The 239,413-nt window shown below is 44.8% G+C and overlaps 2 protein-coding genes, 3 long non-coding RNA genes and 1 other non-coding gene across 17 annotated transcripts; 4 read left to right on the forward strand and 2 right to left on the reverse strand.

Annotated features, from left to right (window-relative positions):
• Nucleotides 1–1,159: 1,159 nt before the first annotated feature.
• CYRIB (CYFIP related Rac1 interactor B) lies at nucleotides 1,160–148,558 on the forward strand. 11 transcript variants are annotated; one of them, XM_027063907.2, is made up of 14 exons: nucleotides 1,167–1,220; nucleotides 44,084–44,136; nucleotides 95,426–95,464; nucleotides 95,673–95,691; nucleotides 117,451–117,533; nucleotides 124,216–124,337; nucleotides 129,003–129,108; nucleotides 134,763–134,899; nucleotides 136,180–136,257; nucleotides 138,366–138,482; nucleotides 139,583–139,662; nucleotides 140,977–141,103; nucleotides 142,529–142,599; nucleotides 147,815–148,558. In XM_027063907.2, exons 5-14 carry the CDS (start codon nucleotides 117,461–117,463, stop codon nucleotides 147,876–147,878), a joined length of 975 nt encoding a protein of 324 aa, XP_026919708.1. In that variant the 5' UTR covers nucleotides 1,167–1,220; nucleotides 44,084–44,136; nucleotides 95,426–95,464; nucleotides 95,673–95,691; nucleotides 117,451–117,460; the 3' UTR covers nucleotides 147,879–148,558. The 11 variants fall into 11 exon arrangements, with proteins under 11 accessions (XP_053064314.1, XP_053064319.1, XP_026919708.1 ...); XM_053208341.1 differs by lacking the exon at nucleotides 1,167–1,220 and adding an exon at nucleotides 1,255–1,475; XM_053208340.1 differs by lacking the exons at nucleotides 1,167–1,220; nucleotides 95,673–95,691 and adding exons at nucleotides 1,255–1,475; nucleotides 116,445–116,527.
• On the reverse strand, nucleotides 25,166–26,431 carry LOC113600566 (uncharacterized). The gene is made up of 2 exons (XR_003421568.2): nucleotides 26,060–26,431; nucleotides 25,166–25,684 (listed from the first exon to the last, which is right to left on the reverse strand). It is a non-coding gene; the product is annotated as an uncharacterized LOC113600566 (long non-coding RNA).
• LOC113600732 (small nucleolar RNA SNORA73 family) lies at nucleotides 75,885–76,089 on the forward strand. The gene has a single exon (XR_003421842.1). It is a non-coding gene; the product is annotated as a small nucleolar RNA SNORA73 family (small nucleolar RNA).
• A 9,003-nt stretch (nucleotides 148,559–157,561) lies between the features above and the next one.
• On the forward strand, nucleotides 157,562–187,967 carry LOC113600456 (uncharacterized). Its single transcript, XR_003421446.2, has 6 exons — nucleotides 157,562–157,905; nucleotides 160,222–160,318; nucleotides 164,192–164,275; nucleotides 184,692–184,795; nucleotides 187,053–187,157; nucleotides 187,369–187,967. It is a non-coding gene; the product is annotated as an uncharacterized LOC113600456 (long non-coding RNA).
• GSDMC (gasdermin C) lies at nucleotides 172,125–197,009 on the reverse strand. Its single transcript, XM_027063913.2, has 13 exons — nucleotides 196,750–197,009; nucleotides 187,445–187,665; nucleotides 185,925–186,108; nucleotides 183,384–183,552; nucleotides 178,305–178,416; nucleotides 177,026–177,070; nucleotides 176,606–176,635; nucleotides 176,266–176,346; nucleotides 176,008–176,034; nucleotides 175,016–175,155; nucleotides 174,555–174,684; nucleotides 174,003–174,076; nucleotides 172,125–173,323 (listed from the first exon to the last, which is right to left on the reverse strand). The coding sequence occupies exons 2-13, from the start codon at nucleotides 187,659–187,661 to the stop codon at nucleotides 172,997–172,999; spliced, it is 1,536 nt and encodes a 511-aa protein (XP_026919714.1). The 5' UTR covers nucleotides 187,662–187,665; nucleotides 196,750–197,009; the 3' UTR covers nucleotides 172,125–172,996.
• A 27,011-nt stretch (nucleotides 197,010–224,020) lies between these two features.
• Nucleotides 224,021–236,261, forward strand: LOC106976886 (uncharacterized). Of its 2 annotated transcripts, XR_008292516.1 has the most exons (4): nucleotides 224,021–231,076; nucleotides 231,638–231,999; nucleotides 233,929–233,979; nucleotides 234,745–236,261. It is a non-coding gene; the product is annotated as an uncharacterized LOC106976886 (long non-coding RNA). The 2 variants fall into 2 exon arrangements; XR_001430557.3 differs by having other exon boundaries at nucleotides 224,021–231,999.
• Nucleotides 236,262–239,413: the final 3,152 nt, after the last annotated feature.

Genomic DNA, 239,413 nt, shown 5'->3' on the forward strand with positions numbered 1-239,413 from the left:
ACCCCCAGCACTGGGCCTGGGTAAGGGAAAGGGTTCAGACCTCTTTGTAGAAGAAACCAACGGGTTATAATCAGGTAAGTCAACACCTGATATTATTTGGGCACATCCCAGCCCCCAACACATCCAGGATGGCTGGAGGTGAAGGGTGGAAAGACAGTGAAGGATTTTGATGTAACTCTTGATGCCCTGCTAGAGGTCAGTGCAAAGATACTTTAAAGAACACTGTCTATATTCCTGAGAAATGTGGCAGAATTTCAAGACAATGATGGGATGGGCTTGAGGGCGGGAGGAGCAAGGCAGAGGGAAGAAGACTATCCGTTCCCCATGCGTGTTGTGTTGTTACATGGAGAAAAATGCATTCACTGCCATTACAGAGGAGGGGAAAGATGGGGCCTCCGTAAGATCCGACGCTGGAATTACAGACAGGAGCTTTCTGGGAATTCCTATACTAAAAGTCCTTGGAGAGCCAGCTACTCGTGGTGGCACAGGCACCCCTGTCCCTCCCCTGATCCTGCTTTATTTTTCCTCATAGCACTTGGCACCTCCAGACACATCAGATACTTGCTTGTTGTCTGTCCCCTTGCCTCCCAGGCCGGAATTTTGTTCGGGTTCCCAGCTGTGTCCCCAGGGCCTAGAACAGTCCTGACACTTAGTAGGCCCTGGCACTTAGTGGGCCCTCAATAAGTATCTGTTGGAGGCCTAATGTCTTGAACGCACACGCTGTCACCGACCCCGCTGCGAGGTGGGCCTGGCGGGATTGGCATCATTCCCAAGCACGGGGCGGGGGGGGGGAGCGGACCCAGGAGGCAGGAACCCGGCTGGCCTCAAGGTCGGGAGGCTGGCGCTGGAGCCCGAACCCTGACCGATAGGCTGTGACCTTGGGCCAGCCCTGCGCCTCCGGGGGCTTGGGGTTTCCATGTCTGGGTCAGCGGGGCGTCGAGCCCCCCACCCCCACCCCCCGCCAGCGCGCCCCGCGCAGCGGCTCCCCCGCCCGCTGTGACTTGCCCAAGGTCACCCCGCCGCGGGCCACCCACCCCCACCCCGGTCCCCGCCCCCGCCCCCGCCGCGGGTTTTGGGGTGGGGGCCGGCGCGGGGCGGTCCCGGGGCGCCGCGCGCGCTGACGCCGGGCCCCGCGATGCGGCGGGGACGGGGCGCGGGGGGAGGCGGCGTCGGCGAGCGTCCTCCTTTTGTGCGAGCGCCGGCGGCTCGGCTTCTCGAAGGTAAACAGCGTTTCCTCTTCCTCCTCGAGGCGTCTCTTCCTTTTATAGTTATTTCTCGCCTGGCACTCGCCCGGGCCGCCGCCGCTGCTGCTGCTGCTGCTGCTGCCGCCGCGGCGGGGGCCGCTCGCGAACCTGTGGCGGTGACGTGAGACCGGCCAACCCGGAAACGGCGGCGGCGGCGGCACCCGAGGCTCCGAGGCTCCTGCGCTCCAGCGCCCGCGGCCGCGCTCCCCTCGCTGCTCGCCCGGCCGCCAGGTACGTGCCCGGGGCCCCGCCGCGCCGCCGCCCGGGCCGCCCGGCTCGCCCGCGCGCCCCCGGAGCCGCCTGCGCCCGGCGCGGGTGCGGGTGCGGGCGCGGGGCGCGCGCGGTGGGTGCGGGGACGGGGGTGCGGGCCGGGCGCCGCGGCGGCGGGAGGGGGGCACCGCAGGGGTGGGGGCGGCGCGGGGGGCCCAGAGGACGCGCCGGGGGCGGGAGGGCGAGGTGGGGGGGGGGTGGGGAGCGCACGCCGCGGGGCCGCCGCCCGGGTCCACCCAGCTGCGGGGAGCGCGCGGCGGAGCCCCGCGCGGGGAGGGAGGGGGCGCTCGGGGTAGCTGCCCCCCAAGACCCCTCCTGCGCGCCAGGTGAGGGCGCGGGGTCTGGCCCCGGCGCAGCGCAGCCCGCGCCAACTTGCTTGGGGGCTGGAAGGCCAGGCGCTTCGAAGAGAGGAACTGGAGGGGGGTGAGCAAAATCTCCATTGGCCTCAAGACTTCCTCCTGGGGTAACCACCCGCCTATGTTTAAAGAGCACTTCCTCTTTGCCCTTTATCTTTTGATCATCTTTTTTTTTTTTTTTTTTAAATGGAAGTTCAGTGTTACCGGGTGGGTGCCCTTGCAGCCTGCAGGGCTTTTCCTGGGTCTGTGTTCACACACAGTGGGTCTCGAACCGGTGCCTCCCGTGCTGAGGGTGGGAGGGAGAAGGAACCGGGGACTTCGACCCCCCCTTCCCCAGCTGGAACCCTGCGTGTGTGTGGGGGGGGGGGGGGTCGCATTTGATCCCCACCCAGCTGCAAGAAATGGAGCCGGTGGGGGGAGGGGGGGGCTCAGCGGGAAGGAGGCTCAGCTGGGGAGTGTCACGTGGACTTTGCACCTATGCTAAATTCCTGGCCCTGCAGCCTCGCTAGCTGTGTGACCTTGGGCAAATCGCTCACCCTCTCCGGTCTTAGATGTCTGTCTGTAAAATGGGTGCTTTGAGTAGGGCCTAGAGAAAGTGAGCGTGGACTTCCTGGCCTGGAGGGGGCGCAGTAATGGAAAGTCTCATTGTCAGTCATCTGGCCTCTAATTTCTGCATCCCCCTCCGCCTGGAAGGGGTCCCTGGGCACCTGGGACGCTCTGGGTAGATGTTTGTGAAAGGAAGAGCTGGCTCCGTGAATTTTGAGAAGTGAGTGGGTGTGGGTCTACGTTTTGGCTTCCTTGCCCTGTAACATCCATCCCACAATCCCCAGAGAGCCACGTTTTGCCACCTGGGATCTCAGTAATCCATCCCCTCCCCAGGAGGATTATCTTGTGAAAATATTGATTCCTTGTGAAAAGGAGCTCAAACTCTGACTTTGAGCCTCTCCTATTCTTGGAAGAGTGCATTCTGTGGAAATGAAAAGGAAGCATCTTTTTGATTGCCACCACCAGATGACTGTCCGACGAGGGGGTGGCCAGGGCTAACAGCTGGGCTGTTTTCCCAGGCTTGGGGGTTCCTGTAAACGTGGAGGAAGCTGGGGAGAGGTGGTTTTTCTCCCTTGGTGGGGCATGCAGGAGTGGTCAGCGGGCCTGAGTTTTCTTCCTGGGGAGGCACGTTGGAATGTGCATTTTCTGGATTTTGCCGAGACTTTTGGCATGGGGAGGGGCAGTGTGTGTGATGAAGGAGGCTAGGGTGAAGTTAATACGCAGGGGTACTTGGAGATGGCCATCAGATAAAGGACCACCATGGGTTTCTGCACTTTGGGAGGTTTTTAAAGTAATTTTGCTTTCGCTGTCCCTTCTCCTTTCTCAGCTCCCAAAGGCTTCTGAGCACCTCTCTTAGCATCCTGTGTGTGTGTGTTTTTGTTTTTCCCACATCTGGAGGGCAGGAGGTGAGCCTGAGTGCTACTATTGTGACAGGCAAGAGCAGGTGCCTTTATGCAGCAGCCAGCTGTGGTTTGAACACCTGCAGATTCATTTTTAAGTCGTGGAGTGGTTCACGGTTACCTGTGAAGCAGAGGTTTTATTCTTACTTTACAAGACCTGGAGAGAGTGCAGGACTTGGTCTCAGACCCTTAGTAAGTGGTGGATTCAGGATCCTCACCCGCCTTCCGTCTGGAACGCGCTCTCGCTCTTTCCTGTGGGCTCGGCTCCCTTCTGAATGGCCTTTGTGTTTCCCTTGGCACCTGGCAGGCTGTCTGGCATATGCTTGGATACACGGTACATGTTTTGTGACAGACGAACAAAAGAGAGATGGTTTCCCTTTGGCTCTTTATGGAGGTACATTCTGTCTCCACCTCAAGGTCAGTGTACTGGCCTGTAGGTGACCTTGAGATTGTTCTCTGGCAGTTCTTGAGTCCCCATTCTGGAATCCCAGCCTCTGACAGCTTACCTCAGGATCCAGAGACCATGACAGGAGGGACTCTTGAGGGACGCCAGGGCCAAGAGATTGTGGCCTCACGCTCAGCATTGCTGTCCCCTCCTTGTTTGAAGAGACCTCTGTCCTGTGGCTTCAGCAGGCTGGGACTTGGCCGTCTTCGGTGAAACCATCTTCCAGTGAGCACTGTGGAGGCAGTGTTGTGTCAGTGACACATCAGATTTTAGATGGGTCCACTTTCGCTACGCGCTGGCCGGGCAGCCTTCGGGAGGTCGCTGCACTCCTGGAACCATCTTTTCCGCATCTGTGACCAGGCAAAATCACCTCCGCTCTACCTGCTTCACCTCACAGGTGCCTGAGTAAGAGAGCAAGACCCAAATCCACACCTCCACTTTTGCCACTTACTGCCCATGGGCATGTCACCACGTTTCAGAGCCTCAGTGTTCTCATTTGTAAAATGGGACCATTTAGCGTGGGGTTGCTTTGCTCGTGCAGGAGTGGGGCACCCTTAGCTGAGACCCCTGATAAATGGCGGTCCTCATCAGCGGTGACATTCAGCCTTTCCTCAGTGCAGGATGAGCTTCTCAAAGGCCAGACCCACCTCTCTGTTTTAACCTGACTTGGAGCTTCTCCAGACAAGTAAATTGAGGCGGGGAGGGGAACCGGCTGATTTTATTCATTCTCTCCTTCCCTGTCTGGGACAGTTGATAAAAGCTCTATGAGAAATCATCATCAAGATCATGTTTTGGGGAGCCTGGGTGGCTCAGTCAGTTAAGCATCTGACTTCGGCTCAGGTCATGATCTCAAGGTTTGTGGGTTCGAGCCCCACGTCGGGCTCTGTGCTGACAGCTCGAAGCCTGGAGCCCTCTTCGGATTCTGTGTCTCCCTCTCTTTCTGCTCCTCCCCTGCTTCTGCTCGGTTTCTCTCTGTCTCTCAAAAATAAATAAGTGTAAAAAAAATAAAAAGATCATGTTTTTTGGGGGGCGCCTGGGCAGTTCAGTTGATTAAGCATCTGAGTCTTGATTTCAGCTCAGGTCATGATCTCACAGTTCGTGAATTTGAGCCCTGAGTCTGGCTGACAGTGCGGAGCCTGCTTGGGGTAGTCTCTCTCTCTTTCTCTTTCTCTCTCTCTCTCTCTCTCCCTCCCTCTCCCTCTCTCTCTCTCCCTCTCTCTCTCTCCCTCCCTCCCTCCCTCCCCCTCTCCCCCTCTCTCCCTGTCTCTCTTCATGCCCCTTTCCCACTCACACTCACTCTCTCTCAAAAATAAATAAATAAACTTAAAAATAAAAGATCATGTTTTTCATCCATTTCTGAGGGCAAAGGTCTTTTTCCCCTCTCATGAAGTTAACTCTTTACGTGCTCATGACATTCACTTCCTATCTCATAACCTTCCCATGAACTCCTTCCAGCTTTCCATCAACCCCGGAGTCCCCCAGATTCTCAGAAGGACAAAGCCCCTGTTGCTTAGGAGTTAAGTCTTTGATGGCCTGAAAAGGGGTGAGTGGCCTCACCAGGTTGAAAGAAAGGTAGGAACTTAGCCAAGGTTAAGGGCCATGGTATTTGTCCTGTTATGCTTTTCTACTTGTAGAGGCGGGTTGTGGGTGTGGCTTTAGGGCTCAGACTACCTGGGTTCGCATCCTGGTTCTGCTGCTTACCAGCTCTGTGACCTTGGGCAAGATTTATCCTCTCTCTCTGGGCCTTCTTCAACTTTCAAATGAGGAGTGGTACACCGCCTGGAAGGGTTGTTGTGGAGATCAAGGAGAACCTTCCAGCACATTGCCTGGCTCATAGGATGTGCTCTGCCAATGTCCCTTCCTTTCCCCCTACCCCGGTTCTTTCCATCCCTACCCCCGTCCCGTTGTCCTATCCCTCTCCTAACCAGGCTATGGTTCCCACTGGTAATTGAGCCTTTGGCTGGTGGCTTCTTCTTAGATTCCAGTTCAAGGCGCCATGCTTTCCCAAACCAGTCGTTTGACTGGCTTTCATACGGTGCTTCCGCTGAATGAAGAGATAATCATACCAGAGCTCGTCAAGAAGAGTAAACTGGGGAGTCGTTGAATTTACGTTCTGTCCCATTGATTTTTTTTTTTTTCCCTTTTCGAAGACTTACTTACTAGTTGCCATCTGCTCTGAGGGAAGGAGACATCATGTTCATAAATATATAAATAATCGAAGTCAACGAGGAGATTTGTTTAAAGAAGTGTGGCTGAGGGTGATTTTAATAAATATTTAAGATAATCTGAAACCATTAGAGGAATTGCAGGGTTTATGAAAAAACTGGAAATGTGTTTTGGAGAAGTTTCTTTTCTTCCCAAGTCAAGTAAGTGTCAAGAGTAGAAAATGAGGGCAGAGCATCTTCTGACCATGGACACAGCCGTGAGGGACGTGAAGGGCCGCCAGTCCGTTTGTCTCTACTGTGGGATGTTGGCAGTGGGGTTGTCACCCATTTATAGGGACTGATGGGTGGGGACGCTGAGGGTAGCCAAATCCACAGAACCAAGGGGAAGGGACCTCAACATTTTTGAGAGCTACTTGAGACTCGGGCGGCCAGTGGGTAACACATGTCAGGAATCACCCTGGGGCCTGCACATTTCAGATTCTGCCTGTGAGAGTCAGTGGCAAGCTTCTAGACACATCTTTTTTTGGTTAGCGATGGGCTGCGTTTTAGTGAGTCCTGCTAAGGCCTGTAAGTTGGAAGGCTTCTAGGTGGTCAATGCGAGGGATGTGGGAGTAGGGGCACGTGAGAGCCGAGGAGCATCTTGGAACAGGGCTTCCCAAACTGGAGTGTTCCCTCAAATCACTTGGAGGTTTCTCTGCAGATTCTGAGTCAGAGGCGGGGGTGGGCAAAAATTCTGGTCCGGGGACCGCACTTGGAGTAGGGAGAATGTGGAAGCCCCCACTCCCATCGTTCATTCAGGACCCGGAGCTCATAGATGTGAATCTGAACGTGACACTGAGTGTCGTGGGGCAGCTCGTCAGTGGAAGAGGCAGCCAGGCCCATGATACACACAATTAAAAAGACGGAGGCCTAGAACAGATGACAGTGACAACACAGAGGGCTGGGCAGGCCCAGGAGGCACCGAACAAGCCCCATGAGGCCTGGACCCTCTGAACAGTTGAGGTGGGGAGGGCAGCATTGTGAGCGCAACAGGCCTTCACACGTGGTTGTGGGCTGCAAGGATCGAGCAGGAAGTTCATGCTCAGAGGGTCAGGTTTTAGGCGTCCAGTAGTCTTAATTTAACACACGAGGGAACTGGAACCCAGAAGGGGAAGCATCTTGCCCAAGAGACCGAATCAGGCCTGGAACCCAGGTCTTAGCCAGGCCCCTTCACATGGCTGCATGGTACCTGGGGGCCGACCTCAGCGCAGGGCAGCCCCAGCCCAGGGGATGGTGCCGGCTGGACGTCCTGCCCCAGCTCAGCGGTACCGGTGCTGGTGACCTTTCTGCCACAGGGGACTAAGCCCAACGCAGGAAAAGCAACAAGGTTGAATTCAGGCTCCCTCAGAGGCTGATGGCCCACTTGCCCTTCCCCTGCCAGCACCCTCAGATTTGGGGAGTACAGTGGGGAGCATTCACACAGAGGAGTCAAGGACAGGAGGGCACTTGGGCAGCAAGCAACTTTGCTTGTCTGCTTCAGAGATCCTCCCGTGACCGGCTCTGTCTGGCCACTTGGAGCTCTTTGGGATATAAACCCAGTGCCTTCTCAGCAGACGCTGCCACACTGTGGAGCCGGAGGAGCCCCTGCCCAGTGGCCGCGTGACCTTGGGCCAGTCCCTCACCTTGCTGAGCCAGAACGGTCCTGGTCCCGGATGAGGCTGGGCTAGCAGCGCCCGGTGTCCCAGCATCCCGGGTGGCTTGGGGGACTAAACGATATCAGGTGCGTGAAAGTTGCTAGCCAGCCCCCCGCAGAAACACTCCCTGTAGGTCCACCTCCCGCAGGACATAGCCCCAGGTGAGTGAGCACTGATTTGTCCAGTGCAGGTTTCCGTTCAGGGCCATGCCCTTGGAGGAGATGGGGGGTATGAATTTGATGGGGGGGGGGGCAGGTGTTTCTTTAAGACACGCGCAGACTGCTGGGGTGGCTTCATGCAAAACCAGATGCCGTGGTTGGCCCCTCTGGGGGTCTTCTTTGGCAGGGGGCGCTGGCAGGGTGAAGGACTGTGCACTGGGGGCCAGGTACATCTCCGTTCACAGCCGGCTCCCTAGCTGTGGAGTCTTTCAGATCGCACAGCCTCGTCTGGCATCACAGTGCCTGTTTCACAGCTTGTTGTGGCTCTTACATCAGAAAATGTTTGAATGTGCCTGGCTCAGGGCCCGATGTCTGAGAGGTGCTCCATGATGCAAGTCCGCTGTCCACACAGCCTCTGGGGCTGGAACTCGGAGAGAGGAGCCTGCAGACTCAGGGAGGCCTTCCCTGCCAGTCTCTGCACCAGCCCCAGCTTTGCTCAAAACCAGAGTTGAAGTAAAATGCAGAAGACAATGTGGAAGTGAAACTCGGCCAATAACATCCTAAAATGTCTGCCCTGCTCCCCTGAACTCTAGTTTTGTGTACTGCCCTGAGTCCCCAAGGCATCAGAGGCTAGCCAGTGTGCACAAGATCACACGGGCTTGTGAATGAAAGCAGAGTGAGGTTTTCCAGTCCTTTCTGAGCACACCTTGGTTGCTGTCAAGTGTTCAGTGCATAATGGAGGAACCATGTCCATCCTGCCATTCAGGGACTATCATTAAGTGAACGCCTACTGTGTGCTAGGCCCTGTGATGGGTCCAGGTGGGGAATACACACTGTGTGTCCCCACTGCCACCCACTCAAGTCTCTAAGGGTCTGTGTGGCTTGAGAAGGAAGGCTTTGTTTCCTTGGGCTAACCCACGCCCAGCCCCGCCTGAGGCCCGTCCTTGTCACCCAGGAACTGGAGAAGCTCTCTGGCTAGATTTGGGGACAGGAGAGCAGGGGCAGTCACTTGACGCCAGAGAGGACAGAGCAGCGGGCTGATTGAGCAGGGCAGGAAAGGGGACTGAGGCAGCATTTCCAACCCTTTGTGCAGGCATTTATGGCCCAGGCAGAGGCCTCCCGAATCACACGGCTCCCATGAGCATGTTGTGGCTTTTGTGATTTTGTTTTGTTTTGTTTTGAAATAATAACCACTTTCCCTGTTGAGCGTGGACTATGTGTGTCTGCGTGTTTTATTTCTTTTCTTTTTTTTTTTTTTAACGTTTATTTATTTTTGAGACAGAGAGAGACAGAGCATGAATGGGGGAGGGTCAGAGAGAGAGGGAGACACAGAATCTGAAACAGGCTCCAGGCTCCGAGCTGTCAGCACAGAGCCCGATGCAGGGCTCGAACCCACAAACCATGAGATCATGACCTGAGCCGAAGTCGTTCGCTCAACCGACTGAGCCACCCAGGCACCCCTGCGTGTTTTATTTCTTATGTTTGTGGGAACTCCGGGAGGCAGGTCATGTTATCCCCATCTGACAGATGAGGAGACAGAAAACTCAGAGGCTGATGGAGAGCAGAGCTAGAATTAAAAGCTGCCTCACCAACTTCAGCTCCCACCTGCTGTTTTGACTGCCCCTTTCAGGTGAACCTTGAACATAACTCCCAAAATCTGTAAAGTGAGCGGTGTACCTGAGTAGTTTCTGCTGCTGCTCGATGCTGCTGGAAGGGGGTGGGTTTCTAAGGTCGGGGCGGGGGGGGGGGGGTGGTGTTCATGGTAGGCATCTTGGCCACCAGTGTCACCAGAACCACCTGCTGTGAACAGCCAGCCAAGGAAGGTCAGATTTATAAAGCACTCTTGCAAGGAGATGGAGGACTTGGGCTAATTTGAGTCTTGAGGCTTTTTGGTAAATTCAGTGTGAAACTGACTCACGCTATTAATACCCCTCTTGATGCATTTGGTGTTGGGATTTGCAGCGCATCGCATGGTCTGCAGGCACCCCCACAAGAGAAAGATTTGGGGGGGAGGAGTGTGGGTTCTGTGGGTTCGTGTGTCAGGGGGGTTGAATTTGAAAGGGAAATCTCAGTGTTTGGACAGCGGTCGTTGTAGCCTTGAGAAAGTGAGTGGACACAGTATTAATGCCTCTGCTTGTTCCTCCCATCCACTTTCAGTATGTGAACTTGCCAGAACATTCTACGCATGTGTTCCCTCTTCCCCAGTATTCTTCCATCTGACATAATCTGGTGTACTTAAGCTTCCAGGGTGGGAGGGCCAAGAATCTACATTCTGAACAAGCCCTCTCCGGTGATTCTGGTGCAGACCTAGTTTGAGAACCCCGAGGTCCTGTAATCTCCTACCCCTGTAATGATCTATTTCTAACTCCGGGGGTGCTGGGGGTGGGGTGGCTGGTGTTCAGATGGAAAGGACGTTGAAGATCACCTTAGTCCCATCCTTCCCAGACCTTTTCAGGCCATGGCTCACCTAGGAAACAGAATTTGTAAGGTGTGGGTCGGGTGGTGGGTAGGAAAAGGGGAAACATCTCACAGCTGGAGGTGACCGACCGCAGGACCCATCTGCCCAAAGTGCTGAGGAGGTCAACATCTCAACACGGGGCAGCTCTCTCTCGGGATCCTACTTGGGCAGCGCTGATTCTTCTCCAAGGTGGGAGCCTGTTCAGACAGCCAGAGGAGGCCCAGAGAGGTGAGGTGAGTTGCCCAGAGTCACACAGGAGTTTGGGAATCATCTAGGTCACTCTTAGAAAGAAGGAGGGAGCAGGCCAGGGAGGTGAAAGCTTGCTAAGGGCTGTACAGGCAGCTCAGGGCCCAACGCGAGGACAAGTTTTCATGTCCTGACAGCCCGTCCTTGGCAGGCTGGTTATAAAGTCAGGGGCCCTCCCCCCTCCCCCTCCCCCCTCCCCCCTCCCCTCTCCCCCCCAGGCGTTCTCCAGCCTGGGAGGCCTGGTTTCCTGTTGTGATCAGAGACTGATTTTCTGCTACTACCTAACAGCACATCCCTTGAGCACCCAAGGAGGGCAAACCTTAACACAGCAGAGTTGTCTTAATCGTGACTTTCGGAAGTCCTGATGAAAATGAGGCATGAAGCCTGGTAAAAACGATCTCAGACAGTCTCCTAAATTGGCCCTGAGGGATCGTTTGCATACGGTGCTTTTGTGTACGTGATGCTGTGCAGTAACATGTTGCAGGAAATGTTTCGCACGCACAGTGGTGTATGATGTACCATCAACTACAGTATCCAAAAATAAAACAAATACAAATTAAATACCACAGGCAAAATATGCTTTTATGTTATTTAAACTCTTTAAAATAAAAATAAAGCGTTTGGCCCTTTGAGTAGAGTTGAATACGGCTGAGCTAAATTAGTACGTGATATACGGTTCCATTTATGTTGTGCTAGATGGGGGACCTCCTCAGAATGTGCCGTTGTCCTGACCCAACTGTGGGCTATATATATTACATATATGTATGTGTGATTATTCTAGGGGTCTCTCGTGCTTGAGTGTAATTAACTTTGGAGAGAATTTTTTTGTGTGTCCAGCTGTCCTGTGTGTCGGACCCAATGGACAGGACGGAGGCCGTCTCTTTGGCCCTAGTGAGGCCTGACTCTTTTTTTTTTTTTTTTCTAAATAAAGGCAACATCCCTGGTCACAGCAGCCCCTAGATTTAGGACCTTTGACTGCCATTGATCCCACACATCTCCAGGATGTGGTTGGATGCCCCAATCTGGAGTTGATCTGAAAGGGCTCCTGCATCCATGAGGGACCCCAGCCTTGGGAGATGACCCCACTCCCTGAAGCCCTGCCTCCAAGTGGGACCTTCTCTTTCCCAAGCAGCGTTTCTCAAAGTTTCAGTGGTGAAATGCAGGGGAAGTGTAGAAAAACGACATTTGCATACTTGTGACTTTCCCCTAGACCTCTCGCTTGCAGAAGTAAATGAGGAATAAAGAAGGTATGACCTTTGGAGTGTCCCCACCCCCTCTTCTGCCAGCACCTCCCCTCATGACCAGGAATGTGGTTGGAAAATGCCTCTCTCAGGTAAATTGATCTTTGTTTCCAGACCTTGGACACTTAAAACCGAAAGAGAAGGAACCTGATCTTTCGTTCTCCATCATATTAAGTAGCTGTTGGGGCAGGAGGGAGAGGGTATTTGATTCCACTTTGGAGCTTGTTCTTGTATGTGTTACGCAGCTCCCATTCAACAAGGGGGAGTTGAAAAAGCCCCTGAGATTGCCTGTGCTGATGTGCATAGACTGGAATGTTCCATAAGAGCTCAAGGCAGAGAAAACCCAGCAGGTGCCCCTATCCGCACCCCATGATGCCTAGGAGAGGTGTCCTCAGCCCCAGGAAGGAACCTGTGTCTTTTTTCTCGTGGCCAACTGGGTCTTTGTAGGTCTCGTGGCCAACTGGGTCCTACAAAGACCCTACTGGGAAACTATGGAATTTATGTTAAGAGTCATGAAGATACTTGTAACCTTTGACCCGGTGAACCTACTTCTGACAAGATACCATAAAGGAACAGTTCCAAGTATGGACAGAATGTTGCACAAAGATGGTCAGCTTAGCGCCTTTGACAATAACAAATTGGAAGTAACCTAAGCATCTGAAATTGATCAAATATTTGAATCGGTCATGCTGTAGCCCCTCAAAAGAGGGCGCAGGAGGCTGGGAGGAAACTGAGAAAAGCAGTCATTTGTAGGAAAAAAGTTTGGAAGGAAATACACACCAAAACGGCATCCGAGGTTGTGGCAGGGGGCTATGAATGTGGATAAATTTCTTTTCCTTTCTCTTTTATGCATTTTCTGCAATGTGGTTATGAGATTACTTTTGCTGGAAGAAAACCTTCTCCTCTCCCTCTTCTCTGTTCCTCTCTGATCTCTTTTTTTTTCAAAGAAACCGAGAACTCTACTGTTTGTAGGAGAAGAAAGAAAACCAGTGTTTAGATCACTTTATAAATAGTGTACGGCAGAAGAGAGCAATGACTAAAACTTAGACCCAGGCGTCCCCGGGGTTAACATACTAACAGCCTTGCCAATAGGACTGGAACACAGCTGGAGAAAGACAGCTAGTGGTTCTTGAATAATAATAGCCACCCAGAGTGGACCCTCCTAGACCCATGGAGAAGGAGTCCCTGTTGCCTTTTGATAAGGGAGGTAACCTGAGGTCAGAGATCATGTGACTTTTGAAGACTCACCACCTGCCCTCTTGGTTAGCAGGTGATGGGGCGAAGGGCATCTGGGGACACCCCAAAGCCAGTGACTCTCCTCAAGTCATATGGAAGTTACTTTCAGGGAAGGGTAGGATGAATGACAGCTGCCCATTAAGAACAGCCCAGTGTTTTCTGCGTGGGCGACTCCGAGGCAAAAGTGAGCTTCCGGCTCAGGTGGAGGGAGCTGTGGTCTCCACGGGAGGTCAGCGAGCTTCTGTGCACCCGCACTTGAGTACCCCCCTCCTCCGCCTGTGCATCCAGAGAGGGGGGTGCCCTTGATCTCTTAGGAGAAGGACCACTCTTCAGAACCTGCTGCCTGCGCCCTGTGGCGGCTTCCAGCGGGCAGGGAAAGGATGCGTCAGCCCTTCTGAGAAACCCGTTAAAGGGCAGCCCAAGGCACCTCGGCGGGGGGCTGAGCGCAAACCGCTTAGGGGACTGCAGATTTCCAGACAGTCTCTGTGGTATTTAAGACACCGTTTTCTCTCAAGTTCTGTGTCTGCCATGCAGCCCACTTGTCATCCCTGCCTGGGATGGAGAGGTTTTTGGAGAGGTTCTGGTTAAACTCGTCAGCCACTTTTTTTAAGGAAGGCACAGAGCATCCAAAGGTGCCTGGTGCACAGGTGCCACGTGTATGCTTGATGGATCAAGGTATGAACTAATTTTCTGCCTCGGGCAGAAAATGGGAAGTGTTTTTAAGCATTCATTTAAAACCCCAGGATTCATAATCTTGATGTATGTGTGTACGTGTTTCTGTGTTTAGATACCAAGGGAGACATGGTTGAGGCTCTCACATTGACATTTATTGAGTGTCCAGAACATTCCTTGTTTTCTCCATTCCCTTTGCCCTCTGTCCTCCTGTCGGGCAAGTGAGCTGTGCTCCCCAGCCCCTTCCAGAAGAACGGGTATGTGGGGCAGGCAGGTGTGCTGCTTTGGGTGAGTGAAGGAAGAACAGAACGGAAGCTCCAGCTACTTGCTGGGCTGGGCCCCGGCTTCCCCAGCTGAGTCATGCCTGTTCCTCTCGCTGCAGTTTCAAGGGTCAGAGGAAAAAAGTGAAGGACCAGAGATCAGAGTGAAAAGCTGGCAAAGGCGCCTGTCACCCAACTAACCCCGTCAGCACCTGGTGGGGGAGACGGAGTTGAGCTCAGCAAATGGGAGCTGCCGGCCCTGGGGGTATGTTGAGCTGGTTTGGTGAAAGGTGGAGACCCAGAGAAAGGTTGAAGCCTATGGCAGCCCCAAGGGTGCACTTCCCTGGGGACATGGGTTTCCGGGGCTCCTGAGGGGGCTGCTGCTGGCCACACAGGCTGTGCCACTGCCACGAGCTGCCACTCGGCTTCTCCTAGCCTCCCACCCTTTGCCCGTGGAGCAGTAGAACACTCCTTACTCAAGAGTGAGTTGAGTATGATATGTCTGTCAAGAGTTGATATGTCTGTCACCTCCCCACGTCCCTGTCCTAATGACCATTTACCGTAGGAGCACGGTCACCTTGCACCCTTCCAGAGCACTGTGTCTGCTTTCTGGGGGCGGAGGGGGGTCATTTTCTAGGTCTGCCCTGCTCTCTCCTCTCCCCTCTTCCTTCCCTGTCCCCCTTCCCCATCCCCCCTCCGCCTTCCTGCACCCCTTTCTCAGAGCATGGGACAATTCCTCCGTTAGACTGAATAATTGAGAGCTAACTCTAGGAACAGACGTCTATGAATAGATGTGCTGGAAGAAAGCATTTTTGCCAAGTTTGAGCTGAGCTGAGTATTGTCAGCACTGAATTAAAGATGAGCTTCCTGGCTCTCTCTTCTACTTAGCATTGACCAAACACTATGTCTTGAATCTTAAGGAAAAAAAAAAAAAAGAAGGAAGAGAAAAAAGTCAGGGGCTTATATGACAGCAAGTAAAGTCTAATCACAACACTTCCCATACGTACGGAATTTTGTATATGCTGTGGCCTTGTTGCACTAAACATCGCTGAGCCCTAAGACTGGGCCTCTTTCTTTTTCTTTTTTAAAATTTTTTTTAATGTTTATTTATTTTTGACAAAGAGAGACAGAGCATGAGCAAGGGAGGAGCAGAGAGCGAGGGAGACACAGAATCCGAAGCAGGCTCCAGGCTCGCAGCTGTCAGCACAGAGCCCGACGCGGGGCTCAAACTCATGGACCGTGAGATCATGACCTGAGCCGAAGTCGGACGCTCAACTGTCTGAGCCACCCAGGTGCCCCGGGCCTCTTTCTGTTTTAGGTCCACAGGTCAGGCCCATAATGTCTGGCTCCAAGCGTGTCTGCAGAACGAGTGCATACTTTTTTCAGAAAATTGAAGCCCAGAGTGGTTGAGGGATCTGTCCAAGGCTGCACGGCTGGTCAGGACCAGAGTTGGAACTTAATTTCTCAGCCCTGGCTACTCTTAAACTCCACTTGGTGGTCTCCTCACACATGCTCTTCAGGACGACAGGGAATCCAGAAAGTCAGAGACACAGCTCAGCTAAAGGAAAGAGTTTTACTGAGGCCTCGGTGCTCCTTTAGTCCGATGGCTGGTATTCCTTCACCCTCAAAATTAGCCTGCTCTCATGGTGGCCACATACACTGCCCTCCCCTCTCCGTTCCCTGCCCCGCTTGTGTGTTTAAGCATCTTCTCATTTGTGTGACCCTCTCTGGGTTTCCTCTGAAGCTCCTGGAAGCTACTCGGGGCCGCGTTGTGGAGCGAGTGAGAAGTCAGAGGGCAGCCGTGGCTTCTGCTGTGGAGCTGAGCGAAGGAAGACGTTGGTCCTCCACGAGTGGGCACTGTCCTCTCTGTTAGATGGTCCCCACATTGGGTCTTCTCTGGACCAACCACTCTGTCTCGTTCCACGCTGTCCCTTTTCTCATCTGTGGAAATGGTGTTTCGTTCAGCAAACGCATCCAGAGCCCCTGTTGTGTGCTGGGTACAGTACTGTGGGCTCTGGTCCCTCATGCTAAGTGCTGCCCTGTCCCCTCAGCCAGCTCCGCGCCCTGTCTTACTTGGGTCCCTGTGCCGCCTTAGCCTATAACTTCAGGAGGTTTTCCAGAAGGCTGTGCTCCCGATAGACTCCATGGGGAAGCCCTCTGCCCCTCTCCCCATTCCATTTGTGGGTCCAGTGAGTGAAAACCCTGTCCTCACTGTTGTCTGTCTGTCTGTCTGTCTTTCTTTCTTTCTTTCTTTCTTTCTTTCTTTCTTTCTTTCTTTTCTTTTCTTTTCTTTTCTTTTCTTTTCTTTTTGTTCTCTTTCTTTTCTTTCTTTCTTTCTTTCTTTCTTTCTTTCTTTCTTTCTTTCTTTCTTTTCTTTCTTTCTTTCTCTCTCTCTCTTTCCTCCTTTCCTTTCCTTTCCTTCCTTTCCTCTTTCTTTTTTTTTAACTTTTTTTTTTTTAACGTTTATTTATTTTTGAGACAGAGAGAGACAGAGCACGGGCAGGGGAGGGGCAGAGAGAGAGGGAGACACAGAATCGGAAGCAGGCTCCAGGCTCCGAGCCATCAGCCCAGAGCCCGATGCGGGGCTCAAACTCACGTACCGCAAGATCGTGACCTGAGCCGAAGTCGGACACTTAACCTACTGAGCCACCCAGGCGCCCCTCTTTCTTTCTTTCTTTCTTTCTTTCTTTCTTTCTTTCTTTCTTTCTTTCTTTCTTTCTTTCTTTCTTTCTTTCTTCCTTCCTTCCTTCCTTCCTTCCTTCCTTCCTTCCTTCCTTCCTTCCTTCCTTTCTTCCTTTTTCTTTCCTTCCTTCTCTTTCTTTCCTTCCTTCCTTCCCTCTTCCTCTTCCCCATACTCCTCCTCCTCTTCCTCCTCCTGCCTCCTCCTCCTCTTCCTCCTCTTCCTCTTCCTCTTCCTCTTCCTCTTTCCCATCCACTTTCCCGTCTACTTTCAGCAAGCATTCATGAGACATGAACTGTGTGCCGGGGTTTGGGGCAGGTGCCCCAGGACAGAGATTAGCAGATTGTAGGCAGTGCGCACAGAGTCCTGGACTGTAGGAGGGGATGGACATAAAAACAAATCATTGCATTAATATGCAAAGTGTTAAAGTCCTCAACATTTTAAAACTCGGAAAATGACGATACACATTGTTTAGGGGGTATAAGCTTATGTGTTAACAGTAAAAAGAGGGGCATCTGGGTCACTCAGTCAGATAAGCGTCTAACTTTTGGTTTCGGCTCAGGTCATGACCTCATAGTTTCGTGGGTTCGAGCCCCGCATCGGGCTCTGTGCTGGCGGTGCAGAGCCTGCTTGGGATTCTCTGTCTGTCTGTCTGTCTGTCTCTGCCCCTCCCCTGCTCATGCTATCTCTGTCTCTCTCTCAAAATAAATATATAAACTTAAAAAAAAAAGTAAAAAGAAATGCATGGCAGTGATAAATGCTCAGTTCAGGAGAGTGCTTACCTCTGGGGAATTGGGGAGATAAATATGATTGGGGGAGTGTGGTGCTGGGGGACTTTGTATTCGTTATATTTTATTCCTCAGGCTGGATGATGGGTACAAGAGATGGTTTGATTATTCTTTATGTATTTTTTGTGTGTATCTTAAATATTGCACTGTGAAACTTTTTTAAAGTTTATGTATTTATTTTGAGAGAAAGCGTATGTGGGGAAGGGGCGGAGAGAGAGAGGGAGAGAATCTGAAGCAGGCTCTGCACTCTCAACAGTTTGAGCCTGACAGGGGGCTCGAACTCAAGAACCACGAGATCATGACCTGAGCTGACATCAAGAGTTCGGCCGCTTAACTGACTGAGCCACCCGGTGCCCCATACACAGTAAAACTTTTAAAATAGAATTGTAAGCAAGAGGTTATTTGGAGACGCTAGCCTACGAGGGATTCTAGCCAGATATAGAAGTTTCTCCTGTCTGTACATCTGGCCAAGCACAGGGCTTGGCCAAGCTTACACTCTCAGGATGTGTTGATGTGAACCCTGCCTGGAGGGGCTGGGAAAAGTTTTATAGAGAAGGTGACAGTTTGTACTGAGTTTCGAAGTTCCATACTAGGAATAGCATTTCAGACAAAGGGAACAGCATATGCAAAAGCAAGCAGGCCAGCATTCAAGGAACCGCAAGGTGTGTGTGGCTGCATCAGCTCAGCTTTGGGGCAGTCCTGCAGCGCGTTTTGCTTGTCATCGTTTCTACTTAGAATGGCCCAGAATCCAGGTTTGTTTGGAGTTGACTCAGGATAGATTCCCCTCTGGTATTAGAAGCAAGTCAATTTTCAGAGAGTGCTTCAGTGTTATCAGGGCCTCAGCTTTGTGAGAGCTGGTGTCAGTCCAAGGAGATTGGCTTCAGCTTCAAGCGCAGGAAGCCGCTGGTAAACTGAGACTCTGATAAAGGAGTTGGACCTGTAGAGCGTAAAAGCCGGTGACAAAGATCGTCTTGTACAGAAAAGAGCCAAGGCTGCCATTGTGTCACGTTAAAGACCCATCTGGGAAAACGCTCCAAAGAGCGGGGAGGGGCAGAAGGGCAGTCTTTCTGTTTAGTGGCTCTGGGAATAATGTATATTCAAGATGGTTTTCTTTGAAAACATTTGCAAAGCCAGCAGAGCCCTCGGGAGAGTCCGATTAAAGCGGTGATGGGGAATTTCACCCGTGCTTAATCAGAGACATCGACTCTTTTCTGGGCCTCACTCTTCCCCTCCCCACTGTTGTCTTTATTTGTGGAAACATGTTCATTGGGGGTTCGTTAAGGCTGGTCCTGGGCATCACCCCTCTTTGCCCACTTTGATCTCTGGGAAGTCATCTGCTTCCCGCGGGATCCTTGGGGCTCCCAGGCTCCTTTCCATCTTGGCCACTTGTGTTCAAATTCAGGCCAGACTCTCATCCATACTTGACAAGAGAGGTAATTCTCCACACCCCAGGTTCCTACCCGGACCGAGGAAGGACATGGTTTGAGGGCAGGTGTCACTTAGCCGCGGTCTGCTGCAGTGACCACGTGAGGAGCCAGACGCCTCGGGAGGTGAGATGACAGCGTACGTTCTGGAAGGGGGCGACCTCAACGCCTGACACTTTATTTGGAACACAGGTTCCTCCACCGAAGGTTGTCTTCAACTAACCTGCATGTCCACGGCTTTTTAAATGCCGTCTTGATGAGCTGCGTGACAGGAGTGGGGGACGGGGAGCCACCTTAGCTGCATGATCTACAAGGAACTTAGCGCACATCTCCCACCGGGGACCAATTAATTCTGCAGGAAGTTATGGTTTACATTTTCCCTGGGAACACAGGCACTGCGCACCATCCACGGCCCTTGGCCCTCCAAGATCTTCCCTGCAAGGTCTGCTTAATCACCATCCTCCTTGAAAACTCACAGCATTTCCCCCTGATTTTATTAGCTAGTCTTTACCCGCATTTCATCTGCTTTCTCTTAACCACTTTTTTTTTGGGGGGGGGGTGTGTTTATAGACCTAGAGTAAACATAAATCCTTGGTTTTAATTAGGAAGCCAGCGATGGCCAGAAGAAGAGTCTCCTTCTCTGCATTTCTCTTGCATTGTGGATGTGGACAGGAGAACAGATGGAGGCAGGGTACCCTGATGGCTGATAGAATGACCTGGGGTGAAGAATTGCATGGTCTCCCACCCCCTCAATAGACCATGTGCCCTGATTCAGCTCAAGTTACATCTTGACATTATCTGCAATGATCACTTGACATTACCCGTAATTCTTTCATTCATTCACTCATCGATTCACCAGAGGGACATCACTTTTTGTAACACCATTTCATTGTCAGACCCTAGTGATGTTGGCTTGTGTTCACTCTGCGTTTCTGCCCCTACAGTGGAGCATAGATAGCGTGGGTGCTCAGTAAATATTTGTTTAATGAATACACGAGTGCCTGACATTCCGTCATTAGCAATCCTTTTTTTTTTTTCTTTTAATCGCAGGCTCTGTCTCCTTGTATCTTAAAAAATGCCCAGAGGGAGGGTATGGAATCCCAACAATAAATTGATCACAGGAGGGCAGATGGAATTCTGTGGTTCTTGGAGAGAGGGAGAGCCAGAAGCTGGCCGGGGTGTCCAGTGTGTGGAGAGTGGGATTAGTGGCCCAGCATCCATGCTTTTGGAGACACACTGGTCTAGAAACCAAGTGTGTGTGTGTGTGTGTGTGTGGGGGGGGGTGATGCCAGATTCTTACCTTACATGCCTGCGCATTCATTCTGCCCCCATTGCATGCCATGGTGGAGTAGATCCTGTGGATACAGTGATGTGTGAGGTCTAAGAGTCCCTTTTTCCTCTAGGCCAGGGAGTTTCGATTGAAGGACAGTGATGATACAGGGAGCTGTGAGCTCATGATGGGGGAGGGGACATTGAACTCAGCCAGAGAGACCAAGGAGGGCTTCCTAGAGGAAGAGGCATCCAAAAGGGCAGGGGCTGTATTTTATTACTCTTCAGATTCCTAGCCCTAAGCAAAGTGCCTTGCACCTAACAGGTGTTCAGTGAATGATGAATGAATGAATGTATGAAAGGGTTTAGTAAACTGGAAAATGGGGTACAAATGGCAGGTGTTGGCATCCTGATTTGTGGAGGGTTGAGGAGGGGCACCTGAGATTAGCTTTATCTCCCATTTTCGGAGGACTGACTGTTGCCGAGAGCCGGGGTGTGCCCTGGGGCACCTAGGGTGTCTGCTTCTGCCTTTGTCACCCCCATTCAGGGAAGCAGACTGCCCAGGGCTTGAAATTTTTAACCAACTCAGTAGCCAGCACCCGTTCTGGTAGGATCCAGATTTGGGCACGCAGCCCTTGTCCTCTGGGTCGGTCCTAGGGCTGGCAGCTGACTAAGCAGGTAGCTATGCGTGTGTGTGTGTGTGTGTGTGTGTGTGTGTAGATGTGGAGTAATGCCCAGCGAATGCTTAAAAAGGTCTGCAGCATATATTCAGATCACCTCTAACCCTCCGTCCAGCTGCCGTCCCCAAAGTGAAAGTGACTTTTCCTCTAGTTGACTGGACTTCTGGAAGTCAGGGACGGCAGCGGATTTATCTTTGTAACCCAGACACCCAGCGTAGGACGTGATACATCTGGGTCTTGGGACAGTTTGCAGAATGCATGCATGCATGCACGCGTGAACACATGAATGAATGAACTTCAGGTAATGGCAATGGAGTTATCCAGAATGCATCTGCAGCCTAATGTCTTTATGGGGTAGAGGGAGAGGGATGTTTTTCTGGAAGTGACCTTTCGCTACTACTTTAGATGTTTTGCAATAGCAGATACTTGAAATTCTGCTTGACACTTGCTCTCTGTGGTGAGAGATGAAGAAACCCTTCCTTTGTTCACACTTGGCTCTGGTGCTGTGTAGACACAGGCAGGGGCCTGTCCCTCACATCTGCCACCCTGGGAGTTTCTGAGTCCACTCTGGGGGACCAGTAATAGAGAGAAAGGGCTCATGGACCTACAGTTAATTTCTACAGTCTTGGTGAATTGGTATGTCTCATGGACACTTTCTATATTTTGGGGTGCTCAGCATCCTGCCCACCTTCCTGTTTGGGGGAACATCCAGTATGTAGGTCTTGGAAGGGGATGGAGCTCTGGCTCTCAGTAGGGAGGTGGAGGCAGACCAGACATTCTTTCTTCCCGCCTCCACTCGGCCACTTGGCATTGGTTCTGGCTGAGTTCCGCAATGAAAGCGGGGGTAGTGAGCAGCTCTTCCGAACTGGAGTCCAGTTGAGAATGGCAGGTGTCCTAAGCAGATGTCCTGTGGTGTGGCCTGGCTCATATTTCCACTCTGCCCAGTCCCCTTTGGTCCTTAATCCCAGCCTGGTTCTCCAGCCTGCCTGTTGCTCCTGGGGCTTTCTGTTATGTTCTCATCAAATTCCTTTTCTCCATAAAATAGTCATAGCTGACTCCTGTTGTCTGTAATCAATAACCCGGACTGACCTGCATGGCTGAGGCCACAGTGAGGCACTCGTCGCTGATGGGCACCTTGGTAACCTGGTGAGAGAAGTGAGCTTGCTTTGGATGCTCCCCTGTCTCCTCCCTCCTCCCTTTTGTGATATAGACCCCACCGAGCTCATTCACATTTCTTTTTTTTTTTTTAACGTTTTATTTATTTTTGAGAGACAGAGTGTGAGCCGGGGAGGGGCAGAGAGAGAGGGAGACACAGAGTCGGAAGTAGGCTCCAGGCTCTGAGCTGTCAGCACAGAGCCCGACGTGGGGCTCCGACTGGTTTACTGCAAGATCGTGACCTGAGCTGAAGTCGGAAGCCCAACCGACTGAGCCACCCAGGTGCCCCTCATTCACATTTCTTGAAGACTCAGTCTCTTGCAGTTCAGGTCAGTGAACATCGGGGCACCTACTGTGTGTCATGTTGTGTTGTCCGAAAGCACAGGGATACAGAGATAGTCCGTAATCCTGGACAGTAAGGGGCTTACAGTCCAGAGGTGGGGAGATGGGTATATCGTTGGATAATTCCGCTCAGCAAGGTGGCAGAATAGAGCCATGCAACGGTGCTGCATTTGTGTAGGTGACTCCTCATCCCAATGAGGGACCCACAAGTAAGAGGTGGGGTGAGGAGGATGCAGGGAGTTAGCGAGACTGCCCAGATAGATAAGAGTTTTGCAAAAGGGCTCAGTGTAACCAAACCCAGGGAGGTGACCGGTATTACAGCGGGTGGGGAGGCAGAGGATGGTCGATGGTCAGTCTGGAAGGGAAGGCAAAAGTCTAAATATGGGTATGCCAGGGGCCAGCAGACATTTTCTGTAAAGAACCAGATGGTAGGGGAGGGTAGGTGATGGGCATTGAAGAGGGCATCTTTTGGGATGAGCACTGGGTGTTGTATGGAAACTAATTTGACAATAAATTTCATATAAAAAAAAAAAGAACCAGATGGTACATTTTTAGGCATTGTGGGCCATATGGTCACAAGCGATCTACTCTGCCATGGTAGCACCTGAGCAGCCATAGACAATCTATAAATGAGTGGGTATGGCTGTATTCCAATAAAACTTTATTGACAGAAACAGATGGTTGACCTCCTTTGGCCCATGAGCTGTAGTTTGCTGACCTCTGTTATACACCATACTAAGGAGTTTGTACTTTATGTTGAGTTTATGGAGAACAGATGTGCTTCTGGTTGCTGGTAACAAGAAACTCAACTCAAGGTGGCTCAGCGAGGAAAGGAAATTAATGAACACGTGTCACTGAAACATCCAAGTAGGTAAGCTTTAGGTGGCATTTGTTCTGGGCCCTGGCTCATTTCTCTGTTCTCTCAGCTCTGTCCTCCCCTATGAACTTCATCCTCAGGCTGCCTCCCTCCTGGTGGTAATGTAGGTTCAGCAGTTCCAGCCTTCACATCTACTTCTCTTCTCCAAATCTTACTGGACGACTTTAGGTCACGTGCACACCCTGGAGCCAATCCTGTGGCCAGGAGAATGCTGTGTGCTGATAGGCTAAGGGTCCAGACAAGGGCCGCCCCTAAGGGAGGCGTGGCCAGCCCTGCCCAAGCCACAGGGCTGCTGCCTAGTGGTGGACAAGGGTGGGTTGTGTCCACTCATGAGAGTATTGTAAGTAGACAAGTGATGTAGCCAGACACATGATTTCTAGAAAAATCTCTCTGGTGACATGGTGGGAAGGAGCCAGGCTAGAGGCAGGACACTGTTAGGAGGTTGTTTCTGAGCCTGGGAGCCAGAAGCAGGGCAGTGGTGCTGGACAGTGGAGGGAGAGAATGGGATTGTTAGAGCTTGTATCTAATTTAACATGCGATGGAGAGGGAGGGAGTGAGAAAGACAAAGTTACCAAGAAACATCGTCTCTAGCTTGGCGACTAGGAGAACTAGATGGGGAGCCTGGGTGTAAGGGAAGACGTGGCGTTCTGTGACGAACAAGGTGAACTAGCAGGTGGAACTTTTACCCCAGGTCACCCACCTGGCTTTACTTCCATGCCCACCCACCGTAGACCCCATCTTTGATTTTTAGAATTTAGGGACAGCCAGGAAAAGCTGTTTCCACAGAGGAAAGGTCGTTCTTCCCCCTTAACCTCTCTGCCTTTCTGCCCTGGTTGCCAGGGTGCTCAGAGCCAAATTTATGCTTGATCACCAGCAGCCGTAAAGGGCCCTTGGGTTCAGTCTGTTTGTTTGTCTCCGCTGTCATTTTCTTTGTCTGTTTATTATCTTCATCTATCCTTTTTTTGCTGCAGGTTATCCCCAATCTCTTTTGGAAGGAGGCAGGGTATATACAAATAAATGACAAAGAAAGGAGGAAATAAGGACACTGTGTTGATCCAGGGGCTGAATTTCTACCCCCTTTCTTAAATATTTGGTCTGAATTAAATTCTTCTCACCTGTGCCAGGCTGGCTGCTCTTGCACAGTAGAGATTTTCGGTTCCTGGAGGAAGGGGCCTGTGTCTCTTTCACTTCAGTGCCTCCAGTATTTATCACAGTGCCTGGTACATACTACGTGCTCCCTAACGGTCTGGAAAAATGAAGTGAATTGATGGCCAAGTCATGTGTTAGCTTCCTCAGTGCTGTTCGGGGGTGGCCGGGAGGATTGTTTCTCACTCTTTGACAAGTCGGCATGATGCTGGGGAGGATATTTTAACCTCTTCCAATTCATTTTTCATACTGCTCCAGATCTTTTGAAAAATGTATATCAGACCATGCCGTCCCTCTGCTAAAAACCCTCAGTGGCTTTCTGTTGTCATTTAAAAACTGAACAAAACCCAAGGTCCTGGGGATCCAGCCCCTGCCTCCTGAGTTCCCTGTTGCGTCTCTGCCTTTCCTTGCCTGTTGTCGCTGCCCCCCGCCCCACCCCCACCCCCACCCCCCAGCTTCTTTACGTTCCCTGGAGGACTGGGCTCTTCCTGCCCTTGGTGCATGCTGTTCCCTCTGCCTGATCACTGTGTCCCTGGGTCTCTGCAGATCGACTTCCCTACATAGATCTTCCCTTTCACCTCAGCACCCTGTTCCTTCCCGTCAAAGCTCTCCTCTCCATTTGGATGTGGTGTGTGTGGCTTGTGGGCCTGGGTGTTGGGTCTCCCCACCCCCAAAAGGTAGAGGCCCCGTTCTGTCTGTTTGTTTACCTTGGATCCCTAGAGTCTTGCCCCACAGCTGGCACTTGGTAAGTACTTGCTCAGTAAATGCTTGTCCAGTGAAAGTAGGCTGATCGTTCCTCCATTTACCCAGTATTTACTGAGCACATCCTGGGTGCCAGGCAGGCACTGTGCTACATTAGACTTGGGGATACAGTGGAGAACAAAAGAGACATAATGTCTGTCTTTCTAGATTTTTCATTTTGGCTCCCCAGCCTGCTGCCTTTAAACCACGTCTTGCTTTTTATCTAAATTCCTTCATTCATATATATGTACTTGTATGCACGTATGTACATACATAGATGTAAGTGTATTTATGAAACAATCGTTTACCGAACGCCTGTGTTCTCTATATAAAATGTGCTTTTAGGCATATAAACCTGTCTGCATATGTAAAATGTGCACATAAACGTTTGTATGTGTATATGAAAAAAGCCTTTTCCAAACACTGTATACCAGAAATAAAAACACGTTTATGTATACAAAGCACGCATATACAGTGTATACGTTTACGTGGTTCCCGGTGTTTACTGGGTACCCGTTCTGTGCCCACATCGTGCTGGGCACTAGGGGAGCACACTCCAGTAGAAGAGATGGGGAGGAAGGCACCATTTCCATCTGTCGGGAAGGCCCTAAAGCTGATGGGGACAAGGCAGAGAGGTGGCCCTGGGCAGGGTGACTATAAGACGGGAGTGGGGAGGAGCATCAGGCCTGCAGGTCCTGGGTTCTGGACGCCACCTGTAACCAGAGCAGAGTCGGGTCCTGCTTGTTCCTTCCCATTCCCTTGATGAGGACGGTCTGGCGTGGTGCCTGCTGAGGGAACCGTTCTGGTGGCTCCTTACATACTGACTTAAGTGCTTGCCAGAATCAGAGATCGTCTGAGGACTAACTTAATTTGGGTTTTTTTAAGATAATCAGTGAGGTGGAAATTTCATAACACCCAGAGGCTTAGATCTCATGCAGACATCTCTTTTTCCCTTAGTCTTGACTGTGGGGTCGGGGGGGGGGGGGGAGTCAGGTCAGGTGAAAATTAAAGGCATCGCCCCCCTCCCTCACATACCCTCTGTCATCTAGAACTTGACCATTTGTCCAAGTCTTCTTCTCAGGACTTACCATTCTCTTCCCCTCTTCCCTCCTAGGTTTTGAAGACAAAATGAGGGCCCTTTCAGTTCCTTTATGCCCCACGTGGTCCCCTAGGACAGGGCTCCCGAGGGCTTCTTTAGTGGTGGGGGTTCTAGATCGCCTGCATGAGCCCTACCTGCTGGCCACGTCCTGCACTGGCGATTATTGAGGCACATGGTAGACAGAATAATGGTCCCCCAGTGACACCCCATCCTAATCCCCAGAGCCTGTGAATACCATGCCTTCCATGGCAACAGGGACCTGCAGATGTGACTAAGTTCAAGTTCCTGAGATGGGAAAATCAGCCTGGGTTATCTGGTGGGCCTCATAAGAGGGAGGGTCAGAGTCGGGGAAGTAGGTGAATGAATGGCAGAAATGGGGTCAGAATCAGAGATACAAGGAAGCCACCCTACTTACTGGCTTTGAGGGTGGGGGAGGGGCACAGACCAGGGGACACAGCAGCCACCAGAAACCGGAGAACACATTCTCCCCCAGAGTCCCCGGAGGGAGGGTATTGATTTCATTCACCTTCATTCAAACCCAGTAAAACCCTGTCTGGGTTTCTGACCTCCAGAATTAAAAGATAATAAATTTGTGTTGTTTTAAGCTGCTACATTTGTGGTCATTGCAACAGCAGCAGTAGGAAACTAATACAAGGTGTATTTTATTTATTATAAAATCTACCCGTTACAGTTACAGTTCAGTGGTTTTTAGTCCCTTTACCCCTGGTGCAACCATGACCATAATGCAGTTCTAGGATATTTTCATCACCCCAATAAGATCTTTTATATGCATTTACAGTTACTCCCTGTCCCCAGCCCCAGGTAAACCACTAATCTGCTTTTGCCCCTCTAAATTTGTCTCTAAACTTTTCTCTCGGGCATTTCATGTAAGTGGAATCATATAGTATGTGGTTTCTGTGTCTTGCTTTTGTACTGATTCTAATGTTCTTAAGGTTCACGTGCAATGTCAAGTGCGTGAGTACTTTGCTCCTTTTTATTGTGGGATAATGATCCATTGTACAGACACACCGTGTCGTCTCTACTCCACGGTGGGTAGACATTTAGGTTGTTTTCGGTTTAGGACTCTGACAGATAACGCTGCTACAAACATTCCTGTGCGAGTCTCTGTGTAGGCATGGGTTTTAGTTTCTCCTGGGCAGATACATAGGAGTGAAATTTGCTGGGTTGTGTAGAGTTTTATGTTAACTTTTTGAGGACCTGCTGAACTATTTTCCGAAGTGGTTACACTAACGTTTTTAATGCCCACCAGCACTTTATGAGGGCTCCCTCTACCTGGCTTTTCATTCGCAAAGGCTGGTGGGTAGCAAAGGGGCTGAGCAGATGCATGCACGCACATGTGTGCTCGTGTGTATGCACCTACAGCACATTTTAAAGAGATTGTTTCCACTACCTGTAACTGGCTGTAGCAGGAGTTAAAGACAATAAAAAGTGTTCTCTTTTCTGGGCTTTGAAGAAAGAAGTTCCAGCAGCTTCCCTGCACCCCTTTTCTTCCTTGCCCCAGTATAAGCCTCCGTAAATAGTCTGTTGGGGTTCTCGATCTGTGATCTTTGATCCTTCTTACATTCTCTTATCATCAGATTTCTTTTGAGCCGTTGCCAGAATTTGCAGCTGGGGCATTGGGTGAGACCTGATTTTGGTACTTTTACTATAAGCAGAGAGACAGAAGTTCACGCCATGAGTGGAAGGCTTCGGTCCCCGTGCTTTTCTTCTTCACCCCAGCAGGTCTGCCACAGCATTAGAAGCCCCCTCCCGCCCCCCCAGGTCGAGCTTCTGCTTGTAAGTTCTGCTTTTCCCCCTCGTCTGAGCAAGTCTAGACTCCTCACTGGGTGCGGCTGGGGGCTGGGGAGCAGATGCAGAGGTTCAGCCTATAGATAGATAGACTGCTTAGAGGCGGTGTGGTGGAGAGGGCCCCTGGCCCTGCTGTGGGGTGCGTGATACAGAGCGAGATCCAGACATAAAGCGTGGTTAGGGAGACCCCTGTCTGTTCCTCACTGACAACAGTAAACAGAACACAAGCTTAATTTTGGACAGAGAACGTTAAAGGAATCCTGTAAGTGTTACATAGTCTATTTATTGCTGTGTGTGGAAAAGGACCATATAGATTTTGGTGACTGACGTTAACTTCCATTGGATCCCATGAGGAAAAAAGTAAGTAATTTTACAGTGATGTTAGAGGTTTTCAGTCTGAGGAGAAACCCTGCTATGGGCTTCTAAACCCATTCGTAGGTGACTGGGTTATTGTGCTGGACCCTGCTGGCCAAGGGGTGGTCGGCCCCCAGGCAGGTGATGCTGCACCCAAGGGGTGGGGTGTGGATGGGATGGTGTCAGCTGGCCTGAGCAGTTGAGGGGTTGATGGGTGGCAGGAGGGGAAAGATTCAGAGAATCTAGGGCGATGGCCTCGGTCAGCAGATTGGCCGAGGCCTAAAGCAGAGCTCAAGAGGGACTCAGCCCCTGTTCAGTGGAGGTATTACCGCCATTTTTGAAAAGGAAGAAACAGGCTCAGAGAGGCTAAGTATCTTATCCAAGGCCACACAGTGAGTGAAAGGAACAGCCAGAAATCCAACTTCCAGGCTGTTCCTGAAATCACCTTTACCTTGCAAGATGCTTTTTCTTTTTCTTTTTAATTCTTTTTCTTTTTCTTTTTTTTTTTTTTTTTTACATTTATTTATTTTTGATAGAGAGAGACAGAGCACAAGCAGGGGAGGGGCAGAGAGAGGAGACACAGAATCCGAAGCAGGCTCCAGACTCCCAGCTGTCAGCACAGAGCCTGATGCGGGGCTCGAACTCACAAACCGCGAGATTATGACCTGAGCTGAAGTCAGACGCTCAACCGACTGAGCCACCCAGGCACCCCAACAAGATGCTTTTTCTTCAGAGATTAACGAGATAGATGCAACACAACACTTTGCCGTGAACGAACGTCCTCATGACGACTTGCTGGGTCCAGGAGAGGGTAGACATTTTCACAAAGACATTTCACCACCTAGGTCTCCACATTAGGAAGTGGAGACTGCCTGTCATTGCACAACCAGCCCCTGTGACTGTCTGTGTCGCCACTGTTACGGGTGGTAGAGAGGGTGAGAAAGCCACACTAAGTCTAAGGCTGCCAGTAACCACAGGAGCCCCGTTTTTCAGATGAGATGTAGTGCAAAGAGCAGAAAATACATATAGAGTTTCCCTGTGGCTTACATAATTTTAAGTGAGGGTGTGTTAAGTAGCATTGTAATAAAGTAAAATGGAGGTGAAGTTATTTATAACTTTGTGGAGGGGGAAGCAGAGAACCCGGTGTTTGCCCTGGCTCCTCTGCCTCTCAGCGGGGTGACCCCAGGTGTCAGTTCACTTCTTGGAATTTCAGTTTCCACTTCTGTAAAATGGGAAGGTTGCCCCAGAAGATCTCTAAAACCCATTTTGGCATTAACTCTGCACACTGTGGCGATAAATACTGTCAGTTTACGTTTAGTCCAGAGAAGTTTTATGCGTGGATATTTTTCCCTATGGCCTTGGATGAAATTTACACAACTGGCCGGTTTCAGTGGGAAACAACCCCCTAATTTACATAACAAAGGCTTATGTATCCCAGAGCATCTTCGTCTTGGTGGGTGTTAGAGAGCTTTGGGGAGGGTTTTGATAACTTTTGAAGGGTAGAGGCTGTGTTTATGAGGTTCTATCAGCACTAACTCCCTCTGCATGAAAAGGGGGGCTTTGACCTCAGTGGAGGGGCTGCAGGTTACAGAACATGCGGGGAGCGCCTGGGTGGCTTTCCCCTGCTCGTATTCTCTTTCTCTCAAAATAAGTAAATAAGTTTAAATTTTTTTTTTTTAAAGTACATGAGGGGCATAAGCTCTTGTCCTCAAAGAGCTTTTGACATCGATTGGAATTGTAAAAACACCTACCTTGTGCAACATGACTTATGAAGCCGACTGTGCAGATGCCCGCGGAGGAACAGGGGAGCTGTCTTCAGGGCCCAGGGGCCTTGTAAGTGGTGTGAAAGGAATCTACATCACAATCCGTAGGCACTGCGAGGGGCCTGTGAAGGATTTGCAAATTAGAACAGGCAGTGTGGGAGGTGCGGACAAGAGCCTGGGGTCTGAGGTCCACAGTGAGAGAGGGATGCTCTGTGTGCCCCATGCAGAAGGCCGAGGGCCTGGAGCCAGCCTCCCTGGGGGCCCTCAACAAGCCACTGCGTCAGGCCTGAAAGGGCAGCCGGGGCAGGAAGCAGGGCCTGGCAGCGACTGACCAGCAGGTCTCGTAAACCCACCGAGGATGGTGTGCATCAGGTGCTTTAGGCTGCAAGTGACAGAAACCAAACTCAGGCCAGCTTAGGTTTAAAAAGGATAATTTCTTGTGTCAAGTAGCTAAACAGGCATGGCTGATCCAGGGGCCGGGTTTTGTCTGTCTCTTGGCCCTCCACCCTTTCTTACTTGTTTCTTAGGCAGACCCTCTTTCCCAGACAGCAAGAGCCAGCCGGCGGCAGTGTGGGCCCAGGCTTATGTCTTCTCATGTTGACCACCCCACGGGGGAAACCAGGCGTCCTTCTCGCGGCGTCTGCAGCCCGAGTGCTAGAGAAACCTCTTATTAGCCACTCAGGGTCACATGCCCATTCTTGAACCTCAGGAGGACTCCCATGGCTAGTTAGGGTCACCTGCCTGTTCTGGAGCCAGCCATGGGTTCTAGAAGATTCTGTGCTTTGACCACTCTCCCCTAGCTAACATACTGGCCACAGGAACATGTGGAGGGGAGGGCTGGGGATGCCCCATTGGAAAAGTGGGTGCTATTACCAGAAGGGGTGTGGAAGCTGGGCAGGCAACACGTCAGCTGTGCATTGCCCCGGGGGGGCTCAGCATCCACTGGTTAGGGAGGCTTCTGGTGAAGCGATGACCTGAACTTGGATGGAGTGAGTGGCCTAGAGGGACAGAGGTGCGGTGGTTCCGTGGCCTGTCCTCAGTGCCACTACCATTGCCACATGAACCAGTCTCCCCCTCCCTCCCTCTCTCTTCTTCCGGCAAACATTAAGGCCTTGTCCCTCCTCGAATCACCCCCAAATTTTGTGCGCATTCTTCATGCCCCTCACCTGTGCCCGGGGGTGATGGTCAGAATGTTTAACCCACCAGGGTAATTTCTGGAAGCCTGTTTTTAATCCTTTCCTTGCTGGATCCTGGGGGGAGGGGTGTCAGGGAGCGCTGGGGGGCATAGAGGCACTGAGGGTAGGGCTCTGGGCAGCAACCAGTCCCCACTCCGTTCCAGATATTTCTTATTTTATGGGCTGATACAGCCATGCTGGGGTGGAGCAGGGGCTCACTTCCTGCTTGTGTGACAGCTTCTGGGGAGGGGCTGGAGTAGTGTGGTCCTTGCTTCCATCCCCTCCCCCAACCCCTGCCAACGTTCATACCCTCAGATGATTTTCAGTGAGCTTTTCTCGGAGCAAATATGCCATTGATTCTTGTGGAGGTTGATTGAGAAAAGCAGGGGTGATTGCATTGGAGATGGCAGCTTTCCCCCACTCACCCCGGGCTCTTGGCTGGCTCTGTGCGGTTGCTCAAGATCGACTGCCCTTTCTCTGAGGTTCTCCCAGGCCACCTCTGCCCACACTACTCTCTTTGCATCTTTTTTTTTTTTCTTCCTGTAGACAGTTCAGGTTTATAGGCCTTGGAGAGTGCAAATATTTGATTTTAATTAAGGAAGTCTGGAATGAGGAATAGAAAAAAGCTACTTCTCACTTATTTCTGGGGGCTCTGGCAGGGCGGAGTGGGGATGAGTCTGGTGCCTTCAGACACCTCAACAGCCATCTGGTCCTCCAGGGGGGTCCAGGCACCCAAGAGGAGGGGTCAGGAGAGGAGCCGTGAGGTGGGCCAGCTGGCCCAGGGTGGCCCCAGGGGAAGAGATGGGGGTAAATAGGGCAGGAGGATGCACACTCTGGAAGCTCTTGTGGGCCAGAATCTGGAGCACGGAGCAGGTGATGAACAATGTTAGCGCTTCCTGCTGGCTGACCCAAGGTGCCCATCTGGTCTCTTTGATTGATCTCAGCTAATAATCTTCCCCACAATCTTGAGTGATAAAATTATCATTCCCATTTTATAGTTGAGGAACCTGAGCCCAGAGAGGTTAAGAAATCCATCTAAGATCACCCAGCTGCCAAGTGGCAACCCAGGTGAGTCAAGACTCCAAAGCTGTGCCCAAACTGTCCCTCCACCGTATAGTGCCCAAAGGGTGTTCTTAGAAGAGCCCCCAGACTGTTTTGAGGATAGGTGGGGTCCTAGAACTGAAAGCCCTAGAATACTGAGAATTTATCTGGACTGGCAGCCTGCATATTGACCAAGAAAGGGAGAAAAGAAAAAGGTGTATGTTTTGTGTGTGTGTGTGGAGTGAGGGTGGGGGAGGCAGTGGGGCAGCAGCCTGGGGTATCAGGAAGAGGAAGAACCCAGGAGCCCAGAGTTCCTGTCCCAGCCCTGCCCCCAGTGTCATGGGGCCTTGGGTGAGTCATACCATCTCTAGGAGCTGGTTTCCTTTTCAGTGAAATGAGGGTAAGAACCACAATAATAGCATTTATTGTGGGCTTCCTCAGTGCTAGGACCAGCCCTGAGACACAGGACCAGCGTGGACCTCAGCATTTGCCCTGGGGTGCTCAGAGGTTAGTGGGCAAGAAGGACACCCTCCACCCCACCAGTGCTGCACATGAGACATTAGACAGGTTCGTCCTTGGACCGGTGGGTCCTGGGGAGCCAGAAGGTGCTCTTCAAGTTGGGTTGTGAGGGAGGGGGGCAGCTTGAAGGGCCCTACAGCCTTCTCAGTGCTGCCCCTGCAGCAAGGGGAAGGAACCATTAAGAAAGGGACTTCTTGGAGCGCCTGGCTGGCTCAGTCGGAGAAGCTTGTAACTCTAGATCTTGGGGTCGTGAGTTTGAGCCCCACACTGGGTGTTAAAAAAGGTGGGGAGGACTTTTTCCTGCAGCCTTAGGTAGTATTTCTTTCTGTGGGTGATCCTTCTCATCTTGGCTGCATATAAGAATCCCCTTCTCAGGGGCACCTGGGTAACTCAGTTGGGCATCCGACTCTTGACTTCGGCCCAGGTCATGGAGATCTCGCGGTTCTCAACAGTGCAGAGCCTGCTTGGGATTCTCACTCTCCCTTCCTCTCTCTGTCCCACCTCCCTCAAAAAAAAAAAAAAAACTTTAGAAAAAGAATCCCCTTCCCAAGCATTCAGATGCAGAATACTGAGTCCCCAGCTGCGCAGCAATCACCTGAGAGCTTTTTGCAAACACCAGTTCCCAGTCCTGGGGAACACTTGGTTTTTGAACAGCTTTCAGGGTGATGCTGATTTGCAGCTTGCCCCTGGGGGGGTACATACCGCCCATTCCTGCCGCTTGGGGATGGATTCCTTAGGGCCTGGGGAGGTGGGCAGGCTCCAGAGAGCACCTGCTGCCCTGGGGTGGAGGTGGGGGGGTTCCTTGCTGGCAGCCTGCAGGAGGGAGCAGGTGCGTAGGGGGCTGTGCGCTGTGAAGGATGTGCTCCAGGGTGGTCCTCCCCCCCCCCCCCCCCCCCCCAGCACGCTCTGCTCCACCTGCCCCATGTCCCTGGTTCCTCTGCACTGCCTCCTCCCTTCTCTGTGACCAGCCTGGATCCCTGCTCCTGGCTCTGTGTAGGGCCACGCTCAGGTGAGCTGGCTCAGTGTCTCCTAGATACCCAGTGCCCGCTGCCCCAGGGTGCCTTCTGATGGGGCTCAGTGACAGCCCTCGACAGGCCTGGGACAGAAATCAAGTCCTGGCGAGCCCCGTGGGACAGCTGTGGCAGTTTAGAATCTGAATTTAAACCTGATGCATATTTTGAAGATCTGGTTGAAATGATTCCCATTCATTCGCTTTTGGGGTTCAGAGTCAAAATTTTTTTTTAAGCATTTTTACATAGATTTGGTTTACTTGCTTCTAAAGAAATCCTGTTTCTTGAAGTTCAGCGGGCCAGCCACTTCCTGAACATTGTCCCCTAGTAAATTTGGAAGGATTACAGATGAAGAAATGTGTTTCCCCAAGAAGGTGTGACACATTTGTAAATGAGGGAGTTGGTCCAGGATTTGGACCGAGGTCTGTCTGACTTCAAAGCTCATTCGTCTGCACAGCAGTGGACCCTGGTTCTGTGTATGTAACACTGGAGCTGAGCTGCCCAGTGCAGTAGCCACTAGCCACATGGGGTGATTTAAGTTTAAAGTAATTAAAATTAATTAAAATGTAAAAACTCAGCTTCTCAGTTCACCGAGCCAGAAGGCGGGTGCCAAGTAATGACGCGTGGCTGGTGCTGCCTTACTGGACGTCGCGGATGTTGCCGAAAGTTCTTTTGGACAGTGGTGGGCTACAGGGACCAGTTGGCACAGATAGGGCTCCAGGCCCAGCCTGGATGTCTGAGCACAGTTAGCGGAAGGAGCAGTGAGCAGGCTGTCTGACCTGACTGGTATCCCCTGCTAGAGTGACCAGCCATCCTGCTTTGCTTGAGGAACTGAGGGGTTTGCTTTGGAACTGAGGGGTTTCCTGGGACTTGGGACTTTCCTTGCTAGAGCTGGGAATTTCCCTGATAAACGGGGATGCATTGGTCACTCTCTTCACGACCCAGTTTCCATGTAAGTGTCACTGCTGTGCCCGGTCCAGGACATAAAGAATTTAACAAAGAGTCACTCAGAGCTCCGAAGTGAGCTAGCTGAATAAGCGATGGCATCATTCAGGTATAGTGAGAACAGTGCTCTGGGAAAGGGAGCATCGGGGTAAGGTGTGCCCAGCAGGGGCCCCTGTCTACACTGAAGGCTCTCTGAATGGGGACTGAGAGTGGACATCTGGGAAGCAGGTCACCAGGTGAAGGAGTCTGGAAATGGGAGGAAGCTAAGTGATCGTCTCTGGGTAGTGAGTAGTGGGAATACTTGGGAGCCAGTTGTGACTCTATAGAATCAGGGAGTTAGACCAGAAGTAATATTCTGCACCTCAGGGCTCCTGGGTGGCTCAGTCGGTTAAGCAAGCATCTGACTTCGGCTCAGGTCATGATTTCACGGTTCGTGTGTTCGAGCCCTGCATCAGGCTCTGTGCTGACAGAGCCTTCTCTCTCTAGGAGAGAAGGGAGGAAAGGAAGACGGTAATTAGGAGACACCGTTGCTGACTGTCCCAGGCCTGGAGCCGGGAGGAAGGTGTGCCCATGTGGCATCTCATAGTCTTCAAGAAGGAGAGTTACAACCTCCGTGAAGACAGTGTGCTTTATTCCTCCAAATGTTAGGATGGCAAAATATTTGAAGTTAAGCTTGGCTACTTTTGTTGGGGGGGGGAACCCCAAGCCAGAGAATTTTTTTAAACTTGGGGTGGACCCTAGAATCAGTTACGTTATCTCAAAAGAACCCCAAATATGCGTGGGATTCGTATCTCTGGGCACGCATTGGAAGTCAGGAGGATTTTGTATGTTCCCTGTGTTAGGACTGTAGAAAGTTGATATATATTTAACTATGCTTACGTGCATGTGGATGCATGCAGAACCTTCATGTATAATCCTTAATATTTGAAGCACATTCTTGGGGATTAGGCATATGTCTGGTTTTGCAAATAAAAGCAATGCTGAAGATCGTGGGTCCTGTTGTCAGGTAAGATTGCCATAGTTAGTTAGCGATAGTTGTGATTAGGAAATTAAAAACACCTGAGACTATGTTTCAAGGGACCTCTCTGCCCAGTATATTAGCTGCTTTTCTGGACTGTGTACTTGGCAAATTAATAATAATAATAATAATAATGATAATATGTAGTGACAGAGTCATGGAGAACCTGGTTAATAGAAAAGATTGTATCCTGAATAGATCCAGGAACACTTTAGAAACTCCAGCATAGGGGAGGGCTCTGGAACTGTCCTGGGGAGATGGCACCCGCCATAGCATGAGTCTGGGAGTGTGTCCTCTAGGGATCCTCTGTAGCTCCATTACAGTGGGGGTTCCAGACATGGCAGTTTTCCCAACAACAAAAATGAATCAGCCAGGACCAATTGGAATCCCTTGCGTGAGGCCTTCACAGGACCATCTCACACTAGTAACTCAGTGCTTGGCCAACCAGAGGGTTAAATGAAAACGTGAGTTACACCAGTTTTAATATTCAGGTACTATCCGTGTCTAGCTATCTAAAGTACTGTATACACTTGATCATACAGAAACTAAAATTAGTTCTTCTACTAGTGACACAAGGTGCCGACCATCAAGGTGCTTCTGATCTCATTGAAAGAGCCAAATGTTGGGAGCTAATGCAAATGGCGGAGAAGGCAATGTCAAGTTCAGGGAACGATGGACGTGAACTGCAGTTCTTCCCTTAACGTTGTTGTCCCCAACTATCACCTCCCCGTTTCTGCTTCTCGTTCAGGCTGGGTGTCTGGGGCTGCCTCTGTGACCCTGTCCTTTGTGTTTCTTCGTCACCCCATGGCTGCTCTGTCAGAGCCCTGGTGTTGCAGGAGCCAGTCTGCGTGCTCCCCTGAGCATGAGGTCTTTTGAGAGGGCCTCTCTGTCATCTTCTCCATCTCTCTTGCCCCTTTGACTCTTCCTGGCCAGTGACAGTCATCCTTACGTTCTTTTTTTGTTTTTTGTTTTTTTTTAAGTTTATTTATTTTGAGAGAGAGAGAGGGCTGAGGGAGCAGAGAGGGAGAGAGAGAGAGAGAGAGAGAGAGAGGGAGAGAGAATTACAAGTAGGCTCTGCACCATCAGCGTGGAGCCCGATGCGGGGCTTGAACTCCCGAACCGTGGGATCATGACCTGAGCCAAAGTCGGATGCTTAACCAACTGAGCCCCCCAGGCACCCCCAGTCAGCACTATATTCTTACTGAGCAACCAAGCTGTTACTAGCCAAAGGCCCTTGTGTGATCACATTTGACCTTGTCTTAGGGCTGCAGTAACAAAATACCACACACTGGGTGGCTTATAGACTACGGGTTTTTCTCATTGGCTGGAGGCTGGAAGCTGGTAATTAGGGCACCACCATGGTCAGCTGAGTGCCCTCTTCTGGGTCACAAGATTTCTCCCTGTGTCCTCATACGGTGGTAGTGGTGAAGGAGCTCGCAAGGTCCTCTTTTATAAGGCTACTAGCCCCATCCATGAGGGCTCCCTTCTCATGACCTGAGCACTTCCCAAAGGCGCCACCTCCTAATACTGCCACATTGGGTGTTGGGATTCCAGTGTGTGAATTTTAGGAGAACACAACCTTTTAGACCATAGCACTTGTTAGTGACATATAATATACACATAAAGAAGTGCACATCATGATTATTTTTGTACGTGGTTTTTTGTTAAATTTTTTTTTAATGTTTATTTGTTTTTGAGACAGAGAGAAACAAAGCATAAGCAGGTGAGGACAGAGAGAGAGAGGGAGACACAGAATCCGAAGCAGGCTCCAGGCTCAGAGCTGTCAGCACAGAGCCCAATGCGGGTCAGATCATGACTGAGCCACCCAGGCGTCCCTGTACGTGTTTTTTTTTTTTTTTTTTTTTTTTTTTTTTAATGTACGTGTCTTTATTATTTTTGTACATCATTATTTTTGAGTCCAGCTGATTTAAAACCTGACAGAGTAGATGTTTGGACACGGAAGGCATAGGGATGCAGGGTGTAGCTTGCTCAGGTACAAGCAACAGAAGGGTTATTCTGACCAGTGTGAATCCTGAACTGGGGACAGCAAATCCTCCAGCATAGCTGCTGGTCTCCTGTTGTGGCACAGCATGAGGAGAGGATGAGGACAGACCAGTTTCATCTGAGCAGGACAGAGCCAGAGGTTCGGACATTTTCATAGAGAAGAGCTCCTTGTTTGGGTTAAGAAATTACATTTTGTTTTTTAAAACAGATTTGTGGTTTCTCAGAACTGAGGGGTGATGTGAACACGTGGAACAGTCACCTTCCTGGGGCACCTGGGTGGCTCAGTCGGTGAAGCATCCGACTCTTGGTTTAAGCTCCTCCATTGATGCTCTCACGGTTCGGGAGGTTGAGCCCAACGTTGAGCTCTTCGCTGACGGTGCAGGGCCTGCTTGGGATTCTCTCTCTCTCCCTCTCCCTCAACCCCACTTGTGTGTTCTCTCTCTCTCTCTCGCTTTCTCAAGATAAATAAACTTAAAAAAAAATCACCTAGCTTAGTTCTACTTTTAATTTTTTGAGGAGCTTCCACAGTATTTTCCAGATGGGTGATGGGCATTAAGGAGGGCACTTGTCGGGATGAGCCCTGGGTGTTATATATATGTAAGTGATGAATCACTGGGTTCTACTCCTGAAACCAATCCTACATTGTATGTTAAGTAACTGGAGGAAAAAAAAAACCCACCAAGGGGCACCTGGGTGGCTCAGTTGGTGGTGAAGCTTCGGACTTGGGCTCAGGTCATGATCTTATGGTTTGTGAGTTTGAGCCCCGCATCGGGCTGTCTGCTGTCAGCACAGAGCTCGCTTCAGATCCTCTGTCTCCCTCTCTCTCTTCCCCCAGCTGTCATGCGTGCTTTCTCTCTCTCAAGAATAAATAAACATTAAAAAAAAAATCACCTTCCTAACTCAGGTTCAGGGAGGCAGTGGTAGGCAAGTTGGCTCAGAGACCATTTGTAACTAATTGCCATGTTAGCGTTTCCAAGTAACTATGGAAACTGCTAAGCATTAACAGGTAGCTTTTTCTGGGCCCCTTGAATAGGTAGATAAGCCAGCTACCTGAGCAATGATCATATTTAATTTTTTCCCCACAAAATTATAAAAAGAACTGGTTTGCTTAAAAGTCTGTTTTAATAAGTGTGTAAAATACTGCCCTAATTTTTTTTTTACGTTCTTGTTAAGCTCTCCAAATACTGTCAAATGGGTTTCAGCCTACTTGAGAAGAATTATCATGAATTCTGAATAATGATAATTATTATAAATAGCTCCTCTTCATTGAGTGTTTGGTATATATTAGCCACTGTTCTGGGGGGAAAGTTTTATTAAATAAGTGATTAAGGGTTGTTGGAAATATTACAGAGCTCTTGTAATTGAACAGGATTATGGGTATACGTCAACAATTTTATTACCAGAGATAGAATGAATCATGGCTAAGAAAAAAACAGCAAGTGATAAACAAGCCAATAAAATTACAAGATGAATTCACTGCGGAGAAAGAGTAATTATTTCAGTTATTTTTTTGTGCTTAATTAACATTTATTAAGTGTCCTCTGGGTCACAGGCACTGTTAGGTACTTTTACATCTGCTATTTTATTTAATTACGAGGAGTTCTTCACTTCCAGATAAGATTTCCCATGGGCTTCCTTTGACTAATGAGTTATTCTAAGCCGGTCCTGCTTGCACATTAAGTCACCTGGGGAGCCAGAAAACCACGGTGCTGGGGTTTCATCCTTAGAGAGTGTTTGATTGTACAGGGTTGGGACCCAGCAGCAGGGTTTAAAAAAAAACTTTCCTCCCTCTCCCATGAGCTCTGGTTACATCAGCCGGGGTGAGAACCACTGTATTACACTATTTGAGATGTTATTTCAACTGCAGAAAAATATTGACTTAAACTCTTGAGCAATGAGTTTGCTAGGCCAGGTGGAATAAGTAAACCACCTGTTTTCCTTTTTCTGTTTCCTATGAGCTGGGATGTGGGAAGTGTCAGAACAACTGCTGAATGAAGCAGGCTTCAAAGTGTTGCCCTAAATGTCTCCGACCCAGAATGTCCCAGTGCACTTAATGTTTCCCCGGGTTGTGCTCTGCGGCATTTATCACGCCAGTGACTTGCTTAAGGTTTGGGTTTTTTTGTTTTTTTTTTTTTAAGGAAAAAATAAAAGACTATTTAGGGAAATTCTACACTAGAGGTTAATTCCTTTTAATGAAATACATACATATATACAGAGAACAGATCTGTGAATAAAAAAAATTAAAGAGGACACGGAGAATTGTGAGGAATTCTTTTGTGGAGGGATTATAGGTTGAAATGGCGTCTTTCAAAATCGTCTTTGACGTCATAGTAAAATGGTTTAACATCAAAACATTAAAAAAAACCAACAACGAAGGTTGTTGGTTTAGGGAGCTCAACTTTTCTTTAAACATTGTTATAGCCTGAGATCACATAATGGAGAGTTATCCTAAAAAAATGATCCATAATCGAAAACATACCCAGTCCCTAAAATATCCATGGTCATCTTCACAAATAGATTTGCTTCAATGGGAAATTTTAGTCCTGCCTAGAAAAACCCAGGGATCTTATGGTGTAATTGGTGGAGGGGGAAAAAAAAAAAGCTTCCATTAGTTCTGTCAACGTTAAACATTTTCCCTGAAAATAAATTAACATTTCTGGTAGAGCCTTCCCCTTAAGAACGTTGTGGCCTTATGAGGCACCTGGGTGGTTCAGTCGGTTGAGCGTCAGACTTCAGCTCAGGTCATGATCTCACCACTCATGAGTTCGAGCCCTGCGTGAGCCTAGAACCTCCTTCAGATTCTGTGCCTCCCTCTCTCTCTGCCCCCTAACCCACCCACATTCTGTCTCTGTCTGTCTCAAAAATAAATAAACATCAAAAAAAATTTAAAAAATAATCTTGTGGCCTTTTAAAAATATTATGTTGCATTTGCTAAGACTTGGGCAAGTCAGTCACTCTTTTGGACCTGGGATTCTTCACTGGTATAACGAGGGGATCGTCAGTGTCCAGGTGGGGCTTCACTCAGCCCCCAGATTCGTCTGTAGAGCAGTGGGGGAATGTGTCGAGGTGGCCCCTTGAGGGGTCTGTAGGTCTTCCAGCCTGGCCTCAGAGCTGCTGGGGGAGAGGGGGCATCTTGATGTGTGTTCATTTGCAGAAAGAGAAAATCAGTTCAGTCCTGTATGCATTTTTGAGGACCTACTATGCATCAGGCAGAATCCCAGGTGCTGGGACTAACAGGGTGACCAAACTCAGTGTTAGCCCTCAGGTAGCTTAAAATGACCTGAAGGAGGCAGAGACACCGGTAATTCCAGCATTTCTTCAGCTAGCTCAGGGGCTGGGTGGGAAAAGGGGGTCGGTGGGAAGACAGACTGTATGTGTGAGCTCTGGATGGTTTTTTTTTTTTTTTTTTTTTTTTAGAAACAAATGACAAATAAAAGACAGTTTCCTCTTTGACTCACTCTGTCCAGCCACTCCTGAGGGGAAAAGAAAGAGGAAGGAGGAGGGCCCACGTTGGGTGGTTGGGACTTCCTCTGTGCCCTGGAGTGGACCCAGGGGCTCCTGCATGCTGATGAAAGGGCTCTCAGGGCAGGAGGACCTGAGGTCTCAGAAAACCACAGAACCAGCCCTTAGGGGACAGAGGGACCTCAGGAGGTTACCTAGTCCAGGGAAGTTACCTTGGCAAGCCCACCTGCCTGCATATCCAGGTCTGTATATCCTACATCTTCTCTTCCTGTCTCTTGTCCTTGACCACGTGAACCAGCAAGGAACCAGCAAGTTAGCCTGCGGGCCTTTGCATATGCTGTGATTCTTTTTTTTTTTTTTAATTCTTTTTTTTTTTTTTTTTTTTGACAGAGAGAGAGACACACACAGAGTGTGAACGGGGAAGGGGCAGAGAGAGGGAGAGACACAGAATCCGAAGCAGGCCCCAGGCTCTCAGCTGTCAGTACAGAGCCCGTCGCTGGGCTCAAACTCACAGACTGCGAGGTCATGACCTGAGTAGAAGTAGGGCGCTTAACCTACTGAGCCACCCAGGCACCTGCATGTGCGGTCCATTCTGCTTGGATCCCCTCCTATCTGGGCTGGGCAAAGTCTAACTTGTCTTTTTGTTTTCAGCTTAGATATCACCTCCTTGGGGAAGCCTTTCTTATACCCAACACTTCCCATCCCCTGCTGAGTTAAATACCCTTTTCTATGATTGCCCAACACTGTACCCACCACTGTTGTAACACTTTTTCATACTCCATTGTAATTGCTTGTCTGCCTGTAATTGCCCCACTAATCCATGAAAGCTCCTGGCTGGCTGGGAAGATTTAATTCCTGGAATTAACTCCTTGCCACATGGTCACATGCTTGGCTCATCATAGGTGCTCAGCAGCTAGTTCTTGAAAGAATGAGTATTCTCACTTTACAGCAGAGGCTACAGGAGGTCAGGGACGTTCATTGCCTTGCTGAAAGTCACACAGCTTTGAGAGACTGAGAAGGGACTGGAGCCTCATAGTGTGAGTCTAAAGAGGAGACAAGGCCAGATCTGGTTTCTAGAGCCATAGTCCAGGTTCTCTCTGCTCTGAATCATGGAAGTGAAAAAAAGTCACCCTTGTTTGGAGACAACCACTTTCCTTCTGGGGACCTTTATGCTGTCTCCTGGATTTTGTCTTTAGGTGATGTAATGGTCCACTTACTCTTTGTGTTCTTAAAAAAAAGGGTTTTGTGAGAGTGAGTTAGTGCCCCTTTTTTTCCGATTTCTGGGATTTTCCCAAGGCCCTAAAAATTTTCCCAAGTGAACAACTTATTTCCATTTTCTATTTTGTAAATCTGGTCAAAAAAACTTGAAAGAAAGAGAAAAAAGTCCTTTATGTAACTGGAAGACATAGCGAGAGGAGTCAGGAGAGCTATAGATGAGGGGTGTGAGTGTGTGTGTGCATGTGAGGCCTGAAGGGCATGGGTGTGTTGTACAAGGACAGAGCTTGTGAGTATGCTTATGTGGTTCTTAAATTAAATCTCCTCTTTCTTTGGCCACCAAGCAATTCTGTGATCATGATTTAAAAGGGGATTTTAGGGGCGCCTGGGTAGCTCAGTTGGTTGGGTGTCTGACTTTGGTTCAGGTCATGATCTCACAGTTCGTGGGTTCGAGCCCCGCGTCGGGCTCTGTGCTGACAGCTCAGAGCCTGGAGCCTGCTTCGGATTCTGTGTCTCCCTCTCTTTCTGCCCCTCCAATGTTTGTGCTCTGTCTCTCAAAAATAAATTTAAAACAAGGGGGATTTTAAGGGTACCTTGCTGGCTCAGTCAGTGGAGCAGGCTACTCTTGATCTCAGGGGTCATGAGTTTGAGCCCTGCGTTGGGTGTAGAGGTTACTTACAAAAATAAAATTAAAAAATAAAGAAATAAAAGGGATTTTAAACCATACTCATGCCACAGGGACAAGAAACCTGTGTGTGGGGGAGGGGGAAGTGGGGGGGACAAGAGGAGAGATGGCAGGAGAGCACAGGTGGCTGACATGACCAGCCGGTAGTGTTCTCCTACCATAATTGGGCTCAGCCTCCAGACCTTTTGTGAGTAAAGTGAGGCCAGTGGATCAGCTTCCTGTAATTCATCACCCGCCGAAAAGCAAAGAGAAAACACTAAGGCAGCTAAAGATTTAATCAAAATAAAGGCCAGAGAAAGGCAGTTTGTATCTCTTCCGTGCAATAATGAGAATGTCTAGACGCGGCAGACCGTGCTCTGACCCGCACGCTAAACGCTGGCGACTGTGTTCCATGGGATATTGTTTGACTTTGGTTTTATGAAAACTCCCTTTGATTCATAAGTTTTTGCTGCTGTAAGAGATGCTGAGGGTGATGGGGTTGGTGTTCTATATAAGTTTGTTTTCTTTCCTCAGCCGTGAAGAAACCTAAAACAGAAAGTGATTCAGGCATAGAATGATTCAGACCAGTTCAATCTCAAGTTGAGTTGAGCATTTTGCTGGGACCCAAATACTCCTGTTGTAACTCAGACTTCCAGCATCCTTTAACTTGGAATTCTGAATTTGAAAAGGACAGCCTGGCCCCACCCTCTGTCCCTAGAACCACACAGTCTAGCCAAACTATCCCTTGGTCATAGGATTTTGGTTTGGGTCTTTGCTCTTTGCTGTGTAACCGTCAGCAAGTGACTTAACTTCTCTGAACCTCCATTTCTTTATTTGTAATACATACCACTATTTTGAACATTAAATGAGAAAAATATTTGTGAGACATGCTCTGTAAACCCTGACGGTCTGAAGAAATGGAATTGAGAGGGGTTATTCTCTCACAGTGTCTGTAGTATGGGAAAGAATAATAGTGTCTAGGATTTACTGGGGGCTCACCTTGTGCTCAGGTCTCTTGTCACTCTGTTTTACAGGAGACGACACTGAGGCCTGGAATTTGAGCATCACGTTCAAGGTTACCAAGTTGGTAAGTAACAGCTGGATGTGACCGTGGCCATCTGCTTCCAAGCTTGTGCTCTTGACCACTTTGCTGTGAAGAAAAATTAAAGTGGATGGAAGTATTAGGCCAGGACATGGATTTCAGTTTAGTAGAAATAAGAACCTGCCGCTCTGTTGAAATTAGAATCCATGTGCTTTCTTTCGTTGACTCCACAAATATTTATTGAGACCCTACAAGGTTATCAGGTGAAATTATTAATTTATTTTTTTTTATTTATTTAAAATTTTAATTTAAATAAGAATTTTGGAGACGGGGGCGGGGGGGGGGGGCTGGTGGCTCAGTGGGTGAAGCGTCCTGCTCTTGGTTTCGGCTCAGGTCACGATCTCACGATTTGTGGGACCGAGCCCCGCGTCAGGTTCTGTGCTGATGGTGTAGAGCCTGCTTGGGATTCACTCTCTCTCTGCCCCTCCCTTGCTCTCTCTCTCAAAATAGATAAATAAAGCTTAAAAAAATAATTTAAAAAAGAACTTTGGAGGAAAGAAGATGCTCTCAGCCTCTTGTCGTCAGTAACAGGAGTAATAGTTGACAGTTATTGAATGCTGTTGAATGGCAGACGCTGTGCCAAAAGCTTTGAATTATCTTGTTTAAATTTCAAAAGAAACTTGAGGATCAAAGAAGAGAAGTAACTTGCTCAAGTTCACTCCAGTAGCAAGGGTCGTCTTAGTCCATTTGGGCTCCTGTAGCAGAATACCACAGACTGGGGGGCATTAAACAACAGAAATTTAATTCTCCCACTTCTGGAGGCTGACAAGTCCAAGATCAAGGTGCCGGCAGATTCGGTGTCTGGTGAAGGCCCACTTTCATTCACAGATGGCCATTCTTCTGCTGTAAACTCACATGGCAGAAATGGTGAGGGAGCTCCCTGGGGTCTCTTTTATCAGGGCACTGATCCCATTCATGAGGGCTCCCTCCGCAGGACCTAATCACTCCTGAAGGCCCTGCCCCCTAACACTGTCCTTTTGGAGGTTAGGTTTCGACACATACATTTGGTGGGGACACAGACAGCCCATGGCAGGGGTGGAGCCAGTATTCACATCCAAGTAGTCTGGCTGGAGAGCCAATGCACTTAACTGTTGGCAGGCCCCTCATGGAAAACCAGCTTGGGGCGCCTGGGTGGCTTAGTTGGTTAAATGTCCGGCTCTTGATTTCAGCTCAGGTCATAATCTCACGGTTTCATGAGTTCAAGCCCCTCGTGGGCTCTGAGCTGGTAGCGCAGAGCCTGCTTAAGATTCTCCCTCTTTCTCTGCCCCTACCCCGCTTGCACTCTCTCTGTCTCTCTCAAAATAAATAAAATAAACTTAAAAAAAAAAAAGAAAGGAAAGAAAGAAGAAAAGAAAGAAATGAGCCTGGGTACCCGCTATCCCCGCCAAGCATTCCCTTTTCTGCCTCTTCTGTCCCTTGTCTTCCTGGTGTCCTTACTACCCTGTGTTTGGCTGGCTGGCCCCTAGAGAGCTTTAGCTGTAGAATAGAGATCAGGTGGCAAGCTGTCGTGGAGTAGTCTCTCATGTACGCCTGTAACTTTTATTTTAATTGGGGTATAACTTACATACTGTAAAATGTACAAATCTATTTTGTTAAAGATTTTTAAAAAAATGTTTATTTGTTTTGAGGGAGACAGGGCACGTGTGCATGTGCCAGCAGGGGAGGGGCAGAGAGAGAGGGAGAGAGAGAATCCCAAGCAGGCTCCATGCTGTCAGCACAGAGCCTGATGTAGGGCTTGATTTCAGGAATTGTGAGATCATAACCTGAGCTGAAATCAAGAGTTGGACGCTTAACCGACTGAGCCACCCAGGCACTTTAAGATATTTAGGATTTTTAAAAAAGATTTTATCTTTAAGTAATCTCTATTTCCAACGTGGGGCTCAAATTCCCAACCCCAAGATCAAGAGTAGCATACTCAACTGACTGAGCCAGCCAAGTGCCCCAAGGTTTTATTTTATTTTTTTAAAGCTTATTTATTTTGTTTTTGAGAGAGAGAGAGAGAGTGAGTGAGCGAGTGGGTGAGGTACCGAGAGAGATGGGGAGAGAGCCCTGCAGAGCCTGACATGGGACTCGAACCCAGAAACTGTGAGATAATGACCTGAGCCAAAATCAAGGGTCAGAGGCTTAACCAACTGAGCTATCCAGGAGCCCCTTCCCCGGAGATTTTATTTTTAAATAATCTCTACACCCAGTGTGGGGCTCGAACTTAAAAACCCAAGATAAAGAGTCATATGCTCTACCCACTGAGCCAGCCAGATGCCCCTTTATGAATTCTTAATGTCACCCCATCTTGTCCCCACCTAGACAGGGCATTCAAGATTTTTATCTCTCCAGGACATTCTCTCATGCCCCTTCACAGTGAGTCCTGCCCCAGGGCTAACCACTGTTCTGACTTACAAAAGTCCTGGATACATCCTGTCATAGATTACTGCTTCACACTTATCCAGATCCAAATATACTTGCTCAACAAAAACAAAGTACAGATAAAAATAACACTTTAAATAGCGTGGGTGATCCTGTCATTCCACCCAACAGGCGTCTCTCTCTTGGAGTGAGTGTGAATGAGACACAGATCTGCTGTTCCTTCTGTCACTCTTTGTTCCTGTGGCTTTTTGGAGTATGAGCATCTATGCCATCAAGGGTGTGTCTTGTATTTATAGATTTTAATTATCCTACAACACAGCTCTGAAATCCAAGCTAGCTATTTCTTTCTGGTGCTCAACCCAAGACACCAAATCCAGTGCTGAAGGGACACAGCCTGTGTTGGACCTGTGTTGGGAGATGGTTTGTTAGTGTCCATTGTGAAGCCTTATTACAGGCTTTTCAAGGAGAATTTTGACTGCTTCCGGTTTTCATATCCGTGCTGACTTTGGAAGCTTACCCTTGAGTAAGCTGCCGCTGTAATGTGCACAGAACTCAAGCACGGGTAGGTGGTTATGTTACACTTGGAGACCTAGAACACTCTGCCAGCATGGGGGACTATGCTGATTTGTGTCTTTCGTGATATGAACACAGAGTGGACTAAAATGTAAGACTTGTACCTAGGGGAGCTCATCAGAAAGGGAAGTCCTTTAGTGTCAGAGATGAAGAGAGAAAATTAAGTCAATTGGATACGTGGGCTGAAGTCATGACAGCTTGTGGGGTTTTTGCCCAGGAGCAGGCCATGGAATCTGGGTGTTAAGGTTGAAATGTCACAGTAGGTCTAGAAATGAGACTTGGGTCCATTGTGAAACTGAGCACTTGAGAGCCTTTTTAAAAAGTATTAATTGATTAATTAATTTATGTGTGTAATTGTTACACTGTAGACTGTCCTCAAAAATAAGCACTAAACAATAATGAGATGTGAATACACAAGAATGGTAAGGAGGCATAGAAGAGGAACTAGGAGGATATTGCTTATGCCTAGACAGATGGGCTGGGGAAAGGCAGTATTCAAAGACATAATGACAAAAGAGACACGACTATTAGATATCCCTTCAGATCTTCTCCAGTCCTTAGGTCCCAAGAATTTGTGACCAAGTCTCAAGAATCTGTGGCCCTCTTGCTGGTGGCAATATTCAAAGAGAGATGGCTGAGGCTCGGTTTCCACTGTAGGTGTGCATTGATGTGTGATATGTGTGACCAAGGTCCCTCTGGGGGGGCGGGGTAAAAAAGAAGCCTTGCTTTGTAGCATTTGCTGATTTCTATGGTACAGATGCTGCCCATGTCCAGTTTCAAGCTACAAGCCTGATGTCCCTGAACCCAGAATCGGGAAGAAAGGTGTCCACTCAGCTCACCTGAGCTGGTGTGAGCTGGCTTCAGCACCCCAGTGGCTCTGATGTGCATTCTGTTTTTACACTGGGATTTCTGGGTTGTGCATCATGGGTGGGACTTACAGGAAGTAGTAATGTCATGTGTGATATCACAGGGGCAGGGAGAGCCAGGGGGACAAGACTAGAGCTCTGGTGCTCTTTCTTCCCTTGTATTTAAAAACACGAAACAACTTTTTGTGAGTATGGGTGGAGAAATGGGCATACTTACCACACAGTTGGGGACAGTGACAGTAAGGGCAATATGGCACTATCTGGGTTTTCTGAGTGCTTGGCCCTGCGATTTTACTTCCAAGATTTTATCCTATCTGTCGTATCTTTCCTATAGTCACCCATGGGGTATGTGAAGACATATGTAATGTACGTGCATTGCAGCGTTGTTTATAATAAAAGCAAGATCGAGGAAGCCGCTGAAATGTATGTTGGCAGGGGATTGATTCAATCAGTTACGGTATGTTCTTACAGTGGGATACTTGGCCACTGTTTAAAATAGAAGGTCATGTGTGCTAAGAAGCTGTGATCTCCAGGATACATTCTCTCTTTTTTTTTTAAAGTTTATTTACTTATTTTGAGAGAGAGAGAGAGAATACGAGTGGGAGGGGCAGAGAGAGGGAGAGAGAGAATACTAAGCAGGCAGTGCAGAGCCCAATGTGGGACTTGATCCCACAAACCGTGAGATCATAACGTGGGCTACAGTCAAGAGTCGGAGGCTTAACCGACTAAACCACCCAGGCGCCCCTCCAGGATACAATCTTAAGTTAAAAAAAGAAAAGACAAATGCAGAAAAGTGTATGTGGTATGTTCCCACCATGTGTGGGGGGGAAAAAGTAGGAGATACAAGTAAGTCCACACACCTCATGTGCCTGATTACGCATCGATTATTACTGGCAGATAACAAGAAGGAGGTGGTTGTGGGGAATACTGTTCACCTCTTGGGGGAAGAGGCTACCGGATTGTGCTCTAGGGCAGATGGAAGATGTCTTGTTGTGTATCTTTTCTATTTTCTGAATTCTTTTTTTTTTTAATTTTTAAAATGCTTTAAAAATTTTTTAGAGGGGGGGCAGAGAGAGAGAGAGAGAGAGAGAGAGAGAGAGAGAGAGAGAAGGAGAATCCTAATCCTAAACAGGCTCCACACTCAGGGTAGAGGCTGACTCAGGACTCGATCTCACAACTCTGAGATTATGACCTGAGCCAAAATCAAGAGTCAGACACTCAACCAGCAGAGCCACCCAGGTGCCTCTACTTTTTTTTTTTTTGAATGTTTAAGCATGAACATATATTATTTTTTGTGTTAAAAAACAAACTAGTTAACAAAAACTTCTCTTTGGGAGCTTTCAACATAAAAGCCCCTCTCATTTTTAGAAGAGATTAGCGGTCTTCTCGGGGTCGCTAATTCCCAGTGTTTACTGAGCATATGCCGAACGGCAGGTACTTCTGGTTTCAGGCTCAGTCCTCTCGAGCCGGTACGCCTGGGTCTCCCTGTGTGTAGGCTCTGCCTGGATCCTAGCAGTTGCCCAGTGAACTTGAACTTGTGATCATAGTCATAGTCGCATTTTCAGGAGAAGGGAAGTGAAGTCTTTGTGCAAAGTCAACAGCACTCTTTCAAGTGTTTTTAGAGCAGAGGTGACCCAGCTGCTTCCGAGAAATCCAGGCTACCTGGAAGGGTTCTCAAGCCTTTCGCCCTTCTGCCACTCGACCCTAGCACCTCTCTTGAGACCACACGGAAGTTTTTGTCAGTGTTAATTTTTCCATCTGTAGGACTCTTTGCCCTGGAAACTTGGAGCTGTATTTGTGGACCAAATGAATCGCTGATGTGTTTAGAAATAGCAAAGACCCAGGAGAATTTGTTTGCGGTATCCTTTTCTGATTCATTAAGTATCTTCCCAACTTGTGTTATGTACACATTGTCAGAGGTCTGAGGGACACTGGCTTTGCTCCTTTACGAAGACTGGCCTTCAAGGCCTTTCTTAGCAAAACAGATGTTCCCAGAGGTTCTTTTATTGTTGCCAGTGTTCCCTGCAGCCATATTTCTAACCCAACCCATCATGCAGTGTTTTAGGGAACCAGACACGTGCTCTCTTCCCTCTCCCTTATCATTTGGTAACAAATGTGGTAAACAGGTTATTCATCTCCAGAGGGCTGTTGTTACAATGTTGTGCGATTTGATCAACAGTAATCCAAACAGGCAAGAGGGCTGGAGTGAAAACTGAACGTTGTGTAGCATCCAAATCACAAAAACTGACCTGAGAGTTATTTAAGAGAGTGACATCGTCTGTAACATTCAGATGAAATTCTTGCCAGTGAGGGCTGTTGGACATTGGCACTTTGCCGTCTCTCGAGATGCTGTGTTGTGGGCTTGTTCAGAGAGTGCCCTTAAGTGCTTTAAGTATCACCGCCCCATGTGTCACGTGGGTTGTAGTGGGTTTCGTTTACTCGGAGCTGGATGTGTATCAGCCGTGTTCTCTTGACTCCCCAAATAGTAATTCTATCTCTGCTGCCTGAATGCAGATGCAGGGTACGTTTAAATGCTCTTTCTTGCCGGAGGCCTTTCCTGGCCCCCCCTTCCCCCCATGCTCCTCTTGTTCCATGTCGTACTTAATTAAAGCAATTATCTTACCGGCTTTAAATAATTGTAGCTGTTTGTAGCTGTCGCCACATCGCACTGAGTGCCAGGAAAGGTGGCATGGATCATCTCGCTTCCTCTGTGCATGGCCAGCGTGCAGCCTATGTCACAGCCCTTCGGATTTCATCAGTCAGGACTCTTTTGACCTCAAAGCAGGACCCTGACTTGAACCGGCTTCCCCAGAAAGGGGATTTATGTCCTTGAAAAGCCTAGGGATGGAAATTAACGCATGGAGGTTTCAACGGTGTTGCTAAGGCTTACACAGTTTTTCTGCAACCCTCAGCATCACCTACCGTTTCTTTCTGGATTGTGGTGGCAAGACGGCTCTCAGAAGTTCTGGCAGAAGGGAATAAAAAGGTCACGTTTTCAATGGTTAAAGAAAAGTCCCCGAATTGAGTCTCTGTTTCTGATTGGTCTTATCTGGGCAACATGCCCCTCGGGAACCAATCCCTGTGGCTTAAGAGAATGCGATGCTCTGATTGGCCATCCTGGATCGAGTGCCCGCCCCCTGAAGGAGCTGAGGTTAGGGTCTGCACCCCCCAGAGCACAGGGACTGAGGTGAGGGGAGGTGGGTGTTCCCCAGGAAAATCTGGGAACCGTGTGTGAATGGGGGCGGGGTGGGTAAGAGCAAGGATGTCCAATAGAGTAGGTTTTTAAGGGGTGTTTACTCAGTGAATGAATTAACAGATGAATGAGCAAACGGGAGCGTGCTGCTGATTCTGTGAGCTGGTTTATACAATACCCAGAGTGGGGTTTTAACAGATGGAGCCTTTGCAGAGAGGGAAGGATAAAAGAGAGCCTTGAAATCAAGTCCTGTAAGGGTGACAGTAAATTAGCTGAAATACTTAAGAAATAGGAGACATATGAGAGCTGTTTCCAGATGTGTGAAGGGCATTCCTAGAAATGGAACCTTTGCTGGGTCCTTGCTTTATGTCTAAGGCACTGGGGCTAGTTGCTTGGATCGGCGTCTCCCCTCTTTTATGTTCACTTTATTGTTACTGGACAGTCTATTTATATTCACTATAGAAAATCTGAAAATTTACACAAAAGCGAAAAATAAATGTCCTCCCATAATCTTATCATCAAAAGCTAATTGTTATTAATATCTTGCATATATTCTGTCAACCTTTTCTCCCTCTGTGTAGCTGCATTAAAAAAAATTGTGAGCCACTGGGTGGTTCCGTCGGTTAAGCGTCTGACTTCAGCTCAGGTCATGATCTCGTGGTTCTTGAGTTCGAGCCTCGCCTGGGGCTCTGTGCTGACAGCTCAGAGCCTGAAGCCTGCTTCCAATTCTGTGCCCACCCCCCTGACCCTCCCCTGCTCACGCTCTATCACTCTCTCAAAAATAATAAAGATTAAAAAAATTCTTATTTAATCTTGATAATGGTTACTTGTCAGAGAAGGGATCTGTGGCTCAGACCTAGGCACTGGAGTCCTAGGGCCAGAATTGAGTCCCCAGGTGCCAGCCTCTCATTTCTGGGCGTTGGGTTTGGTTTGCCAGCTTCATAATCAGCAGTCTGAGCACTAATAGGGCTTTACTACTGTTCTCTTCTGAGAATCCTGATTTCGTCACTTTGTGCATCCACTCACTCCTTCACCCATGTGCTCAGGTGATCTTTCACTGAGTGCTTTCTGGGTGCTGGGGCTGTACCGGTGAACGAGCCAAGGCCCCTACCCTCCTGCAGCTGACCGTGTAGCTGAGCTCCACCTCATCAGTGAATGGTTAGGTCAGCAGCAGCTAGGGATGTGCGGGGACTGCCGATTGCTCTGGTCCCAGTCCCCAGCTTCTGTCAGGAAGCTACCAGCAAAGCAAAGAGGAAGCATCGCAGCCGGAAGGCCTTGTTGATATATGCCCTCTGCCCAAGTTCCCTTTCCTGAAGGGAATGGCAGTATGTTGAGGGGTGGGAGGCTCGGGGTACACATTACCTGTCCTCGCCCTCCCAGACCTGGCTCTGCTGGGTGATCTGCGGTTTGGCCCACATTGTGTCCACGTGATGATCCTGTTTCCTGAACCTCAGACTAGAACTCACGATATGAAACAGTGTTAGCGAAAAGAAAGAGGCACATACATATTTCTGGAATGCAACCTTGGGTGTGTTTGCATGGCTCTCCTTGCCCAGGAAGGTAGGTATTAATATGCTCATTTGGCAGGGGAGGACGCTGACGTCCAGCTGGATCTGTGATTTGAGCTCAGGCCTTACTGATGGCTCTCAGCTCCCTCATCACGTTCCTCTGATCCAGATACATCTGGAGTGTAGGGTTTTAAAAGGTTCTGAAATTCCGGGTGATATTGTTAGTTTCATTCCATTCACCTATTTAAAAAAGTATTTATTGAGGGCCTGTGTCCAGAAACTCTCTTAAGCCTGGGATGCTGGCTGACCAAGACGAGTGAGGGCTCTGGCTCCCAGGAAACTTGAAATCTGAGTTAAATCTTCGGAAGAGTGATGATGTTTTTGCATAATCTCTTGCTCGGTGATTCATTCAGCCATGCATGAGGATGTGTCAGGGTGCTTTGAGTTGTAAGGGACAGAAAGCCTAGTTCAAACTGGATAATTGATGGGAGCAGTTGAGTGGTTCACATAACCAAAAGGTGAAGAAGTGGGATAGGTTTCGGGTACGCTTTGATCAGGGCTCTGGCTTCATTTCTTTGTGATCCTCTGGGCTCTGCCCTTATGTCTGTTGGCTTTGTTCTCAGGTTGACTCCCTTCATAGTAGTGAGAGGGTTGCCAGCAGGGCTTCTGTATTGTTCCAACGCCAGCAGACCTCAGGAAAAATAGGTGTGCTCCAGGAAGTGCAGAGCAGAGCTGTCTAACGTGGTGGTCTGGCTGCTGGTACTTCTCAGCCCACGTGTTTGTTTGATCACATCCACGGGAGGGAGAGCTGCCATCTCTCCCCCGGGCCATAGCACAAAATTTCTGAGCTCCCTTCTGGTTGGGTCATCATCTGAGGATGATCCATCTCAAACCATCATGGCGGCAGAGGAAATAGGATAACATTGATTGCCTTAGATCAGTCAGGCCCCATCCCTGGAACTGGAAATGAGGACCGAATGACTGAAGGATGCTGCTTGGTGGGAAGAAATGATGTTGAAGAGGCAACTACAGTCTCTTAAGGGGGGCAGTGTGTAGGATGTGGGCGCATAGGAGGAACAGCAAGGTCCCTTCTCTTAAAGAAAAAAAAGAAAAAGAACAGGCCTTTCTCTTAAGAAGCTCCGCATTGTAGTGAGCACTCTGAGACTTTGGCAGTGATCAGAGGAAAGGCATTTACTACATTTTTTGAACGCTAGGCACTTTATACGTTTTCCTCAGTTAGTTCTTATACTGTCCCTGTCGAGTAGGTATTTCCATTTCACAGATGAGCAAACAAGTTCAGAGAGGTTAAGTTGCTTGCCAACAGCCACACATCTAAGAGAGCGAGGTGTTTTGAGGCTGTGCATCCCACATTCCCTACTCCTCCTTCTTGTGACGGTTGCAGAGCAAATAGATCGTTAACAGGGACCCTACAAAGGTTTGTCTAATGACTCCTCTACAGTAAGCAGGGCCTTGGGAGTAGTTACCACTTTTCATTTCAGGCTTTTATTAGCGGAATTCTGCCCGCTTTTTTTTTTTCTGTTCCTTTTCCTTAACTAACTCTAGATGGGAGGAAAACTCTCCCAGGTCCAGATAAGCAACCTATAACTGAAAGAGCTTCTGAGAAGAGCAGAACCATTGTCAACTCCGATGCATCAGAAGAGACGGTTGCGTTCAGATAATTTTACAAAAATGATTTCTCTCTCCTTCTGACTTGGCTGCCTGAGGCTTCCACTTGGTTTTAAAGTAGTAGGGTAACTATTATGTAATCCTATACAATGCTTCTTTCCCCTGGGCTCAAGAGAACTCAGGTATTCAAAATACAGAATACATTTGTTTTGATGAAGAGTTTATGTAAAGCCAGTGTGATTCTTAAACGGTCCCCAAAACAAGGGCATATGAACTGGGTTTTTTGGTTTTCTCCAGACTCTGCAGAGACAGAACATCCAGCAGAGCAGGAGATGGTTTACCATAACTCGTGTGTGCTGCTGGCAAAATGTCTGTGTTCCTTTTTTTTTTTTTTTTTCCAATTTACTTTTGAGACAGAGAGAGAGCGCGCTCGCGAGCGAGTAGGGGAGGGGCAGAGAGAAAAAGGGGGACAGATAATCTGAGGCGGGCTCTGTGCTGACAGCAGGGAGCTCGATGTGGGGCTCGAATTCACGAACCGTGGGATCATGACCTGAGCCAAAGTCATCCGGCTGCTCAACTGACTGAGCCACCCAGGTGCCCCAAAATGACCTGTTCTTACTGCTCCCTGAACCTACCATGAGTGTTGTGCACTTTGTTGCCCACTGAAAGAACACTGGTCTGTTCACAGATCGCCTGACCTCACTTCCATCCCACTGGATATAGTTTCATCCTGAGGGAAATTAACAAAAATGGGGAAATCAAAATGGTGGTCAGTGCCAAGTTGACATATAAGACTTTCAGCTTAGCAGCTGTGCTTTTTAAGTTCTTGTGTCTGCTTTCCATTTTTTTTTTTTCAGGCTATTATGGATAATAATGGATTTATATTAGGTTGTCTACCATGTTTCAGGGCCTGGGGATAGATGAATGAAGCATAGTCTCCATTACATAGTCTTCAGTGGTCCTCCTCTGAACAGTCTGTCCATGCCAGTATATTTTTTTGCTTCTGATTTACGCTGGGCCTGGCAAACTTGTTAAACTGGACCTTAGAAAAAGTATGAAGTAAAAAGAGGAAACAGGAAAGATGTGAGGGTAGATGCATAGGCTTAGCTGTCAGGTGGGATTGCTGGGCTCACCTTGTTGACTGTAGAGGGCGACTACCGTGGTTGTCACTAGGACTGGTATTTAGGGGCTCTTTGTTACACAGCATAACCTAACTCATCCTGACTGATGTGACCACCACATAGGATTCGTGGAACCTGGCCAGCTTGTATATGCACCTGTGTGAATGCACGCACATGCAAATATATGTAAGAATAGATATGAACATGGGTGCCTGTAGGACAGTGGTTCTCAAACTTGTCTGTACATTAGAATCACTTGGAGATCTTTTAAAATTCCAAAGCCCAGGGGTGGCTGAGTGGCTCAGTCGGTTAAGTGTCCAACTTTGGCTCAGGTCATGATCTCATGGTTTGTGAGTTTGAGCCCCACAACAGGCTCTGTACTGACAGCCTGGAGTCTGCTTGGGATTCTGTCTGTCTCCCTCTCTCTCTGCCCCTCTCCCAGTTGCATGCTCTCTCTTTCTCTCAGTGACATGAGATGAGATGAGATGAGATGAGATGAGATGAGATAAGATAAGATTCCAAAGCCCTCAGGACATAGTCTAAATGAATTAATTTACCAACTCTGGGGGTGGGACACAGCATTAATAGATTTTAAACTCTCTGGGTGATTCCAGTGTGCAGACAGTTTCAAGAACCATATGAGAATTTTAATAATAACATCATGATTATTATTTGGAGAGGAATAGGGATAATGGCAATGATATTGATACTAGCTATCATTATCGTCAACTGACTGCTGCTTGTCTGCTGGGCAGTATCCTGGGTAAATAACAAACACTGTCACATCTAATCCACACTGCAGCCCTGCAAGACAGCTCTGTAGGTGGTTGGAGAAGGAAGAGAGGAGATCGTATCTGTTAAACTGATGTCAGCCACAGAGCTGCTCAATCCAGATTGTCAGGTATAGTCCAGAAAGATGGAATTGCTGGTCTCATCCTGTCGATCCCAGAATGACCACTGTGGTCATCATTGGGGCCGAGACCCCGGGGCTGTTTGTTACCACAGCGTAACCTGGCCCGTCCTGCTGGATGCAACCATGCTTTTAATAACCACAGTGGATTCAGGAGTCGATACGCGAGAGCACGTTTTGCAAAGTTATAAATTGAGAGTGAGTTTATTTTGGCTTGTGGCTTGGAAAGAGAAATGAGCATAGTAAACCAAGCTTTTAATCTTGGGTTGGTTGATTCATCCATCAAAATCACTCTCTGTGTTTCAAGGAAATCAGGTTAAGTAGATTAATAAAACATTACCTTGTGTGTTTGTAGTGCTTTCCTCAATGGGATACACGGTGCTCTACAAACCTCATACCATTTGCTAATCTTGACACTTCCTCGAAGGATTGTCAGGCATCAGTAGGGCCGTGTGTTACTGGAAGGTAATAACGGGAACTCAGTGATGGTGAGATGCTTATCCAGCATCCAGAGATGCCTGACTGCAGTCTTGGTGGGTAGATAGGAGTTTGTCCGGGAGGTATGGTAGTGTCTGGAATGGTGTTCATAGCACAGAGAACAGCACAGACAAAGGCACAACAGCAGGAAATAGTAACTATAGGAACTCTATAACTAGCTTACTATTACTACCAAGAAAGAAGCCATTCTCCACTCCTATGGGTGATTGAGAAGTCCCAGACAACCTGCATTTCCACTTGTTTCTTTATCATTTGGTACATGTCTATTAACTTTTCTTTTTGACTTTGGAAGAGATTTGTGTGTAATGAGGGGCCAAGAAAGCATAATGCTTTAATTGACCTCCTTTCCCCTGAAAGATCACACCAGACACCGCACCAAATATACACTGCTGATTAAGTAGAGATTTTTTTGCAGGGCTCTGTTGACGCCTCAGTGATCCAACCCTTGGACATGAACTCAGCAGTTCTCTGACTCTCCCTGAGTCCAGGCCTTGGGATTGTGTACCTGTGAGACGCCTCTGCGCCTCTCTTGGGCTGTTGGTTTTTCTTAAGTGTAAATGTTGGATTGAAGGTGAATTTCAAGGTTCCCTACATGTTTAAAATTAGGTGATTCATCAAGTACTCATTAATGCAAGTGGCCTATTAAATAAAAATGCTAAGTACATGCTGAAATGGATACGGCAGACATTTTCTCTGGGGCTGTGGGTTTAGATAACACCAGGGCCTGGACAAGAAAAACCATTCTCCTCTCTACCTTTGTGCATCAAAGCTGAAAGAGAGATGCTTTCTCATTAAACGTGTATTCTACAATGAAATCAGCACCAGGGTTTTATTTTTTTTATTTTGTAAATGTTTATTTTTTAGAGAGACAGACAGAGTGTGAGCAGGGGAGGGACAGAGAGAGGGGGAGACACAGAATCCAAAGCAGGCTGGCTCCAGACTCTGAGCTGTCTGCACAGAGCCTGATGCGGGGCTCGAACCCACGAACCGTGGGATCATGACCTGAGCTGAAGTTGGACACTTAACCACCCAGGTGCCCCAGCACCATGATTTTAGAGAAGAAGCTAGCCGAGCCAGTTAAGCTACTTCATAACTTGGACCATACTGGTTCTCTTTTGCAAAGGTGTTGTGTTTGTTTGTTTTTTTGAATCTTATGCAATGTCTTTTCTTCTGTAGCCTCAAAACTCAAAACTTTTTTCACACTGTTAGCTCGTGTTTGACATCCCCATTGTTCTTTCTAAAGGTCTATATTGCAACCGGTTGGTTCCACAGCTAGTGACCTAATCATTGTGGCTACGTTGGGGAGAGTTTACATCTCACCTCCTTGGGTTGCTTATCTGATTTACTGATTTTAGGGTTGTGTCCATGTTGGGATTTTGGAGTTGGGGTAAGGCCCTGGGACTAGGTTAACGCTGGACCAATGCCATCTCTGTGACCAGCTGCACCTGTTTGCACGAGCTCTGTGCTAGCACTGGGGTTACAGTGGTGACAACACAGTCTGGTCTCTGCCCTTGTGGGGCTCCCTGTGTTTAAGGAAGTACACAAATCACCATGCAATTGCAATTATGTATGTGCTATAAAGGAGAAGCACAGGGTCCTGATCATTCATAGTGGGGCATCTGACCCAGTTTGCTCAAAGTTCAAATGTATGGACATGATGAGGAGCTCAGGAAAGCAGTTGGGGAGGCTGGAGGCATTAAGAGTAATCTGTGATGGGGGCGCCTCGGTGGGTCAGTCAGTTAAACATCCGAGGTCAGCTCAGGTCATGATCTCATGGTTCATGAGTTTGAGCCCCATATCTGGCTCTTTGCTATACAGTGCAGAGCCTGCTTCAGATTCTCAGACTCCATCCCTCTTCCTCTGTAATGTGTGATCAAATGCAAGGGTGAAAGGTTCAAGATTGAGGCCACAAACAGCACTAAGGTCCCTGTGAGTTGGTACAATTCAGGACACCAGGCCTTCCGAGAACAACTTCTTGACTCTTCTCCTCTAACTCCCCAAAGCCAAAGGAAGTATTCTTTCCCTTAAATTCTCCAGGCCGTATGTCTATATCATTTCTTTGGCAGTTGTATGTTGCTTGCTCCCCTGATCATGCTCTGTTCTGTTTCTCAAAACAAACAAAACGTTAACACGTAACAGCCCCACGTGCACCTTTGTGCTCAAATTCACCAAAGCTTCCATCGATTGAGGGAATTGATGGGGAAATTCTATCAACTTGTGGAAAGTTTAAGAGATACTAGCTTGTAGGGGCACTTGGGTGGCTCCGTCGACAGGGCATCAGACTTCGGCTCAGGTCATGATCTCATGGTGGGTGCGTTCGAGCCCCATGTTGGGCTCTGTGCTGACAGCTCACAGCCTGGAGCCTGCTTCGGATTCCGTGACTCCCTCTCTCTCTGTCCCCCTGCTTGTATGCTCTCTCTCTCTCTCTCAAAAATAAATAAACATTAAAAAATTAAAAAAAAATAAAAATAAGAGATGCTAGCTTGTAATTAAAAGTCCAAGATAAATGGGCTTTTCTTTTCTGCATCTTCTTACCTACTTTTCTTTCTGCCCCTGTGATTCTGTTTCCATATTCCTGCCCTTCCTTACTGCTCTCTGTCAGAGGCACACCCCTTGGTCACTTCATCTATTTCTCTACATCTTTCTTCTGTCTGCATGCTTTGTTGAATGCTGTCTTTTAAAACAAAATTGTTCAAAACATTGAGGGAAACTTAAAAAAATTTCATCCCTACTCCCTCATCCTGTTTTAACCTCTCTGATCCTATCTGCCAGTTTCCCATGGGGGTGCGTATTGTATATGAATGGCATTCTGTTATATATACAGTTTTGTACTTTGCTCTTTTAGAATGTTCACAAATTTTCTTTATTTAAAAAAATTTTTTTAATGTTTATTCATGTTTGAGAGATAGAGAGAGAGAAAGAGAGAGAAAGAGAAAATGAGTGGGGGAGGAGCAAAGTGAGAGGGAGACACATAATCTGAAGCAGGCTCCAGGCTCTGAGCTGTCAGCACAGAGCCCAACGCGGGGCTCGAACCCACGGACCGTGAGAGCATGACCTGAGCCATAGTCGGACGCCCAACCGACTGAGCCACCCAGGTGCCCCAGAATGTTCACAAATTTTCAATCAGCAAATGTTAATTGAGCTTCTACTCTGTGCCAGGCATTGCTGTAATGGCTGGGGGTAGATACATCAGTGAACAAACCAGACATAATTCCCTGCTTTCCTGGAAGTTTCCACCTGTTTCGTGGAGAGAGACAATAAACATAGTACAAATTCTCTTAGGAGGTGACTGCTGTTACAGAAAAAAACAGGAGGGTTGAAGAAGGTTGGCAGTATTTATAAAATATTTTCTCATGTTGCTCCCATCTTTGTGTGTACTTGGGGGTTGTATATTATCCTTGATATTGATGGATTATATTTTATTTAGAGCCTTAGGACTGTACACTTTAAATCTGGAGAGAACTTAGGAATCATTGAGAGTAAACCATTCATTTTTGAGGGGAGGAAAACAGGTCCAGAGAAAAGAAAAGACTGGCTCAAAATTATACAGCCCCTGAGTGGCAAAGCAGGGGCTGTTAAATCTTAATTGGATTGATTTTCTTTAATTCTAAAGACAGTTCTTTCAGAACCCTGGTATGCTGTTTCCCTGTTGTGGGAAATTGAATTTGTTTCTGGTTTTTATTATAAATAATGCTACAATGGGCAGCTTTATACCAAAACCATCTGAATGAAAGCAAGTTAATAATAACAGCAATGATAATAGTAGAAAAGGCTAATATTTATCGAGCACCTAACATTTGTAAAGCACCGTGCTAAGTGCTTTACGTGAAATGACTTAATTCTGACAGTGAGTACCGTGACTTTCCTATTTTTTACAGATGACTAAATGAAGGGATTCAGACTCAGGTCTGTCCGTCTAGAGTCTGTGTTCTTAGTTACCATGATGTACTGCCTTATGGGTTTGAATACTAAAGCTGCAGATTTCAAAAAGCAAGATAATCAGCCATGCACTTTCATTTAAACACTTAAGAGTTGTCCAAGAACGTTGACATATTAGGTTTAACTGTATGTCATCAATGTTTTTAGGGTAAAAAGTGGTTGAATGTTAGCAATTTCATACATTCCATCTGTTGCTTTAGTTAATCCTCATCATAATGGTGAATTAGGGGCACCTGGCTGGCTCAGTCAGTGGAGCATGGGACTCTTGATCTCAGTGTCAGGAGTTCGAGCCCTGTGTTGGGTATAGAGATTACTTAAATTAAAAAATAAATTAATTAATTAAAAAAATCCCAATAGGGGCGCCTGGGTGGCGCAGTTGGTTAAGCAGTCGACTTCAGCCAGGTCACGAACTCGCGGTCCGTGAGTTCGAGCCCCGCATCAGGCTCTGGGCTGATGGCTCAGAGCCTGGAGCCTGTTTCCGATTCTGTGTCTCCCTCTCTCTCTGCCCCTCCCCCGTTCATGCTCTGTCTCTCTGTCCCCCAAAAAATAAATAAACGTTAAAAAAAAATTAAAAAATAATCCCAATAATGGTGAATTAGGTGGTATTGCAAATGAGTAGCCTAATATTTTAGATGGAGCTTGGACACTGAATGAGTTAGTTAATGTTTATAGAGAGAAAAACGAACGGGAGGCAAGAAAGGCAGTATGACTTGGGCCACGTAACCAGCTGCTCATACCTGCGTCAAATCCTGACACCCTGTCTTAGTAGCTTTGTGACCTCCAGTGAAATACATTCCTGGTGCCTAATTCTCTCAAGTGAAAACTGTCATTATAAAGATGGGTGGAAATCATTTTGTTCAAAACCGGCAGAAACTAAGCAGTCAAGCCAAGGTATCGAGTGGTGGTAGTTCCATCTTGCCATTAAATTTCAAGAAAAACCCGTCTCTTTTCTCCAACCATGGTGTTTCTGTAAAACACACAAAGAAGCTTCTTATTTATTATTATTATTATTATTTAAAGTTTATTCTCATTTATTTTGAAAGAGAGATAGAGAGCACACAGGGGAGGTGCAGAGAGAGGGAGAGAGAGAGAATCCCAAGCAGGCTCTGCACTGTCAGTGCATAGCCTGACATGGGGCTTGAACCCACAAACTGCAAGATCATGACCTGAGCCGAAACCAAGAGTTGGGTGCTTAACCGACTGAGCCACCCAGGCACCCCATGAAGAAGCTTTTTAAAATGGCATGGATTAACTTCATGACCCTTGACACAATTAGGGGACTCTGGTTCTTTACAGGGAAAGTTTTTCCTCTAACTCGGATGGAGAGCTGTATTAAGATGGGTGGGGCAGCAGAGATGCACCTCTTTTTGGGTTTCTGGGTCACAACGACTTGAGGTCCAGGAACAGACGCCCCCACCAGCCGTTTCTCTCCCTCCTGTCTTCCGGTGCCATTTCTGATTTGATGACATCTCGCCCCCTTGTTCAGGTGACCCCCTCCTGTGCCTGCACAGCTTGGTAAGGTGGCCCAGCCATGGTGGAGGTGGCAGGTGGGCAAGGCAGCCAGTGCCCTTGAGCACTGACCAGTCCTGCTGGAATGGGGTCTGTTGTGTCTGTGTGGCAAGGTCCTTCCTTCCAGAGGGCAGTGACCTGACCACCGTCAGAGCCAAAAATGCCAAGTGGCAGGGGGCCTGGGTGGCTCAGTTAAGCACCCAACTTTGGCTCAGGTCATGATCTCATGGTTGGTGAGCCGGAGCCCTGCATCGGCTTCTGTGCTGACAGCTCAGAGCCTGGAGCCTGCTTTGGATTCTGTGTCTCCCTCTCTCTCTGCCCCTCCCCCCACTCATGCTCTGTCTCTCTCTCTTTTTCTCTCAAAAATAAACAAACATTAACACTTTTTTTTTGGAAAATGCCGAGTGGCTTCTCAACCACGCCATGGGCTGGACTTGCTGCTTGTGGAAAAGGACAGTGCATCCCGAGCGTGCCCTCTTGGGTTTTTCTGCAGCCAGTTCTTTGTCTCTAAGTGGTGCAGTGGGCTTTGGGCCACAGACTGCTTAGGACCTCAGTAAACCCTGGGAACCAGCCCATCCCCTCCAGGGAAAAACTTTGCCCCTGGGCAGGGCTTGGGAGGGGGAAGTGAAGGCTTGCCGAAAGTCTCTTCCTCTTTTTACATTAAAATCTTGGCAAGAAAAGGCGCTCTTTCTTTCTGTCGCCTGTATCAGCAGCAGATTCCCAAACTGAACTCCGAGACATCGTCCTGGCTTCGTCACACGTCACCTTTGCCGGCTGCAAACAATCTTTCTTCTCCAGCTGATGGGGACTCTAATTAAACTCCAGGTGGTGAATGGGCGGTAGGGAGTGTGGTTCTGTACAAATACAAGCTCTAACTAAAGCAATACAAACACAGAGGAAAAAACGGGAAGCTTGTCAAGAGGGAAGTGCTGTATTAAAACATTTTACCTTTACTGACATTGAAGAAACCTCCCCTTTAGTTTAACACTGGGAGATGTGTTAAATACTCTGTGGTGTAGTGACATGGCTGGGTGTTCCAGAACCTTTAACAGCAAGGCAGCAGAAGTATCTTTATTAAGGAAAGGTGATTAAGATATACTGTGAAATGAAACACAGCAGATTACAGTTTAGGAGCCATTTCTATAAAAATATATGCATTATCTTTATATAGATACAGGAAAAAACATTTGGAAGGGGATCCACTTGGTGGGAGGTTGGATCATGAGTGTTTATATTTTCTTCCTTTTGCTCATCTTTGTTTTCAATTTTTTGTCTGCAGTCAGCATTGTTCTTCATAGAGTTTAGGGTGAAAGAAGGATGTCCGGGGCTGGGAACCGCCCTTTTTTACCCAATCATTCCACACATTTATTGAGGGTCTCCTAGGAGCTGGGTGGGCACAGTGATAGGTGTTGGAGCGGAATAGCTCCGACCTTTGCCTTCACCGAGCTGATGTTTTAGTGGGAGGCTTTTCTTTTTCTTTTTTTTTTTTTTGTTTGAACTTTATTTAGAGAGAGACAGAGAGCAAGTGGGGGAAGGGTAGAGAGAGGGTGAGATAGAATCCCAAGCAGGATCCATGCCATCAGCTCAGGGCCCGATGTGGGGCTCGAACCCATAAATCGTGAGATGGGTGATCTGAGCCGAGATCAAGAGTCGGATGCTTAACTGACTGAGCCACCCAGGCGCCCTATGGAAGGCTTTTTACAAACACTTTCAAGCTAAAAAAATAAAAATAATTACAGGTTATACAAATTACCGTGAAGGAAAAAAAAAATGCCGGTGGCATATAGGAATGACTGAAGGGAGGTGAGGGAGGTGTGACTGGGAGCACCCCTTTGAGGAGGTGACCCTTGAACCTGAAGGCCAAGAAACAGGCACTTGAGGAGGCTAGAAGGCACATCTGAGGCGCAGGGAAGGACCAGCGATGCAAGGCTGTGAGAGCCTACCGCCTTCCTGTAGGTCACCCCGTGGAACTGCCCACCTGTGAGAAATGTTACATTTGGGAATGTGATGGAGGTTCATAGAGCCTTGGAACTCTGAGGAAATACGGCCTTAAGGACAACTTTATGGCTCCTGAGAGATTGGCTAATGTTTTGCTAAACAACAGGAGTGTGTTAGGTTTGAGCTGTCGGCTTTGTACTTTGTTTCTTTTGAGTAGCAGCTCTGATGCTATCTTTCATGGCGGACAGGCTTCGCGTGCTGTCTGGGGATGCCCAGGCCTCATTCCTGTGTCCTCTTCTGCATTCAGGAAACTCGCCCACTGCATGCTCAGCCGTCAGGCCGGACACTGGAGTCCTAGTCCTTAGCCTTCGAACCTCTGGCCGTCCTGGAAATGTCTGGGAGGGTGCCTCTTTCCTCAAGGATTCAGTGTTCGTTGTTTCCACCAAGAGGAGGAGGGAAGCCGTTCATAGAAGTCCCTGAATGTTAGGTTGAGGACTAATATGTCATATTTGAATTAACTATGGTAGCACCATCAAGAGTCCTCTCTAAGGGCAATCCAAGCAACGCAAATCAAGAACCATAGCGATATTCAGATCCTTTAACCCAGAACTGCAGTCCAAGGAACTTAGGTGGAAGTCATTTTTTTTTAATGGGAAGAAACCAAGGATACAGCAATGTCTATAACAGCAGTAATAGGCATTAATGACATTGTGCTTTGGGGCTTTGAACATATATTCCTATACTGACAGTACTTATGAGAGCTTTGCAACATTCCCGTGATGGATGTTCTTATGCCCATTTCACAGATGGGAAATGAAAGGTTAGAGAGGTCATGTGAGTGGTCCTGGTTCACCCTGGCAGGTTCAGGCTCTGAACTCTAATACATGCATTGTTGCCTGGTGGGTTTGTTCAGAAACTCTGAAAATGATGGAAGTCAAGAAAGCATATGGAGGGAACCAAGACTGAAAATTATTATCGAACTTGATGTATGCTTAGTTGTGTCCCAAGCATTTTGTAAATTTTATCCAGGTTAATCTTCACCACAAACTTGAGGGGAGACTGAAGCTCTGAGAGGTTGGAGAATTTGTATAAGCTGTAGAACAGGATTCAGACCCTGGCTCGGCCAGGTGGCTTCAGTTCTGTTGTATTGTCCCTCTGCTTCACAAGAAAGCATTGTTGGGTGAGTGAATACATAGTAGGCTGATGCCACAGCTCTGCATCTTCTCCAATGCAATACATTCTCTCAGTACTCCCATGAGAGTTGCAGCTTGGCTGACTCTTGAGGGCACACTTTTCCGACACCCTTCACCTAAAGGCTCTCTTTCCTCACTCAACTCATCTCTTGCAAAATGCTCAGAACCGAATGAGTCCAGGGTAAACCAGGCATGCAGGGTGTGAACCTTTAGCAACCGAAGGAAATTGAGCTATTTCAACGTGATGCAATATTCTGCCGCCATTAAAATGATAAATGTGACTGTAGAAATATGAAATGGCATTGGGAAATAGTTGCACGTATCTGAAATAGTAATGGAAGCGGTGTGCATTGATGTGAATAAAGGTTGGGAGAGGACAGGAAGGAAAACTGTGTAAAGGTATTGGGATTGAATGGTGTCACCTTCTGATGGGTCTGCTAAGCTAGGAACCTCAGGGTCAGGTTCCACAGCTCCCACTGCTACTTTGCCCAGATTCAGCTAGTCACAAACTCCTGGAGATTCGACAGGAGTATCCTAATTCTGGTGCCCCTTCTCCCTCTCCAGTGCTAGCTTCCTAAACCAGGCACTAATTATCTGTCAGCTGGACTGTACAAAAGCTTCAGCGGTCTGTGGACCTCAATTCTCCTTCCCACCATAGTCCGCATTGGACACTGTCGTCAGAGTGACCTTGATATAAAACGCATCTGATCATGTGTCCCCTTGCTGAGAAGTTTCTGTTTACTTGTTATTGCCTTCAGGAGGCAAGTTCAAACTTCTTAGCATGGTGTTTGAGGAGGTCCTGCACAGTCACACTCGCCCAGCCTTACCTCCAGCATGTCATAAACTCCCCTTCCTCTCTGCCCATGTGCCTTTTCTTCTCGTCCCCTCCCCCAGTCTCTTCAAGACCAAGTGCATCCGGTCTGAAGCCTTCACAACTGTCCCAGGGATTGTTGGTTCTTCCACTCTCCTAGATGACAACGAATGATGCTGTGTTGTAATTCTGAGGTTACAGCTCTTTCTCTCATGAAATTGTGAGCCCTGCCAGGGCAGGTACCACACATCTGTTGACCTCCAATCTAGACCCTCAGCGTGGTGCCTAGGACGCAGTAGGGTGGCAAAATTGTGTATTGATGGAATGAATCAATGAGTGAGTGAAACAATTTGTTTATAGTGTTTAAAATTTTTTTTTAATGTTTATTTATTTATTTTTGAAAGAGACAGAGTGTGAGTGGGGGAGGCTCTGCTGCACAGAGCCTGATGCGGGGCTCGAACTCACAAACCGTGAGATCATGACCTGAGCTGAAGTCGGACGATTAACCGACTGAGCCACCCAGGTGCCCCTTAATGTTTTAAAGTTGATTTAGTAATAACGTTTTCAAAGGAAACAACATTTAAAGAAGAGATCAGGAACTTCTGAAATCTACAGAAGCAGAGTCAAGTTTATAGAAATGCAGAAACACACGGTGGAGTTGACAGGTTGGGTTTGAATCCTGGATCTCCTACTGAGTCTTGGTTTCCTCATTTATAAGGGGGATGTCATAATAGTACCATATAGGGTGGTTGTAAAAAGCAAAAGAGGAAAAGCAAGCAAAGTGCTTAGTACAGTGCCTGGCACATTGGAAGGACTAAAAAAAAAAAAAAATGCTAACAAGCCACAGTGATTAAATCATCGAGAGCCTGGGGTTCTTATGTAAACCTCTTTTTTTTTTTTTTTTTTTTGCATCCTTCTGCTTGTTTTTTTTCAACATAAAACTTTGAAAGCTTTGACCTCAGCTGAAATGGGATTACATTCACGCAGGGTGACAAAGAAAGGATTGAGGAAGGATAAGTTCAGCACTTCTTTGAAGGTCTTGTCTTCTGTTCCCTCTTTCAGGATATCCCACATGGGGTAGTATAGTGGTAGAGCTTACTTGTGAGTTCTGTCACAGGCCAGGGATCTAGGGCAGACAATGAGAAAGGTATCTCTGAAGGGGGTGCTCTACCCTCCTCACAGGATTCATCTTATTTTATGGTTATCATTCAACAACGGACGTTTCTTTGCTAGACTGTAAGCTCCCCCAGGCTGGTCTCATGTCTGTGTTGCTCTCCAGGGATAAAATTAGGACCAATGGATGAAAATTGTCGGGTATCACATTTCTGCTCAGTGTAAAAGGAGAGGTTCCTCAAGAACCTCTGACTGTTGCAATAAGGAGAAGAGGCTGACCGTTGCAATAAGGAGGTCCCCATAATGGGAGACATTTGAGCTAAACTGGATGGGGTTGATACTATGGAAGAGATTTCTGCTTTTGTTGGGATATTGAGGTAGAGATGTATGGTTACTCAGAGCTCATATTTAAGGGACTGGGCAGGTGTATGAACTTTCTTCCTCTGGCACAAATTGAGGACAGTGGATTTCTGTGGACCAGAATTGTTTAAGACTGTGTATCAGCGTGTAAGAAAAACGGACCAAAGTTCTTGGATTGTGAAGACTGTTCTGTCAGCATCAATGTTTGCAAAATATTGGCTCCCTTAGTTTAACTGAAATTGATAGAGATTATAATATAGTATAGAACTCCTAAATTTTCCTAAAGTATGAAAATTAGGGTAAAAGTCTGAGGCCTATGACCCTTGCCTTCAGTGTATGCCTTCAAAAAGCCATCTCTCGGGGTGCCTGGGTGGCTCAGTCGGTTAAGCGTCCAGTTTCGCTCAGGTCATGATCTTGCGGTTCATGAGTTTGAGCCCCACGACGGGCTCTGTGCTGACAGCTCAGAGCCTGTAACCTGCTTCAGATTCTGTGTCTCCCTCTCTCTCTGCCCCTCCCCTGCTCGTGCTCTTTCTCTGTCTCTGTCTCAAAAATAAACACTAAAAAAAAAAATTTTTTTTTAAAAGCCATCTAATCTCTCTCCATGACTCTTAACACATTTCTATATAGTATGGCTAACACCGTGGAGTCTCCAGGTAATTCAAGAGGAAGACAAAAGAGTAAATAAGGGAAGGGCTGCCCTTCTGTATTTGGGGCAAGGAGTGCTTTCTTGGCTACCACATCTGGTAAGGCCTGGATAGTTCCTGGGATTTTACCTATTTGACCAGAGTTCATAGTCAGGTTTTCATAGGTAGGCTTCCTGGGTCCATAAATCTCCTGAAATTGTACGCAAATTTGTGTGCATATGTGCATTTTTCTGGGGGAGAAAAGCCCCTACTTTTGTGGGATTTTCAGTAGGGGCCTTGACCCCAAAATATTTCGAACCATTTACTTCCATGGTAATTATCCGATCAAACTGAAAATATTCCAGGTAAAGGTAACATTGTAATCATTTACACTTTAGTGTTAATGAAAAAAATCTGTGTCATAGCAGGATTAGGATGAACTAGCTGGATGGACTGTTCTGTTTTTTTTTTTTAATTTTTTTTTCAACATTTATTTATTTTTGGGACAGAGAGAGACAGAGCATGAACGGGGGAGGGGCAGAGAAAGAGGGAGACACAGAATCGGAAACAGGCTCCAGGCTCTGAGCCATCAGCCCAGAGCCTGACGCGGGGCTGGAACTCACGGACCGCGAGATCGTGACCTGGCTGAAGTCGGACGCTCAACCGACTGCGCCACCCAGGGGCCCCTGGACTGTTCTGTTTTTATATGTAAAGAGGGAGCATTTATGTTCCAGGGTGAAGAGAGATTCTGGAAATAAGATGCTGTGCCCTGGGCCACATCCAAATTCTCTGCCCCCCGCCCTGGACATTTTTGCCCAGAGCGTAACTCTGTAACATTTCATTTATCTCTTAGAGCCATGCGTGGCAAGGTACAAGTCTCAAGTGGCGCCTGATTTCTGTCCTCAGACTGATCATTTAACATCTCCCCAGGGTGTCTCCACGATACCATCGTAGGCGATAACGGTGCACCTCTAGGCTCTGGGGAGTCGGCCCGCGCTTCTGCTTTGCCGGGGAGCGGGAGTGAGGTTCAGTACCTGGAGCGGGGGAAAGGCTTGCTCGCCAGCCCAGCCATTTGAGGCGTGGGGGGTGGTGGGATGTGGCAGCTTCGCTGAGTTCAGCACAAAGAGTCCTGATCGGCGAGTTCCGAGTTCCAGTTCCTGGTGTTTCCGAGTTAGCTGACCTGAAGCAGCTTACCCCCACCTCTGAACCTCAGTTTTCCCAGTGTAAGATGAGAAGATTGCAAGACTCTGACCCACCCAGATGCCATCTCGGCGCGACGATGCTGCTCCTTTAAGGAGGGCGGGGGGCGCGGAGGCGGTGGCCGCGCCCCCTTCCTCTCCTTCCTCCGGCGCAGGACCACCTGTCTCCGGCCTCGCCACGCCCCCTTCAGGAGGGGCGGGGGGAAGAGGGGCGGGGAAGGAAGGCCGAGGATTTACCTTGCGGGGCGGGCGCGCGACGCATGCGCACGGCCGGACAGGTCCGCGGCTCCCTCACTTCCTGGCATTCCCCCCTCCCCCTCCTCGCCGTTACCCTGTACATCCGGGTCACTTGCCCTCCCCGTTCGGAGCCGCCGCTGCTGCTGTTGCTGCTGCTGCCGCCGTCGCCTGGCTCGTCGCGGCTCCGCCACAGGGGCAGGTGCGGAGGGGCTCCCGGTCCGGCCGCCGCCGCTGCCCCGCTCCGGGCCCGGGGCTCCCTCTAGCGCCGCTGAGGGGCCGCCGCCGCGGCTCAAGGAGGGCGGAGGAGCGGGGCTGAGAGAGCCTGGAGGCTCGAGCGGAGAGTGAGTGATTTATTTTTACCGTTTTCCGTCTTCCCTCACGCCCCTCGCTTGCCTGCCCCTCGACCCCTTTTTGGCGGAGAGACGGGCGCGGTGGGGGCCGCGCCGGCGCGGGGCTTCCTCGGCCCCCGGCGCCGTGGGCCCGCCCCGGCGTCCACCCCCGGCGCTGCGGCTGCACCTCTGCGGGCGCCCCCCGCCCGCCGGCCCGCGGCGCCCCGGCCCCTTCCCCCGCGGCCCGGGCCCCGCCGGCGCTCATTCATTCGGACCTCCTTTCTTCCGCCCCTTCCTCCCACCCGCACCTCCAGGCGCGTGCTCGGCGCGCCCTCCCACCCCCCTGGAGCCGGCCGCCGTGCGTGATTCTCGGCTCCCTGGCTCTTCCCCTCCCGCGTCGGCGCTCGCCCCCCATCCCCGGCTCCCAGCTCCCTGTCGTCCTCGCGGCCACCTTACCTCCCTCCCTTTCTCCCCGGACTCGCCCACAGATCCACACCCCCTTTTCCCTCGGATTCCGCCACGCCTCGCCGCGACAGCCAGCGGTCCTGGTCACCCGCGTGGAAGTTGGTGTCTTTATTGCCCCTTTCCACCCTTCCACCTGTGCGGCCAGACCGTCCAACTTGTACACCGCGTTGACCTCTTAAATTCCCAGCATTTAAAGTCCAAATTCTCTGTCCTAGGGTGTGGTCTTAGTGTGTTTCCAAAACACACAATTTCTGCTATAATTACCCAAATCTGTGACTGTCAAACTGTAGTGGAAGTGGCAGTTGCTGTGTGTGTGTGTGTGTGTGTGTGTGTGTGTGTGTGTGTGTTTATAACTCCTGGCTATTCTTGGCCGTACCAAATATCTTTTTTTTTTTTTTCCCTTGGAGGGGTATCTATGATGCATTAATTTTCTCTGAATATAAAATTTGGCAGAAGATTGTTACTCTTTCTACACCTCCACGTTCCTCCTCGATCGGTTTCTTGCCTGATTTGCAGCCTTACCTGTTAATACCGTTTGTTGGTGAGACTTTTTCTCGTCTAATTTGTCAGCAGTAGTTATCGAGTGTCCCCTGGTGTGCGGAATACTGATGAAATGCCTGAATTCTTGCAGTACCACAAAGTGCTATTCTGGATAAGACAAAGATTTTTGGAATTTGTTTACACTTTTTAACCCCCTTCCTGCGAATTTATTGAGTTTGCCATCCCTTTCCAACTTAATCTTTATGTGGAAAATGTGTATCAGTCAATTTTGTGTTCTTACAGTCTTGCAATTTGGCTGACAGACATTCCAGAGGAGTGTTTTATATAGCTAAAGGAATTTCAATCACTTGGGTCTTTGGGGACTTCATGCAAATCACTTTAGACAAATGTACCTCAAGAAAAACACACTGATCCTTTTAATTCTTTAATTGTATTTAATAATAGAAACCGAAGTTTCCTGTCTAGAACATCTTGATAATTGGGGCTTATTTGATAGCCCCTTTGTGAAGTGTTGTAGTTGGGTAACACTGCTTGATCAGCATTCATAAAATGAAATGAGAGGCCCCCCCACCCCGCCCCCGGCCATTTTTTCTTGGGACCGTCATAGTCCATAATAATGAAGTCAAAGGAAGGTTTTTAGGTCTGAGGTATACCTGTCTGCATATCAGTATGATACAGTTGCTATCAGTGTTGACATCACCATTTTCTAACAGCCTTTCTGGGGAGCTAGGTATTAAAAAGGCACTTGGCTGTTTGTTCTCTTTTAGGTTTTGGATAACCACTCCAGCAGTAAGATTTCTTTTTTTTATGTTTATTCAGTTTTGATAGAGACACAGCATGAGTGGGGGAGGGGCAGAGAGCAAGTGAGACACAGAATCTGAAGCAGGCTCCAGGCTCCGAGCTGAGCTGTCAGCACAGAGCCCCGACACGGGGCTCGAACTCCAGGACTGCGAGATCATGACCTGACCTGAAGTTGGATGCCTAACCGACTGAGCCACCCAGGCTCCCCTAGCAGTAAGATTTCTTAACTCGTAGTTAGGATTGCATTTCTTTGGCAGAGCAATTTTGTTAGATAACGTTTTTTTTTTTTTTTTTTTTTTCAACTCCTTAAAACTTTTAACAGTTATGTAGCTGCTCCAGAGGAAACTCTTGCTTCATAAGATGTTGGCTTTATAGTATGAATTCTAGATCGTTTGATAATTGAGGAGAGGCTAGATTTTTCTCTCCTAAGAAACTGGTTCAGCCAAGGGAGACGTGATTAGTAAATTCATTCTAGTTGCCCTGGCAAAAATATAATTGCAGATTCTAAGATTAAGCAAATATAGTTTATATAGATTACAGGTGATATTTAACAAAATCAAACTTATGGTGTCCCATTTTTCTGAGCTTTCCCCAAATATGGGTTAAAAATATGTTATAGTGTCACTCTTGGGATTATTTAACTCATATTTGGAATGGTCATTTACCATAGTAAGTAATTGGGGAGTACAGAGGGATGCTTCTATCATCTTACTCCTGGTTTCCTTAGTGAAAATACTGACTGGACTGTCACTTGAATGAGGTTACTTAAATTATTAAGTATTGACGCACTCAACTTATAGAGCCTATAATTTGCTCTTTCACCATTTAAGGAAAACAAAATTATAATGTTTCGAAATATTTAATTATGTTGTTAGTGGCATTCCCACTATTTTTCATCTCTCCTTTTCTATTACTGTGTCAGAATTTAGACTGATGCTCAGTAGATATTCAGATGTTTTGAATAATTGAAAGAATGGCAAGGTCAAAGAGTTTTTGATTATAACATCATTTTGTAATTATGTGGCAAAAGGTTTGGGAAAAATGTTGATTGGTCTCAGCTGCAGTTTTCTCAAGTATTTCGAGGATTGCTATATTTGATTACTTAAACTGCTTTGGGATCTTTGGGGAAAAAAGTACAGTAGACATATATTTTGTGTTATGCTTTAGTCCATTGAGTGGATTGTTCATTTAGAATGGTTATTTGACTCGTGTCTTGTCAGTATTCATGAGCAATGAATTCGGATAACATTTTGTGCACTTAAAATCAGCATAAAAATTCTTGGGTGTGTAAGCTTATCCTATATTATGATCAGTTTCCTAAAATTAAGTTAATTTTTCAAGAGCTATTTTTTCAGGTGGCAGAAATGGAAGGTATCTTAAGTACTGTGACAGTGGTTATGTAATGTTTCAGTGATAGTGATAATGTTAGTAGTAACTAACACATAGCGTTTACTACTTGCCAGGTTGAGTTCTAAGACATTCAGTCTTTACAACAACCATGTTAGGGTTGTTCGTATTCCCATGTCACAGACTAGGAAGCTGAGGTTACACTAAAGTGACACAGCTACTTACGGATAGAACTTGGTGTTGGCTCTTTAATTATTATGCTGTAATAGTGAACACTTACTGTATGCCAAGTTTTTTATATAGATTAAGGTAGTTTTAGGACAACTGCATGGTATATGTTAATTCCTAGTTAATTCCTAATTAACACTAGGAATGTCAGGCTCAGAGAGCTTAGGTATCTTGTCCAAGTATGCTCCCAAGTAGGGTGAGGAAGGCTGGCATAAACCCAGGCCTCTATGATTTATAGTCTTTACTAAAATTTGGTTTCGAAGTACTAATTTGAGGTCCTGTATTTTATATTACATACTTAGAAGGCATACTTAAAACAGCCAATCTAAAGGCTTTTTCAGCTGACACACAGGATGGAAAATGTTCACTTCTCTGCTGTCTTGTGAGCATGGACAGGATTATGATTTCCTGTTAACTTGCTGTAGGTTCACTCGTTTCCCACTCATGTAAATATATTGGAATGCAAATGAGTGACATCTGTAAAACTTTTCAAACAAGGAAGTCATTCTTAGAACGTTGGTTCTTTAAATATACACATTTCTTGTGACACATCCCACGTCTTGATTGTGGTACCATGGGTGAGAATGGCTTTTTTCAAAGATGTTGGGTGATTTTGTTTAAGTGAAGACCTAATGCAAAGATACGTTTTTGTAGCTATTTATTTTGAAAAGATGCTGTTCAGTGTACTATTGTATGCAACACTGTGAAGTTTTTAATCCAGTGCAGTTATTTTCTGCCATGCAAGTAATCTCTACTTGATATATTCTAGTTGGTACATTTTGTCTGGTATTGTGTTAAGTTTAGACTGATAAAGATACTCTTCACCGTGCTCAGAATAATACTTCTTCCAATGAAAAATTGGCATGTTCTTAGATAATTCACTTTACATTGAATGCTTATTTAGGTCAATTTTAGGACACACTTGCTATGAAAAGAGTTATATATTCCTAGATATAATTATTTGGCAATTATTTATGTCATTTCTCTGTGTGTGAGAGGAATAGAGAATTTGAAGGCACTAATTTAGATGAAATCTGTGATTTAATAGGTCTTGAAGTGATTTTTTTTTTTTTTTTAAGAGAGAATGTGAGTGGGGAAGAGGAGGGGCAGGGGGAGAGAAAGTGAATCTTAAGCAGACTCCATTCTCAGCACAGAGCCCAACGTGGGACTGGATCCCTGAGATCATGATCTGATCCGACACCAAGAGTCAGACGCTCAACCAATAGAGCCACCCAGGCGCCCCTCATATGACATTCTTAATTTAATTTCAGTGCAATGTGATAGGGAGGGCAGAATATAATTTTATTAAAATAATGTATTTTTAAGCTGAATGGTCATTTAAAAACCTGTTTTTGATCATGTATTTTTTTTGACAGCTAGCACAGTACTTGGTATAGGATTGTTATTAATCACCCGAATACATTTTTAAAAATTTTTAATGTTTGTTTATTTTTGAGAGAGAGCATGCACATGCACTCACGTGCAAGCACGGGAGGGGTAGAGAGAGGGAGACACAGAATCTGAAGCAGTCTCCAGGCTCTGAGTTGTTAGCACAGAACCTGACACGGGGCTCGAACCCATGGACCATGAGATCATGACCTGAGCTGAAGTTGGACGCTTAAATGACTTGAGCCGCCCAGGTGTCCTTAATCACCTGAATACTTAATGAGCACCTAAGCAGGGTTATATTAACAGTGAATAAATATTGGTGGTCCCTCCTTACAGTAGAAGATAGAGAAAAATAGACAATGTGAATTCACTGCTATTTGTTCCATAGGTACCTCGTCTTATGAGTCTTAAAAGCCCATGTTGTAATGCTATCTGAATTAAAACCTGCAAAGTGGTCCATTAGTCAGTCAGGCTAAAGGAAGAATGCATGGGCATAAGATGAAGGAGAAGCAAAAGCTTGGAGATAAGAGAGGTCAGGTAGATTTTAGAAATGGATACTGGTTTTGTATGATGTAAAGGAGGGGTGGGTAAGAGGTACATAATAGGTAAACTGTAAGGCTGGCTGCGTGAGTCATGTTAACAAGTTTAGGTCAGTTTGGACTGAAGGCTATGGGGAAACCATTATAGGATTTTAAGCGGGAGAGAGTGAAATACTCAGCCTGTTCTGACAGCTTCTGGAGAATGGATTGAAGGTGAAGTAAGATTGAGTACAGGTAGGCAAGTTAAGGGGCTGTTGCCAAAGTCCAGGAAAGAATTGATAATGCTCAGTATTTGTTGACAGTGGAGCAGTGGTGTTAAATCCATAAGATTTGATGATTTACTGGATGTAGGCTCTGTAGAGGCTGTAACTTTGCTTCTGGTGGTAGAGTAGGTGATAAATTTTCCCCAGAGGTCTTGTTACTATTTCATGTAAAATTGAGATGCTCCTGGGGCTAAGACAAAGCCAGATGCCTTCTCAAAGACGCATTTTGAGTTGACTCTCTCCACATTGTTAGTCATGGAGTTGACCTGTCCCCAAGTAGGAATATAGGACCCACGTGGGTACTCCCAGGAGGTCACTCTCCCTGGGCTCTGTCCAGGTGGCATAGCCAAGCACAGGGCTTTGCCCCATGACATATAGTCCCTTTCTGCGATGCTGGTAATGAAGCCAGGCCTTGAGTCTGTGCCTGCATATTCCTGCAGCTTCTCAGAGTTCTGTGGACGATGACTGAGGAGACAAACCATACAGGAAACCGCTTTCAAAAGCACCCCCTGTCAGGCTCTAGGTTGATTGGAAGTAAAAGAAAAATCTGCTTTTATCAGCTGCTGTTGTACTGGATTAAACTCTTACCTATCTTGTTTTGCAGTGATTGCTCAGGATTCCAAATAATTTGATTTGGGGAGAGAAGAGGAGCCTCACCTAACATTGACAGTTGATACTTCATGCTTTTGGGTCCTTTATTTGGCAGGGAGAGTTGGTAAAGTGAATGATCAGTGCTGTTTTTGTAAGATAAGTCTGGAGGTTTGAAAGCTTGGGCACATGTGACCCATTTTTAAAACTACCATTTAGAGTAAATCAAGGGGGAGTAGTAGATTAGAAAACCAAAGCAAGAACATCAGGCTGGGGATCATGAGGTCTCCATGAATGACTCAGGCATTCAGTTTCCACAAGAGGCTAGTAGCATGCTAACAATTACCTTAGAGAAGGAGTATGCCAGAGAGTTGGGTCAGGGAGGCGAAGAGTTCAGAACCCACAGGGGGACTTCCAGGGGGAGACTGTCTGCCTCCCTTTGTCAGAGGGTCTAAGCAGTAAAATCATAAGTTACAGAGACTTGTAAATAGAAACGGCCATTAGGGTTGTAGGGTCCCAAAGGCACTAGCATTTTTCTACATGCGGCCCTTCCTGATTGGGAGAATCCCCTCTGGCACTTACAGGGTGGGCAAGTACAAGCATACAACACACCAATTCTTATTATATGTTGGATTGTAGAGGCAGCAACAATAGGACATTGAACTCGCCCAAAGAGCCCTACTCTTACATGATACTGATTTTTCTTCCCATCTGTATGTAAATCCTGCCCAAACCCTTTTAATTGAATCTGGATGTTCCCTCCTCTCATGGGACGAGGTAGGTTGGTGATGACATGGGTTCCTATATCTAAAAGAACCTTAAAACTTTGAGTCTGTCTCTGCAGTTCCTTATAGGGGTATAGGCAGCCCAATAGGGGTATTTATGGCCTTCAGTTCTTTTTGGGCGTCAGAGAGACCTCAACTCCATCTTTTATCATTTTTTTCTGTAAAGCAGAAGAGTTTGGGGGTGGAGGTAGAGTGGGATAGAGATGGGAGCATGGAGGGAGAGAGAAGCTGTCTGTACCACAAATCAAAGCTTTGTGTTCACTTTTGGTCATTCCCTTGTAGTTCAAAGGAACTTCTCATATTTTTGGTGCACCTAAAACTCCATATTGGCAGCAAGGCCATCGTTACTTACATCATCTATTTTAGTTTTGGGGATTCCTTGGCTCAGCAGTCATAGCCACATTGCCTTTCACCTGGAGACAGGGCTTGTTGCCGCATTGTCTTGCCACATCCTTTCCTCTGCCAGCCCGGAGGAGAATGAACAAACACCATTTGGGTGGGTGATTTCAGTTCCACTTCTCACTGCTCAGTTTCTAAACATTAGTCCAACTCCTATTCGTTAATCGGTAGAGTAGTAGGGATCTGTATTCTCACCTTCTCCCCATCTACCAGTAGGACCATGCTCAGATCCCAGGGTGTCTTCCCATTTCCTAGAACTCTGCCCTTGGTGGCCTTTATCCTCTCTCTCCTAGAAAGTCACGGATGGTTCTGTCAGCATCCCGTCCTTATTCCCAAAACTGTCCAGAACCATAATGGTCTGAAATCTTACCTTCTTGCAAGCTAGTAAGTTACCCTGCCACATTTTGATCGATGCTGGTATACCGAAAACAGACTCCTGTGGGAGAGATGAAGGGCAGTTTGTTACCCATGAATAGCAGGAGCGGTAGCCAGAGGCTCAACATTTGTGCTGGTTTCCTGATGCTCAGGTAATACTTGCACACGTAGTGGGTTACATAATCAGAGAGAAGCCCTGAGTTTAGGGAACCCAAGGGTATTGTAATGAGCAGCAGTCATGCCTGCCCTTTGTTCTAGAGGGATACATTATATTTATTATACTGGACAGTAAGCATGCCTGTCTTTTGCTCCAGAGGTTAACATTTATCTTTATCTTTCAAGGCTGTTTGAAAATATAGTCCAGAGCAAAGGGCAGTGGGTCAGTGTTGCTCTGCTTACAGAACATTAAAAAAATTGTCTGGAGAATTGTTTTTCAACATATGTAAATTATACGTCAATAAATCTGACTTAAGAAAGTACTGGCATGTGGTAAGAACACGGTACGTGTTGTTATTGGTATTCTTGATCTGCATTTTGAGGCAAACGTATGATGACCTTGGTGGAATTTTGAGATGCATGTTCTCCAAGGTAAGTTGATAACTAATAACATTTACTCAAAAAGGAATGACTAACCTGTCCAGACATCTTTTGATTTGAAAAAAATCAGATGTGTTTTTTTTTTTTTTTTAAGCATTTTATTTATTTATTTTGAGAGAGAGGGAACAAGAGCAAAACAGGGAGGGGCAGAGAGAGAGTGAGTTCCAAGCAGGCTCTGCACTGTCAGTGCAAAGCCTGATGCAGGGCTCTTGTCTCACGTGAGATGATGACCTGAGCCGTGATCAGGAGTTGGACGCTTAACCAACTGTGCCACCCAGGAGCCCCCATACGTGTTTTTTTCTTTAAGAATTTCAGGGACATTACATTAAAGTGAAATGTGAGAAAACCATCTTGTGTTGCAAGGCATGAGATTACTTTGCTTTTGTTTATATCATACTGCAGTTCTTGCCTTAAAATTCTGGAAAATTGTAACAGAAGTGTTAAGCACATTTTTAACAAGGCTTTTTTATTTTTATTATTATTTTTTTAATGTTTATTTCTGAGAGAGAAACAGAGAGACAGAGCACAAGTGAGGGAGGGGCAGAGAGAGACACACACAGAGTCCGAAGCAGGCTCCAGGCTCTGAGCTGTCAGCACAGAGCCCGACGCGGTACTTGAACTCATAAGCTGTACAATCGTGACCTGAGCCAAAGTTGGATGCTTAACCAGCTGAGCCACCGAGGCGCTCCATGATCTAAAGGCATCTTTTCCTTTAGATCTTGGGACAATATAGATTTAGGGAAGTTAAGAGAAGCTAGCATAGTTGGAGGGAAGTTTAAACTTTGAATTTGTCATTTTTTTAAACGGAGGTTGAGCTTCATTTTATCAATTGGCATTTTCTAACTCCTTTCCAGTTTATTTTCTATAAACAAACATTTAAACAGTATTCTTTTAAAAGCTAACATGTTGGGGGCGCCGGGGTGGCTCAGTCGGTTAAGCGTCGGACTTCAGCTCAGGTCGTGATCTCACAGTCCGTGAGTTCCAGCCCCGCGTCGGGCTCTGTGCTGACAGCTCTCTCTGCCCCACCTGCTCATGCTCTGTCTCTCTCTGTCTCAGAAATAAATAAAAACATTAAAAAAAATTTTTTTAAAAGCTAACATGTTGAACATTGTTACATTTATACTGGTTTTGACTTAAATATTTAATATGTTCTGATATTATGTAAATATTATTTACCAAGTTTTCTAAAATACAGAAAAGTCAGCTTCATTTATTCTATTCTTTCGGGTTAGAGTGTACTTGAATGTACAGAGCTGGACGTGTAAGGTAATTTTCTAGCTATAGTGGCACCACTTCTGAGTTACTAGTGAGTAAAAGGTTGATGTCTGGGAATCTAGGGCTGAAGCATTTTGGAAATACTCTTCAGTAAGTGGGACTTCCTCCATTACAATGTGAATGTAGTTAAACCCAAGCTTTTCCTTTTTATTTATAGAACAGCACGTTGAAGCAGTAGTCAAAATATGTAGCCTGGGGTTGGCAACCCTTTGAAATGGGTGTGCCAAAAGTTCCATCATAGTCTGTGCCATGGTGACAACTGGCCAGTGTTCTCTCTTTGGTATGTGTCACTGGCCCCTTCTTACTAGTCCATTAGCATATTAAAAGTTCATTTAAGAACTTTGTTTTAGCTGATCTTCGGTGTTCCCTATCGGCAACTTTTAAAAATTGTATATGTTTTATTAAAATCAAATTTATTTCTTTTAAACCATTCCGAGTTTGCCTGGTTTGGGTAGGTTGATAGCTTATGCTTTTAAATAATTCAAAACAGTATTTAAACACTTCAGAATTCTTCCTACTTGAGGTATACAAGCAGAACTTTTAGTGAAGTTCTTTCACTAGGATCTTGTTTGGGTCTCACAGGAAGAGATGAGTGAACATTTTTTTAGAAGCATAACTGCTTTACAGTGTTATAGGAAACCGTCTTCAAGTCGTAAAGTAGGGCTAAACAGGTGCTGGTAGACAGTTTATCCCAAGCAGTTACAAGTCACGTGATTTGCAAATATTTTTCTCCCAGTCTGTGCCTTGTCTTGTTATTTTCCTAACGGTATCTTTTGAGGTGCAAGGGTTTTGAACTTTCATGAGTCTGGTTTATCTTTTTCTTTCAAGGATCATGCTTTTGGTGCTCTCTCTGGGAATTCTTTGCCCAACCCAAGGACATGAGATTTACGCCTTTGTTTTCTTCTAAATGTTTTGTATTTTATAGTTTTAGCTCCTGTGTTTGGGTCTGTGATCCATTTTTAATTAACTTTTGTATGTAGTATGAGGTAAATTTCTTAAGTTCATCTTTTTGTGTATAGATACCCACTTGTCTCAACGCCATTTGTTGAAAAGACTATCCTTTCCTTCATTGAATTGCTTTGGTATCTTTGTTGATACTCATTTGACCCTAGATATATGGGTTTATTTCTGGACTCACTTTTGTGTTTTATTGGTCTACATGTCTGTCCTTGTGCCAGTACCACGTGTCTTGATTACTGTAGCTTTTCGTGCCGTGTTTTAATAACGCAAATAGCATTCTTTTCTTGTAAAAGTATATGTTCATTTATAAAAAAAAAAATGGAAACAAAACGGAAAAGTAAAAGAACAAAGCAAAAGTCACTAAGCAGTCACTGTTATGGTGAACATCTCTCCAGATACCTCGCACATGTATGCATGTTGTATGAGTGCATGCACATCCTCCACAATTATACATAAAGGAACATCAGTATTTGCCCACACTCATTGTTCTCGTGTACTTTTTGAGTGAATACATTTATTGTCAGCTTTAAGAGAGAACTGATTATTTTTCTTTCTTTTAGGCACTTCTGTAATTCTGTGAGTTTTTACTGACATACACTTCTGAGAAGAGCAAAGATTCTTTGGGCTAAGAACTATGAGTGCTTTTTTTTACTTGGTAGCATGTTAATTGGAATTTATTTCTCACTTCATCTGTTGAAAGATGACTTTAAAACAAGTTTTTTAATGTGTGCTCTGTGAATGGATGGCAGATTATGTGTGAAACATTAATAAAATTAATCCTCAAATCCGGTTTTAAACATTTAAAGTTTCCATAAATCTGCTCTTGAACATTAGATTAACTTTTTGGCAGTTGTGGTTATGAGTGTGGAGCCAGTAAATATTATATGTGTGGTGATACAGTTTTATTTGCAGTCATATGAGGACTGCTCCCTGCTGCAAGTTTGTTTTTACCACGTTAATAAAGGAAGAACATTCCTTGCTGTTTTGCACTTTGCGGATTCAGTCTGTAGTCCTTGAGATCTTGAGATCTTGAGATACTTTCAGTGGTCGTTGTGGAACTGTGGCCAAATCCTGAGACACTTTCCCATCTTGAGTGTATGTTGGATCCAATGGCCAGAAACTCACCTGGCATTCACATGTTTCTTGCGGTATGCTTTATATATTTAAAGTCACGTTTAGAGATGTAACGTGTATAGGAGAGTGTACAGATTATGTATAATAAAAAAATTTTTTTTAGCGTTTTATTTTATTTTTTGAGAGACAGAGCACGAGCAGGGGAGGGGCAGCGAGAGAGAGAGAGACACAGAATCCAAAGCAGGCTTCAGGCTCTGAGCTGTCAGCACAGAGCCCGACGCAGAGCTCGAACCCAGGAACGTGAGATCATTACCGTAGCTGAAGTCGGACACTCAACCTACTGAGCCACCCAGGTGCCCATACATAATTTTAAAAGATTGAAGTTTAATCTCTGGCAGTGGGGGGCCATTATAGCTTTTGAGTTTGGGGAGTGACAATGTGACAAGTTTCAGAAAGCTACCTTTACATTGGCTTAGTGGAAATTTGGTGTTTGAAAAGGGCACACCGAAATTGTGTGGGAAACTGGATTATTCGATGAAATTATACAAATGAGGGGTTTGGGGACAGGATTTTGAAAAGAAAACTTGAAATAAGAAATTTTCAATTGACAAATGGACTCTTTATAGAAAGGAAAGCAGCGCACTTGAGTGTTAACTGTGGCTAATAACTATGTGGTGGGATTATGGATTTTTCTTCCTCCTTTTTGTGGAAAATTTAGTAAAGTGCTAAATATGTCAGGTAATATGTTGAAATGGAGCTCTTTTTTTGTGAGTTTGGCCCTCGGTCAGTAGGTACACATTTTTAAAGAGAGTTATAAGGATACCATGCAGTCTTGCCAAATAAAGAGCAGGAAAATGGGTTTGGGACTTCTAGTACCTACCCCATCTGTTAGTGTAAAGATTCAAGAAGTTGGAAATTAGAATAGTTTTTGAACAAGGTTGTTGGAAATTGGAAAAGTGTTTGTAAACCAAATTGTTAGTGTGCTAGGATTTTTTTTAAAAATATTTTTTAAATGTTTATTTTGAGAGAGTGAGTGTGGGGGAGAGGGAGAGAGAGAATCTTACCCGAGCTGTCAGTGCAGTGCCTGACGTGGGGCTCCATCCCACAAACCGAGAGATTATGACCTGAGCTGAAACCAAGAGGCAGACGCTTAGCCAGCTGAGCCACCCAGCTGGCCCTGTGCTAGGAGTTTCTTCTAACTTCCCCCCTCCCTTCTTGGTGTGCTCCGCCTCAAGTACAGAAGCTTTCTGGTAACTATTTGGATGGCTTAATATGTAACTCTGCAGTTCAGGGGAGACAGCGGATATATGTTTGTCTCACTGTGCCCTAATGAAACATAAGCTATCGGTGCTGGTGGCACAGCAAAGCGAGGTTACTGTATGGGTGTTCGGCCCATCCTCCCAGAGTTCTTTGGGGGAAGGTGCGTATTTCCTACAGACCGGATGAGGGCTACTAGGGAGGGGAAGCTCATAGGATTGGGGCGGTGTGAGGCAGAGAGGGAGGAAGAAGTGGCTGGATTCCCGCAGGAGCCGCATTATCCCGCATCAGGGTATTACAGTGAGGGATTCCCAGTGCCGGAGTGGGTGAGAGCTTCCGTGGGACTCCTGAAAGCATTCTCTCAGTAGATCAGTTTTAAATACTTTTTGAGCTGAGTGTGCCCATGCCTCTAGTGACACTTAACTGCTACCCCAGGGTTAGGAGAGTGGAAGGGAGGGCCTGTAATGCCTGGGGGTAGCCAGCTGCAGGCCCAGCTGGGACGGGGCAGAAGCTGTAGCATTGGAAGAAAAATGTTGATAATTACACTAAACTGGGTCTATCAGTTTCTAAATTCTGACAGTTTTTATAACTCAAAAATGACCAGAGTCATAGGCTTGCCTAAATAAAAGCTCAGGGACATTGAACTGTGACCACAGAATAAAGGACAGAGGTAGATAAAAAGTTGCTTTATGGTTACATCCCGCAGGTTCTGCTTGTTCAGGGTGATGGCTACAGTTGTTTTTTGTAATAAAGAAAACTATCAATGAAAACAAATTTTTACAGGAAGAATGTTCCCATTGAGGCATTTTATTGTGGATAAAATGTCATTATCTTTGGGACCAGGCAGATCTGTGCTTGAGTCACGTCAGCCCTTATTAGCACTGACATGAGGTAAGTAAATCAGCTTTTGAGGTTCGTTTTCCTCCTTTCCTTTTTTTTTTTTTTTTTTTTTTTCAAGTTTATTTACTTTGAGTGGGGTAGAAGGAGAGAGCATCTCAAGCAGCCTCCTCTCATCAGCACGGAGCCTGGTGCGGGGCTCGATTCCACAACTCTGAGATCATGGACTGAGCCACCTAGGCCCACCCCTCATTTACTTTTTGTGGAAAGGGTAACATCATCTGTTTTTCATTGTTTTATGAAAAAATTATGGTCTCTAGCAAAATGCCTGGTACAGAGTAGGTTTCGCAAATATTTATAACCCCTTTCCTTCCTTATTATAGTGCTGCTTTCTGAAGTTCTAAATACATTCTTACTCTCCTTAATATCTGCTTTGCTTCTTCTAAATGTATTCCTTCAAAATATCAAATGGATTAAGGGATTTAGTATGACGACAGGCTACTATCCAGGATGTAAGAAATGTTGATTTTTAGTATAACTGAAAATTCCACTTTTGATTTGGAACATGAAATATTTTCATAAAGAATGAAAAGTAATTTTACTTGTTTTTCAGTAAGGAAAGCATATGAATTAGGGATCTAAAGAAAAGGTAGGCCCAGGTAGAGAATCTATGCAGTACTGTTCTTGGAGCACTTTAGAATGTATAACACGAAAAAAGGTGTTTTATTGCAGAAAGAACACTTTGTAAAAATCAGTTATCACTTTAGTGTTGTTTTTTTTTTTCCCTCAAAATGTGTTTCATTGTTCTTTTTCTGGGAAGTTTTTTTAACAGTTCTTTATTAGACTGATAACATTTTAAAGTGATCTTAGTATTTTGTCTTCTTTCTGAATGTTCTACCTTTTTAATGTTCAAATTTTATACTGTGAAACTTAAACTTTTAATAAATTTTAAGGTGCCTCATAAAAGTCTCAAAAATGATTTCTGTAATCTTTAATTTCAGAGTGTCTTTATTGTTTATATTCAGAGCCCCAAGTTACATTTGTAACATAGTTAAGTTTTGCTTATTTGTAGGAATGACTTTAAATTAGGAAAGAAATTATGGTTAGCTTTCTATAGGAGTCCAGAATATTCTTTAGAATTCATTCAAGAATCTTTGGTTAAAAGTTTGAGACACTTACAAGTTAATTTGGATGGAAGAGGAGTTTATTGCATGATGGCAGGTAGCTCACAGAATTGGTGGTGGTGGAGAGATTAGAAATTAGATTAGAGGTTCAGAAAGTGAGCAGTAACCACAGGAGGGCAAGCAGCAGGAACATAGAGCCCAGATTATGTTGCAGTCACAGTCTGGTTAGGACACTGTGGCCCTGGTCTCTTGTTGCCGTTCCTCTGAATGATTTCTCAAGTATCCCTGGTCTTTGGATTGCGCTCTCCAGATGGGAAGTGGTGGGGGTACAGGGAGGGGCAGTATTTGTGGGCTGACCTTCCCTGACCTCCACGCTTGTGCTCCATTGACCCTCTCATCATATTTTCATTTGGAGGCCCTTTGCTTGGCAAATTTAACATGGCCCAAACTGAATGCATAGTTTGGAGACATTTTAACTTGTTGATTTGCTTTCTCTTCTTGTGTTTGTAGTGTTTTGAGAGTAATACACTCAAATACACTGTTTTAAACATGTTAGCACCAAATAGTATGTGTGCATGTAAACAGTGATTTCAGGAAATGACAGTCCCTTCTTATTACATAGAAGACAACATGAGGCAATATACATACATACGTATGCCAAATTTTGGAAATACTGAATGCTTTCCACTTGATTATCTCTGCAAACCTCTAAAAGTTAGGAAAGCCAGTTCCATTAAAGGATTACCAGCTCTTTTGAGAGAAATAGATAAGGTTAACCTGTGTGATGTGATGCTTTTGTAGTTGTGTGTCTTGATGTTTTATCTGTTGAACCCATTAGATAACCTGTGGCCATTAGTGGCCATTTCATTCTTAGGAGGAAAGCCTGTAAGATATGGAAGGCTGTTTTCAAAAAGTGAAGAGGGATGCCTGGGTGGCTCATTTGGTTAAGCGTCCAGCTCTTGTTTTTGGCTCAGGTTATGATCTCACGGTTGGTGAGTTTGAGCCCTGTGTCAGGCTTTGTGCTGACAGTGCAGAGCCTGCTTGGGATGCTCTCTCTCCCTCTCTCTCTGCCCCTCCCCTGTTCTTACTCACTCCCTCTTAAAAATAAATAGATAAACATTTAAAAAAAGCGGAGATAACGCCCCCCACCATTTCATCCCAGGAAGTGTAGGGTGTAGCATGTTGGACTGTGTCTTTTTAAGATACGGCTTTAACACGTACATCTATAGTTTTCATTCAGTAAAGAGTACATGTTCTTTTTTGAAAATGTTTTCCTGTCATCTGGTTTGTAAATTTAGGCTCGAGTAGTGAAAATCTGGAATTACCTAAACTTCAATAAAGAAATAAAAGAAGAGCAAACAGGTCAAGGTTCAGACATGCACAGCATACGGAATGGTACTTGTTGAAAAAATTGCCGTGTGTGTGTTTAGTCAAACTGGAAGGTCTTACCCATTGTTCTGTAGAAGTCTTGACATTGCATCAGTCTTGGTTTAGCAAAGCCTCTTTCTTAAGGATTTTAGTGTTCATCTATTAGGAGCCCCTTGTTAACAATCAGGTAGATAGTGCTTAAAAGGTCTCTTTCAGGAGGAGAGAATATTCCCTTTTCCAGATTAGTGGATATGCTCATACTTAAAAATTTTTTTTTACTTAATTTAAAGCTTACTGAATTTAAGGAATGTCTTTGAAAGTTGTTAGCGGTGGTGTTTGTTGTTGTTGTTGTTTTATTTTGTTTTTAAACATACCAGGCCAACTCAAACATCATTGCTTTCTCTGAGACTGTGCCCTAGGGATAAGTCCATTACTCCATTTTCCCATTGCAGTTTATCCACAGAACTTCAGTTCTCTAGCATTTTACTTAGTTACACTGTATTGTAGTAAGTTTTTTGTATGTCTTCTCACAGACAATGAGCTTCTGGGGGGTAGGTTGTAGTTTATTTGGCATTTTATACTCTGCACTGCATACCGTAGCTGACCTTTTGGTGGTCTTCTACTAATCTTCATTGAATCGCCGTTAGGAAGCAATTCACATAAGATTGTGGCAAAGCATTTTTAATAGTCTTTTAAAAATCTATTATTTGATGGTTACCAAGACAGATAGCTGTGCAGTAATATCCCATATCAGATGCACAGTATCTCCCCCGGAGATACTAGATCTCCAGATACCAGTTATCTGTTTGCTGCAGTTACTTTGTCAGCTTGGAAAAACCATTATCTATAAAACCATGGTGGACACATTAGTCTATTTTATTTAAAGTCTCATTATTGCTTTAATTTTAATAGGACAAGTTGCACATTTTTCTAAATTTTTGTCAGTTGCATAGCACCTGTATATAAACCATTCTTTATCACTCACTTTCCCAAACAAATCCTTTTAGCAGGGTGGCCAATCTTGTGGGACTATAACTCTAAACTAGCCGTGTTTACACCAGGCTCCTTACATCTCTTATCATGTTGTTTGCTAAATCACTCATCCATTCATTCAGCATATACGCACAGGAGATTCCAGTGTTTCCAACATTGTGCTTAGTGCAGGGTATATGATAGCAACGAGTGGGCTGTGATAACTGCTTTCAGTCCTGGGAAAGAGCCATTTTGATGAATACAACGATGTGTTATGGGTCCCATTTGAACTTAACCCACACTTGGGATATACTCTTCTCTCAACTCACACTGTCCTCTTCTCTAAATTTCTATTATAATTGTAGACTATGTAATGATAATATAATGTGGACGGAACTAGTATGGTCTTGGTACTTTTTATACATGCAAGTATTGTTTCCATAGGAAGTCATTAACCTTTTTCAGGATAAAGATTGTCTTATTACTTTGTAGCATAAGCACTGCTGGAAATACAATAAAAATTTTAATAATGTGGGATTAACACAGGAACTCATACTCTGGTGTTCTTAAACTGGGCCCTTAGAACTACAAGGATGGTGGGGCGCCTGGATGGCTCAGTTGGTTAAGTGTCTGACTCTCAATTACAGCTCAGGTCTTTATCTCAGGGTCGTGAGGGAAAGCTCCACGCTGGGTGTGGAGCCTACTTTAAAAAAATTAAAAAATTAAAAAGAACTGCAAGGTTCGTAGTAACAGCACCTATGCAGAAGGAGTACGGTTGGCCTGATGTGACCAGGTAAGACCTGGCAAAAGAGGCAGACAGTGTTAAGAGGTGCCCCTCATTCTCTGTGTCTCTCAGTCTTAGGGGTAGGTTTGTTTGATTTTTTAAAAAGTTTTTTATTTAATCTCTACACCCAACATGGAGCTTAAGCTCACGACCCCGAGGTCAAGAGTTGTGTGCTCCAAGAGTTGTGTGAACCAGCCAGGCGCTCGTTTAGGGGTGGGTATTTGCTTCCTTTCTGCAGATGAAGAAATTCAAGCTTTGAGAGACTTAAGATTCTTGCTCCAAGTTTAAACACTTATGGACTCTTTCTGTCAAAGTACATTATATATGGATGCATATCTTTTTTTTTTAAATTTTTTTTTCAACGTTTATTTATTTTTGGGACAGAGAGAGACAGAGCATGAACGGGGGAGGGGCAGAGAGAGAGGGAGACACAGAATCGGAAACAGGCTCCAGGCTCTGAGCCATCAGCCCAGAGCCTGATGCGGGGCTCGAACTCACGGACCGCGAGATCGTGACCTGGCTGAAGTCGGACGCTTAACCGACTGCGCCACCCAGGCGCCCCTGGATGCATATTTTTACTTGGAAGATGCTTAAATATTTGTTTTGGTTATCCAACTCTCTGGAATTAGGAGAGCAGGGTCTGACAGCCAGGCACAGAGTTTTTCTCCCTGAGGCTTAGAGGCCAGATGTGGATCAGGTCTGTAATGCTGGCCTGCTTGATGTCATGCTGCAGTAGCCTGAACTACAAAGTGCCCTGGCTTATATTATTTGTGCACAACAAAAGTTGTCTTTAAACCAGCCAGATTTTGCAAATTACTTCTGTAATTTTTAATGACGTATTAATAATTAAGAAATTTTAAGAGTGGGATGGGAGTATTTGATTTTATTAGTGGTTTCTAGTTTTCTTGTGTATATATTGGTTGGAATAGGCTTTTTACAAGTATTACATAGGTGATTCAAAATACAACTACAGTATCTGTATTTTGAAACGTGTGGTATGCAGTTTAGATGCAGCATGAGGACATGTTGCGCTTACAACATGCTGCGAGAGCGTTATCTCTGTTTTGGCACTTTAAGTTATTGCCATTAAGCACTAGCTTATGTTATATATTTCCCCAGTAGAAAAAAATGGCAACTTAAGGTATGAACTTAGCTTTGGGACTTTGGATCTCCCAACTTTGAACTTGTCTGTGTTTCTGTTGCTATCAGGTTTGTAGTTCAGAGGTATTCTGCGAAGTGCCATGACTGTAGAAAAGCACGTGACTGGATGCACATTGTATTCTTTGCTCCCTGTGTGTGTGTGTGTGTGTGTGTGTGTGTGTGTGTGTATTTTGTGTTGCATGTAATTAAAAGGGAGCAATTGCCTACTTCTTTTTTGTTGTATAGCTGGATAATAGGAGTGAACATTCTTTTTATGTCTTGACCACATTGTCATACTTCTGAGTTTGGATTTGCTTCCAACGTTTATCCATTGTATTCTCCATGTCTTGAAATATATCCAAGAATTCCTGTTTTTTTGTTTTTTTTTTAAAGTAATCTCTATGCCCTACCTGGGGCTTGAAATCACAACCCCAAGATCAAGAGTTGCATGCTCTGCTGACTGAGCCAGACAGGTGCTCCCCCCCCCAAATTCCTTTAATATAATTTTCTTCTCTGATGTTACTTCTTCTGGGGCATCTGCTTCCTTTTCATCATAACCACTTTCTTCATTCATGTTAGTAAGTTCACCTTCACCGAGTTCCTCTTACTGGCATGTCTAGTTTCTCTGATGGCAGCACTGTCCGCTTTCTTGCAACCAGCTCGCTCTTTGGCAGCTTCATTTACGTTCCCTTAGAGTTGGACTTCAGTGTTACCACTTCTGTGTTTTTGCTGCCCTTTTATCTTTGTTGGCAAATTCCCTCATTTGATTATTCATTTTGTAAAATGCGACATGGATTTGTCAGCGGGAGACAAGGAGGCAACACCGCTACAAGTGTTGCAGTCTGTGCATGATCTGAGTAATAGATGTTCAGTGAACAGTCACTGTCATTTGTAAGAAATGATGTGGTTGGTCACTAATAATGATGTAAAAGATGGGAGAAAAGGATAAAACTATAAAGCATTCTATATTTATAGGATCTTCATTTTCCATTACATTTTAAAGAGAGTAGATATTTAAAAAAAAATTTTTTTAACGTTTATTTTTGAGACAGAGAGAGACAGAGCATGAACGGGGGAGGGTCAGAGAGAAGGGGAGACACAGAATCTGAAACAGGCTCCAGGCTCTCAGCTGTCAGCACAGAGCCAGATGCGGGGCTCGAACTCATGGACTGCGAGGCCATGACCTGAGCCAAAGTCTGATGCCCAACCGACTGAGCCACCCAGGCGCCCTTAGAGAGTAGATATTTTAAAAATAGCATATGGGTATGGTTTATATGATGATGATGATGATAATTACAACGGCATGTTTTAAGTGCTAAACATACAGTAGTAATCATGGCGTAAGAAGACATAGAAGCCTGAGATTTGTATCGGGTATTTGAGCTCTGGCGTGTCTCAGACAGGGATGCTCTCAAGTGTACTGCCCTTGAGATAGAACATCAAAATGGATGGCTGTATGTTCTTGTAATTTGATGTTGAATAAGAGAAGTAGTGACCATGTTCAGTAAAACTGGCATTTCTGTTAATCTTTGCACGGTCTTTGACATTACTTTTCCTTTTTGCAAATAAGGGAAACTGACGCTTAGATGACTTAATGGAAATAAATGGAAATCTGAATCTACAAATAACAAAACAGATGCTCAGAGAACCTATTAAGTGGAAACTCAACCCAGGTTTATCTTATTTTGGAACCAGTGCTCTAAACCATTTTGTTATATTTCCTTTTTATTATTGGGGAATATAAAGTTTTTTATACATGTGTTTACTGTTTTCTCGCTCTTATGAATTATCATGTTAATCATTTCCTTTCTTGATGTGATTTTTTAATACATTTATATGAACATTAAACATTAAAATATTTTGAATTTCCTTAATTTATAATTTTTATATGATTTGACTCTGTCTTTCCAAATTCTCATCCAAAGATAAGCAAGGCATTATTTTTGAGGATTTTTTTTTGAGATTTAGTTTTGAGAAATTAAACTCTAACCCATCTAGAATGAATAGACTTAGAAGGTTGTATCTCAGTGTTTCATGGGATTGTTTCAGTACCATTTATTGAATAAAGTTTTCTTCATTGCCCTATGATGGTTACTTTATACATTCCTCATATGGAATATTCTCTTTGAACCTTCTACCTTCTTTTCCTGCTTGTCCAAATCCTGTTCATTTTTTAAAATCTGTCTTAGCTACTAGGGCTTCATAAAACCTTTCCTAATACCTGATTGCCATGCTTTACCCTTAGCTGAAATATCTTCTTTTAGTTGCCACAGCTCTGTATGTAGATATTTTTCATGAAACCTCATTTTTACCTGGAAAGTTTTAATTGCTACAGTAAGAGTGGACAGACGCTTCTAGAGAGTGCAGTACATCTTTTTCATCATAGCATTTCCTTGGGTATTTATTTTGGGACTGTATACAAATAGATTTTCCAGTAAATACTTGGAGTGGTTTTTTACATTTATATACAATTGGACCATTGTGATTTCTCTGTTCTCTTCCTCTGACTATATATCTGTGTGAGTTCCACACAATTTTAATTATTAATGTGTAAGACTGGTTTTTTTCTTGTTTTTTTAAAAAAAAATTTATAAGCTTGCATGTTTCTTTTTTTCTTAAATGGATTTGGGATAACCTTTTCAGTTTCTTAAAACTTAGGTATTTGCCGGAATTCTCTACTAATGCATTTTCATAATATTGTCTGATCTGGAAATGTGGTCGATAGGCCCTTTAAATCAGTTTCTATTTTTTTTTTTTTTCTAAGATGGCTTTAAGATCGCTTTGCGTTATGTCAAGGGGAGCTTAAACAAATTAAATTGAATTCAATTTTATCATATACCCAAACGAAGGAGGAACAGTGCAGGTTGCATAACCAGTTAGACTTAGGTATCATCATTTGAAATACTGCAAAGCTGTATAAATGTGGTTGACAGAATGCTCTGAAGTCATAGCTTTTATGTTTTGCTGGAGGCAAAGGAATTTTAACACTTAGTTGAACGTCTAGGTTTGCGGATTTTAGATGCCTGGATTATCTCATTTACATAGCATCTAATATTCATTATTTATGAGGTGACATTTGATTTCTAAGGGTAAAAACAATTACAAGTGTTTTCTTATTTCTTGATTTATTAAGAGACAGGATGAATAGATTTTTTCCTAGTGGTTTTATGCAAGTGGCACTGGTTTTTCTGCTCTGGTTTATGAAATGGCCAGCCAAGCCACTTGTTTTGTTTATTTCTGGGTGGCTTCGGTCTGCCTTAGGGAAGTCAGTTTGTTTTTGGCAGAAAAAGCAAAAATGTGTTTATTCATTCCATTTGTAGTAACATTGATCCGAGAGGAGCTTTTGAGGAAAACCAGAATGGTTCGGCTTTGAACATAAATAGCTCCCATTCATCTCTTAACTGATAGGAAAAAATAAAAGATTAGGATTAATAATGTATAAATTACAGACAAGTCCTAGAGCACAAGTTGCAAACTGATGGTTCATCAACCAGATGGAGCCCTCAGACTGTTTTTCAGGCCTACTGATGATTTCTAAAGCTTAATTAGGTGATAACATCTAAGACTTGTTTTATGTGAATATCCAGCACCAGATCACCAGCATTTTTAGCATGGCATGTTAATAGCCATGGCACCCCTGAGATTAAGTATAGACATTTGTTTGCTTCTGATGTTCCTGTAGCCAACTCCAAACTCATTTAACTTTGCAGTCCTTGTTCTGGAGGCTCTTGGATTAAGAAGTAATAGCAGGTAGATTTAAGGCTGCTCATGCAGCAGAACCCTCAACTTTGAGTTAATAGGAGCTGGAATAGTAGGTGTGAAGATTTTAAGTAATGAGAGGGTTAGTGGAATGTGGGATGTGTGAGAGAAAGAAGTTGCAGAGGAAGCCAGGGTTTTTGCCTGAGCAACTGGAAGGATAGAGAAGCCATCAACTGAGTTGAGGGAGACAAAGTAGATGAGGTCTGGGGAGGGAAGCTGAGTAGTTTAGTGTTGATATGTTAAAGTTGGAGGTATCTGTTAAAACATCCTAGTGGAGATTTGAGTAGGCAGTCAGTGGCTATGAGAGTGTGGAGTTGGAGAGAAATGTCTATACTGGATAAGTAAATTTGATATATGTAGTTGATACATAAAGCCATGAAGGAATGAAATCACAAAGGGAGTGGAGGACCCAGAACTGAGTCCTGGGCATGTCAGCATTGGGGGGTTTGAGAGAAGTTCAGCAACAGAGATTAAGAAAGCATCCATTGGGGTAGAATGAAAAGGAAAGGAGTATGGTGTCCCAAAAGACAAGTGTCCTGGTTTCATCCTAAAAGCAGAACCTGAGACAGGGACTTTTTAAGCGGATAATCTATTTGGGGACCTGTTAACAGGAAACAAGTTGGAGAACGGGGGCAAGTGAAACAGAGGGGAAGGAAGGTCAGTGCAAGGGCACATTATTAACTGGTCACATCTGTGAGCCACTGGGACTTGAGCCTGAGGAAGTCCTTTGAGAAGACACGAAGAATATGCCTCTGCGTGCCAAGAAGGGGGGTGTTTACTACCAGATCCCATTCCCCAGTGGTCAGGGGTTGCCCATAGTGTGTTGGTGTTAACATCTTCACACTTCGTTTGCATGTCTCAGGATGGCTGAAAAGTTGCTGTAAGTCTCTCTTATAGCAGAGCCTGTGAGCAGAAAGTGAGCCCAGTGGTACAGTTAAGGGGAGGTGCCTCGGAGTGAATATGTGAGGTAGCGCACAAGAGGTGTCCCATACAGCCATATATCCTCCATTAAGCACTTGGCATTTAGTCCAGTCTCCTGCAGAGTTTTCAAGATGGTGGCTGGCCACAACTTCTACATTAGACTTACAACAGGAGGGTTAGTGAATAATGTTCATTTTTGCAGTTCTCTACCACTCAATCTAGATTTGCCTCCTCTTCAGCCAGTACTTCAACAGGTGGAAGCATTGTCCTGGTCCAGTGACTCAGACCTTCTTCTCCCAAGGGATCAATGCCTGTAGTTGCCTTAACCTTGTTGGGCTATAATTGCTGCAGCTGCTCATTTACAGTTATTACTGAGCACGGCAGCCCCAGTCGAGCCCCCTAGGTTCTGGATAGATTCCCTCCTGTCCCCATTGTGTGGCAGCAGCCATAAGTTCTCATGTTGTTAGGGTTACTTTACAGGACTTCCCAATATGGTAACTCTTTCCTTAGCATGCTGGTCCAGTAAGGAATCTAAGATAATCAGGTGATAGTTGCTTGAGAATTCTTCCTGTGTCTTCTGGCAGAAACTTCTTTTCAAGTCTCCTACTATCTGAATTTCTTAATCCAGTGGAGCTGAAGGTTGCCAATTGTACTTCTATCTGCTGGTTCCAGGACTTTTTTTTTTTTTTTAATCTGTCACAGATACAGTACCACATTTCAGCCTTTAGTAGACAGTGTGTCAGATCATTTACCATCTTGGAAGGCAGTGCCCCAACCCCTCTAAATTTTACTAGCCACATAGAAATTGTGTGTTTGTAAAGTCCAGAACTCTGGTCATAGAATAAACAATTGGGGAAATAAGTGTTTACATAAAGGTGAGTAGTTACCTTAGTCAAATGTGTCCCCCTACTCTGTGCGAACTAAGCTAGTTTGCTGTAGTGGTTATAGTTGCTCTCAGTTGTAAAGTTAGAATAAGATCATTCTGAAGATTTGATTTTACCGAAAAACGTTTTAGGAGTTGAAATCGTAAAGTCATTCCTACAGAGGACTTCATGGTTCACTTGAGTTTTGCCTGATGTGCTTCTGGCAAGTAATAGGTTATGGTCATGGAATTATAAGGATCTTAGTACCTTTGGTAAAACTAATTTTTTTAATACATTGAAAGGAAGTGAACTTAAATTATGATAATAGTGTAGAAGTAGATCTCTTTGATACTTTTAGGCCCCTGTTGTAAGAATAAAGACAAATTACTAATTTTCTTCCCTTGCTGTCTCCTGCTTCATAAGCTATGATGAGCACTGTGTACTTCTCTTGATACAGATTTTTAGTCCTTGAGTGTCTTGAGGGTGGCAGTTAGGGTGTCTCATCCAAACCTGTTGGTGTTTCCTAGGGCTTCACACAATGCCTCACTCTTAGTAGGTTCTCTGTAAACAGTTGTTGATTTAATTCAAGGAGATGCCTGTACATACATATACATACACACATATGTGTATAACATATTCATGTGATATGTGATGGCATTCATAAACCTTATTAAAGTTAGTTTTTTAAAATTAAACATGTTTTAAACTATAATAATGTTTTAGACTTTCTTTCTTTTTTCTTTCTTTAAACAGATAGAAGGACAAGACCAGAATCACCAGCACTGGCTGAAGGTAAATATGTCTTTGGGGGAAATGATAAATTCAGATACAAATGAAAGGTTATGATCTATATAGAAAATTCCTTTGGCTAAACATAATTTAAGGAAGATGTTCTATATAATATTGAACTGCTAAAAATATCTTTAGGAAATACCCTATATTGTTTAGTTTCTTGGAACAGGAAGTAGGGAAAAGTAATTAGAACTTTTTTTTTTTACAGCTTTCTTTCAGTAGAAGAGGTAGGTATGTGTTTTTCTTTGAATTCCCTTTTAAGCCATTTTAGCTATCACCAGTATTGTTAATCAGGAAAGGTCTAACACATAATTCTGGTGGTTTATGTATATGTTAGAAAGGAAGAAGAAGTTTTTACACACTTTCTTAAATAAGAATTCTCCCTATTATTGGTTTTGGTCCTTTTGAAAAAGTCTTTGAAGTAAAGAACACATCAACAACAACAAAAAGTTACTGATACAGGGTTCTGAGTACTTAAACATTTTTAATCCTGTAATTGTTTTAATTATTACAAGTTAATAGGTATTTGAAAATGTCATTTTCTGTAGACATACTTTGTGTTATCAAGTGAAAATGATCAGCTTAAAATCTCTGTGCTCTTCCTAGTCATAAACAGAGATATTTACATTTCAAAACTTGCCTGTCATTTTACTAGAACTGATAAGACAGTTATTGTGATGATCTTTTGGAATTGTAATTACCTCACCTACTCTGTATGTTACAGTGCAGGAGTTCTCAACCATTTTTTGTGCCATGGACCTCTGGTAATCTGGTGAAGCTTGTGAATCCCTTCCCAGAACAATGATTCTACAAATGATTCATGATTTTATGAAGCAAAATCTATATGATGAAAAAAGAAATTAGTTATATTGAAGTACAGCTAACACGTACTAAAAATGCAAATTTTTGATAGAGTAATATATATGCTTCTCACATTAGAGAGTGAGCTTTAGCAATAATTCTGTGAAATACTGTAGTTACAGTGATGAGTTTGCAATAATTATAGTATAATATGAAAGTACCTGTGATTTCTGTTGATGACAAGTTCATAGGTATTGCTAACACTACTACACTTTGTTGCCTATAATCTTGATTGAAGGACTTGCAGAACTTCATATAGAGGTTAGTGAAAAGGTTCCCATCCAAACTCACAGGTCACTGAATTCTTTCTCTGGATCCCAGATTAAGAGCTCTTGTTAACGAAAAGTCAGTTAGACCTTTCTTTGTCCTTCATATTTGAATACATGTAGTTTTTTATGTTTTATCTAAATAATCTTTTATTTATTTATTATTATTATTTTTTTACATTTATTTTTGAGAGACAGAGACAGAGCGTGAGCAGGGGAGGGGCAGAGAGAGAGGGAGACACAGAATCCGAAGCAGGCTCCAGGCTCTGAGCTGTCAGCACAGAGCCCAACGTGGGGCTCGAACCCACAAACTGTGAGATCGTGACCTGAGCCGAAGTTGGACTCTTAACTGACTGAGCCACCCAGGCGCCCCTCTAAATAATCTTTAAGAAGTAGAGTTACGCCGTCTTGCGAAATATCCTAATGGTGTAGCCTAGAAGTTCTTGAAATAGTTTTGAAGAAACTTCTGTTTGCTGGTAAATAATCACAGAAACAGCATGTTCTGTGGAAAAGATAGTTGAAGATAAGTGGTAAGCCTTGGAGAGTGCCCACCTTCAGAGAATGCACATTCTGATTCAAGGAACATGAAATTAACACGTAGAAAATAAAATAATCGAGTCTGAGATGCCGAAAGTTTAACGAGAGAAACGTCCATAATTAAATTCCACAGGAAGGATGCAAATAGTGAGGTCTGATGCGTGTGTTACGGAATCACAAAAAAAGGTCAAGACTTGTGAAAAGTCACCAAGTGTTTTACAGTTATCTCAGCAGTACGAACTGGACAGTGTTCAGGTGCCAGCGTAAGCTAGAAGAGCCCAGAATGGTGTCACTGAATTTGACAAATGGTTGTTCAGCACCTTGCAGCTGACTACAGATGAAGGGAATGGCAGATCTTTTGAAGCTTGGCTGAGAGCAGAAATGGCGCCATTACTTGTCTCGAAGGCGACATGTTGGGGCATCTGCCTGTGGGGTATTTTTTGGTAGATTTGTTCTGTCAGTGTGCTCTGCTGATGCCGTATTTTAAATACGTCCCTAAAGCCTGCACTGTCCAGGTCATTGGATTAAGCCCCACTTTTTAAAAACTGATTTGCCGCTTTTGCCAAGTCACCAAGTTTCTATAGTCCTCAGTTTCTTTCTATAAAAGTAGAGCACTGAGCTACATGATTTCAAGTCCTGTCACGAGCCCTATATTCAGGGCTGATTTTCTGCCTTTTCTCATACCTCTCACTTCCTTCCTCTTTTTCCCTTCCAGCAATGTTCGAAATATGGTAAAAATACTCAGAATTGTTAAGTGATTTGAGGTTTGATTTATATAAATATTGCCTTAGTAAAAACTGTGCGAAACCTTAAATCTGTCATTATTAGGTAACATAGTTCAAAAACATTTTTTTAAATTATGTTTAATGTTTTATTTATTTTTGAGACAGAGAGCGACAGAGCATGAGCAGGGGAGGGGCAGAGAGAGAGGGGGACACAGAATCCGAAGCAGGCTCCAGGCTCTGAGCTGTCAGCACAGAGCCCGAGTCGGGGCTCGAACTCACGGACCGTGAGATCATGACCTGAGCCGAAGTCGGATGTTTAACCGACTGAGCCACCCAAGTGCCCCTCAAAAACATTTTTATGATGTATACATTCTGCATTTTGGTCTGCTGGATTCTTTTTCGTATTATAGGAGATATGTATTGTAGGAGATATAAATGTAGAAAGATTATTCAAGTACATATCTTTAAAATGATATGATTACCAAAAAGAAAATTTGTATTTTGTTTTTGTATTCTGTTTGATTATGATGAGTCTGGAGGAGTTATATTTAAGCAAATCATTTTAATTGAAGTTCAGGAACAAGGGAAACATTTGTGCCCTCCTGTAATTTCACTGTACTAAATTCCTTTAGCATGCCAGGCTCAAACAGAAAGACCTGACAAATGGTAGGGAAATATGTAAGGACATTTCTTAGCATCTGTCATCTTTCTCTAGTCATCATAGTTTTTTCTCAAAATTTTTTTTCTGTGAGAATTTTATTCCTGACTTAGAAATGTTAGTACTAGTATTGAATTAATTTCCTTCTGGAACACTTAATATTTTCCTTCACTCTTTTTGGATGAGTTGTGTGTATTTTCATTTGTGACTAAGCAATATGACCAAATGGTTAAGAGAACTGCTAGAAGACAGATTTGCCTGTGTAAGAATTCCAGCTCCGTTGTTTACTGATTTGTTGACCTTGAGAAAGTTATTTAATCCTTTGACCTTCAGGTTGCTCAGAAGTAAAATGAGGATCGAAGTGCTGGACAACCTCAAAAGTGATTGAGGATTTTGTAAGATACTACTGTGTATGTATTACTTGGCATCGTGTGTGGCACACAGAAAGGCCCGTCACTGGTTTTTACTGTCATTTGGTCCTGATAGCAAGGTGTTGGGTGGGGCAAAATGGTTTTGTTGCCCTTTGTTCCTTCAGTCTGTAATGTTTAAGAAGGTCCTTTCTGATGAGTATTCCTAAATATCTCCATTTAAACTTTATTCTCTTTCGGAAGCTCAGTCCTTACAATCGCTAGACAGGAGAATACCTTGTTAGTAACTTTTTGCCTATGTGAGTGTATGTATATTGTCTAATGGGTAACTTCCTTTTGACCTCAGTTTAACGTGTTTCCAGATATTTCAGATAGTTACTGGGTTGTCACGTGGCACATGGACTGACTGTTTAGTTCTCAGAGGCCAGTGAGAACCGGGACTGATGAGAGATTAACAAATGGGCGAATATCAGCTTTAAGACAAGTTTTGTGTGATTCTTTGCAGGATTCATGTTGGATTAATTGTGTATTATTTAATCATCGGCTGAAGTTTCTAAAAAAGTTTCTAAAAATTGAAATCTAAAACTTGAGTCATTTGAAAATCGAATGAGTGACTCTGGGTGTGGTCATGTAGAGTGAAATATTGAAGCAGGGGCTGCTTGGCTGCTTGGCACAGATGTTGTAGAATACGTTCATACCAAGTGTCAGTGCTTGAGTTTGAGTTTCCATTTTAGCACCTGTTGTATTTAGTTTGGGCCGCTATAACAAAATACAGTAAACTAGATGGCTTACAAATAACAAATTTATTTCCCACAGTGCTGGAGGCTGGAAGTCCCAAGGTCACACTTCCAGCATAGTTGGGTCCTAGTGAGGCGTGCTTCCCGGTTCATACATAGCTGTCTTCTTCCTGTGTCCTCACATGGTAGAAAGAAAGCAAGGGAGCTTTGGGGGGTCTGTTTTATGAGGACATTAATTCCATTCATGAGGCTTTCACACTGATGACCTAATCACCTCTCAAAGGGTTTAATCACATTGGGTGTTAGGATTTCAACATACAAATTTTAAGGAGACACAAACATTTATGTTCTTTTATACTTTTCTGTAGAACAGAAAGAGCTGATGTATAAAATAGGCTCGATAGCAAAACCAGACAAGAAGAGAAAAAAATTATAGGTCAGTCTTATTTATGAAATAATCCAAAGTGAAATATTAAACCAAATCTAGAAATACATTTTTTTAATTAAAAAAACTTTATTTAATGTTTATTTTTGAGAGAGAGATTGCGAGAGAGAGAGAGAGAGAGAGAGAGAGAGACTGTGCGAGTGGGGGAGGGGCAGAGAGAGAGAGGGAGACACAGAATCCGAAGCAGGCTCCAGGCTCCGAGCCGTCAGCACAGAGCCCGACGTGGGGCTCAAACTCATGAACTGCGAGAACATGACCTGAGCTGAAGTCAGATGCTTAACCGACTGAGCCACCTAGGCACCCCAAAATACATTTATTTTTTAATGACTGTATAGATTTGGTCCCAGGAAAGCAAGGATGGTTTAGCATGGAAAAATGTATTCATTTGGGGGAACCTGGGTGGCTAAGTCGGTTGAGTGTGCAACTTTGGCTCAGGTAATGATTTCACGGTTCGTGAGTTGGAGCCCTGCATCGGACTCACAGCTATCAACGTGGAGCCCACTTTGGATCCTCTGTCCCCCTAGCTCTCTGCTCCTCCCTGCTCACGCACACTTACTTTCTCTCTCTCTCTCTCTCTCTCTCTCTGTCTGTCTCTCTCAAATAAATATTAAAAAAATGCATTCATGTAATCTTATGTTTTATAATCTCATATTCATAGATTAAATGAAAAAAATGGTTAGTATTTTATAAAGATGGAAGTTCTGCCTTGGAATGGTGTGTGTATTTGTGTGTGTGTATTTAATGCAAAATCAAGTCAAAATCCCATTAAGATTTTTGTAGAACTTGACAGTTACATGGGTGAATAAAAGGCCAAGAATAGCTAAGGCAGTTTTGCAGGAATCACTAAATGATCAACATAGACCTCAAGGAAAAGTGGATTACATGTGACAAAATGGTATCATAAACAAAGTTAAGACTGGGACACTGCGACATTGCAGACTAGAAGAAGATATTTGCGGTGTGTTTAGGCTTCAAAAGGTTAGTATCCAGAGTTCCTATCTAGAATTCCTTAAGCCCACCTGGAGGGGAAGGAAGGGTGGAGGTCAGAAAACATACCACTCTGGGAATTTCAAACAGGGAATGAATTAATTTTAAAGTTTATTTGTCTGTTTTGAGAGAGAGAGAGAACATACAGGTGGGAAAGGAGAGAAAGAATCCCAAGCAGGCTCTATGCTGAGTGGGGCTCCATCTCACAACTGTGAGATCATGACCTCAGCCAAAATCGAGAGTCTGTTGTTTAACTGACTGAGCCACCCAAGTGCCAGCCAGGCGCCCCTAAACAGGGAATTTAATACAGAGGATTGGTTACGAAGGTATTAGACTAGAGGAGCAGAGGGGAAGAGGAGACAGGGACAAAGAAAAGATGGGTGGTGGTACTGCCACCAGAGATTAGCCGCTACCACTGCTCGACTGGAACCCACAGACTGCACTTGCTTCTGCCTCTGATCGGGGCAGTGCATACTGGCCCCACCTCATCTGACTGTTCTTAGAGCAGCTGCTGGTCTGTCCCAGCCAGAGACAGGGAAGCTTCTTTCTCGGTCCTGCTTTCTCACCCTCTAGTGCCTCTTACTGACATAACCTCACAGCTGGCAAGGATGTTATTTACAGATGCTAAGCCCAGCAGTACAGAGTCCGGTGTATAGAAAGGTAGGTGTGGGAGAGATACTGGAAAAATAAATGCTACAAGTTGCAAAGAATGTGAATATACATTTTACAGATGGCCTGTAAACATAGAGATATAGGCACATTTTTACTGGTAATCAAGAAAATATAAATTAAAACATCAGTGAGATATTTCACAATTTAAAGTTTGAAGCTTGAGGTTTTGGAGGATGGGAGAGAAGAAAATCTTTACTAGTGGAACAGTGAATTGGTAGAAGTACTTTGGAGAGCAGTTTGGCACAATATAGTTAAGTTATGGTTGCGTTTTAATTTCCAGACTGCCGTCCAGTGGAAACTCTTGTACACGGGCCCAAGTATATACAAGTGTATGTAGCGTGTGAAAGGATATGTGTGTAAAGCATTCTTTGTTATTAGAGAAAAACTGAGAAGTCACTGTTCCTCAAAAAGGCTTCATTGACCTGTGGAATAGTGTATGTCAATAAGTGAACATGGATAACACCATTGAGTGTGAGAGGTGGATTTTAAAGGAATATGTACAATATAGCATTTACGAACATTGAAAAGCAGAACAGTGCTGTTTGTTTATGAATATGTACCTTCACAGTAAAAATTTTAAAATACGTTTGGAAAGGAAGCATACTTTTAAGATTACCTTTAGGAGATGGAGGAGAGGAAAGTTGGTTGGGGAAGGTTGGGAGGTTAAGTAGTGCCCAAAAATGTAGGGAGGTCTCTGAAGCAAATCTGGCAAAATGTCATTGCTTTAATCTGAGTGGTAGAGGGAGGTGGGTGGGGATGGGCTACATGGGTGATGGGCATTAAAGAAGGCACTTGTTGTGATGAGCATTGGGTGTTACCTGTATGTGATGGATCACTAAATTCCTCTGAAAACAATATTACACTGTATGTTAGCTAACTAGAATTTAAATAACAATTTGAAAAGAAAAAAAAAGCTGTTCAGTCATCAATGTAGCATACAGACAGACAGACACACACACACACAATCTGGGTGGTACAGTATGTGGATACATTTTTTTATGTTTAAATTATTTTCTAACTTAAAGAAATAGAAAACAAGAAGGACTTAAGAACCAGTCCTTCTGGGGAGTCTTTGGTTAGGTGTTCCTTTTTCTGTATGTTCATTGTGGTGTTTGCATGCTTCTGTATGAAAGTATGTCATACCATCTTGTCTGGTTTTGTACACTTGTCTGTGAGTTCCTCAGTGCCAAATCTTCAGTATCTGTCCCAGTAATTGGCAGACAGGAGCTAAGGAAAGGTTGTTTGGTTTAAAACAGCAGCAGCCACCAGCAGGCGCTGTAAACACTGACTACCTGTTGAAGTGTGCAAGGTGCTACGGTTTTTATTTAATGGCTCATCCAGGGGCCCCTGGGTGGCTCAGTCGGTTAAGCGTCCGACTTCAGCCCAGGTCGTGATCTCACGGTTCGTGAGTTTGAGCCCCGCGTCGGGCTCTGTGCTGACAGCTCAGAGTCTGGAGCCTGCTTGGGATTCTGTGTCTCCCTCTCTCTCTCTCTCTCTCTCTCTCTGCCCCTCCTCGACATGCGACCTGTCTCTCTTTGCCTCTCAAAAATATATAAAACATTAAAAAAAAATGGCTCATCATGCATCATTGCATGTGTATTGGAAAGATTTCAGGCACCTGAATTCCAATCCATTCGTCTTTTGGGAGCACCTTTGTTTTTTTTTGTTGTTGTTTTGTTTTTAATTTTTTTTTAATGTTTATTTATTTTTGAGAGAGACAGAGCTAGAATGCGAGTGGGTTAGGGGCAGAGAGAGAGAGGGAGACACAGAATCCAAAGCAGGCTCCAGGCTCTGAGCTGTCAGCACAGAGCCCGACGCGGAGCTCGAACTTACGAGCTGTGAGATCACGACCTGAGCCGAAGTCGGACGCTCAACTGACTGAGCCACCCAGGCGCCCCTGGGAGCACCTTTGAATGAGTCATATGTGTTCTTTGAGCATTAGTGACTTTACATTAAAACATTTTTAAAATTACTGATACATATAAAAGAATACCTTTATTTGTAAATGTGGAAGCCTAAGAGACTCCCCTGAATCCACCAGTAATTGAGGAACTGAAATGTTACCCACGCCTTTGAAGTTGCCTGGTCCTATGGGCTTGTTTCTCCCCAGAGATAACCAGTATTTAAAATTTCATGTTTATCATTCTCTCGAATTTTAAATATATATTTTACCTTACATGTGTATATAATTTTACGTGGATTTCAAAATAGTGGTACACTTTAAGAAAGTGAGTTGACAGTACTGTTTTTTTTTCTGAGGACCATATTTTTTCAAGAAAAACCTTCATAATAAATCCTTGTAGGTAATTTTGAGTTTCAGTGTTTTTGTTTTTTTTTTTTTCCGTATTCCCATCACCATTCTGTAAATTTCTTAAACTACTTGGAACTTTGTATCAGTCCTCTCATACCCTGTCTGTACCTGAGGCAAGACATTGTAGCAGGAAGCATTTCTTTTCAATCTACACCTCAGGTGGTAATTTGCATTGGTGGTTTAATTATTAATGGCTGGAAGCATGGAAGAGTACTATTACTAGTAATCTCTGAATCAAGCTCAAAGATGCCATGACAATCTGATGTAATATTAATTTATCATGGTTCACTTCCATTTAGGGAGCAGTGTTGGTCTCCTGATTTATTGTGTTTATTGCATATAGCCAGTCATACTAGTGAGTCTTTTATTTAAAATAGTGTAAATGAGAGTTTTCGTTTTAAAATAATACTAAATCTAAGTGTATCCACTAGATGTCAGCATTAGGAAAGATGCAGTGTAACATATGTAGAGTCCTAGCCAGAGCAATGGGAGAGATTCAGTCTAACAAGTACTGTGTGAAGTCATGTATTTTGTGAGAGAGTCAAGACTAGAAATCAATTGTCCCAATTTCAGTTCAGTTGTACATTTATGTTACGTTTCTTTAAGGCAAGTAACTTCTCTCCATGTAATTACTAGACTAATGTATTGCTCTTGACGTGTGCTAGGGATTTATGGTGAGATTTTAGTACTTCTCTGGTGGTATTATGGCTGGGCACCTAGTAATACCTGAATCCTGCTTCTCCTCCTTTACATTTTACAAAGGAAGGAGAGTCAAAGGATCACTTTATTAATAGCTACACACTAGTACCTGATGATGATAGATTAGATATTGTTGGTAAAGGTAAGGACTAAGCTACTCTCTACAACTTCCTCTGTACCAGTCAGATTTCAACCAGGATAGCAGAAACCGTGCTAGGTATTTTTAAAAGGGATTTAACGTAAGGATTTATTTACACAAATGTTGGAAGCCTGAGCAAAAAGAGGATGCCGAGGTGTGCGTGTTTTTACTCACAACACTGCTGACATTAATTCTGAACTGTTTTCCAAAACCACTTCTGATACCAAATGTGTGGGGCTTTTTCCCCCCATGCCAGCCAATTCTCCCAACTCCCCAGACACCAACTGGGTGTCCTGCAGTTCATTTTGATTCTGACTCGATGTAGAGTTGGTGTACAGACTTCTCAGGGTAAGGGCTTCATCCTACAAGACTCCGTTCCACTCCAGATGCCATTCACAAGTCTTCAGTCTCCTTTACTTCTGACCATCCAGCTGTAGAAGGTGGTAGGGGTTCCCATGACTCCTTCCTCAGTTTGATAATTTGCTATAATGGCTCACAGAACGCAGAAAAACACTTTGCTTATACTAGTACCAGTTTATTATAAAGGACTTTATAAAGGGTACAAATGAACAGCCAGGTGAAGAGGTACATAGGATGAGGTCTGGAAGTGCCCTGAACATAGGGGCTTCTGTCCCCATGCATTTGGAATATGTTTCCTTCCCATGTGGATGCGTTTACTAGCTTGGAATTGCCTCAGACTCCATGATTTAGGGGTTTTAATGGAGGTCCCATTATGTAGGCATGACTGATTATAAATCATTGGCCATTGGTGATCAATCCAATCTCCAGTCCCTCTCCCCTCACCAGAGGTCAGGAGATAAGGCTGAAACCTGAGTATACCTTGTCTTTCTGGCATCCAGCCCTAGTCTTAAAGCTGTCTGGGGGACTCATTAAAATAAGAGATGCTTCTGTCACTCCCGAAGTTCCAAGGAATTTAGGAGCTCTAGGTTAGGCATGGGGGAGGGAGCGGTAAAGACCAAATATGTATTAAGTTACATGAGGTAACTAAGATATTAATGGTAACCGCAGGAAGCAACTGTCAATTCTGGAGCTGGGGGAAAAGAAGGGATGAGGTAGGTTAGGCAGAATTTTGGAGCTTGAAGGAGGAACTCCATAAGGCTGGAAGCTCAGACCTCTTGGAGGGGGCCAGGCACTGTAAGGCATTCCCCAGGAAGCTAGAGCCTAGAGCCATATGGAGCTTTTGATGACAGGAAATGCTGACAGAACTTGAGAAACAAAAGAGAAACCTTCTTTTTTTAGTTTTATTTAAGTAATCTACCCAACATGGGGCTTGAACACAGGACCCTGAGATCGAGAGTCGCATGCTCTTCTGATTGAGCTAGCCAGGTGCCCCAAAAGAGGCACCTTCTTTCTTCCCACCTTCCAATTTCCTTATAGCTGATGGGGCCCAGTGAGAAGCCAGGTAACAAAGTAGTCTAAGAAATACAGTCTTCAGCTTCTTAGTCCTAACATTAAAAGCAGATTATAGAAGGATGGGCTTGGGGGTGAGAGTAAATTAACTGTCACAGTCAACCTTTTTGACTACACAGTATTCATATGTCTTTGCTGATTTAAGTACAGGGCCACTGTTTTCATGCTTTCACAATTTGAGTTCTTGGATTGCTCATGCTCAGATAGTCTTAGGAATACAAGTGATAGGGAAAAACCCTGTGAATACAGAGTCCCAGAGGGACTGCTCAGTCTACATATTTTATCAAGTGTGGTAGAACCAGGAGTGGGAGAGAGCTGAAGTCCTGGGAGCTTAGGTTCTGCTTAAACATGTTTACCACGTAAAGATCAGAACACAACAGGGACAAGAGAAAAAGGAAAGTCTTGGCTTTGCCATTTATCGAACAAATATTTGTTGCTCAGACATCATCATTGTGCTAAAACAATGAACGAACCTGTTTAGCAGCTTCTCTTGTTGGAGAGAAGGGGGGAAAGAAAGAAATCGGGAGACAAAGGTCCGAGACGGTTCCGGTGTGATGTGCATTTGTAGTGCAGTCGGTAGAGCAGATAATATAATGTCAGGATAATTATTATAGACGCTTTATCGTTAGGCTTGTTTGAGTTTTTTCTCTCCATTTTGATGGCACTCAGCTAACCATTGGTTTCCCACCAGTACAGTCAACCGCTGTGTTCCTAATGTGAGTTGCAGCCATGTTAGAAGCTAAGAAGGAATTGTGATTATCACTCTCCTTTAAATTATTGTGTACCTAACTCATCCTTCAAATAAAGAAATGCCACTGGATCTCACCTGTTTACAGTTCTTAAATTAATTCAGTAGGTGTTTATTGGATATTTATTCTGTGCTGTGTTGAAGATTTACTTTGTATGCTTTTATTGTAGATGCACCAAATACATGTTTGGCCAATAAGGTCAATATTCAGCGAAAGCCAAAGCCAAAAATCATCATAAAACACACATCTGGCATATATTAATAGAAAATTTATCAAAATGTTAATTATTACGATGTTAACTAATTTTAACAGAGTTTTAAAGTTTGACATACTGAAAATATTTTGTTCTTATACTGTTGTCAACTGCTAGATTACTCCTGGAGTCACTCTACTGTTCGTTTGCAATATTAAATCAACATTTGCTTTCAAATGGTGATGTCGTTTCATAGAAGGAGTTGTGCAAGCAAGACTTGGTGCAGTATTTGAAGGGGATGGTGCCTGCATATTTTTAGAAGCAGATGTGCAAAGTGAAATTGTTGATACCATTTGAAATTTTTTGAAGTCTGCTATTTTAGCTTGTACTTGCTGCTTTATGCAATCACTTGAGAAATGTTTGTCATTAAACCTTAGATCCAGAAATCTGGCATTGGAGTTTGGTAACTGACTTGCAGGATAGCAAAACTGTGAATTTCTACCTGCCTTTCAACTTTGCATTCACCTAATGGTAACGTTTTCTATGTAGTGGATTGATTAGAAGGATCATTCCAGCATATGTCCTATATTTTTGTAATTACTCTCTGTATTTTGTAATTACTCTGTAAGAGCCTGACAATTTAGTTATTGTTTAAACGGGTTCCAGCAGGTGAATTACTTTATCTGAAAGAACCATTGCTTATTAGTAATTTTGTTTCTGTTGGCAGTGTTATTCAGAGTGCAATATTAATTTTTTCTAATGTTAAAGTAGATTTTTTTTAACATAAACTTAGGTGCTTGATTGAGTGTATGACAAAACAACTCCCCAGTCTCCTGTATATCTGGTGGTTTGTTTTTGGAGAATTATGAAAGTGATTTACTATATTTTTGCTTATGCAAAATATATTTTGTTATATGGTGTTATAATTAGTTTCTGAACACACAGCTGAAGAGTGTGAACAAAGCTCAAGTTTGGGATTCCTTAGCTACTCTTGGCCTCCATTCATCATATGTGTGCCACTGTCAGTGAAAATTTGACCATATTTTTCATTACTGATTTTCCATTCTGTTAATATTTCTTTAAATTCGTGGTACATGTTTTATGAGAACCAGAAATTTCTTGGCAGACAAAGCCAAAGTGTGGCTGAATTCCACATTAACCCACTATCTTGTCAATTTTAAAGGCTTCCCGTTGTTTCTACAGATCTAAATGTCTTGATGATACAGAGAAATAGCATATGTAATATTAAATAATGTTTTAATGCACAACAGAATATAATTCAGCACCATTTTATAGTACTGTATTTTCTCGAAGACCGTTTTGCCTAGGATTCAGAGCTTGGGTAAATACAAGAAGTTCTTCGTCTTCAACACTAGAAGTGGTTGGCAGTTTATAGTTACTGTTTGATAAGTTTTTCCCCATTCACACACTTTTAGTCACTGTAAATTGGGAGATATGGAATTCTATTAAAGCATTCTTATAAAATCTGTTGTGAAGTTTTTTTTTTAGAGAGAACAAAGTATGTTTTTCAGTATCTCCTTTTTCTCTAACACTTTATCATATTTCTTTGTGTTCTTTGTTCACTTATCTGTGTTGACGATGAAAATGGATGTTGGGCTGATATTGGAGTTTGTCCTCCTTGTAAAATTTTGACGGAGCAGGATTGACACTCTTGTTTTTAATTCTTTCTCAGATTTGAAGAATTCCCAAATAGGACTTTTGGGGGAAGACTTAATGGTTTAAAAAGGAAACTAAATACTTAAACCCACATTTTCCAAGCTTTTTTTTTTTTTTCTTTTCCTTTAATGTTACGAATGCTCCTCAATTTTCCAAAGATGGGAACTATGATATAGGCTGGTCTCCATTTTTACTTTGGAGCCATATTTATGGTTCTGGAAGGATATTATGTTTTTGCTTTGTTATTTGGGCATACTGTAGACTTTCTGGATACTCATGTATACTCCTATCACTTTATTTCTCTGATATTTAACATTTCAAAAATTCTTATTAGTTGCACAGAAGCCTACTGGCTTTTACTGAGAGAGTGAGAGACAGACTTCATTGATCTGACTAGGAAAACATGTGCTCTTTCTAAATTCCCAGGCCTTTTCTTTCCTTGTCAGTTTTCAGTTGTATTTATTTTGCTTTTTCCTCTCCCCTTCTTGGAACACTTCTGAAACTTCACAGATTTTTAGTTTTCTGTGTTTTTGCAGTCATTCATTCATTCATCAGATGTCTATACTACCTACAACATCCCCGAGCATTGTTCCAGGTGCTGGGGGTAGAGTGGTGTTACAGCAGATCCCCTGCCTTCTTAAAAGTGCACCTTGCAGTGCAGGCAGCAAGTAGATAAAGGTAAAAATACGTGATAGACGTATGGTTGGTGATAAACACTGGTTTGGGAAGAGGAAGCCATACTACAGATGGGCTAGTCAAGGAAGGCCTCTCTGAGGTGGTCTAATTAAGCAGGGACCTCAGTGAAGTATGCTAGTTTGTCGCTTGAAGGTCCGTGGACAGAACGTTCCAGCTAGGGAAAAAGGTACAGAGCCTCCAAAGGAGAGAAATCTTGTTGCATTAGAGAAACGGCAACAGGCTGTTGTGAAGAACAATGGGAGGTGAGGCCAGAGGACGTCAGACAGATCATGTAGGGTTTTGTAGGGCCTCGTAAGAAGTTTGGATTTTATTCTGAGTGTGTCAGTAAGCCATTGCATGTTTTTGAGCAGAGAAGGTATGTGGTTGATTTATATTTTTAAGAGATTGCTTTGCCTCTTGTAGCAAAAACAGATTGTAATAGGACGCAAAAGTAGAAGCAGGCTTTTGAAGTAACCCTGACAAGAGGTGATGGTGGCAAGAAGAAGGCTAGAATAGCAGCGAACGAGGTAAGATGGGGTGTCTTTTAAACTGATGAGAAAAGTGTACTGAGGAGGAGGAGAGAGAGTCAGTTATGTCAGGCGGTGCTGACAGAGGAAGTAAGGTGAGGTCTTGAGAATTGACCATTGGGATTAGTAACATGCGGTTCATTTGATGACCTTGCCAGAACGATTTTGTTGGTGTATGGTTGGGCAGAAGCCAGGTTGGAGAGAGGGGGCTTAACAGAGATGGAGAGAGATACAAGATGATGAGTGCAAGCCACTCTCTTGAGGAATTTTGTTGCAAAAAGAAGCAAGGGGTAGGGTGGGAACTGGTGAGGGAAGCACAGTCAAGGTAAGTTTTTGTTTTGTTTAAGATAGAAGTAACTACCGATGCCAAAGGGAAAGGGATGGAAAAAGAAAAGCCATAAAGTACGAAAGAAACTCAGGAAAAATGGGTTGTTCTAAATGTTAGACGAAGAAAGTATTTCAGGAAGACGTGTGACAGACTGGGTCAGAGGCTATTAAGAGATCCAGTAAGTTGAAGTGTGAGAATTGCCCTTTGGATTTAGCCGGATGCAGGTTTCTGTGACCTTGACAGGGACCAGCTTCTTTGTATTGGTGGGAATAAAAGCCAGATTGGAATGAGCTGAAAGAGTGGGAGGTAAAAAGTAGAAGGCAATAACTATAGGTAGCTTACGTGGCAAGTTCTTGCTGTAACGCCAGGCAAGGGTGCGCCTGGGTGGCTCAGTCAGTAAAGCATCCAACTCTTGATTTCGGCTCAGGTCATGATCTCATACATAGTTCATGAGTTCAAGCCCCGTCGGGCTCTGCACTGACGGTGCGGAGCCTGTGTGGGAATGAATCTCTCTGTCCCTGTCTCCCAGCCCCTCCCCTGCTTGCTCTCACTCAAAAAATAAATAAGCAAACTTAAAAATAAATGAATAAAAAAAGGAGGACAGGCAAAATGATGTAGAGGAGACATGAAGCCTTGTAGAACCAGGTTGTGTCTCAGGAACAGGTGCGGAGGGTAGACTGGTTATTGATGAAGAAAGGGTGGTAGAAAGAACAGTAGAGGATTTTCTTTCTTTTTTCTGTAAACAGTGTAGTGAGGTCATGTCTTGCATGTGAGGACGGAGGATAGATTGTTAGAGGTTTGAGATGAAAAATAAAGCCTTGTGGAACGGTCACCTGGTCAAGTGGGAGAGTAGGTTGATTGGAGATGCATAGTAGGATTATGGGGCGGAACTGAGGCTGTGCTTCACGTTAGTGGCCATATGTTTAAAGTAGAGGTTCTTCACTGGGGCAGTTCTGCCCCCAAGAGGTATTTGGCAACATCTGGAGGTATTGTTGGTTATTACAACCGGGTGCTGGGGTGATACCAGTTATCTAGTGCGTAGAGGCCTTCAATGCTGCTACACATCCTACAGTGCCCAGGACAGCCCCACAGCGAAGAATTCTGTGGTTTAAATGTTAACAATGCCAAATTGAAGAAATCCTCATTTATAGGGATGCTAAGCAGTACATTTGTGAGCTTTTCTTTTTTCTCATCCCTCACCCAGGTATACGAAGTTTATAAAGTGGATGTGAAGGAGACTGACACTAAGTGAATAGAGTAATTCAGATTGTGTTCAGTATGCTGAAGGAAGAAGTTAGGTGATGTGATAGAAGGTAATGAGATGTAGTGGTAAACTTCTATGCAAAAAGATGGCAGACAAAAACTAGTCTGAAGAGGGGACATTTGAGGGGCCTGAAGAATGGGGGAAAAAAGAAAAGCCAGCCATGGGAAAATCTTTGCAACTAGCATTCTAGGCAGAAGAGAGCATTATAAAGCCCCCCTGAGCTCAAAAGAGTAAATGAAGCAACCGCATCTCTTAGGAATTTTGTAGAAAGGGAGGCGATAGTGTATTAACATACAGTTGTGTTTCTGTTGGCTTCTCTAATTAAAGAAGCTTCTTTTCAAATGTTTTACGGGAAAATGATCTAATGTATTTATTAAGTGCTTTTCATGAGCTCAAAAATACATTCCACAGACTTTAGGCCCAGAAGAGCAAGTTCCTTTCCAGATAATTCACGAACTTTGAAGCAGACCTGTAACATAAAGGCTCCTAGTCGCAGAATTTTACCAGAAATACTGTGAACACTTGAAGTAACCTGGATCTGGTGTCTGTGTTAAATTTCTTTTTAGCTTTTTAGTAAATGCTTATAATATTTAGTTTAATCCAGGGATTACGATACAAGTAATTTGAAAGAGAATCTTTAGATTTTTCCTTCTAAATTCAAATGTTGTAAGATTTACAGTTTATTATTTTAAATTATAATATTCATTATTTACTTTGAAATTGTGCTTCTGAAGTATATCAAATGTTTTGGCCCAAGTTTTATATAATCTGAAAAATCTTTTATATCTTTTAGTATCTCTTTGTCACATTCATTTGTTAATCTGAAACTTAGAAATGTTATTAGAACTTTTTTAGATGTAAATGATGGAAACCCACCTCAACTAAACAGGTAAAAAAGGAAATTGATTGAAAGAATTTAGGATATCTTAAAACCAGAGGAAAATCCAGCAGCTGAACTGAGGGAAATGGCAGCTAGAATTCAGGAACAAGTAGAGATAGAAATCAGTGACTTGAGGACCTTAGGACACTTTTCTCTAGTGCATGCTGGCTTTATCCTTTTGTGACAGACTGGCTTCCTGTATGGCAGGAAATAGGGCTGCCACACACATCCCATGGGTTCTGCAGCAGAGAGATTGCCAAGCATAGTCACTGAATGTTTTTGCTTCTGTTAACCCATTTAATGATTTTAGGAACCTTCTGCAGTGGATATTCATATTATGCACAGTTTACAGATGAGACACGGAGAAATTAGGAAACTTGACTACAGTTGCAAAGCTTGGAAGGAAATGGCAGAGCTGGAGTTTGGACCCACGCCATCTGGTGCCTACCAGAGCTGACAGGTTGACAGTTAGCTACTATCTCATATTTGCTGCAGTCAGAGGATGATGGGGACTTTTTGTTGTGTTTTTGCCTAAAGAGTTAAACTATGCCAGACAGGGATATGGTTTTAATTTGTTTATCATTATTAAGAAGATATGACAACTGATAGTGTTATGGTGAACTGTTTTCAGATCTTTGAAAAATTCTGTGAGTTTTAAAAGAAGTTATTTATTTTGGGATGTTTGGGTGGCTCAGCTGGTTGAGTGTCTGACTTCAGCTCAGGTCATGATCTCACAGTTCGTGAGTTTGAGCCCTGCATCAGGCTCTGTGCTGACAGCTCAGCAGAGCCTGGAGCCTGCTTCGGATTCTCTGTCTCCCTCTCCGCCCCTCATCTACGCATGCTCTGTCTCCCTCTGTCACAAAAATAAATAAACGTTAAAAAATTTTTCTTTTAAAAATTATTTAAGTACTCTGTACACCCAACACAGGGCTTGAACTTATCACCCCAAGATCAAGAGTCGCATGCTCCTCCAATTGAGCCAGGCTGGCTCCCCAAATTCCATGAGTTTTTGTTCAAAGAGACACATACAATGTGCTTTGGGTACTAGATCTGCCTTGACTGTTGTATGGTAAGGAGACTTTCTGCCTTGGACCACAGTTGTACTACATCAGTGGTTCTCAACCAGGGATGATTCTTCTTGGGGACATTTGGCAATCTCTTGGGTCATTTTTGGTTGTCACAACTAGTGTGTTGGGTTACTGGTGGCCTCTAGTACAAATAGGCCCAGGATGTTGCTAAACGTCCTGTAGTATGAGACAGACCCTTCTCCGTAAAAGAATTATTCATCCCCAGATGTTAATAGTGCTGGGGTTGAGAAACCTGTACCAGATACGCTGGGCCATTTTCAAACTAAGTGTCTGTGTTTGGGATGAAAAGGTAAGAAATTCTAGATTTTTGAGTACTTGTGGAGAATGAATAGGTCAGGACCAAGTACGATGCACTTTGAGCAGTTTAGGGTCACATTAGGCTAGGGTGCCTTGAAAGAAGGACCAAATAGTGGAAGAAGTTTACAGAGGGAGATGTGGGAAAACGGAGCAGACAAACTTGGCCAATTTTGATTATTTTCCTTGAGGATCGACTGTGCATACAAGTAAAAAGGTAAGGAAACCTAATCTCCCTTCCTCCCTGTACCTGATGATGATCTCATAGGATATTTCTTGGCAAAAGTGGACTAAACTTGGGCTTTGTTATTTACTCTGATTTATAACATTGAAATTCATTAATAACTTGACTCTGGTTTGTATTAAAGAAGTAGAGCTCTTATTTTTTGAGAGTTAGTTTGTGATTTTCAGGTGACAGTGACAACAACAGCCAACATTTATTGGGCATTTTGTGTGCCAGACACTGTGCTAACAAGTCAGTGCTTAATCTCATTGAGTTCTCATAACCCTTTAAAATAGTTACTCTGATTTGTATATTTTACTGTTGAAGAAAATGAGTCCCAGAAAGATTAATTAGCATCCTCAAGGTCAGGCAGCTTGTCAGCTGGAGTTGGAATTCTGGTTTCGTTCCATAGAGTACACTCTTAACCACCAGACGGTGTGATGCCTTTTTCCTCTTAGAGACATTACACTTCTTTCTTATGCTTATTTCCCATCTGTAGTTGAAGTTTTGATACCATTAGGTAATTCTTTGTATATCTGCTCTTAGTTCTTGGTAGGGAATTTATATATGTTTGGAAACAAATATTCCATAAATTAAAGCTGTGAGATATACTATTTCCAAATGGTTTCAAAGGAAAAAAGTAACTCTTGAGTAAATTTGGTAACCAGTGTGAGATCTTATTTAGATGTGATGATTTTGGAAAAATGCTTGTACTTTCCGTGTATAAAAGCTTAGAATTAAACTTTTTACAGTGTGTAAGGTACTTAAGATGAACTGTTTCCTCTTAGCTTTAACCTCAGTTTATCCATCTGTGTAAGACATTGTACAAAATCTTTCCAATGAAATTGTGTGTAATAAGGATTTTAATATCAAAAATAAGATAGATTCTGACCTCTCCCATTGGAGGAATATTGTTTTAAAAGAGAGAGGACTTTTCAGTATTTATCATATTTGTGAATAAATTTTAACATTTGTGAATTTAACACTTGTGAATAAATTTTAACATTTTCTAAGAAGTGTGTGTGTCCCTGTGCCACACTTTGACCTTTAAAGCAAGTAACTGTTATGCATATGCTGTTACTTCCTCTTTGGGAAGCTTAAAGTTAGGTACCCCTGCCATTGCCCAGGGAGTAGTAGGTGGAGGAAGAGGGGAATGGACCACACAGGTGGCTGAAAGTCCTAACTCTTTTCAGATTTTTTTATAATGGGGGTGAATAATAAGATGTCTTCTTTCATTGATTAAATGTTGATTAATTACAATCAATGTTGATTCATTGATTAATTGTTACTTTTATGTTTTCATTTCATTCATACTTGCCAACAGTTAATATTTGGAGAAAACATATTGAAACTTGGAGAGGGGAGGATGTGGGGTGCCTGTGATCTCATAGTCTGCCTTCCCTAGAGTTACTGCAACTTCAAGGTTTCAACTTGGTTTCCTGGATGTTCCTGACACCTCCTTCCACCTTCATCCTCCCTGAGTCATGGCAAATTTTGGTACAAGATTTATGCCAATGCCTTATTTTTGCTGTTCATCCTCTGCAAACTTACTAAGTTGTGATGATGTTTGCTGGCTCCCTTTTGCTTGTTTGCTGTGTTAACTTCCAAGTGACATACTTCACATGGTTGTATATAGTTGATACTGTTGAATTATCAGTCTGTGAGTGAAACAGTGAAAAGTCTGATTAACCTTAGGAGTATAGAAGATGTAAGAAATACTGGTTTATGTGTGGTAAAAATTTTTAAATGGGTCATCAATTGATAACTTCCTTTAGTCTTTAATGGTTAAATGTGGTTTGAATGCCATCTTCCTAGTATTCTCATTAGGGTTTAATTTTGCAAGAAGGAAACTATCCCTATTATTTAAAAATAATGGTCTCAGTCTTTACTTATTTGAGAGATCTATTTTTGATGTTAATTTAAATTGAGAATATATGCCTCAAACATTTTAAAGGAGTAACACTAGCATAGATATTAATCAAATGTAAATATTGCAAGTAATATGTAAAAAATCTAATCTTTTTTCCAATCTTGCTTTATGTAACTTTTTTGATATGTGGAAAAGAGGGACAAGAGTTATAAACTCAGAGCCAAATGTGCTTTTGTTGTTCCAAATTTTCAATGCCAGAAGTATATAAACCTGCACCTGTTGGTAATTATGAGCAAGCCAGCCTTTGCCGAATCCCAGGCCTCTGCTTAAAATTTTTTTTACTGGAACTAAATGATGTTGCCATTTTTATTTTTAGGTTTGCTGGCATGGGTAATCTCATTAAGGTGCTAACCAGGGACATAGACCACAATGCAGCACATTTTTTCTTGGACTTTGAAAGTAAGTCTCTTTAGCCCTTCACAGCTGGTGCATAATGGTAAAGGTGAAAGATGAACTATATTCACACCGCAGTGAAGGCTGGCCCGAATATTTGTTAATAAGATATGGGGATCAAACAAAGTTTGCATGATTTTTTTCTCAGTCGTAGGCAAACATCACCATCATATGTATAATTCTTTAGTTTTTCATTTGCTAAAATCATGTTGAGTCTGTAGCCAGTGCTGTCCTTTCATTAGTCCATGAAGCAAGCAGCCTTATGATGAACATTCTAATAGTATGCCTTGGTGACTACGCCCAGCAGTGTTTGCTCAGAATCCTCTGATAATTTTATAAAAAACCAGAATCGTGCTGCATATCCAGAATCAATACTTTAAACAACTTCCACAAATTTATAAGTAATCCAAATTTGGTTAGAAATATATGCATTATTTAATGGCATGTAGGAAGTAAGTTGAATATTCTGTGTTAAGATGAAATGCAAAGGTGAGCTGTGGCCAAAACTCTTAATATTTGGCTTTGAAATAAATTGTTGTTTCAGTGCAATATTAAACAAGATTATATGTGAATGATTCTTGATACGAAATTTCTTTTTCAGAATACTAGCACTATTGGAATACTTAAAGAATTTTTCATTATAAGGCCATTAATGAAACTTGTCTTGGGAGAATTTTGAGAAGAAGTAGAGCAACAGTTGTGCCATTGTGTGCAGGAAAACCACATTTCACCTCTAGGTCCTACATACCAACACCTTGAGAACCCGGTTTGCTGTTTGCCAGAGCACAGTCTGGGCAACCCTGAAGGACGAATTCATGGCCTAATGAACATTTTCCCTGTTACTTTTTTTTTTTTTTTTTTTTAAATAAATTTCAGATGTTCTTTTTTATAAAGGGATATTTTCTCTTTTCTCATTCTTGTCTTGACAGGTACCTTAACATGGGGAATCTTCTTAAAGTTTTGACATGCACAGACCTTGAGCAGGGGCCAAATTTTTTCCTTGATTTTGAAAGTGAGAAGATGATTTTCTATTTCTCTTTGCCTGCCGTAGACTGCGTCTGTCCTGCACTAAACGAATGTTTCCACTTTGCCATCTTTTTAACTGCTTTGCATGACTGAGCTATGAATTGTTTGAGTAAAATTTCTGGTGCCTTCTAGAACTGGCAATCATATTTTATAGATTGCATTGTAGTAAAATGTTTTCACTTGAAGTTTTGTGAGAGTCCTATCTCCTGGTTGGACATTATTTTATAATTGGAGATCTCTACTGAAAACATTTGAGATACTCCGATGAAAACATTTGTATGAAAAAATTGTGGTGGAAAGGACAAATGCTACTTTGAGATTTGTTAATAGAAGCCATATTTGGGGAAAAATTTGTTGCAGCTGAGAAAAATTGACTAGGTTTTAATCATTCTATGTATCTATTGAAGTATTTTAAATACAAATCTGTTCATGAAGGCCATTCAAAGCTCAGTAATTTGGGCATAATATTAAAAGGTAAGTGTGAACCTTAATTATTTAATCTTTACAGATAATTTGAAAAGTTAAACTCATTATATGTATTTATTTCAGGAATTCATTTTTGTTCTAACTCTAAATAAAAAGAAAAATAATGGGTTCACAGACCTTTAAGTAATTTGCCTTCTGTTTGTTTTATGTTGCATGACCTATTGTAATATGGTCTAAGAGTGGCAGGTAAGTGTCATTGACCCCTGTGCATGTTGGAAAGCTTTTGCTTTTTGGCTGTCTGTATCGCTTTAGCTTATCTGGTTGTCTGATTGAGAACAATGATATTAAATTGGTTGTTTCAGTGTGAATGTTGCTGTTTTAACTTACGTTATTAGAAAATTGTTAGGAAAGGGTGAAGAGATAGAAGGTTATAAGTCGTGTGATCCCGGGCATTTTCATCTGAAATTAAAACATTTGAACAGATTTTTAAATACTTAAAATTTAAGACCTTTTCTGGTTTTAAAAACAAATCCCTTAAAATCTATCCCCAGAGAGTCATTGCATTCTACATCAAGTTCACTTTAGTTTATGTGCTACTACACAGTTCATTCTACTTTGTGAATAATTTAAATATTTTTTCTGTGAACCAGGACAGTTGGTAGGAACACATCAGTTTGTAGCTTACTTCCATTTTATGGAATAATTTGTGGTCTCTGATAAGTTCTTTTACTTTTATTACATTCCTATAGATGTTTTGTTACAGTTTGGGTCCTGCGTACAGGCTAGCAAAGAATAATGTCAATATCAGGACCGTATTAAATTGTTGGCTTTTTAGGGGAAGATGTTATTAAATGAAGGTTAGTTTTCTTGACCCTTCTCAACAATTTAACAATGCCGATTCAAGTGCATGTTCAGCATGAATTTTAATCAGCTTGGGGATGTTAAGCAGATTGCTGACTTGAAGATTCTTCTTTCAGACGAGGCGACTTACATTAGAGCTGTATTTTAGTTTATCTGCATCTGTTTCAAACTGGTCTTGTGTATTTTTCTGCTATTCTGTCTCCTTTTTATTCTGTCTCGAATTCCTTACATTTGCAGAATCTTGGCTTTGATATGGTCAAGATCTTGTTCAAGACTTGGCACTTGATCTTTTTATAAACCTAGCATCATGTTTTGGTCAAGTGAGAAGCATGAATTTTAAATATTTTAAAGATGAGTAGTATTGTAAATATTATTTGGTCTTGGTTTTCTAGTCTTTGGGGGTTTGGACCATTATCCTTAAAATTTAATAGCTAATTTAGTAGCAGGAGAACGTTAAGATTGCTAACACCACCAGGGGGAAAATAAACAATAATGAAGAACTATAGGTAAAGTGTTAACTTGTTAAAGGCAGATGTAAAGTAAAAGGTGATATTTGTTGCCTTTGTCAGCCAGTGTAGAACTTTTCGTTTGACACTTACTGGTATTCTGTATATGAGGCCAGAGTTTGCCTGTTGTTACTTCTTATCTAGATTTTTAAATATGTTTTCTTTTGATTCCAACATTAGAGTTCTCTTAGTCAATTTTATCTTTCATCTATTTGCGTATTTTCTTCTTTTTGGAAATACGCATTTGTAAAAATTGATCTTATCATTAGACTATTTTAGGGACTTTTTAGCCCATCACATGGGTCCTCTCTTCAACGGTTGTAGGCCAGACTAAGAATTGTCAACACAACTGACTTGCCAGTTCGTGGTGATTACTGAGAATAAAGCCACATTCTTTTATTAAGTAGAATATTTGGTGTTACATTGTTCCAGGTTGAACGATAATGTTCAGGTTACGAGAGTAATTTGACTTTATTATTATACTGTTCCATCATTCCATCACTCAGAATGATGGAATAGTATAATAATAAATCTATTTACAGCGAGTAATAAATCTAGATTTACAGTGAGTAAATCTGGCTCACTGCATTTCTATGGTTGGGCAACTTATAGAAATAATTCCATATAGATAGATATACTGATATTTTGTATCAAATTGTGTACACATTAAGTATTCTTGTGCATATAAAACATCTGATGGAATCCTGTAGTTTACAAAATGAAGATGTCTGTAAGTCCTTACTCCTTTAATTTACATGCATGCAGGTACAGGTACGGGTTTCCACTTCAGTTCCACATTTAAGGCTTGCCCCCTGTGTGCCAGCCAGTAGATGTTGGGATGCAGAGATAACTAAGATATAACCCCTGCCTTTGGGGAGTTCTCAGTCTAGTAAGTTAGAAATGCAAACTGATAATTTCATTAACATAATTACATTCAAGTTGTAGATCACAAGGAATTAACCGTACCTAGCAACGAGTAGTTTGGACATCATGGCAGACTTCCTGATGGTGACCTTTGAGTTGGGTTGTGGGAGGGTGAGTTAGAATGTTTCAGGGCAAGGTAGTGGAAGGACACTGTAGTGAGAAGGAACAGCATCTACAGAGGTCTTAAGGCATGAGGTGACATTTCTGTGTTCAGTGAGACATTGTTATCTACCCTTGAGGTGTACTAGAAAAAGAGCTTTTTTCTGAAATTATACCTGTATGATTTTATTTTAAGAATAATGGTTCAATTAAGATACAAGCCCAGAACTGCCTCATGAATTTTGGCAGCAGTTATGCTAATGGCAGTTTATAAAAGAGCATTGAATTGGGGGCTGTGTAGCCTCTTCTGGTTTTTGGAATTGCTTATTTTATCATGACATTAAGAGCTGTTTCTAATGACCGATCTTTAGCCTGAATAACCACTGTATATATTAATTCATTAAATTGTGGTTCTCGGGAGAAGAGGGACTTTTATTTATTTTTATGTCCCTCTCCAACCTTCACATAATGCTTTATAAACGGTAGAAGTTTAGCATTTGTTAGTTAACTCGATTTACTTATCTCCAGGTAGACCAAAATGGAGTAAACAGAGGTGGTGGCTTATAAATGAGGAATAGAGTCTTACTTTCTCTGATTCTTTGTTAAAGTGCCTTTCCATTTAGTCATACATTTCCTCTAATTCTCGTGTCTTTTGTGTGACTTGTCCCCCGCAATCTTGTAAAACTACTGATATCCACTCTTGTAGTCTAACTTTATTTTCCCATTTTACCTCTTGCATATTTTCAGTTGCTTTTGCCCTGTATTTTGGGATATCTTTATTCTGGCATTTTTTTAGATTTATTTTTCTAAAATGATGTAGGATTATATTTGTACAGAGGTAAAAATGCATTATAGCTTCCTTTAACTTATGCTGGAGGTGTATTTATATCTCTGTACCTTCTCATTCTTTAGCCAAATACGTGTTACAGAAAATCTGCTGGGCACTGAGTTTACCTGCTGTATACAGTGTATGCACTGTGCACCGAGGTCCCTGCCTCGATGAGACTTCTGGAGACAGATCGGAAATATTACCGCATGATTGAGGGCAAGACCAAAGCAGAACGACTCCATATCACAGTTGCAATTTTTACGCGATTTGCTTTTTGTTATTTTTCTCCTATAGCTGCTCTTTGCCCCCTTTGTCCCAGAACAGATCGAGTTTCAGCAGTTATTTTCAGTGACTCCTTAATAGGAAAGTGGTACAAAATTGTTGCAATACTTCATTTTACCTGCAAACAATGAGAGCAACTAAAACATGCTTTCAATTCCCTTGAACAGCTTTTTAAAACTTAGCTTGGTGACTGATCACTACTCCTACTCCCAGTAGTTGATACTTTATTTTGTCCTTTTGTTAGCTGGTTAAGCGGTAGATTTTTCTCTAGGTAATACAGTGTTTCATTCTTTGCCGTGAAAAATCAAAGTGACAAGTCTTGGTTGCATTATATGATACCATTTTTTGAAAAAAAGCTTTATTTTTATAGTCTTTCTCCCACCTTTTTGCATGACTTGCTATCAGTACGTGGTGCTTATTACCTGTCTGCTATTTTGTTTGTCTTCATATCTACAGCAGTCTGCAGCAGCTTTCAAAATTATAAATGTGACTTTCCTGTGATAGTCTAAACAGTGTTTAATCAGTGTGGTGCTGGGTATTTTTCCACCCTTAGGGGGAACTGGAATCTTCTCCTTTATTTTTAAATTTCTTGGTACTTACTAAACTTTTAATAATTATTAACCACTTCCAAGGTCTACTTAAATCTACTTGATAATGTTTCTTTTGTATGTAAGTCTCAGTGTTACATTTTTCTGTTAACTTCTAGTCATCATACCAAAAATACAGTTCAGTATTTTCAAACTTGACAAATCTCTTTTGATATATATATAACAGTCAAAATATTGTCCTTTGTCATGAATTCCCATTTCATGAAGTAAAATGATGATCTGTGTCTACTATTGATGTTATGTCTGTGGTTTCACAATTCCATATGAAAAAGTATAACACTGCTGTTTTGCATGTAAGAAAAGTATTTTTCCCTATTGCATCTGGTGTAAGTATAAAAGTTGCGAGGTGTGCTTTTTTTTTTTTTTTTTTTTTTTTTTTAGTGTGTGTCTGTTACTTTGGAGATTATGGTCTGGCTAAATGTGAAAATTACTTCAGCTAAATGACAAACCCTGATTTTTAAAAAAACCATTTAGCTGCAATATCAGTATTTGCTCCTAGTAATCCCTCTATGACTTTGTACACAGAGTAGTTTTAATTTGGCTCCTCTTGTGTAACTATTTTGTCACAGTATTTTTATTAAAAAAGTAAATGATTTTTTAGAGGAGATTTGGAAAATAAGGCAAGATATGAGAACACAAATTCTTAAGTTAGCTTTGCACGTGAATGATACTCTATTATTGTTGCTGCTGTACTTTTTGAGTATGTTGAAGTTAAAATTTGATACTCTGATTTAAAAAAAAAACTGGTGTATTTTGACTAGTTGGCAGGTTTTAAGAGGTGGAATTGAATTCTGACTTGCCCATGTGCAAAATAAATATGTTACAGTTATTGGGCATGTGGACTCCCTAGTTTTAAGTGTGAACTAAGTTTCTTTAACTTTTCTAAGGAAAGAAAGAAAGACATTGTATATTTGTGGGGAGGTGAATTGGGTGCAGAGAAGTCTAAGTACTAGTTTCACAAGTGGTAGACAAAAGGGAGTTCTCAGAAATGCTCTCCATTCATACTATCAGTTTGGTCTGCCTCCCCTTTCCCCGGAAGAAAAATGTTTGTGTGGAGGAATTCAGCCAGCACAGTTCTTCTCTAAAACATTATGTTAATCACGGTGTTTATCATTTTCAGTGCTTCATGCCTTAACTGTAGCGTTGAACATGGTCTAATTGGAATGATTTATGAGAAACTCAGTTTCACAGATTGCCCATTTTTCTCCAAGCAAAAAAAAAAACAAAAAAAAAACCACCAAGTATTAAATAAAAAAGATTTATTCCTCCTTAGAGAAACAAATGACCAAGTTATTAAAAACAGGATTTCTGTTACCTCGAGTTTAGCAGAGAGAAATCCAGATTTAGTCATCTATTAGCATATGTTCTGTGGCTGACACCACAGGTGGTGGAAATGCCCATATGTTTGTGTTCCTGATTATGCTTTTTATGACTGTAATTCTCCCTTCATTTTTCTCTCACTCAGTCCCAAGAATGGGGGGAGTCAGCTTTTGATTTCGTATTTCAAAATTTCAATAACAGCTTTGCAGCTGAAAGTGTCTGGTTTTCAGCAGCCCACTCGTTCTGGAGCAATGTCATAAGTTGAACTCCTCTGCACAGGAGTCTTGACTTTGTGCTCATCAGCACAGAAGTTCGTTGGCACAGAATTTAAAGTGGTCCGTAGAAAAGGAGAGCATCTAACTACTGTTCTTTTAAAATAGTTTTTAATTTTTCATATCAAAACTTAGTCATTAAAATGAACTTTGTAGGAAAATAGTTGGGAGTCTTAAGCTGGAGATGAACAAGATATATTAGTAGACCTTGCATTTCTGTTGGATTAAAGTAAATCATTAGTCATGCATTCACAGTCATTGGTAATGATTATGATATATACCAAGCCATGATTTGTAACTTTAAATAATAATGTTTGATGTTTCCTTGCTCCTTTGTGATACTTACAAACTTGAGGCTAATTATTCAAATGTAGAAGTATGAAAAAATTACCAGTCTTTTCTAAGAAGTGTGAAGTTAACATTGAATAAAATGTTAGGCATCTTTAGAAATTGAGATTGTTCATTGTTTAGTTATACATGTACTAAAAAAAAAAAAAAAATCATGTGACTGTAAATTTTTTTGTGCTTTCCTGCTATTTAGATGCCCAGCCTACAGAGTCTGAGAAGGAAATTTATAACCAGGTGAATGTAGTATTAAAAGATGCAGAAGGTATCTTGGAAGATTTGCAGTCATATAGAGGAGCTGGCCATGAAATACGAGAGGTAAAGCACGTTTAAACATTTTCCAATAAACTAAAATTCACTACGTCCCTCTTCTTAATCTCTATTGTTTTGTATATGTTTTCAAATTCTCTATTGCATATTAAGTGTTATATTTAAAGGAAGATCACTTGCATTATTTCAAAAGTGGTTGTATTGATACAAGGGTAAAAAGGAAAACAATGTTGTCTAAATACGTAATTTCTGTATATTAAATTTTTGTTTATTTTTTGGTTGCTCTTCCACCTGAAATTTACAGTATCCAATGGGGACTATTTATACTTTTCTTTTTGAGAAGAGGAGAGAATGTAACTTTCTGTGGCCTTTTGTCCTGCCAGTCTGTTTTTTTCCTTCCTCCCATGCTTCTTAGGAGAAAGCTGCTATCATCCTTGTGGTCTGGACTCCCCCAGCTCTGTCTGATGACTTTACACCATGAAGCAAATATTTGGTGTGGTCTCATCTTGCTTCTCGTGAGCCTCTGAACTTATCTAGGTTTCTATCCATCTATCTCTTACTCCACTTCTTCTGTTTCTCTGAAGAAGCTGTGTCTCTACTTGTTACCAAGATTTATTTCTTTGCCTTTGTTCTGCATCCTCCTCTTGGAACTTTATTAATTATTCCTTCTCTTAAATAGATCTTTTGTGTTTCTGGTTTCTGCTTGACTTCTTCCCATCAGAGTATACACATAATCAGGTGCCCTGTACCACCCAAAGAAACTCCCTGGCCTCTGGGCCCTTATCTGTATTTCTTGAAGACATAGCTCTGTTTCTTCATTTTTTCCCACCCTTCTGCTTCTGTTATTCTTGGGTATAAACAACAGTGCACAGAGGTTGTCAAGGAGCAGTCTGACGCTGGGTTGACGGTCCACATCCAACTCCATTCGTCTGATGATACTTGGAGTATTAGTGAAGGCAGAATTAAATGCAGGCACCAGAAAACAATTCAAGAAATGTTTCGGGCTAAGGGGCCACAGGTTTTTGGCGTTTGGATGGTTAATATGAGGGAGAAAGGGGAGTTACAAATGATTCCAGGGTTTCTGGTTTAGATTAGCTGTTGGTAATATCATTAGCTGAGGGAAATTACAGATTAACGTGAACTCTGTTTTTTACCTCTCATGCACTGGACTGTTGTTGCCTGAATGTCTTGCACATGTACACTTTCCTTCCTTCACATCCCAGCAGTTACTTCCCCCTTACTCTGTTGCCCTAGTGCTGTGCACACGTTTCTTTCATGGTAATCATCTCTTTTTGAAAAGACCATTGAAACGTAAAGTTTATGACTCCACTACCACCTCCAGCTTGAGGAGGATAAACCTGGTTTCTTACTAATTTTTGTGTCATCAGCACCTAACACAGTGCTTAGTAAGCAGTTCGTAACTGTTGAAGAAAGAAATACAAGAGCTTAGACTAATCTCGCCAATATCATTAGCTTAAGTGAAACCTTAAGATTTCAATAAGTGAAGGCATGTAACCATTTCTGTGAAATTCAAGTTCTAAACATTTGAACATATTTTGAAAAATCAAACATTTATGAAATGTTTAAATGATTAAACACGATCTTAATTAACTAATGAGAAATTAATTTCTTCCCTATAGGTCACAACAGTTCACCAGTTGCTCTAAAAATGTTTCTCCTTGTTGATTATTAGTGCTCCAGATTATTTTTAATTGTTCAGTATTATATCATTAGATTTCTTAAAAGTTTGTTTTATGATTGAATTCTGATCAGCTGGTTACAGTTGTCACCTACGAACAATAAAGAAAAAACATCTCATTTGCTATAGAGATACAGACCATTACCTATTTAATATAGACCATTACCTGTTTTTAAGGTTAAAACCCTTAGGATTTTTTTTTTTTTTTTTAAACTTGCCAAGTGAAGGGTTACTCTGCTTCTGTGTGGAAAGGCTCACTACAATGAAAGTTTTTTTCCCCCCAGAGTCTTTATATTGACTTATTGTAATGTATATGTCAACTTAACTGAATGCAGTTGTAATTTTTTGGAAGAGGGTAAAATGATAGAAAAGCTTCTATATAAGCCATTTCAAAGAGAACTTGTGGGGATGTGAAACCAGGAGCCCTAAATGCTGTGACCAAAGGTTGGAGTTCTCCATAAGACATTATAGTCACTCAGTTCAGTGCTGAAGCCACATTCAGTGCACTTGTGGCATCCCATGATTGGTCAGGTGGGAAAGTAGGTAAATGTTGCAAAGTTAAAAAAAAAAAAAAAAAAAAAAAAAAAAGAAAAAAGTTTATATAGAAAAATAACACTTGAAGAATAGTAAAAGAAAAGGGGAGAATAACCAGTAATGGTAAGAAATTCACCTGACCAGGCCTTTAGACTTAGTACAAAGGTACCTTCATTTCATTCCTTGGTAAAGGAAGTAAGGACAGAGAAATAAGTAAATAAAATAGATATAAAATATGTAAGCTAGAAAACTCTTAAAAAAACAGCATTTAAATCTGTAGATTTAGGCTAAGTGTTTAACCATTCAGGCATTTGAAGAAATTTTCACTGAGGAATGCATATTGATGTTTGGGTTTAACTCTATAAGCAGAATGTATTTCTGAATAATAGAAAAACAGTTTAAGAAAGGAAGGTACAAATAAAAGCTGATTGTACCAATATACAAATATACAAAGAACAGATGTAACTAGGTACGTGTCAATATGAAGACTTAAATAAACAATATGAAGACTTAAATAAACAACCATTCTACCTATAAAAGAGCACAGTCTATAGAAAAATGTTCACATTTACTAATAATGCATACTGCTGTCAAGCAGTTTGATTGTATATGATGCTAAGTTGTTAAAAGCTCAATACTGGTTGGTTTATGAAGGAACAGGTAGTCTTAATGCAAGTGCTATTATAAAAATGCCTTTTTGGAGGTCAGTTTGGCAGTGTGTAAAAATAAGATCTATCAAAATTATTTGTACTCTTGCACCAGATAACTTAGTCTTTCAGATAATATTTTCTGCAATGTGAGTATCTGGTGCAGGAGCATTAAAGTGGAAGGTGAAATGTAAAAACCTATACTGAGGATGTGGAGTTAGAGATGTCTTTGCTTAAATAGTATTTTATTAAACATGACTGAAACAGAATAAAATTTGATTTAATGTAGACTCTGTTAAATACACAAAGCTCATTCTCTAGGGTAAACCACTATTAGAGAGGGAAATAAGAGCTCTCCACTAATGTTTTGATATATCTATACCAGTTTTAACAATTCTGAAAATGAGAGTTATAATATCTGCTACATGACAGTCTCACCATTGCCATTTACAAAGTGTCCTCTGTGTTGGGCCGTACTGGGTGCTGTACCAAAAATGTTGCGTAACAGCAGTGAAACCACGTGAAAGGAGAAGGAATCAGAATTACGAGAACCATAACATGTTGTCCTAAAAGAGCAGCCAGTGTCCACTTCTAAATCCAGGCAGGGCAGGCTCAGGGGAAGTCTTTAACTCCCTCAGTTGTGAAAGTGGGTGACGTTTGCCTGCGTGTTTTGATATTATGAGAATGAGTTTAATATTTTGAAAATAATTTTTAGATCCTTGCAAGAAAAGTTAGATAGGCTTCTCAACAGAAGAAAAACAACTTTTAATTTTTATCTGTTTGCTTATTTCTTGAACAATAAAGTTGTACCACTTGATACAAAACATTGCTAAGATGGGGCTCGAGGCTTATAGAACTTCCTCATATATGTGAGAGTAGTATCACAGTCCTTTTGGAATATTCCTATTAACGTGAAATCAGTATTGTTAACGTGTAATGTCAGATTTCCTTCAAATATTTCTAGGTAGTCACATAAATAGGATTCACTTCAGAATCCTGTCGTGTTTGAATATCATTTAAAAACATTTTGTATTTAAAAAATCAAGAGACGCCTGGGTCGCTTAGTCGGTTGAGCATCGACTTCGGCTCAGGTCATGGTCTTACTGTTTGTGGGTTCAAGCCCAGCATTGGGCTCTGTGCTGACAGCTTAGAGCCTGGAGTCGGCTTCGGATTCTGTGTCTCCTTCTCTCTCTGTCCCTCCCCTGCTCATGCTTTGTCTCTCAAAAATAAATGTTAAAAAAAAATTTTTTTTTAAATCAAGAAAATTTGAATATAGTGGCAAGCAGATAAAGTACACTGTGTAAATAATACATGGCTTGTTTGTTTAGTTTGTAGCTTATTCAGAACATTCCCTAAATCTCTCTGGTTTCCATTTTATTTTGCTTTCTTGTTTTTCAGTTTAGTGTGGATGGAGTCAGAGTACTCGTGCCTTGGGGAAATCTAAACATGTCAGTACCTCCTGATAGTGTTTATAAGAAGGGCCTCCCCGCCATACCCGCCATCTTGATTATGAGTTTCAACTTTCAGATAGTGTGTTTAGCTGGTTTGAAAGACGTTGGAGAGAGCAAGCCAGATTGTTGAAAAAAGCATTAAGTTCCATAGAGGATTAAGAAAAGCACCTGTAAGCAAAAGAAAGATGAAAGCAAGAAAATACATTTCTTTGGGAGTAACCCTCTGTATTCAAGAAAGATTGCCTAATGGTTTGAAAGACTGGTCCTGTTTTATCGCGCATACCAGGGCTTCCTCTGTTTCCTGAAACCTGTATTTTCATGTGAAAGTAAGATCGTTGTGATTTTTAAAGATCTAACTATTTTTATTCTTTGGATTTTGAAGGCGATCCAGCATCCAGCAGATGAGAAGTTGCAGGAGAAGGCTTGGGGCGCGGTTGTTCCACTAGTAGGCAAATTAAAGAAATTTTATGAATTTTCTCAGAGGTTAGGTAAGTTGAAAGTTTTGTAATTATGACTTCCCTAGTGAAAAAGACGTTTATTAATAAGGAATTATGTAGTATTATATGTTCACGTCACTGAATTTGTTTGCTACGTAGGTACAGCGGTCTTGTTAGACTGTAAGATTACAGCATGATCTCATCCCTGTCAACTCAGCTCTTTAATTTATGTAGGCCATTTCCCTCCACAAATTATAACTTCCACAAGGAAAATGTCTGAATTTTGTGTAGCCTAAAGCATCCTAGTATGAGAAACCGCTTGGTAGAATTTCTCCCTACAGCAAATCCTTTCCCATAAGTGGAAACTAATCCTCAGGCCCTTTGGGTTATTTAGGTTTTTGTGTTCTTAAAATCATTGCTGCTTATGATCAGTTCATGTTTCTAAAAGTTTACGACATAAGAAATAGGAAGCTGATGAGATGCCCAAAGTTACCTAGGGGAAAGCATCGGAAATCATTCGCTTTGTCCCTTGCTTGGGAAAAATTATTCAGAGGTCAGAATTGTGCCTTCCGTTCGGTAAGTAAGCAAAATCGGAGTCCCGGTTTCTTGGAGAAAGAGGAGGCAGAGCAGGGAAGATTCAGTTAGCTGCTGGAATGATTTGAAAGACATAAGTTGCCAGGAGCAAAAATGGTAATTATTTGGGTTCTGTGTTTTGTTGTTGTTGTTGTTTTTAAATCTCCAGTTGCCTCGGGAAAAACCAGTAGCTGAGGCAAGAATCGGTCAGGCTGCATCTCAGTCAGCTGGAGCGATCTCTGGGTTCGCTAGTTTAGGGCTGTGCTTTCCAGCTGGCAGTAGGTCCCTAGCACTTCCTGGTACTTTATATCTTGCTCTGTACCTTCGTATTAGCTGCTCGGCCACTGTGTCCGCCAACTGCTTGAAAGTTGAAGCTCAATTTTTTTAAAAATGGCTAAGTGTTTTAAAAAGTAAGAGAATTGCTGTTTTTCCTTAGATGAAGTACAGACTGTTTAATGTACACAGAAATAATAATTGAGATACAAGTGTTGGTATAAATTTTCTTTCTTATTGGAAAGAAGAATGTAACTTATTTTCTCAAGCGTGACCAGTAGGTCTTTCATACTGCCTGACCTTTTGTCCAAACACCAAATAGTCCGTAGTTTTGTAACCCCAGAGAACCTAAATCTTTTATTTATTTTTATTTTTTGAGAACTTGTCTTTTTAATCGGGATTATCTTGACTCCTTCATATTTAGAGTTTTTCTTGTGCTGCTAGTTCGTCCCTGCATTTGTAGTTTCACTGCTGTAGATGGTGCTCAGGCCTACTCAGGCTCATCTTGGTCTCTCAGCATTTGCCACTAAAAAAAGAATAATTGTAAAAGAGGCCAAACCAGTCAGGCTTACGTGTTCTCTTATGTTTTAACTGTTGGAATTAAATCAGGCTAGTAGTGTGTGTTCCATTTCAGTAGAGGGATGTTGTAACATACGTAGTAGTAAGAGGCTGTCATTTTTTGTACTGTCATGTGGGAGCCTGGAGCTTTTATTGCTCTAGCAGCTTCTGTGAAGTTATGAGCAAAGTACACATTTAATATGGGATGGTTTACTCCTCATCTCTTGGCCAGTAACCTGGTTAGTAATGTTTCCAGTTTCCTTGCTGACCGAAGCATATCCTTATTTACGTATGATAGGAACTCTGTGTTTGTTGAGTGAGTGAACGATTAATTAATGAATAGACACATCTGATATATCAAGTATGTGTTGAGTATTTAGGGGAAGCAATAATAATGGATTTGGGAGGCATAGCTTCCTGTTTGAAATCTGATGTTTGCCCCATATCAGTTCTGTGGTCTTGACCACATGACTTAAGTTCTCTGGGCTTCAGGATCCTGGCTGGACCTCGAGTCTGGTGAGCCCTCTGGTTTATATTCACTAAACCTTTTGTCTCTTCTCTTCCTACTTGAGCCACAGCTGAGGATAATGTTACAGGTAGCCCCCGAGGCAGCACATAACTGTCATGATACACATGATCCTTCAGAATCTTGCAGTTCCAAGGAGAAGGTTGCTTGGCCTGAGCACCACAGATACACTGTGGTGTGTACTCCAGAAGAGGGACCCTGATCCCTTGCCAGCTGGCTTGTTTGTAGGGAGACAGGGAAACGATCACTTGCCTGATTTGGAAGATAACTGAGTTTTGTTGACAAGGCTAACCTTCTGGCCTGGGAAATGCCTGGACTTGCTTGTTTCAGTCTTAAGGCCTTCCCAGTTGAGGCAGCCACCTCAGGGAAGGTTGTATGATGATCAGACAGTGAACAGACTGCTTTGTCTTTCTTCTGTCTTCCTCCTGTTCCAAGGGCTTGTTATGGGGACCATCTCCTGGGGTCATAATGAGTAGCTCTTTCCAATGTGTTGCTTGTTTTCACTGGGCTGGATTGCCCGCAGTGAGTTGGCTATGTTAAATCACCCACAGCCCACATCTTTGGTGTTCTCTTCTGAGAATTTTAAGTTCTCAGACAAATCTTTGTTAGAGGTGTGGATGGCAGCAGTGGGAATAAATGCTTGTTTCTAAAGGGGAACTTTCCACAGAGGCCTCCCGCGCCAAGGCATCCAGTTATTTCCCCTTACTGTTCTACCTTGTGGACTACTCTGTCTTTATCATTTCTCCCAGTTGATCTCTTGCTTGCAGCCTTCTTATATAGCTTGGACTTGTGCACTGATCTACCAGTTAATTTCTTCCAGAATTTAGGGCTTAGTAGTCTATTAACTTCGTCTTGTCACCTACCTTTTCTGAGGATCATAATCACGTGGTTTTGTTTTAGGAGCTCCACCGGGGAGACTGATCCCTACATCCTTTCTTCCTTGACCTCCCTTTCTTTACAACTCAGCCAGAAACCTGAACCACCTTTTGGGATCTTCTGTCTCTGATTCCTCTATTGACACACAGCAGTGTGGGCTAGCACGACTCTTTTGTGTCCACAGAGGCCCTCCAAGATGAGAGGCTGGTCTAGGTGCCTCAGTGGCAGATAAGCAGTGCCATCATCTTGAGATGACTTTTTATTTCATAGATTTGCCATTGAGGACTCCAGCCATTTAAGGACAGAAGTCCTCCGGCATGGTTCCTGGCCATCCCAACTCAGCCACGTGACTGGACTCCACTCCTTGGGGGAAAGGTCTGCCATCCCCCATAGTGTAGAGCACTTTGAATGCTAAATTAACCCTGAGACTTGATAAAATCTGGGAAATGCAGTTTTCTTTTTTTCTTTAACAGCCTGTAACAGTATTGGTGTTTGTGTGTGTTTTTTTTAAGTTTTTACTGTTCTCATATCTTTCAAACCTTGCTTTCCACTTCACTTACATTAATACTGACAGATGGAATGAATTCTGGGAGATGAGTAACCCATTTTTCAAAGTGGCTAAACTATGTTTTCCTTAATTGACCTTCACACGCACTCCTGCACTTCTGTAAGCCAGCCATACTCCTCCAGTTCAGTTCTGTACACAGCCCAGATGAAGTGGCGTTTTTATGAATGTCAATCTGATGATGTCACTACTCTGCTTAAATGAACCTCTCCAGGTTCATTAGGGTGACAAGACCAGAATGCTTGATCTGGCACACAAATTATATGCATCTTACTTTGGTCCGGGGTTACTCTCCTCCCGGTGCTCTTTTCTACCTGTACTGGTCCTCTTGTACTTCTTCTGCTATGTCTTGCTCTTCTCAGCCTAGCATCTGGCTCACTGCCCTATTAGCAAACTCTCATTCATCCTTGGTGCACACCTAAGTCTCAGCCCAAATGTCACTTACTCAGAGAGGTCTTTTCCTGAACCTCCAACTAGGTGAGGTCCCATTTCTATATTTTTCTTTTGTATCATGTGCTTGATAACACACATCACAACTGTAATCATGTGTCTTCTCTGTATAGTCACGCTCCATGTGGGCGTTGGGAACACGTCTGCCTTCATCTCTGTATCCTCAGGACTTGACACACAGTAGACAGTCCATACGTTTTCTGACCTGCTATAAAAAAAGGATAAGAGCTGTCATTTGAGTTACTGTGTAGATGACAGATAATGTCTGTGTAATGGCTAGCTCAGTACCAGCACATAATACATAAGAAGTATCTCCTGTGTAGTAATCCATAGATTCATATTTTATAAGGTTACAGAGGATAGATACAATGTTGCTTCATTTGAGAGACAGTTTATTATGTATTATGCTGAAAAGAATAGGGCTGCAGAGTCCAAAACATCTGGCATTAACTATCCAAACTCTTGGGGGTCTAACTGCTTTGAAACTGAGTGTACCCATCTGTGATGCTCATGTCCTAGTTGATGGTGACAGGTCAGTGAGAGACTGGGTCACGTGCACAGTGTGGATGTTCGTTCCTAGTAGGGTCTTCATACGTAGTACAGCTGGTGTATTTTTAAGTTAAGGGTTAATGATCTGATGTACATTTATTATTATTGATAAATATTTGCTTATTAATCTGATATTTATTTGTTCATGTCAGATCACCATCTACTAGTATAAGTTCCTGTGTTTTTAGAATAGAATCTGGCATTGTTTTCTTTAAAAAGAATTGTTTTTACTGTTCTTTTAATTTATTTTTGAGAGAGAGAGAGAGAGAGAGAGAGAGAGAGAGAGAATGAATGGGGGGGAGGGGAGAAGGAGACACAGAATCCGAAACAGGCTCCAGGCTCTGAGCCATCAGCACAGAACCCGATGCAGGCTCAAACTCACGGACTGTGAGATCATGACCTGAGCCGAAGTTGGGTGCTTAACCCACTGAGCCACTCACATGCCCCTGGAATCTGGCTTTGTTTTCTGATTCTGAAATCTTTAAATGAATTAATTGCTTGATTTCTTTGCCGTTTTTTTTTTTTTTTAAGTTTATTTATTTATTTTGAGAGAGAGAATGAGAATCTCAAGCCGGTTCCACAGTGTCAGCACGGAACCCACTGTAGGACTCAAACCCACAAACTGTGAAATCACGACCTGAGACGAAAGCAAGAGTCAGATGCTCAACTGACTGAGCCACCCAGACACTCCAGTATTACCATTTGTAAACACACCATTTATTAGTCTGGCATTCCAAAAGGAGCACTTATTTTGAAGGGACCGTTTTACTTATGGGATGAATTTAGAATATTTTCATTGTGTTCCTAAGTTGCCTAACTCTTAAGACACTGAGACCTAACTATTAAACCAAATACTTTATGTCCTTCAGTATCTGACAGAAAGCAGTTTGCGTTTATAAATAAGGAGCATATTCAAAGTATGAGAAGTTGCTCATTCATTCACAGCCATGTAGAGATTTGACTGTGTGGACACTATGCCACTGAAGGAGTTACTCAGCTCTAGGTAACCGTTACTAGTTCATAAAAGTCAACACTGTATAGAATGGTGAAGATAATTCAGAATTTGCTGTTCGATCCTGATGTTTAATTGAGATTCACATTCTGCATTATTTTGCATTTGGGTTTACAGAATTCTAAAACTGAATTGGTCCCTTTAAGGGACCAATTTGTTCTACTGAACACTCTTCAGTTTGAGTGATTATACTTAGATAATACGACTTTTGAAGAGACCTTATTTTTGGGGGAATTAAAGCCATAACATTTATAAATTGCTTTTTAATAAATAAAAATCAGAGACATACAAACAGCTTAACGTTTTGATCTTTCTTTCTTTAGAAGCAGCACTAAGAGGCCTTCTGGGAGCCTTGACCAGTACCCCGTACTCTCCCACGCAGCATCTAGAGCGAGAGCAGGCTCTTGCCAAACAGTTTGCAGAGATTCTTCACTTCACACTCCGGTTCGACGAACTCAAGGTAGGACTCCATGCTGGCCCTGCCAGCACGGAAATCGTGGGCGTAGGAGGAGACTCCTGGGGACCTAGTTTGAGTGTTTACGTGATGTCCTTTGGCCCCTGGCAAAACCTGGAGAACTGGATTTAAAAGTTGTAGCGGATCTTTGATACATTATATGCATAGCAAATAGCAAATTATCCAATACTCAGTCTTCATTTAGTTTCATTTTTTTTTTTTTTTTTACGTTTATTTATTTTTGAGACAGAGAGAGACAGAGCATGAATGGGGGAGGGTCAGAGAGAGAGGGAGACACGGAATCTGAAACAGGCTCCAGGCTCTGAGCACAGAGCCCGATGCGGGGCTCGAACTCACGGACCGCGAGGTCATGACCTAAGCCGAAGTCGGATGCCCAACTGACTGAGCCACCCAGGCGCCCCCATTTAGTTTCATTTTTAAAAAAGCTCTGAAGCATATACTGTTTACCTTTCCTAATACTCTTTTTTTCTTTTCTGTTCATTCCCAGTTTATCTTCAACATCCTTTTACATAAAAATGTTAAGATCCTTTCTTCCTACCTTCCTACCTTCCTTCATTTCTCTTCCTCATCTGTCTGTCTGTCTATCTTTCTGTTTCCCTGTGCACCCGACCTCCACGTTGTTGGAGGGAGGGAGTGTGGAGAAACAAGAACTAGCTTTTGTCTCAGGAGACCTGAGTTCCACTGTGGGCTCTGTTACAGTGACCACATGTGAGACAGGCCCTTTGACTTTCCAGGACCTCAGGGACCTCGTCTGATAAATAGAGCAGGTGGATTCCTAACTACAGTCTTTAACGATTGCATAATAGGAAACGATTTTGTTTTATTAATACTTTGAGCACAAAGGATTTATATATATGATTTTAGTCTGAGGATTGCCCTGTTGACCATATATTCATACTTTTATTGTAACAATTCAAAACAAGTACCTAAGTATTTCTTCTTATTTTTGTTTATTTGGTAATACTGGTTTTTGGGAAACAACCTTTTAGCGTATTACCTGAAATTATTGAAAAGAAGGGAAGTATTCAGATCACGACTGTAAAACCGTCTACAGGGTTTATATGTTCTGTAAGGACTAAGTACAGTGTTACATAATTTAAGTGCAAAAAGCTATCGTGGATGATACCAGTTTCAGTTCTTAAATTGTTTACAAATTAGGGAATGTTACTTAACTAGTTAAGGCTGTATTTAGTAGATTTTTTCACTTATTTTTTACACTATCATTTAGTGTACATAATACACTTTTCTTTCATAAATGTCTTTAGATGACAAATCCTGCCATACAGAATGATTTCAGCTATTACAGAAGAACATTGAGTCGTATGAGGATTAATAACGTTCCAGTAAGTCAATGCTTTGAATCAGGGGGGTGGCAATGGGAGCCGTTAATTTATTTGTTCAGTGCATTCGCTTATTTGCTTGTTCATTTGCTCATTCACTCAGATCAAGTAAAAGCTAATGACACAGTCAATAACCAGCTATGGGCGACTGTAGGTATGAGAGGAAAGTGCAAGATGTAGCAGCCCATGCGTGGTGCTTCCCTGCTCTTCACCTAGCGCCTCAGACCCCTACGCCTACTTAATAGAACTGCTCCTTGTCCATATAGTAATACTTACAAAATTTCTCTGTGTATTCTCATGTTACTTATTTATTTACTCGTTCATTTAAAGATTTTATTCTTCAGTAATCTCTGCACCCAATGTGGGGCTTGAACTCAACCCCTAGATCAAGAGTCGTATGCTCCACCGACCCGGCCAGCCAGGCCCCCATGTGTATTTTCATTTTAATTGCACAAAAACTTTGTGGATTAGTGGTTGTGAGACCCCATGGTCTTAGAATGGAAGAATCCAGGAAAGAAGGTGGCCCGGAATGGGAGGGGTACTGTTGTCAGCAGAGTTGTGGGCCATGAGCGCTTCTGTGCCTGGTCCTTGGCTAGTATAACATCTCTTCTGGTTTATTAAGGCTTGATTTCCCTTGATTTCTCCTTGTCTTTACCCCTTTCTACCTCCAGGGAGTCAACTACCAGAAGTAAAACCTTAAATAGAAAGAAAATATCTTTTTCTTTAGGTATTTTGAGGACCTACATTGTGCTAATTGGTGTGAAAAATTTCTAGGATCAGCCTTACAGCCTTAACTAGATAGCTTAGTAAGGAAAGATCATGTGAGTGTGTAAGGAGCAGTAAGTGGCTTAAGAGGTTAAAGAAAATGACAAGGGAGATCATTCTTTTTTTTTTTTTTTTCTTCTTTCTCTTTTTTCATTGAATCAAAATTTTATGAAGTGGCTGCTGTAAGGCCCTTGGTTGGAAGAAGGATTTCTCTTCCATGAAGCTTCTGTTATTTTACATCAGTGTGGTTTTGCATAGACCAGTTCTTGCTGTGAGGCTGAGCTTATCGTCTGTTTTTTTCATACCCACCGTGTAAAGTCAGATCAGATCCAATCAAATCACGTAACACCCAGCCAGCCCTCTGCTGTAGCCATCCTGCTACCACTCGAGGCCAAATACAAGGGTGCCATCTTGCACCCTCAGTAATTAAAGGGAAATCCAGTTGTTATCAAGTGAAATAGCTTTCCAGTCTCTTCCTCGCCCCCCTCCCCCCTTTCATCTCGTACTTCTTCTGTCCCAGTCGAGAGCCTCATTCCGCATCTCCGACAGTCATTCTCTAGCAGGAGAACTCCTTTTTTTGACCCATGGTCTTTTTCTGTTTTGGTACACTCTGCCTACCATCATCTGTCAACTTGCTTTAGAAAATTGACTTAATTGTTGTTCTTTCTTCTAGCGCACTGAGTGGTCCCTGTTACATGCAGAAGAAAGTTAGGAACTTGGGCCAACAGCTAAGGTCCTCCGCAATCTGGCTCCAGCCCTGCTTTCCACCCTTACTCTTCGCTAGTCATTTCCCCTTCTTGCCCTGAGTGCACCGGGTTACACTCCACGTCATTTGAAAACATGCTCTCATCCCCTGTCTGGTTGTAATACCATGCATACCTGCCCGCCCTCACCTGCAAGAGCTGCCTCTTCAGAATCCATTTTTGTTTCTTCCGGTCAGACGTAGTCTTTCTCTCCCCTCCTTTTTTTTGTCATTGCCTCTCAGTTTGTTGTTTGGATACTTGTGTGCTTCTGAGATGGAGGCCAGGCCGTGCCCTCGCCATCTCCCTGCCCCCGTAGCATTTAGAGCCACTCCTTGTTACAGGAGGCAGCCCAGCAAGGTTTTATTTAGTTGCTTGATGTCATGTAAAATATTTTAAGAGAGGTTACTCTTTTTGAAAAATTGCTTAATACCATTTTTAACCTATTTTTAAATATACGTGCACATGAGGGTCTAAAATATAAGCGTATTTATTAGAGTAATTTAACAAGCATTAGCGAAACAGTCACTCTGCCTCGGTTCTTTTATACATGTTATCCTATTTAATAATTTGTGAACTGATATCAAGTGCTTATTTTCCACACAGGCAGAAGGAGAAAATGAAGTAAATAATGAATTGGCAAATCGAATGTCTTTGTTTTATGCTGAGGCAACCCCAATGCTGAAAACCTTAAGTGACGCCACAACAAAATTTGTATCAGAGGTAAGTGTTGTCTGGACAGTTACTCTCTATGTTGTTACACTTCCTGTCAGCAGCCAGGGTGACCTGTCCAGGCCTCACGACGTTGCCGTCTTCTGTGCGTCTTCTGTGCGCGTGCACTGAGTCCTGCCCCTTCCCCGAGGCACACGCATACACATCTACCTGCCTGTTGGCAGCTTCCCTCTGGATGTCTAGGCGACACCTCAGTCTTACCGTGGCCAAACCCAGCCCTTTCTGCAGTCTTTTCCATCTTGATAGTACCACTGTAAAAGCAACTGACTTAGGGGTCATCATCCTGAATTCCTTTCTTTATCTCACCTCTTATGTCTCTTCCATCAGATAGTCTTGTTGACTCTTCCTCCAAAATACATCCTGAATCTGAAAACTTTGCCCCTCTCCTCCTCTACCTCTCCACATCAGCCCACCACTCTGTCACCTGCATTCATGTTCCTACTGGCCTTACTTTTTCCACTCTGACCCCACGATGGTCCTTTCTTCAAAGAACAGCCAAGTAATCTTTTTTTATTTTTAATTTTTTTTTTTAATGTCTATTTATTTTTGAGAGAGACAAGAGTACAATTGGGGAGGGGCAGAGAGAGGGAGACACAGAATCTGAAGCAGGCTTTAGGCTCTGAGCTGTCAGCACAGAGCCTGACATGGGGCTCAAACTCACAAACCGCGAGATCATGACCTGAGCCGAAGTCGGACGCTCAACTGACTGAGCCACCCAGGTGCCCCAGTAATCTTTAAAAAAAAAAACCAAATGCCTTTCTTCCTCTGCTTCAAGTGTTCCCAGTGACTTCCCAGTATCCTTCGGATAAATTCCCCATACCTCATGGCCTGTGGGGCCCTGGCTGCATGTAGTGGTTGTTTCCACTCAGCCAGAATGGAAGTGACTCTCAGGAGCACAGGGTCTTGGTTCTCTAGCTCTTAGCCATATCCCTAGAGCTTAGAACAGTACCTAGAATCTAGCACACTTTTTTAAAAATTAGGAGTAGGAACCAAATTTTAAAGTTGTCAGTTTTCCACATTGTGCTGGATTTTAAATTATACTTAAGTAATAACTATCACTTTCAGTTTTTTTTCTCTATATACTTTTACAGAATAAAAATTTACCAATAGAAAATACCACGGATTGTCTAAGCACCATGGCCAGTGTATGCAGAGTCATGCTCGAAACACCGTGAGTATTAGCTGATCTTTTTCACTCTAACAATCCTACCGAAGTTGGTGTCTAGATATGAACAGGTCTTATTTGGAAGGTGGGAATTAATGTTAATATATGAACGATATTAAAGTAATTTGGAAGCTTAATGTAACTTCTGGTTTGAGTAGAAAGTACAGTGGGTTTTCAGGTGCCTGAGACCAGTCAGGCTAACTTAGATTCTTCAGAGTGGGGAATTTTGTGGTGCTCTTATTGGAGGTGGGGGAAGAGCTTTGGTGTTTTGGTTATGCTTCTCATTAAGCATTCTCTCCTTTTCAGTGAGGAACCTTGCCCTTTTGCTAGATGAATGGTTGCCCTCCTACTTCATAAGGCTTTCCAACAAAATGATGTGTGTAATAGCGCTTTGGACAAGGAAGAGCTGCCAACTCTTCTCCTTATCCCTGTCCCTCGGTATTAGTTCACAGTCTGTGGTTTTTATCCGACACTAATCTGAATTCTCTTCTGGGTTTCCCTTCACTTTCAAGCCATTTATCATATATGTACCACTGTGTTTTCTGGCTGGATTTTCTTATCAGCAGGCAGAAAGAATCCCTCCTGGATTCCTGAATAACATATGGTTCTATTAGATAACTTTTGTTTTTGTGGAGCTTTTCGTTTTCCAAAGCACTATTACGCACATCATCTTTCTGGAAAGCCGTATGAAGTAAGGAGGGCAGCCATTCATCATTGTCATCATTTAGGGGAGTGAGCTCCTGGGAAGCGAAGGGACTTAAGCACGGTGGCCGACCCCACCCATGTGCCTGGATGGTCCCATCCTGGTTCTGGATGCTTTCTGCCATGCCATGCTGCCTTCTGCAGAGACAAAATTCTATTTCCCTTTTTCCCGAGAAAGGAATATGATTGAATTTTAGTAAAACTAGAATGAAGTAATATAATGATGTAATACTTCGATTAGTAAGTTAGCTTCTAAATAGCAAACATACTGCTCTATTAAGCAAGTGGCTTTTTCCATCATATTGGTGGTAACAGCCTTTACAAAGCACCTGTCCTGAAGCTTTTACTTTGGGGCTTTTCATTTCTCTAAATTTGCCTCATCTCTGCCAAGCAAAAGGGGTGATATACCAAGAGGGTGCATGTAGAGATCAGAATACCTAAGTGATCACCGCTCTATCAACCTCATTTCCCTGGGAATCTCACCATGGAGAAAGGAGGGTATATGTTAGCATTCCTTTTAGATATCAACAGAGTGTATCCTTCAGCATCAGCTGAAAGTTGAATGAACTCCTTAAGTAGTGATGTGCCTCATCCAGCCATATCTTTTCTACCCCCCAGGGAATACAGAAGCAGATTTACAAACGAAGAGACAGTGTCATTCTGCTTGAGGGTAATGGTGGGTGTCATAATACTCTATGACCACGTACATCCAGTGGGAGCATTTGCCAAAACTTCAAAAATTGATGTAAGTTACAATGCTTTATTTAATTCTCAACCATTTCCGTAAGTGGAGATCGTAGGCTTTTGTTTAAAGAGCTGCAGGTTGCACTCTGTCACAGACCTCAGTTTTATAGTTTCTGATAATGGTGGGTTTCTGTTGCCTCTCATATTGTGCTGGATGGTTTACAGCCATATACGAGTGCAGTAGAATGGAGGACAGCTGGACCTTGTACTCGCCAGTGGTCCTTCTGCCTGTTTGGCAGTGTAAATAAATAATCCGACATCAGAAATTTCATTCTTTGACCAAAGGCCATTTCAAACAAAAGATTTATTTCCATCATGTATAGACAAAGTCAGTAGAGGTGCTCCAGTGGAAAAAGACTATGTAACAGAATACAGATTTTTCTCCTTCCTCCCAGGCATAGTAATCTGTGGCTCTCATCTGGGTGTCAGCTTTGCTTGTCTCTACACGAATTTATATTAGGAATAAAGTAGCTCCCTTGGTTCCTCTGTTTTCTAATTTCTCTCCTAGTCACATCTGGTTCATCAGAATTGTAACCAGTGTTTGGTGAGAATTGTCTGCCATTTTCCCTTTGGTAGTTCAGGCTCTCAGCATTTCGTGTCTAGATGACCGATTGCCAGCCAGTCTCCCTGCCTTTCTTTATTCACGTCCATCCTCTGTAAAGGGAAATGAGTTAACATTTATTGAATGATTACTGTGTCCTACGAAATTTATGCTTGTTGCCCACTTACCTGTGAAAATACTTCTAGGATGTAGATGTTATCTCCCCCGTACTAACAGATAACCTAAAATTTAGGGAAATGACATAGTGTAATTTCTAGTGAATGATGGAGTGGGATTTTGAATCCACATCTCCATGGTTTCCAAAGCTGTGCTCTTCTAGCGTGTTCTACATTTTCACAGTCTGCAGCCCATCTTTACACACCGTCTACACTGAGCTGCTCCCTTTCTAATGGCCCATAACAAGTCCCTGCCCCATAAGTTCCAAATGAGTCCTCCTGGCTTGCGAAGCCCTGTGTAAACTCCCCTGTGACTCCCCAAGATTCTGTCCTCAGCGTGTGGTAAACTTTACTATTTTTGTCAAGGTGTTTGCCTGCCTGGAAAGGCTCCTCTGCTCCTTGGCACCGCGTCCGTCCGTCCTTTCAGAGACTGTTCCACACCTTCTCCGGGAAGTCATCCCTTCGCCGCCCTGTAGTTTTCTCATGAGTGTGCCTGCTTCTGCTTTGGTTCTTAAAACGTTCTGTTTGAGAAACTGAAAATAGCATTTGCGTAGTTTTTCCCCCTGTTCTAACAGTAATAATTTTGACATTTCCAGAATGTAATTTCTCACGAGTTCCATAGTTGTGCTAATTTAAGTACTACTGTTTTGATAGTGAATGTTCTTTGAGAAAACAGTTTTTTACCTTTTCCATTTCTTCTTCTCCTTAGATGAAAGGTTGTATCAAAGTTCTTAAGGACCAACCTCCCAATAGCGTAGAAGGTCTTCTAAATGCTCTCAGGTGTGTATATGTACATGTGCGTCTGTACAGAAAAAATATATGTAAGAAAATGCTTCAAAACGTGAATAATACAAAGGATATGAATATATATGTTCATGTTAGAAAAGTGCAGATACCATTTTGCTTATTGGTAACCTTGTGTTTAAATTTTCAGTTACAATATTTTTCCAATAAAGAGTGGGGTGTGTGTGTGTGTGTGTGTGTGTGTGGTGTGCATGCACAGATGAAAATAGCTTCATTTCTTTGCTATAGATTTTGGCTTTCATTTTTTGCTCCTCTTGGGATGTTTATTTTTTAATGAAAGTAGACCATGCTAATTGTAAATAAAATTCAGCCAACCCAGGAAAATTGAGAGCAAAAGAAGGAAATCACATAATCTCACCATTTTGAAATAAACCGCTGTTAATGTTTCGGTGTATATAGTCTTCCACAGTTTGTTCTTTATATTTGTAGATAGTCAAAGCTCTCTGATACTTATCTTTTTACAAATGTAATGCTATACAAACTCTTTTATAACTACCTCTTTTTCCTTAATATAGTGTATTAATATTTCTGTTTTTACAAGTATTTTTGTTACTTTTGTGTATTTCTTGTAATGAAAATAAACTTGTTATTTGATGTCTTCTCTTGCTTACACTACTCGATTTAGCTACTGTAGCTCCTAATAATGGTGGAATTGTTTTTTAAGGCAGGATTCTTTTTTCTTTTATTTTTCTTAAGTAAGCTCTAGGCCCAATGTGGGACTTGAACTCAGGACCCCAAGTTTAGGAGTTGCATGCTCTACTGACTGAGCCAGCCAGGCATTTCTTGAATGCTGGACTATTTTTAAATGCAAATCACAGCATATTATAACATCTTGACTACAGAGGTTTAATTTGTAGTGTAATTTATTTTCCTAACATAAAAGATAACTTGCTCATTGCTTATTTTGTGTTTAACACAAAAATTACATGAGCACAGAAATATTTATATAGAAACTTAATGAGGTCACAGGCCATCTTTGTTTCTCACTGCAGTCCACGTGATACATGAAAATGATTTCCAGTTCAGTCTTAAGTTTCTCCCATGTTTTATGAGCCAAACAGGTTGGTTATTCCTCTTGAATGCTTAGTCACACTTGGCACATGATAAAGCAGAATCTATGCTGTGTCATTTCAGTTGCATGGAACCATCAAAGGATTTTATTAAGATTATGAGAAATATTCTGTAAGCAGCAAGTGCCTGAATAAAGGAGGTCTCTTCTGAACAAATACCAGAAAGATTACGGAACATAGTATAACCATGAAAATCCTCATAATGTCAAGCTATTTCAGCCATAAGTCTGTCAGAAACCACAATGATTGGGAGTTTTTTACTCTGGAGGTTTTTACAGTGTGCACCTCATTTGTTTCACCCATAATCGTGCTATTGTGAACCATAACTACTCGATCTCTTTCTCAAGACTCCCCGGGTCCCAGTCAGCTCACTTTTTCTCCTAAGACTCTCCTTTCTTACTGGTTAGACTCTCCAAAGCCACCCAGTGACAGGGGACCTGTTCTGAAAAGGAAGAGAGAATTGGAGGCCAGGAGGGTCTGGTGTTATTTCTTTACTTCGAAGGGACAGTGGTCCACACATGAAGACTCAGAGTTTACTTTTGTTTGCAGTAGTTAAAGGTAGTTCAGTCTCTCCACTCTCAAATTAGGGCAGCGCTGGGCTGTGGGGCTAAGTGAGAGGTGGGGTTAAAGTCTTGCACACGCCAGTCTGTGTTTGAGGGGAGAAAAGCACCATTGAGGCAAGAGCCACCGGTCGCTTTTCAGTCTTCTTTGCACGTCTCTAACGGAAAGTAGAAGATGAAGGTTTTGTTGCAGAGATAACTCTCGAACTGTTTTCGTTCCCAGTGGATGTGTTTTGTGGTTGGTTCTCATTTTTCCACCTGGGAAGTTTCTTAAGGTTCATCGGTGTAGTTGATACTTAGTAGTAGTGGTTACAGTGAGTAACATTTTTGTAGCCCTGTAAGTTTACAGCGTGGTTTCCTCTTTATGACTGTATTTGATCTTGACCACAGCTCTGTGAAGTAGGGGATGGATGTGAGGTGTGGGGCATGTCTCCATTGTACAGCTACCTTGAGCTCTTGAGAGACTTACCGATTATATAGGCGATTAATCCATGTCAGACTCTGTCTTCACATTCAGGATTTCATTCTTCAAATCCCATATGCTTGATGCTGTACCATTGAGCCTTAAGGTTCCTGTGTGATTGAACCCTGGAGTGTTTTTGGAGTAACTGGGAGGGAAACAAAAATGCACATTCCCAGGCCACCGTACCCAGAGAGATTCTAAGGTCTGGTGTGGGGCCCACGCACCTCATTCTATAAGTAAACATCCTTGCTGATACAATGCTGGTGCTTTGAGAAACGTTGCTCAAACTAAATCACCCTCGCCCTTAATATGCTTCACTCACAGCAAAGGAGATACTATGTAAAAAGCATTTTATAATCCCCAAAGTGCTATGTAAATGTTCATTGTTAATTAAACCTTTAGCAAATGGAAAACACTTTTGTGGAATTACTTTCTGAGTAGCTGCTTTCCTAGAAATGCTCACTCCATCATTTTCCTCAGCCAGCAGTTAATAACCAAAAATTTTTAAGTTTTAATTGCACATGCATATAATAAGCTATTTATTTGGAGTGCTTCTGTATAGAAATAACACAGTGCCTCCAGCTTACAGGACGTGATTACAAGAAAGCAGCAAGTCCTGTCTACATTCAGTAGGTGGAGAAGTGGAACCAAGTGCCTTGATCATGAGAGAGAGCCAGAGCTCGGAGTTAAGGTTTAATGCTAGATAACTGCTGTCTTTATTCAGTTTCAGAGTAAAGATCAATAATAGTTGCTTCTCTTCAGTAGAAAAGTATATGCACTTGGAAAGGAACTTGGTTGTTATGCACAAAGTGACATAAACCCGTATATGTCCATACACTTTTGCACACGTTAGGTGGTAAAGGCCTTTTCTTGGTAAGAGTGTGGTGACGGGACAGGCCTCCCTCCAGTTGGCCCCGTTTGGCGGAAAGGACGTGAGACCTGTTACAAGTGCATGGTCTCATCCCGCAGAAGGAGCCAGAGCACTCCCGCTCCCGGTGTCACAACATTGCTGAGTAGCGATACGTGCGGCTGCTCTGAGCAGAGATGGTGGTGTGCCAGTTGGGGGCCCTCTGCCCTGTGAGGGAAAGGGAAAAACGGAAATGAAGACAGGGATGATGAACGTTTTTACTTCCTGACATCAGGAGGATATGTGTAGCTACATACGCTTTATCTGCACTTGGAAATGAAAACAGCTTTAGTCTTGGCTACATCACTTGCCACTTAATGTAAGTAATCCTTCATGGATGTTTTCCCCCAGCCTGGCTGCTTGCTTTCTCACCTGCCTTCCACAAATACTGGTTGAGCACCTGTCCCATGCCAGGTGCTTGGGTGTCTTTTCAGTAATATGTGAACAATTTGGAAGTGCCTTCTTTTTGGAGGGCAAAATTGTAGAGGATGTATCAGGTACTTAGTAAGTATTTGTGTCTTTACCTCTGCAAGGAGTTGAGTTCATATACTTCCTTTAGTTTTTCAATTGACTTGAGAACTAGCAAGAATTGGGTTTAAGTTTCTTGAACACACAAAGGCCATCTGTGTGTACTTTGCTTAAAGTTATATATTCCTGAAAGATGATATGTGAAATTTTCACAGGCCAGATTAACTGGTCCAGCATTAAGTTCTGTCCGAATTGTCTCCAAAATATGTCCCATATTCAAGCCTTGAGCACCTGTTTCCATTGCTGCTCATGTGGTCCAGGCCTTGCTCATCTCTCACTGAGTCCCCTGGAGCAAGCCCTTGGCTGGTCCCTCTGTTGGTGCCTCTGCTCAATGGCCAGAGCAGTCCTTCCAGAACATAAATAAAGGCCCACATCACTACCCTGTTTGATGTCCTCCACTGGCTTTCACTGCACTTATAATGACTTCCCAACTCCTCACTGTGGCCTGCAGTGTCCTCATGAGCTGGGCTTTCCCAGCATCTGAGGCCCCATCTAGTACTTTCCTCCTTTGCCCCTTATGTGAGTGTGTCACTGTCTGTCTTCTCTGCCAGGTTGTAAGAACCTGGAACAGTGCCAGATACATAATAGGCTCACTTACTGAATTTCGGCTATTAAAGGACTCCTATGGGGACTGTTCTCATAAAATAGTAATCACTCTTCATGATTCTTTACTTGTGGTTTACATGCTTATAGCAAAACACACCTACCTGGAAATAAGGCACTTCAAGAATGGAGATGTTTTGGGATGTGACAGTTGGAACTGTGGTAGTTAGTTGAGCTTAGATACAGACTAGAGTGGGGGCCGGCCTTTCTCTGTAAAGGGCTAGAGAATAAACACAGATGTTTTAGGATTTGGGGTTATGTGGTTTCTTGTCACAGCTACTCAACTCTGCCATTGTGGCAAGAAGGTGACCATAGAGAATACCTCAGTGAATCTGTATATGGCTGTGTTCCATTAAAACTTTTTATAAACACACTGAAATTTGAATTTCATAGAATTTCCACGTTAACATGAAATATTATTCTTTTGATTTCTTTCCCCGTTCATTTTTAGTGTAAAAACAGGGGCACCTTGGGGGACTCAGTTGGGTAAGCTTCTGACTTTTGCTCAGGTCATGATCTCACAGTTTGTGTGTTCCAGCCCCGCATTGGGCTCTGTGCTTGCAGCTCAGAGCCTGGAGCCTTCTTCGGATTCTGTGTCTCCCTCTCTGTCTGCCCCATCCCCACTTGTGCTCTGTCTCTCTCTATCTCAAAAATAAATAAACATTTAAAAAATAAGTGAAAGTGTAAAAATATACTTAGCTCACAAGCCATACAGAAATAGGCGGTGGGCTAGGTTGGGCCTCAGGTTGTACTTGCCAGTCCCTGAGATGGAGTGACAGCTGTTTCCCTGTGAGAGGGCGCAGCTCATTGTTTACCTTAGAATTTAACTGGATCGCTTCAGTAAGGTAGTTCTTCCTTAAGTAAAGAGCTATCGGATATGTTGTGCAGTAGGCGGTTAGGGTAAGCAGGGCAGAGCCTGAACGCAGCTGAAGCTGGAGAGAAAAGGCGCGATGCTGTGAGAGGAGAGTTTCGCCTACTTGCCCAGCTTGTGATAATGATGGAACCCGCGGTAGATCATGGTTTTCAGAATTCCCTAAAATAGCTGTTCTTATACTTTCAGGTACACAACAAAACATTTGAACGATGAGACTACCTCCAAGCAAATCAGATCCATGCTGCAATAGCAGCCCTGGGCGGGCGCCTGCTGTGGACAAAAGACAGTATTCTGCAGTGGCTGAGAATGCACAGTTTTTAGTGATTGCAATTACTATCTCATGTACTCCTGCTTTTTATTTCTTTCCTCTGTTCCTCTTCCCTCTTTTTTAATCATGTTCTCGTTCTCAAGACTTCTTTTCTGTGCCAAAACCAGTAAAGTTCTACTCTGAAGGGACACTGTCCTTTCGAATGGGCCATCTGAGGCAGCTAATTCCGCATTGCATTGGGGTCTCTACTGAGAAAAATTCTGTGACTTGAACTAAATATTTTTAAATGTGGATTTTTTTTGAAAACTAATATTTAATATTGCTTCTCCTGCATGGCAAAACTGCCTATTCTGCTATTTAAAAACCGTCAACGACTTTATTTTCTACTGCCGCTTTTTTCATGTGCAGCCAAAATGAAAATGTTTAAATTAACTGTGTTGTACAAATGGTACCCAACACAAACTTTTTTTAAATTAGTAAGACTTTTGTTTAAAGTTTTAAGTTTGCATTTTGACTTTTTTTGTAAGGATGTATGTTGTGTGTTTAACCTTTATTAACTAACGTTAAAAACTGTGATGTGTGCGTAGAATATTACGTATGCATGTTCATGTTTAAAGAATGGCTGTTGATGATAAAATAAAAATCAGCTTTCATTTTTCTAAGTGTGGCTTGGTTTACTGGTATTTTGTTTTTAGGCTTCTGAAGCCTTCCCCGTGCGTATTTTAATGGAATGCATACACGTGTAATTTCCCCTTCTTTTAGGGGAGAGCTGGGTGTTTTTAATAGTCTTTTTCTTCATTATTGTCTACGTGTGTAGTTTTCATTGCTTCTAAAATTTTGCTAAATGCAGGAAGATCAGTGATCTGGTCATTAGCTTGCCTTTTATTCTTGATTTACTCTTGTATGGGTGGTAGTAATAGAAGGAAAACTACATTTGCTCGATTCACAGTTCCCAGGAGTGAGAGGGAAGCCACAGGAAGCAAAGAGGGCGGAAGGAAGAACGGCCCTCAACACTGGGAGGACAGGGAGTGAGTGGTAAGAGGAACTTGACTCACTGGTGGTAGAAAACAAGGGCTTTTGTTATTTTAAGGTCATAAAACCATAATCGTGGAATCTAAATGTGCTGATGGGGAGAAGCAGTTTAAAGGTTGTCTAGTCCAGCTCTGGTGCACTTGAAGTGGTTAAGTGTGGAAGAGAATGCCAGAGGCTTCCGTCAAATCCTTCTGGCTTAATGGTGCCAGATCATGATGCCCACGGCGCCATGGTGGCATCCCTGCTGACCTTCCTGGCCTTCGTCTCACCCTCTCCCGGCCGGGCTCTTTGGCCAGGCTCAGCCGCTTGCAGTTTAGATAAGTTGTATGTGGTGTCACACCTCCCTAACTCTGGCTGGTCCCCGACCCTACCGCTCCCTCCCTCCCCTCACGTCCATTTGATGAGCAGCAGCTTGTGGGACCTTCTTCATGAAGCGTTCAGGATAACCTTAATCTCCGTCTTCTAAGACTATTAAAATGGGTTAAATAGTGGCTCACCTAAAAGAACGTCGACCCAGAACCTGAAAATACAACCTTATTTGGTAAAAGGGTGTCTGCAGATAGAATTAGTTTAAGGACCTGGAGAGGAGACCATCCTGAATTCGAGTAGGCCCTGAATCGAATGACAAATCCTTGTTAGAGAAAAGAAGGGGAAGCAGACACAGCAAAAGGCCATGTGAAAATGGAGGCAGATTGGAGCAGCACATCTGCAAGCCAGGGAGCCAAGAATTGCTGGCATTTGCCAGAAGCTGGGAGTCCTGGGACCAATCCTCCCTCCAGAAGACGGGCGTCTCCAGAGGGAACCAGCCCTCATTTCAGACTCCCGGTCTCCGGGACTGTGAGAGAACAAACACACTTGTGTTGTTTCAAAGCACCTGGTTGGTAGCACTTCGCTGTGGCAGCCCTGGGAATCTACCACGGGCATCTCGTCAAGCACCTCTGATACCTGACCGCTTGTGGGTACCTTTTCTGACTCTGAGAGAACCCACGAGGAGAGCCACGTCTGATTTTTCCCTCAGTGTCCCCAGGATCTCGCACAGGCCCCAGATTTGAGTAGAGGCCCAGTGAACGCCCGAATGGAGTGAATGCATACAAATAAGTCGTGACGCACCTGGAGTGGACAAAGTGACACTGCTGTGGCTCTTCCAGCCCCCACACTTCTTCACGCTCTGCGTACCGGAGAGTAAGTAGAAAACCCCTAATTCTAGACAGAGACCAGCAAACTGGTCTGTGGGCCCATTAACCCACCACCGATTTTTGTACAGCCTGTGAACTGAAAGTAGTTTTTACATTTTTAAAAGGTTGAGAAAAACCAAAAGGATATTTCATAGCACGTGTGAAGTATATGAAATTCAAACTCCAGTGTCCATAAATAAAATCGTGTTGGAACACAGCCTGACTCATTTGTTTACCTATTGTTTTTGGCTCCTTTTGCACCACAACAGTAGAATGGAATTCTTGTGACAGAGCCATATGGCCCTCAGAGGCGGAAATATTTACTACCTGGCCCCTTAACAGAAGGAGTTTGCCAACCCCTGCACTAGTTACAAGAGCAGGCTTGTTGGAGAACCTGGTGTCAGAGAAGTGGAGGCTACAGTGTGATGAAAGGAGCCATCTCTGCTGCCGTGGATTTAATTCCAGGTCTGATATTTGCCATTCAGATGGTCAAAGGGAACAAACAGGCAACTTCCCACCTACCAAGTCTGATCTCTTATTTGTGATGTCTGTTCTACAATGGAGGATTATGGGACTGGCCATGGGCTCCTCAAGAAAGACGGCCGGGATGAATTAGGGTCTGCCCTGCGTGCCGGAGGCGGGGAGTGACCCTGCTCTGAGTAGGTAAGTCTTAAATCTCTCTCGAAGCCAGCTTCCTTTGACCTGCCCATCTCCCCACCCCCCCGTTACCTCTAAAACAGTATCTGTACCTCTTCCTTCATGATGTAAAGTATCTGGTACATCCACTGCCCCATTTCTGCAGCCCTAAATGTGGATGAGCAGAATATTTCAGTCGGCTATTTTCGTCCTTACAGATTTGGGTTAAAAAGCACTCTGGACTATTTTATGGTTGCTCCAAATATTTTAGACTTGTCATAAAGATAATTAGCATTTGTTGGGGTGCCTGGGTGGCTCAGTCGGTTGGGCGTCCGACTTCGGCTCAGGTCATGATCTCGCGGTCCGTGAGTTCGAGCCCCGCGTCGGGCTCTGTGCTGACAGCTCAGAGCCTGGAGCCTGTTTCAGATTCTGTCTCCCTCTCTCTCTGACCTTCCCCCGTTCATGCTCTGTCTCTCTCTCTGTCTCAAAAATGAATAAACGTTAAAAAAAAAATTTTTTTTTAAAGATAATTAGCATTTGTGCTCAAATCTAGGTCTTTTGAGTTAAATTGCCATTCTGGTTCCATTTGAGAGTGCACTACCTTCCATTCCATAAATCCTTATAATCCCTTACTGAGCATATTTTTTCCTTTTTTTTTTTTCTTTTTTTTTTTTTTTAATTTTTTTTTTCAAGTTTATTTACTTTTGAGACAGAGAGAGACAGAGCATGAACGGGGGAGGGTCAGAGAGAGGGAGACACAGAATCCAAAGCAGGCTCCAGGCTCTGAGCTGTCAGCACAGAGCCCGACGTGGGGCTCGAACTCACGGACCGTGAGATCATGACCTGAGTGAAGTCGGCCGCTTAACCAACTGAGCCACCCAGGCGCCCCACGGAGCATATTTTAAGGCCCATAGAGTACAGTGTGATCACAAAAGATGGAATAGAAAGATCTGGGCATTAAGAGGAAAGCCGAGCCACGTCACTTTGGAACTCTGCCTCCTCAGTAAAATGAGAGAATTGAGGCAAAATCTCTAACGTGTGATGCCACGTCGTATATGTGTGTCTGTATATACCGCCTGCAGAAGGCGATAGGAATGTGAACCGTCACAGCACAGACTTAGGAGTTGGCAGACTTGAGTTTAAATCAGTGTGACTTTGGGTGAGTCCATGTCCCCATTTACAAAACGGGTAATATCGCGAGATACCTACCCTTTCCAGTGACCCCTGAGGATTATATTAGATAATGCCTGCAGTGTCCTATAGATATCAGAAGTGCTCACTGTCCATTTTATTATGACTATCATGACATTCAACTGTGTTAGAAACAGCAACACAGCCTATTCTGGGTGTCTTGTTGCCCATTGATTCTAGAGTAGTCAGTGGTACCAACTGTACCTCCCTCAGTTGATGAGGGTGCTGCGCAAAGCTGCACAATTTTAATGAACCCTTTAAAGATCCTATAACTAATGAACACTACCAGTGGTGGTGCTGGTTTTCTAAACGGACAGGCAATGAACTGCCTATGTGAAATGAAAATTAGCAACACAATTATTTTAAACATCGAGGTGTAGCGTGCTGATAGATTGTTCCAGTCGGTGTGTTCACAAGCTCATCTTTATGTCCGGAAATACTCAGAACCCCGCCCCCTCCACCTCCCCAGAGCCCACTTGGACTGTGTCCTAGCCCTGTAATAATGGATGCTGGTGGGTCTTTGGTGGAGGAGGGCAGCATGTTCTAGGTGTTTAGAGAGGGCATTCAGACAAAAGAAGCCACAGCAAAAGCAAATGTTGGTGTATATTCACTATGTGGTCTGAATAGTGTGTTGATACAAAACACCGGAAGCTTTCAAAAATTTTTTTGAAGAAATTCCTAAACAATGTGTGGTTGTAGGAGAAATAGCATGGCTTTTGTATGTGAGATAGACTTGGGTTCAGATTTTATGTCATTCATATTTATTCTGCCATCTCTTTACTCAAATGTAATTTTTTTTCAATTTTTTTAATGTTTGTTTATTTTGAGAGAGAGTGTGAGCAGGGGAAGGGCAGAGAGAGAGAGGGAGACACATAGTCCGAAGCAGTCTCCAGGCTCTGAGCTGTCAGCACAGAGCCCTACGCTCATGAACTCATGAGCCCTACGATCACGAGATCATGACCCGAGCCGAAGTTGGACGCTTAACCGACTGAGCCACCCAGGTGCCCCCAAATGCCCACTTCTTACATACGCTATTCCACACTTGGCTTTATTTGCATATTATTAAATAAAAAGTGTCTTCTTTTTGAATGCTGGGTAGTATTCCATTGTATTGATGGACCATAATTTACTTAACCATGCCCTTGTCTGATGGACTCTGTCTTCAAACTGTTGTAAACAACGGTGTGAGGATAAGCCTTGTACACACATCATGCACATGTGCAAGTATTGTGTCTCCTTCACTCTGCATCAGCCCTGGCCATGCTAATCTTACTGTTCCTTGAACACAGTGGGGGTCACTCCACTGTCCCAAGTCCTTTGAGGTGGCAGGTCCCCCGATCGGGATTATGGGTAGGCCATGCCCTCTATGTAGATGTAACCCTCCAGTGAGGCCTACCTTGACCCCTGCTGTTCAAAATGACAAACTCCCAGACCCTCCTCACTACCCTTACTCTACTTTTGTCTCCACTGCACTTGCCATTGAACATGCTGTTGTAGCCTGGGGTTTCCATGGGAAGCAGAGCGTGAGCAGGGACTGTGTGCTATCAGTAGTTAATTTTGGGAGGTGGTCCCAGCGAGACCAGAACCAGAGGCTGGGCAGAGTGAAACAGGCCAGGAGGGAAAGCCATGTGGTGAGAAGGAACCAGATTTGGTAATTTGAGGGAGAGCTACAGGCATCACCAACAGATTGGAGTCAAGAATGATCCTAGTTTGGGGCCTGAACACCTGGAAAGGAGGGATGGGCTGAGAAGGAAATGGGAAGGAAGTGAGTGGAACATATTTTACAGGAGCAGGGAGATTAGCTCAGTACACACTAGTATCTTTCACTAGTTGAGGGCTTCTGCCCTGAGATTCCAGCCCCCATTGGCCCAGTGGGGGAGTATTTCTCCAGAAGCATTTGGCAGTGAGAGGCTGGGAGGTGGGAGGAGCATGAGGGGTGGACATCAAAATGGTTTGGGTAGGGGAAAGACACCCATGTACGGGTTCTGGTCCCTCTTCTGCCTGTCAATGGCTTTATGACCCATTTTCCCTATTTCTAAGGTTCCACCTCATACCTAGAAAAGCTACTAAGGCAACACTGGCTTCCAGACTGTGTCCTGTGTGCTTTGGGGAGGTCCCAAGAAAGGGGAGAGCTGCACAGGGATGGCCAAAGGCAGATGAGGCACCCTGCCAGAGAGTCGTTTCTTTCAGTCCCCATGGCTACAAGGCAGCTCACCCCTCCTACCTCCTCTGCTGGCCACAAGCTAACAGCTCCAGAGACTCTGATTTAGCTGCTTGAAAGAGGATTTCAGACAAGGGCCATCCTGTGAGCACTGTTAGGATGGGATCTCTAGAGGGTCCTACAAAGGGAGGAAAATGATCTGGAGCCACTGTATGTGAGTATGCTATTAAAGGGGTACAAGCACATGGAGTAATGGTTCACAACCCTCCTGGGAGCTTGAGCTTTCTGGGTGTGATCTGAAACTGGCCCCTGTAATCAGAGGGCAGGGAGAGACCTGAGAAAGAGGCAGACCACTCCAGGCTGGTAGGTGGCAGTTTTATTTATTTTTATTTTTATTTTTTAATGTTTATTTGTTTTGAGAGTGAGAGAGAGAGAGAGAGCACGCATGTGCGCACAGGTGGGGGAGGGGCAGAGAGAGAGGGAGACAGAGAATCCCAAGCAGGCTCCTCATTGTCAGCGCAGAGCCCGATGCAGGGCTGGATCCCACGAACCATGAGATCGTGACCCGACCCGAAACCAAGAGTGGAATCCTTAACCGACTGAGCCACCTGGGCACCCCAAGTAGGTGACAAGTTTTAATACCAGCAAAGGGAATTTACATACGTGGTGTGTCTTTGGCAACAGCAAGTCAAATGGATTCCTGTACCTGCCCTCCAAATCTTGAAAGTTTATAAAGAGGCCCTAACTGTGCTCATTCACATACACAGCACGTAGGTGTTTTCAACATCACATCACCATCTGAAGTCTGTGTCCTTGGAGCAGTCTCTGGGAGCAGGAAAGTCAAGCAGAACCCACATTCCAAGGACAGGGCTTGGGGTGAGGAGTCTTGGAGTGCCTGGGTACCATTCACAGATCAATTGGTGGTCACATCTTTTTGATGATGTTCTCCAACATGGAGATATTTTTACCCCTGCTTTACAGGAGAGGAAACAAGTTCAGAGAGGGTAAGAAACTTGCCTAAGGTCACGCTCCTGATAGAACCAACGTCAGTCCAAATCTATTGGTTTCAGAGCCCTTACTGTGTGTTACATTATTTTTCTCCATCTAGATGATGATGATAGAACCTCACTTTCTAGAACTAGTTTGATTTAATTGGTACATTGTTGATTCAAATTACAATCACTTCTAAATTCAGGCAAAATTTACTTTTCAAGAAAATTGTGTTTAGAAATATATGCATTATGAAATGCAAGCTGATGCAGCCACTCTGGAAAACAGTATGGAGGTTCCTCAAAAAACTAAAAATAGAACTACCCTATGACCCAGCAATTGCACTACTAGGCATTTATCCACGGGATATGGGTGTGCTGTTTCAAAGGGGCACATGCACCCCCATGTTTATAGCAGCACTATCAACAATAGCCAAAGTATGGAAAGAGCCCAAATGTTCATCGATGGATGAATGGATAAAAAAGAATGAAATCTTGCCATTTGCAACTACGTGGATGGAACTGGAGGATATTATGCTGTGAAATTAGAGAAAGACAAAAATCATATGACTTCACTCATATGAGGACTTTAAGAGACAAAACAGATGAACATAAGGGAAGGGAAACAAAAATAATATAAACACAGGGAGGGGGACAAAAGAGAAGAGACTCATAAGTATGGAGAACATACTCCATAAGTATGGAGGGGTTGTGGGAGGGGGGAATGGGCTAAATGGGTAAGGGACACTAAGGAGTCTACTCCTGAAATCATTGTTGCAATATATGCTAATTTGGATGTAAATTTTAAAAAATAAAATAAATTTTTAAAAATATGCATATGGAACAACATTTATATTATGTCGGCCAGCCCACAAAAGAGAATCTGTTAATTGCCACTGGATGTCCATTCCCTCCTCTGCAAAAGGAGGGATTCTTGCTAGGAGAGAAAACAGGCCAATCTGTATAATGAGGCTCCGAGAGGAGGAGGATGCATGAGGAGGAAGAGGGAGATGGAAGGCAGATGGCCCCAGTAAGGAGAAATCAGTGCAGGGGTGGTTAGAGGTGCTGGGGCAGCTGCAGGAGGTGAGGACATGGGAAAGGGAAGCAGATAATGTAGACCATGTGTATGGATTCATCTAATGTCCCTTAAGACATGTGAGTAGACAATGAATCCCTTTTAAAGTACTTGCCACTGTTTAACTCCTTGATTAAAACTGGGGGGCTCTGCCCCTAAAAGCAGCATGCAAAAAGAGAGGCGTGGCTGTTTTGATGGACCAGTGGACTCAGGCAGCAGAGAATGGGGGCAGTGCTGGCCTCCTCGCTCTCTCCACAGGAGGCGCCACACCAGCTCTCAGGTCTGAGAAGATAGAAGATACACAAACTGGCAGAAGGATGCTTTCGGAACTCCAGGGGTTGGTTCAAGGTCTGCAAAGATCCCCTTGCTGAAAACCTCCCTTCTTATTGTACAGAGAATGTCTAATGACATGCACACAATGTAATGCATTTTTTAATACTTTATATATTTTTGAGAGAGAGAGCGATCAAGTGGGGAAGAGGCAGAGAGGGAGACCGGGGATCAGAAGTGGGCTCTGTGCTGACAGTAGATAGCCCGACTCCGGACTCGAACCCACCAAGCGAGATCATCACCTGAGCCAAAGTCCAATGCTTAACCGACTGAGACCCCCAGGCGCCCCTGTAATGGCATTTTTTAAAAAGCAGCTTTACAAAAATAATTTATCACATTGGCCTGCAAGATAATTTGTATGAATGCATGGGGAAAATACTGAAGGGATAAATACCAAAAGGTCAATACTGCTTATCTCTGGGGAGTGGAGTTCTGGAGGTCGAAAGGTTCTTCATTACGTTTCTGAGATTTTGTTTCTTTTATGTTTACAAGGGCCATTGTTTTGATTGTTAGGTAAGTTTTATCAGTGGAAATGAACATATACAGTGACTGCCCGGACTGGGCAAAACCAGGGCACCCGGCACGGGGTTTGTTTCCGGCTTGGGAAGCTCCGCTAAGGTAAAGAAAACGGAGCCGGGGCTCGAAGACCGGCAGCTGACACACGTGCTCAGGTTCTTGCCCCGCGCCTTTCCCACGTCCTGCGCGCGCCCTGCACGCACACGCACGGACCCACACACGTGCACGCACACGCATGCGCCCTCCTTCACAGCGCACACACGCCTCCGCCATGTTGGCTAATGAGAGTTTTACCAGAGATACTTCCTGCTGTGAAAGGGGTCCGGCTGCTGCTTTGCAGCGATGCTGGCAGTGGCCCCGCAGCTTTCCACAGCCAGACGCAAGGTTACGGGAAGGGGCCCAGCGTCCGGTTCCGCGGACGACTTCCGCCGCAGCGCGCAGGCCCAGAGTGGGACGTGCTCCTATCTACCCCCCCCCCCCCCCCCCCCCCCCCCCCCCCCCCGGCAGGAGGGGAAAGCAGGCGGGAGGACAGCGGCGGGCCGCGCACGTTCGGGAGAGATTGCCGAGCCCTTCGTTCAGCTGGGGAAGGGTCTGGCAGCTTCCTCCAGAACAGCGAGACGATTGTTACCAATAGCCGCCTCACACAGTAATAGCCGACAGCCAAGCCCCGTTGTGAGCACTCTTATGTACAACTTTTAAGTCTTCGCTACGGTCCAGAGCTGGGGATTCTTCTTCCCGTTTCGGAGGGGCTGATGTTGGAGGAGGAGGCACAGGGAGGGGAGTAACTCGCCCAGAGCTACACAGCTGTCCGAGGTGGGGCCGTGGATGGAGACGGGCTGTTCTGGATCCAGCTTCTACTGCCTCTCATGGTGGGCTCGTGGATAGGGCCCAGGCCCAGCCCAAGGTGAGACCCTAAACTAACCGGCGTCCCTGCGCCCCCGGGTCTGGGTGACTAATGTCTGCAGACCAGTCCTGAAAGGGGTGGAAGGGAGTGTGTGAGCCAGTCCTGGTGGGGCCTCATAGTCCGCTGTGGCCCAGAGCGACCGGTACCCTGGAGGAGGCCGTGGCACCTTTCTCAGGCGTTGGCCTACACGGCGGGGTCGGCCGCCATCTGCAGCCCTGCGAGGGACCCATAGAGACCGGTGTGGCACCAGGTCAGGCTCCCACATGAGTTAGTGGCTGGGCCCCTGCATCTCCAGTCCACAGCTCTCCACCAGGCTCAGGGAGAGGGCTGCATTCTGCAGGGATGAGAGGACTTCCGGTGGGAGGGAGGAGGTTGTTTCCTCCATCGGATTAAAGTTGGGCTCTAAGATGCACACCACCTGCAAGGAAGCATCCGGAACGGACAGACAGGTCTCCCGGGTCCCGCATCAGTGGAACCCACCCTGAGGGTGGGAGCCTGGGGCCAGTGCTCCCGCATCCCCCACCATAGCTGAGGTTTGGCAAAATTGGGGACCCAGGTAGTGTACCCCCGACACCGCCTTTCCTGCCCTGGCTGGAGTCATCGGTTTCCAACACTGCCCGGTGGCTCCCAGCCACTGCCGGTGCTGTTCTGCCTGGATACTGCTCCCCTGGCTTTTCATCCATGCAGTCATGAACTGCCTGAGAAATGCCCCCGAGCCCTGTGGTTGGTGTTGCCATAGCCACCTGTTTGAGCAGAAGCAGGCACTGTCTCTTGTTGCTGGTTTGCACAGTCCCTTAACCCAACTGCAAGGGGTCGAACCTCTTTCACCTTTGTATTCTCAGCCCCAGCATTGGGCCTGGTGGCACAGGGGTGGGCTCAGCATAATCCACAAATAAACCCGTGCATGACTGAATGCGGCCCACCCAGCAGAGGCTGCACAGGCCTGGGTGCTGAGGAGTAAGAGCCAGGGAGTGCTCCTTCTGTGAGTGAGGGCTGATAAAGCATCCTGGAGGCTCTCACCAGCTTCATTTGCTGGGGTACCATCCCTCTGCCCAGGGCCTGGGCCAGCAGGCAATGTTGGGTGTCACTCAGCACTGTTGAGAGATAGTGAGGGCCACCGAGCGTCAGAGTCATGCTGTGTCTCTCCTCGTGGGCCCTGGAAGCCCAGGAAAGGCTGGGATGCTGGAACCCTAAAGTGGAGAGAAGTCCCATTAGGTAGCTTCGGGGCCATCCTTCCCTAGAAGGTTCAAGAAGGTGGGAACTGAGCCTTCCCTGGAAGTGCTGAGTGGTCTTGAGTAAGTTGCCACCCCTTCCACCCCCTCAGTTTCGCTAAAACACGATCCATGAAGGGTATATGGCGGGCTTCACCTTACACAGGGCTTTGTGAGCTGGTTACTAGCCAGGATAATGGTGGTTCCTCATCCTGTCCGGGAAGGAACTAGGACGAGAACCCAGGTTGGCCTTTTCCAAACATGAAGCCCAATCTTGGGAAACAGCATCCTTCTAGGCCCATGGGGCATCCATGCAGGGGGAGGGAACTAATGGATGTTGGGCACCTATGATGTGTAGACGTGTGTTGGATAGATCCAAGCCTATGGGTAATACAGGCAATAACTCTTGCCTTTGTGGCACTTACATTTCTGGCAGGGGGAGACCAATGATAAACAATAAACTCAATTAGCCTCATGAATATCTTGAGGGTGCAAAGGTCCTGAGGCAGAAGCTGGTCTGAATTGTTCAAGTAACACCAGCACAGAGAGTTCTGTGGTTGGAGTGGAGGAAGCAAGGTGGAAAGCCGTGAAGGCCAGTGGTAAGGGGACTATCAAGGGAGAGCTGATGGAGGCCTGTGGGGTCTGAGGCCTCTCTGTGTGTGGTGACAGGGCCAAGGCCTTGCTGGTCAGCAGCACTGGCAGTTAGGAGGAAGCACTGGGAATCTGCTGAGCACTTCGGCACCTATCCATCATGGAGCCTTCAGAGATGAATGGCTGCCGCTGCACTACCATCCCCCAAATCTCATGCTGGTTCCTCTTTTGGAGGATTCTCACCCAGAGCTATACAGGGAAGGGAATTCTGGGAAGCGAAGATCCCAGCTTCCCAAGGTGACAATTGAATAGCCCGTTCCAGTCTTCAATCCCCTTGTCCTGCCTGTCCCAGTACTTCTGTCGACACCACTGGCCACCAGCGTGGGGAATCCTGTTCCTGGCTCCTCCCGTGAGCCTTGCCTCTGTTCTGGGTTGGAGCAGGGCCCCTGCTAGACACTCTCATGCCGTTGGCAATTCCCTGTCTGTATTGGTGTGATGTCTGTCTCTGTTACAGACTGAAAGAGGAGAGTGGAGATTTCCTAGTGCCTTGTTGACACACACTGGGTGCTCAGTAAATCATCGCTGAAGGAAGGGCTGGAGTGTCCTGCGAGGTGAGTGCCACTTACCTTCACTTAATGCACAAGCAAAATCAGGAAATGGGGGCTGTGCTTTTCCATGCTGACTTTTGGCAGGGCTTGGACACAGAATCAGACGCAAGTGGGCATGGCCTGGGACCGTCTAGAGCAAGGGTGAACAGCAGAAGGCCCGCTTGGAGAGTGTGGACAGGGAACACAAGGGCTGCTGGGCAGGGGCCTTGGGAAGCCTTCCCTCTGGACTCTTCTCCCACCCCAGCCCCTTGTATATCCCTTTTACCCAGGAGATCTCCAAGAATGCAGAGGATGGCCCTGCCTTTCAAGGCCAACAGTCTGCCTGAGGGGTTCCAGAGAGTACTTAGGATGAAGCCCCCAGGGCCACCGAGCTGTCCCAGCACCCCAGTGTCCAGGGCCTGTTCCAGCTGTAGGGCAGGGGCAAGGGGGAGCAGGGAGAGACAGGCTGCAGGTCTCCCTCTCTGCTCCCTGACCCCGCACCCCACCACCCAGGCTTCTGTTCCCCATCCGCTGGCACTGTGTCCCCTCTGACGCCAGTGAGGATGGAATGAGCCTGGGTTCTGATGCCAGCAGTGCTGAACCAGGTCCCTCCTTTGGGTTTTAGTGAGCAAATGTTCAGGGAGTGTCTGACACAATAGCGGGCACAGGGCTGTGCCTGGTCACCCCAGGGCCAGCCTTACCATGCCATCCATAGTTAGGTGCTGCTGAGACCCAGAACGTGTCCCACTCCTGCCTCTTGTTCCCCTGTGCCTCCCCTCTTTCCTGGACCCCAGTCCCCAGGCCCTGGTCTGGCCTATGGGTCCCTTACCATGTCCTTGAGCTCCTGCAGGGCCTGGGGGGCTGTGAGCAGCTCTTGGAGGGCACCTCACAGCAGGTGCCGCAGCTCTGGAGGCAGCGTGGCCGGGTCCTGCAGCTGGGCACCCACCTGCCTTCGCGGGCCCTGGAAATTGGGCTCCTCACCCAGGGCCTGTGGAGAGAGACTATAGGCCCCCACTGGTTTCTGTGCCCAGGCTCCCTGCCCAGGGCCAGCCAGACTAGATCCTTCAGCCTAACCAGGAGGTCCTGGTGTCACCGTCCTGTCCTGATGAAGCTTCCGCCTGATGCAGAGCACAGCATTCTTTCATCTGCCTCCTTCTCATTTCTTCCTCTCCTCCCCTCTCCCCTCCCCTCCAGCATTTACTGAGTACCCGCCACATATGGGGTGGCAGTCATGGTTCCTGTCCTTATTTCCCTATTTCCCCTACCTCACTCTTCTTCCCCTCACTCCCCTCCCACTCACCCCTGCTCAGGGCCCATGCTTCATGGGCCCTAGAAGATGGCCCTCCCTGCCCCGAGTGACATGGGGTGACTACATGGTGGTGGGGAAGGGACTCCCAAGAGCGGTGTCAGGACATTGTCTGTGGGAAGGGATGGCTTCTGCTTGGGTACAGGCCCTGGGCAGGGCTACTCACCTCCACAGACAGGAAAGCTCTGACAGAGCTTTCCTTCAGGCAGGTACAGAATAGCTGTGTGGGAGCACAGGTAGGGCAAAAGAGAAAGTGCCCGAGAGGAAGTCAGACAGCAGTTATGGGGTCCTACGGTGTACTGGCCATAGAGCCAGGGACCTCACAGCTTTCCTCCTGTGGCCTCACAGTACTCTGTGGGTAGCAGCCTGAGCCCCTTTATAGACGAGGATGCTGAAGCTGGAGATGTTTCGTAACGTCTCCAGGGCCATGCAGATGGCAGACAGCAAAGCCATCATTCAAACCTCAGTGCACTGGACTCTTAAGCTCATGCTTTTTTCAAGAGGGTGCGGGTGGCCAAATCTTCCTCCCCCAGCTAAAGTCAACCCTCAGATTCAGCAGGCCAGATCTGAGCACCCGAGCTGTCCTGCCCTGGGCTCAGTCCCCAGCCCCTCTCTGGGCTGCAGCACTGATGGGAGAGCAAAACTCCCTCCTCCCACCAGTCACTCCTGGGCCAGGGATGGGCAGGACCACCAGTCTGCAGGATTCTGTGTGCTAATTAGATGACACAAACCTTCCTCCCATCAAGTGCAGCTCCCCCCTTGTCCCCAAACCCCGGGGCCAAGTGGGACACGGACTGGGTAGTAAGCCCTCCTTGACAGCTGAGCTCAGGGCTGCCTCTCTCTGCACGTCGCATCCTTGCAGCAGCTGCCAGAATGTGGACCTGGCTGGCTGAGTGCTCAGGCTCCTGGGAAATGGTCTCCCTCTCCCTCCTCCTGCCCCTCTGCCTGCTCTCCCAGAGGGAGACTCGTGTCTCTGCTCCTGACCTCCAGCCTCCACTTACCCCAGCAGTTCTCTTTGATTACTAGCTGAAGCACCCTGTAGGCCGAGATGGTGCCCTGGGGGATGGTCTCTGTCTTCTCTTTGACCATGTGGCTCTGACTCTGGATCTAGGAGGGGGGCAGGGAGAATAGGACCTCAGGTCCCCGCGGGATTTGAGAACCTGCAGGAAGGTGGTTAGGAGCAGCAGGAACAGGGGATAGGGAGGAGGGACTGCCGTGGTCTCTCTTGATCATCAGCATAGGGGCTTTAGAGGTTGGAGGGGAGAGGAAAATCCCACAGCACGGGATGGGGGACCCTCAGGCCCAGTCAGGACAGCAAAGTATGTTGCACACAAGATATTTCCAGAAAAAAACCCAAGGCATTCTGGGGTCAAAGCAACACGCATTGGCATGATAAAAACTTCCCCCAGTAAAGAAATGGGTTTCACTTGGTGTCGTTAAGCACTGTCCAGAGTTTGGAGTGCTGGCTTTGGGAACTGCTGAGCTGGAGTCCTGAGGCCCTGCGGTTGGATCACCTTCAAATGCTCTGAGACCTCCCCTGTCCCTGGCAGGTGGAGAGTGATGTGGCTCGGGAGAGCCCTGGGAGGTGGAGGCCCACGCAAGCTGGGACTCCTGACGTGGTGCCCCTGGTGTCACATTCCCGCCCTTCTCCCACAGGGAAAGTGCAGATTGAAAACAACAGTAAGAGAATGCCTCCTGTCCCCTGGCATGTAGCTGGCCTGAATAAGGACTGTGAATCTAGCTCCCCCACAGCTAGACGAGGCCGTGTGGCCAGGTTCTGGCCAGTGGGATGTAAATGGAGGCGGTGTGTACCGGTCCTTTCCTCCCTCCTGGCTGCAATGTGGACGTTATACGTGGAGCTGGAGCAGCCGTCTTGGAGCAGGAGGTGACAGCCATACACCGAGGTGGCAGAGGGACAAAACAGAAAGAGCCAGGTCTCTGATCACCACTGTCTGCCACTGCAGCCCTTAGGCTCCTATCTGGACTTTGACCTAAGAGAGGACTCCTTTTCTGGTTGAGAGCCACTGTCATTTCAGGATCCCCATCACTTACCACTAGGGTGACTAACTGTCCTGATTTCCCACGGAAAGTCCTAGGTCCCAGGGAAGTCCTAGTCTCAGGCAAACTGGGAAGGTTGGAAACGCTACACTGACCCTAGTCCCACAGCACACCTGGAGTCACCTGTAGTGAGAGATCAACCGCAAATATTTAATCCCAAGGTGGTTGCCTGCTCCCCAGCTGCTCCCACCTCCCCTTACATTGTCCCTTGTCTTTCCCACAACTGCCAAGTGGAGCAAGGCTGCGTGTTTTAACATCTCAACCCTTGATTAGAAGGCCAGCCATCTGCTGTGTTCAGAGGCGGTGCTGCAGTGTAACTAGCTTTTAAGCACGTGGATGTTGGAACCAGGTAGGCCCAGGTCTGGATTTTAGCCCCAGCACTTGCTGGCTGTGTGCTCCTGAGCAAGCAGTTTAACCTCTTGGAGCTACGGGTTCTGTACCCCAAAACCCTGACCTATGGTACTTACGTTATGGAATCATCAGGAGGAGTGGATGAGAAAAATTTATAGAGAACATTTTGTACTGTGTTCTAGCTTCTAAAAAGTATTTAGCAACGGCAGCTGGAGGTGGACTGATCTGTGACCCCTGCTCACCTGCGTTCCTGTGGCCCGTGAGAGGTGAGGCCGACTGTGATGCTGAGTCTTGCTTCATTTGTGGGAGATGAGAGTCCCAGAGCCCCAGGATGCTAGCGTGGGACCCACACTTCCTGTGTCACAGTGGGGACCTGAGGCCCACAGGTACTAAATGAGCTAAGGACTGCGTTGGTGAGGAGCAGATCTGGGCCTTAGAGTGGCTCAGGCACCTTCCTCACACTGTTGCCTAATTTAATCTTCCCCTGGTTCTGCAGCCCAGCCTCTTGGGCTGGAGCCAGCAAACTCGGAGGGTCAGGTGACTGGCTCAAGGCCACACGGCTAGCCAGGGGCAGGGCTGAGATTCATACCTAGGTACCCCTGGTTCCAGAGCTGATGTAAACCCCCTAGACTGTGGTAGCAATGCCGGCAGCACATAGAATCACCTGAGGGAGTTCTAAAAATCCGAGCGAGTGGATCCTCTTCCAGTCCAGTTAAACTAGAATTGGGAGGGGGGCACCTGGGTGGCTCAGCAGTCGAGCATCAGACTCTTGATTTCGGCTCAGGTCATTATCTTACGGTTCGTGGGATCGAGCCCCACGTGGAGCCCTCCGTTGGGCACTGTGTGGATAGCTCAGAGCCTGCTTGGGATCCTCTCTCTCCCTCGCTCTCTGCCCCTCCCCCCCAACACGTGCTTTCTTTCTCAAAATAAGTAAATAACTTAAAAAACAGACTTGGCAGGGGCAGTGTTGGGCACTGGCATTTTCAAATAAAAACCAAAACAGCTTTCTAGGTGACTCTAACCTGTCATCAGAGTTGAGAACCATAACACAACCACCTGGGAAGCCCATTCGTGTTTAGAGGGGGCGAGTCTTAGTGGGGCAGTCGTTTGGCAGGAGTTGGGCTGGAAGGGGAGCTCTTCGGTGGCTGTCAGCAGCCCCAAGGCACACCCTGCACCTTTGCATGGCCCGGCCCAAGGAAGGCCAGCTGTCCCGCTCCCTCTGCGTTGCTGAGGCCTGAAGAATGGTGTTCCGCGTGTTCTCCATGGCCTGTCACCACATACAGGCTCTCCTTCTTCTGGCTTTGTGGCTCCCTGAGGAACAAGGGCTTCAGAGCCCTCAGTTTCCTGCAAGGGCGTGTAGGGGCAGGGTGCGAGAAGTGGTGGGGCTTGGGAAGGTCTCTCCCCTGGTGTGGCGGCCTAGGCCTGGGGACTGCTTGTTTAAGATCACTTAGGGGTGGTTGGAAAAGTAGAGAAGCTGAGGTAAGTGTGATACATCTGTCTCCTACAAGGTTTAAAATGTCCAGGGGCTCCTCGGTGGCTCAGCCAGTTAAATGTCTGACTTTGGCTCAGGTCACGATCTCACAGTTCGTGGGTTCGAGTCCCGTGTTGGGCTCTGTGCTGACAGCTCAGTGCCTGGAGCCTGCTTCAGATTCTGCATCTTTCTCTCTCTCTCTCCACACCTCTCTGCCCCTCCCCTGCTTGTGCTCTCTCTCAAAAATAAATAAACATTAAAAAAGAAATGTCCAGACCAGAGGCTACCATGTAGCCTCTACAAGCTGACCTGGACAAGAGGCTTATGTTTATGTGGCTCGTGGTGTTCAGAATTTTTCACATAAAATTGGTAGGTTTCGCATAAAAATCTTGATTTCTGGCTTCTCTTAAAAAATAGTGCCACTGAGGGGCACCTGGGTGGCTCAGTCGGTTAAACATCTGACCCTTGATTTCAGCTCAGGTCATGATCTCACACTTTGTAGGATTGAGCCCCTGTGTTGGCCTCTGTCCTGACAGCATGGAGCCTGCTTGGGATTCTCTCTCTCTGCCCCCCTGCCAAAAAAAAAATTGAAAAAAGAAACCGGTGCCACCAAGCTCACATTCCTGCCTGGCAATAGCCCTGGCAGCCACCACTCAGCATCAGGCAGGCCTGTGTCTCTGGTTTGCCCCAGTCTTCAGCACGCCCTGTTGCCTCACGTACGGCAGCTGCCACATGGCTGTTGTTTTTCCTGGCCCTAAAACATCTGGGTTGAAATCTCTGACGTAACATAAGCCCATCCCTGGGCCTCTGGACTCACGGCTAGTAGTGGACTCTTCAGAGGGGCTTTGCCTGAGGCCTCCAGCTGGTCAGAGCCTGGGGTTTTCCTTTCCTGCCTCCTGATTCCTACTCCAGCCTGGAGGGCCCCTGCCCACAGATAGACCTCAGCCAGGAGAGCCCGGCCTGCCTGGCTGGCCCACCTGACTCTCCTCTCTTCTCCGTTAGAGTCTCCCGGGTGAGAGGGGGAGCCGTGAGTGTCTGTACGGTCAGTGTGGAGTTTTGGGTCACCCCACTGCTCCTTGTCTCCTTCCCCGGCAGCCCGGGGCTCACACTGATGGCCCCTATCGTGGCTCCTGCCACCATCACCTGGATCTGGATGGGTTGGCTCCGGGTCACCTCCGTGGGAAGAGGTCCAGAGTGGACCCAGGTAGCAAGGGAGGCAGGGTTGAGTGTGGCTAAGGCCTCAGTCCTGGGTTCCAGTTTTGCCTCCACCACTTACTGGCTGGGTGTGAGTGACCCCGAGCAAGCCAGTAACTCTTGGAGCCTCAGTTTCCCCATCTAGAAAAGCCGGGGTGGGAGGGTGTTCAGGGGAAGAATGGCAGGGTCTTCCCCGAAGGGTCTTTTGAGGATTAACCGAGGAGCTGCCAATGTGGTCCTGGCACACAGCAAGCACTTGATCCCTTAAACAACATTATTGTTGTTTAAAATTATCATTACTTCTTAACACAGCTGGGGACAGGAGGAAGAAAAAAATAGGTTCCTCCTTCCCCTACATGGAAGATGGGTGTCTGTGGCATGCTCCTGGCCAGGCAGACCGGGGTCTGTGTGTCTGGGCGGAGGGTGTCAGCTTTCTCAGTCACATGAATCTCTTTTTCGTGACAATCTGCCACCCACAGGCACCACCTGAAAGTACCTGGTGGTGGTGGGGGGAGGGGTGGGGGGGGGCAGGCTCCAGCGTGTTCATGAGGGAGAATTCTGTGGGGATGAGGGCGGTGTCCCAAGCCAGGGGTGACATCTGTGCTTCTTCCTCACCAGGCAGAAGGGGAGAAAGTGTGGGGTGCTGTTCAAGCTGTCGACAGGCACCAGCTCACCTCTCCTGGCCAGTTCTCTGACCACACTCTTAGTGTCCCTTGCAAACAGGGACGATACGTTTCTGGAGGGGTGAAGAGGCAGGTGTCATACACAGCTGTGGGGACCTTGGTGAATGCCATCAGCTGGACTGAATCACGAACGGAAGTGTGAGGAATGGGGAGCCCTGAGCAGATTTCTCCCAGGGCTGGGTTCTGAAGTCAGCAAGGTGGGTAGAAATCACAGATGGTCAAAACCACCCCCAAAATACCCTTTAAATCATTTCCCTCCTGCGGGCATGGGACCCGGAGGAGCTCCAGGGCCAAGGACTCCCTTCTCTTAATTTTAGAACACGTGTTCCCTTGGGAACTAAATCCCCCTGCTACTTGGTTGCCTCATCGGTGAAGTAGAAATTTACCCAGATTTATATAAAACAGAGATAATTATTATCTATAACAATACTTGCTCTAGTGGACTGTTACGAGGACTAACAATGTTGATGTTTGTAAAGTACATACCACATGGTAGATGTTGATAAGCTGTCACCCTGGGTGTTCTGGCCTTGCTGTCTTTTCTGAGGTAGTGGGGACCCAGGTGGGTGGGGGGAGGAAGAGAAGAGATGGGGGTGGCATGGGAAGAGTACAGAGATTTCCTTTCTCTTCTCCCTCCTCTTAGCACGCATGAGTTTTCTGAGTAGAAGCATCTAATGTGAGCCTCTATTTCCCCCTCCTCTGGGCCCCCTGTAGCATTTTGTTCCTGTGTCTTTGGTGGCCTTTGCCATTTGTGTGAGCACCTTACTGAGGTAGGCCTGGGAGCACTGAAGGTTTGTGAGTAGGGCAGCGACACTGCGAACCAGTGCATGTGTTTTAGGACTAGCACTCACAGCCCACTGGAAAGGGGAGACTCGAGGAGCTTATGACCACAGTCCAGGGGAGTGTGGCCACAGGCTCTAGTGCCCTGTGGGGGCCATCCTTGTCTTCAGCCCCTGGGAAAGGAGGCAAGTGAGGGGCCAGCTTCTCTATCAGGCAAGGTGCCCGGGGGCCCACAAAAATGTTTTAATTTACTTTATTATTATTATTTTTAAATTTGTTTATTTTTGAGAGAGAGAGAGAGCGCAAGCATGCGGGAGGAGCAGAGAGAGAATCCCAAGGAGGCGCTGCACTGTCAGTGCAGAGCCTGATGCTGGGCTCGAACTCAGCAACCATGAGCTCATGACCTGAGCCGAGACCAAGAGTTGAATGCTTAACCTATTGAGTCACTCAGGCACGCCTAATTTACTTTAAAATCAGAAGAAAGAAATAAGCTTGTGGGTCTAAGAGAATGGCTTACTACACAGTATTAATATATTCATCTTTATGCCAGTAGTCTTTTTTTTTTTCTTTTCTATCCAACTTAAAGCCAAAGAGAAGCATACATATTGTTGGCAATGGGCCAACAACAGCCTTAAATGATAATATTTGATATTTCCACAGAGGAAGGGGTGCCGGAGATTGACCGCGGCCTGGGGAAGTGGGAGCCGACTGGGCCCCCTGACGGGCCTGTAGGGGGCACCCAGAGGCACATCAGCTCAAGCTTGCCTAAGGAGCTCACCTAGGGAGCTCTCCTAGGGGTAGCAGTGGGGGAACCTGGGGAGTTGGTGCTGAGGTCAGGTTATGAGCAAGAGGACCCTGCCGGGACCGCCTGGGGGCAGCAGCAGCTAGGATTTGGGGAGGGGAAGTGGGATGCTCTCCAAAGGATAGAGGGCCCAAGAAGGAAAGGCCTGGAGAGGTTGGGAGAAGCTGTGGACCTTGTTGCAGGCCTGTCCTCCTGCAGGGATCCCCCTGCCTGCGCCCCCTGTCCAGCCACCCCTCCAGGACCCGGGGTCCCTGGCTCCCCATGCTTACCAGAGGCCCCGGCTGGCTGTACCAAGGACAGTGGCGGGCCGTCCAGGCCTCCAGGCTGAGTCCCATGCAGGAATTCTCTAGAAACCATACCCAGCGCCACAGGGTTTTCAGCCCTACATGGGGGCGATCTTCCAGATTTCAGTAAGGGCATATGGACTTACATTAATACTTATGCTTGCTTTCTTTAATCGAAGCCATATATTCATGTAACTTAATCAAATTGTTGTAAGGTGTCTGGGTGACTCGGTTGGTTAAGTGTCTGATTTCAGCTCAGGTCATGATCTCAGCATTTGTGGGCTTGAGGCTGTGACCTCCTCAGAGCCTAGAGCCTGCTTTGGATTCTATGTCTCTCTCTCTCTCTCTCTCTCTCTCTCTCTCTCTCTCTCTCTCTCTCTGCCCCTCCCCCACTTGTGTCTGCACTCGCTTGCTCACTCTCTCTCTCACAAATATTTAAAAAAATAAACAAGAATCAAATTGTTCTACGTGAGTTTCCCCTTCCTTCCTTCCTTCCTTCCTTCCTTCCTTCCTTCCTTCCTTCCTTCCTTCCTTCTAAGATTTTGTTTTTTAATGTAATCTCTACCCCCATCGTAGGGCTGGAACTCACCATCCTGACATCAAGAGTCTCATGTTCACCATGGGACTGAACCAGTCAGGTGCCCCTCAGAAAACTATTAGGCAAAATTTTTTGAAAGATTTGAGTTTTATTTTAAACCTCAGATCCCACCTCATTTCCAGCTCCACTTTCCTCCATTGCTGGTGTGTTTCATTGCTTATTTTGGTAATTTCCTCTTATCTCTCGGATAAAGGGCATTCTTGAGATATAATTAATACACCATATAGTTCACCCATCGAAAGTGTGCAGGTCAGTGGTTTTTAGTATGTTTACAGAATTGTGCTGCCATCACCATGCTCTGTTTCAGACCATTTTCTTTTCTTTCTTCTTTCCTTTTCTTTTCTTTTTGAAAGAGAGAGAGGGAGTTCAAGTGAGTGAGGGGTAGAGAGAGGGTCGGGAAGAGAGAGAATCCCATGAGGGGCAGAGAGAGACAGAAGGAAAGAGAGAGAGAAGAGGGGCTCACCTGAAGCGGGTCTCAAAATCACCTGATGTGGGACTCAAACTCACGAATCATGAGATAATGGCCAGAGCCAAAGTCAGATGTTTAATGACCGAGCCACCCAGGTACCCTAAACAATTTTCATTACCCCCCAAAGAACCTCCCCACCATAACCACTGATGTACCTCTGGTCTCTGTGGATTTGCCTATTCTAAATGTTTCTTGTGATTAGGATAATATAACATGTGGCCATTTGTGTCTGACATCTCTTAATAATAAGCTTGCTCAGTTGTAGGCACCATCCATGGACTTGCACCAGGGAAGATGAGGATTTAGGGTCCCCTTTGCTCTATACCACACACAAGTCCTATCCCTATCTTCCCAATAGGGCGACATCACAATCATGACTATGCAAACTCTACACAGATATCAATAAACCATAATTATTTTTCCTTTCCTGTAGGGTTTCTGTTTTATTTCTCATTGTCATTTTTTATTTTTCCTTCTATTTTCTATGTGTTTATATCTAATTAAATTCAAACTGCCAGTTCCTTAAATCTTATACTAATATCCCAGATTTGAGATATTCTATGATTTCCTCTTCCTGGAAGACTTCCTCTCCCAGAGGCTTCCTTATCTGCTCAGATGGAGACTCTTGTCCTCTGGCCTCAATACTGCCATCCTGGGAACCCCCCTGTCTCTATTCTACAACTAAATCTTCTTTTCCCTGTAGCCAACATCTTCCTCCTGGGTCTCTTTCATTTTACTGTATCACGTCCTCTTATACTTTCTTGAAAATAGAACATAGTCAGTAATTTTAAAAATCTTTGTCTGAAAATGCCTTATTCTACCTTCAAACTTGATGTAGACTTCTAGTTGGAAATAATTTTACATCGAAATGTCGGAAGTCTTTGCTTCATTGTGTCTAACTTGCTGTTTGGCTGTAGTTTAAAGGCATTCTTATATTTGGAGTCAGTTAAGTCTCTGACTTCAGCTCAAGTCATGATCTCTCAGTTTTCGAGTTGGAGCCTCACATTGGGCTCTCTGCTGTCAGCGTAGAACCTGTTTCAGATCCTGTGTCCCCGTCATCTCTCTCTGCCCCTCCCCTGCTTGTGTTCTCCCTCTCAAAATAAATAAGCATTAAAAAAAAATTGGGTAAAGTCACTCATTTTGTAAATGAACTTTGTTCTTTTTCCTGGGTTTTTACTTTGTTCTGCATGTTCTGAAACTTCACAAAAAGGTGTTTTGGTATGGGCCCATTTTCATCCATTTGTGTCAGGTACATGATGGGCTCTTTAAAAATTTTTTTTTTTACATTTATTCATTTTTGAGAGACAGAGCACAAGTGGGGGAGGGGCAGAGAGAGAGACAGAATCCAAAGCAGGCTCCAGCTCTGAGCTGTCAGCACAGACCCAGACGCAGGGCTTGAACTCACAAACCGCAAGATCATGACCTGAGCCGGAGTCGCACGCTTAATTAACCAGCTGAACCACCCAGGCACCTCATGATTGGCTCTTTAAATCCAGAAATTCCTATCCTGGTTATGGGAGATTTTGTTGATTTATTTTGTTGATGATCTCCTTTCCATTTGTGTGTGTGTGTGTGTGTGTGTGTGTGTCCTCTCGCTCTCTCTTTTTTTTTTTTTTTTTGGTGGCGGGAGCTTGTTTTATCTGGCTCTTAGGCTTCCTAAACTGCTCTTCTATGTTTCTTATTTTTTCTCTTATTTTTCATCTTATGACTTTTTACCCTACTTTTTGGGAAAGTTCCTCAACTTTACCTTCTGATCTTTTCTATGGAGTTTTTATTTATGTCATAATAGTTTTAATTTCTAAGACCTTTATTTTTTTTGTTCTCTCAATGTTCCTTTATTTAAAAAAAATTTTTTTTAACGTTTATTTATTTTTGAGACAGAGAGAGACAGAGCATGAACGGGGGAGGGTCAGAGAGAGGGAGACACAGAATCTGAAACAGGCTCCAAGCTCTGAGCTGTCAGCACAGAGCCTGATGCGGGGCTCGAACTCACGGACCGTGAGATCATGACCTGAGCTGAAGTCGGACGCTTAACCGACTGAGCCACCCAGGTGTCCCTCAATGTTCCTTTAAAAATAGCTCAAAAAGCATAATTTGGAAAAGTCACACATAATGATCAATTCAGAGGTATAAATTTTGGGGAGTTAATTTTTTGAAGCAATTCTGGACATAAGAAAATGTTTTAAGAATGGAAAAAAACCCTCTCATTTTTAACATTTTACCATCTAATCTTGGTGATGATCTGTCTCTCTGTTCATTATTTTATTTTTTGATGCATTTCAAAGTGAGTTACAGATATCAGTTAACCTCACCCCAAACAATTCAGAATGCATATTGTTAACTAGAGCAAATATATTTTTACGTTGTTTTGGAGTAGCATTTATATATAGTGAAATGCTCACATTTTTTTTAATGTTTATTTATTTTTGAGAGAGCATGAGCAGGAGAGGGGCAGAGAGAGAGGGGTACAAAGGATCCCAAGCAGGCTCTGACAGCACAGAGCCCATAGCAGGGCTTAAACTCACAAACTGTGAAATCATGACGTGAGCTAAAGTCGGATGCTCATCCAATGAACCACCCAGGCTCGCATCTTTAGATACTATTCGATGAGTTTTGACAATTGCATAAACCTTTATCAAGATACAGATATTTCTATCACCTCAGAACATTCTCTCAAGTTTCCACCGATCCCTGGCTCCATCCTGCCTAGAACGGCAGACGTGGTGGCCCTAGACCCCCCCTGAGCTCATCAGGGACACTCTCAGCATAGACTGGAGTGGGGCCAGGCCTCTCTGGACTGCCTGCCAGCTGCTTCAGCAATGACAGGGTCCCATACAGGGCAGACAGGGGCTGCTTGGTTTCCAGATCCCAGGTTGACCTGGGGCTATTCAGTTCCATTTTCAGCCCACACTCCTCCAGGAGGCCATAGGTGATGGCCAAATCCTCACCCTGGAGTGGGGCAAGGAGCTCGGGTTTGAGGGTAAAGGGGATGTCCCAGCAATATTTGAAGTTGGGCTCCAGGATGCTCCTTACCTAGAATAACCAGTATCAGATGTTACACGTCAGCATTTGAGGTCGGGAAGAGAAAATTTGTCCCAAGAGGGTCATGCAGGGTAACTGAAAGGGACAAAAGCTTTGGAGTCAAGAGGGCCCAGAGTCATGTCCTGGTCATGCCGTATGGTCAGTGTAATTGTGGATACATTATTGGAAATCACTGAGCATTGTTTCCTCAGCTGCTAAATGATTTTATTAACATTTCCCTTGCAGAATAGTGGCATTTGGAATTAGATGTGTGTGTATATCCATACATGTATGCAGTGTGTGTGTATGTATATGCATATGTCTATACACACATATATCCTTAAATATGTGTATGTGGAGAGAGAAGAGCGATTCCCAAATGGTAACTGTGTATATAAAGCGGGGATATGACTCAGGGACTCTGGGTTCCCAAACCTGGGTTCTTATATGGCTATTTTAGAACCGTGGGGGCTCTCAGCAGGGGTTGCCATGGAAACAGAGACCCTCCTGATAGATTCATACCCACTGGGCCTGTTGCCCAGAGGGAGATGCAGCCAGGGATTTCCCAGTTGCCAGAGCAGGATCCTGTCTCCCTGGCAGAAACCTGCATCATCTCTTCTTCCTCAGATTCATTCTTAACTCTGGTTCTTTCCCCCTCTTCCCTGGACACTAGCCCCTGAGAATATCTCACCAGCTTCTGCTGCTGGAGCAGGATCCTCTTTTCCATGGACTGGGCCAGCAGATCATGTTGGGTGTCACTCAACACTGGGAACAGGGGGACATTTGGGGAAAGAAAGTGATGAAGGGTTAGATTTTCCTCTCCCCACTGTGAGCTGGGAGACCCTATGAGAGGGGAACTCTGAGGCAGAGGAGTCACCCATTGGACTTTGAAGGTCAAGTTCACTTTACTGGAAAGTCCTCCTTCTACTCTTGGAATGCCTCCAGAATGCTACATAATGTGGTCCAGAGGATGGGATCTTGAGGCTGGAGCCTGGAATCTTCCACTCATAATGATCTGTTGGATGAACTTGGGCTGGTCACTTTCTAGACCTCAGACTGTTTCTCTGTTCACGTGGCAAATTTATCTCACTAAACCCTCTGGACATTTCAGAGAGGGGATATGTGAGGATGAAGATCATGATATTTGAAGGGTTTTGGAGAGATGGCGTCTAACCCATAGCTTTCACGAGGTCTGAAGGCCAAACTTGTGACTTTCCTACATTTCCCCCCAGATCATTCTTACCCATTATGACTTCAAGGAGGTAGATGATGTGGAATCTTGCCTGGATCCATAGGTCTCTTGTGTCCGGTTGCATCTCATTTAGGATTGTGCCCCCAAAGTCATCCAAAAGATCTAAGGGGCTCCCATCCAGCTATAGGAGACCCACATTATTAGTAATAAGATATTACTACTACAACTACTACTGGTATATAATTTTGCCTGTGTCTTTTAAGTCTGTAAGTGATCAACCAAGGTGGGAGGGCCAGGGCTCTTACCTGTCCCAGGGGATTCCTAGCAGCCCCAATATTTGGCCCCTGGCCTTGTCATTGTGCCTAGGGCCAGTGTCCCAGATTGCTGACAGCCTACTCTTTCCCCTGGCATTGCCCCATCCCTCCTCCCCTGTGTATCTTGATAGCCATATTTCCTAAACCTGCCCCTTTTACCACTTTGATCAGCCCTAGGTAGTTGTAGGAACTCCTCACCGTGTCCGTGAGGTCCTGCAGAGCCTCTCGGTTCCCAAGCATGTTCAGGATAGTATGGAATATAGAATCCTGAGTGTCCTTTGAGAGCTGGGCCAAGGCCTCCATTTCCTGGAAAATCTCCTCATGTAGTTGCTTGAAATCTGCCCTCAGGCGTCAGCATCAAACCAAAAATGGGTATAATTCTTTGATTACAACATTCCTAGAATGATAAGCCCCTCCCCATCAAATATGAGCCCTTTTATCAACCCAAAGCATCTCTATGGATGCCATGTTTGAGCTCTGGGAACAGGCTAGAAATAATAGACTAGAAAACAGACAATCCTAGTGCTATGAAATGAGGGGAGCAGAATGCAGGGAGCAGAGATGGAGCTTCTGGAAAGGGGTCATGGGAAGTAGAAGAAAATGACCAGGTGCTTATTTCTGGGACATGTCTAAAATAACATGGATTCTGTGGTTGGGCTCTTAGAGATGAGGATCTGAGCTCTTGGCTCAGTTTCTACGTTTGTTAAATGGGGATGTTATGAGGGATTAAATGAGTTTATGTATATAAAATGCTTGGAGTAGTACCAGGTAGAAGACTTGAGCCATCCTTCTTATAATGTAATTCTACTTGTATCATCTATATCCATATGGAATTAACCAAGGAATGGATTTGGGGGCTCTCTGCTTGTCTGAGGAGACTTTGGGTGCACTCAAGATGATCTGCTGAGTGAGAGGTCACTAGAACGGACGTGCAATGACGCAGGCATTTCTGTTTGGTTCACTGCTGTATCCCTAGTACTTAGAATAATGCCTGTTGCCCAGTAAGTTCTTAATAAAAGTTTGTTGCAGGTATGCCCAAACAAACGAAGGAATGAATCAGTGGGCCGACCAAAGTGTAAGTTTGGAAGTAGACCTCAGTTTTCTGAGTTGCATGGAAACTCCAGTCAGGGCTCTCAGCTCTGCAATTCCCTACCCTGGAGGCCCTGGATTCCCTCTTAATAAACACTCACCTTGCCAAAGGACTCTCTGTATTCTTCCTGGAAAGAGAATCACAAGGAATCATCTCTTTTCTCATGCTCAAATTTGCTTTTTGAGACACTTGGGAGGGTTCTGGCCTCTCATCACCTCCTCCCTCTTGCTAGACCTCTTTCTGCCCCAATTCGGATGGATCCCTCCACCTCCTGGCCTTCCTGGATCCTTCCTATTCCACAAAAGAGCCAGTCCCTAGGGCAGTGGTGGCAAAGGCCGGGGAAATCTACCCTGCTTACCAGGTGAGTGCAGCACAAGATCCAGAGGCTTCCTTACATCAGATATACTCATTGGGTACAGGGGACCATTGTTCACAGCAACTAAAAGAGAAATTATACCCCCACCAAGAGTTAGCTTCTGAAGACATTTGGTTTCTCTGGCCTCTGCTCCCTGCCTAACCACCCCACCCCCCCGCCCCCCACCGCCAGCTCCTTTCCATCTATTCCTGCCCTTTGCCCAGAGGCCAGATCCTCCTGCCTCAGGCATGGACAGCAGAGGCAACTGTGTGGGGCGTTTGTGCAAAGTGGCCTCATGGAGGGATCAAGTCCCACCTTCCTGTCTCTAAAATCACCCACTCACTTGATGTCGTCATCATTCGTAGCATTCTCTCTGGAAAGAGAAAGAGAAGTGCTCATTCACAAAGCCTTAGTCTCCATTCTCCCCTTCCTCCTCCCAACCTCTCCCTCCTCTTTCCGGCTTTCTCCTCCTCCTCCCCCAGATTTCTTACCTCTTTTCACTCCTTCAGTTGATTCAGAGCCTAGGCATATGGAGACCTTAGGCAGCACACCCACAACCCCACCTCACAGTTCAAAGGGGAACTGTGGCCAGGGGCCGGTGCCAGGGTCAAAGGCAGGGGAGAGGAGGAAGTGATGGAGAAGCTTGGCTGGAAAGGTTTCCCTGTGGGTCTGTGGGGGCTGAGCCCTTACTAGCATCCGAAGGGGGTCAGTGCTCAGCAGGGCCTGCGTCTAGGCAGAGAACCTGTCCGGCTCTGAAACTCACCTTCTGGAAAGGTTTTCTGCGTGTCGTCATCTGAGATGAGGATATCTGGGTGGGAAGAAGCCAGGCCAGGAGAGCTGAGGTTAATCCTGCTGGACTGTTTCCCAGCCCCTGCCCGCAGCCCCCAGGCTTCCTCCTCCACACCCAGCCTGGCAGCTTTTCTCAGTGTGGCCAGGGGACGCCTCCACCAGATTCACCTGTGATGCTGGCTCAAACTCAGAGCCCCTGACCTAATTCTACCTTCTGAATCAGACTCTCTGAAGAGAGCCTGGAGCCTGCCTTTTGAACGAGCGCCTGGGCTGATCACTGTGCTGACACTGGAGAACTTCCTCTGTAAGGTAAAGGCAGTTGGCTTTGTCTGTCCTTCTTTGGGTAGGATTGTCTGTCTGGTGCCCTTAGTCTTACTCTCGTGAGGTCTTCTCCCTCACCTGTCTGCTCCCAGTCCTGCCCCCTTCCTGGGTGATTTCATGCTGCACCTAAGAAATGCTGAGACAAGATGTTCGAGGGAGGATATTATAGACAGAAGTATGTGTGTGTGTGTGTGTGTGTACGCTCACGTGCATGTCTGGGGGTGGGGGGAAGAAGGAAATGGCATCCCCTGATCCCTGAGGAGCTGGACCCTAGCTGTATCAGGCTCACCTCTTCCTGGGACTTAAATTGGGGGAGGCTGGTTGTGTCCCCAGCGCTCCCCATTCCATCCAGGGGTATAGTTGCTGTTTGATGCAAATGGTTTGCCCATGTGGAGTCAGAACCCGAAGTGTGTGCGTGTGCTGGGGCACTGAGGCCCAAGAGCGAGGGAGGGAGAGATGTAGATACAACCCTGCCTTATGTTCCTGGGGCATTGTGTCTGCCGGTTTGTTTGGGATCCTGCGGCTATCTCCTGGGCTTTCTCCCGAGGTTATGGGTACCCTGGGGAGCGCCCTGTGGCTCCCCCAGGCCAGCTGCTGAGAGCGGCTTGAGTGGACACTGGAATGAATAGAGATGATGGGGTTGGGGCTGCCCTTGGCCTGGTGCCAAGGACACCTCCACGCCGGACCCCCCTTCGTCCCCGTCCACACGGGAGACTATCTCTGTATCTTCCCGGAGCAGCGTTTCTGTCAGTCAGCCGTGCTGGGAGGTGGCTTTGGTGGTGGGATGTGTGTGTCCCCACAGTGGGGAGGTGTTTCTTGGCCTGTTGCACAGAGCGGCAAGTGGATGCCAGCTGCTGGCCCTTTCCCTCTCTTTCTCTTCTCCGGAGAAGCGGACGCCCCCTCCCCATCTTCCCCTTTCAGCCTCTGCTTACCCCAGCCATTGTTCTCGAAAATCAGCTGCTTCTTCTTATAGGCGATCACGGTGCCCTCTGGCAGAGTCAACATCTTCTCTCTCACTTTGAGACCCTCTCCCTGGCCTTGACCCTGGAGAGAGAAATCAGGCAATGTGGTCCCATGTACATGTGATCTTAAAACTCAAATAGATCTATTTTTGCACTGGTGGTGGGAATGCAAACTGGTACAGCCACTCTGGAAAACAGTATGGAGGTTCCTCAAAAAACTAAAAATAGAACTACCCTATGACCCAGCAATTGCACTACTAGACATTTATCCACCGGATATGGGTGTGCTGTTTCAAAGGGGCACATGCACCCCCATGTTTATGGCAGCACTATCAACAATAGCCAAAGTATGGAAAGAGCCCAAATGTCCATCGATGGATGAATGGATAAAGAAGATGTGGTATATAAATACCATGAAGTATTACTCAGCCATGAAAAAGAATGAAACCTTGCCATTTGCAACTACGTGGATGGAACTGGAACTAGAGGGTATTATGCTAAGTGCAATTAGTCAGAGAAAGACAAAAATCATATGACTTCACTCATATGAGGACTTTAAGAGACAAAACAGATGAACGTAAGGGAAGGGAAGCAAAACAAATATAAAAACAGGGAGGGGGACAAAACAGAGACTTTAAAAAAAAATTTTTTTTAATGTTTATTTATTTTTGAGACAGAGAGAGACAGAGCATGAACTGGGGAGGGTGAGAGAGAGGGAGACACAGAATCCGAAACAGGCTCCAGGCTCTGAGCTGTCAGCACAGAGCCCGACGCGGGGCCCGAACTCATGGACCGTGAGATCATGACCTGAGCTGAAGTTGGCCGCTTAACCGACTGAGCCACCCAGGCGCCCCCATAAGAGACTCTTAAATATGGAGAACAAACAGAGGGTTACTGGAGGGGTTGTGGGAGGGGGGGTGGGCTAAATGGGGAAGGGGCATTAGGGAATCTATCCTGAAATCATTGTTGCACTATATGCTAACTAATTTGGATGTAAATTCAAAAAATAAAAATGAGAAAAAAACTCAGATCTAGAAAGCGATATGGTCCCATGTGCATGTGATCAGAGACCTCAGCACCCCCCGCCCCCATCTCACCTCCCTTGATCCTGATTTATAGGTGCTGCTCTTTTTCCTTCTTGTTCCAGTATTTGCCTTCCTGTTTCTTGGTTTTGTGTTTGTATTGCAATGATTTAATTTTTTTTTCCAGATTTAAGTATATCCAGTCACTTTCTCCTTTTGGTGATGAGGATTTCATTTTCCTACTCTTTCCCCTCCCCAACCCTTCACTCCTCCATCCCCCATCCTCGTAAAATGTTCACATCCCAATACCTAAGGTAATATCCATTGTTTACTGTTGGAGAGACTCCTTCTCCTCACTCCAGATCTTTCCTGTAGCAGTTAATTACTAGGACAGTTGGGTGCCCTCTCTGTCTCTTGTGGGGATACATTTTTTGAGACCATACATATCCGAAGACCTCTCTCTTTTACTCTCACACTTGAGCATTATTTTGACTGGACATAGAAATCTAAGCTGAAATTCCTTGGAAAATGACTTTTGTTTTCCTTTTTTGGAAATATGCATGATTTTCTTTTTTTGTTTTAAAGTTTTTATTTTTTTATCTTAGCAGGTGCAAGTGGGGGAGGGGCAGAGAGGGGAGGGGTACAGAAGATCTGAAGTGAGCTCTGCACAGACAGCAGAGAGCTGGATGTGGTGCTTGAACTTGCAAACCATGAGATCATGACCTGAGCTGAATGCAGACGCTTAACCGACTGAGCCACCCAGGCGCCCTCATGCTTTTCTTTTTGAGGCAGGTATCCTGATAATTCGCACTTATGTTCTGTGGTATATGTTGACCCATTAAATTATGCCTCCTGTTTGGTCCTTTCACCTGGAAACACATTCCTCTGGTCTCCTCACCTTTGTATTGTATTATTGTTGTATTATTTTTTGGATGATCTTCCTTCTTTTATTGTGTCTGTTAGTTCTGGAACTCCTGTTTTTCAGATGTTGTATGTTTGGACTAATCCTCTAAACTTTAATATTAATATTCTCCTCTTTTTCTGCTTACTTTTTTTGGGGAAATGTCTTTGATTTTATTTTTTGGCTTTCCTATTTTAAAAAAAATTAGACTTCTGGTTTCTGTGCTGGCATACTGTAAAGAGCTTAGAAGTTGCCACTCTGTCTTACAATCAAGTGAAAAGCTGAACAAGCTTTACTGAGTATGTTAGTCTGTAGAAAAATAGAACCAATAAGCTTTCTGTCTATATATCTATATTTCTAAAGGGATTTATTGTAAGGGATCTGTTCATGCAATTATAAAGGTTGAAAAGTCCCAGGGGCACCTGGGTGGCTCAGTCAGCTAAGTGTCTGGCTTTGGCTCAGGTCATGATCTCATGGTTCGTGAGTTCGAGCCCCGTGTCAGGCTCTGTGCTGACAGTGCGGAGCCTGCTTGGGATTCTGTGTCTCCTCCCTCTGTCTCTCCCCCACTCACTCTCTGTCTCTCTCTCTGTCTCCCTGTCTGTCTCAAAAATAAATAAACATAAAAAAATTTTTAAGGGGTTTCTGGGTGGCTCAGTCAGTTAAGTGTCAACTCGTGGCTTCGGCTTGGGTCATGTTCTGACAGTTTGTGTTTGAGCCCCACCCATGTCCGGCTCTGCACTGACTGTGGGGAGCCTGGGTGAGATTCTCTCTCTCCCTCTCTCTCTGCCCCTCCCCCACTCACACGTGTGCTCTCTCTCAAATCTCAAATAATAAAAACTTAAAAAAAATTCATAAAAAGAAAAATCCCAAGATGTACAGACCCAGGAGAACTAATGGTATAGTTCCAGTCTGAATTTAAAGGCCTTAGAAGCAGAAGTGCAAGTCAGAGTCTGATGGTAGAGCAGCATCCCAGCTGAAAGATACTTAGGCGGAGAGTGAACTCAAGTCTTTCTCCACCTTTTGTTTCATTCAGAACTTCAGTGGACTGGATGAGGCCTGCCTGCATTGGGGAAGATAATCTGCTTTACCAGTCTACCCGTTCAAATCTCATCCAGAAACATACAGGCACACCTAGAATAACCTTGAACCAAAAACTGTGTACCTCATGGACCAGTCATGTTGGCAACATAAAATTAACCATCACACTGAGTAGTAATTACTGTATTCTGGAGACCTGATTGACTGTTCATATGTATTATCATGGACTTTTATGTAGGAGTTATATTTTAAGTAGTTTTAAAAAATTTATTAATTTTTAATGTTTATTTATCTTTGAGAGACCGAGACAGATCATGAATAGGGGAGGGGCAGAGAGGGAGGGAGACACAGAATCCGAAGCAGGCTCCAGGCTTTGAGCTGTCAGCAGAGAGCCTGATGTGGGGCTTGAACCCACGAACTGTGAGATCATGACCTGAGCCGAAGTCGGACACTCAACCGACTGAGCCACCCAGGTGCCCCATATTTTAAGTAGTTTTTTTAAGTTTATTTATTTTGAGAGAGAGAGAGAGAGCAAGTGAGGGAGAGACAGAGAGGGAGAGAGAGAATCCCAAGCAGGCTCTGTGTTGTCAGTGTAGAGCCCAGCACAGGGCTTGATTCCACAAACCCTGAGATCATGACCTGAACCGAAATCAAGAGTCAGATGCTCAACTGACTGAGCCACCCAGGCACCCCTGTAGGTGTAGGTGTTATATTTTAATTTTATGGATGAGGGACCCTATGTCAGAAACATGAATAATGACCTCAGGCAGCCTAGTGAGTAAATGGCTTCTCCAGAATTCAGCCCTACTCTTTGATGAGAAGAATGTCCTGGTGAGTCCAATGTCAACTAAGAGAGTGCAGTGCAAAGCAATGGTGTGGGAAAACGCTGACACAGCTGGGAATCTACAAACCGTTTAACAACATCACAGCCCAGGAGCGATGCTTAGAACCGGCACCTGCTGTGAACACCTGGGGCATAGGCCAGACACACAGCTGAGCATTCGCCCTCTGCAAAATGCCTCAGGGTGTTCTCCTCTTCTCCCAAAACCCCGTCAGCACACCGAAACTGATGTGAAAACAGCCGGCCGTGGACATACCCTCCAAACTGGAGTTAAGTTTGGTTTCAAACTTCTTTGTCCACTGGGTGGCGCCTTGCTCTCCTCTAGGGTTAATACACAGATCTTGTGAAAGTTAGCTCACATCTCCGTTTTTGTCTTGTTTTGTTTTTTTGGTTCCTAAATCTCTTCAGTGAGGACAAATTACATATAAAATATATTTTGTGTAAATGTCCATAACACACGCACACACACACTTTATATGTCCCTGAGTCACAGTTCATGTTGAGTAAATATTTGATGAACTGCTTTGTTTTAAACTTTTTTTTTAAATTGTGATGATTGTAAGTTATGTACATCATATGTGCTTGGAGATATTTAATCTTAATACGGAACACTTTCTACTCAGGGTATCACAGTATTTAGGATGTTTGAACTGCTAAGGTTTTGTATTGTATGTGGCCCCTTGTTTCTTCCAGCCATAAAGCTGCACATGTATGTAGTATAGCAACCATACATATATATCTTTTAAGTTTATTTATTTATTTGGAGAGAGAGAGTGTAAGTGGGGGAGGAACAGAGAGAGAGGGAGGGAAAGAGAGAATCCCCAGCAGGTTCCACACTGGCAGTGCAGAGACCAACACAGGGCTTGAACTCACGAACTGTGAGATCATGACCGGAACTGAAACCAGACGCTCAGCCAACTGAGCCACCCAGGTGCCCCAACAATCATACTTTTAGAGTATCCAAAACCGATCGTTTAACCAAAGCAAAATATAATTGCAAATAATTAAATCTATTTCTATTTTATTGATATTGAATAACCTCATATATTAAAATACTAAAACGAGCATGTTAGAATATACTCTCGGGTCCGGAGTCAGGATTCCTTGGCACATGAGAAGTGGGAAATAATGACCCCATTCATTCCAACCCCCAGAGACAGGCCCTAATAAGATGCAGAGCCCCTGGGAAGTGGGGTGGGGCTGGCTGTGCTCTTGGTGTCCCCATCCCACTTCAGACAACCGTGTACCTTGACAGAAGTCATCCAAGGGATAAAGCATTTTCCCAAAACGTTCACACTGCTGCTGTCATGCAGCACAGTGCTGTTGATCAGTTCCACGGCCTCTGTCACCACATAGAGATTGTCATCTCTGCCCCGGCACTTCCTCAGAAACAGCAGCTCCTGATCCAACACTTTCCTGAGGTAGGTGGGAAGAGAAAGGTCACAGTGGGAAAGGGATGCCTTTTTTTTAAATGCTTATTAATTTATATTGAGAGAGTGCATGCATGCAAGTGGGGGAGGGGCAGAGAGAGAATCCCAAGCAGGCTCCACGTTGTCAGTGCAGAGCCTGATGTGGGGCTTGATCCCACGACCGTGAGGTCATGATCTGAGCTGGAATCTAGTGTCAGATGCTTAACTGACAGAGCCACCCAGGCGCCCCCGGGAAAGGCGGGCCTTCTTGGCTCGTTGTGGATTACTCTTCTAAGACCCTGGATGGGGTACAGAGCATTTGGAATTTGATAGGTGAGTTCTCCATGGGTAGGAAGATACTGGCTTATAGGTTAGGTTGCTTAGGGCAACAGAACATCTTCTCTGATGTGCACGGTGGAGGGGTCCCCATTCTCTGACGGGTATGGTATGACAGTATGCATACCATATTATGAAGAGCCATTTACATTTTCCAAAATTATATTGGTCATGTTAGGGTAGTTTGTACATTTCCAGTACCAGGGGCTCTCAGCAGAAGAGGCTCAAAGTAGATGAGTCCAGGTGATGGAGACCAGTGCTTAGGAGGCCCTGTTGTCAAAGCTGGGTACACACAGCACACGTGCCCATGTGGAGCAGGCGGATAAAGTGTGATGAAGGAGGGCAGGTGCTGGGTGATTTTTCATGACTAGCGCAGATGGGCTTTATGGGTCGACCGTCCTTAGTAGGGGGCTTGGTAGAGCTTGACTTGAAGATGTAAGTTGGGGGAGATGTGGAAGGTCTGCAGTGCTGAGACTCTGTTCTGCTCCAGGCCCCACCCTGCTTGGTGCCCTGGTGACAGCCATGTGGAATATTGAGAGACCCTTAAATTTGCCTTTCAGGGAAGGAGGTCACTGACCATCCAGTGCCCTTGGAGAGAAATGCAGGCTTCTTAACATTTGGGCAAGGAGTGTGTCATCTGACTCTGCTTACCTCCCAACCTTCACTTTACATCACCTTCATGCTTGTTGACGAAGCTTACGCTTCCCTGGCCTCCCCCTCCTCTTGGAAACACCCAGCTCTGTCCTGTCCCAGGGCCTTTCAGCTCTAATTCAGACCCTTTTCCTCTTGCTTGCTTCTTTCATTCTTTAGGTTTGAGCTCAACTGTTAGCACCAGAGAGAAACCTAAACCGACCACCTTCAGCGTCTCTTTGACCTCGTCCTGTTTCATATCTCCAGAGCTCCCGTCGTGATCTGTAAGTGCCTTCGGAGCTGAATACATGACATGCCCACATCCCCTCTATTAGAAATAGCCAACTGCCTTTTTTTTTTTTTTTTCCATTCAAGGTCTGATCTCAGGCTTACTTATTTCACTTGGAGCTAGCTAATTAAAATGTATCCTAGAAACTGCCTCTTTGCTGAAATACTGAGAATTTCTTTTTCTTTCTGAGCAGCTAAAGAATCTCAGATACTCTTTTGCACCATAAACGGTCTTTGCAAATGTTATTGTTAATAAGGGCCTTGTAAGAACTCAGGAATACGGAAATTGTCCAATGCCCTGTGAAAGTAACTTTTAGTCTTTAAGCAGTCTGTGATTTTTAACTTGTTGCTTTCTTAACAATTTGTTGGGTTTGTAAACACATTATTTAAGTTGGCATTTCTGTTTTTACTTATTTATTTATTTTAAATTTATTTATTTATTTAGAGAGAGAGAGCACCAGCAAGCTGGGGAGGGGCAGAGAGAGAGGGAGAGTAAGACAGATTCCCAAGCAGTCTCAGTGGTGTCAGCACAGAGCTCCACAAGGGGCTCAATCCCACAAACTGTGAGATAATGATCTGAGCTGAAACCAAGAGACAGACGCTTAACCAACGGAGCTGCCCAGGCACCCTGAAGTTGACTGTTTTTAGAAGGCAGTAAAGACTTAAGTTCTTCGTTGAGCTCTTAAGAGATCGTTTGATACCCGCCTTTGCCTATACGTTTGGAGGTAAATGAAATCCCAGGACACTACTTCATACCTTATGTCAACAGAGAGTTTCCGATTCTTTGTCTCCCATAAATTAATACTTTGTTAATTAATACTTTATTTTTTATCGCCCGCTCTTCCTCACTGCCTGCCCTTTGCCTGTCCACACTAAATATGAGCGGCTTTAGGGTAGAGATGGGTAGCACATGATAGCGCAGTAATGGGTAATTGCTGTTTTAATAAATATGTATTAAGTGACTAATAATTATTCGCTGAATGAATGAACAAGAAGAACAGCATAGCTTGCCTGCGGTGTAATTTTCTTCATTCAGAGCCTCAGCAGCAAGGCCTGCTAGGTGTCTGCCCACAAAGAGAGTCCAAGGGGCTCTGTTGACTAGTCCTTCCTCTCCCATGGCCTCACCTCTTTAGAAGGTCTTTCCAGTTTTGGGGTGGGAAGGTAACAGCGTGAAACTGGAGGAAGGTTTCATGGCACTTAGTAGCTTCCCCTGACACATTCGTTTCTAGCATGGCAGTCACACCTGCAGAAGCCTTGTACTTCCGGAACATGGTGTCACTGAAGATGAATGGTCCCTTGATAACAGTTTCTGAGGAGGGAAAAGGGGACTTCAGGTTTAATCAAAAATTTACTCTGGAACAGTTGGAAAATGGAATGGAGATAGAATGACCAAGTCCTGTGTTGCTTTAGCCCTCTTACCTATTGAAATCTTTCAGAAGCTAACAAAATAATGTGTTTTTTTTTTCTTTTTATTAACTTATTTTTAATTTTTTTAAATTTACATCCAAATTAGTTAGCATATAGTGCAACAATGATTTCAGGAGTACATTCCTTAGTGCCCCTTATCCATTTAGCCCATCTCCCCTCCCACAACCCCTCCCGTAACCCTCAGTTTGTTCTCCATATTTATGAGTCTCTTCTCTTTTGTCCCCCCTCCCTGTTTTTATATTACTTTTCCCTTCCCTTATGTTCATCTGTTTTGTCTCTTAAAGGCCTCATATGAGTGAAGTCATATGATTTTTGTCTTTCTCTGACTAATTTCACTTAGCATAATACCCTCCAGTTCCATCCATGTTGTTGCAAATGGCAAGATTTCATTCTTTCTGATTGCCTAGTAATACTCCATTGTATATATATCCCACATCTTCTTTATCCATTCACCCATCGATGGACATTTGGGCTCTTTCCATACTTTGGCTATTGTTGATAGTGCTGCCATAAACATGGGGGTGCATGTGTCCCTTCAAAACAGCACACCTGTATCCCTTGGATAAATGTCTAGTAGTGCAATTGCTGGGTTGTAGGGTAGTTCTGTTTTTAGTTTTTTGAGGAACCTCCAGACTGTTTTCCAGAGTGGCTGCACCAGCTTGCATTCCCAATAAAATAATGTTTTAAGTGTTAATTACTGCTGAGGACAAATGTTTGAATCAACCCAAGGGTCAGATAACAGCGATGTCATCTCAAACCCTGAGACATGGTGACATCGTGTGTGCCCTGGTCAAGGAGACCCATGACATCATCTTTCCTCTGTAGCAGGTGCAGCATCTGGCCCCAGGAGGCAGCATGCTGGAGCAGAAAATGTTAAGCATGTGGAGCCAGACAGATCTGGGTTTGGATTCTTGTTTTACTAGTTCCCAGGTACATAACCTAGAACAAATTATTTTATAAGTTTCAATTCACTGTTCTGTAACTGGGGGTAATGTTTCTGACTTAAGAAGCTGCTATAAGTATTAAATGAACTCATAAATGCTCGGGTCCAGATATTAGTAGATTCTCAAATAGTCATAGGTTCTTGCCCAGTGTCTTTCGGCAAAACTGCTCCTAACGTTTACCTGTGTGTGTGTCTCAGGGATTCTTGCATGGTGCACTACCTGTCTGGGCACCTATGTTTTCACTCCCTGCCTCCCAGCCCTTGTTGGCAATACCTGGGACTGAAGAACTTGGCTCCAGGATGTCCATGAGGGTGTATTCTACTGGAATATCAGGTAGTTCCCAGAACTGTGAGAGAGTCTTCTTTTTCTTCCGTAAAATTGCAAACTGACGGAATTTGTTGGCGTTCAGCAGGTGTTTCACAGGTGTCAGGTCTTTGTCTCCGAGCTCTTTGACCAAATTCTTACTGATATTCTCAAACATGGAGGACATGTTTCTAGGGACAGATAGAAGGGGAGTACAGATTTCAGTGGAGATGGGGAAGAAAGTGGGTAAGCTGTCACAGAGCTTGATGTTTTTCCTAAGGGAGAGGACATATATGTGAGATTAACTTAGGTCTTAGAGTAGTGACTAAATCATACTTTCTCAATTTTGATATTCTAAACACAGCCTGGGCTTTGGAGGGAAGCACTGCTGTGAAGTTCATTGCTCTTTATGGCTAGAATAGAAAAGCCTGTGTATCTCCCCACCCCCAAGCCAAGGGCACCCTCCAGGCCCAGAAAGTGCTCAATGCTATCGTCAGCAGAAGGGCCTGAGAGAAGGTTAGGTATATGGCACAAATCCATGGTGGTGGTAGAGGTGGTGGCCGTGTTGGCCATCAGAGAGTGAGGGCCTCACGGGGAAGTGACCTGTGAACAAAGACTTGAGCTGGAACAAGCTGGGGAGGAGGGAACGACGTGGCTATTTGGGAAGAAGGGTTTCAGGCAGAGGAATGAGCAAGAGCGAAGTCCGACAGGAAGATACGTGGCAGGAGAACAGGTGCAGGACGTGAGAGACTTATCAGAAAGGGAGGGGGAGTTGGGGCAGGCCCTTGCTGGTCTTTATTACCACGTCGTTTGTCCTTGAGGTGGGGTTGAAAGCTGTCGGAGTGACAGATGGGACTCCTCTTTTGTTTTTTTTTTTTAATTTTTAATGTTTATTTTATTTATTTTTGAGAGACAGAGACAGCGTGAGCAGGAGAGGGCAGAGGGAGAGAGAGAGAGGGAGACCCAGAATCTGAAGCAGGCTCCAAGCTCCAAGCTGTCAGCACAGAGCCTGACGCGGGGCTTGAACTCACGAGCCGTGAGATCGTGACCTGAGCCGAAGTCGGCCGCTCAACCGACCGAGCCACCCAGGCGCCCTATGGGACTCCTCTTTTGAAAAGGCGCCTGTGTTGCTGTTGCCCACAGATGCAGTGAGGCAGTGAGAGCGCTAGTCGCTAGTCGGGGGGCTAGCGAGGAGGGACCGCAGTGACCTGAGTGACAGCTGACAGTGGATGGGGCCAGGGTGCTGGCACAGGAGCAGTGAGGTGGGATCCGATCCCCGTCTGTGCTGAAGGTAGAGCCAACATCTGCCAAAAGAGTGGTGTGGCTAGGTGGCCCCTGTGGCTGCTCAAGGCTCTGAGGCTCAGAATGAGTCAGGACAGTGCCATGTATACATCAGCAAATGACTTCTGTTTGTCAGACAGGGAGATGACCAAGAGAGCGAGGGGAAGACGTTGGGGAAGCAAGGCAACGTGGAGGAAGCATGGGTCCTGGAAAATAAAGGGGGGCCGGTTCGGGGATCCAGAGAAACAATTACATGTACATGTGTCACTCATTGTGCTCTCAGAGAACTGTGAGGACAAGCTGGATTCTTTTTATGGGCTCCTTCTGCTCTTACAGAAGGGATTAAATGGGTTCTAATATGTCATTCAGAGAGAGTTGACAATGATTTGAGTACTTCCCAGAGATTTAGGCCTTTGTCATGTATGCACAGTGATTAGTGCATGTACACAAATATGTGCTTTAGCTGGCATGGGCCTTAAGTCCTTCTTAGGCAAATATGTATCTAGCAGGTGATCTTTGGAGGATAGCGATAAGATATCTAGGCCATGAGACCTTAGCAGAATCGGGGGGAAATAAACAAGCACCTGGTTCAGGTGATGGAAGTGGTAAAGAGAAGAATTTCCCTTCCAAAGGGCAAACAGATACACGTTCTTATGCCTCTGTGGTTAAGATGAAGCCAGCCAAACTGTACAATTTGTGTAGAGAAATTGTAGAGAAGGGCTTTATGTGTCTGTGAATTGCCTAAGCTCAGTGCTGCAAAACTCATGCCTCTGAAAATTCTATACAATCTTACTGTGACTGAAATAGGACAAGAGAATCACCTTCATGAGAGTGGGCTGAGATGGCAAAATAATAAACCCGGAAGCCGGCCTCGTTGTGCTGGGTGGACTATGTGCTGGTGGACTTATTTTACTAGTGAGTAAAATAAGAAAGTCAATCCTTCTGCTAAGTGTGAGGAGTTTGAATGGGTAGTCATCACCCTGGATGGTGTTCTCATGCTTCTTAAATATTTTCAGTGTCGGCACAGACACTGAACACAGGATCTCCACCAGCAATTTTACAAGAAACAAAGACTAGTGCTCAAGAGGAGAGAGATGATTACTAGGGAAAGTGATCCTCTATAAATTGACCTGTTCATTCATTTATTTACTCATTCATTCAGCAGAATTTTAACAAGCGCCTATGACAGGCTAGGCCCTGTGCCGGGAATTGGCAATACCATGGTGAGCAAAAGTAGGAATGGTCTCTGATCTCTTGGGGCTTGCAGCCTAGTGAGAAAGACAGTTATTTACCAAATGATTTCACTAGTAAATACATGCACATGTGTAAATCATGATTAGTCCCATAAAAGAGAGGCGTCTGATGCTCTCAGAACCTATGATAGGTTTTCTTTGTTCTTTGGTCAGGACAGTTGGGAGATCAGGGAAGTCTTTCTTAAGGGAGTGATTATCAACTGAGATATTAGGTGAGTAGAAGTGAGCCAAAATAAGAGGGGAGGAAACCCAATTCCCTCAGTAGAATAAAGAGCATGTACAAAGGCCTTGTGATGGGAGACTGTTTGGTCCATTCCAGGGATGGACAGAAACCGGTATGGCTGGAGTGGAATGAGTGGTGGGAAGGGTGGGAGACGAGGCTCAGGAAGTATGTAGCAGCCAGACTATGCTGTTCTTTAGAGGTTATTTGGCATCTTTGGTCATTTTTCTAAGAGTGAAACAAAGTTTGACAAATGCAGAATTGTAAGCGGAGGTAGGATTAATGTAAAAATGAGTGTCTGGCTGGATGTAACTCTGGCAGATCAATAGTAAAATCTCTTTGGGGTAAAATAGATTCAACACAGCCACCCAGGAGATGCAGACAATGCCCTGTGTGAGGTCACCTCACCATCCAAAAATACAAAGCACATGTGGAAGCAGGTCTCCCTCAGTGAGGCTCATCAGACACAACGTACATCAGGAGTAGATCTATAGAAGCCATAAAATTGAGGAATCAGGTAGAGACTATAAGAGAAGTGTGTGACATATTAAAAGCATAAATAAAAAAAATATGAGAAAAGAACAAAGTAGCATAAAGTGACCGGGCAGATTGGGAAAAAAGATTAAAAAGGAAACTTTAAGGTGAAATATAGTTGTAGATATGAGCTCAGTGAATTAGATAAGCAGTTCTAGACCTAGCTTAAGTGAGAATTAGTGAACTGTAAGGTGGATTTTAGGAACTTAATCCTAATTCACCAGAGAACTATAAACAGAAAATAGTATAGACATACTAAGATGCATGGAGGACATGATGATAAAGTAAAACACACATATATGCATATATGTATATACACACATCTGTTTATGCGTGTGTGTTTGTGTGTGTGTGTGTATACACACACACGCATATATGTGGCAGATGTGCATATATATGAGCAAATAGAAAAATGGGATTAAGGTAAGAGTCAAGATACAATAGACAAGATGAGTCAAACCCACAGGTAATCAAATATTTTTTTTTAATTTGTTTTTTAAGTTTGTTTATTTTTGATAGAGACAGAGTGTGAGCATGAGCTGGGGAGGGGCAGAGAGAGAGAGAGAGAGAGGGACACACAGAATCCAAAGCAGGCTCCAGGCTCCAGGCTCCAAGCTGTCAGCACAGAGCCTGACGCGGGGCTTGAACTCACAAACTATGAGATCATGACCTGGGCCGAAGTCAGACACTTAACTGACTGAGCCACCCAGGCACCCCCCCCCCCAGGTAATCAAATATGAATAAGACTGTAAAATAGTAAGGACAACAGGAAGAGCTTAAAAATTTCCACCAACAGGAGGGGAATCATCTTTAAAGGAATGCCTATTATATAGAGAATAGGGTTTTCAATTGCAACAACTGATGCCAGAAGAAAATAGAATAATATTTTTAAAAGGAAGTCAGAATTAAAATATTAAATATCCTTGTATTTTTTTGACAAGGAAGTCAATCAAAGAAATCAATTTTACATTTTGTTAAATCAAGTACGAATTAAAAAAATTATTATGAGAGAGCAAGGCGGGGAGGGACAGAGAGGGAAAAGGAGAGAGAGAATCCCAAGCGTGCTCTGCACTATTAATGCAGAGCCTGATGTGGGGCTCAAACTATGAATTGTGAGATCGTGACCTGAGCCAAAATCAAGAGTCAGACACTTAATCGACTGACCCACCCGGGTGCCCCAAATCAGGTATGCATTTTAAAATTGAAGGATAACCAGTAAAGGAGTAGAAATTGAATATTTAGCTTCTAGACCAGGAGAGGGGGGGAAAAGAAATAAAGAGAACATGACTATTCCAATAAATGATAAAGAAGAGGAAGAAAAGGCAGGGAAAATAGAAAGTTCAAATAAAATGGTACAAATAAAATACACAATAGATGGAGTAAGTGTAAATTGATTAACTTTTCTTCACTTAAGAATCAGAAGTTGTTGGATTCGATTTAAAAAACCAAAATCCAGAAATACACTCTTTAGAAAAGAGACAAATTTAGAACACTAAAATTAGTAAATAAAAGCTAAAAGAATAGACGAATACAGGTCAAGCAAGTACCAAAATAAAACCTGTATGGACATATCCATATCAGACAAAATAGATTTGACTCAGTAAACAGTAGTAGGGTAGAATGGGATCACTCTATAATAACAAGAACATGTAATAACTCAAAACATGAGTGGACCTAATAAAGCCTCAAAACATATAAACAAATGTTGTTAGGTCAGTAATTGATGGATCACATATAATGTTGTAAGAGATATTCATAGAAGATATGAACAATGCAATTATCAAATTTGAATGGGCATATATAAAACTCTGTATACTCTGTACAGAGAGACAACTGATTCTTTTCACACTCTCTCACACATGTCATTGAGCAAGTATCCACAAATATGAAGAATCAATATTATTCAGATTACATTTTTATCACAATGCCATTAAATTTAAATAAATAATAAAAATGTGATTTAACCCCCAATTTATTGGAACTAAAGAAAGAAATCCACTTATCCTAATAACTCACAGGTTAAAGAATAAATTGTATGGGAATGTTACAAATAAAAATTTGTGGATAAGCCTACAGCTAGTATGAAGATTGAAATAAATAGTAATCAAAAACTTTCCAACAAAGACAGGCCCAGGTCCAGTTCTCTTCAGTGGTAAATTCTACCAAATATTTGAAGAAGAATTAGTGCCAATCCTTCTCAACTTTTCCAAAAATGTGAAGAGGAGGGAACAGTGTCAGACTAATTTTATAAGGCCTGCATTATCCTGATACCAAAGCCAGAAAAAGAAACTACACGAAAAGAAAACCACAGGTCAATATCCCTGATAAATATAGATGTAAAAATGTTCAACAAAATACTAGCTAACTGAATAAAACAGCATATACACCATGCCCAAGTGGGATTTATCCTTGGGGTGCAAGGATGACTCAACAAAATAATACAAAAACCAATTAATGTGAGAAACCACATTAACAGAATAAAAGATGAAAATCACATAGTCCTCTCAATAGATGCAAAAGAAATATTTGACAAAATTCAATACCCGTTCATGATAAAAACTCTCAATAAGCTATAAAAGGAATGTACCTCAACATAATAAAGGTAATATTTGACAAGTCCATAGCTAACATCATATTCAGTGTTCAAGATTGAAAGTTATTTTTCTAAGATCAGGAACAAGACAAGGATGTCGCTTTATTCATAATAGTCCTGGAAGTCCTAACTAGAGCAATTAGGCAAGAGAAAGAAACTTAAAGTACACAAATCAGAAAAAAAATTTAAAATGGTCCCTGTTTGCAGATGATAAGATCTTATAAACAGAAAACTCTGGAGACCCCATTTAAAAAAACCTGTTAGAACTAATAATCGAATTCAGTAAAGTTGTAGGATACAAAATCAACATACAAATAACAGTTGTATATCTAACAACATACTATCTGAAATGGAAATTAGGAAAACAATCCCACTTACATTGCACCAAAAAGAATGAAATACTTGGGAATAAACTTAACTAAGGTGCTGAAAGACTTAGGTACAGAAAACTACAAAATATTGATTGAAGGAATTAAGACAAACAAGTGGAAAGACATCCCATGTTCATGGATCAGAAGACTTCAAATTGTTAAAATTTCTATACAACCCAAAGTGATCCACAAATTCAGTGCAATGCCTATCAAAGTCTCAATGCTATTCTTTACAGAAAAAAAAATTCTAAAATTTGCATGGAACCACAACCTCCCCCAAATTGCCAAAGCAATGTTGAGAAAGAACAAAGCTGGAGGTATCACACTTTCTGATTTCAAATACAAGGTTGTAGTAATCAAGGCAATATAGTACTGCAATAAAAACAGGCATAAAGGCCAAAGGAACAGATAGAGTCACACCTTATAATAAACTTATGGTCAACTGAAAGTCAACAAGAGTGCCAAGAATACCCAATCGGGAAAGGATAGCCTCTTCAACAATAGTCGCTTCAACAAATGATGCTGGTAAAACTGGATATGCCCGTGCAAAAGAATGGAATTGGACCCTTAACCTTACACTATTCACAAAAGTCAACTCAAACTGGATTAAAGACCTAAATATAAGACCTGAAACTCCAAAGTTACTAGAAGAAAAGATAGGGGAAAAGCTCCAGGAGATTGGTCTTGGCACTGGTCTCACAGATAGGACACCAAAAGCACAGACAACAAAAGCGAAAGAAGTGGGATTGCACTGAACTATGAAAGGCTTTTGCATAGCAAAGGAAACAAACCAAAAGAGTGAAAAGGAAACCTATACAGTGGGAGAAAATATTTGCAAATCATCTGTCTAATAAAGGGTCAATATCGAAAATATGTAAAGAATTCACACAACTCAATAGCAAAAACCAAAGAAGTCAATTAAAAAAAAGGGCAAAGGGGAGCGCCTGGCTGGCTCAGTCAGGTAAGTGTCAGACTTTGGCTCACATCATGATCTCACGGTTTGTGGGTTCGAGCCCCATGTCGGCCTCTGTGCTGACAGTTCAGAGCCTGGAGCCTGCTTCAGATTCTGTGTCTCTTTCTCTCTCTGCCGCTCCCCCACTCACACTGTCTCTCCCTGTCTCTCTGTCTCTCTCAAAAATGAATGGACATTAAAAAATTTAAAATGGGCAAAGGACCTGAGTAGACATTTCTTCAAAGAAGGCATACAAATGTCCAACAAGTATATGTAAAAGTGCTTAAGATCACTAATCAGCAGGGATATAAAAACCAAAAGCACAATAAGATGTCATCTCACACCTGGTAGAACGGCTGTTATCAAAAAGACAAAAATTAACAAGTGTGGGTTGTATATATATGGAGAAATTGGAATTCTTGCATACTGTTGGTGGGAAGGTAAACTAGGAAAGACATTATGAAAGACAGTATGAAAGTTCCTCAAAAACTTAAAAATAGAACTACCTTAAAATCCAGCAATCCCACTTATGGGCATATATCCAAAGGAAATGAAACAGTATTTCAAAGAGCTATCTGCATTCCCACATTTACTGCAGCATTATACACAATAGCCAAGATCTAGAAACAACTAAATGTCCGTCAGTGGTTGAATGAATGAAGACGTTGTGAGATTTACATACACACACACAAATGGAGTATTTTTTAGCTTTAAAACCCCCAAAATTCTGCTATTTGCAACAACATGGATGATCTGAATGACATTATGCGAAGTAAGAAAACACACAGAAAAACGAATACTGCAGAATCTCACTTATATATGAAATCTAAAACAGGCGTACTTATAGAAGCAGAGAGTATGATGGTGGTGGACAGGGGCTAGAGGAAGGAGGAAGGGGGGTGATGTCAGTCTAAAGGTTCAAAGTTTTTGTTAGAAAAAATCCTGGAGATCTAACGTACAGCATGGTGACTGTAGTCAACAATATTGTATTGTATACTTGAAATCTGCTAACAGGGTAGATCTTAAGTGTGCTCACCACACACACAGAAAGGGAATTATGTCAGGTGCCGAATATGCATAGATTGTGGAAATCATTTCGCAATGTATATCAAAATATCAAGTTGTGTGCCTTAAACATATACAATATTTATTTGCCAATTACAGATTTTTTCAGTAAAGCTGAAAAAAAGGATAAAAAAGATTCATAAAGGGGCGCCTGGGTGGCTCAGTCGGTTAAGCGTCCGACTTCGGCTCAGGTCACGATCTCATAGTTCGTGGGTTTGAGCCCTGTGTCGGGCTCTGTGCTGACAGCTCAGAGCCTGGAGCCTGCTTCAGATTCTGTGTCTCCCTTTCTCTCTGCCCCTCCTCTGCTCATGCTCTGTCTCTCAAAAATAAATAAATGTTAAAAAAAAAAGAAACAAACCTTGGAAGAACCAGCCACCCCAGACAGTTCTATAGTTTGGAGCTTAGAGCTTAGACCTGCCCCAGATATGTAAATGAGTTATCTGTGTATAGGTGGAAATTGAAACCAGCATACTATAGATGAAGCCGTGAATGAATATTTAATAGGTGGAAAAGGGGAAAATGTTAAAGTGCATTTTGCAGGCCACAAAGAGGCAAATAAGAATGGGGTTTCGCAGTTGTACAGAATTTGGTTTTTGAATATTTATTGAATACTTATTAAATATTTATTGGTTGACTAGAAACAGAATTTTCAACAGTTTCTATAAAATCCTTGATGTGACTTTCAGTTCCGTCTAATGTGGGCCATGGAAGAGATCAGTGGATGACAGACAGTAATGGGAACAGAAGATTTTTGGAAAATGGACCTGGATACAGGTGCATCAGAGATACATCCCTAGCCTTCCACGCTGGCATGTTGTTGTCAGAAATTCTCCTTTATTAAGGAGAACTTTGGGAAGAAGTGCTACCTTCTTTTGGGGTCAAATTATGCTAAAAACAAAACAAAGCCTTGTATTTATTCTATTCAGTTTTCATCCTGAACATTTCTGTCTGTGACCATACTAATCTTCTCTTCTTATTCATCCCCTGATCCTCAATTAGAACTTACCAGATTGCGTATTGTCTGGTCCTGCAGAGAAAGATTCTAGTTGAGTTGGGTTCCTTCCAATCTCCGGGTCTTCTGATGTCAAGCAGTGTGTGTGTGTGTGTGTGTGTGTGTGTGTGTGTGTGTGTGTGTGTGTTTCCCCACCAATAGGTGCTGCCTCAATTTCCAGTGCAGTATCCCAGAAAAATCAGCATATGACAGGCCCTCTTTTTCAGGAAACCAGGTCTGGAGCTTAGCTCTGGACCACAAAATCTTAGCTTTCAATCCCATCTCATCAGGTTATATAGCTGATTATGTACCTGCTGGGCTGTCCTAGCAGAAACCCTGCCCTTTTCTTACTAACAGAACTGGCTGAATGAGTTTTGATTCATGGATTCACAGTTGTTGTGGGTGGGACAAATTTTTGGCTCATTTTCTGTCTTAAATGTGCTGTATACAAAGTATCACTGTGAGTCAACAAGAAAGGTAAAAACCTTTCAGGAAGAGGGATAGGTTCAAGTGCCAGGGCCTGGGGGAGCGCCTCTGAACTGCCTAGATGTGGAGCTCTGTACAACGGGAATTTTTTAAACACCTCCCGTCTGTCAGGCACTATGCATATATTAAGTATTCCAGTCTTACAGCAGTCTTTATTTTAAAGATAAATTAAAAGGAGACTTTCAAAGAGGACAAAAACAACTTTCCCCAAACCCATTCTCTTGCTGATTGCTCCCTGTGGATTTACAGGATTAGGTGAGCCTATAGGAAGGGAAAATTGTATGACTAGGAAGGCCACACCCACAGGTTTTGGTAACATCCTGAACTGTCCCTCAAAAAGGCAACATCCCTTTCAGTTGACAGGATATTACAATGCGTGTATTTCATTTCACTTTTTTTCTTCTTCACTTTTAGTATTCATGAAAGTCCCAAATGAACCCTTCTCCATCTTGGGAATCTGGTATCCACTCCATCTGGGACACATCTCACACTGTAACACCATCAGACCTAAAGATTTACCAGAATTGAGTTTTACTTCCTAGAATTTGCATTTTAAAAACAATAGACTTGAAGTGTAGAATTTTTTTTTAATGTTTATTTATTTTTGAGAGAGAGAGTGCAAGTGGGGGAGGGACAGAGAGAGGGGGAGACAGAGAATCCAAAGCAGGCTTCGTGCTGTCAGCACAGAGCCTGATGAGGGGCTCGAACTCACGAACTGCAAAATCATGACCTGAGCTAAAGTCTGATGCTCAACCGACTGAGCCACCCAGGTGACCTGAAGTGTAGAATTGTGATTACATAAACTGTCTTTCACACACCAACCTTCTGAGGGACAGGCTTGCCGTTGGATATTCTAGAAGCCAGAGGAAAGTAACTCAGCTATTTGGGAAGAGTTATGTGAGTCCAGTGAACCCTGGGTTGTTTATCTGTTTCTGTTTTTTGAATAGGCTTCGAACTGATGAGGTTTAGAACCAAGATTGCCGTCATAAATGGCTGATAGCTTTGCTCGCCCACCTCCTTGCTCTCTATCCTGAAGCACCCTACAGCATTCCTGAGGAAGGGCATAAAGGGAAAGCCTGCGAAGTCCAGCAGGTAGCAGCAGTCAAGGCTCCCTGATCCTTCTAAGCTGAGAACAGCCTCTTGCTGGGGAGGCAGCAATCTTGAAAAGCCTGAGAAAAAGCTCTAGATTCTTTCTCACGGGAATCCTCTAAGTGTGTAGATGGCACTCGCTTGTTTTCACCTCTTCAGCTCTTTCCCCTTTTCACCTCTCTCATTGCTTCACTCCTGCCAAACCTCACGACAGGATTCTTCAAGTTTTGCACATATCATAGGGAGGCTCTTATCTGGGCATTAGTGGCCAAGAGTAAATGATGTCCATTTGCTTAAGATGACATAGGGTGGGGTGCCTGGGTGGCTCAGTCAAGCATCTATTGATTTTGGCTCAGGTCAGGATCTCGTGGTTCGTGAGCAAGCTTGAGCCCCGCATCCGGCTCTGCACTGGTGGCAAGGAGTCTGCTTGGGATTCATTCTCTCTCTCTCTCTCTCTCTCTCTCTCTCTCTCTCTCCCTCTCCCCCTCTGCTCATGCTCTCTCTCTCTCTCTCCTCAAAATAAATAAATAAACATTTTTAAAAGATTACACAGAAAGACTGGGCTGATGGAGGCGACTGCACAGGACACTTTATTATCTTGAAAATTCTCCCATTAGTTACCTTCCCAGGTTAGCTTTTTTCACAGGTTTTCATGCAGATCTCTTCTGTCCCCCTCCTTCCCCTCTTCCACCCCTCCTTCCCCCTCTCTGACTCACTACTGCTTCTCTGTCTCTTGCTTTCCTATTCCTCCTCTCCCCTCCCTTCCACATTCTCTCCCTCCTATCTTACACAGAATAATAAAGCTGCCCCAAGCTCTCCCTCACTGAGCCAGCCAATCCCCAAATAGTTGTTGAGTACCAGCTACAGTTTCTAGGTTCCAGGTCTGCATTTCCTATGCATTGTTTTGATTCTAGTGCAGGGGATATGGAGGTAAGACAGAGGCCTCAGCACAAAGACTACCTTTAGTGTGGGGAGACAGACTATGGAAAATGAAGAGAAATGGAAAATAATTTTGTCCTTACAGTTTTCTGAGAGCACAATGAGTGACCCCTTTATTTCCCAGGACCCATGTTTCCTCCACATTGCCTTGCTTCCCCAACTTCTTCCCCTCGCTCTCTTGGTCGTCTCCCTGTCTGACAAACAGAAGTCATTTGCTGATATATACATGGCACTGTCCTGACTCATTCTGAGCCTCAGAGCCTTGAGCAGCCACAGGGGCCACCTAGCCACACCACTCTTTTGGCAGATGTTGGCTCTACCTTCAGCACAGACGGGGATCGGATCCCACCTCACTGCTCCTGTGCCAGCACCCTGGCCCCATCCACCGTCAGCTGTCGGTGACTCAGGTCACTGCGGTCCCTCCTCGCTAGCCCCCCCGACTAGCGACTAGCGCTCTCACTGCCTCACTGCCTCTGTGGGCAACAGCAACACAGGCGCCTTTTCAAAAGAGGAGTCCCATCTGTCACTCCGACAGCTTTCAACCCCACCTCAAGGACAAACGACGTGGTAATAAAGACCAGCAAGGGCCTGCCCCAACTCCCCCTCCCTTTCTGATAAGTCTCTCACGTCCTGCACCTGTTCTCCTGCCACGTATCTTCCTGTCGGACTTCGCTCTTGCTCATTCCTCTGCCTGAAACCCTTCTTCCCAAATAGCCACGTCGTTCCCTCCTCCCCAGCTTGTTCCAGCTCAAGTCTTTGTTCACAGGTCACTTCCCCGTGAGGCCCTCACTCTCTGATGGCCAACACGGCCACCACCTCTACCACCACCATGGATTTGTGCCATATACCTAACCTTCTCTCAGGCCTTTCTGCTGACGATAGCATTGAGCACTTTCTGGGCCTGGAGGGTGCCCTTGGCTTGGGGGTGGGGAGATACACAGGCTTTCCATTTGACCCCAAATGAAGGTCAGGGCTCAGAGGGGCCTGCGTCTAGGCAGAGAACCTGTCCGGCTCTGAAACTCACCTTCTGGAAAGGTTTTCTGCGTGTCGTCATCTGAGATGAGGATGTCTGGGTGGGAAGAAGCCAGGCCAGGAGAGCTGAGGTTAATCCTGCTGGACCGGTTCCCAGCCCCTGCCCGCAGCCCCCAGGCTTCCTCCTCCACACCCAGCCTGGCAGCTTTTCTCAGTGTGGCCAGGGGACGCCTCCACCAGATTCACCTGTGATGCTGGTTCAAACTCAGAGCCCCTGACCTAATTCTACCTTCTGAATCAGACTCTCTGAACAGAGCCTGGAGCCTGCCTTTTGAATGAGCACCTGGGTTGATCACTGTGCTGACACTGGAGAACTTCCTCTGTAAGGTAAAGGCAGTTGGCTTTGTCTGTCCTTCTTCGGGTAGCATTGTCTGTCTGGTGCCCTTAGTCTTACTCTCGTGAGGTCTCCTCCCTCACCTGTCTGCTCCCAGTCCTGCCCCCTTCCTGGGTGATTTCATGCTGCATCTAAGAAATGCTGAGACTTGGGATTTGTCTAACTGTATGACTTAAGTGTGGGCCGGGGAGCAGGGTGAAGGGGCAGAATAGAAATGATCCCACTACAGGACACCCCATGGACCAGGGGGAGAGAGCTCCAAGGATGGAACAGTCACGTGTATGCTCTTGGTGACATCCTTGGAGTAAATTCACTGGGAGACAGATTGCAGCGGGCCGATGCGTGAATACCAGGGAGGAGTGAGCACGCAACATGGGGAAAGTTCTTTGAGGAAGTGGTCTGTGAGGGGACAGCAGTTGGGGAGAGGGTGTCACTGGAGGGGATGTTTGGGTGAGGGGGTTTATGAGATGGCAGGGACCTAATCACCAGGTCACGGGGAAGGATCCAGGTGAAGTGGGGAGGGCGAGGATGACTTTTGTCAGTCATGTCACCAGACACTCATCTCTACCTCTCACGTCCACTCTGGAGAAGAGAGCTCACTTGCATTTTGCAGATGAGATGGCTGACAGTGTCTGATTTGCTTCGAAATTGCACAGCCAGTGCTGTGGCAAATTATCGAACTGTTCTGCATGTTGAGTTCCTCTCTATTTGTCATGTGATTGCATTAGTTCCTGTTAGTCCAAGGTCTACCTCCCTGGGCCATTGTAAAGGCTCCTTCCCTTCACCCTGGGGCCTCAAGTGTGTACAGCACGCCCCACTCGCCCCCTAGTGGGCCTGGTATGACTTGCAGGCACTGCTGTGAGCCTTTCATCTTCCTTCAGATCACACTAGTCAACTCCGGTAAAACATGAGCGTTGTTTCCTCCCCCCTCTCAAACTATACAGCATGTTTTCATTTACCATGAGCATAATAGCACTACCATCTCCCGGTACCCTCAGCAGGAGTGTCTGACCTCTCAGAAACAGGAGTCCCAGCCTTATCTGTATCTCTCAGAAGAGAGCTGCTTTTGAGAGGGGAAGAGCCCAGCAGCTTTACCCATGTGCTGTTCTGCGCATTCATGGAGCAGGCCGAGAAACACCTCCCCACTGTGGGGACACACACATCCCACCACCAAAGCCACCTCCCAGCACGGCTGACTGACAGAAACGCTGCTCCGGGAAGATACAGAGATAGTCTCCCGTGTGGACGGGGACGAAGGGGGGTCCGGCGTGGAGGTGTCCTTGGCACCAGGCCAAGGGCAGCCCCAACCCCATCATCTCCATTCATTCCAGTGTCCACTTAAGCCGCTCTCAGCAGCTGGCCTGGGGGAGCCACAGGGCGCTCCCCAGGGTACCCATAACCTCGGGAGAAAGCCCAGGAGATATCCCAAACAAACCGGCAGACACAGTGCCCCAGGAACATAAGGCAGGGTTGTATCTACATTTCTCCCTCTCTCGCTCTTGGGCCTCAGTGCCCCAGCACACGCACACACTTCGGGTTCTGACTCCACATGGGCAAACCATTTGCATCAAACAGCAACTATACCCTTGGATGGAATGGTGAGTGCTGGGGACACAACCAGCCTCCCCCAATTTAAGTCCCAGGAAGAGGTGAGCCTGATACAGCTAGGGTCCAGCTCCTCAGGGGTCAGGGGATGCCGTTCCCTTCTCCCCTCCACCCCCAGACATGCACGCGCGCGCTCACACACACACACACACACACACACTACTCCCTATAGTATCCTCATTGCAGGCTTTGGTCCCGGGAGCATCTTGGTGTCACTTACCTCCTGTCGATGGCAATAGATAGACAGGGATAAACTCTCCAACCACAGGTAGTCAGTGGACTTTGCTTCTGAGGAAAGACCAGCCCTACCCAAGGCAGCTGTCTCCTCAGGGGTCGAGAGGAGGATGCGATTCACACTTTAGGCAGAAGTCAGAGACTTTCGAAGGCAAAGGGGGGAACAGTGCAGTTAAAGGTAGTGGGTAATGATAAAGTGCTTTTAATTTAGGGAGGGGGAAATGGAGCACCGTTTCCCCAAATGTCATGTTTCGTAAACTTGTGAACAGATACCACGTTTTGGAAAGTGTGATCAGAATGAGAGGAGATGGAGCGTTGACCTCACAGCTATGCCTGCAAGTCATTTCTTGGCTTGAGGGTGAGTGGAGCTCAGTGACCCAGTTCAGGCCTATGGGTGAGGAGAATGAACCTGTACAATGGTCCAGTGCAGTAAACGCTGGCCTTACATGAACTAATTTGGGCCTCAGAACAAATCAGAAAGGAAAATAACGTGTAGAACAGCTCGATAATTGGCTATAGCACTTACTGTGTCACTTTGGATGAAATTAGAATACCTTATTGAGATTCAGCGGTTGGGGAAATATAATTAAAAAGAAAATCTTCTCCCAGGCCGAGAAACCTTTCCACAAAGGTAGTCAAGAAAGCAAATGGTGTTATTATTGAGTAAGTATTAAACCACAACATGGTGCATATCACAGGCAACCCATTAAGAGATTGCAAAGGCAAAGAACTGTCACTCTTCCATGGAGCCAAGCAGATACAAACAATTTCGTACATACTGGCAAGATAAATGATAACTAGTTCTCCAGTAAGGCTTGATAGCACCACTGTCACACATAATTTATGCTGACTTTACCTGGTAATTGGGGTGGCCACCCATGCTACATAATCCGTTTTAGCTAGAAGAAAAACATGTTTATAAGAGGAAGTAGGTCTGCAGCTGGGAGCAAGAAACATCCTGGATTTAGGCTCCTGCCCTTCCGCAGAAACTGGGAGGGGTGATATCTCTTGACGTTTGCCTTTCAAAGAATGGTTCTCAGGTCTTTGAGACGTTCCTGAGTCCTAACGCTGTTTTCGAAAGGATTTATATGTATTTCAAAGACAGGAGAAAGTACTTAACAACTACAAGCTTTCTAAAGTAAGTGTTCCAATAGCCAAGCACCTGTAACCACCAAGGGCGAGGCTGGATGGTGTGTGAGTGTGTGCGGTGGGAGCGCAGACGCGGTGGTCCAAGGAGACTTCCTTGGGTGGTGGCAAGGGGGCTGGACTCGAGGGGCGAGGTGGGGGAAGGCATATGCAAAGATAAGGGAAGTGTGTGTTCCGTTGAATGAACGGCTGGGTGGTGGGAGGAGCGGCAGGATGATGGATGAAGCTGGGGAGGGGCCTCACGTGTCCAGGGCCGTGTCCGTGAAAGCCCTGCTAATAGAACCGTGGAAACTCACTGAAGAGGCTTTACATTTTTTTAATGTTTGTTTATTTTGGAGAGGGAGAGAGACAGAGAGACAGCGAGTGAGGGAGGGCAGGGAGAGAGGGAGACACAGAATCGGAAGCAGGCTCCCAGTCCTTAGCTGTCGGCGCAGAGCCCAACGTAGGGCTTGAACTCACAAACCATGAGACCGTGACCTGACCTGAAGCCAGAGGCTCAACCAGCTGAGCCACCCAGGCGCCCCTGAAGCGCTTTAAGCAGTAGGGCAGGGTGGTCAGGAATTGGCTTTCATAGAGACACAATTTGCATAATCTAAAACATGCCCTTTTCTGTGCTTTCTGTGAGTTTCGGCAAATGCATGCAGCTGTGTCACCACCCTCCCCTACTTTCCTTGTGGCTCTTTGCAGTCGACCCGTCTCCCGACCCTCAGCGCCTCATAACCACTCCCTGGTTTTCCGCCTCAGCATGTAAATGCGACCTTACTGCATGCACCCTTCTGAGTTTGGCTTCTCACCACAGTGCATTGGAGCCCCATGTCTTGTCACATGATACACTGACCCGTCATGTGATGTGTCGTCTCATCATGTGACACATTGTCCCCTCACACGATATACTGTCCTGTGTATCAGTTGTCTCGTCCTTCCTGCTGCTGAATAGTATTGTTGTATGGGTGCACTTATCCACTCACCAGTGAGGGACATTTCGATGGTTTCCAGTTTGGGGCAATTCTGAGCACGGCCTTCTTTGTGCACATGTTTTTCTGTGAACATAAGTTTTCACTTAGTTTGTGAACACTTAAGAGTTGGACTGCTGGGTTGTATGATGCGTGCTCTTTAACTTCATGAAAAATTGCCAAATGGTTTTTTGAAAGTGGCAGTACTATTCTGCATTCCCCACCAAGTTCCAGTTTCTCTGCACCCTTGATAGCATGCGGCCTTGTCATGTGTTTTGATTTTAGCCATTCTAATAGCTACATAGTGGTGTCTCATTGTGGCTTTGGTTTGCTTTTCCCTAATGACTGATGGTGTCAAGCATCTCTTCCTGTGCTGCCCTCCTCCCTCCAAATCTATGTATCTTCTTTGGTGAGGTATTTTTTAAGTCTTTTGTCCATTTAAAAATTGTTTTGCTTATTTTAAATTTTGACAGTTCTTCCCCACCCCAGTTTTATATATAAATAAATATATCTATATATAGATATAGATATATTTATCTCTATCTCTATCTCTATAGATATAATTAACATATAGCACTGTGTAAGTTTAAGGTGTACAGCATAATGATGTGACTTGCATATATTATGAATGATTACCACAGTGGGTTTAGTTAATATCCAATCATCTCCTATAGATACAGAAAGAGAAAAACAGATTTTTTTCCGTGTGATAAGAAACCTTAGAATGTACCCTCTTCACAACTTTCAAATACACCATTTGGCAGTGTTATCCAGAGCTATCATGGAGTACGTTACCTCTCTAGTACTTGTTCATCTTGTAACTGGACGTTTGTACCTTTTGACCATCTGGTTCATCCAATTCCACCTGTCCCCCTAACCCCACCCCTGATAACCACAAATCTGAACTCTTTTTCTGGGAGGTGTTTTCTTTTTTGATTCTGCATATAAATGAGATCATACAGGATTTGTTTTTCTCTGTCTGACTTATTGCACTTAGCATAATGCCCTCAAGGTCCATCCATGTTATTGTCAATAGCAAGATTTCATTCTTTCTTTTATGACTGCATAATATTTGTGTGTGTGTGTGTGTGTGTGTGTGTGTGTGTGTCACAACTTCTCAAACTTCTTTACCCATGCATCTGTCAATAGACACTCAGGTTGTCTCCATGTCTTGGTTATTGTAAATAGTGCTCTAGGAACATAGGGGTGCAGATGTCTCTTCAACATGGTGTTTTTTTCCTTTAGATATATTCACACAAGTGGGATTGCTAGATCACGTGATAGATCCACTGCTGAGTTTTTGAGAAGCCTCCAGACTGTTTTCCATACTGGCTGCACCAGTTTACTGTCCCATCAGCAATGCACAAATGTTCCCTTTTCTCCACAAACCTGCCAATACTTGTTGTTTCTCATCTTTTTGAGAATAGCCATTCTGACAGGTGTGAGGTGGTATCTCATTGTGGTTTTGGTTTGCATTTCCCTGATGATGAGTGATGTTGAGCATCTTTTCATGTACCTCTTGGTCATGTGGATGTCTGTTTTGGAAAAATGTCTTCAGATTTTCTGCCCATTTTTTAATTGGGTTGCTTGTTTTTTTGCTTTTGAGTTGTATGAGCTCTTTATATAATTTGGATATTAGCCCCTTATCAGAAATATGATTTGTAAAGGAAAAAAAAAGTTAGAGAGGGAGAGAGCCAAACCATAAGAGACTTTTTTTTTATATATGAAATTTATTGTCAAATTGGTTTCCATACAACACCCAGTGCTCATCCCAAAAGATGCCGTCGTCAATACCCATCACCCACCCTCCCCTCCCTCCCACCCCCCATCAACCCTCAGTTTGTTCTCAGTTTTTAAGAGTCTCTTATGCTTTGGTTCTCTCCCACTCTAACCTCTGTATTTTTTTTCCTTCCCCTCCCCAATGGGTTTCTGTTAAGTTTCTCAGGATCCACATAAGAGTGAAAACATACGGTATCTGTCTTTCTCTGTATGGCTTATTTCACCTAGCATCACACTCTCCAGTTCCATCCACGTGGCTACAAATGGCCAGATTTCATTCTTTCTCATTGCCACATAGTACTCCACTGTGTATATAAACCACAATTTCTTTATCCATTCATCAGTTGATGGACATTTAGGCTCTTTCCATAATTTGGCTATTGTTGAGAGTGCTGCTATAAACATTGGGGTACAAGTGCCCCTCTGCATCAGTACTCCTGTATCCCTTGGGTAAATTCCTAGCAGTGCTACTGCTGGGTCATAGGGTAGGTCTATTTTTAATTTTCTGAGGAACCTCCAGACTGCTTTCCCGAGTGGCTGCACCAGTTTGCATTCCCACCAACAGTGCAAGAGGGTTCCCGTTTCTCCACATCCTCTCCAGCATCTACAGTCTCCTGATTTGTTCATTTTGGCCACTCTGACTGGCGTGAGGTGATATCTGAGTGTGGTTTTGATTTGTATTTCCCTGATGAGGAGCGACGTTGAGCATCTTTTCATGTGCCTGTTGGCCATCCAGATGTCTTCTTTAGAGAAGTGTCTATTCATGTTTTCTGCCCATTTCTTCACTGGATTATTTGTTTTTTGGGTGTGGAGTTTGGTGAGCTCTTTATAGATTTTGGATACTAGCCCTTTGTCCGATATGTCATTTGCAAATATCTTTTCCCATTCCGTTGGTGGCCTTTTAGTTTTGTTGGTTGTTTCCTTTGCTGTGCAGAAGCTTTTTATCTTCATGAGGTCCCAATCGTTCATTTTTGCTTTTAATTCCCTTGCCTTTGGGGATGTGTCAAGTAAGAAATTGCTACGGCTGAGGTCAGAGAGGTCTTTTCCTGCTTTCTCCTCTAGGGTTTTGATGGTTTCCTGTCTCACATTCAGGTCCTTTATCCATTTTGAGTTTATTTTTGTGAATGGTATGAGAAAGTGGTCTAGTTTCAACCTTCTGCATGTTGCTGTCCAGTTCTCCCAACACCATTTGTTAAAGAGACTGTCTTTTTTCCATTGGATATTCTTTCCTGCTTTGTGGGTCTAGTTCTGGGGTTTCTATTCTATTCCATTGGTCTGTGTGTCTGTTTTTGTGCCAATACCATGCTGTCTTGATGATTACAGCTTTGTAGTAGAGGCTAAAGTCTGGGATTGTGATGCCTCCTGCTTTGGTCTTCTGCAAAATTACTTTGGCTATTCGGGGCCTTTTGTGGTTCCATATGAATTTTAGGATTGCTTGTTCTAGCTTCGAGAAGAATGCTGGTGCAATTTTGATTGGGATTGCATTGAATGTGTAGATAGCTTTGGGTAGTATTGACATTTTGACAATGTTTATTCTTCCAACCCATGAGCACAGAATGTTTTTCCATTTCTTTGTATCTTCTTCAGTTTCCTTCATAACCTTTCTATAGTTTTCGGCATACAGATCTTTTACATCTTTGGTTAGATTTATTCCTAGGTATTTTATGCTTCTTGGTGCAGTTGTGAATGGGATCAGTTTCTTTATTTGTCTTTCTGTTGCTTCATTATTAGTGTATAAGAATGCAACTGATTTCTGTACATTGATTTTGTATCCTGCAACTTTGCTGAATTCATGTATCAGTTTTAGCAGACTTTTGGTAGAGTCTGTAGGGTTTTCCATGTATAATATCATGTCATCTGCAAAAAGTGAAAGCTTGACTACTTCTTTGCCAATTTTGATGCCTTTGATTTCCTTTTGTTGTCTGATTGCTGATGTTAGAACTTCCAACACTATGTTAAACAACAGCGATGAGAGTGGACATCCCTGTCATGTTCCTGATCTCAGGGAAAAAGCTCTCAGTTTTTCCCCATTGAGGATGATGTTAGCTGTGGGCTTTTCATAAATGGCTTTTATGATGTTTAAGTATGTTCCTTCTATCCCGACTTTCTCGAGGGTTTTTATTAAGAAAGGATGCTGAATTTTGTCAAATGCTTTTTCTGCATTGATTGACAGGATCATATGGTTCTTATCTTTTCTTTTATTAATGTGAAGTATCACGTTGATTGATTTGCAAATGTTGAACCAGCCCTGCATCCCAGGAATGAATCCCACTTGATCATGGTGAGTAATTCTTTTTATATGCTGTTGAATTTGATTTGCTAGTATTTTATTGAGAATTTTTGCATCCATATTCTTCAGGGATATTGGCCTGTAGTTCTCTTTTTTTACTGGGTCTCTGTCTGGTTTAGGAATCAAAGTAATACTGGCTTCATAGAATGAGTCTGGAAGTTTTCCTTGCCTTTCTATTTTTTGGAATAGCTTGAGAAGGCTAGGTATTATCTCTGCTTTAAATGTCTGGTAGAACTCCCCTGGGAAGCCATCTGGTCCTGGACTCTTATTTGTTGGGAGATTTTCGATAACTGATTGAATTTCTTCGCTGGTTATGGGTCTGTTCAAGCTTTCTATTTCCTCCTGATTGAGTTTTGGAAGTGTGTGGGTGTTTAGGAATTTGTCCATTTCTTCCAGGTTGTCCAGTTTGTTGGCATATAATTTTTCATAGTATTCCCTGATAATTGCTTATATCTCTGAGGGATTGGTTGTAATAATTCCATTTTCATTCATGATTTTATCTATCTGGGTCATCTCCCTTTTCTTTTTGAGAAGCCTGGCTAGAGGTTTATCAATTTTGTTTATTTTTTCAAAAAACCAACTCTTGGTTTCATTGATCTGCTCTATAGTTTTTTTAGATTCTGTATTGTTTATTTCTGCTCTAATCTTTATTATTTCTCTTCTTCTGCTGGGCTTAGGGTGTCTTTGCTGTTCTGCTTCTGTTTCCTTTAGGTGTGCTGTTAGATTTTGTATTTGGGATTTTTCTTGTTTCTTGAGATAGGCCTGGATTGTAATGTATTTTCCTCTCAGGACTGCCTTCGCTGCATCCCAAAGCATTTGGATTGTTGTATTTTCATTTTCGTTTGTTTCCATATATTTTTAAATTGCTTCTCTAATTGCCTGGTTGACCCATTCATTCTTTAGTAGGGTGTTCTTTAACCTCCATGCTTTTGGAGGTTTTCCAGACTTTTTCCTGTGGTTGATTTCAAGCTTCATAGCATTGTGGTCTGAAAGTATGCATGGTATGATCTCAATTCTTGTATACTTATGAAGGGCTGTTTTGTGACCCAGTATGTGATCTATCTTGGAGAATGTTCCATGTGCACTCGAGAAGACAGTATATTCTGTTGCTTTGGGATGCAGAGTTCTACATATATCTGTGAAGTCCATCTGATTCAATGTATCATTCAGGGCCCTTATTTCTTTATTGACCATATGTCTAGATGATCTATCCATTGTTGTAAGTGGAGTATTAAAGTCCCCTGCAATTACCACATTCTTATCAATAAGGTTGCTTATGTTTGTGAGTAACTGTTTTATATATTTGGGGGCTCCCGTATTCGGCGCATAGTCATTTATAATTGTTAGCTCTTCCTGATAGATAGACCCTGTAATTATTATATAATGCCCTTCATCTCTTGTTACAGCCTTTAATTTAAAGTCTAGTTTGTCTGATATAAGTATGGCTACTCTAGCTTTCTTTTGACTTCCAGTAGCATGATAAATAGTTCTCCATCCCCTCACTTTCAATCTGAAGGTGTCCTCAGGTCTAAAATGAGTCTCTTGTAGACAGCAAATAGATGGGTCTTGTTTTTTTATCCATTCTGATACCCTATGTCTTTTGGTTGGCGCATTTGGTCCATTTACATTCAGTGTTATAGAAAGATATGGGTTTAGAGTCATGTGATGTCTGTAGGTTTCATGCTTGTAGCGATGTCTCTGGTACTTTGTCTCACAGGATCCCCCTTAGGATCTCTTGTAGGGCTGGTTTAGTGGTGACGAATTCCTTCAGTTTTTGTTTGTTTGGGAAGACCTTTATCTCTCCTTCTATTCTAAATGACAGATTTGCTGGATAAAGGATTCTTGGCTGCATATTTTTCTGTTCATCACATTGAAGATTTCCTACCATTCCTTTCTGGCCTGCCAAGTCAGTAGAGAGATGGGTCACGAGTCTTACCGGTCTCCCTTTATATGTTAGAGCATGTTTGTCCCTAGCTGCTTTCAGAATTTTCTCTTTATCCTTGTATTTCACCAGTTTGACTATGATATGTCGTGCAGAAGATCGATTCAAGTTACGTCTGAAGGGAGTTCTCTGTGCCTCTTGGATTTCAGTGCCTTTTTCCTTCCCCAGATCAGGGAAGTTCTCAGCTATTATTTCTTCAAGTACACTTTCAGCACCTTTCCCTCTCTCTTCCTCCTCTGGAACACCAATTATGCGTATATTATTTCTCTTTAGTGCATCACTTAGTTCTCTAATTTTCCCCTCATACTCCTGGATTTTTTTGTCTCTCTTTTTCTCAGCTTCCTCTTTTTCCATAATTTTATCTTCTAGTTCACCTATTCTCTCCTCTGCGTCTTCAATCCGAGCTGTGGTCGTCTCCATTTTATTTTGCAGCTCATTAGTAGCATTTTTTAGCTCCTCCTGGCTGTTCCTTAGTCCCTTGATCTCTGTAGCAATAGATTCTCTGCTGTCCTTTATACTGTTTTCAAGCCCAGTGGTTAATTTTATGACTATCATTCTAAATTCACTTTCTGTTATATTGTTTAAATTGTTTTTGATCAGTTCGTTAGCTGTTGTTATTTCCAGGACGTTTTTTTGAGGGGAATTCTTCCATTTTGTCATTTTGGATAGTCCCTGGAGTGGTGCGGAACTGCGGGGCACTTCCCCTGTGCTGTCTTGAATGACGCGTTGGTGGGCGGGGCCACAGTGAGACCTGATGTCTGCCCCCAGCCCACCGCTGGGGCCACAGTCAGACTGGTGTGTGCCTTCTCTTCCTTTCTCCTAGGGGTGGGAATCACTGTGGGGTGGTGTGGTCCGTGTGGGCTACTTGCACACTGCCAGGCTTGTGGTGCTGGGGATCTGGTGTATTAGCTGGGGTGGGTCGGCAAGGTGCACAGGGGCGGGAGGGGCAGGCTCAACTTGCTTTTCCTTCAGAGTTCCGCTTAGGGAGGGGCCCTGCGGCACCAGGAGGGAGTCAGACCCGCTGGAGGGACGGATCCGCAGAAGCACAGCGTGGGGTGTTTGCGTGGTGCAAGCAAGTTCCCTGGCAGGAACTGGTTCCCTTTGGGATTTTGGCTGGGGGATGGGCGAGGGAGATGGCGCTGGCGAGGGCCTTTGTTCCCCGCCAAGCTGAGCTCTGTCGTCGGGGGCTCAACAGCTCTCCCTCCCGTTGTCCTCCAGCCCTCCTGTTCTCTGAGCAGAGCTGTTAGCTTATAACCTTCTGGATGTCAAGTCCCGCTTGCTGTCGGAACACACTCTTTCCAGCCCCTCTGCTTTTGCCAGACTGGGGGGTCTGCTTGGCCGGCGGACCACCCCTCCGCCCCGGCTCCCTCCCGCCAGTCTGTGGAGCGCGCACTGCCTCTCTGCCCTTCCTACCCTCTTCCGTGGGCCTCTCCTCTGCGCTTGGCTCCAGAGACTCCATTCTGCTAATCCTCTGGTGGTTTTCTGGGTTATTTAGGCAGGTGTGGGTGGAACCTAAGTGATCAGCAGGATGCGGTGAGCCCCGCGTCCTCCTACGCCGCCATCTTCTCTCCATAAGAGAGAAGTCTTATGGACTTCTCTCCATAAGAGAGAAAAGTCTCCATAAGAGACTTTTAAAGACAGAATAAACTGAGGGTTGATGGGGGGTGGGGGGGGGTAGGTGATGGGCATGGAGGAGGGCACCTGTTGGGATGAGCACTGGGTGTTGTATGGAAACCAATTTGACAATAAATTTCATATTAAAAAAATATGATTTGTAAATTATTCTCCCATTTGGTAGGTTGCTGTTTCATTTTGTTGATGGTTTCCTTTACTGTACAGAAGGTTTTTGGTTTGATGTAGTCCCGCTTGTCTGTTTTTGCTTTTGTTGTCATTGTTTCTGGTGTCAAGTCTAAAATGTCATCACCAAGACTGATGGCATGGTATTTACTGTCTTGTTTTCTTCTATGAGTTTAAAAAAAAATATTTTTAATGTATGTTTATTTTTGAGAGAGAGAGAGACAGAGTGCGGGTGGGAGAGAGGCAGAGAGAGAGGCAGACACAGAATCTGAAACAGGCTCCAGGCTCTGAGCTGTCAGCGCAGAGCCCGACGCGGGGCTCGAACCCACAAACCGTGAGATCATGACCTGAGCCGAAGTCAGACGCTTAATTGACTGAGCCAGCCAAGCATCCCTCTTCCATGATTTTATGGCTTCAGGTCTTGTAGTCAAGCCTTTAATCCATTTTGAGTTAATTTTTGTGTGTGGTGTAAGGTAGTGGCCCCATTTCATTCCTTGGCACATGTTTCCCAGCAGTATTGCAGGGACTTCCCCTTCTCCATTGTATATTCTTGGCCCCTTTGTTGTAAATTAGTCAACTGTATATGCTTGGTTTTATTTCTGGACTCTATTATGTTCCACTGATCTGTGTGTCTTTTTTTTTTTTTTTTTTTTGTCAATACCTACTGTTTTGATTACTATAGATTTGTAATATAGTTTGCAATCAGGAAGCATGATGCTTTGTTTAAGATTGCTTTGTATTTGGGGTGTTTTGTGGTTCCATACAAATTTTAATATTATCTGTCCTATTTTTGTGAAAAATGCCATTGGAATTTTGACAGGGACTGCATTACAGCAGTAGGTTTCTTTGGGTAGGGTTGACATTTTAACAATATTTAGCTATTTCAATCCATGAACATGGAAGATTTTTCTAATTTTTGTGTCTCCTTCAATTTCTTTCATTAATGTCTTACAGTTTTCAGTGTACAGTTCTTTCACTTCCTTCATTATATTTATTCATAGGTATTTTATTCTTTTTGATGGAATTGTAGATGGGATTGTTTTCTTAATTATCTTTCTGATAGTTTGTCATTAGTGTATAGAAATACAACAGATATTTTGTGTACTGACTTTGTATGAAGAGATGATTTTTTCCTCACTGAATGCTCTTGGCACCCTTGTCAAAAATAATTTGACCACATTTGTGAGGGTTTATTTTGGGGCTCTTTATTTTATTTTAAAATTAATTAATTTTTTATATAATTTATCATCAAGTTAGCTAACACACAGTGTATAAAATGTGCTCTTGGCTTTGGGAGTAGATTCCTGTGATTCATCACTTACATACAACACCCAGTGCTCATCCTAACAAATGCCCTCCTCAGTGCCCATCACCCATTTTCCCTGGCCCTTCACCCCCATCAACCCTCAGTTTGTTCTCTGTATTTAAGAGTCTCTTATGGTTTGCCTTCCTGTTTGTAACTATGTTTTTTCTTTCCTTCCTCCATAGTCTTCTGTTAATTTTCTGAACTTCCACGTATGGGTGAAAACATATGATATCTGTCTTTCTCTGACTGACTTATTTCACGTAGCATAATACCCTCCAGTTCCATCCACGTTGTTGCAAATGACAAGATTTCATTCTTTTTCATTGCCAAGTGGTATTCCATTGTCTATATAAACCACATCTTCTTTATCCACTCATCAGTTGATGGGCGTTTGGGCCCTTTCCATAATTTGGGAACTGTTGATAGCACTGCTCTAAACCTTGGGGTGCACATGCCGCTTCCAATCAGCACTCCTGTATCCTTTGGATAAATTCCTAGTAATGCTATTGCTGAGTCATAGGGTAGTTCTATTTTAAAATTTTTGAGGAACCTCCACACTGTTATCCAGAGCAGCTGCACCAGTTTGCATTCCCACCAACAATCCAGGAGGGTTCCCCTTTCTCCACATCCTCTCCAACATCTGCTGTTTCCTGGGTTGTTCATTTTAGCCACTCTGACTGATGTGAGGTGGTATCTCAGTGTGCTTTTGATTTGTATTTCCCTGATGATGAGCGATGTTGAGCATCTTTTCATGTCTGTTAGCCATCTGAATGTCTTCTTTGGAAACGTGTCTATTAATGTCTTCTGTCAGGGCTCTTTATTTTAGAAGATATAGAAAACAAATAATGTATTAGTTTTTTCAGGCTGCTGTAACAGAGTACCATAAACTGGGTGGCTTAAAACAATAGAAATTTTTTCTCTCATAGTTTTAGAGACTGGAAGTCTGACATCAAGGTGTCAGTAGGGCCAAACTACCTTCTGTGGCTCTTGGGGAGAATCATTCCTTGCCTCTTTTAGCTTCTGGTGGTTGATGGCAATTTTTTACATTCCTTGGCTTGAAGCTGTACCACTCTGATCTCTGCCTCTGTCTTCACATGACTTCTTCCTTGTGTGTCTTTGTTTCTGTGTCTGTTCTTATAAAACCACCAGTCATATTGGATTTCGGGTCCACTCTAATCAAGTATGGCCCCTTCTTTTTTTTTTTTTTTAATGTTTTTATTTATTTTTGAAGGAGAGAGACAGAGCATGAGCGGGGGAGGAGCAGAGAGAAAGGGAGACACAGAATTCGAAACAGGCTCCAGGCTCTAAGCTGTCAGCACAGAGCCCAATGCGGGACTTGAACCCACAAACTGTGAGATCATGACCTGAGCCGAAGCTGGACGCTTAACTGACTGAGCCACCCAGGCGCCCCCAGTATGGCCCCTTCTTAACTAAGTATATGTGCAAGTACATCTATTTCTAAATAAGGTCGCATTTTGAGGTTCTGGGTGGATGTGAATTTCTGAGTGAGTTTCCTGACTTCACGGCCGTGAATATGCGTGCATATCCATATAGGGTATAGGTGGAGGTAGGCAGCCAACCGAGGAGGTAGGGTGTGCCCCACTTAAAGCAGTTGAAAATATTTCTCTCTCTCTCTCCACACACACACACACACACACACACACACACACACACACACCCCTGGAGCTATTGAACTTGGGCTTGCAGGCTGCCAGCTTGGGATACCTCATGGGCCAGAATAATAAGTTTGTTCCAAGTAGAATTAAAAGTCATTGGAAACTTCAATGGCTGGGTGGGGTAATGGATTGGAAGGGAGGCATGCATGGGAGGTGGGAGAATATTGAAGTAGTTTCTCTAATTGTCCTGGCACTAGATGGTATATTTTAAAAAGTAGGAGCCTGGAAAGTGAAGATGCTTAATTCTAGTTCAGATAGATCCCAGGAATGCGTTGGGGGTAATTTTCCCCCCTAACTTTATTGGTATATAGGGAGCACATCTTTGTTGACTTACTGAACCTCAGTGACTGGTAGTATTTTCTTAGGGATTTTCACTTTGTGCCAGAAGATGGCAGCATTGTAAAACGGCAGGAAGCTTGTTGGGGATGCTGGACACTCTTTCCTTCATTTGCTTGGGGACCTATGGAGTGAAAGGCAGTCTCCTGTCACCAGGCTTGGCTCTGCTGCCTCCCCTCCCCCTCTTCTCCCTTCCTTCCCCTTTCAGCTTCCTCCCTGCTGGGTTAACATGGAATGGGCTGGGAGAAATGGGGTAATGGCAGAGGGGGTTAGCACTTTTTTTTTTTTTTTAATATCCTCAGAATAGAATCTCCCTCGTAAACACTACATTGATTATATTATAAATGGCTCCCTTAAAGATCTTTGGGAGGTGAGACCTGAATTATGGGGAACTTAGAGCTATTTTCAATGTTTCAGGAAAGCTATACCTTAGTAAAATGTCAACAGCATATGCTGGGATCATTATGGATTCTATGATACATCTGATTGTCTCATGCTGAGCAAAAGCCCTGATTAAGAGTTTTGAATATCTTTTAATAAGCAGCAATATATTATTTCTAAATAAATTCAGCCAAGCAATTAATGTGGGATTCACTATCATGATGGAGACAAAGCTTGTCTTCAAACACTTAGGAGAGTGTTGTGTTTGGTTCATGGGGACAGCTGCAGAATCTGGGTTTGGAGTTTGACACGTCTCTAGCTTGGCGACCCTCTGGTAGATAATTCCAGTTCTCTGAGCCTCATTTTTCTCATTTATTGAATTGTTATTGGATCAAATTAAATAATGTACATGAAGAACTTATCACAGTGCCTGGCACATAGTCAATACCAGGAAACTTTCTTTGAAATAATTGAACTCAGCAACAGTAACACATTAAGTTTTAGAGGCCTGCTGTGTACTTGATATTGTGGCCATAGGAAGACTCAAAAGCAATGGATGAGAAGAACACTGGGATTCTCTGGTCTGGGACATTTAAATCACTCTTTTAATTTTTAGGTATTTTTAGGCAGTTGAGCATATTGAAAAATGTCCTCTCTCTCTAGAGTGGGGGACTCCAGGCTAGATGCTACTTTCCTTGCATGGTTCATAGCATGTGGTAGAGTACGCAGGACCAGTTGTTAGTGAGAAAAGCAAATATCAGTGGGTCTTTGCATTTGAATAAAGTCACCGTCAGTTATCTGAGGTTGGCATGGAGGGCAAATCTTGCTTTTAATCTGCATTGCTCTAATTGTCACAGAAGAAACAAGACAGTGATTTGTTACCATTTCTCCCCCTCTCTTATTTCTACAGAGGTGTATAGCCTGCCCTAAAATATGATAATGGAGAAAGGAGTGTGTGAGGCTGAATGTGGGAATTGTTGGGGCATGTCTTCCTGTTTAGCTCTCTCTGGGCCAGCAGGGGGCAGAAGTGCTCCCTACCCATCTCCTAAGTGTGCCTGGAGCACTGGCAGGAGGAGGTCTTCCAGTCATAGCTCAAGTCACAAAGGTATCGGAGGGTTATCTTGTTCAAGTGGCCTTTGTGTACTTGAACTGCTTTGATGACATTGCTTCAGGAGAACTACGAGAAAATCCCCAAGTGGGATCTGAAACCCACATTTTGCCCTGTGTCCTCCCCCTGCCCCACCCCCAGTGCTTTTTCCTTCTCATGAGAAGAATGGACTTCTCATGCTCTGCTCTTTCTTGCTTGTTCTCACCTTGGATATATTATATTCCCCATAGGCCTTATGTTCCTTCTAGACACAGCTCCTTTTCACCCCAATAAGGGAGGAGGATTATGCAAATTCTAAGAGCACAGTTTCAATAGTTTCTAATAGTCCCTTTTTATTAAAATATTTTTAGTAATCTTTTTTTAAGAAAAATTCAAGTTAATAGTTCTTTTTAAAATAATTATGTGAATGGTTCTTTGTTTAAAAGTCTCTTTTTTATTGGTGGACTGTGCTCCTGTTTCTGTGTGTGAATCTAGGTATAGGTTTCCATAAAGGATTAGGACTGGCTATGTCATTACATGAGTTGCTACCCATTGTTTACTGAGTGCACACAAGACGCCAGGTGTTGGGAGGCAAGAGTGAGCAAGACACCCTCAAGGAGCTTCTATTTTGTTCAGCTGTCATCTCCGGAAAGGTGAAAGACGATTATCTATTGCTGCACAACAACACCATAGTGGCTTAAAATAGGACACATTTCACTTATATTTCCTTGTTACTGTGGGTCAGGTCTGTGGGAGTGGCCTTGCCCGGTTGGTTCTGGCTGGGGGTCTTTCGTGTGACTACGTTCCGAGGGCGGCAGAGGCCACAGCCATCGGAAGGCTTGCTTGAGGCCAGAGAATCTGTTGTGAAGATGGCTCTCTCACACTGTCCTTGGCAGGAGGCCTCCGTTCCTTGCCACGTGGGCCTCTCCATAGATGGCTTGAGTGTCATCAGGACATGGCAGGTAGCTTCCCCCAGAGTGAACGATGAGAGAGAGAGAAGAAAGTTTCAGTTTTTTCTATGATGGCGTCACAAGCTGTGAATTCTGTCACCTTGTATTTGTTAGAAATTAGTTGTTAAGGCCAACTCTCACTCTTGCTTCCTCTCCTGAGGGGAGGGAGACCAAAGAATTTGTGGACTTATTTTATTTATTATTATTTTTTTAATGTTTATTTGTTTTAAGAGAGAGCACATGTGTGTGTGTGAGTCGGGGAGAGGCAGAGAGAGAGAGAGAGAGAGGGAGAGAGAATCCCAAGCAGGCTCCGCACTGTCAGCATGGAGTCCAACGCAGGGCTCAATCTCAGGAACTGTGAGATCATGACCTGAGTCAAAATCAAAAGTCAGACGCTTAACTGACTGAGCCACCTAGGTGCCCCGGACTTATTCTATTTTTTATTTTTTATTTTTTTATATGAAATTTATTGTCAAATTGGTTTCCATACAACACCCAGTGCTCATCCCAACAGGTGCCCTCCTCGATGCCTATCACCCACTTTCCCCTCCCCCCACCCGCCATCAACCCTCAGCTTATTCTCAGTATTTAAGTCTCTTACGGTTTGCTTCCTTCCCTCTCTGTAACTTTTTTTTTCCCCCCTTCCCCTCCCCTCTGGTCTTCTGTTGAGTTTCTCAGGATCCACATATGAGTGAAAACATATGGTATCTGTCTTTCTCTGCCTGACTTACTTCACTTAGCATCACACTCTCCAGTTCCATCCACGTTGCTACAAATGGCCAGATTTCATTCTTTCTCATTGCCAAGTAGTATTCCATCGTATATATAAACCACATGTTCTTTATCCACTCATCAGTTGATGGACATTTAGGCTCTTTCCATAATTTGGCTATTGTTGAAAGTGCTGCTACAAACACTGGGGTACAAGTGCCCCTAGGCATCACCACTCCTGTATCCCTTGGGTAAATTCCTAGCAGTGCTATTGCTGGGTCATAGGGTAGATCTGTTTTTAATTTTTTGAGGAACCTCCACACTGTTTTCCAGAGCGGCTGCACCAGGCTGCATTTCCACCAACAGTGCAAGAGGGTTCCCGTTTCTCCACATCCTCTCCAGCATCTACAGTCTCCTGATTTTTTCATTTTAGCCACTCTGACAGGCATGAGGTGATGTCTGAGTGTGGTTTTGATTTGTATTTCCCTGATGAGGAGTGACGTTGAGCATCTTTTCATGTGCCTGCTGGCCACAGACTTATTTTAAAACCACCACAAAGATGTATAACTTTGTGTTTATATATCTTCCAAGGCCATGACTCCTCAGGATGCAAGCATCCTTGTGCCTACATATTCATTCATTCATTCATTCATTCAATGAATACTTTATTGAGCACCCACTACTTGCCAGGAATCCCAGCTTTGAAACATTTTTCTTTGTTTCTTTATTGAGTCTCTGGAAGGAGTAGAAATTACTTTCAGCTTCATTAAAATTTTGAAAGGCTATTTCCTAGAGTAAGCAAGAAATAAACCATCTAACCAAGGTGAGGGTGTACTCCAACCAATTGCAAATTAAGTGTGCAATTGTACTTGATTCCAGTGTATTCTGGGTCACTTTTTATTTTGGAAATTCTTCTTCTTTTGTAACGGTTGCCTAGCAACTAGAGCTTTACTCAGTTCACACCAGGAGTGTTTGAGCAGAGTTGCTCAATAGCATTAAAATTCACTGGGTTTCCCAAACAGCAGAGAAACTGCTGGATGCTGAGCCCGGATGGCCACCTGGCAGGGCAGAGGGTGGACATCGAGGTGGGAGAGCCCTGGGAGGAGCCGAGTTTGCCTAGGGTCGGGGGAGAGATGTGCATACATGGCTGTTACTCCTCCTTATAGATAGCTAAGAATGACATGATTTATACCTAAGAAAGGATAACATTTGTTTTCAAATATCCTTGACACTTGCTTCAGCAGCCCTTGTGCTGAAACGGGACTGACACAGAAAATAGAACATGGCTTGTTTGTGAGGAAGTCCCTCACGTCTGTGAACATTCTGTGGCTTTATGATTGGAGGCTATACATTTTCAGGATGCTGGTACAGAGATAACTCAGATCCAGCTGCTTCCCAAAATTTGCACTATCCCAAAACAAGAAAATCTGATTAGGATTCTTTTTTATATATTTTGGACTAAATTAAATCCGCTAAACATCTACTGAGCATGTGCTGTGCACAACACTCTGGATTAAGTGATGTTGAAACACAAAAAGATAATAATGTTAGGATCTTCTCATTCATTCATTCATTCAGTCAATAAATATTTATTAAGGGTCCAACTTGCAGGGTACTCTGCTAGGCTCTGGAAATAAGAGACATAAATAAAATTGATCCACTTATTCCCTGTCCTCATAGTATTATGTTCTAGTCGGGCTCATGACATAATGAGGAAGAAGAAAATACTAGCTCCCCTGAGGAAGGAGGGGGAAAAAGGACTCCAGTGGGTGAGGATTTTGACGGGTACCTGGGAAACCCAGAGCCACCAGAATCCACATTTCTGGATGCCTTGGCTGTGAATGCCCTCTCGGATGTGTGGATTTTTGTATAACAGACTTATCTACAAGCCACACCAGCCCAAGCTGTCCAATTGGACCATGAGAATAAAACAAAACCAGAGCCCCCTCTCTCCCTTGCAGTGATTCTGTCATTAAAACTCCCTCTCTTTCCAAGTTCCTTCCTCTCATTCAGGGAGGGAGGGCTCTGAAAGTTACTCACTGTGCTTGCAAATTGCCATCCCTGGACCCTGTAGGCCCTCTTCTGGGGAGTCATCGGAGGCTTGGGAACAGGGGAAAGAAATGGTCTGAGATATTTTTAAGGCGAATTGAAGTGGAGTGAAGTTGGAACTAAGAAACACAATTAAGAGGTATATCAGATAGATGTTTTACTCTACCTATGTATCTATGTATCTATCTAATTAGCATTCCTACCCTACTTTAGGGTATCAGCTCCTCAGTTTTGCTTTGGGGAACCATTCTTCCCACTCACAGTCATGATTTGGGTGGGACTGATGTAGTCCCCACCCTGTGACTGGGGTCAGTGGACTGGGTCTGGCTATTGAGAGTACACATAGCACATTATTTTCAAGCCACAATCATCACTTATAGGATGTTTGCTGGAACAGGCGAGGCACCTTGTTACCAGTGGTGTTGCCAACTGATAAACCCTAAGCCCAAGGCTACATTTGCCATTACATGAGGGGAGCTTGATGAAGAGTGAGGTCGACTCAATGAATTAGAGGCAGAGATTGGAGAGTGATAGTTGGTGACGTGAGGCCCTGGATTCAGCCTTGCCTGAAGCGTACGTTTCAGTGACATTAGCCAACAAATTATCTTCTCTAGTAAAAGCAGTTTAACTTAGAACTTCTGCCATTTTTGCAAAAATAGCCCTTGCTAGTACAGCAGAATACTTAATATAGGTGAACAATAGCAAGGCTTTAACAGTGTAAAGTAATTGAAATTAGGGAAATTTCTTAGAAGAAATACAAAAGAATATGGTGGATGAAGGAGAGAGGGAGGAGCCAATAAGATTTAGCCTCTTAATGATTAGAAGGATGATGGTGTTCTTAACTAAAATAAGGAAGTCAGGAGGGGTGCCTGGGTGGCTCAGTTGGTTGAACACCTGACTGTTGGTATTGGCTCAGGTCATGATCCCAGGATCATGGGATTGAGCCCTGTGTCGGGCTCCACAGTGAGTGTGGAGTCTGCTTGGGATATTCTCTCTCTCTCTCTCTCTCTCTCTCTCTCTCTCTCTCTCTCTGTCTAACCCTCTGCTCCTCTCTCCCACTCTCTCTCTCATTCTCTCTCTCTTTTTCTCTCTCTCTCTCTCAAATTAAAGTAATAGTAAAATAGGAAGTCAGGAAAATGATCTGGAGTGCAAAGGCATGAAACCATTATAGATTGTGTTGAGTTGCCAGTGCTGGCTGGGCATCCAATATGGCAGCTGGAAATTTAGGACTGAAGCAGAGGAGAGAGAGACCATTTCTAAAATGGGAGGCAATAATTTAAAAAAAGGTAGTGAAATAACCAAGGGAGGGCATGGGGGGTGTGTCTTAGTCTTCTCGGGCTGCCGTAACCATATACCATAGACTGAGTGGCTTAACAGAAATTTATTTTCCCACAGTTCTGAAGTCTGGAAGTTCAAGATAAAGGTGTTAGCATGGTCAAGTTCCAGGTTTGCAGACAGCTGTCTTGCTTTTCCTAGGTGCATATGCATGGAGAGAGAGAGGGGAAGAGAGAGACAGAGACAGAGAGACAGAGAGGGGAAAGGAAAGGAGATGCCTTTCTTTTCTTACGGGACACCATCCTATCAGAGTAGGAATCCATCCTCATAACCTCATTTAACCTTAAATGTTTCCTAAAAGCCCTTTCTCCAAATATAGTCATATTGGGTGTTAGGGCTTCAACATATGGATTTGGTGGTGGTGGTGGGGACATAGTTCCGTCCATAGTATAGTAAGAAAGATGGGCCGTGGGTAGGCCCAAGGAGAGGTCCTAGGTTTAGGACTCAAGAGCATGAAGAGGAACGAGGGAAGGAGATATCTTGTTCCCATGCCTTTGTGTGTGGTCCTGATTTCCTGGGATCCATTACTTTATGTCAGTCACTTCTTTAAGATAGTCCAGATGGCACCTCGTCCAGGCAGTCCTTCCTGTCCCTCGCAGGCACCTGAAGTTGGGCTTCCTGATACCTATTTCAGTTTCCCACCGCACTTTTATTGTAATGTTTGTGCGTTGCTTCTGCAACAGAGCTGGCTAGGATTTCAAACCAAATCTTCCTGTCGCTGTAATCCATGTTTGTCCCATTGTGCCCCCCTGGGATGACTTCTAACCCTACCCTACAGCATAAGACATTTGAGAACCTAAATGGTGAATATGAAATATCCATGTAAACTGTAATATGTGAATATAAGCTGACTTTACTATTATAAGCCTTTAATCAACTGTGTGTTTGTGTGTGGTTATGGTGGCATCATTGCAAATGTATATGATGTTTGTGCATATGTTCATTAATATGTACTAAGTCCTGTGCATATATAAATCTGGAATAGCATTAGTATTTTATGTGTTTGGAATTATTCTAAGTGTCTTCATACACAATGTATGTATGCTATGTATGATATATGTATGTGAGTGTGAATTTGTGTGTATTTTTCTCAATACTCAGCAAACAACGAAGTTACTGGCTTTTAAAATGTTCTCTATTAAACTAGAATTTAGGCAAAACAAACCGAAACCCTGTATGTGGTATGTCCTGGTATCAGAACATCGTAAGTGCTCACATTCATCATCTTGGGTGTTGATATAATAGTAGTGATTTATTGTTACATTGAATTTGTGGTTTTAAGCTTCTCGAAGCATGCTCATGAGCACTATCCTGTTTGTTCTCACCTCAACCCCACGAGGGTCTCTGATTTCTGTGCTGGGAGAAGCACAGGCTTTAACTTTTGGCAAACTTGGGCTTCCATTCTGGCTCCTGCCAGCTTACTAGCTTTGCTATTTTGAGTGCATTCTAGTGGTTACGCTCTTTCGTACCTTCTGTGTTGAGGTTCTTTTACGTATTATTGTTGCTAAACTTCTAGGAAGTCTTGAAAGGGTAAAGATTCCTATTCTCCTTTACACATGAGAACACTGCATTTCAAAGAAGTTACATATAATCCATTATGGTTGGGGAACAAGCACACTTTGCGTGACTTGAGTCCTTTTAAATATTTTGCACTATTTTATGGTGCCATTTTATGGCGCAGGTCTTGGTGCGTGTCTGGAAAGGACACATATTATCCTGGTCCTGGGTGCTGTGCTCTGTAATGTACTCTGGGTCTGGTTGGTTGCTGGCTTTGTTTGCATTTTCTGTGTCCTTCCTGTTCTGTCAACTGCGGAACATCCCAGGTATAATTGCTGACTCTCCTATTTCTTTTTTTGGTCTAATCAGCCTTTACTCCACAGAGTTTTTAGTTGCAAATAGTGGGAGAGAGAGAGGCTGCATTCTGTTTACTCCATCTTGGCTGGTGCTGGAAGTTTTTACTTGTCTTTTTTTCTGTTAGATAGAAAACTCCATGAGGAAAGGCTGTATTTCATATATTAGTGTCCTTCCCACAAGGCGAACTGGGCAACTGTATTTAAGGATGTGGGCAAAGACCGTAACCTGCTGTCATGAACTCATTTCCTAACCAGAGGGTGGACACAAGCACAGTCGGTATGGAGGAAATAACACAAAGTGCATGAGGCTTTGGCCATTTTTTAGGGAGAACATCTGAGGTTTCATTGACAGAATCCATTGAAACAGAGTTGTCAGACATTTTACTTAGGACTAGCAAAAACTTTGGTACTGAATAGATTAGAAAATAAAATAATATGACTTTATAGGCAGATATGTGTTTCCAGAACCTCCACTCATGTGGATGTGCCCTAGGCACTGACTTGTAGACCAGCTTGATCATAGGTGACATTAATCCATGAGAACTCAGTACCTCCCTGCTCATGTGCTGGTCACATGTCCACTGTGATAGGTCTCTGTCATCCTCTGCACTCACATCTAAACCCATTCATGTGGCACATCATGAGCCACCTAAAAACAATGCGAGGCGTGGTGCCTGTCTTAGTCTACTTGGGCTGCTGTTACAAAGTCCACAGACTGGGCGGTTTAAACAACAGAAATTGATTTTCTCATAGTTCCTAAGGCTGGAAGTCTAAGATCAAGGTGTTGGCAGGTCTGGTTTCTCTGAAGCCATCTCTTGATGGCTTATAGATGGCCATCTTTTCCCTGTGTCCTCACATGGTTTTTTCCTTTGTGTGAGCACACCTCTGGGATCTCTCTGTGTGTCCAAATCTCTTCTTATACGAACCCAGTCAGATTGGATTTGGGCCACACTAACACACTCATCTTAACTTCTTTAAAGACCCTGTCTTTAAATTAGTTATATTCTGAAGTACTGGGTTAGAGCTTCAACATATGAAGATAGGGCAGGGGCACAGTTCAGTCCCTCACAGTGACTGATTTTAGAAAAGCAACAAATAACCAGGTTATACCAGTGACAAACAACGTGAGTGAAAAGAAGGACAAAAAGTTTTAGAAAGTGTACAAAGACGAGTTTTGAAAAAATATAACTTACTTGTGGGTGCCTTTTGCCTTGGACTGTACTAGCTCTAGAACTGTCTCTAATCAGGCAATGTTTGTTGAATGTGGGATTTCTCAAGATCTAGTCATTCCTGAGCCACCTTTAGGATTTTTGCCATATCCTTATAAAACCTGTGCTGTTATTTAATTGAATGGTTTTAATTTTAATTTGACTCCCTTCTCTTCCATGAAGAAATCTGAACACAAAATTTTTGTATCACTATCACAGATGGAAAATCAGCATCACTTGCCATAATCAGATGACAATGATAAAATGTATGTATGTGCAGTAAAACATTATTAGATACTCTCTTTCTGGCCAGGCACAAGATATGTCCCGGACATGTCCTTTGGGAAAGACTGGATGAATAGATGGTGGATGGATCGATGGATGGATGGATGGATGGATGGAAAGAAACAGATCATTTCTATTTGTTGAATAAAGAGTTAGCGTCTATTCCATGGCAGGCGCTGAACCATTTCATGTCACAGCGATCATGGAACAGATGAGGTCTAGGCCCGCAAGGTGCTTCAATACTAGCAGCTCATGTGAAGGACTGGAGCCAGCCTTTACCCGAGAGCAGGTTTGGACGGGGCCAAAGCTGGGTAAGAGCGCAACAGGAAAGGATGCGCAGTGGAGACACTGTTGCAGATCAAGGCCAGCCGCCAGCTGCTGCGGACTGCCTCCTTGTTGCAGCATCCCAGGTTTCCTCCCCTTCAGCCCGACCTCAGCTGGGATGGGTAGTGTCAGCTGCTTCCTGTGATGTGTTCGGAACCATCTCTTAGCAGTGTAACGGTCTGTTCCGAACATCTTTACTTAGCGTTTAGTGAGAGCCCGACCTTCTTCCACCCAAGGCCGTCACTTATATCAGTGGCCTCTGTGTATGCTCTTAGCCAGAATAAATCCCCCCTGAGTCAGGGGCAATAGATCATGGGCTCCATCATTTACGGCCTATAAATTAAAGGGTGGCTGGCAAATCTGGCTTCTGTGCCTGGCTGCTCGCTCCTTAGATACACAGTGTCACTCTTTTATCGGGGGATAGTCGGGGCAGGCTGTTTGGTCTCCTTCTGAACCCCCTGAAAGACAGTATTTACTGGCTATGGAAATACCTTCACCGCATGTTTATTTCTTTGAGACACTCTGACCCAAACTCATTGGCTCCTTGTTCTTGCCTCTGTCCCGAGCTGTCTGGGCATTTAATGGCTTGGGTGGTGCACTCTCCACATTTCCAAGGCTTCTCAGTGGTAGCAGAATATGCTTTTAAAACCCCCACCACACCCAGAGTGTTTGGGGTTTCATAATGGTAAAGAGTGGTTGTCTTCTGCGCTCTGAGGTTGCATTCCTGAGACAGGGTGTTCCTCTCTTTCCACCGAGGCCACAAAGCTCCATTGATGGCTGGGACCATCCCATCCCTGCTCCTCGAGAGACTTGGCGCCACTCTTGGGGCTCCTGCCTCCCCACTTCACCTACGAGAACAGATGCACCACTGTGGAATCGTAGATCTCAGGATGAGCGTTGACTTTATAGGGCGATTGTTCTTGGAGACATCTCTGTTGGGTTCAGATTTTGGAGAATCGTGCTGTCACCATGTTTGGGTCTAAAGTGGTATCATGCATGTATCATGTATGTACGCAAGTCCTAATTTGCCTCAGTTTAGCTCAAAGATGCTGCATGATGCTGGCGGGGGAGATGGGGGAGGACAAGGGACTGAGCCTGTTGGAATCATGGGAAGCAGTGTGGAAAGTGTGTTCAGGGTCCTCTGACCCAACTCTTTACTGAATGCAAGAACCCCTCACCCTGATCTCCCGATGAGTGCCCATCTGGCTGCAGTCTGAGTGTATCAGGCCCTGCCTGGTGGCCAGCCTTGGTGGGCATCTTCTGCCAGCCGGGTCCTCTCAGCCTCCTCCAGGCTTCCCCCTGTGCCAAGCTCTCAGGACCGCTGCTATCTCAAGGCAGGAGAGCTTCGAGAACGCCTGGATGAGGTGCATGAAGCTAAACTTCAGGTCCCATTTGGGCTCTTCTTCTTATCACCCGTTTTTGCCCAGTAACCGGGGTGAATCTATCCTGACCCCCGCCACTGAGCCCTCTTTTATTCTCTTCACCAAGTCCTTGCTTTCCTGATGCAGATACTTCTGAGTCCTGCCTTGCCCTAGTAAGGTCTTCTCGTGGGGGCCTGTGGCCTTGTCTCTGAGCTCCAGCCCAAGAGTCAGGTCTTGCTGGCTGAAGACGGTTCTCCCAGAACGTCACAGTACAGACTGGTCCTTGTGTCTCATTGCTGTGTTCTGTCTTCCATGGCCAGTGGTCACCATCATTAGTGCCGGTGCCCCCCACTGGAGTCAGCCTGCTGGGCTGGATGCCTTACTAGGACATGTAGCTCAGCCCATGCGCAAAATGTTTGGCTTCAAATCCTGGACCTCTGGACCATCCAGCTACAGCTAATCGGGGTGTTCCTGAGCACCTGCTAAGACATGAGAATGAATCTGCTGAGGTGGGAAATTTAAAGATAAAATGTGTCATGTAGTGAATAAATACCACAGGCCACTTTGCTATGCACTTTACATGCATCAGATCCCCAGAGTCTGTGAGGTAGGTGGTATTATTATTATTATTATTATTATTATTATTATTCCTGTACTCAGAGCGCAGGTATTACAGCTGGACCACCTGGACAGGAGTCCCAACTCTGTCATTTCCTGGTTGGGCCCCGGGCCCACGCTGCTGAGCCATTTTGTGACTCCATTTTCTCATCCACGGGGAAGGACTGATTATGCCCATCTTACATGTTTGTTCTGCATCAACAGCATTTAGAACAGTGCCTGCCCAGGTTGGAGATGAGCTGCCACTTGCCCAGCAAGGCACACTACTTGGTAAAGCTGCGACTTGCAAAAGAGGCCCTGTGGCCTAAGGCCCGGCTCTTCCTCTGCCTGTCGTCTTCCTCAGCCTTGGAATCCAGGAGATTACCTGGGCGATGCCTTGGATGGCAGTTCTTTGCAACAGTCAAATGCCTTGCTTTCATCGATTTTGAACTAGTCACTTTTCATCCGTAAAGACCACGTTACTCATCTGCTTGTCAAGAAAAACAAAAAAGCAGTGTCTCTGGTATCTCGGTTAAGAGAACCGACTTGGCTTTGGCAACTGCTTGCATCTGGGATCAGGTTCTGCCACTTCCCAGCTGGGTGATCTTGGGGGCAAGTGAGCACATCTCTTTCCCCCCTTGTTTTTCTCGTCTGCGGAAGGAAGAGGATGAAATTTACCTCATGGGGCTGGGGCTGCCTTGGATTCCACACAGTGACCTGAAACAGAGCAGGTGTGAAAGTGCCTTGTACACCTCTTTACAGTTCACTTTTCACATTTAGGAGGTGGGGGGATTTTACCCTGCACAGCACCTGGCATAGAGACACTCAGTACTCAGTAGATGTTAGCTGTCATTGCCCTGTGTACACGTAAACAAGATTCCCGTTGCTTTCCTCTGCTGAAGGGTTTCACCGCAGTCATCCATAGATACCCTCCCTTCCCGGACAAATGCATGAATTTGCAAGATTGTTGCCCAGCGTTAACGTTGAGTATGGCTGCGAAGCAGATTTTTCCTCTGCCTATAGATAACTAGTCTCCAGGGAGCCTCAAACCTGTGACCCTGTCTTCATTAGCCATGTGAACCGGCTGGCCCAGTCTGCCCTTGGTAATAATTCCTGCCAGGTCACAAAGAATATTTTACCCCATGAGCCTTGGGTTAATACCAACCTTTGACCCCATTCACTTAAAAGGTAATAAGCAACAGAAGCATTCATTCATTTATCCAGCAAACATTTATCAAGGGACATTCTTGAGTTTCTTAGTTCATCATGACTCAGGGTGCCCGCTGCCGACTCTTTCAGGCTGCCGCATTCTTGCCGAGATAAGAACAAAGTCAGGTATCTGAGTTTCCTTGTGTTTGGGCCATTCATCACCTTTTCTCTTCTCTCCACACCCAATTGAGTCAGGAACTCACATTAAAGGGGCTTTGAGCTGATGACTCTGAGAAAGCCCAGGACCCAGATTCCCTTTCCTTTATGATCCCATTAGCAGGCTGATGGGTGACGGCCCTGTGAGGGAGCGGAGCACAAGAAAGCCCCACTGACAAATGCAGAACACATGTTCGCTGTCGCAAGGATGTGGCACTTCCTTTACGCATGCAGGTCTGCTTCATTCAGTTCAGTCCAGCCCGGTTTGGGTGAGTGCCCGACTGCTCATTTATGCAGTGATTTATTCGTTCATTCATCAAACATTTTTTACGTGTCGTGCACAGCGCTGCACTGCACTGCATGGTGGGCAAGAAACAAAAGCAATCTATAACTCTTACCCAGCCTGCATTCTAATGGGAGATACGATTTGCATTTGCAAAACACCCAGAAAAGAATGGCATGCGTAGGGGGGAAGAAAAAAAATATTTACTTCATTTATCATCCATGCATTAGTTCATTAACAAGTCCCTATTAATTACCAACTGTGGGTTGTTAGATGTGCTAGATGCTGGTACCCAGAGATGGGCAACAAAGGTATTGTTTCTTCCACCGGGGCGATGTGGAAGACGGCCTCAGACAAGGTGAGGAAGGAACACCACCAGCGAGCCGAGATCTCAGACACGAGAAAGAGATGGCAGTGCCGAACGTGGGGAAGGCCCTTCCAGACAGAGGGAACAGCATATGCAAAGCCCTACTGTGGAAAAGAGAGGGACATTTTTAAGGGGAAATTTAGAAAACAGCCTAGAGGGTGGGAGAGTGAGTGGAAGGGGAGAATGGCAGGGGGTGAGATTAGAGAACTAGAAGGGACCACCGTGCAGGAGTTGAGATTCTTGTTTTCTCCCTCCCTCCCTCCTCCTCCCTTCCTCCCCCCCTTCCTTCCTTCCTTCCTTCCTTCCTTCCTTCCTTCCTTCCTTCCTTCCTTCCTTCCTTCCTTCCTTCCTTCCCCCCTCCCTCTCTTCTGGCAAAGGGAAAGTGTTGAAGAGTTTGAGGCTGGCATCATCATAGTTCAATCTACTGTGTGTCTCTGGCATGTCAGGCTTTGTGCTGAGGATGCTCCTATTAAATACCATGAGCTTAGAAATTCTCCCAGTGCTATTTATTCCCTTTCCAGGAACACCAGCAAGCCGAACGTACCCAGTTGCTCCAGTGTGTGGAATAGAAAAACATGCTTCTGAAATGTCTGGAGGGGACATTGGTGAGAGCTGGAGGTAGAAGTCCCATGGATGGCGTAAGGCTTGCATGAGGTCCTCGGGTTTGGGGAATGGTGAATGCATCCTGGGCAGGGAGGGCAGAGTAAGCAGAGTGGCGGGAGGTGGGAGGAAAACTCTGCCTCCCTCCATCCCTCTTTCTTTTCTTTGTGCGTGTGTTTCCTCATCTGTCCCCCATCACGCCCCTGTGGAGCAGGTATGATTGCCCCTGTTTTCAGATGGGGAAACTGAAGCCCATAAAAGTAATTAGCCAAGGACACTCAGCCACTAGGTGGCATGGACACTTGCCCGGAGTGGGAAGGGTTTTCACAGGTGGGTGGCCTACCAGAGAGAGGGCCAAAGGTTCTGCTACAGGTGAAGACGAGTTTGTGTTAGAAGGCGAATTTCAGCCATCTTGTCTGCTGTTGGCGAAAGGCGGGATTCCACGTCTCCATGTGGCAGTGCTTGAATAAGGGCCGGGAGTGGGACGTGGACCGGCTGTAACCCACCTGCCTGTGTTGCCGGTGCCAGACGGCTGGTCCCGCCTCTCGCCAGCGCCCTCCAGCTGCTGTTCTTCTGGCATCTGTCACCAGCATGGATGTGAGGCTCTGGCCAGGACTGGGGTTGCCTGCGCTCTGAGGCCTGGTGAGCGTGGGAATGTTGTCTTGGCCGTTTTCCCCTTTCCAGGTTCAAGGAGGTTACTTTGAGGCTGGGCTTAGCAGGATTGCATAGCTTTCTCTTGCTTCTCACCCCAGAGTCATCTCCGAGTTTCCTGGGGAGACAGCGCCTCCCCTGCCATTCTCTCTGTAGGACCTGGGCTTTCTATCCTTGCTAAGGAGGCCCCTCTAAGGAACCGGCATCCCCTCTTTATTCAGGCCTAACTGGCTAACCCCCCCTGGGTCTGTGGTGCTCTGGGCAATTTGGGAGCTGCTCAGGCTCCATCCAGGGCCCCACTCAGGCTTCAGGGACTGTTCCCTTGGCTGTGAACCCTTGTTCCTGTCCCGGCAGCGCTGAATTCATGGGCGTGTGACTCATGCAGTTGCATAAAGTCCGTGCTTAGAAGGGCCGCATGATGGGTTTCATGCTCTGAGGCTCCAGTCTTGAAATTCTTAGTAGTTTTGTCCTTGCACCTATGCTTTGAAAGTGGATCTAATGGGACCACGAAGCATGCATGGCGTGCGTGTCCACAGTGCTTTATGTTCACAGGTAGTGTTCTTGGTGCCCATGATCTCTGAAGTCTGATGGATGTGACATGTGGGGGGCCAGCATGCCTCAGAGGGTAGAAGGTAGGCATGTTGTGTCTAAACCTAAGTAAGTGGAGGTGCCGATGGCCCCCAGAAGCCATGCTTCCTGTCGAGCTAGAACTTACACTGAATGCAGAAAGAAGGCAGTGGCGTTCTGGAAGCATGAACCACGGAGGAATCCTACTCTGTCATATCCATTCTTGTGTCACTTCCTGGTGTTCATTAGCCACTCATGCCGGGAGCAATGGCATAGAACAAAAGGCGAAGATAGGTTGTCCCCGAGTTCCTTCCTTTATGTCCCTCGTCGTCATCAGTGAGCCAGACGTAGAGTGTTGGTATAGTCTGTGTGTATCAAGAAGTCACATAAAAATAGTTGATTCAGGGGCACTTGGGTGGCTCAGTTGGTTGAGCGTCCACTCTCAGTTTTGGCTCAGGTCATGATCTCACAGTTTCATGATTTTGAGCCCCGTGTGAGGCTCTGCACTGGCAGCTCAGGGACTGCTTGAGACTCTCTCTCTCTCTCTCTCTCTCTCCCTCCCTCCCTCTCTCCCTCCCTCCCTCCCTCCCTCTCTCCCTTTCTCCGTTTCTGCCTCCCCCCCGCCCAAGGTCTCTATCTCTTTCAAGTAAACAAATAAAAACTGTAAAAAAACCTTAAAATAATCGGCTTAGTTTTGTGCTGTTTCCAGTATTCTGACAAGAATGAGATACCAGCTACCAAATTTGAATTGTATATTTTCAGCGATTCTTCATGAGTTAAATGTGTTAATATTTGTGTTTAAAATCAGCATTGCACAATACAAAGATGAGTAGTGAAATTCATGCTAATAATATAAAGTTTCAATATGTTTTCCTTAGAATGATACTGAATAGCAAATAAGAAAACACACCATGACTAATTCAAAGAGATGCCAGGACAGAGAGGAAAAAGCTTTCTATTTTAGTTCCTCTAAGGACACTTTCTTCCTCTGTTTTGAACAAGAGGCCCTATATTTCTATTTTGCACTGGGCCCCCAAGTTTTATAGGTATCCCTGCACTCAGGGCTTATTTGATCAAATATCTTTTTTTTTTTTAACTTTTTTTTTTTTTTTTTTTTTTTTGAGAGACAGAGACAGAGCACGAGTGGAGGAGGGGCAGAGCTAGAAAGGAGACACAGAATCCGAAGCAGGCTCCAGGCTCCGAGCTGGCAGCACAGAGCCTGATGTGGGGCTTGAACTCACAAACCATGAGATCATGACCTGAGCCAAAGTCGGACACTCCACTGACTGAGCCACCCAGGCACTCCCTGATCAAATATCTTTATAGCCCTGAGCTTGAACAGCCACATTCCTTATCTGGGCTGAGAAGTCAGCAGCCCTGGCGTCCGTTCTTTCCATTCTCTGATCACAAAACACTCCGGTGCCAGTGCTGGGCATCCGGAGATAAACAGATGCAGCCCCAACTCTTGTTGGGGCTTACAGTTTAGTGGGTTGGGGGGGGGCACAGATCTGGGCACTGCTGTGTCTTTCCCGCTCTGTTTCCCAGAACTGCATACAGTGCCAGGTACACAGTGAGTGCTCCTTAATGAACAAATGATGCGATGAACGTGAAAGCATCATATTAGCTGCTGAGTACCCTAGCGATGGGAGGGTTATTGTTAATGGTGGGGAAAGTGTAGGCGCTAGAGAGAATGTGGCTTCCAAAGGTCCGTCAGAGCAGGGCAGTGTGGACTATACTCTGTCCTCATGTGTTTTGATTGATTTTTCCTCCGTGTATTTTTTTTGGGGGGGGGTGCTATTGTAAGGGTGTTCTGCTTCTGTGTTTGTACAGATGAGGTTTCTATCTTGAAAGGTAGTGCTGATAACAGGTGGCTGCATATACTTAAGTCATACCTTCCACAAATCTATATTGAGCACCTACTAAGGGGCTGGCTCAGTTTATGCACCAGGAATCACACATACCAAGGCAAAGAAAGACCTGGAGGTCACTGAATCCATAGCCCCCAAACATGGACTCTTAAATTGGTATTGCCCAGTGGTATTTTCACTGGGTCCAGAAGAATAAGGAAAATAGACTGAGGTCCAGAAAGCTGAGTTTATGAATTTAAAGGATTTTCTTCATGCTGAGATCATGTTCTTCCTTCTTGTCAAAATGTACTTTTGGTGGGGAGGCAGCTGCAGCATATCGTTGATAATAATGGTAATTGCTTATATGATGTTTTCTATGTGGCAGCCAGTGTTCTAAATCCCTTATATACTAACTCATTTAATCTGCAGTGACCCTCTGAGGAGATACTGTTCTAGAAGAGGAAACGGAGGTCCAGAGAGGTAAATAGCTTAGGCCTGTGTCTTGAGGAGAAGGGGCATCTCAAGTATGGGCAAAATGTCTAGGAGAAGCAATTAAAGGACTTGGCGTAGTTGCCAGACCAGGACGGGATTCTCTGGGGCCGGGGAGTGGAGAGAGCCTGTAGGCTCCAGAGCAGTGAAGATCTGGCAGCACACCAGGGAGGCAGCAAGATCCACGGGAGGGAGAGGTTGTCACCGGAGCTGTGACCCGAGGCAGCTGGCAAGGGATTCCCAAGGCAGAAGCCTGGCCCAGAAGCAGCAGAGAGCTGTCCAACCTGGAGCACTTGGGGACGGGGACAAGGGCATCTTTGCAAGTGCCCTGCGTGGACAGGAGAGAATGAGCAAGGCTGCCCCCTGAGTGCTCCATGCCGCACAAGACCTTCAGAACCTTAGAGTTCTGAAGACCCTATTGGGGGGAGGTGGTAGAATTGGGACTTAATGTGGCAACTGTTAGTTTATAGTGCCTTGTTTGCATGATGCCAGAAGGAAGGAGGAAAGAAAGAGGAGGGACAGAGGCAGGATGAGGTGGGAGGGACGAAGGAAGGAAGGTATGGAGGAGGCGTGGGGGGAGGGAAAGGAGCGCCACCCCAGTGTCCCCAGTGGCTGCCTCTTTTCTCCTGGTTCCCACACCGCCCTCAAGGCAGGCAGTGGCCTCAGCTATCGTGCTGCATGTGCGAGTGAGAGTGGGGCTGTCCGCAGTTGGTCACGGGGAGCAAGGAGACCATTAGGTGCGGTGATTTATTGCAGGTCACAGCACTGCACTTTTGTGCCTATCACAGAAGCCCTTGAAGCCTCATGATGAATTGGAAACGAGGTACCGAACGGAGAGGTGCTCATGGCTGTGAACGGCATGGTGCAGTGGACGGAGCACAGACCTGGGGCACAGGACGAGGTTGGGGTCATCTTGACTTTAGACTATCAGCCGCTATCTCAGGGCAGATCGCTTGTCTCTGGACCTCGTTTCCCTATCTATAAAATGGGGATGAGTAAGATGATTCTCTCTGGTGGGGGTGGGGGTGGTCAGTTCTGGCCTGTGCTTACCTTGCTCTGTGCTCATCAGCAGTGGAAGCCTCGCCCTCGCGTCCCACTGCATCCGTCCATGTCTCTTTGGCGGTTCTTCTCATGATTAATCTGTCTGTGTCTACTGCATAGCTCGATTATAAAAGTTAGGATTTGGCACTCCAACTTAATACAGATTGTCTGACCCATTTCTCAGAGACGCACAGGAGAATGGGGCGAGATGCATTTGGTTGTACGGAGGAGAGAGGCAAGGTCCCAGGGCAGGACGTGAGCCTGTCTCTGCACAGCTCCGGAACAAACTTGGGAGGTAAAGAGGTAGAGAGAAAGGAGGTTACAGGAAGCAAGGAAGTTCATGTGGACCAACACAGCTCTCTGAGGGAGGAGAACGCACAATTCATATATAACTTACTGTAAGGAGACCAGAAGCTTTAGAGGAATGCTCTCCTTCTAGGAGGCTACTTCGGGCCCCCGTGTCAGATTTCCTCAATTACCTGTCCGTGTTTTCCTGCCACCTGGCCTACTTCCTTTGCAAACTCCGAAAAGCACTTATTTGCTCTGTTTTTCGTTCCTGCCAGACCACATATTTTGGTGACGCCTGAGAACTTCTGGAGGCCTTCAGGGCTCTCTCCTCTGCCATGGAGCCTTGGTGGGCAAGGAGTGTGCTCAGATGAAGTTCTTTGGGGTCAAGGCTGGATCAGAAGGGGTTCGGGGTGGGCTCAGGAAAAAACCCAGCCTAGAAAAGAAAGACTCAGGTCAAGTGAGGGAGGAAGGGGAGCTGGGGGTCCATAAAGCAAAAAGGCAGAATCCATCAGGCAAGACAGATTTCAGAGAAGGGTCCTCCTGCAGGCAGACTGCCAGGATGCACAGCTCTGCCGTGGAACACAGGGCAGATTTTCTCAGGGGCCTCATGAGCCTCACGACCTGAACCAGGACATGCTGGCCGAACCATTGGGGTGTTGAAATGAAGATGCTGGGAGCTGGCCCGCTTGCATGTTAGGGCAGAAGCCTGGAGATCTGCGAGCAGGGAGCCAGCACCACATGCCAGTGCTGGTCGAAAAAAGGAGGGCTCTGGAGCACCCGGGCGGCTCAGTCGGTTGAGGTATCGACTTCGGCTCAGGTCATGATCTCATGGTTCCATGGGTTTGACCCCGCATTGGGCTCCCTGCTGTCAGGGCAGAGATTGCTTCAGACCCTCTGTCCCCCACTGTGTCTGTCTTTCCCCCACTCACACACACACTCTCTCTCTCAAAAACAAATAAACATTAATAAAAATAAAAAATAAAAAATGAGGCCTTTGAGGCAGCAGCCTAGAAAAGAAGCAACACTTTCAAAGTTTAGTCTCGGACGATCTCCCTAAAAAAATCACCCAGGATACTTGTAAAGGTGCAAGCATCCTTCTCTCTGGACCTATGAGATCCATGATCCTTATGTACACAGATGGTTCAGAACCAGACATGAACCTGGGAAGAGCAGCACAAAGTAGGTCTCTTCAGGGCCGTGAGACAAAGGACAAGACTGGACTTGAACTCAAGGAGGTTTCGGGCCTGCAGCAGACTGCTGGTGGGAAGTCTTTTGACCCAGAAGAGCTCTCTGACTGTCTTAGCACCTTGGAAAGCACACGGCACAGGGCCTGCCCCTCACACTGGGTGCTCTGCGAGCGTGTGATCCTCCATGTGTGTGCAGGGCGGGCTGGGTGTTTGCATACTGGCCTGATTTCCAGCTATGCCCTGAGTCCCCGGGGCATTTCTGCAGTCCTCTAGCCCAGGGCCACCTTCCCTCAGCAGCTGTCCCACGTCCTTTGCCACCCCTGCCCCACACTCGTGCAGACCGGTGGTGCCTGCTCTCCGCAAACATCCCTGGCCTGCTTCCAAGACCCTGCAGTAGGCAGGCCTCCTGGTGAAGGACGGTGCTGCACGAAGAGGTGATCTTATCCTGCCCCTCAGCTGGGCTCAGCTGTTTCTAGCTTGGGAAGGACTTTCACTTCCAGGTCTCCATTTGTTCTGGGATAAAACTCAATGCTTGCTTCAAGGTTTCTAGACCACCCAGGACTTCAGGCCCGTTGGAGGACGCCCTGGAAATGTTCTTGGCGCTGGGCGCCATCATGGGGAGGGGAAGCAAGGGCCAGCGGCAGTGGGAGGGCAGTGTCTGGAAAAAGCACGGGCCTTGGGCTGGGGTTTAGATCCTGGTCCGACTAGTGCTTCCCTTGGCCACTGACCCTTGGGCATCAACCCAGCACCCCCATGGCGCACCCCTCTTTGTCCCTCTCGCTGCCCACCGAGAATTCACACTCTGGCTCCATGAGTCCCTTCTTGCTCTCCTTTGACAGTGTTTAGGGTGGAATGAACGAACACTCTTAGCGCACACAAATCCCCTTTGTAGCTAGAGGTCGGGACAGGCATGGAGCGGGGGAAGGAGGCAGTGGGGGGCTTTCTCTTGTCTATGAGTGAAACACCTACAAGGCAGACTCTCTTGTTTGCTAGTATTGACCACTGACCACCTTTTATTGCAGAATTCCAGTATGTCATTTTGTAACAGAGGCTGCATTTTTCTTTTTACCGAAACACCCTCCCAGGAAAAGGCCTGGAGAGCCAAAAGACCTCCCCAGTCTTCTGCAGCCTCTGGTGCAGTGTGGGCAGCCCACAGGTGGCAGCCATGGTTGCAGTCGGTGGAAGGGATAGTAACAGTGGTATTTGCAGTGGGCATGTGGACGTTCTGACCTTCCTTCTCGAGCATTCCAGAATAGGGTGAGGTGATGGTGAACTGGTGGGCGGATGACAGCGTGACCTTGGGCAGAGGACAGACTCTCGGCCAGGGGGTCTTTGACTCACAAGCAGGAGTGGGGAACATGGCTGGGTGGAGCCCAGATTATCAGTGGGTCATGGTAACAGAAACCAAAATACTATCTCTGGCAAGCCCATGGTATCTCGGTTGTGAGTCCCAACCTCTAACAGCAGAGAAGTCAAATAGTTAGAAATGGACAGTGGCCTGAATATAAGCGAACACCTTGAATCAAAGCACAGAAAAGCTAGCCTTTAGATAATCAGCTGTTTGGGGGTAGGGGGAGGAGCATTGTGTTTTTAATGGAAAGAATGATACAGTTGTTGAGTGCCTACTGCATAGTTTTGCAGCCAATACTTGAAATAATCATGTCTATCTTTATTTGAGAGATGGAATAATGAGGCTCAGAGAGGTTAAGTAACTTATCCAAAGACACACAGTAATGTATAGAGGCCGATTTCAAACCCCAGGCCCAGTGCTCTTTCAGCTTTATTATGCTGTCTTTCAAACAGATGCATTGTAAAGAAATAAACTTTTGTTTTTATTCAAATCTGTATTCATTTTCTACTGTTGCTGTGAAAAATTGTCATAAACTTAGTAGTTAATAACAGCATAAGTTTTTTTTCTCTTATAGTTAGTTCTGAAGGCCAGAAGTTCAAAATGAGTCTCAGTTGGCTAAAATCAAGGTGTTGCCAGGCTTCCATTTGCTTCTGGAGGCTTCCTTGCCTTTTCCAGCTTCTGGAGCTGTCCACATTCTTTGGCTCAGGGCCGAGGGGCACACCACAATACCTTCCTCCCTCCTTCCGTCATTGTTTGACCTGTCTGTGACTCTGACTCTTGTCTACCTTTTATAAGGACTGGATGATTGCACTGGGCCTACCTGATAATCAGAATCCCTACCTTAGTCACATCTTCGAAGTATCTTTTGCCAATATGAAGTCCCAGATGCCAGGGTTGAGGACATGGATGTCTTTGGGACCATTATTCTGCCTGCCACAATATGCAAGGAAGGTTGTAAGTCTGTATGCTCTCAGGGTAATCTCCTCCCCTTTTAGAACCTGTAATCCATTCTGTTCGGTAGAGTTACTATGCTAGAATGAAGACCCTTAGCCACATGGTAATAATTGCTCACATTTATTAAATGTTTACCATAAATGTGGCACAGCTTTAAGCTCACCAGCTTTATGAAGTCAATACAGTATTACCTGCATTTTTCAGGTGAGGAAAACAAAGACACAGAGAGGTTAAGCAGTCTGCCCCAAGTCACTCAGGAAGTGGCAGATGGGAACCCCGCTGTCTGGTGCCAGAGCCTGCGCCCCTCCGCACGAAGCTGCCTCCCATGGCTGTGAGCTCCCATGAGCCCGAGCCCGGTTGTTGTTTTCGCCAGGTGCGTCCATGTGGTGCCTGGCCAAGTAGGCACTAAATTAAACACATTGTATTAATGAAAGCATAAAACACCAAACACTGGTGATCTGGTAGGTTCTGTGAGTAGAATCATCAAGTGAGAGCAGAGATGAGAAGAATTGGACATAGAGGGACTGGGGATCAGTCCCAAGAATTAACTAACTGGCGTTTTTGCTTACCTCACTAGTAAGGAGGAAATCACACCTTTTCTTTT

This window comes from Acinonyx jubatus, chromosome F2 (assembly GCF_027475565.1).
Source record: "Acinonyx jubatus isolate Ajub_Pintada_27869175 chromosome F2, VMU_Ajub_asm_v1.0, whole genome shotgun sequence".
Taxonomy (NCBI): Eukaryota; Metazoa; Chordata; class Mammalia; order Carnivora; family Felidae; genus Acinonyx; species Acinonyx jubatus.

What these genes read in the sequence shown, in the direction of transcription:
- CYRIB (XM_053208339.1), top strand. Translation starts at nt 117,461, where the DNA reads ATGGGGAATCTTCTTAAAGTTTTGACATGCACAGACCTTGAGCAGGGG. An exon ending in TGAGGATTAATAACGTTCCA is followed by an intron (nt 136,258 to 138,365) that starts GTAAGTCAATGC and finishes TTTTCCACACAG; the next exon opens with GCAGAAGGAGAAAATGAAGT. An exon ending in CAACAAAATTTGTATCAGAG is followed by an intron (nt 138,483 to 139,582) that starts GTAAGTGTTGTC and finishes ATACTTTTACAG; the next exon opens with AATAAAAATTTACCAATAGA.
- GSDMC (XM_027063913.2), bottom strand. Translation starts at nt 187,661, where the DNA reads ATGTCCTCCATGTTTGAGAATATCAGTAAGAATTTGGTCAAAGAGCTC. An exon ending in GCCAAGTTCTTCAGTCCCAG is followed by an intron (nt 186,109 to 187,444) that starts GTATTGCCAACA and finishes TTCCCTCCTCAG; the next exon opens with AAACTGTTATCAAGGGACCA. An exon ending in ACGAATGATGACGACATCAA is followed by an intron (nt 176,347 to 176,605) that starts GTGAGTGGGTGA and finishes TTTCTCTTTTAG; the next exon opens with TTGCTGTGAACAATGGTCCC.